Source organism: Furipterus horrens, unplaced genomic scaffold (assembly GCF_987537825.1).
Source record: "Furipterus horrens unplaced genomic scaffold, mFurHor1.1.pri manual_scaffold_3, whole genome shotgun sequence".
Lineage (NCBI taxonomy): Eukaryota > Metazoa > Chordata > Mammalia > Chiroptera > Furipteridae > Furipterus > Furipterus horrens.
In genome coordinates this window covers 84709553-84997910 of record NW_028327173.1, presented here as the reverse complement: position 1 = coordinate 84997910, position 288358 = coordinate 84709553, and the positions used below count along the sequence as shown (strand labels likewise).

General features: G+C 38.0%; 1 protein-coding gene, 1 non-coding gene and 1 pseudogene across 2 annotated transcripts; 1 reads left to right on the top strand and 2 right to left on the bottom strand.

Annotated features, from left to right (window-relative positions):
- Positions 1-96122: 96122 nt before the first annotated feature.
- On the top strand, positions 96123-253510 carry HIVEP1 (HIVEP zinc finger 1). The gene is made up of 8 exons (XM_090269812.1): positions 96123-96255; positions 176048-176101; positions 215582-221529; positions 225581-225714; positions 226426-226601; positions 230965-231066; positions 249713-250224; positions 251784-253510. The coding sequence occupies exons 1-8, from the start codon at positions 96216-96218 to the stop codon at positions 252957-252959; spliced, it is 8142 nt and encodes a 2713-aa protein (XP_090125938.1). The 5' UTR covers positions 96123-96215; the 3' UTR covers positions 252960-253510.
- On the bottom strand, positions 108799-108924 carry LOC150015428 (small nucleolar RNA SNORA28). Its single transcript, XR_016510337.1, has one exon. It is a non-coding gene; the product is annotated as a small nucleolar RNA SNORA28 (small nucleolar RNA).
- A 2150-nt stretch (positions 253511-255660) lies between the features above and the next one.
- Positions 255661-256344, bottom strand: LOC150015426 (rho-related GTP-binding protein RhoN pseudogene; annotated as a pseudogene).
- Between the last annotated feature and the right edge of the window lie 32014 nt (positions 256345-288358).

The following is a 288358-nucleotide window of genomic DNA, read 5'->3' as shown; positions in this document are numbered from 1 at the left end:
GAAGCTGACCAAAAAAAATCTTACAACAATGTGATAAGTGCTATAAGAGAAGAACATAGACTGTAATATTGTAGTAGAGAGGAAAGGCATTTTTAACTATCCGAAAGGATCTGAAAAGGTTGCCTAGAAGGTGATACTTAATCTAATATTTGATATGTCCAATTAATCATTAACTAGAATGGGTTCAAAACCATTAGAGATTATTCTTGAAGGCAAAACAACTTAACACAAAGGCAGGCCATAGGAGAACCCAGCTGGGTGGTAGGGAGTGTGTCTGGAGATTACTCAGAGCCTAGATTGGCATTAGGCCGAGGTGACATGTTAAGGAATTTGGAGATATATTTTCAACCATTGGAAGTGTTTAAAATATTTTGGTTTTGCTTTTATGTTTATATATGTGGTTTTAAAAACAGATAATAAAATTTTTAAAAATTATCTATAATTCCAAATCCAGAAAAATTAACTATATTCTGGAGTATTTTCTTCCATTATTTACACATTTATAATACTTTTTTCTACTTCAATTTTGTAGTCTACATTTTGAACTTAATATTATACTACGATTATCTTTGTGTCATTGAATTTTGACAATGTTATCTCTACTAAATAACTAACAAATGAATTCACTATTTTTTAAATTGGATCTTTTGAAGAATTATTCAGTTGTGTAGATATTTTTTAATGTAATATATGTTCATAGTTTTAAAAAAAAGTAAACAGTACAGAAAGCTGTATTTTGTCTCTACATTCTTTTTTTTTTTTTTTTTTTTCAGATTTAATGTGTTTTATTGATTAAAATATTACATTTGTGCCCCTTTCCCTTCCCTCTGCTCCCCTCCACCCGGTGGCCCCCTCCCTCCAGTTGTCCCCCCCTTTTAGATTATGTCCATTAGTTGTGCTTACAGTTCCTCCCAACCTCTCTCCGTCTATTCCATTCCCTCCTACCATGATCCCCAATTCCTATATCATCTCCCTCCCTCTCCCCACTCCCCCTCCCTGTTGGCCTCCCCCCACTATGTTTCCCTTACCCACAGTTCCTTTTCCACTCTCGTTGCCTGTTTCGTTTGCCTTTGTTTCATCTCCCTAGCTTCTGTTTTTTAAACCAGTCCCTTTAACTTCTCATATAACAGTGGTTTGGATCTAATGAACTCTTTCAGTTTTATTTTGTCCTGGAAACACTTTCTCTGTCCTTCTATTCTGAATGACAATTTCGCTGGATAGAGTATTCGTGGTTGTAGGTTTTGGATTTTCATTACTTTGAATATTTCTTGCCAGTCCCTTCTTGTCTGTAGGGTTTCCCTTGAGAAGTCAGCTGATAGTCTAATTGGGACCCCTTTGTACATAATTCTTTTCTTCTCTCTTGCTGCTTTTAAGATTCTCTCTTTATCTTTAATTTTTGACATTTTGATTATAATGTGTCTTGGAGTGGTTCTCCCTGGGTCCAGTCTCTTGGGAACTCTCCTTGCTTCCTGGATCTGCAAGTCTATTCCCTTCCCCAAGTCTGGGAAGTTCTCCTTTATTATATTTTCACTCAATTTTTCAAGTTCTAGTTCATCTTCCTCATTCTCTGGCAAACCAATGATTCTTATGTTGGGCCTTTTATAGCTGTCCCAGAGGTTTCTGATCCTCTCATTGTTGCTTGCCATTTCCTCTCGCTGCATTGGTTGACTGCTTGTTCCTTCTCCATATTCCAGTTTGTTGAAATGGACTCTGGATTCCTCATCATCTGTCTCGTATGTGGTTTTGTTCCTTTCGTTATGAAAGTTTTTCGCTTCTTTCATATCTTTTTCCTGCTCTTTTGTGAATTCTGTAAGCCACCTGATAACAATGGCCCAGAACTGAGCCTCTGACAGGTTTCTTATCTGTTCATCTGTCAGGTTCTCTATCTGCTGCCTGGTGAGTTGTGTTACCGGGATCTCTATAGTTGCCTGCCTCATTTTGACAGATGCGTTTTGTTTTCCTGGGCCGGCTGTCGGGGGCAGGGGGCAGTGCCTGCGTACGCGTCACAAATCAGCGACCGCCGGCGCCTGCCTGTCCGCGACCTATTTCGCCGCCCTGTGGTGCTTTCTGTGGGGGCGGGGGTCCAAGATGGATTCACACAGTTATTCAGCTAGGAGACCGGGATCCGTCCTCCCGCCCCCCTGGGCCTCACTGTTCAAGGCGATGCTGCGGCTGCTCCCCAGCGCCCGGAGTCGCGCAAGCCAGGGGCTTGATTGGAGTCGCGCACGCCAGGGGCTTGATTGCCTCCAGGATTTTTCGCCGCCCCGCCCGCCGCTCCGCAAACAGCTTTGCCTTCTTTAACTCTTACCTGCCCAAATGGCACCGCTGGTTTATAACTTCATATGTTGGGCTTCCGTGTAGCTTTATTTTCTGGAATTTCTAGTTATCCTTTGTTTTAAAGTAGTTGTATTCCACTATAGTTGTAGAGGGAGACCTAGCGTGTCCGTCTAAGCCTCCATCTTGGCCGGAAGTCTCTGTCTCTACATTCTTATGCTGCCAGTTACCCTGTCCAAAAACATTTTATTTGAGTTTTTTCTTTTTGGTGAATCCATCCAAAGACACTTTCTGCTATTTAGATATTAACATAAGTTCCACCAAATCCCTCTGCAAGTTACATGGTGACCACCTTCCCTTTCGGTCAGATGAATCCAATGCTTCGGGATTAGAAGGGTTCTGTCTGGATGAGTATTTCTTCTTTATATCTTTGTTTGCTGGACTTCCATGCAGTTTGATTTTCTGGAACTTCTGGTTGTTTCTAGTTTTCAGGTAGTTGTATTCCTTCTTAGTTGTGGAGGGAGACACAGTGTGTCTGTCTATGCCTCCATCTTGGCCAGAAGTCCGAATTCACTATTTTTTATTTAACCAATACTTTATTGTTAGTATTGAGTTGCACCACGTGTTTTGCAATTAACATTTATGTACAGAAAACTCTTTTTAAAAAATGTTTTATTGATTATGCTGTTACAGTTGTCCCAATTTCTTTTCTCTTTGTTCCCCTCCACCAGTGACCCCCCACTCCCTCGAGTTGTCCCCCCCACTTAGTCCATGCCCATTGGTTCTGCATATAGTTCTTCTCGACATCTTCCTGTATACTCCACTCCCTCCTACTATGCTTCTTAATTTCTGTACCAACTCCCTCCCTTTCCCCACTCCCCCCTCCCTGCTGACCTCCCCCCAAAACGTTCCCCATACATATAGTTCTTTTCCCACTCTCGTTGCTTACTAGTTTGCCTTTTTTTCAGTTCCCTAGCTTCTGTTTTTGGTTGTTGTGATACAGTTCTCATTTTAATGTTCATACTTTTGATCCTCTTTCCCCTAAACAAGTCCCTTTAACATTTCATATAACAGTGGTTTGGATCTGATGAACTCCTTCAGTTTTACTTTGTCCTGGAAGCACTTTCTCTGCCCTTCTATTCTGAATGACAACTTCGCTGGATAGAGTAATCATGGTTGTAGGTTTTTGTTTTTCATTCCTTTGAATATTTCCTGCCAGTCTCTTCTTGCCTTCAGAGTTTCTTATGAAAAAAATCAGCTGATAATCTTATTGGGACCCCTTTGTATGTAATTCTCTTCTTCTCTCTTGCTGCTTTTAAGATTCTCTCTTTATCCTTAATTTTTGACATTTTGATTATAATGTGTCTTGGTGTGGTTCTCCCTGGGTCCAGGTTTTTTTGAACTCTGTACTTCCTGGTTCCCCCTGGCTGGTTTGGTTCAGTGGACTGAGCATCGGCCTGCGAGCTAAGTGTCGCTGGTTCGATCTTCCAGTCAGGGCACATCAGAGAAGGAAAACTCTGACTCCAAAAAACCTCCGCTGCCTTGCGGCATACCTCTTCAGGGGAAAGGCTAAGGGAGTAAACCCCGACAGAAAATCCGGAGCCGGAGTCCCTAAGGCGGTTTGACGTTGTAGTCAACACCGGCAACTCCTGCGGCGCACCTGAAGACAAGCTGTATTGACTCCGTCTTTCTCTTGGACCCTTCAGCTGCGAAGAGAGGGGGGGTCTGCTGCATGGGCAACAGAAGACCCTCCATATCACCCTGCCCAGGCTCTGTAGCTTCAGCTTCACTGGAGAGGACACTCCAGCGTCATCGCAAGATGTTGATTCAACACGGGAGGAGACAGATACCGTGTCACTCCCGAGTCGGACTGCACAGCCATTCTCGGCAGTGCAGATAGACTTTTAAGAAGCTACACCATCGTCTCTCGAGACGGACGGGCATGGGCAACAGCAGACCCTCCATATCACCCTGCCCAGGCTCTGTAGCTTCAACTTCACTGGAGAGGACACTCCAGCGTCATCACAAGATGTCGATTTAACACGGGAGGAGACAGATACCGTGTCACTCCCGAGTCGGACTGCACAGCCATTCTTGGCGGTGCAGATAGACTCTTAAGAAGCTACACCATCGTCTCTCGAGACGGACGGCTGCCAATACTTCCTGGATCTGTAAGTCTATTTCCTTCCCCAAGTTAGGGCAGTTCTGCTTCATTACTTTTTCACATAATTTTTCAATTTCTAGTTGTTCTTCTTCACCTTCTGGCAACCCTATGATTCGGATGTTGGCCCACTTTTAGCTGTCCCATAAGTTTCTGAGCCTATCCTCATTTTCCTCACTTTTTATTTCCTCTTTCTGCACTGGTTAACTGTTCCTACCCTATGTTCCGATTTGTCGATTTGATTCCTGTTTTTCTTTTCCTCACCACTAGTTTCATATGTTTTTTTTCATTCATTTCAGGAGGACTAGCCTTCATTTTTTCCCTGTCTTGTTTAAGACCTGTTATTAGGTCTTTAAGCATTCTTATAATCAAAGCTCTGAACTGTGCCTCAGAAAGATTTCCTATCTGCTGCTTCATTAGATTAGATATTTGCTGTCTGGTCAGCTGCGTCACCGGAATATCTATCATGATCTGTGCCATCCTGACTGTTTTTTGTTTACCTTTGCTTCCTGGGCGAAGCTGTCACACCTCCTATGCTACAGGGGGCAGAGCCCCATGCACTCGTCCTACCAGGAGACCCTTCTCACCACACTGTGGCATTTTCTATGGTGGTGGGGGTCCAAGATGGATTCTTGTCATTCACTCTCCACTGACAGACTGGGAGACTCCTCCTCCATCCCCAACCCCTTCAGGCCTCACAGTCCAAGGCAATGGGGGTCTGCCTTCCCCCACATTTGGATCACAAGATGACGGGTCTGGTCTGCAGCCGGGGGTGCTCCCCAGGTGATTTACACCTCCTCTTAAATACCGGGGTCTGTGCTTACCACCATCCTGCCGCCATCGCCGCTGTTGCTGCCCCCAGCACAGCTTGACCTCTCCACCCCGGCTTCACCCCTCCTACCTATCTGGACCTGCACCACTTCTTTATAACTTCATGCATTGGACTTCAATTTATTTTATGGAACTTCTGGTTATTTCTGGTTTTGTGGTAGTTGTATTCCTTCTTAGTTGTGGAGGGAGATGGAGCATGTCAGTCTAGGCCTCCATCTTGGCCAGAAGTCTTCTGTGTGTGTTTGCCTCTGTGTCTTAGGTAGAGCTGTCGCTCCTGTTACGTCATGAGGGGAAGGGCCTTAGGGATTCATCAGTACAGGGTGACCTGTTTCACCATGTTGTTGGGCTATATATGAGAGAGGGGTCTGAGAAGGAACAATGCCACTGGCCAAGCACTTTCCCCTTTTCCAGGCACTTCTCTCGCTTCCTCATGGGACTGGTGCCTCTCTAGCTGTTTCCCTAGCTGTTGTTCCCACAGTGAATGGGTCTGCGAATGTTCTAGGACTGTGGTGGCCTTCAAACAGGCAGACTCTGCTGAGAGACCAGTAGTTTCTGCCTCTTCCCCGACCCCCACTGGTTTGCACAGTCAAAAGCAATGAGGCTTGATTTTCCCTGGTGCTGGGACTGTGAGCTGCACAGTCTGATGAGGATCTGGGAATGCTCCCCAGGTGTCCTTCCTGACTTTTTAAAACATGTAACTGCACTTTCCGCCGGCCTGCCACTGCCACTGCTGCTAACACCACACCGGGTCCTCTCCGCCCTGGATCCTCCCTTCCTACCTGTCTGGATGAGTATTTCTTCTTCATGTCTTTATTTGTTGGACTCTATCAGTTTGATTTTCTGGAACTTCTGGTTGTTTCTAGTTGTGAGGTAGTTGTATTCCTTCTTAGTTGTGGAGGGAGAAACAGCATGCCTTTCTACACCTCCATCTTGGCCAGAAGATGTACATAAAATTTTCAGTGCATTTTTTATGCCTTTAAGAAAAAGATCAGTGAATTAAATTGCTAGGTCAAAAAAATTTTTTTGAACAAATTTTTACATATATCCAGATTTAAATCCACAAAAATTTTGCTAATTTACATTCTCTTCCCAAACTTCTATAGAAGTCTAAAATAGTCTCTGTTGCTTTATCAGTTTATCAATGGGACAGATTATTTGCTTTTATAAATAATCTTTGCTGAATTTTTAAACAAAGTAAGTATACACTTTTATAAATTATGTTTGGTAAATGACTTCTGTTTGATTTTTTTTTTTTTAAAAAAGTCCACGAATAATGTTGGGGAATATAGAAAAATGCAAAGAAGAAAGGTTAAATAATTTTAATTCTATTTCTTATAATTAAGAACTGGTTATATCTTGTAATATATGTCCTTCCAGTTCCTAAATTCTCTCTCTCTAAATAAACAGGGTGGGGCAGAAATAAGTTTAAAGTAGTAAAACTGAGAGTTTATTCCTGTCTTATTATTTATTAATTATTGTATTATTTTCCATACTATAAACTGACTTTTGCCCCACTTTGTATTTAACAAAATTAAGAGCTTACTATATCAGGACTTATGTATATTTTATCTTTTTCATATAATACTATAGAGCTAATGGTGTATTAGATCATTAATTAGACTTCAAAACATGGCTTGCAAGAGCTGTACAACATTGCCTTATGTTAATGGACCAGAAATAACGATTCCTGTATTGGAAGTTAGGTTGGTCCTAATCTTTCATCTTCACATGAACATGGTTACACATATACCTCTACGCATATCTCTAATTAATTGTTTAAGGCAAATTGCTAAAAATGGGAATATTAAGTGTAAAGATCTGAACATGTTTTTTATGAATTTGAATTCGTATTGTAAAGTTGCTTTCCAAAGAAAGGTGTGCTCATGAGTAGTGAATGAGAGGTCTTGCTTCATTAAGGACTTAAAAATATTTTATTTTTTTCTATTTGACAGATAACAATGGCTATTTAATTTGTCTTTCTGTGATTATTTATAATATTAAATAGCACTTGATGTTTTTATGGACAATGTTAATTTTGCCTTATTTTTAGGATTTGGTGCAACTCTCGGGTATGTTTTGTCATTGATGGTCTAACATCCTGTAATAGAGACTAAGAACCACCAAAGGTAACTTATTTAATAAAGAATTGTGCTGTGATCTGTGGTTCAATTCAGTTGGGAATAGCAAATGTGTTGTTCTGTTACACAAGTGGATGTTGAAGTTCAGATTAAAATGGGCCAAAAGTGGTGGGAAATAAGATAACATAGACTCTGGTAAAGTTGTCAGGCTACCTGAGTAATTAGGCAATAAAGTATATCAAACGTAAGTAAATATACAAATTCCTTTAAAAAATTCTTACATACTTCAGTGTATATCTAAATTTTTTTCTACTGTTATTTAAATACTTATAGACATTAGAGTAGGTATAAAGTCCTAAGGTTTATATCTTAAATCCATGAATAAAACTAGAAATAAAAGCAATTAAATACAAAATATTCAACATTAATAAAATTAAAATTGAAATACTTTTTCTGGGTTGCAAAAGTATTCATGTTATGTTAAATCATTGCTTGCTTGTATCATGATTGTATGACTAACTGTGATGGCATAGGATTGCTTTGTTTCCAGATTATGGAGATTTGGATGGCTTTGTTTTATAATTATGTATTTACAAATTATTTTATCATAGTAAATGTATTGCATAAATAAAATTATACATAATTAAACATATATCTATGTTATAAACTAAAGTAAAATTTAAGTAGTTTATATTTTGTAATTCCTAAAGAAATCATAAACTACCAAAGGGCATAAAACCAATTAAAATCATCCAAACATCTAATACTCAGAGACCAGCCTGTTTATGTATTTCTTCTCTCTATTTCTGAATGCACAATTGTGGAGGGAGGAGATGGGGAAGTAGGTCAATCTATATACAAACTTTAAAAAATGTTTAAATATATTTCATTGATTATGCTGCTATGGTTGTCCCAATTTTCCCCCTTTGCCCCCCTCTGCCCAGCACTCCCCTTTCCTCTTTAGTTCATGTCCATGGATCATGTGTATAAGTTCCTTGGCTTCTCCATTTCCTATGCTGTTCTTAACATCCCCCTGTCAATTTTGTTCCTACCATCTGTACTTCTTGATCCCTGCACTATTTCCTCCTTTCTCCCCTTACCCACTCACAGCTAATAACCCTTCAAATGATCTCCATACCTATGATCCTGTTTCTGTTCTGGTTGTTTACTTAGCTTGTTTTTGGTTTTGTATTTTAGATTCAGTTGTTGATAGTTTGTTGTAATTTTAATGTTCATAATTTTTATCTTCTTTTTCTTAAATAAGTCCCTTTAACATTTCATGTAATAATGGCTTGGTGATGATTAATTCCTTTAGCTTTACCTTGTCAGGGAAGCATTTTATCTGGCCTTCCATTTTAAAGGATAGCTTTGCTGGATAGAGTAATCTTGGTTGTAGGTCATTACTTTTCATCACTTTGAATACTTCTTGCCAGTCCCTTCTTGTCTGCAACGTTTCTTTTAAGAAATCAGCTGATAGCCTAATGGGAACGCCTTTGTAGACAACTCTCTTCTCTTCTCTTGTTGCTTGTAAGATTCTCTCTTTATCTTTAAACTTTGGCACTTTAATTATGATGTGTTCTGGCGTCGTCATCTTTGCATAACACTGTGTTTTCAATTAGGGTGACCAACTGTCCTACTGTACCTGGGACTGAGGGTTTCCTGGAATGTGGGACTTTCAGCCCTGAAATCAGGATGGTCTCAAACTTTCAGCCTTATGTCTTGTTTCTTGCCTTCTTCACACCTAAATCTCCATGTATTTGAGGTTGTAGCTCTTTTTGCTTTCTATCATCAGCCAACATTTGTCATCCAAATTTTCAAGGTTTGTCAAAATCTCTTAACTTCAATGTCGTTCTTTGTTCTCTTTATTGTTAAAAGTTGAGAACTGAATTTTATCTGAACTCCAATACTGGTATTTAATGAGCTCTCAGGTGTGCTCTGTCCATCATCTTGAACCAGAAAGGGCAAGATTCTTTGAGTTCAATATGCCTATGCAAATATAAATCAGTGATGCCTCAGTCCTAGCCCACCTCTCAAGAAATCTTCCCAAAGGGGACTCAGATCTTACCTGCTCTGAACGCATCACCTGCCGCCTCTGTTCAGTTACTCTTAACAATTGAAACAGAACTCCTTGGCTCTAAGTTGATCCTAAATATAAATAAAAACACTAAGTTAACATAGGATATTTGCTTATAACAGAGTCATCGAAGTGTTGAATAGTCATTATTTAAATATCATTAAAATAAACATACATAAAAATGTAATGCTCATGAAAATATTTCTTGAACCCCCAAGGATATATTTGCAGTTAGGGGTGTCTTCTCATAGGTCGTTTTAACCCTGCATGTTTATTTATATTTTTAGAAAGAACCATTTTTAAATATGGAAATAATTATAATAGTGAGTTAGATTTTATCTGAAATATGTTAGAATGTTGGCATGTTTTTTAAAAAATATAAGTTGTGTAAGCTTTAGTTACTTAGATCTATTGAAGATAAATAATTTTCTAAGAAACATTCTAAACAAGATTATATGATAAAAAAAGTAGAATGTTCAGCTTACTTCTTTTCCTCGAAATTTTATTTTATTTTTATTTTTTTCCAAAAAGAGATATACTACTTTAATATAATTTACTTCAGGTAAGCAACAAACAATTTTTTTTGTATAAGTATGTTCCATGCAGTATTTTTTTTATTTCAATGTATATACATACACAAAGGGAATTAGAAATTATTCATTTTTGAAATAAAGAGGCAATACAAAAGGACTATCAACCAAAGGTCTTTTGCATCAATACAACATCAACAGGAATTCCCTGATTTGGGTGTAGTTAAGAAAGGAATTTTATTCAGTGCAAACAGCTCAATTGTGACTCATCCTCCAAATTTTAATTCTTAGGTCAAAATATTATTCCTTTTAAGATTTGAAATATTACTTATATTTTCTTCCTGAATATTTTAAATTAATGTTATATTTTAGCTCCAGCTCTTTTAAATGTCTACACTCACCATCAACAGGTAGACTGTTTTTACAAATGTTTTTACTATAATTTAATTTTTGTTTCAAATATGAAATACTGTATATCAAAAAAGAGAAGATTAATAATGCAGTAAAATTTATAGGACCCATTTTAGAATGTCATTTAGATGTACTCTGGGGACTACTCTTCTCTTACTATGAGGCCCATTGATGTTTATGCTAGTTGTGGGAACAATTTAAGCAGTCTGAATCCCTGTGTATTTAAAGAGAAACATTCTTATCTTGACAGATATGAAAGGAGAAAAACACATAAAGTGCAATCTATTTGGAGGAAAACTTGCTGTACATTCCATTATTGTTGCAAATATATATGTTTGAATAAATTCCTCACCAACCCCCAACATTCTGCTTGGCTGATTCCTCAAAATAATAGTCTGTTTTTTGTCTCAAGCTTATTTCTTTTGCTATAAACATTTTTACTTTATTGGATTGAAAGGAAGAAAAGAAGCCCTCTGAGAAATATTTTTGCCCTTGATAAACAAGAGGAGTTCAGTAAAATTCCAAACATGAAAAATTAGTATATTTTCTTAAAAAGATTTAATGTTTTTGCAATATAAATATTCTCTTTAAGAAAGCTACTACTTCAGTGGTTTAAATTTTTCATTTCATGATTATTTAAGCAATAAATCCTTTCATGTTTTGTGAGATGGAAATCTTATAGATCTTGTTTTCAATCAAACAATTAAAAAATAGTATCAAATTCCTTAAATCGCACAGGCAAGAAAATGTTTTTCTGCATCTCCAATTTAATGTCCAGAAACATCTTGGAACCAGGATAAAGACTTGTGACTAATTCATATCCCCAGAGTGTGGTCTTGGTTACAATCATCTCCATTTAAATATTCAATTATAAATGACATAAAGTCAAAATATATACCAAGTATAATTGAAAGGAGAAAAATCCCAAAGGGAATTTTCATAACTATGGAAGTCTGAAACTAGGGAGAAGTAGGCATTTTGAAGGTGATGAAGACAATTTGTAAAATTACTGTGAAGACTTTTTAACTTCACTTGGGTTCCCATGCTCTTCTGCACACAGGAGAATCAGGACTTACTCACCAGCTTTGCCAGCTCATCAAAGGCCAAGGCAATGATCCAATTTACCAATTCCTATGACTTGTCCTAGCCAAGGCATGGATGAAACCTGTTGAGGGTCTGAATAAAAATTTAAAAATTAACAAATTCTAATTCTCAGGATTCTTTCTTAATATGGGCTCACGAACTCAAAACAGTGTTATCAACCTATGACCTGTGTTCCAGTTGATTACTTGGAAATATTTTCTCACAGAATTAACATTACATGTGGAATTTAGGTTTTAACCCACAGTATACATACATTGTATTACCAAAGAACCTTAGACCCTGACCATCACATGTGACATTGTTTTACAGAAAAACATGCTTCATGTTTCAATTCCCAGATGCTGCAGTCACATCTTTCCCATTTCCACATCAACAATAGGGACAAATGCCTTCTTTTCTCCAGTCTAGCACTGGGCCACTCAAAGAAAATCAAGATTCTGGGGCCTCATTAAACCAGAGTTCCCAAATTTTCATAGCAGAACAGAGAGAAGACAAAACACTGAAAGAATTTAATGTTTAAGTTGTCAACATTAGCGGTATATAATTGTCAATTTTCATTTTCACAAAATAAGTTGTTTTCTTTTTTTTTTTAATGTTTTTTATTGATTATATTGTTACAACAATTCCAATTTTCTCCCCCTTGCTCCCCTCCACCCAGCACCCCCCTTCCCCAGCAATCCTCCCCAAGTCCATACCCCTGGTTCGTAAAAATTAACTATCCTCCCCCTCTCAAATATTAGGACCCTTTGTAATCTTGTAAAGGACAATGGGCGAAGGTCTCAAGCTCCTCTAGCTGCTTCAAGCTGGACATGGTCGTCGTCCTACCTACCCTTGGGTCCAGAAAACCCTAATAAGAGTGGGGGTGTGGAGGGGAGGGTGGCCTTCCCACATGGGGAAGGATCGTGCAGACTCCAGGTCAGTTGGCTGTCTCCGGTCAACGGCGTGCTTGGTTTAACAGGCTGGTGTCCTTGTTGTGTTCTGGGGGCAACAGATTTGGCGAAAAGGGTTAAAAGACATCATTCAATCCATAATTACTAGATGAAAAAAGGCAGGGATTAATTTTTCAATGTTCCATATTAGGAAAAAAAAAAGGGGGGGGCTTCTTTGTAAGAAGGTGTGCTAGGCACATCTCACCTGTCCAAAACCCTTTTGCCCATTATACTTAGTTTGGGCTGAGGGAAATAGTTTAGGTTTTCCCCCTCTCAGACCTCTGGGCCTTTTCTGTCCAAGCCATTAGGATAGAAAAGAGAAACCCGTTTTAAAGTGAAGCCCACAGACCACCCCATTCTTCCCCAACCCAGCCATTTAGTTCAGCCAAACCATTGAGTCTCAGGAGGCAGCGCTGCAGAGAGGATTAAGTGAGGCTTATGCGTACAGATAATCACTCAGGTAATGCAATCATAGGCTTATGTCCTCTGGTTCAATTTTGCTCATTTGTTTGTGTTGTTCATTAGTTTCCTGTAATAGGTGACAGCATAAGGTATTTTTCTTTTGTTGCCTGGCTTATTTCACTAAGCATAATTTTCTCTAGTTCCATCCATGTTGTTGCAAATGGTAGAAGTTCCTTCTTTCTTTCTGCTACATAGAATTCCATTGTGTAAATGTACCATAGTTTTTTGATCCACTCATCTACAGATGGGCATTTAGGTTGTTTCCAGCACTTGGCTATTGTAAATAGTGCTGCTATGAACATTGGAGTGCATAGGTTCTTTTGAATTGGTGTTTCGGGATTTTTTGGATATAATCCTAGCAATGGAATTGCTGGTTCAAAAGGCAGTTCCATTTTTAGTTTTTTAAGGAAATTCCAAACTGTTTTCCACAGTGGCTGCACCAGTCTGCATTCCCACCAGCAATGCACCAGGGTTCCCGTTTCTCCGCATCCTCTCCAGCACAAGTTGTTTGTTGATTTGTTGATGATTGCCATTCTGACTGGTGTGAGGTGGTATCTCATTGTGGTTTTAATTTGCATCTCTCTGATGGCTAGTGATGTTGAGCATACTTTCATATGTCTATGGGCCCTCTGTATGTCTTCTTTGGAGAAGTGTTTGTTCAGGTCCTTTGCCCATTTTTTAATTGGGTTGTCTGTCTTCTTGGTGTTGAGTCGTATGAGTTCTTTATATATTTTGGAGATCAATCCCTTGTCTGAGATGTCATTGGCGAATATATTTTCCCATATGGTTGGTTTCCTTTGCATCTTGCTGATGTTTTCTTTAGCTGAGCAGAAACTTTTTAGTTTGATGTAGTCCCATTTGTTTATTCTTTCCTTTATTTCCCTTGCCTTAGGAGATATATCAGTGAAAATGTTGCTACGTGGGATATCTGAAATTTTCTTGCCTATTTTTTCCTCTAGGACTTTTATGGTATCACGGCTTACATTTAAAAGTCTTTGATCCATTTTGAGTTTATTCTGGTGTATGGTGTGAGCTGGTGGTCTAGTTTCATTTTTTTGCATGTCCCTGTCCAGTTCTCCCAACACCATTTGTTGAAGAGGCTCTTTTCACTCCATTTGATGTTCTTTCCCCCTTTGTCAAATATTAGTTGACCATATGAACCTGGGCTTATTTCTGGGCTCTCTATTCTGTTCCATTGATCTATATGTCTCTTTTTATGCCAGTACCAGACTGTTTTGATTACCGTTGCCTTGTAGTATAGTTTGATATCAGGTATTGTGATTCCTCCTACTGTGTTCTGCCTCAAAATTGCTGTGGCTATTCGGGCTCTTTTTTGGTTCCATATAAATTTTTGAAGTATTTGTTCTAGGTCTGTGAAATATGTTGCTGGTATTTTAATAGGGATTGCATTGAATCTATAAATTGCTTTGGGTAGTATGGACATTTTAATGATGTTGATTCTTCCCATCCATGAGCATGGTATATGCTTCCATTTATTTGTATCTTCTTTAATTTCTTTCTTCAGTGTTATGTAGTTTTCTGTGTACAGGTCTTTTACCTCTTTGGTTAAGTTCATTCCTAGGTATTTTATTTTTCTTGTTGCTATGGTAAATGGGATTTTTCTTTCAGTTTCTATCTCTGAGTTTTTATTGTTGGTGTATAAAAATGCCTTCAATTTCTTGATATTGACTTTGTATCCTGCTATTTTGCCGAATTCACTTATTAGATTGAGTAGTTTTTTTGTGGAGTCTAAAGGATTTTCTATGTACACTATCATGTCATCTGCAAATAATGACAGTTTTACTTCCTCTTTTCCAATTTGGATGCCTTTTATTTCTCTTTCTTGTCTGATTGCTGTGGCTAGAACTTCCAAGTCTATGTTGAATAGGAGTGGAGAGAGCGGACATCCTTGTCTTGTTTCTGATCTCAGGGGGAATGCTCTCAGTTTTTGCCCATTGAGTATGATGTTGGCTTCAGGTTTCTCATATATGGCCTTTATTATGTTGAGGTATGCTCCCTCTATTCCCATTTTGCTGAGAGTTTTTATCATAAATGGGTGTTGTACTTTATCTAATGCTTTTTCCGCATCTATTGATCCAAGAGACTTACTATTCTGTTCATATCGACTTTAGAATTTCAATCTCTGTGAGTAAAATATAATCACAAAAGGCAAGATGTTGATGATATTTATGAGAGAAAGGAGAATCAAAATTATTCCTTTACATCTACTTCACATAATGAGATCTGTAAATTTGAATGTACTCTGAGGATTTCACTTCACCCATAATTGCACAAGTTAGACATGGTAATGGATGGAAACTTTGTTCTCCCATTTTCTGGAAGCTATCTTGATATAACATGAGTAGTGTGTTTAAATTTTCTGGCCTTTGGCCATATTATATACACAAGCCATACTAACCAAATGTCTTAGTTTTTTAGCCAGAATGGTCTCACTTATATAGCAATACTGGGGGGAAAAGTAAGTTAATGCTTCTTCTTTGTAGTTACCTGACATCACATTTCCTGTCCTTTATAAATCCTCCTCTGAAATAGACACAATATTAAAATTTAAAATCCTGACAGCTATAATAATTTTTCTCTAGTAATTTGCTTCTTCCCTTTGGCAATTTAATCACTACTGGCCTGGATGCTCTCACTTGTAAAGTGAGGGAATTGTACCAAATAATATACAGAAGTTTTTCTACCTGTGAAAGTCCATAGTACTTCTTGTGGTTATACTAGTATTGAAAACATATATATTGTGAATATTGAGAGCTAGGTTTTTCAATTTTAGAGGAGAAAAAGTTATAAATAAAAAAGGGAGGAGAATAGAATAAACCATGTGCTGTTGGATTGAAACTATAGATGTTAGCATGAATTCATGCTTTTTAATACATAATATATAGAGATGGACAAAGAAATAGAGATATGTATATATGCTTGGGTTAATGCACACACATATATTCCCTAGCTCTATTTGCTGAGAGGACCTAGAAACAATGACCACCCAATAGTAATTAGCACACCTAGAGTCCCAGTATTGATTCTAAGTACTATTCTCTAATAAAAGGGACCAAGACTTCTTATAGAAAGTGTGGCTTCCAGGACAGGGAACGCACAAGATAAGCACAGAACATCTTTTGATGACAGAAAGTAAAGGCATATTTGAAAATGATGGGACTACTTCAAGAAAACACAGCAGCCACCCTAGCCAGGTGGCTTGGTTAGTTGAAATGTCTTCCTATACAACGAAAGGGTACATGTTTAATTCCCAGTCAGAGCATGTGCCTAGGTTGCAGGTTTGATCCCCAGCCAGAGTGTGTGTAGAAGGCAACCAGTAGGTGTTTCACCCTCACATCAGTTTCTCTCTCTCTCTCTAAAATCAATAAACATATCCTGGGTTGAGTATATAAAAATAAAAAATAAAAGAACACAGGAGCCAATTTGAAGATATTCCCAATGTCCAAAGCTGGAATAATTTGAGTGACAAAATAAATGATAGTATGAGATTATAACCCATAGAATAAAATAAATATCCACAAATCCATACTTAGAACATACAATCAATAAGTAAGAAGAAACTACTCTTCTTTTTTTTACAATAGAATTACAATTAATATGTATTAAATAAATGAGGGAGGTAGAAAATTGACCATTTTAGGAAAACAATAAGAATCATGGAAGAACGCTAAAATTAGTGGGCAAAACCATGATGAAAAACTGAGCTGAATATTCTCATATTTTTAAAGTATCTCCCAACAAAATAATTGTGAAATTAAAAATGAAAAACATCTTAATTTTACAGTGGAGAATTCAAGAAATGCTACCTTAATCAAGTGTTCAGAGTTAAGATCATCCATAATCAAATATATTTACATCACTCACCTGATGTCACCTGATCTGAGATACTGAGACAGATACGACATCACCTATGAATTCTCATTAAAAATGCATAATCCCAAATAATCTTAAGAAAATATTAGATAAATGTAATTTGAGGGGTATTTTAAAAAATGACTGACCAGTACCCTTCAAGTGTCAAGTTTATAAAAAACAAAGAAAGTAAGAAATTGTCACAGATTGAAAAATATGGAGATATGACAATTACCTCTCATGTAATTAAGGATTGAATTCTGGACCAAAACAGAAACAAGTGGAAAAACTGGTGAAATTTGAATGAGGTTTATGAAGTAGAATGTTCTTTGTATCAATGTTGTTTTTTTCTCCTTTCAATCACTGTACAATTGTTATGTATGAAGTTTGTAGAAACTCCACGAAGGTATAAAAGAACTCTTTGCAACTTTTTTGTAAGTCTGCAATTATTCCAATTTAAAAAGCTAGGCAAATGATATAGTTATAATAATTCACAGATTTTAAATGATGACGTTTATTTTTAAAATATTTACTGAATGACTTCTCTGAGTCAGACACCATGCTCAGAGATATCTAAGGATATACAACAAACCATCCTCTCCCCACACACATTTTTAGTTATTTTACATAACCTTTAATCACTAAATATTAAGATTAAAAAATTGGGTACAGCCATATCTAATTATAATAGTGGTATTACAACAAAAGAATAAACATATTTTATCTTTGTCTTTGAATGTTGCCATTTTAATTATGATGTGTCTTGAAGTGGACCTGTTGGGGTTCCTCTTCATTGGGACCCTCTGTGCTTCCTGGACTTGCATTACTCTTTCTCTCCTCATGTTAGGGAAGTTTTCTGTCATTAGTTTTTCAAAGAGGTTTTCTCTCCCTTGCTCCTCTTCTTCTCCTTCTGGAATTCCTATGATATGGATATTATTATGTTTTACGTTGTCCTGCAGCTGTCTTAGAACCTCTTCATTCTTGTTCAGTCTTTTTTCATTTTGTTGCAGCAAGAGAGAAACAACTAATAACATACAATGGAGCTCCAATAAGGCTATCATCAGATTTATCAGCAGAAACACTACATGCCCGAAGAGAATGGCAAAAAATATTCCAAGCAATGAAAAACAAAGGCCTACAACCAAGAATACTCTACCCAGCAAGGCTCTCATTCAAAATGGAAGGTGAAATAAGGAGTTTTCAAGACAAAAGAAGGCTTAAAAAATGCATCTCCACCAAACCAGCATTGCAAGAGATGCTAAAGGGTCTGCTTTAAGAAGATGAAGAAACAGAGAGAGACAGAGAGGAACACAAGAACAAAGGGAGAAAATGACAATGAATAAGTACCTATTGGTAATAACCTAAAATGTAAATGGATTAAATGCTCCAATCAGAAGACATAAGGTAGCTGAATGGATTAGAAAACATGACCCACATATATGCTGTCTACAAGAGACCCACCTTAGAACAAAAGATCTACACAGACTGAAAGTGAAGGGAGGAAAAAAGTATTTCAAGCAAATGGACATGAAAAAAAAAAAAGCTGCGGTAGCAATATTTATATCAGACAAAACAGATTTCATAGCAAAGGCCATAAAAAGAGACAAAGAAGGGCATTTCATAATACTTAAGGGAAAAATTCATCAGGAAGATATAACCCTTGTAAACATATATGCACCCAACTTAGGAGAACCCAAATATGTAAGGAAAATTTTGAAAGACTCCAGGAAAGATATAGACAGCAACACATTCATAGTAGGGGACTTTAACACCCCATTGTCAACAATGGACAGATTTTCAAAGAAAAGAAACACCAAAGATATTGAGGCATTGAACAACACTCTAGGTCAAATGGACTTAGTCAATATATATAGAACTTTTCACCCCAAAGAAGCAAAATATACATTCTTCTCAAGTGCACATGGAACATTTTCATAGACTGATCACATGGTGGGACACAAAACAAGCCTCAACAAATTCAAGAAAATTGAAATTATATCAAGCATCTTCTCAGATCAAAAATGGCTTGAAAATGGAAATCAACCTCAAGGATAAAACTCAAAAACTTTCAAACTCATGGAGAATGAATAACATGCTATTAAATAATGAATGGGTTAACAATGACATCAAGGAAGAAATCAAAAAGTTTCTGGAAACTAATAATAATGAACACACAACTGCCCAAAACCTATGGGATACAGCAAAAGCAGTCCTGAGAGGAAAGTTCATAGCAATACAGGCCTACCTAAAAAAGCTAGAATAATCTCTAGTAAAAAATTTAACCCTACAGCTACAAGAACTAGAGGAAGAACAACAAGCAAAGCCCAGAGCGAGTAGAAGGAAGGAAATCATCAAGATCAGAGCAGAATTAAATGACATAGAGACTAAACTAACAATTCAAAAGATCAACAAGAGTAGGAGCTGGTTCTTTGAAAAGATAAACAAAATTGACAAGCCTTTAACCAGGCTCATCAAGAAAAAAAGAGCGAGAAACCAAATCAATAAAATCATAAACAAAAGAGGAGAAATCACAACCAATACCACAGAAATACAAAAGATTGTAAGAAATTATTACGAACAACTGTATGGCAAGAAATTTGACAACCTAGAAGAAATGAACAAATTCATGGAAACATATAATCTTCAAAAACTGAATCAAGAAGAAGCAGATAGCCTGAATAGACCAATAACAACTAGTGAAATTGAAGCAGTAATCAAAAAACTCCCGGCACAGAAAAGTCCTGGACCAGATGGCTTCACAGGTGAATTCTACAAAACATTTAGGAAAGAACTAACTCCTATACTCCTCAGACTATTCCAAAAAATCCAAGAACAGAGAAGACTCCGAAACTCGTTCTATGAAGCCAGTATTACCCTAATCCCAAAACCAGGTCAAGACACAACAAAGAAAGAAAACTACAGGCCAATATTGCTGATGAACATAGATGCTAAAATCCTCAACAAAACATTGGCAAATCGAATCCAGCAACACATTAGAAAGATCATACACAACGATCACGTGGGATTCATCCCAGGGATGCAAGGATGGTTTAATATTCACGAATCAATAAACATAATACATCACATAAACAAAATGAAAGACAAAAACCACATGATCATATTAATAGATGCAGAAAAAGCATTTGATAAAGTATGAACCCATTTATGATGAAAACACTCAGAAAAATGGGAATAGAGGGAGCATACCTCAACATAATAAAGGCCATATATGAGAAACCTGAAGCCAACATCATACTCAATGGGCAAAAACTGAGAGCATTCCCACTGAGGTCAGGAATAAGACAAGGATGTCCACTCTCTCCACTCCTATTCAACATAGTCTTGGAAGTTCTAGCCACAGCAATCAGACAAGAAAGAAAAATAAAAGGCATCCAAATTGGAAAAGAGGAAGTAAAACTGTCATTATTTGCAGATGACATGATAGTGTACATAGAAAACCCTATAGACTCCACAAAACAAATTACTCAATCTAATAAGTGAATTCGGCAAAATAGCAGGGTACAAAGTCAATATTCAGAAATCGAAGTCATTTCTGTACACCAACAATAAAATATCGGAGATAGAAACTGAAAGAAAAATCCCACTTACCAGGCAACAAGAAAAATATATTACAGGTAAAAGACCTGTATTCAGAAAACTACATAATACTGAAGAAAGAAATTAAGGAAGAATCTAATAAATGGGAGCATATACCATGTTCATGGATGGGAAGAATCAACATCATCAAAATGACCATACTACTCAAAGCAATTTATAGATTCAATGCAAGCCCTATTAAAATACCAATGACATTTTTCACAGACCAAGAACAAATACTTCAAAAATTTATATGGAACCAAAAAGAGCCTGAATAGCCACAGCAATTTTGAGGAAGGAGAACACAGTAGGAGGAATCACAATACCTGATATCAAACTATACTACAAGGCCACGGTAATCAAAACAGTCTGGTACTGGCATAAGAACAGACATAGAGATCAATGGAACAGAATAGAGAGTCCAGAAATAACCCCGGGTCTATATGGTCAACTAATATTTGACAAAGGGGTAAGGAATATCAAGTGGAGTGAAAAGAGCCTCTTCAACAAATGGTGTTGGGAGAACTGGACAGAGACATGCAAAAAAATGAAACTAGACCACCAACTTACACCATACACCAGAATAAACTCAAGATGGGTCAAAGACTTAAATGTAAGCTGTGGCACGATAAAAGTCCTAGAGGAAAACATAGGCAGGAAAATTTCAGATATCCCACATAGCAACATTTTCACTGATATATCTCCTAAGGCAAGGGAAATAAGGGAAAGAATAAACAAATGGGACTACATCAAACTAAATAGTTTCTGCTCAGCTAAAGAAAACATCAGCAAGATGAAAAGGGAACCAACCATATGGGAAAATATATTTGCCAATGATACCTCAGACAAAGGATTGATCTCCAAAAGATATAAAGAACTTATACAACTCAACACCAAGAAGACAGACAACCCAATTAAAAAATGTGCCAAGGACCTGAACAAACACTTCTCCAAAGAGGACATACAGAGGGTCCATAGACAAATGAAAGAATGCTCAACATTACTAGCCATCAGAGAGATGCAAATAAAAACCACAATGAGATACCACCTCACACCAGTCAGAATGGCCATCATCAACAAATCAACAAACAACTTGTGTTGGTGAGGATGCGGAGAAACGGGAACCCTGGTGCATTGCTGGTGGGAATGCAGACTGTTGTAGCTACTGTGGAAAACAGTTTGGAATTTCCTCAAAAAACTAAAAATGGAACTGCCTTTTGAACCAGCAATTCCATTGCCAGGATTATACCTGAAAAATCCTGAAACACCAATTCAAAAGAACCTTTACATCCCTATGTTAATAGCAGCATTATTTACAATAGCTAAGTGCTTGAAACAACCTAAGTGCCCATCTGTAGATGAGTGGATCAAAAAACTGTGGTACATTTACACATGGAGTACTATGTAGCAGAAAGAAAGAAGAAACTTCTACCATTTGCAACAACATGGATGGAACTAGAGAGAATTATGTTTAGCAAAATAAGCCAGACAACAAAAGAAAAGTACCTTATGCTATCACCTATTACAGGAAACTAATGAACAACACAAACAAATGAGTAAAATTGAACCAGAGGTATGTAAACAAGGAATAAACTAACAATAACAAGGAGGGAGGGGAAGGAAGAGAAGGGGGTAAGAAGGGGAAGAGTCTAGTCAAAGAACAAGTATAAATGACACACGAACATGAACATCTGGGTTGGGACTGACTGTGGGAAAAGGGGGTGGCAGAGTGTGGGCAAGCAAGAGGGGAAAAAAGTGGGACAACTGTAATGGAAAAAGAAAAAAATTTTTAGTGAGGGAAAAAATATATATAAAAAATAGAAATGCAAGTTCAGTGGATATTAGAAGGACAAGGATTTTCCTTCACACTGTATATTTTTCTCCCTAACTGATCCCTCCAGAGTTTGGCATTCTAAAGAAGTAAGTAATGACATAAGATTCTCTGCATAAAACTAATAAGGCCAATTGTTAATAAAAGTTTTTTTTAACCAAGATTTTGACTGGACTGTCATGCCTACAGAAGACATGCTTGAGCTCTGGTTGTTACCAAAAAGCTCTAAGGAACAGGAATTGACTTTTGAAAGTAATAAAAGCCCACGAGATAAAAGGCCTGGGACCTTGGTTGGTTGTGCGGTAAACGGCAATCTTTCCAGGGAAGGAATAAAGGTTGTTTTCCTGAAAGATGGCTAGAAGGGACCTTAAAGCACAATGAAAAACTGGAAGGACTTGGAAAAGACAGGTGTTTACAGGAAAGGCTGAATGCCAGGTATGTGGCTCAGCTTCTGTGTCCTGAAGGGCAGACTGAAGGTCATCCTAAATGTTCCTTGCGTAAGTTCCAGCAAAGGAGAACTAAAGATCATAAGTGATCATTTGCCGCTCTTGTTGTGTTTATGCAAATGAACAGGATAAATTAAAAGTGGACTTAATGCAGTCCCTTTACTGACAAGGAGGATAATCTTAGGGAGATAAATCATGATTCAAGGAAAATCACAATGCTCAGTGGTAGACTATAAAGTAGTGCAGCTAACCATCTTTCAAAAAAAGAAGAATAAACATTTTAAATTAATCTATCATTTTTATGCATTTCCAATAAAATATTTCCAACAGTTTTTTATGGGAATTCATAAGCTCATTCTAAAGGTCATCTAGAAGGTAAAATATGCAAGATTCTTTTAAAATTTTAATAACAGTCTAAAAATATAAAAACAAACTTTAAATCTATAGTAATTAAAGTGGTATAACAAAAGCATAAGAAGAGATGTGTGGAATGTAATAAAGGACTAGAAACAGACTCATTTATCTATGAGAGTGTAATACAGGATACTGACAGTACTTTAATCTAGTGAAGGAAAGGTTTACTAGTGAATAGATGGCTTTTGGAAAATTAAAATCCATTTGGGAAAAAAATTAAGTTTATTTCTTAATTCCACAAATATTTAAATGCCTTCATGTTTTAGAAATGGGAGTTAAGTTTTTACCAACTCCACATTAAAAAGATAAATTTCTGATATACTAAAGAGCTAAATATTTTTAAACTCAAAATGTATTAAGATAAATAAAGAATAGTTTTTATAATCTTGGATTGGAAAAAACCTTTTCACAAAGGATGGGAAATCTATATGCTATTTAAAAAAGAACTGAAATTTTTAATTTCATAAAATGAAAGTTTTTACATGACAGAAGATAACATAAACAAACTAAAAGATTGAGATGAGCTGAAAAACATATACATGTGTATAAAAGATGAATTGGAATATAAAATAAATAAAGAGTTCCTGTAAATAAATAAAAAGACAACTGAATATTAAAATTTGCCAGTTCGTATTCTGGATAATCATCAAAACACAAAATACAACTTCTGGCCAAGATGGAGGCATAGACAGACATGCTAAGTCTCCCTCCACAACTAAGAAGGAATATAATTACCTCAAAACTAGAAACATCCAGAAGTTCCAGAAAATCAAACTGCATGAAAGTCCAGCAAACAAAGATATAAAGAAGAAATACTAATCCAGACAGGTAGGAGGGGCAGAGAGAATGCAGTGTGGTGGTGGCAGCAGCAGTGGCAGCGGCAGGCTGGCAGAAAGTGCAGTCATACATTTTAAAAAGTCAGGAGGGATACCTGGGGAGCATTTCAAGTTCCTCACTAGACCTCGCAGATCACAGTCCCAGCGCTTGAGAAAATCAAGCCTCATTGCTTCTGACTGCAAACCAGTGGGGGTTGGGGCAGAGGCAGAAACTGCCAGTCTCTCAGCAGAGTCTGCTTGTTTAAAGGGCCCCCAAGTTCCTAGAATGCCCGCAGACCCACCCACTCTGGGAACAATGGCCAGGGCAACAGCTAGAAGGGCGCCAGTCTGGTGCAGATGTAGGAGAGGTGCCTGGAAAAGGGGTGAGTGCTGGGCAATTGGCATTGTTCCCTCTCGGACCCCTCCCCCACATATAGCGCCACAACGTGATGAAACAGGTCACCCTGTACTGAAGAATCCCTAAGGTTCCACCCCTTACAACATAACAGGAGCGACAGCTCTACCTGGGACATGGAGGCAAACAAACACAGGAGCCTGTCAGAATGAGGAAACAGAGAAGTATGACCCAAAAGGGGAAACGAATTAAGGTTCCAGTGGGAGAACTAAGCGATGAGGAGATAACCAACCTAACAGATGAGGAAATAGACAGCCTAACAGATGCAGAATTCAAAACACTGGTGATAAAGATGCACACAGGCTTGACAGATATGCTTGAGTATGGCAAATGCATAAGAGAAGAAGTGAAGGCTATGCTAAGTGAAATGAAGGAAAATCCACATAAAACCAATGGTGAAGGGAAGGAAACTGGGTTTCAAATCAATGATTTGGAACATAAGGAAGAATAAAACAGTCAACCAGTACAGAATGAGGATACAAGAATTGAAAACAATGAGGAAAACTTCCCAAATTTTTTTGAAGGAGATGGACATACAAGTCCGGGAAGCATGCATGGTCCCTGGCAAGCTGGACCCAGAGGGGACCACACCAGAACGCGTCATGACTGACATGCCAAAGGTGAAAGATAAAGACAGAGTCCTGGGGGCAGCAAGAGAGAGGGGAAAAGTTGCTTGCAGGGGGGTGCCTATAGGACTATCAGCTGAATTCTTAGAGGACACTTTGCAGGCAAGAAGGGACTGGCAAGCAGTATTCGATGTGATGAAAAGCAACCTACAACCAAGATTACTCTATCCAGCAAAGCTATCATTTGGAATGAAAGGGTAGATAAAGTGCTTCCCAGACAAGGTGAAGCTAAAGGAGTTCATCATCACCAAGCCATTATTATATGAAATGTCAAAGGGACTTACTTAAGAAAAAGAAGATCAAAACTATGAACACTAAAATGACAACAAACTAACAACTATCAACAACTGAATCTAAAATATAAAAACAAAATCCAGCTAAGCAAACAGAATAACAAGAGAATCATAGGTATGGGGATCATTTGGAGGGTTATCAGCTGGGAGAGGCGAGGGAGAGAAATGGGGAAATGGTGCAGGGACTAAGAAGCATAATTAGTTGGTACAAAATAAACAGGGGTATGTTAAGAATAATATAGGAAAGGGTGAAGCCAAAGAACTTATAGGCAAGACCCATGGACATGAACAAAGGGGGATGGGATTGCAGGATGGAAGGGGGGTACTGGGCAGAGGGGAGCAAAGGGGAAAAAACTGGAAGTACTGTAACAACATAATCAATAAAATACTTTAAAAAAAACAAGAAAGAACAATGGCAAATATACACATGCTCAATCTCTAAATAAAGAACATAAATACAAATTAAATCAATAATTATTCCCTTCAACCAAAGTGATGAAAAGTTTTGAAGATTATTGATAAACAGTGTTGATGGTAATATAGATGTAAAGTTAGAACTCACAGAGATGGTTGGTATAATGAGATGCACATATCTTTTTTTTTAAAGATTTTATTTATTTATTTTTAGAGAGAGGCAAAGGAAGAGTGAAAGAGAGGGAGAGAAACATCAATTTATGGTTGCCTCTCACGCTTCTCCAACTGGGGATCCGGCCCACAACCCAGGCATATGCCCTGATGGGAATCAAACCTGTGACCCTTTGGTTCACAGGCCAGTGCTCAATCTACTGAGCCACACCAGCCAGAGTGAGATGCACATATCTTTGACTGAACAATTTGATTTCTATGAATATGTCAGAAAAGACAAATGTGTACAAAGGAAACAGGCATAGGAAAAACCATTTTGATTGTTTGTAATAGCAAAATATCAGATCAATATCAATATCCTTTAAAAAAAGAATAGTTAAAAAATTACAGAATATGCAGACATTGAAATACTTTCCAATTATTAAAAAGAATGAGGTAGTGTTTTAGTATAAATATGGAAATATCTTTAATACATTATGTTATATATATCAAGCAAGTTGAATATCATTTGATAGAGTATTACATATATATTTGCATGCATACATATATGCAGATGAAAGGGAATGAAAGGACACTTACATATTTTACTCTATATTTATTCCATAGATTTCTTAGTTTTAATTTTTACATTGGGAGTATATTCATTTATGACATATGTAACTAAAAATATAAAGTGAAAAAACAAGCTTCCATATGTTTTAGAGCAGCTCTGTGTAAATATAGCTATTTTGTCCAACTTTTAAAGTCACATTTAAAGGGAAAAATGGGCTAAAAGTAGAACATGCAACCAAAAATATGTATTTCTTAGACTAAACTAAGCAACAGTGTCTTTGTTAAAGTTTGGGAATGTGAATGATTTCCTCTTGAACACAACTTATTGACTTATAGGTCCATTAAATTTTTGGAAGTAATATTTTTGCAAATTTACTTTGGAGGATGAGGTAGAAAGGAAGAGCTCTCATTAATAGCCTAGCTATACCAGTTCTGAGAACTGGTATAGTCTGACTCCTAGAGTTCACTAAATTAGAATGGTAACAGCAAAACTAATTTACACATTTGAATGCATTTTGTGAACTTAATGAAAATAGATGTTAGGAAAAAGTTTTTTTTAAGATATAGGGTCTACAAAGCCAGATGTAAGGAAACGAGTAATTTGAAAAATAGGAAGACTATACAACGAATACAAAGTTAAAGGAGATACTTGAGAAGCATGAATGAGTGATAAAACTATGAGTCCCACTATTTTAAAACAAGCATTTGAGTTCTGATAATGTATGTAAACCTGAGAAGAAAATATAGAAACATAATTTTCCAGCCATTCACCAGTTATTCAAACCAGAAACAAGTATCATTTTTGATATTTACCTTCCCTTAACTTTGCATTACTATAAGAAAAGTGATCCCACCAATTCAACTGCCAAAAGTTCTCCCAATCTTTCCACTGCTTTTATCTTCAATGCCACCACCCTTGTGTCACTACCATCACATCTCACTAAGGTGATCACAATAACCCTTCTCCCAGCCTTCAGTCCTGTCCCTCCAACCTATCCACATAGCAACTAGGGTGATTTTTTAAAAAGCATAAGTTGTCCTAGTCCTTTCTGTTTAAGGACTGCCCTGCTGTGAATTTCAAGATAGCAGATACACACCTTGCCCCTCCCACCTCGCCATCTTCATTTTAGGTCACTCTCCTAAGCCAGTCTTTCTTCCTTTCTATACCAGCATCCCTCCTCAGAGCCATCATGTTCTCGTTCCCCCAATCTTTGCCTAATTGATTCCTTCTCATCATTCAGGTCTCAACTTAAATGACATTTACCAATAGATACTTATTTGACCACATAATCTAAAATAGCACTCTTCCTCACCATGTTGGTCTCTGATCTTTTTCCTTCATGGAGCTTATAGAAATGTGTAATTATATATTCATTTGAGTATATGTCTGTTTAAAATATATCTCCCCTACCATATATATTCAAAGAGGGCAGAAGTTTTATCTGTCTTGTTCACCTTATATTCCCAGCCTAACCTACTGTCTGGTATGCAGTCGGTGTTCAGTAAATAAATAGATAAATAAACCAGCATAAGTAGGTCCAGAAATATTTTGAAAAGATGGAAATACCTACTAAAATAAATATTAATTGGAATAACTATTAGTTGTGTGATTTAACAACAGAATTGATGATACAAGGATAGATACAGGGCTCTTTAGGGAGGTCAGATGGCTACCCAGACACATTAGGAACTCAGTGTGGCTGCCATGTGTGCTCCTCACTTATTGGGTCTAGAAATAATTTTATCAATGTACCCATGGCAGTCAACAGCTGACTCATACTGAATAAACTCATGACAGATTCATGTTTACATTACAATTCCAAGTAATTAATTTACAATAAAAGCTATAACTATCAAGTCAATCTGACCCTCAATCCTTGTTGAGCTCAATTACTCCCTATAAGAGAGACACAAATAGCTAAATTATATCCAAATGATAACTTCAATCCAGAAATTATTCCTGGCCACAAATTGCTTATGCTGCAGAGGTACCATCACTTTAAAATAAGACACCATTATCTTATCCCTGGATACTTACAACAGCCCTCATAACTGTTCTCTGCACCTCATCCTCTCAAGTCTATTAAGCATACGGTAGCAAAACTGCTTCTTTCAAAACATAGATTTAATCACCTCTTGAGGCCATTAACTGACTGGATGAGGTCCACCAACTTTATGGAGGATAATCTACTTTATTTAGAGTCAACTCATTGTAAAAGTTAACCACATTTATAAAATACCTTCACAGGACCATCTAAACTAGTGATTGACCAGATAACTGAGCACATAGCCTAGTCAAGTTGACACATAAAATTGACCCTTACACCAAGGTTTCAACTTAAATCCCTCATTTTTTAAAGTAAGATACTGTCATTCTTCTACTTAAAACCGTCTGGGGTTTGCTATACCTCTCAGCTTCAATTCCTAGTTCTCTACCACGAGTGACAAACCCAACCTGATACCCCTCTGCTCTCATCTCCTTCCGCCCTGTTTGTCACTATTCTACACTCCATCTTCCCTTTAATACCCAAGTCATACAAACCCCTCTCCTGCCTCAAAGCCCTTGCTTGTTCCTTTACCTGGAATGTCTTCTCTCTCAACCTCTCTATTGCTAACTCATCCTAGAATTCAGGTCTCAGTATGCATGTTCTCTCCTCAGAAAAGCCTTTTTTGACAATTCTTCATGAAATGACTCCCTTTAACTTTCAGTCACACCATGGGCTTGTCTCCTTCATTACCTTATCACTCTCTGTAATCCCTCTATTAACTTGCTATAACTAAATCAGTGATTGCCCACCAAGGGAAAGTTTGCCCCACAAGGAGATATATGACGATGTCTGGAAATATTTTTAAAAATACACTGTATTTATTCTTTAATGGGCTGTTTTTTATAGTCGTTTTTGGTTCACAGCAAAATTGAGCAGAAAGCTCAGAGATTTCCCACATACTAGGCACTGCCTCACATACACACCCTCTCCCAGAGTCAACATCCCCCACAAGAGCTATATGTTTTTTACAAATGAAGAGCCTACATTAACACATCATTATCACCTAAAGTCCATTGGGGTTCACTTTTACTATTGTACATTCTATGGGTTTGGACAAATGTATAATGACATGTATCCACCATTATCATATCATACAAAATAGCTTCACTGCCCTAAAAAGCCTTCGTGTTCCATATATTCATCACTTCCTCCCTATAACTCTGGCAACCACTGAACATTTTACTGTTTCTAAGATTTTCCCTTTTTTAGAATGTCATATAGTTGTAATCATACAGTATGTAGCCTTTTCTAATTGGCTTCTTTCACTTGGTAATAGGAATTTAAGATCCCCCCTGTCTTTTTAGCATTGAATAATATTAAGTTGTCTGGATGAACCAGTTTATCCATTCACCTACTGAAACACACCTTGGTTACTTTCAAGTTTTGGCAATTCTGAATAAAGCTGCTATAAATATCCATATGCAGGTTTTTGTGTGGATATAAGTTTTAAACCCATTTGGGCAAATACAAAGGAACATGATTGCTTGATCATATGGTAAGAGTATATTTAGTTTTGTAAGAAACTGTCAAACTATCCTTCAAAGTGGCTGTACCATTTTGCATCCCCAGAAGCAATGAATGACAGTTCCTGTTGCTTCACATCCTTGCCAGTATTTGATGCTCTCAGTGTTTTGGACTTCGGTCATTCTGACAGAGCCAAAAATATTTTCCGAACAACCAGATGTGAGGAGTGAAAGAAGAAATGAAATCTATTATCAACTAAGACGGGAAAGACTGAGGGGAAGTGGGTTTTGTGGCAAAGATCAGGAGTTCATTCTTGGACATGTTGATTTAAAAGTCTTTATTAGACATCCAAGTAGTGATGTCAAGTAGGCATTTGTCATAACAAATATCTGGAACTATGCTTGTGGGAGCCATCAGCATGTAGAGAGTGAAGCCATGAGACCAGATGAGATCTACAAGGGTGTGAGTGTGAAGAGAAAACAGCCAAAGGCTGAGCCCCTGGTGCACCCCAACAAGAAGAGGTTGGAAGAAGAGCAGGAATCAACAAAGGAAAAGAGGAGGAAACAATCAGGCAGGTGGAAGTTAGAAACAAGAGCGTGGAGTCTTAGAAAAGAAGCATATGAGGATGCAAAGATCCATGATGTTGAATGCTGCTCAGACATCAAGTTAAATGAAGTCTGAGAACAGACCATTGCATTTAGCAATGTGGAGACCCCTGGTGACTTTGACAGAGGAGTTTCAGTGGGTTTGTGGGTTGGATGGGTTAGGGAAGGAACTGGAGGAGAGGAATAAAACCCAGCAAGTAACAATAACTGAAAGAGTTTTGCTGCAAAGGGGAACAAACAAATGGAGACATGTATATATAGGAGGGGAAGTCAAGAGAAGGCTTTTATTAGGCAAGAGGAATTACAGAACAATAACCCAGTAGGTGGGGAAAATGCTGATGATAGATTTGCCAGAGCAGATCACAGCAGATGAAATTTAGCGCAGAAGAAAGGTTGTCTTTACACAGGAGTTTGGCCAGTTCAGCTCTGGTTAAGGACAGTAACAGCGTGCAGAATGTGCTGTTTGTAACCCTGGACGTGCTCCCCGTGACACTGTGGAAGGACTGGCTGCCTTTGCAAGGCCAGAGTAGACAGAGAAGTAAATGTGGAGCTTGTCCTTTAGTAACTTCAAATGCTTCTTTGTTAATGTGTTCAGTGATCTGTTCTGTAGGTGACCTTTTTCTTCATGAGAAGACAAAGGGCACATATGTTTCCACCTTGACTCCCCAGACGGACACCTCGGTGGCATTTGAAGCAATCACGTAGGAGCCTGTCATGTTTAGCTTCTAAAATTGTTCTATTCTATGTCCATGCCCTCAAGCACCTGCCCTTTATCTTTACCTCAAGTTTTGGTCCTTTTCTGGGCCTTTAAAATTGGCATTTGGATTCTGGTTTCCTGGTTGGATTTCAGTACAAACTTTGGCTAGGATCATTTCTTTAACTCCCGCCTGCCTCATGCTGCATTTCTTCTCTATTTCCAGCTCTCCAGGCCCAGCCCTGACCTTGGTTTGTCTTGGCTAACACCCTGGCCTGGGTTATTCTCCATCTCCCCTCAAAAAGAGTATATACATTGATGGATAGCTGGGATTTTGTGGTAAAACACAAATTCAAAATACCAAAGTGAATTACTACTGATTTTATATATAAAATATATATTATATATAATAATAATAAGTATATATACACACACACATAATCATTTGGTATAATGTAGACCATGCTCATAAATCAATAGCAGCTGAAAGCATCCTACTGATGAAACAGATCACATGGGATGCTGTAGTAGGCAGAATTCTAAAATGACCTCCAAAATTTCTTCCTCCCTCCCCATAGCATAGCAATACACTTGCTACCTCCAGAGTCAGTGAAGTACTGAGGAGGGACAGGTAGAGCTTGAGCAGGAAACACTGTAAGACGCCAGGGCTATTGGACCTCAAAATCTCTTCCAGATCTGGTATTCCATGAGTGGGCAAAAGGGTTCAGGTCTGGATGGACAATAGCATGTCAAATTGGGATCCAATGTTAAGAGCTACTGAGTTGGCTTATTAGGGTCCAAAAACAAATGGATAGAAAAGCTGAAAAATTGGGACGGTTGCCCTGGCCTGCATGGCTCAGCAGTTTGGGCATTGTTCCAAAAACTGAAAGGTCACCAATTCAGTTCCTGGCCAGGGCACATTCCTGGGTTGTAGGCCAGGTCCCTCATTTGGGGGAGTGCAAGAGGTGACTGACCAATGTTTCTCTCCCTTTATTTTTCCCATCCTTTTCCTTTCTAAAAATAAATAAATTTTTGTGACAGTTGAGGAAAACTACAGGAAGTTAGTGTGGGGAACTTATAATTACTGAGTTTCTGCATGCCACAGAGTACCATTACAGGTTCTCTGCATATGCATTGTCTTCTCAACTACCTTATGAGATCAGGTACTATGGTCTTCATTTTACAAATGCAGAAATGGAGACAACTCAGAGTGAATAAAGGACTTACCTTTGATTGCATACCTAGTAAAGTGACTGTATTACGATTAGAATTCAAGTAATTTCAGTTGGCATCACCATGACATACTATTTCCTGATGACTCCTCTCTTTTTTAATAGATACCACTGAATCCATGAAAATTGTAAGAAAATTTCTTGAGTACCTACTACATACTGGATACTACATATAGTGCTGGGAATCTGGCTCTCTTTGCTTTGTCATCCATGCTTTAGTGATAACTCACAGAGTAGGACCAATAGGAAATAAAGATTTTTGTGAGGTCAATGAATATGGTAGCAGCAATAATAGCACAGCAGGCATACTGAATGCCTGTTGTGCTTCAGGCATTATGCTCAGTGCCAGAAATGCCATAGGCAGCAAAATACAGTAATCTCTTGCTATATCGTGGTTCACTTATCGCAGCCTCACTGTATCATGGAATTTTTAAAAATATTATGTTTAATTTTTTATCACGGATTTTTCGCTATATCGTGGGATTTTGCAGTATTGTATACATATGTTGTTAAAGTTACGTAGGCTTAAGAGTGTAGAATAAATGTAAGGTTCCTACTTTGCGGGGGGTTCTGGAATGTAATACCCACGATAAGTGAGGGAATACTGTAGTCTTTATTTCATGACTGTGCCAGTTTCCTTGTTCTTGCTCTAGGGAAGTCTTTGCAAACTTCAGAATGGTTTTAAATGGCCTGAAAATCTTCAAGGGAAGACTACAGACCTGTTCCCGTCTAAAAATGAAAATAGACTAATTGGCCTGGACAGGATCAGCAGAAATAACCCAAGAGATTTCCAGTAAATACATAACTGGAGAGTTTGGGTAAGCTCCAAGCCAAAAACATCTCTGTCTGTCAGAGTCATCTAAAGAAGTCAGGGAAAGAATATGATTTTAACCATGAAAGCTGGAGCTCTATTAATAAACCCTGTCTGGGCGAAAGTGTTAACAGGTAAAGTGGTCTGGATATAATAATATAGATTAAAAATTTGTTAGTATTAATTTAATAGTGCCAACTGGACCAGAGATTCAAGTCACTTAGAGAGACATAAGCCACTGGGAGACAAAGATGATTTTTTTTTCCTTGTTCATATGCAGTCGTCTTAAAATTATCTCTTTATTTCTAATTCCATGTACATAAAAAAATCTTCTGATTAATATTTTGATTTTGCTATCAGAAGTTAAGATCTGTATTCCAGACAAGACCTTAAATTGGAAATCATATTTATACATCTGTCTTAATATAAGTCAATTTCTCAAAAGTGTGGTACCACTTTTGGTACCAGACCCTGGGAAATGACAATGTCTAGCTATTACCATCTTCTAGGATCTTTCCTAAATTGATCATTCAGCTTTTTAAAAATATTTTATATATTTATTTTTAGAAAACAGGGATGGGTGGGAGAAAAAGAAGAGAAACATCTCTGTGCAAGAGAAACATCAATTGGTTGCCTCTTGCACAACCCCAACCTAGGACGTGGCCCACAACCCAGGCCTGTGCTCCGACTGGGACTCTAACTGGGCCTCTTGGTTTGTGGGAGGATGCCCAACCTACTGGGAAAGAGAGACAGTTCCTAGTAGTACCACCCCAGGGACACTTTTGAGAAATTGTTTGGCCCCATTTCTATGACATTTCTGTGACTTTCCTAATTGCAAGAAGTGCTAAAACAAATTCTTTGGAAGTGGATACTAGTAAATGATAGGCCACAACTGAAGTTTACTTCCTTCTTAGCCTCTTCAATGTCATAGAGTATCATAACACTTCCCGCCCTAGAACCTAAGGTAGAGTGCAACTCCTGGAGTTTATGCTAGTCAATTTGTGTGACATCTTCTTAAAAATGGCCTCTCTCCTTAAAGGACTGGCTTTCTACATCTTTGCATTTGCAATCATAACATTGAATCTACTCTTAGAGAGCTAAAGTCAGAGTTATCTGTGTTGATCTGGAAAAGTTCTGGGTTATGTTTTTCTTATGTCCTCCTGACCCTATTTGAAACCTGCTATGTAGAGGCACTACTTATATTAGAAACAATTGCTTTGCTATCTCTGGCAGAAAGTGACGCCCTCTTATGGGTTAGGGTCTTCCCTTGGGAGCCCAAAATGAATTATTTAAAGGTCATATTGGGGGACATTAACTCTAAATAGAAGACTTATCTGAAACATCTTCCACTTTTCAATGTTGAAGTAAATGACTACGACATAAGAGCAAGGTTTACAGCAGGCTTTGGATTCTATTGTATTTCAAAATTGTAATGTCTAAGCAATGATTGATGTAGTGTACCAATAATATGCTTTTTTAAAAATATTTTGTTTTTACTTGTGGTAAAAAAGAACATATAACAAAGTTTGCTATCTTATCCATTTTTAAGTGTACAGTTCAGTAGTGTTAAGTTGATTCACATTTTTGTGCAAGTGGTCTCCAAACTTTTTCATCTTGCAAATCTGAAACTGTTTCCATTGAACAACACCTCATTTCCCCCCTGGCAGCCTCCATTCTACTTCATGCTTCTGTGAAATTGACTACTTTAGATACCTTCAATAAGAGGATCATATAACCTTTGTCTTTTTGTGACTGGCTAACAATATGTTTTTAATAATAATACCAGTTCCTAGCACAAGTTTCTCAACTGTATATTCCTTCAATTCAGAAGCAGCAGAGGACTTTATTTATTTATGTATTTATTTATTTATTTATAACTTAAGGTTTCAATCAAGAAGGTTATTCAGTTTTCATTGTGTGTTCTTTTATACATTTTGACGATTAAAGCATATTCATATAAAATCAGAATAACTAAAAGAAGACAAGAGTCTGTCTTTAAAGATTTTAACCTGGAATGAGAAAGATATGATACATATACACAGTGTCCTGTGTTTGGCTTAATAATCTGCTGTCATTATCTTCATAACCTTTGCAGAAGGGACTTCTCATTTCCATTTTGTTCTGGGCCCATGTATTATATAGATGAAGCTCTATACACATGAAATTGGCATTATAACGTAGAATGTGGTAAAAACAAAGTGAATAGTACTCACAATCCCTGATAGAGTAAAAAGAAAACCAAACAGTTGTCTTTAAAAAAAACAGGTTATAAATAAAAAATTTAAAAAGAAGGTTAAAGTAGGATGAATGCATCTTCTATAAAAGGTTATGCAAAGCATCCTATTATTGCTCCAAATGTTCAGTCTCTAATACGTCTTTACTCATTTCCAAAGAGACAGAGCCCTCTGTTAGAATTCTATGCTTATTATGTTTTTCAAATTTGGTACATTAACGTCTTGAAGTATCTGTTCACTCAGATAGAATTGGTTCCTAAGTGCAAACTAATACCTTTCAGTATTCAAAAGTGTGTAGATGACTTTATTTTATTATCATGATAACAGTTAACATATACTTCAGTGTGCCAGTTAGTGTGCTAAGAGCTTCATGACCAGGATCTCACTTGGTTCTCACACCAGTTCCTAGAAGTAGACACTATGGCTAGCTCTGTGTTACAGATGAGGAAACAGAATTAGAGAGGTCAGGAGACTGTACCAATATCACACATTGTCAAGGGATGCACAGCCTTGACAATGGGGCATTGGGCAAATCGGACTCTAGGTTAATTCACCAGAGCATGCAACTGCTGGAATTCAAAAGGAACTGACCAGCCTTGTGGAATAATGCCTGGTAAACAGAACAGACACTGTGCCATTTTAAAAAACCAAGAGCATTAATTAAATTGGAACTGAAGTTTATGTGTCGCAGTTGATTCTTTACAAAATAAGTGAAATACAAGCTGAGAAAGTGTAAAAACCAAATAATGTCCTCTCTTTCTGAGCAGGCCACTGGTGGGTCTCTGTTCATTGATACTCAGAGCACCGTTAGTGGTTACACAATGGTGTCCAAGTGTACAGCTACTGAGCTAACCCAGGCATGCAAGGGAAAATAAAACAGTAAATACATGTTAAAAATTTGATTAAGAAGACATTTAACTTCATCAAAAGAGAAATAACCACATTGAATTCATTAGAAATGATGAAAACATCATTTTATCATAGTCCTAAGCAGCTGGTTCTAGTCTAAATGATTTATTGGAAGTTAATCAATCATGAATAAACAAACAAATACCCTGTTGAGCATTTACCTTTCATAAGTCGTCACATGCAGTTTACCCTACAGAAACACAGCATCAAAACTTGACATGGGGTGAGAGGGGTGATGCTTTCATGTTTCAGGAATCCTATGTATAAACTATGGTAAACACATGAAGTTTGGCTTAAGAAAGTTCAAGTGAATATTCAACGACTCAAACTAAATATAATAAAGTGATTCCAGAATGAAATTTAGTGCTTTTGTTTTCTCAAAATAAGTTGGTTTCAAGGGGGAAATGGGAACAATGAAACAAAGAAAGAAAATTAAAACAAAGAATGGTTCTGAGTGATAACGAAACTTTTAAAAAAGAGTCAAAAATAGATGAAAAATTATCACACCATTATTTGTACTAAGAAATTACCCTTAATCTTCTCCAGCCATGACAACAATGGAAGAAAGAGAATGATGGAAGACAAATGGGATTAATCAAAGGGTAAATTCAAAATAAACTATTCTCTTTCCTTCCTTGAAAACAAATAAGCAAACAGCAGCAGCAACAACAACAAAATAACCCAAAAGCTTTGAGACTAGTTTCTTAAGGTAGTTTGGAATGTTTCCACTGGAATAAAGTCAGAAGCACTCCCTTTGTCTACATTCTTATCTACCTCTAGGTGTGTCAGTTTTATCTATTTTTAGAATAGAAGATTCTTGAGCCTAAGGATTACTTATATGTAACTTAGTGATATTGGTATATAAATCTAGAAACATTTCTCTTTGCACACAAATCTAAAGAGCTAATGGTGAATTTTTATCCTCTTATATGCAGTGCTGAGTAATTATTGTAATAAATGTGTTTAAGGACATGGACGCATCCCAGCTTGAAGGGGAACCATCAGTAGGCTTGAATGACAGTTGTGAGGTTTTATCTGCGGGTGAATGAGACATCTGGCCTGCTAGTTCAGCCAAGAAAGGCTCCTTAAAGCACCAAAAGGAGTGTGATAGAACTTTACTCTGCACAGTCATTAGGAAACAAACCATTATATACACAGATCAGTTTTGTTGATCTCTGAGTTTTAACATTTTAAATGTTTGGTCTTCATTGAAAACATAATGTGAAGCCCTTCGAGTGGGGCTCAGCTGGTTGGAGTGTCCTCCTGTAAACTGAAAAATCACAGGTTCAATTCTCGGTCAGGGCACATGCCTAGGTTGCAGGTTTGGTCCCCAGACCAGGCAAGGAGGAGAGGCAAAGGACTGATGTTTCTATCCTTCTTTCTCCCTCCCTTCCCTTCTCTCTAAAATCAATAAATATGTCCTCAGGTGAGGAATGAATGAATAGTGAAAATATTTGAGTGCTTAGATTATGTGGTACATAATCTAATCATGAATCTTCTCAGGGCATATAAATATTGCTTCAGGTCACAAAACATTTATTATTTTGTGTTTAGAGTAACATATGAAGCATTGAATAAACAAAAATGGGTATTAGGATTTTTCTCAGTGAGCTTACACTCCAATGGAGTAGACAGATTATCAATTTTTTTACAAAAAGTAGTGAAGATATACATAATTTAAAAATAATCTGGAGGTAAAAGAGAGAGATACCTAGATGAACTCTCCTGGGTTTCTGGTCCATGTTACTGTATAGATCATGAAGACATTTGCTGAGCTGGAAATGAGAATTCCCTACAAGGAACAGGGCTTAAGGGGCTAAGGATAAACTCATTTGCGAATTGCTATTGATGATGAAGGTGATGTAGGATATATGACCCTGACAGTGGCTCTAAAATTGACATATTAAAAGTTACTGATGTTAGAATGCATTTTGGGTAGTTAGCTTATTGTTATAAAATAAAATCTTTCATATACCACACATACTCACATCACACGTTACTGATGCGCAAAGGACATTTTCTCTGTAGGTCAATGCAGGTGGCTGTTTGTCCCTTCTGAGAATGAAGCAGCTGTTCTAACGACTATGTCTTCATCAAAGGTTGTCATCTCCTCTGTGGTCAGAGTGCCACTTATTTACTGTTCCTCCAACCACATTGAAGTTGCTGTCAGGGCTAAAGTAATCATTTCTCTCTTCAGATCTCTACTGAGTTATTTTTCTCTTGACCTATTTCTTGCCAAATCTTGTTTCTTGGCCCCCAAGCTAACACACAAACTAATACAAATCGACCTTTACTCAGTGTCACTGCCAACCACAGTGCTCCAAAGGCACTATGCCAGCAACAGGACTCTCGCCTTTGCTTGGTGAATTGAAGGGCTGTGAGTTGTGAGCACTCAGCCACTAATTTCTTGCTTTCAGGGAGGGTGGACTTCATCCTGGCCATTCCAAATTTCAATCATTTCAGGAATCTGAAGTTTTCAAGTGCTTCCATTTCTGAAAAGTATAGTTTTATTATATCTTATTTCTGAACTTGATGTTTTTACTAAAGGCAAACATGTTTAACATAAAAATTATTTTTACCTTAATTTCTGCCAGAAATATCTTGAAATGATAACTCCCATGCCATTGTAAATCTGTAAAAATAGCACATAGATGCTACACTAATTTCATATTGTGAAGGGACTTGTATGTCACACTCAGGAGGCTGGACTATATTCTGAAAGCATATATTCTAGAAAATCCCTAGAAGATTTTTTTAAGTATATTTTATTGATTATATTGTTACAATAGTTCCAATTTTTTTCCTTTGCTCCCCTACACCCAGCACCCCCTGCCCCCAAAATACCCCCCCAAGTTCATGCCCATGGGTCATACATACAAGCTATCCTGCCTCACCCTTTCATATATTCTTCTTTTCTTTTAAATAAATAATAATTAATTATTTTAACAATAAAAAATAACAATCCCTCCCTCTCAGACTTAAGACCCTTTATAATCTTATAAAAGACAATGGGCCAAGGTCTCGAGCTCTTCTAGCTGCTTCAAGCTGGACATGGTCATCGTCCTACCTACCCTTGGGTCCAGAAATCCTAATAAGAGTGGGAGTGCGGAGGGGAGGGTGGTCTTCCCACATGGGGAAGGATCGTGCAGACTGCAGGTTGGTTGGCTGTCCCTGGACAACGGCATGCTTGATTTAACAGACTGGCATCCCTGTTGTATTCTGGAGGCAACAGATTTGGCAACAGGGTTAAAAGACATCATTCAATCTATAACCACTAGATGAAAAAAGATAGGTATTAATTTTTCAATGTCCCACATTAGGGAAAAGAAGGGCTTCTTTGAAGGAAGGTGTGCCAGGTACATCTCACCTGTCCAAAACCCTTTTGCCCATTATACTTAGTTTGGGCTGAGGGAAATATTTTAGGTTTCCCCCCTCTCAGACCTCTGGGCTCTTTCTGTCCAAGCCACTAGGACAGAAAAGAGAAACCAGTTGTAAAGTGAAGCCCACAGACCACTCCATTCTTCACCAACCCAGCCACTTAGTTCAGCCAAACCATTGAGTCTCACTCAGGAGGAAGCGATGCAGAAAGGATTAAGTGAGGCCTATATGTACAGACAATCACTCAGGTAATGAGATCATAGGCTTATGCCCTTTGAAAACAGAAAACACATGTTAATTTATGTAACATAACCCACATACAAGTCTCTAAATCTGTAGGACTGTCTTATCGGAAAGACATCCAGTTGCAAGGCATTTGACATTCTTCTTGCCTGTAAATTAAACATCTTTGGTGATACTGCAGACATAGTTTAACTTTCAAATGAAAATAAATTTTAAATGAAAAAAAACTTTAAAGATGGTTAGCTGCACTACTTTATAGTCTACCACTGAGCATTTCGATTTTCCTTGAATCATGATTTATCTCCCTAAGATTATCCTCCTTGTCAGTAAAGGGACTGCATTAAGTCCATTTTTAATTTATCCTGTTCATTTGCATAAACACAACAAGAGCAGAAAATTATCACTTGTGATCTTTAGTTCTGCTTTGCTGGAACTTACGCAAGGAACATTTAGGGTGACCTTCAGTCTGCCCTTCAGGGCACAGAAGCAGAACCACATACCTGGCATTCTGCCTTGCCTGTAAACACCTGTCTTTTCCAAGTCCTTCTGGTTTTCCATTGTGCCTTAAGGTCCCTTCTAGCCATCTTTCAGGAAAACAACCTTCATTCCTTCCCTGGAAAGATTGCCATGGACAGCGCATCCAACCAAGGTACCAGGCCTTTTATCTCATGGGTTTTTATTACCTCTCATGGCCCAGCCTGCATGGCACACTCCTCAGTTGGTCAGTACAATCTGTTCCTCTTCCTTTACTTCTCAGTCTCTGGTAGACCTTTTCTGCCTTTTTCTGAATTGTATTTTCTTTCTTTTTTTTTTTTATTTAAACACTGATTTTTTTTAAATTTATTTTTAATTTTGTTTTTTGGTTATTCAATTACAGTTGTCCCATTTTTCCCCCATTGCTCCCCCCTCCCAGCCCATCCTTTCTCCCACAATTATATCCCTCCCTGTTGTCCATGTCCATGAGTCATTCATATACGTTCCTTGATAGACCCTTCCCTTACTTATCCCACTTCTCTCCCTCCCCCCTCCCCCCTACTGACTACTATTCTAGTCTTTGCCTATTTAGTTCATTTGTTTGTGTTGCTCTTCAGTTTCCTGTATTGGGTGATATCATATGGTATTTTGTTTTCTTTGCCTGGCTTATTTCACTGAGCATAATTCTCTCTAGTTCCATCCATGTTGTCGTAAATGGCAGGAGTTCCTTCTTTCTTTCTGCTACATAGTATTCCATTGTGTAGATGTACCACAGTTTTTTGATCCACTCATCTACAGATGGGCACTTAGGCTGTTTCCAGCACTTAGCTATTGTGAACAGGGCTGCTATGAACATAGGGGTGCATAAGTTTTTTGGAATTAGGGTTTTAGGATTTTTCGGGTATAATCCTAGCAGTGGAATCACTGGTTCAAATGGCAGTTCCATGTTTAGTTTTTTGAGGTAATTCCATACTGTTTTCCATAGTGGCTGCACCAGTCTGCATTCCCACCAACAGTGCAGTAGGGTTCCTGTTTCTCCACATCCTCGCCAGCATTTGTTGTTTGTTGATTTGTTGATGATGGCCATTCTGACAGGTGTAAGGTGGTATCTCATTGAGGTTTTTACTTGCATCTCTCTGATGGCCAATGATATTGAGCATTTTTTCATGTGCCTATGGACCTTCTGTATGTCCTCTTCAGAGAAGTGTTTGTTCAGGTCCTTTGCCCATTTTTTAATTGGGTTGTTTGTTTTCTTGATGTTGAGTTGTATAAGCTCTTTATATATTTTGGAGATCAGTCCCTTGTCTGTGATATCATTGGCAAATATGTTTTCCCATATGGTTGGTTTCCTTTTCATCAAATGGAGGCAAATACCATGTTCTTGGATGGGAAGAATCAACATCATCAAAATGGCCATACTACCCAAAGCAATTTCAAGTTAAGACCCAGCAATTCATCAACAGGATGGAAGATGCACTCGGCGAGGGAATGGCGGCAGATGACATTATTGAATTCAATTGGTCACGTCTCCGCGACACCATATACAACTCCGCCATTATTGCTTACGGGAAGAAAGAGCGGAAGAACGCTGACTGGTACGAGGCTCACTGGGAAGAAATGGAACCCGTGATCGAGGCTAAGAGGAAGGCCCTACTGGCTTACAAGGCCACGCCCACTCCCAGTACACTTCAAGCTCTACGGGCTGCCAGGAACAAAGTCCAGAAGACCGCCCGCCACTGTGCCAACACCTATTGGCTAAACCTGTGCAGAAGCATCCAGGAAGCCGCCGATATAGGCAACGCACGAGGAATGTATGAGGGTATCAAGAAGGCAACAGGCCCAATCCCCTCCAAGATCGCCCCCCTTAAGTCCAAGACAGGTGAGGTCATCACTGACCAGGAACAGCAAATGCGGCGGTGGACCGAGCACTACCTCGAGCTGTATGCGACGAGGAACACTGTAACAGACACTGCTCTTAACGCCATCCCAGACCTACCAGTCATGGAGGAGCTAGACACCCCACCTACTGCGGCAGAGCTCGGCAAAGCCATCGACCGCCTTGCTTGCGGGAAAGCACCAGGAAGCGACGGAATCCCTCCAGAAATCCTAAAGAGTGGGAAACCAGTCCTGCTACCGCCGCTCCACCATCTACTCTGTCTCTGCTGGAAGGAGGGTTACATCCCCCAGGATATGAGAGACGCCAACATTATCACCATGTACAAGAACAAAGGAGACCGCAGCGACTGCAACAACTACCGGGGCATCTCTCTCCTCAGCGTCGTCGGCAAAGTATTCGCCCGGGTCGCTCTTGCCCGCCTGCAGACCCTTGTTTCCCGCGTCTACCCAGAGTCCCAGTGTGGCTTCAGAGCTGGCCGATCAACAGTGGACATGATCTTCTCCCTACGCCAGCTGCAGGAGAAGTGTCACGAGCAGCATAAACCACTCTACCTCACCTTTATCGACCTCACGAAGGCGTTTGATCTGGTCAGTTGAAGCGGACTCTTCAGCTTGCTACGGAAGATTGGCTGTCCACCACATCTGCTTGCTGTGGTCATGTCCTTTCACAACAACATGCACAGCATGGTGTCCTACAACGGCGCAACCTCTGAGGCCTTCCCAGTCAGCAGCGGAGTAAAGCAGGGCTGCGTCCTCGCGCCTACGCTGTTCAGAATCTTCTTCTCCATGCTCCTCCAATACGCCTTTAAGGACTGCAGCGAGGGTGTCTTCATTCACACCAGATCCGATGGCAAGCTCTACAACCTGGCCCGTCTATGAGCCAAGACCAAAGTCAAAGAGGTGCTCATCCGTGAGATGCTCTTCGCCGACGACGCAGCCTTGACATCACACTCCGAAGAGGGACTCCAGCAGTTAGTCACTTGCCTTTCCCACGCATGCAAGGAGTTCAGACTAGCCATCAGCCTGACGAAGACAAACGTTATGGCTCAAGGCACGGGGACACCCCATGCATCACCATCGACGGATACACCCTGGAGGTTGTCAACAATTTCACTTACCTCGGGTCCACCATCTCGAGTTCTCTGTCAGTCGACTTGGAGGTCAATCGGAGAATCGCCAGGGCAGCCACAGTTATGGCCAAACTGAACCGGCGAGTGTGGAACAATTCCAGCCTCACTGAGAAGACCAGACTGCGCATCTACCAGGTCTGCGTACTCAGCACTCTCCTCTATGGCAGCGAGACGTGGACCACCTACGCAAGGCACGAAAGGAAACTCAACAGCTTCCACATGAGGTGCCTGCGACGCGTCCTGCATGTCGCCTGGCAGGATAAGGTCCCCAACACCGAGGTGCTGAAGCGAGCCAACATGAGCAGTTTGCATGCAGTTCTTAGTGAGAGACGCCTCAGGTGGCTCGGCCATGTCAAAAGAATGGATGCAGGCCGTATTCCCAAAGACCTCCTCTACGGCGAGCTAGCAGAAGGCCAGAGGATGACAGGGCGCCCAAAACTGCGGTTCAAAGACATCTGCAAAAAGGACATGACACAATGCTCCATCAATCTCAACACATGGGAAGTTCAAGCAGACGACCGCCTAGCCTGGAGGCTCGTGGTCAGGCAAGGTACGTCACGCGCAGAGGCTGCGCGCAACAAGGAGGCGGTCCAGAAAAGATCGAGGCGGAAGCAGCGTCAACAGCAGCAACAACAGCCATCTGCCTTCACCTGTAACAAGTGCGGCAGGGATTGTCACTCCCGAGTCGGACTGCACAGCCATTCTCGGCGGTGCAGATAGACTCTCAAGAAGCTACGCCATCGTCTCTCGAGACGGACGGCTGCTGACGACGACGACGACCCAAAGCAATTTACAAATTCAATGCAATCACTATTAAAATACCAATGTCATATTTCACTGACCTAGAACAAATACTCCATAAATTCATATGGAACCAAAAAAGACCCCGAATAGCAAAAGCAATCTTGAAACAGAAGAACACAGCAGGAGGAATCATGATACCAGACATCAAACAATACTACAAAGCCACTGTGATCAAAACAGTCTCATACTGGCATAAGAACAGACATATAGATCAGTGGAACAGAATTGAAAGCCCAGAAATAAACCCAGGCCTCTATGGTCAACTAATCTTTGATAAAGGAGGAAGGAACATAAAATGGAATGAGAAGAGACTCTTTAACAAATGGTGCTGGGAGAACTGGACAGGGACGTGCAAAAAAATGAAACTAGACCACCAACTTACACCACACATGAGAATAAACTCAAGATGGATCAAAGACTTAAATGTAAGCCATGACACCATAAAAGTCCTAGAGGAAAACATAGGCAGAAAAATCTCAGATATCCCACGTAACAATATTTTCATGGATATATGTCCTAAGACAAGAGAAATAAAGGAAAAAATAAACAAATGGGACTACATCAAACTAAAGAGTTTCTGCTCAGCAAAAGAAAACATCAGCAAGGTGAAAAGGAAACCAACCATATGGCAAAACATATTTGCCAATGATATATTAGACAGGGGACTGATCTCCAAAATATATAAAGAACTTATATGACTCAACATCAAGAAAACAGACAACCCAGTTAAAAAATGGGCAAAGGACCTGAACAAACACTTCTCCAAAGAAGACATACAGAAGGTTCATAGATACATGAAAAAATGCTCAACATCACTAGCTCTCAGAGCGATGCAAATAAAAACCACAATGAGATACCACTTTACACAAGTCAGAATGGCCATCATCAACAAATCAACAAACAACAAGTGCTGGCGAGGATGTGGAGAAATGGAAACCCTACTGCACTGTTGGTGGGAATACAGACAGGTGCAGCCACTATGGAAAACAATTTGGAATTACCTCAAAAAACTAAACATGAAACTCGCTTTTGAACCAGCGATTCCACTGCTAGGATTATACCTGAAAAATCCTAAAACCCTAACTAAAAGAACTTATGCACCGCTATGTTCATAGCAGCACTGTTTACAATAGCTAAGTACTAGAAACAGCCTAAGTGCCCATCTGTAGATGAGTGGATCAAAAAACTGTGATACATTTACACAATGGAATACTATGCAGCAGAGAGAAAGAAGGAACTCCTGCCATTTACGACAACATGGATGGAACTAGAGAGAATTATGCTCAGTGAAATAAGCCAGGCAAAGAAAGAAAAATACCATATGATATCACCTAATACAGGAAACTAAAGAACAACATGAACAAATGAACTAGATAGGACAAGGAGCAGAATAACAGTCAATTGGAGGGAAGGGGGAGGGAGAGGAGGGGGATAAGTAAAGGTAGGATTTAGTCAAGGAAGGTGTATAAATGACTCATGGACATGGACAACAGGGAGGGATATGATTGTGGGAGAAGGGGTGGGCTGGGTGGGGGGAGCAATGGGGAAAAAATGAGACAACTGTAATTGAAAAACCAAAAAATAAAATTCATATATATATATATAGTCATTTTCAAATCAATGTTAAAATTTATTTCAAGGAAAGTCATTTTTAAAAAGACTACAAAATAAATTATGGAATGCATTTTATAAATAAGTTGACTAAAAGTGCTTAGGCTAAAATTGTGCAGATTCAATGTGATAAATTTATTTACTTTATTATTATTATTTTTAGTTTGTATATGATTTATTCAATTTTTCAATATAAATAAATTTGAAAGTAAAAAAAATATCTTATCAACAAGAATGTATTCCAATTTGTCATTCTGAAAGTGTGAAATTTGTAGGACCAATCCAGTCTTCTTTAGGTGTCTGGTCTGATAACATGCCTTCATCAGTTATTCAGTTCCATTTACCTCTTACATTCAGTTGCTCTTTTTCCACCTGCACCTTGCTCTTTTGACATGCCTAAGTTTCTGCATCATTAAAAAAAATAACTTCCCATTGATCTTGCCTTCCCTCCAAAAACTAAAAATGAACTGCTTTTTGAACCAGCGATTCCACTGCAAGGTTCTTTGGGTATAATTCACTTCCATAATTCTGGGAAAAAGTTAAGATGCTCCTGCACCTTCTAACCCACTGTGATCTGAAGTCTTCCACTACTACGCACACCATCCTGTTCTTACAAGGTCATCAAAGACCAAATCCAGCTCCCGTTCTCTTCCAGTTCTCCACCTGCCTCTCTGAGTATCCTTCCTCAATTCCCTTTTCCCCTGTTCCTTCATCTGCCCCTACAATGGTGGTGTTTCCCAAAGAGTTTACTTGGCCCTTTTGTCTTTACAAAATACTCCTATAAGTGACCACACTTACCTCTGCGGTGTTAACAACCATCCAACTATACAGAAATTATCCTCAAATGGGTATGTCCAGCTCACACCCCATGCAGATCACTGAATTCATATGTTGGACTCTATAAAGGACACAGTGTAGATCTTTAAGTTCCAGTTTCCTACCTCAGTAGTCTACCCCTTTACTCACTTAGTTAACAGCATCACCATTCACCTGTTCTTCAAGAGAATAGTCTTAACTCCTCTATCTCTATCACCCAGCCCACCCTCCACCATGTAATTAGCCTCTTAAGTTTTGGTGATTACAGCACTTAAAGAGTTCTCCAATATGGCCTTTCTCTCTGTCCCTGAGGCCCCTGCCCAAGGATTCTCCATAGCTTCCCAAAGGGCCTTTATCCCATCTTTCTCTTTCATTACCAACTGTATTGTAACAACTGCCTGTTATCAGTGTAAAGTGTGGCTTTGAGTATATTGATTCTTTGTTTTACAGAAAACTTTCATCAGCCCCATACTGTCTATAGGATTATTTCAAATTCTTCACAGATCATAAAAGAGCTTGTCCAATTTGGATGTCTTCTGTAGACCCTTGGTCTCCATATGGTCTCCAACACATAGCTGCACTCCAGGAACAACACTCCCCTTTCCTTTTCTTTTTTAAATTTTTAAAATTATTCTTCTATTACAATTGTCCCACTTTTTCCCTCATTGCTACCCCCCACTCAGCCCACCCCTTCTCCCACAGTCCATCCCGACCCCGTTGTCCATGTTCATGGGTTATTTATATTAGTTCCCTTGCTAAACCCTTCCCCTACTTACCCTCTTCCCTCCCCCCTTTCACTCCCCCCTGATAACTGTTACTCTGATCCTTGTTCAATTTTGTTCATTTGTTTGTCTTGTTCATTAGTCTCCTGTATTGGGTGATAGCATATCGTATTCTTCTTTCATTGCCTGGCTTATTTCACTAAGCATAATTCTCTATAATTCCATCCATGTTGTTGCAAATGGCAGGAGTTCCTTCTTTCTCTCTGCTGCATAGTATTCCATTGTGTAAATGTACCACAGTTTTTTGATCCACTCATCTACAGAAGGGCACTTGGGTTGTTTCCAGCACTTGGCTATTGTAAACAGCGCTGCTATGAACATAGGGGTGCATAAGTTCTTTTGAATTGGTGTTTCAGGATTTTTCGGATATAATCCTAGCAATGGAATTGCTGGTTTAAAAGGCAGTTCCATGTTTAGTTTTTTGAGGTAATTCCAAACTGTTTTCCATAGTGGCTGCATCAGTCTGCATTCCCACCAACAGTGTAGTAGGGTTCCCGTTTCTCCACGTTTTCTATAGAACTTGTTGTTTGTTGATTTGTTGATGATGGCCATTCTGACTTGTGTAAAGTTTTATCTCATTGTGGTTTTTATTTGCATCTCTCTGATGGCTAGTGATGTTGTATTTGCTTTATTTTTTAAAGCAGGAATAGATCTATACATGTTTTATCTTAATTTCTAATAATGCAATGGAATGTATAGCTAAGATGATGTCATTATGAAGGGAGGAATCTAACACAAACATGCTATTTATTAAATATTGTGTACATACATGTATTGGACTTTGACACTTGGCTTTTGCAATAATTAACTAAAATCATATGTAAAAAATAAAAATATCTTTATTAATTTTGTTCACTTCATGAGCAAACATTTTGCACATTTTGTGAAAGAAAGTTTTTATATACTACTAAAAATTTAATTATTCCAAAAGCTATCCTAATAATTTAAAATGTTAATGAGGTAAAAAAAAAAGTAAGTAATTTAGAAAATGATATAAATATTTTTAAGGTATGATTCGATAAAACAGGTTTTAATCAACAATTGAAGAATACACACCCAATCTAAAAAAAATCCAGTATAACTTGAAAAATTTGGACCTCAGTTACCTTTAAAGCAAATAGTAGCTCTACTTTGTGCTTATTTTTTAAATATGCTTTCCTTTTCAATCAATGACACACCTTAGGAATGAGTGTTGAGAGTAGCTAAGAAAACTGCTTACATTTAAATAAGTGAAAGAAAAATGTAACAGTCATTTTTAGCATGAATATGTTTTACCAATGTCCCTTTGCTTTGTGTACATTAAACTCTCCTTAAGAAAGCAAGTAAGTAAGAGGGTAGGCCTTCTCAGAAGTAAGAGGGGAGGTCGTAAAGACAAGTGTCATCACTCCTCTTTCCCTGAAAATCAGATTTCAGAACAATCTACCAGAGGCAAAAGACTCTGGGTTCTAATACACTGGTTGTCCCTTTAAGAAGAAATATATATATGAAAGAGGGAAAGACTAGAAGCCCTGTGGGCTTTTATTGATCCGGGAGTAATCATAAGAGGAAGCTGCCCAGAAAACAGTATTTCAAGAAGTCCTTTGGTTTGGTGAACTTCTTTCATTTGGGGACCATATACCCTATGGTAAAATTCAGGAGGGCTGAGGGTAATGAGAGTCTTAATGGTGCTAACTGAAACTGTCAAGGCTCTATTTTTTTTAAGTATATTTTATTGATTATTCTATTACAGTTGTCCCAGTTTTTTTCCCTTTGACCCCCCTCTGCATGGTACCTCCCTTCCCTCTAGCAATCCACCCCCTTCCTTAGTTCATGTCCATGGACCATGCATATAAGTTCTTTGGCTTCTCCATTTATTTTACTATTCTTAACATCTCCCTGTCTAATTTGTACCTACCAGTTATGCTTCTTGATCCCGGCACCTTTCCCCCCATTCTCCCCCTTCCCCCACCCCGCTGATAACCCTCCATATGATCTCCATATCCATAGTTCTGTTCCTGTTCTAGTTGTTTACTTAGTTCATTTTTGTTTTCTTAGATTCATTTGTTGATAGTTGTGAATGTGTCCCATTAACAATATAATAATGGCTTGGTGATGATGAACTCCTTTAGCTTTACCTTGTCTAGGAAGCACTTCATCTGCCCTTCCATTCTAAATGATAGCTTTGCTAGATAGAGTAATCTTGGTTGTAGGTTCTTGCTTTTCATCACATTGAATACTTCTTGCCAGCCCTTCTTGCTTGCAAAGTTTCTTTTGAGAAATAAGCTGACACAGTCTCATGGGAACTCCTTTGTAAGTAACTCTTATTTTCTCTTGCCGCTTTTAAGATTCTCTTTATCTTTAACCTTTGGCATTTTAATTATGATGTTTCTTGGTGTGGCCCTCTTTGGGTCCATCTTGTTTGGGACTTTCTGTGATTCCTGATTTTGTATTTTTCCTTTGCCAAATTAGGGAAGTTTTCTCTCATTTTGTTTTCACATAAGTTTTCAACTTCTTGCTCTTCCTCTTCTCCTTATGGAACCCCTATGATTCGGATGCTGGCATGTTTAAAATTGTCCCAGAGGTTCCTAAGCCTCTCCTGGTGTTTTCGATTCTTGTTTCTTCATTCTGTACTGGTTGACTGTTATTTCTTCCTTATGTTTCAGATCTTTAATTTGAACCTCGGCTTCCTTCCCTTCGCTATTGATTTTGTGTGCTTTTTTCATTTCATTTGGGATAGCCTTCACTTCTTTCTTTATGCGTTTGCCATACACAGTTATCTGTGAGCATCGTTATCACCAGTGTTTTGAATTCTACATCTGTTAGGTTGGCTATCTCCTCATTGCTTAGTTCTCTTTCTGGAGCCTTGATCTGATCCCTCTTTTGGGCTGTACTTCTCTGTCTCCTCAACTTGACAGGCTATTGTGTTTTCCTCTGTGTATTAGGTAAAGTTGTTGCACCTGTTACATTATAAGGGGCAGAGCCTTAGGTATATGTCAGTGCGGGGCAACCTGTTTCACCGCCTTGTGGCACTGGATGTGGGGGAGGGGTCAGAGAGGCAATAATGCCACTTGCTTGGCACTTGCCTTGTTTCCAGTCACTTCGATCACTTCCCGTGTGACTGGCGCCCCTCTAGCTGTTGCCCTGGCAATGGTTCCCAGAGTGGGTGGGTTTGCAGACATTCTAGGACTGGGGGGTCTCTAAAGAGAGACAGACAGTTTCTTCCGCTGCACCAACCCCCACTGGTTTTCACAGCCAGAAGCAATGAGGCTTTATTTTCTCAGCGCTGGAACTGTGAGCTGCACTGTCTGGCCTGGGACTGGAATTGCTCACCGGGTGTCCCTCTGGATTTTATAATGTGTGACTGTTCCTTCCGCTGGCTTGCCACAACCACTGCCTTGCTGCGACTGCACTGCATCCTCTCCACCATGGCTTCCTGTCTCTGCCCCTTCTACCCATATGGATAAATATTACTTCTTTATATTCTTGTTGGTTGGACTTCCATGCAGTTAGATTATTTGGTAGTTTTGGTTGTTTTTTGTATGCGGTAGATGAAATCCCTCTTATGGTTGTGGAAGGAGCAGAAGAGTGTATATTTATGCCTCCATCTTGGTTGCAAGGCTCTCTACTTTCTGTGCTACTGGTACGCTTGTCCAAATCAGCCAATTAATTCTTGCTACTGTGTTGTAAAGGGGAATAATGCATGTTTTTTCCAGGCTGGAGCCTTAAATTCCATTGCAAGATCCAAGTTCTCTAATCCTTCTGTCAATTCTAGCCAGTGACTGTCTGCATGGTAGAGTGAGGACAACATGAGACAAAGACCCCAACCTTCCCTGGTTGAATGGACAGCCTTAATAAGAAATAAACATCTGTGTTTTAAGCCACTGAAATTCTGGGTGGCTTGTTTCCCAGCTTGTCCTGACCAATTCAGCTTTCTTTATAAAGTGGGACAATGCTATTTTGAAAGGGGAAATAAAAAAGAGAGAGGCCACGTTGTTCTAGAGCACCATATATCATCAAACTTATGATTTGCATATTGAGTCCTTTAAACTATCTACATTTTTAAAAGACTCTATTTAGCCCAGCAGGAAAATTTTTTTAAATAATTATTTTAAATAGTTTTCCCAAATATAATGGGAATCTCTGTGGAAAACAAAAGATGTTTGTGATCATTCCTCATCTCATTCCAGAGAATTATATTCAGTTATTTTAAATAATCTAATCTAAGTACCATTTAGCTAAGTTTTTATTAACAAATATATTTCAATACACTGAAAGTGAAGAAACACCAAGGGCAACAATGTCAACATTCACCATCATGAAATTTTCAAATTCCCTTACCTGCCAAGGAGACACAGGCCTGACATACAAACTGAGTAAGGCTCCACTGTAAAGTATTAGCTTCAGTATTAGAAAAGTTTATTTTCATTTTTTTACATTAAAAAAATCCACAAAAGTAGATTTTCCAATATATATTTGCAGGCCACTGAGGATATTTCCTCTGGCTGTATCCATATCGCTTTATAGAAAACTCAGAGAGTATTCACTCTCAAGTTTTAATTAAATCTCTTTTTAATCTGTGGTTAAATATTCTTTATCATTACTAATTTTAGGTATTTTAGCTTTGTTCTTGTTTTTCTTAATTGATCTTGTCAGATATGTACTGATTTTATTGGACTATTTAAGAAATTGTCTCTTGTATTGATCAATTTTCTATTTTTCTGATTTATTTTTACATTTTTATATTTAATAATTATTTCTTTTTCTTTTCTTTTTTTCTGTGTGTGTGTCAGCACCTTGTTCCTTTTTAGTACTGTGAGCTTTTAAGTATATTTTATTGAATATGTTATTACAGTTATCCTAATTTTTCCCCCTTTGCCCTCCTCTATCCAGTAGCCCACATACCCTCCAACAATCCCTACCCCCTTAATTCATGTCCATGAGTCACACATGTAAGTTCTTTGGCTACTCCATTTCCTACACTGTTCTTAACATCCCCCTGTCTATTCTGTACCTATCAATTTATACTTCTTAATCCTTGCACCTTTTCCCCTCTACTCCCCCTCCCCCACCCAACTGGTAACCCTCCAAATGATCTCCATATCCATGACTCTATTTCTGTTTTGCTTGTTTGCTTAGTTGTTCTATAGATTCAATTATTGATAGTTGTGAATCTATTACCCTTTTAATGTTCATAGTTTTGATCTTCTTTCTCTGAGATAAAAGTCCCTTTAACATTTCATACAATAAGGGCTTGGTGATGATGAATTCCTTTGGCTTTACCTTGTCTGGGATGTACTTGATCTGTCCTTCAATTTTAAATGATAACGTTTTTGAATAGAGTAATCGAGATTGTAGGTCCTTACTTTTCCTCATTTTGAATACTTCTTGCCAGTCCATTCTTGCCTGCAAAGTTTCCTTTGAGAAATCAGCTGACAGTATTATGGGAACTCCTTTGTAGGCAACTTTCTTTTTTTCTCTTGCTGCTTTTAAGATTCTCTCTTTATCTTTAACATTTGGCATTTTAATTATGATGTGTCTTGGTGTGGTCCTTTTTGGGTCCCAATTGTTTAGAACTCTCTGTGCTTCCTGGACTTGTATGTCTATTTCCTTCATGAAATTAGGGAAGTTTTCCTTCATTGTTTTTTCAAATAAGTTTCAATTTCTTGCTCTTTCTCCTTCTGGCACTCCATATAATTTGAAGTTGGTACATTTGAAGTTGTCCCAGAAGATCCTTAGCCTATTCTTGTTTTTTTAGATTCTTTTTTCTTCTTGTTGTTCTGATTGAATTCTTTTTTCTTCCTATGCTTTAAATCATTGATTTGATTCTCAGATTCATTCACTCCCCTGTTGATTCCATGTAAAAAAATTTTTATTTCACTTAGTGTAGCCTTTGTTTCTGAGTCTTTTTTATGCTGTTGAAGTACTCAATGAGTTCCTTGAGTATCCTAATAACCAGTGTTTTGAACTGTGCATCTGATAGATTGCTTATCTCTATTTAGTTCTTTTCCTGGTATTTTGTTCTGTTCTTTCATTTGGGCCATATTTCTTTGTCTCCTCAATTTGGTAGCTTCTCTGTGCTTGTTTCTATATATTATGTAGAGCTGCTTTGACTCCCTGTCTTAGTAGCTTAGCCTGTTGTAGAAAAGCACACCAGTAAGCTGGATGTGCTGGAGCCTTAGATAATCGCCAGGGCAGGGCAAACTATGTGAACCAGGTGATGGAGTCTTTGCTATGGTGTTCCAGCTCTGTGGCTCTGTGTGGGCAAGCGCTCAGAAAGGGTACAATGTTGCTGCCAGGCCTCTGGAGTTTTGTTCAGGAGGAAGCTGTTCCCTGGCACTTACCCTGATGCCAGACACTTCAATTTCTCCCCATTTGGGACTGGTGCCCTTCCAGCTCCTGCTCCAGTGCTGAAGCCCAGAGGAAGGGAGTCTGCATAAGTCCTATGTCCATTTGGGGACCTTTAAAAGGAGACTCCTGAGAATCCTGAAGTTTCTTCCACCACCCCAACTCCTCCTGCTTTTTACTGCAAGAAGTTATGGAGATGTATCTTCCTGGCAGTGGAGCCCTGGCCTGGGTGGTCTGTTGTGGGGCTGGAATCCTTTGCTTTTGAGGTATCCCTCCTGATTTTTATCTACCACCCACAGGTGTGGGACCACCTGTTCAGCATCTCCAGGTCTCCATGCCTCTCCATACATCTCTGCCCCTCCTACCTGTCTGGATGAATATGACTTCTTTAATTCCTTGGTTGTCAGATTACCATACAGCTCAATTTACTGATGACTCCGGTGATATTTGTTTTGTAGTCTAGTTGTAATTTTTGCTGTGGTTGTGTAAGGAAGCGATCCGTGCTTACCTACACCTCTGTCTTGACTGGAAGTTCCTCCTGTTTCTTTTCTTAAATGTATTTTGTTGTGATATTAACTTTTGGAGTTAACTACTTATTTTTAGTTCAATTTTTGTTTTTAGTGATAAAAAAGCATTTAAAATTTTAGTTATGAGAAAGTTTGAGGGATCTAATACACAGTATGGTGACTATAGTTAATAATGCTGCTCAAAATTTTCTAACATAGTCCATCTTAAGTGTTCTGAACACATATATACATAAAAATGGTAACTATGTCAGGTGATGAATGTGTTAATTAGCTTGACTGGATAAGCATTTCACACTGTATACATATATCAAATTATCATATTATATCCCTTAAATATACACAATTTTTACCTCAATTATACCTCAATAAAACTAGGAAGTAGCAGTTAAGATAACTGAATTTTTTTCCTCAGAGTATAGTTTTTATTTTATTTATAATAAATATTTTTCTTATTATGGTTAATGTCTTGATTTATTAATAATGTTTAAATCTGTAATTACATACTTAACTTTTTGGACTTAGCTGTTATTTTGAAAGTTGTTTTCATATTTTTATTTAGTTGGATTTAGAGGAAAAAGGAGGGTTTTGGCTTTTTTCCCATTTTAAGTCTTTGGTTGCATTTATAGCACCGTGACCCCAAAACTTATCCATACTACTTCTGCTTTGGGGAGTTTATTAAGAATTTTTCTGTTGATTTGGGGAATAGGTTGTTATGGGTTCTGTGGGAAGGATCTTGGATTTTGGATTTAATCTGGTTCTTTCTCACTAGGTCTAGGTATGGCACAATCTGAACAAAAATAATCTCTCATGACCAATATCAAATTAGCTTCATTATAACATATTGAGACCACCCTCACAAAAGGTTTTTTCCCCAATGAACAAAACTCACTGAAACCCTATCAGCAATGATATGGGTTCCTCTGCTTCTTAGAACAGGATGAGATAGTCTGTAATTTCTTTGGTAATTGTTGTCACACTAGCAATTGGTTGACAGACCAAGAAAAAGAGTAGTATAGAAGTCTTCTCTGTGCGTGCCAGGATGTTCTGTTTTACCTCGGAGCCATAAGGGGTGACTAGGGGTGGAGGAATGTGGTAAAATACTGGTCACCAGTACCACAGGACTGACTGTACTAGCTAGTTTTCTCACTCACTCATGGATGGCACCTCTCATCTGTGACCTGGGTGAGAGCAGCTTGGCTACAGTGCAGCCTACACTGCACACAAAAATATAAACTCTCCCAAACAGCTGCTCAAAAAGTTTGTGAACTTATAAAAGTAACCTTTATTTTATTTTGTAATGGTAGATGAAGGTAGTTGAGAGCCTTCCTTCCTTAACATGTAGCCCAGTGTTTCTCTTTTAACAGATCACTACAGGGACCTAATTCACCATTACTGATGTAAAGGTTCTGCCATTCTGTGGGTACTATAAAAGTAGAGAACTCCCTTCTTTCTAGGGGACAAAGTTTTATTTATATCCATTAATCCATCATTACTAAAGATATTTTTAGATCCTTCATATTCAGAATTACGTTATTGCCTGCTTGATGTCATTGCTTACCTCAACTCAAAGACTGAGTTGAGAATTTTATTTTAATTACAACACTATAAAAGTTAAGTAAGTAGTAAGAGAACACTTAAACACCTTTGCCCCAGTCTCCTTCATTCTCTCCTATTGAAGTATTAACTCAATGTTAGGAATTTGGGGGTATGTTCTACCACGTCCTTCTCTGGCAACAAATACATACAAACAAATACTTAGGGTTTTTTTAATGGAATAATATTATGGAAAGTAATTCCACAATTTTCTTTGAAGGCAAATTTTTCTAATGATAAAAGTTTGTGATTTTAAAAAAGTTTTATCATATCAATATAAAGTAATTATCTGAATCCAATTTTATGCTTATCACCTTAGATTAATATTTATTAAAAGTTTTATTGAGAAATAAATACATATCATAAAATTAATGTTTTAAGAGTATAAAAATTACCTTTAGTACATTTAAAGAGTGGTGTAATCATCACCAAAATTTGATCTTAAAGTATTTTCATCATCCTAAAAAGAAACCTAATGCCATCATCCCTCCTCCCCATCACCAGGCTTAAGCAACAACGAATGCAGTTTTTGTTTCTAATTACTTGACCCTTTTTTTGACATTTTATATAAATGGGATCATATAATATGTATGGCTTCCTTCCCTGAATGAACCTATTTGAAGTTTATCCATATTATAGCATTTATAGGTACTTCATGCCCTTTTTTAATTGCCAAATAGTATTCCTTAAATTGATTTTTGTCTGGCATATATTTACTTATTTCCTTATTTTTACCCTTAATGAATCATTATATTTTAGTATCTTGCAATGAGTAAAAGATTAGATTTTCTCTTTTATCTAATTTGAGAATGTTTGGGTTTTTTTTTTAAGACTGTAGTTTAATCCATTTACATTTTTATTTAAATACTAATAAATTTTCCCTTGTTTCTGTTATCTTGTTTCCTGCTTTCTGCTTTATATATATTTATTTTTCCAGAATTTTCCTATTGAAAACCTTTCTTTTTGTTGTTTTTTCCTGCTACATATTTGTAAAGCATGTAACCCACTTTAATTCAATCAGTAGTTTCTTTAAAGATGAATTTATATTTCTTTACGCTCATGAGTAATATTGGCCTGTAAATTAGCTGTATATTTTCCCCTCCTTTCCTCCCATCCTTCCTTCCTTTCTCCTTTCCTTTCTTCCTTCCTTCCTTCCTTTTTGAATCAAGGTTGTTTTGGCCTCCTAAAATGAGGAATAGTCATTCCTTCTTTTCAAATTTTAAGTTTGGTAAAAATTTGTGTAATTTTTTTCTTAAAAGATTGGGAATTTTCTTTGTGGGAAGGTTTGTAATTATGGATTCAATTTCTTTAATAGAAAAGGGTCTTCACAGATGTTCTTTTTCTTCTTGTGTCTATTTCAAATTTTCTGTAGAATAATATATTTTTTTAATATTCTCACGATTATTGTCATTTTTCAGGATTAGATTACTATTTTCTTCTTTTTATTTTTGACATTGTTTATTTCTACCTTCTCTCTTTTATTCCTTTTTTTACTTTTTATTGTATCTTTTCCATTACCATTTATCCTCCTTATACACCCCTCCCCTCTGCAATCACCACACTGTTGGCCATGTCCATGAGTCCTTTTTCCTTTTTCTTCTGATCCTTCTACTCCCTAACCCCATCACCCACCCATCGCTGTCAACCTGCTCTTTACCTATGAGTCTGTTAGTCTATTTTGCTTGTTACTTCATTTTGTTCATTAGATTCCACATATGAGTGAAATCTTATGGTATTTGTCTTTCTCTGATTTATTTCACTCAGCATAATGTTCTCCAGGTCCATCCATACTGTCACAAAGGGTAAAGCTGTCTTCTTTTTTTATGACTGAGTAGTATTGCCTCTATTATTCTTGATCAAAAAACATTTAGTTTTGCTGGTTATCTTTATAGTGTGTTTGTTTTCTATAATTTATATCTACTCTTTCATTTATTTTGCTCCCTCTAATTTTTTTAGCAAAAGATTCAATTCAATATAAAAAAGCATCTGAAAATAACTGACATTAGAGAATAAACAATACACTTTTTAAAAAAATCAATTATTCTGGAAACTCTAGGGAAAGGGTTGGGGATGGGGTGAAAGAGTCCCACTGAGAAGATAAGGACAGGGAGTGACAGAAACACTGCCAAGGAAACTCCGTGGGGCCTATGTAGCTCTGGGATCATGGGGTGAGCTGCTTGCTGTGCACGCCCTGCTTCCACCTCCTGGCTCTCTCTATATCAGGCCAGTTTGGTGTGAGTTCATCTCTTGCAGTACATCCTCATTTAGAGAGGCTCAGAGGAAGGTGGTCTATATCCAGCAATTTGAAACTTTGGGTTTATACAGTAACCTGTGGGATTTAGGACATCAGTGAATAGTTACAAAATCCTAAAGGTGAGAAATGATGACTGGTTCAGTATCACAATGGACATACTGGGATCCAAAGACTTTTATTTACCTTTGGGACAAGCCTCAACTCAAATCTGTTTTTGAAAGAAAGATTCATGTTCCCTCATTATTCAGTTGTGGTTAGATATTCTGGTACAGCTTGGCAGACTGGGGGATATGATAAGAGTTTGGGGTAGCCTAGCCACATGGATCTACATCAACAAGAGCAGATTCTTGTCTTTCTACCAAAGGTTAAACAACAAATAGCTTGCTTAAGGAAACGTTCTTTAAATGACAGAACTTCCAATCCTAGAGTCAGTCAACAGGGTGTTTTCTTCACTGGAGAAAGAATAGGTTAGAAATCTGGCCTGTCATTGTGTTTGTAGTTACCAAAAAATCTTCTTCATGACCACTATGACTTTATGATTGCCCTACTCCATCCCCCTTTCTTATTGTTTCAGTTTAACTTACTGTTCTTTTTTCTAACATCTTAAGGTGGAAATTTAACTCACTGATTTCAGGGTTTCTTCATTTCTAATTAATATACTTAAAGCTATTAAAAATCTTTCTAAATATAGCATTAACTGCCTCCCACAAGTTAACACATTGTAGTTTTTGCTTATAATAATTTTTATTTTTCAGTTACAGTTGACATATAATATTATATTAGTTTCAGAAATACAACCCAGTGATAAGACATTTTATAACCTATGAAGTGATCACCCTGATAAATCTAGTACCCATCTGACACCATACGTAGTCATTAGAATATTGTTGACTATTCCCTATGCTGTACTTTCCATCCCCATGACAATTCTGTAGCAATCAATTTGTACCTCTTAATCCTTTCACCTTTTTCACTCATCCCCCAAACCCCCTCCCATCTGGCAATTGTTCAAATGTTCTCTGTATCTGCTTGTTTGTTTATTTAGATTTTCAGATTCCCCATATAAGTGAAATCATATGGTATTGACTTTCTTGTCTGACTTATTTCACTCAGCACAATACTCTCTAGGTCCATCCACGTTTTGCAGATGGCAAGATTTCATTCCTTTTTAATGGCTGAGTAATATTCCATTGTGTATGCATATATGCACCACTTCTTTCACATTCATTCATTGATGGACACTTAGGTTGCTTCCATATCTTGGCTATTGTAATACTGCTGCAATGAACATATGGATGCATATGTCTTTTCAATGTAGTGCTTTAGTTTTTTTTAAAATAAATACGCAGAAATGGAATTGCTGGGTCCTTTGTTGTCTCTTGTTATATTCTTTGTTTTGAAGACCATATTGTCTGTTTTAAGTATTGCTACCCCAGCGTTATTTTTGTTTCCAGTTTCATGGAGTATCTTTTTCATCCCTTTACTTTCAGTCTCTGTGTGTCTTTTGATCTGAAGTTAGTCTCATGTAGACAACATATGTAAGGGTCTTGTTTTGTTATCCATTCAGTCACTACCTGTCTTTTGATTGAAGTATTTAATCCATTTGCATTTAAAGTAATTGCTGATAGATATTTATTGCTATTTTATTACTCATATTTTTGATGTTTTCTTTTTCCTTCTTCTTCTTCAAGCAGACCCTTTAATATTCTTTGTGATACTGGTTTGATGAAAATAAACTTTTTTAGCTTTTTCTTGCCTGAGAAGCGCTTTACATGTCCTTCAATTCTAAATGATAGCTTTGTTGGGTAAATTAATTTTGGTTGTAGGTCCTTGCTTTTCATCACTTTGACTATTTTGTGCCAACTCCTTCTGGTCTGCAAAATTTCTGTTGAGAAATAAACTCACAGTCTTATGGGAGCTACCTTGTAGGTAAATAACTGCTTTTCTCCTGATGCTTTTAAATTTTTCTCGTCGTCTTTAATCTTTGATATTTTAATTATGATGTCTTGGAGTGGGCCTCTTTGGATTTATCTTGATGGGGACTCTGTACTTGCTGGACTTGCATGTCTACTTCCTTCACCAGGTTAGGGAAGTTTTCTGTCATTATTTTTTCAAGTAGGTTTTTAATTCCTTGCTCTTTCTTTTCTACCTCCAGCATCAACATGATGCAAATGTTGGTATGTTTGAAGTTGTCCCAGAGGCTCCTTATATTCTCATTTTTTTTTTTTTGCTTTTTTTTTTTTTTTTGAGCTTTTCTGATGGGTTGTTTTCTTCTTTCTTATCTTCCAAATCGCTGATTTGACTTTGTGTTCCATTTACTCTACTCTTGATTTTCTGTATTTTTTTATTTTAGTTATTGTATTCTTCATTTCTGACTGGTCCTTTTTTATGTTTTCTGTCTCTACTTTTATGTTTTCTATCTCTTTGTTGAAGTTCTAAGTTCATCTACTCATCCCCTAAGTTCATTGAGCATCCTTATAACCAGTGTGTTGGACTCTGCATCTATTAGATTGCTTGTCTTCATTTTATTTAGTTCTTTTTCTGGAGCTTTGTTCTGTTCCTTCATTTGTAATATATTTATTTGTCTTCTCATTTTGGCTGCCTCCCTGTGTTTGTTTCTGTGTTTTAGAGAGAGCTGCTATGTCTCTCAGTCTTGGTAGAGTGGCCTTATGCAGTAAGTGCCCTATAGGACCCAGTAAGGCAGCCTTCCCAGTCACCTGAGCTGGGTGCTCCAAGTGCCCTCCCACACTTGTGTGCACCCTCCTGTTGTAGTTGATTTTCAATTTCTCCTGGTACACCAATGGGAGGGACTTACCCCAGGCTGATGGGCTGTGAGGACTGGCCACCACTACAGCAGAGGAGCTGCTATACAGAGGCCAACTCCACAAAGCAGCTTTCACTTCAGAGTGAGTGCTGATAAATCTACTCCTTGAGTGTGTTGCTCATGGAGGTGGTTGGGTGGTGCTCTGAAGCTGCCCACTGGGTACATTGGCTCTGTAGCCTCCAAGGAGGTGTAGGCCAAGATCATCTACCACCTGTGCCCTTTCTGATGCCAATTGTTAGGAGCTACAGAGCGACTTGCAGTTGGCTGCTACTTGTGCTGGGCTTGAAGGTACCAGAAGAGGCCACACTGTAAGTTAAAAATGGCTACCTAGTACCAAGTCTGGGGCCACTTAGCAAGAGCTACAGAATATGAAGAGTTCAGATACTGCTTGTATGGAGTTTGTGAACCTTTTAGAGATTTTGAGACAGTCCAGAGCATGAACCAAAACAGGCTGTTTACATGGAAAAGCCACTAGAAACAGCTTGGGTAAGTGTGCAAGTTAGGAGGGGTAGGGCCTCTGAAAATAACCAGGACTGGGTGAACAATTGAGGTAGGTTTATGGAGACTCAAACCTGGTTCCCACTTGCCTGCTCTCTGGGATGAGGGCTCAGCAAAGGAACAATGGCTTCTGGCAACACTTCTGTCTGGGAGAAAGCTGTCCCTCCAACTTTCAACCCAAACCAGACTATTTAGTTCTTTCTATATGTCCCTGGCATCATTTTCTAGATGCTGTTCCAGCTCTAGAGCTCAGAGGATGTGAGTCTGAATGCCTGTGCAGGCCCTTTAATAGAAATGCCTCAGGCTCCAGAAGCCCTCACTCAGTCATAATCCCCACTGTTTTTTGTTTTTTAAGTATATCTTATTGATTATGTTGTTACAGTAGTTTCATTTTTCCCCTTTGCTCCCTTCTGCTCAGTATCCCTCTTCCCTCCAGCCCCTTAATTCATGTATATGGGTCATGCATATACATTCTTTGGCTTCACCCTTTCCTATATTCTTTTATTTTTTTTAAAGTATATTTTATTGATTATATTGTTACAATAGTTCCAATTTTTTCCCCTTTTCTCCCCTCCGCCCAGCACCCCCCTTCCACAACAATCCCCTCCCCAAGTCCATGCCCATGGGTCATACATACAAGTTCTCTTGCTTCACCCTTTCATATATTCTTCTTCTTTTTTTAAAAATAATTAATTAATTAGTTAAATATTTTAACAATAAAAAAATAACAATCCCTCCCTCTCAGACTTAAGACCCTTTACAATCTTATAAAGGACAATGGGCGAAGGTCTCGAGCTCCTCTAGCTGCTTCAAGCTGGACATGGTCGTCGTCCTACCTACCCTTGGGTCAAGAAATCCCTAATAAGAGTGGGGGTGTGGAGGGGAGGGTGGCCTTCCCACAAGGCGAAGGATCGTGCAGACTCCAGGTTGGTTGGCTGTCTCTGGACAACGGCATGCTTGGTTTAACAGGCTGGCATCCTTGTTGTATTCTGGGGGCAACAGGGTTTAAGGACATCATTCAATCCGTAACCACTAGATGACAAAAGACAGGTATTAATTTTTCAATGTCCCACATTAGGGAAAAGAAGGGCTTCTTTGGAGGAAGGTATGCCAGGTACATCTCACCGGTCCAAAACCCTTTTGCCCATTATACTTAGTTTGGGCTGAGGGAAATATTTTAGGTTTCCCCCCTCTCAGGCCTCTGGGCTCTTTCTGTCCAAGCCATTAGGATAGAAAAGAGAAACCAGTTTTAAAGTGAAGCCCACAGACCACCCCGTTCTTCACCAACCCAGCCACTTAGTTCAGCCAAACCATTGAGTCTCAGGAGGCAGCAATGCAGACAGGATTAAGTGAGGCCTATACATACAATCACTCAGGTAATGAGATCGTAGGCTTATGCCCTTTGAAAGCAGAAAACACATGTTAATTCATGTAGCATAACCCACATACAAGTCTCTAAATCTGTAGGACTGTCTTATCGGAAAGACATCCAGTTGCAAGGCATTTGACATTCTTCTTGCCTGTAAATTAAACATCTTTGATAATGCCGCAGACATAGTTTAACTTTCAAATGAAAACATATTTTAATTGAAAAGAAACTTTAAAGACGGTTAGCTGCACTACTTTATATTCTACCACTGGGCATTGTGATCTTCCTTGAATCGTGATTTTTCTCCCTAAGATTACCCTCCTTGTCATTAAAGGGACTGCATTAAGTTCATTTTTAATTTATCCTGTTCATTTGCATAAACACAACAAGAGCAGCAAATGTTCACTTATGATCTTTAGTTCTGCTTTGCTGGAACTTACACAAGGAACATTTAGAGTGACCTTCAGTCTGCCCTTCAGGGCACAGAAGCTGAGCCACATACCTGGCATTCAGCCTTGCCTGTAAACACCTGTCTTTTCCAGGTCCTCCTGGTTTTCCATTGTGCCTTAAGGTCCCTTCTAGCCATCTTTCAGGAAAACAACCTTCATTGCTTCCCTGGAAAGACTGCTATGGACCGCTCATCCATCCAAGGTACCAGGCCTTTTATCTCATGGACTTTTATTACCTTTGAAAGTCAGTCCCAGTTGCTCAGGGCTTTTTGGTAACAACCAAAGCCCAAGCATGTCTCCTTTAGGCATGACATTCCAGTCAAAGTCTTAGTCAACAAAATCGTTATTAACAACTGGTCTTATTAGTTTTATGCAAAGAAACTTAGGTCATTACTTACTTCTTTAGAATGCCAAATTCTGGGGGGATCAGATAGGGAGAAAATATATACAGTGTGAAGGAAAATCCTTGTCCTTCTAATATTCACTGAACTTGCATTTCTATTCTTTATATTTTTATTTTTCCCCCCACTAAAAATTTTTCTGTTTCTTTGTTTTTCCATTACAGTTGTCTCACTTTTTCCCCCCTCTTGCTTCCCTGCACCCTGTCCCCCCCTTCTTCCACATTCAGTCTCCACCCAGTTGTCCATGTCCATGGGTCATTTATACATGTTCTTTGACTAGACCCTTCCCCTTCTTATCACTTCTCTCTCTCCCATCTCCTCCTTTGTTACTGTTAGTTTATTCTTTGTTTACATACCTCTGGTTCAATTTTGCTCATTTGTTTGTGTTGTTCATTAGTTTCCTGTAACAGGTGATAGCATAAGGTAATTTTCTTTTGTTGCCTGGCTTATTTTGCTAAGCATAATTCTCTCTAGTTCCAATCATGTTGTTGAAAATGGTAGAAGTTCTTTCTTTCAGTACTTATTCATTGTCATTTTCCCCCTTTGTACTCGTGTTCCTCTCTGTCTCTCTCTGTTTCTTCATCTTCTTAAAGCAGACCGTTTAGCATCTCTTGCAATGCTGGTTTGGTGGAGAGGTATTCTTTTAGCCTTCTTTTGTCTTGGAAACTCCTTATTTCACCTTCCATTTTGAATGAGAGCCTTGCTGGGTAGAGTATTCTTAGTTGTAGGCCTTTGTTTTTCATTACTTGGAATATATTTTGCCATTCCCTTCTGGCTTGTAGTGTTTCTGCTGAGAAATCTGATGATAGCCTTATTGGAGCTCCCTTGTATGTTATTAGTTGTTTCTTTCTTGCTGCTTTTAGGATTCTCTCTTTGTCTTTGAATGTTGCCATTTTAATTATGATGTGTCTTGAAGTGGGCCTGTTGGGGTTCATCTTCATTGGGACCCTCTGTGCTTCCTAGACTTGCATGATTCTTTCTCTCTTCATGTTAGGGAAGTTTTCTGTCATTAGTTTTTCAAAGAGGTTTTCTATTCTTTGCTCTTCTTCTTCTCATTCTGGAATTCCTATGTTACGGATATTATTATGTTTCATGTTGTCCTGCAGCTGTCTTAGAGCCTCTTCAGTCTTGTTCAGTCTTTTTTCGTTTTCTTGCACTGTCTGTGAGTTTTTGTCTACATTGTCCTCCAGCTCACTGATCCGATCTTCTGCTTCCTCTAGCCTGTTTTTAATTCCTTCTACTGCGTTCTTCAATTCAGAGATCGTATTCTTCATTTCCTCCTGGCTCTTATTGATAGCTTCCATGTCCTTTTTGATGCTGGTATAATTCTCAGTAAGTTCCTTATAGTTCTTCTGGAGTTCACTGTAGTTTTTCTGGAGTTCTTTGTAGTTTCCGCTGAGCTCATTGAGCTTCTCCATAATCCATGCTTTCAATTCCATATCTGAGAGTTGGCTCCCCTCTATTTCATTTAGCACTCTTTCTGGGGACTCTACCTTTCCTTTCAATGGTGGGGTTGTTTCTCTGTCTCCCCATTTTTGTGACTCCTATTGTTTGTTGGTGCTTCTTAGAATGACCTGCACTTCCTGGATCTGCCCCTGGTAGCATCATATCCTGTACCAGTCTGGGCCTAGGCAGCCTGTTGGAGACTTCCAGGGATCTACTGCCTTTGTCTGGCTTCTTTAGTTGTTAATCTATTCAATCTGTGATTAGCTGTCAGGCTTAAGGACCGTGAGTATGGCAACTTAATTCCCGTAGGCAGGGCTTTTGCTTCCCCTCAGGCTGATGCCACTTGGGGGGGGCAGGAGGGGGAATGGTCTGCCTGCAGCACTGGGGATGAGTCAGCACTGGGACCCGGCCGGCTGCTTCCCCAGCTCTCTCCTCAAAGCCACCACACCAAACTCTCCCCAAGCATTTCCTGTCCTCTCTGTCTTCCCTCTGCTTGTGCCCAGGGTAAGAGGGGGCAGAATATTTTCATATGTGATCCGCTTAAGAGCTCTTTTTCTCCAGCTGTTTCTCTCCGGCTAGCAAGAAACCCTGTGGCTTTTCGCTTTTCTCAGCTGGATACTATTTTACTTTCCACTGTGTTGCTGTAGGCTGGGAAGCTCAGCTGGGGGTTTAGACCCTGCCCTTCTCAGGGGGAATCCCCGGCTGCTGAACTGTTTCTCAGTCCCTTCAGCTGCTACACATATGACACCAGCCAGCCCCTTCCGCGTCTCCGCACTCCCTACCGGTCACATTGTGATGTAGCGGCCTTTTCTGTCTCTCCGTGGTTATAAGACTTCTCTCCAGCTGGTGTTCGGTTGGTTATCCCAGATGATTTCTCCAAAATTACGTTGTAAATCCAGACTAGTTCTGGGAGGAAGTTAGTGTAGCTTACACTTACTCCTCCGCCATCTTGTTTCTCCTCCTATATTATTCTTAACTTCCCCCGTCTATTTTGTATTTACCAATTATGCTTCTTAATCCCTGAACCATTTCGCCATTTCTCCCCCTTCCTTCTCCCAGCTGATAACCCTCTGAATTATCTCCATACCTATGATTCTGTTCCTATTCTGGTTTGCTTAGTTGGATTTTGTTTTTCCTTTTTAGATTCAGTTGTTGATAGTTGTGAGTTTGTTGTCATTTTAATGTTCATAATTTTGACCTTCTTTTTCTTAAGTAACTCCCTTTGACATTTCATATAATAATAGTTTGGTGATGATGAACTCCTTTAGCTTTACCTTGTCTGAGAAGCACTTTATCTGCCCTTCCATGCCAAATGATAGCTTTTCTGGATAGAGTAATTTTGGTTGTAAATCTTTGTTTTTCACCACATTGAATACTTCTTGACAGCCAAGTTTCTTTTGAGAAATCAGCTGTTAGTTTTATAAGCACCCTTTGTAGGTAACTCTCTGCTTTTCTCTAGTTGCTTTTAAGATTCTCTCTTTATCTTGAATGTTTGGCATTTTAATTATGATGTGTCTTGGTGTTGTCCTTACTGGGTGTAGGTTGTTTGGGACTCTCTGTGCTTCCTGGACTTGTATGTCTATTTCCTTCACCAAATATGGGGAGTTTTCCTTCATTATTTTCTCACATAAGCTTTCGATTTCTTGCTCTTCCTCTTCACTTTCTGGCACCCCTAAGGTTTGGATTTTGGCATGTTTAAAATTGTCCCAGAGGTTCCTAAGCCTCTCCTTTTTTTCAATTCTTGTTTCCTCATTCTGTACTGGTTGACTGTTGTTTTCCTCCTTATGTTTGAAATCATTGATTTGAACCCCAGTTTCCTTCCCTTTGCCATTGGGTTTGTGTGGATTTTCCTTTGTTTCATTTAGCATAGCCTTCACTTCTTCCCTTATGCATTTGCCATACTTAAGCATATCTGTCAAGCCTATGAGCATTTTTATCACCAGTGCTTTGAACTCTGCATCTGTTAGGTTGGCTATCTCCTCATTTGTTAGGTTGGCTATCTCCTCATCGCTTAGTTCTTCCACTGGAACCTTGATCGGTTTCCCCTTTTGGGCAATAGTTCTCTGTCTCCTTATCTTGACAGGATCCTGTGTTTGCTTGCCTCTGTGTCTTAGGTAGGGCTGTCACTCCTGTTACATTGTAAGGGGCAGAACCTTGGGTTTTCTTGTCAGTAGAGGGCAACCTTTTTCACCACGTTGTGCTGTATGTGTAGGAGGGGTCTGAGAGGGAACAATGTCACTTGCTCAGCACTCGCCCCTTTTCCAGGCACTTCTCCCACTTTGTATGGGATTGGCACCTCTCTAGTTGTTGCCCTGGTCATTGTTTCCAGAGTGGGTGGGTCTGCAGATGTTCTAGGACCATGGGGACCCTTTAAACAAGTGGACTCTGCTGAGAGACTGACAGTTTCTTCCTCCGCCCCAATCCCCACTGGTTTGCACAGTCAGAAGCAATGAGGCTTAATTTTCTCTGATGCTGGGACTGTGAGCTGCCCAGTCTGGTCAGGAGCTGGGAACGCTTCCCAAGCGTCCCTCCCCACTTTTTAAAACGTGTGACTGCACTTTCTGCCAGCTTGCCACTGCTGTGGCTTGTGCTGCCACCACACCGTGTCCTCTCCACCTTGGTTCAGCCCCTCCTACTTGTCTGGATGAGTATTTCTTCTTTATATCTTTGTCTGTTGGACTTCCACGCAGTTTGACTGGAACTTCTGGTTGTCTCTAGTTTTGAGGTAGTTGTATTCCTTCTTAGTTGTGGAGGGAGACTCAGTGTGTCTGTCTAGGCCTCCATCTTGGTGGGAAGTCCCCACTTGTTTTCACAGCCAGAAATTATGGGGACTTTTTCTCCTGACACTGGAACCCTTGGCTAGGGGCCTGGTGGGGGCTTGGTCACTTTGCTCCTCAGGGAGACCTCTGCAACTGAGATATTCTCCATATTTTTATCTGAGACATGTGGATGTGAAACCAGCCCATTTGGTGTCTCTACCCCTCCTACCAGTCTCAATGTGGCTTCTTTTTTATATCCTTAGTTTTAGGACCTCTATTCAGCCACATTTCAGGTGGTTCTGAATGATGCTTGTTTTATAGTTTAGTTGTAATTTTGATGTAGTTGTGGGAGGATGCAAGTGCTCAGTTTACCTATATCTCTATCTTGACCCTCCATTATTACATAACATATTCTATTAACGTTCTAATTTTCATTGTGATATTTTCTTTGATCCATGTGTTATGAAGATTTGTATTTATTAATTTCTTAGTTTTCAAACACAAGTTTTTTTTTCTATTTATCTTGTTGAATTGTGTTACCAGTTAAATGCACTAAGTCAGGAAAAAAATCACTATATGATTTTATTATGATTTCAAAATTACTATATTTTCAAGTTTTGCTAATGTTCTACATGCATTTAAAATTAATGTGCATTCTGCAGTTATCTCATTCAGTGTTTCATATGTGTTCATCATTAAAAATTTAATTATATAGTACAACTTTTATATATCCATACTTGTTCCATCACTTATTGAGAAACATGCTAAAATTTCAGAGTATGATGGAAGATTAAGATTTGCCTTTTTTTCTAATAGCTTTGCCAATTTTGCTTTACACATTTTGGGGCAATATTGAGTATATATAAGTAAATTTTTTATATCTTCCTTGTGAATTAAATTTTTATCATTCTAATGTACCACTTTATCTCTGGTAAAGAGATTAAACTTCATCTTAAAGTCTTATTTGACTGATATAAATTTAGGCACACTAGCTTTTGGGTTTGACAGTTTATGTGGCATATCTTTTTCTATTATCTTATTTTCAACCATTATATACCCTTAAGTTTTAGAAGTATTTTATCTAAGCTGCTGAGCATTGTTTTTATTCAAACATCTTACTCTTTTAATTGGATCAATTAGTCCATATCCATTTGATGTAATTACTAACATATTCTTTTAAATCTACTATCTTATTGAATGCTTATTACTTATCCCATCTACTTGATGTTTTTACCCTCTATTGTTTTTTACATCTTTTGTATTGATTATATTTATTCTTTGATTTATTCTCTATTAGTTTGGAAGCAATATACTCATTGATTAGTCTTTTAGTGATTAGCCTAGAAATTAGAACAGGCATTCCTGACATTTCCAAGTCTAGTGCTAATTATCACTTTTATTCTCTTTCAGGAAAATGCAAAAACATTAAAACACTTTAATTCTATTTTTTCTAGTCTCAGACTCTTCCCTTTTTATTACAACCTGTTCTTATTTTAATAGATGAGATGAACTCTCATACCATATTGAAAATAAAAATCAAATAGACTTTTGTTTCTTGCAGTAACTAAAGAAGTTAGTAAAGAAGAGAGATTTAATTTATTGTCTCAAGTTCATCCCCTTTTCTGAACTATCAAGTTCTTTCATATGTTGGATGATTTGGTGGTATTTCTTGTTAGCTAATCCCTATGGAAGAATATCTTTACCTGTCCAATATTGGTAGTCTAGATGGGTTTTGCTTGAAGCTTTGTGGGGTGCTTTGGGAGACTGTATTAAAAAACTGGGAGCAATTATTGCTCTCACTGAATTAATATACACCTTCTTGCTGTATGACTTCACAACTTCTCTTATCGAGACTTGGAGTTTATTTACCAATCTGGATTGGCCTTGTAAATTGCTTTGACAAGCAAAATATTTTGGTCATATTCGCTTTCCAGGTCAAGGCCTCAAGTGGTCTTGTGCGTTTTGCTTCTTTTTCTTGAATTCAGCAGAGACACCGAATCAATATCAGGCTAGTGCTCTAGAGGATGAGAGACCATTTGAAGAAATGAGGTATTACAGATAAGGTCATCCTAGATGAACTTCCCCCAGCCACCGCAACAGCTGACCACACATGAAAGTGAATTCAGCCAAGACCAGAAGAAGCAACCACGTGAGCTCACCCAAACTACCAACCTGCATAATTGTGGGCTAAATAAATGTTATGTTGAGCTACTAAATTTTGGGGTGTTTTTTAATGCAATGAAAGTTGACACAAGTTCCTATTCAAAATTTTTAAACTCAGAGGCAAACATAAAGGAAAATTCAAATGTTCTCCATGTTTTGCTTTGGTAGCTTAGAAGTCTAGCAATCTGTGACATAGAGAAGCAGTCATATGAATGGGGATTTTCACCAATTTGCTAAGGCTACACAGTGCTAACTGATCAATAACTCTCTGTGGGCTTTATTTTCATCTAGTAATAACAGAGTGGTAATTCAGAGAAAGTCAATGGGCTAGATAATGGTTTTTATAGCATATGGCCTCTGCTCTAGGATTTGAAAAACTCCATGCCCATCCATATAAACATTCATAGCACAAAACTCATTGGAAGGTATGGAGATAAAACTGAATCCAGGGTAGCCCATTCCACCAAGGCTATACTTCTGCTGTGATTCATACGATCTAATGAGAGAGAGAATTTTAAGGAGTTCGCTCAAGCCAGCAGCAGGAGAGATGGCTAGTGCTGAATCCTGTTTCAACAGTAGGTGACCTTAGGGCACCGAATAGAAGAGCGGAATAACTTAACTATTGATAAAGACATTACATACCATTTTGTGTAATAATTGCCATTACAAGTTTTCTAATAGGAAATAATATATCTGTTCGATTTAACCTGTCATGCTAGCAAGATTAAGGGAATGTAAATACATGAGAGCACCAAACAAAAGGACAATAAAAGAATAGGAGAATCTTCCAGATGGTTATCCTTTGTACTGTAAGCACCTTAACCCTGAGTTATTTCTACGATGCAGTCCAGCAGAAAAGTTTATAAATGGTTTGAAACCACTTATTCAACAAGTTTTACTGAATGCCTAATATTTGTGAGTAGTTTTAAGAGATATAAAAATAATCATAATAAATTGGATATATTCTTTCTTCAAGGAAAATGCAGACTAGTAGGGAATGAGGCAAGTACTTTGGTGATGGTAATACATCCTTAAAAGTGATGGATACCACCCAAAAGTGTGAATTCCCAAGGAATTCAGTGGAAAGTAGGATCAGTCAATGTCTCCTCAATTTTGTTTAAGAAGAGACTCTGATGAAGGATGGAAGAAGATGGAAGCTATTTCAGCATTAGAACATCAGCCCAGACACCGAAAAAAAGAGAACTTTAAGTAAAGGCCAATAGATATTGTATTTAGGAGTCAACATGAAGATTGATAGAACACCAAGCAAGAAGTGGATAACTAGCGTGAGACCCAAGAAAGTCACTAAGTCTTGGTCTCCATTTCCTCACCTTTGAAAATCTAGCTGTTACAGCTGATGATCTTTAAGTTTCCTGCCAGTTCTAAAGTTCTGCAGTGCTTGGAACAAAACACTAGTATTTTAAATCATTAAAGTGAGTTGTAATTATAATTTCATTTTTACAGCTTATCATTGGTCATATCCTTGATTTATTTTAACATCAAGTCTTTCTGTAAAAATGCAATAGCTGATTATAATACTAAAACTATGAGAAAATATGATTTGCTTTACCAAAATGTATTTTGACAGGAGCTCTACGAAGGCTTTGTGGTAAACAAACTGAAATGTTGTGCATTAGTAATGTGTACAGTAGAAATTTGGAAAATATGCAAGGGGAACTGAATTGTTTTGTATATATGGAAGCTATGCTTTTAAATAGAAGAATTAAGGACTTTTTAAAAAACCAAAATACCTTGAATATAAAAATAAGAGAGATTACAGAAAGAAGAATAAGAGAAAAAAAGGAAGCTTCGGAACTTGTTAATCATCTTTAGTCTTGCCTGAACAAGAATAAAATCAGAAAGTGAAAATTTAAAGTTATACTGAGTAAGAACTGAGGCCCATTTGCATACATAATGATTTAATAGTCTGTCCTGACTGCAGTGATCTATAATATCAAAAAATATATTTAGTCATTATTTTTAGTACACATAATATTTAAAAAGTATTTTAATGTAAATAACACTGCTATGAATGAAGGGGTGCACATATTCTTTCCGATTAGTGTTTTGGGATTCTCAGGATATATTCCCAGGGGTGGGATCCCTGGGCCAAAAGGTAGTTTCTTTTTAAATTTTTTGAGGAAATTCCATAATGTTTTCCACAGTGGCTACACCAGTCTGCATTCCCACCAACAGTGCACTAGGGTCCCCTTTTCTCCACATCCTCACCACCAAATTGTTGATTTATTGATGGTAGCCATTCTGACAGGTGTGGGAAGATATCTCATTGTGGTTTTAACTTGCATTTCTCTGATGATTAGTGACATAGCAGTGTTATTTACAATAGCTCAGTTCTGGAAACAGCCCAGGTGCCCATCAGTAGATGAGTGGACAAAAATGCTATAGTACATTTATACTGTGGAATACTATGTAGCCATAAAAAAAAAGGAACTTTTACCTTTTGCAACAGCATGGATAGACCTGGAGATTGTTATGCTAAGTGAAATAAACCAGTCAGAGAAAGACAATTACCATATGATTTCACTTATATGTGGAATCTATAATAATTAACAAAATAAACTGACAAACAAAATAGAAACAGAGACATGAGACATGGAACAGTCTTAGAGCAGTCTGAGAACTGGCAGATGGGAGGGTGTACTGAATAAAAGAAAGGGAAGGGATTAGTATAACCCATGGACACAGTTAATAGTGTGGTCATGAGCAGAGGAAAGGGGGTGGAGGCTGGGAGGAGGGAAAATGGGGACATATATAATAGTGTCAATAATAAAAATAAAGAAGTAAAAAAATAAAAAGTATTTTGATAGTAGTTTTGATGCCTCTAAAGGTAAAATTTAAATTTACATTTAAATTTAAGTGCAACACTTTTGTGGTTTATCTAAAGTAGTGGTCATCACCAAGATTGTCTCTAGAGACCGTCTCTAGGTATATAAAATATTACTAAGTTCACATGTATATTAAAATAAAGTGTAATAAATTTTACATGTTCTCTAACTTCTTCCTGAACCCTGACTTTCTTTCAATAGTTATTAAAGAATCTCAAGTTAAAGTGTTGTTCATGTTACATTAAAATGTATATATGTGTGTGTATATATATATATATATATATTTTTTTTTCCTTTTTACTTACCCTTAACCTGTAAGAGCAAAAAATCTCTTAACATCAGACAGAGTGTAAGGATAATAGAGAAATCTCTGATGTTTGAAAATTCTGTGCTGAAAAAAAATGAGTTGGTCAACATGTATTAGGTTAGGGAATAAATTCCTAGGCTGGATAACCTACCATTTTATTCAGACACAAGTGAAATATTACACAAAGGAGCTGGACTCGTTTTTTAAAAAATTAGACATGCAGTTTTCCTATCCTAAAGCATATTTGTGTCTGCTGGCAGACAAGTACAGGTAATTGCCTCCAGGTGTTTGCCTGCAGGAAGTCATCAAAATTCAGTGCTAGTAATGGTAGTTTCCTCAGCAGCAAAAACTAACCTGCAGGAACCTCGGAGGCATAGGTATATATTTTAGAATAGCAATGCCAGCCAGCTGAAAGGCTATAGACCCAGAAGGCCCAGCTTAACAAGGAACACATTAAGTAAAACAAAAATCAAAACATATTTTAAACTATTAACAAACATTTAAGATTTAAAAAGTTTGTTTATGATTTTTTAAAAAAGTTTTAGAAGTTGTTTCCTTTTCTTGAATTTTTGCTTGTTTATGCTAGCTACCTAGCAGATTTCTCCCCCTTTCTCTCAGAGAAAATATGAATTGCAAGAATAACTACACATTTCTTGAAGTTCTGTTTTTATGGAAGCTTTTATTAAAAAGTATTTATTATTAAAAAATAATCTGTATTTTTTTCTCTACTGTGAATAGAGGCCCTAGGATATTTTATTAAAGATGTCAGATTAAGAATTAGCACTTAGCTCATTTCCTTCATTCAAATGATAATTTTTTTTTAAATTGAAAGATACAAACCTATGAAGACAGAATAAACAAGAATGGAGACAACAGCAACAAATATATGGAAGCTAACTCACAGCTATCAACAACTGGATCTAAAATACAAAAACAAAATCCACCAAGCAAACCAGAATAGGAACAGAATTATAGGTATGGGATCATTTGGAGGGTTATCAGCTGGGAGGGGGAAGGGGGAGAAATGGGGAAATGGTGCAGGGACTAAGAAACATAATTGATTGGTACAAAATAGACAGGGGGATGTTAAGAATAATATAGGAAAGGGTGAAGCCAAAGAACTTATATGCACAACCCAGGGACATGAACTAAGAGGGATGGTATGGCTGGAGGGAAGGCAGTACTGGACAGAGGTGAGCAAAGGGGAAACAAAAAGGAACTACTGTAACAACATAATCAATAAAATACACTTTAAGAAAACCCACTTTTTCTAATGTAAAAAAAAAAGTATGGAAGCTGAGGACAGATCTGAGAAAGCTAAATTTTAAGCCAGCTGTGGGAAAAGCTGAGAAATAGCTTAATATTTTAGGAAATTTTTCAAATAAAGATCCATGAATGGGCATCATCAGGTACCTCTGGAACTTCTGTTGCAAATACAGTTGTTTAGAAGGAGCTGGGCCTCCAGATTTCCTCTCCTATTTCATGTCCCAGATCAACTACCCACCATCGCAAATGACTGGAGAGAATCATTTTTTAGAGACATACACACCAAGAAAACAATACTAAAAACGGAGATTGAGCTTACATACCGAGTGCTAGGATTTCCAGTATCCTTGCTCTTTTGTGGTCTGGAAAACTAGTGGGCACACACACACACACACACACACACACACACACACACACATCCAGGCAGGTGATCAGATGTCTTCTCTATGGGATTTGACTAGCCTAAGAAGAAAGATTTGAAAAAAACTGACACTGAGGGCCCCACAAAGAAAAGAAAAGCTAGGTCTCCGTCCAGTGATGTCCCTGGCTAATAAAAACTAGCCACACACTCAACTAATCTGTTTTTAGTGTGCATTCCTAGTGAGAGTAGCCAGACCAGGATCACCAGGATCTGATTCTAATATAAGAGATACTGAAACAAATAATCAAGGAAAAGGCAATGAGAGTCAATAAAGACTGTAAAGGGGAATAAACTTAAAAAATATTATTAATATATTTATAGTATGCAATTCCATATATAAGACAAGAAAGGAATTTTTTTAAAGAATGTTTTATGGTAAAAAGAGTCCTTAGAAATTGAAACTAGAATTATGGAAATGAAAAATTTGATAGAAGAATTGGCAGATAAATTAGAAGGAATCTTCCAAGAGTGGAGTATAAATGGAAAATAGAGTATAAAAGATAAGAAAAATAGTGGACCTGTCCAGGTAGTCCAATATCTGTATGGTAGGAGTTCCACAAAGAGAGGACTGAGAAAATAGAAAGGAGAAAATTACTGATGAAATAACTCAATACTTCCCCCATAAAATAACATGAGTTTTTAGATTAAAAACAAAAACAAAAAACAAACAAACAAACAAAAAAACAGCACCAGAGATAATAATACACCTACACTAAGGTACATCATTATGAAATGTTAGAACTCTGGAGATAAAGAGCATAAAAAGATGAGATTTCTAAAAAGAATCAAGATTCAGAATGGCATGAAATTTCTCAGTAGTAATGCTGGAAGCCAGAAGAAAATTAATTCATACCTTCAAAATTATGAGGAAATGTTATTTTCATCCTAGAAATTTTATCCAGACAAACTATAAATTAGTATGAAGACAGAATAAAGATATTTTTGGATGTTCCAAGTTTCAAAAATTTTTGTTTTCCCTGAACCCTTTCTTACCCCTGGAGAATGGGCACCACTCAAATAAGGGAGTAAACTAAGGACAGCGGGGATCCAGGAAAGTGTCCCTGGTGTTCCACTTGAGGGACAAGAGAGGCAATTCCAGGGGTGATGGTAAAAGCGATCCATGAAAACAGTGATATGTCCGGCCTAGACGGGCACTCTTTAAAATATAAGTCAAAAAGCTCTAGGAGAGAGCTATTCAATAAGAAGAAATTAATATTATACTGAGTCTGAATGGATTAAGATGGTGTTTACCCATGTTAGATTTAATTAGTAAGTAAATAGAAAGCCAAGCAAATACAAGTTAGGCAATTATTTTCACCAGGGAGATGGAGATAAAGAAAAAGAAAAAGCATTGTAATATATTATATGGTTTAGCTGTGAATAGTGTTTATAATAATACAGGTGATCATGCACATGGAACACCCAAGGGGATGGGCACTCTGTCTGCGCTGCACAAGAGAAGGAGTGATGAAAGACACATAAAGTCTCAGATTTCAGAGTGAAAAGTCAATAGACAATATCTAAATTGAAAAGTCAAAATTTATCAACATGATTATGTTATTTATAGTTACAACTGTAAATACTAAAGAATTGGCTAAAAGAATTAAAAATATTTGTTCCTAAGGAGTGGGAAAAGGTAGGAAGCAGCTTTTTTTTTCATAATCTGCATAATAAGTCTCTAACTCTTTAAACTTCAATGAAAAATTGTATATTAATTTTAGAAAGATATAGAATTATGAGAGGGAACACTGATGGGATTAGACTTGGAAAGATCAAAGGGAGCACAGTCAGTGGGGAAGCAAATTGGCCTGAAGTGGAGAATAGATCCTACACCCTCTGGAGGAGGAGGAAAGGAGAGCAGAGAAAGGTGGAGTAACAACAAAATTGTGGCGTGTCCAGGGTTAATGGACTTCTCATTCTCCACAAACTAGTGAGGGGGTTCTGCTAAAAGCAGGGTAAGAGAGTGGGTGAGGGAGGAGTTAGGAGTCTCAGAGGAGCAGGCAAGTTTTCAATCATGAGAGGGCAGAGATATGGACCCAACTTTGAGAAGGACCAACCACTGTAAAAATAACCAAGCTTGTTGAGACCAAAGAAACATATCATATATTGTGGTTACAATTTATATAACATGTTATGCTTTTTGGCAGTTGGTTTAAAAAAACATATTATCTCACTAGTCTTCATATGCTATCATAATATTACAAAATAAGAATAATGAAGCTGAGACAGAATTAATCTGCCGAAGATGACAGGGTAAGTAAATTCTTATCTCACATTATAAAAATTTTAATCATGGTTGGTCATTAGTTGGAAGAAATCATTCTATTTATGTTATGAAATAGGTATTTTTTCTTGGATAGTTCCTTGATCAGCAAGGAAAGTTGAAAGTTTCACAAGACTGAGATAAAGTCAAGACTTCCCAAAATTTTATTTTGGTTAGTATTGTACAAAGTGTTTGCAGTGAGTGAACAGAATTGTCTAACACTTGAGTAGAAAAACATTTTTTGAAGCAGACCATACTAATCCCAATCAGGTTAGAATTTCATGTCTCCAAAGAAATCTTACTGTCATATTTTCTACTTTGCCATGTTTTCATGGTTAATCATATCTTGAGGACAGAAGATATTGAAAGTAGGGGTGTTTAATGTTAACTTACTCATAATTAAAACATCATATTTTAAACTGTAGTAAAAGGAAATTGTTTATAGTAAAATACTTAAGCTTAGAAAGATTTGCAAATAGAATAAGGAATTTTCTTTTGGAGAACAAGAGGCCTTTCAGGATCTCAGCTGAGAGTAAAAAGTGACAAACTAGATAAAGTAACAAGATAAAGAAAGGCAGTGAGCTCCACCTTTAAATACATTATAGGATAAACTGCACTGAGGAAGAAACAATTTTACAAAGGGTATATAGACAAATTAATTATAACCTGTAGCTTCTTTAAAAATCAAGATTTTATTTTTTAAAGCAGTTTTAGGTTTACCAAACACAGTGGTCTTCTCCTCCCACCCTCATTTCCTTTTATTATTCCGTCGTCGGCAGCCGTCCGTCTCGAGAGACGATGATGTAGCTTCTTAAGAGTCTATCTGCACCGCCGAGAATGGCTGTGCAGTCCAACTCGGGAGTGACACGGTATCTGTCTCCTCCCGTGTTGAATCGACATCTTGTGATGACGCTGGAGTGTCCTCTCCAGTGAAGCTGAAGCTACAGAGCCTGGGCAGGGTGATATGGAGGGTCTGCTGTTGCCCATGCAGCAGACCCCCCCTCTCTTCGCAGCTGAAGGGTCCAAGGGAAAGACGGAGTCAATACAGCTTGGCTTCAGGTGCGCCGCAGGAGTTGCCGGTGTTGACTACAACGTCGAACCGCCTTAGGGACTCCGGCTCCGGATTTTCTGTCGGGGTTTACTCCCTTAGCCTTTCCCCTGAAGAGGTATGCCGCAAGGCAGCGGAGGGTTTTTGGAGTCAGAGTTTTCCTTCTCTGATGTGCCCTGACTGGAAGATCGAACCAGCGACACTTAGCTCGCAGGCCGACGCTCAATCCACTGAGCCAAACCAGCCAGTCAACCACAGTAAGTGAATGTAAAACTACAAGATTAAATACCTTTCAGGGATTATTTTTAATCCCTTCAAGTCTCCCTTCTTGCTTCATTCCATCTCAGGGAGCTCATCCATTCTGACCGCTTCAACCAGCAGCTCCATAATAATAAATGCCCAGTTTATTCTCTGTAGTCCTCCTGTCTTTCACCACTACCACAAGCTCAACAAGTTCTTAACGAATCCCAAATCGCCTCCCTTCCTATTACATTCAACCCTGCCTTTCCAGGCAGTTGTGAAAAGCTGATCATTTTTGCTTCAGAATGCCTCTTGCCTTCACCTGAACTGCCTTTTATTATTAGCATCTTGCATTAGTGTGGTACACTTGATGAGACACTATTGATAAATTATTATTAATTAAAGAATATAGGTTACATTTGAGTTCACCCTTTGTGTTGTACAGTTCTATGAAACCCATAGTTGTTTTTTTTTTTAATCCTCACCCAAGGGTATGTTTTTATTGATTTGAAAGAGGAGGGAGAGGGAGTCAGAGAGAGAGAGAGAGAGAGAGAGAGAGAGAGAGAGAGAGAAACATCAACTGATTGCCCCTCATATGCGCCCTGACTGGGGGTTAAACTTGCAGTCTGGGTATGTGCCCTGATGGGAATCAAATCCCCAACCGTCTGGTGTATGGGACAACACTCCAATCAACTGAGCCACCCAACCAGGATTGGAACCTATAGCTTTTTAACCTATAATTTTTAACTGTACCACCTAGAAAATAGTTTTGATTTATAATATTTAAGTTGAGAAAAACTCTCAAAGAATTAAATGAATATTTAGGTTTTGAATTTGACTATTGTTTTTAGATAGGTGATTTTTAGCCAAGATTTCGAAGTGATCATAGAAAGATTTATTTTTATTTTTATTTTTATACTGTCTTTTGAAAAATTTAGTAGTCTCTAACCACATCTCAATATTACCTAAGAAAAGTAACATAAGATATTTTTTAATTTAAATTTTTATCAAAATTCAGTAATTTAAACCTAAATGCAATAAAGTTTGGGAAAATTATATAATTTTTGTAGGTGTAAGAAAATTATACAGTACAGAAGAAAGGGGCAAAAAGCATAGATTAATTTTGTTTTCAAATCAGTATTTTACAGTAAATGCAATTATATCTAGTATATTATCTTAGATTGAAGAGAGCCTAAAATATATAATCTAATACTGTAACTGAAAATTGTTAAAAGCTTGTCTATATCAAAATAATACATGATTTTTACAATGCCATCTCAAGTGGATTGTAATGAACAAGGAAAGAATAAAGGAGTTCATAGTAAGAGAATGGATAAAAATAAGTCTAAAAAGCTGAGGTCCGTAATTAAAGTTTATATTGTCACAAAGTCCCTAATTAGAAAATTCACCATCTTTGAAGTAGAACCAAGAAAATTATAGAGTCCTTATCCCAGAATGGACTTTAGTGAGCTAGTTCAACACAGTCACATTATAGGTAAAAATTAAAACTCAATGAAGTGTCAATGTTAGTGATAAAAGACACCACCTATCTGTGTTTCTCACACATACACGAACAGTACTGGATACAACTATAGGCTGTGGATCTCATTTCCCTGAAAGGATGGTTCATGGCTAACATCCAGAGTTGGTTATTAACTACTTAATAAGAAAGATTATGGGAGAGCTAAGTAGAATAATAAGATAGAAACCTAGAAAAAGTAAAACAACAATAGCACTTAAAAATTTGCTGGCATGATTAATCACCTAATTGAGAGTATGACAATTTTATATGAGCCTGTTGAACAATTTCATGAGTGCTCACAGAAAAGGGACAATTCAGCGAGATCTTAGAGAATAGGTAGTGTTTGGATAAGCAGAGGGGAGAAAGGCAGGCATCCCATACAATGACAGCAATTGGAAATGTGGAGGAAAGGAAGCACCAAACTTACTGCAGAAGCATTTAGTGGAACCATTTAGTTGAAATGAAACTTTATTCAGGGAAGCAGCTGACAACAATCCTGGCAATGTGCACTTGGATCACATTGTGGTTGGAAAGCAGCTAGGGAATATGGACTTCATCTTATATTTAGAGGGAAGCTGCTTGGTTTCTGCAGTAAAGGAGTTACATGATCAAAGCATTATTTTTAGGAGATAATTAGGGTGGTGTGCCTGATTAAGAGAAGCTAGGAATGCTTGGACTCTAGCCCTAGTTTTTCCAAGTTGATGCCTTGGTGGACTGCTTTCTTTCTCCTGACACCCTCTAATGTTAATATTGGCAACACTTGAGTACCACTGGATTAAACTACTGAGCAGCTTTTTATTAAATGTGATATAGAGCATATTTGCTTTTCATCTGTAGCAATCTGTGAAGAAGAATGAAGAAAAAATTTTTAAGTGTATCACATCGGACCTCTACATCTTAGGGTAATAATGGTGAAATCCCAGAGCTTCTAAATGTAGGGAAGAAATCAGGGAGCCAGTGCTGAGGAAACAAGCACGAAAGTGTTGGTTAAGAGAAAATTGAGGAATTAGAGAGATGTGGTTGCAAATGATGTCAAAATTGTGGGGTATGGGTGGTTGTAAAGAGCTAATTCTAATTTTAATTAGAGGATCTATATTCAAGAAGCCAGGTGTCAGGGCAGTATACACTAGAAGAAAAAGAGATTGTGTAGTATTTTCCATCCAAAGAATTCAATGCACTTGTAAATATTAATAGAAGAAGGAATTGTAATTGAATTTAAGAGGACAGATGTCCAATTCACAGACTTCATGGAACCTAAAAGTAATATAGTCCTGGGTTTAAGAATAAGCCATTCACTTCAAATTTAGAAGCAAAGAAGAGAAAGAAAATAGAGCAAAGAATGGCAAGTAGTTACAAGTGGGGAAAGAAATGCTTCCTTGGAAAGGAATCCAATTACTATGTAAGTGAAGAAAAGAGGAGATATTGAAGAGACATGGAAGAATAAAATAAAGAAGACATTCTACATAGTGGAAGGATAAAGATAATGAGCTCTTTAGATATTTTGATAGATGCAGATACACTCAAATTTCTTAAGAAGCACTCATTGCTCTTCTGTAAAGCATCCGAGGAAGCAGATTATGATTATCACCCCATTTTACAGACCAGGATACTGTAAAGTACCCCTTAGTACATTAATTTCAGATTGCAAATCAGCAATGCCTCTGTAATTTGGTCATAATAAGAAACATTACTATTTCTTTTTTTCTAGGATCTTTAGTTTAACCTAGGAGAATGATTCCCTTGACTTATCTGCTACACAACTGGCTGATATTCCATGATGCCATCTCAATACTGCCATATATTTTAGATTACCAGAAACATCAAGCAAGCTTCAAGGAAGAGTTAGTAGCAAGAAATCCATACTATTAAATCAGCTGCTGATAGTTCTGCAGCACCCCAGAATTACTTATGTAAGTACTTGCCACTTTTTTTTTTTTTCTGGCTTTCTTTGAATTTGTGAGAATAGACACAAATAAAATATTTTCTTATGACATTGCAGAATGACAGCCTGGCCTTCTAAAACTATGAATCACAGACCACTGTCATAAAATAACTTATGTTTGAAAACTTTAAAAAATAATAACTGATTTGGGATGAGACTTTTTTTTTTCTAAATAAGAAAATAAAAGATTTCTTAGTAAGAAACCTCACTAGAAATTTGAGTGAAAAAATTTGTGTGAATTTGTCTTAATGGCATCAAAATAGATACAAGATCATTGTTGCTCAAAATACTTAATAGGAATCTTTATTGAAATGCTAAAAAAATATTTTCATAGAAACTCCAGAAGCTAACCACTTACTTTCCCCAAATTAGACTCTAGAATAATAGAAAATTATGCTTGTAGAATAAGGCAAATAGGAGAGCTACTATTAGAGGAATGTCTGATTTACCTTTCTGGAAATCTTTTTATTTTGTTCCAGAAGGGTGAATTATGGAACTTTCTGAGAGAACATGGTTATGAAACTGTTTTGTGATCAGAGCACAGGAGGGAGGGACTGTTTTGACTCTCCTGTTACTATGTGAGGGAAGGAATTTTGCAACCAGAAGGTTCCACAACAGTTGGGAATGACAGTTGTATGAGTAGCAAGCAGAAGACAAATGTGTGTGTCTTGTTACTCCTGCTCTGAGCACTACATACCATGACTGTGCCAAGATTTCCTGTGTGCATCAATATTTTTTGTAATTACTAAACCTCTTATGCATTATCCATTAATAGCAAAAAATTTATTACAATAACATCTATACTGTCTTTAGGTTAGACAGCCATCTGGCTAGCTGATATTCACTACAGACACACACACACACAGCCCTATTGAGATGCCTTATTATATGTAACACTTGCTCCATTTCCAATCATTTACTATAAATAAAGCACCCCCTCTTCTTGCAGAAATTAAAATAGCTAAAACTTAAAAAGTTTACCATGAGCTACTATTGTTTTATTTTTAGTGGTTTACTCTTGTCTTTTATTCCTTTGCTTATCTCTTGTATATTAATATCATTTTCATTTTCCTTAGCCTCTATAAAGTCCATTCTATCTATTGCTCTTTCTCCAACTTGTCCCATTTGGACTTTGATTTCCTGTTCTTAGGCTCCTTTATATTGATACTCATAGACATTTTGGCCTAATAAGAACTACCATGAAAAGAAGATAACAATAAACTCAAAATTATAAATTACACTATGAGCTTTTAGAAAAAGAGAATTAAACGAAATAGGATAGAATACTACTGCATTGAGTTTAGGGAAGAAAAAAAATGACAGGTTTAAGAACTGTTTCCCAGAAGCAATTCAGCTACATTTCATTCAATAAGCAGGCATCTAGAGAAAACTTTTTAGAGCTCAACTACATATTTAAAAAGCCAGGAGCTGGTGAGATTGGGATTTGGTAAGGTTGTGGGTAACAGAGACATTAGTGTAGGAGGTAGACATTGGGAGTCAAGATGTGTTTGTAGAAAGAGGACACTTGTAAAGTTAGTGGGGGTGGAGCTGTGGGATCAGCAATTTATTTACAGGAAGGAAAAGTTGATTATAACCAATGATTTAGAAGAGAAACTTGAAATGCTTTATGTTTTGTTGACTCCCGCCTGTCCTGACCCACACACCTAGTATATACCTGTGGTGATGCTAAAATTTCATAATTACAGACATACCCCCTTAAAATGAAAACATGCCAGGGATTATATATATATGATATATAAAATATATAATACCTTAAACCTGATATCAGGTTCTGCTGGATAGGTCATCAGGTGGAAATTAAATCTCGGAATCTCAAAGAGAAGAAGGAAACTTGAACAAAACCACTATCTGCTTTATAACTGTGTTTAAGCCCCAACTGGTAGCCCAGATCCTAGACTGCTGCCTATGAGAGGATGAAGGAAAGCTCAGACGGGAGGCAGGGTGGTCTAGAGGTCCAGGACATGGTCTCCTCTGCAGACGGTGAGGGGCCTCCTGAGGCCTTGTAGGGTGGCACCTTGCACATGTTACTTAACCTCTCTGACTTCTATTATGAGTAATGTAGATAAGAACAGTACTATAGCAGCAGGTTATTGTTTCTTTTTGTTTTTTCCAAAAAAAAAAAAAAACCTTTATTTTCAAATACTTTATATTTACAGAAAATTTGCAGAGATTGTACAGAGTGCTCCCATATACCTTAACCCAGTTCTTCCCATTGTTAACATCTTATATTACCATGACAAATTTGTCCAAAATAAGAAACTGCTATTGGTACAGTATTATTTACTAAACTCCAGACTTTATTCGGACGTCACCAAGCATTTCCATTAATGTCCTCTGTCTATTCCAGGATCCCATCCAGGGCACCATGTTATATTTAGTTAGCAGGTTTCCTTAGTCTCCAGAGACTTACGCATATTTCAGAATTTAAAAGGTAATAAATGTTACAGCATACTTTGTAGAGTGTGGAAATGCAATAAGGGATTGGTAAACACATGCACACATACATATTTATAACTATGTGAGAGGCACTGTTCTAAGTGCTTTAGAATTACCAATACATCTAATTGCCATAATAATTCTATGAAGATTGCAATTACATCCATTTTACAGATGAGTAAACTAAGGCACAGGAGGGTCAAATAAATTGCCTAGTGTTATGCTTTTGGAAGAGCTGGGATTCAATCCAGGTTTGCTGGCTTCTAAATCCGTATTGTTCTTTCCGCCCTTTATTTTCTTAATTCCTGCCCCCCCCCAACATAAAATGCTTAAGCCACAAAACCTTAATCAAAAGTAACAAAGGAGAAACTTTTTTTTTTTTTTTTTTAAATTTAGGAATGCAGATTAAGAGCAAGCAAAAGGTAATGGAGTTGCTGTTGGTTGGGAATCAAGGAAGGATATAAAAGGAAAAGGATTTGGGAGCAGAAAGAAGATGAAGAGTTGTTCTCCAGTCAAGCTCTGCCAATAGCCAGCTTGGTGACATTGTGTATACACGACTACTTCATATTTTAGTTTCCTAGTCTATAAAATAAGCAGCGCCCTTTTAGCCATATTATATAATATCAAATCTAGAAATTGAACATTCCAAGTCGTTTAAATGAAAATGTAAAAGTAAGAAAACACTAAAGTTGGCATGAAAGCCTTAATAACTAAGCTGAAGGATGAGCAGGACTCAGACTACAACAAAGCTATTAGTTTGGGGCCATTCTGAGAGCAGATCCTGGGCCTGAAAAAGCAGAGTCTGAAAGTAACTAGCAGGACCACACTCAGTTTTAAAGAAATTATCGTCCTCTGGTACTGGGGGTTCACGAGGGAACAAATCAAGCCCCCTTTACTCACGACCCTCATATTTTACTCAAGGACTGAGAGAGAATAGACAAGTAAACCAGAAAAATAATTCCAGAATGTTAGATGTTAAAAAGGAAAGTAATGGAATAATGAGACAGAGAGTTTGGGGTAGGGGAAGTGATATGCACATTTTTGATAGGAAAGACAGAGAACTTTTAATTTACACGTTCAGATTGTGAATACACTGTGGAGAATAAGACCCTTAAACCCACTGACAATCAATAACGTCTTTGTTTATAATGAGGTAAAGGTGCAGAAACCAAAACAGCTTTCCACAGGAGGTTTGAGAATTATTTTACTAGAAATGTTAAAAGGTAGAGTACACAATAATGTTTTAAGAGTTACTTAGGAGTAATTCTCCCTGGAAATAAGAGCGACTAGAATGAAGTTCTTTTGGACCTCTGAAGCTATGATAAAATCAAATTAAGCATGCCCCAGCAGTGTTTCACTTGGATAAGGAGATTGCAGTCTAATGTAGAGCTTTTCAATTTTTTTTATGTGGCAGCATTATTAAAATAGTAATGATTGTTACAATAGTAGCTAACGTTCATTGAGCACTCAGTCAATTTCAGGCATTTTCATCTAGTATTTTACTCACTTCTCTCTTCACCCCTACAGGGAATGTACTGAGGCATGAAGATATGGGAGCAATCTTTCCCACAGTCACCAGTGTTCTCTCTAATTGAAATCCAAGTATGTCTGAGCTCAAAGCCCACGTTAACTTATTTCACCTTCAAGAGCTTAACAAGCCTCTTTCCTAGGCTGGTATTAGTTTGCTCTGCATTTCCTTGTAAAAATATTCTTGTCTGCTATTGACTGAATTGTGTCCCTTCTCTGCCCCCCAAATTCATATGTTGAAGCTCTACCTTCAATGTGACTGTATTTGAAAATGGGGTCTTTAGGAGGTAATTAAGTGAAACCATAAGGGTGCGTCCCTGATTCCATAGGATTAGTGTCTAAGAAGAGACACCAGAGAGCTCACCTGCTGTCTGTGTGGGCACACTTGGAGGAAAGACCATGTGATGACATAGTGAGGAGGTGGCTGGCCAGCTGCAAGCCAGAAAGTGTTCTCACCAGAAACCAAATCTTGGTCTTGGATTTCTAGCTTCCAGATCTGTGAGGAAATAAATTTCTATTGTTAGTCACCTACTCTATGGTACTTTGTCATGGCGACTCGAGCTGACTAATGCACTGTATTAGGTTGTTGGACTAATACTGTGTCTTTGATTGTTGGACCAATACACAGTCTTAGATTGTTGCACTTGTTTGTTTATTTACATTGTTAGATCATGGATAAGGTTGGATTGTTTTAGTTGAACACTGTTGCCTCTTTCTAAGTGCTCCTCAGTATGCTGCTCGTTGGCAGTGCTTATGTAGAATTCTTTTAGGAGCTGTAAGTATTGTTTCTATCAATCTTTCAGCTCTTTAACAGGTAGGACACGAACTAATATTCATTAAACTGTATTATCAGTTGGCATTGAAATAAAGTGAAAAACCAGTTTCCTCAGATTGTGATGCTGTAAGGTTAGTAATGTCAACATTGGCATAAATGTGAATTATATCATTTTTCTTAAATCTCAAGCACCACACCATCCAAACTTTCTTATTTTCATCACACACTTTACCAAGTTCTCAAACTTGAAATGATGGGCTTTTAAAAATTCCTTCTTCTTTGCTCCACAGATGTAGAATATTAGAGAATTATTTCAATATTTTTCATAAAATACCATCTTTAAGCTTTGAGCATCTCCATATTTTTTTGGTTCCAGTCATGGATTTACTATTTCCTAGCTCTGTAGCTACAGGCAGATTATTTAGCATTTCTAAGCCTCTCTTTCATCTGTAGTATGGGTTTATAATGGGGATTAATTGAGTTTACATAGGAAAGCTTGGCAAGTCATAAACTCTCAATAATCATCAATTACTACCACTACTGTTTTATTACTACTTTTGGAGAAACTAGCGCTACTGTGAGGATGAGTCCTAGATCCATCAGTGACAATAATTTTCCTTTAAAAAGTCATTCTCAGTCCACATGTCTCCAAATGATTACCAGCTACAGGTATACCTCAGAGACATTGCAGGTGTGGTTCCAGACTACCTCAATAAAGTGAAGCTCACAATAAAGCAAGTCACATGAATTTTTAGGTTTCCAGTGCATATAAAAGTTATATTTATACTATACTGTAGTATACTAAGTGTGCAATAGTATTATGTCTAAAACAATGTACATACTTTATTTAAAAAGTCCTTTATTGCTAAAAAATGCTAACAATCATCTCAGCATTCACTGGCTCATAATCTTTTTGCTGGTGGAGAGTCTTGCCTCCATGCTGATGAAAATACAAAATCTGCAAAGTGTAATAAAGGAAAGTGTGCCTGTATTTGCAGTATCACATTTTAATTCCTTCCTTAATTCCATTTTAATTTCTTCCTTTTCCCTGGTTGCCTGTTGCCTGCCTATTTTGTCTTCCTGGCTCATTATTAGAGAATCCACCCTTCCTGTTTGCCTAGGACAGTCCAGGTGTATGTCTCTCATCTGAGTATACTTATTAATAGTTTCCCTTTCCCTCTCAAAAGTGTCTAGTTTGGATGCTACACTTATATGGTCACCCTACTATTTTCACATTTGTTTTGACTTTCCACTCTAGCCAGAAAAACCATCACACATAGTTTACTTGCTCTGACAGTCAAGCTATTTTCCTTGCCTGGAATGCTGTTCTCATACTATTGCCAAATCATGAACTTTCCTTCAAAATCCTACTCAGAACTCAGCTTCAGGATGGAACTGTCTCTCTTAATCCTGCTCTCCACCCAATCCAAAGAGCTCTCAGCAATCATGTAAATAACTCTGTATAACTTTAATTGGCTCTGTTTATAAGCTTCTTCTTGTGTCTTTTTTCCCCTCTAGGTACTTTTCCATGTGTTTATCCTGTCTCCATTAACCTGTAAACTCCCAGAGGGCAAGGCCCGAACACAGGCTGGTGTTGGTCTGAAGTGGATGAACAGTTAGGGCTGAATGGTAGACAATGCAATTGTCTTGATGACTAATCTGTTAAAAAAAAAAAAAAAAGAAAGAAAGACAAAGAAAGAAGCATCCTTTGTTAGTGCTTTGTTTATGATGGTCTTGAGACTGCTAATCTAATGTAAAAATATATCCAGTTTCTGCTAGTGTCCAGTTAGCTAAGATAAAATCTACGGTTACAAGCTTTCCATAAAGTGAGGCGGGGTGGGGGAATCCTGGATGTTCTGACCTATAGGAATGCTAAATGAAAGGCATGCTATTATGGAGTTTATCTCCTTCAGAGGTATATTCTTGTCTCTTCAAGGCTGCAGGTCTAAGGAGGGAAATAACATTTAGTTTCAAAACTGAGATCTAAAAACCAAAGCAAGCCTCAGAAAACGTACAATACATACTACCTGTTCTAAATTTGTGCTGACAGTGGAGGGAAATGAATCTCAAGGATTACTGCTGGAGAGGTGGGTTGTTCATTTCAGTTCAGGTAACACAGGGAAAGCAAAGGCAAATGCTCCTTTCTCAGTGCGGGGCTAAAAAGTGGGGATTCTTTACTGTGACCACCTGCTTCCTTCTCTTCAAACCAGCATATAAAGTGCCAAATATCTGTATATCATTCTCGGCGCAGAGCCCACGGTATAAACCCAAGTAGGCGGTGCACTAGATAACATCAAAGCCCGAGGCAGGGGCCAGAAAAGGAGGGGGGAGGGGGCCAAAGGCAGCCGAGGGAACCAAGCGCCTCCCCCTAGCATTTCCTCTCACGCCCACTTCCAACCTAGGAGGCTTTTGGTTTCTGCTTTTGTTGTTTTTAAAATTAAAAGTTAAACCCAGGAAGCTTTGGATCAGACTTTTGCGTTGCAGTTCGGGTAAGTTTTATCTTGGTTCTTTTGTTTGGCGTCTGGTTTGGGAAGAGCCTGGGAGTCCGGCAGAGTTGGCAGGGTGTGAGTGGAAGGTTTTGTCGCCGGGTCGCCCTGAGGAGGAGGGGATTCAGCGGGTGGACTGGGAAGCCCAACTCACGCTGAGGGCGGAGGGCGGAGGGCGGAGAGCAGAGGGGAGGGACGGGCGGCGGCGTGACTCGGCGGCCGCCGGGAGGAACCTCCGGGATCTCCGCGTGGCGGTGGCGCTGCGGGCCGTGCGTAGGGCGGAGGGCCGAGGCCACGGGGCCGCGCCAGGGGGGAGCCTGATCGGGCAGGGCCGGCGGTCGCGTGGGAACCTGTGCTGGCGGCGCGCGGGTAACGCTGGTGGCGCAGAGTCCCGCGGCAAAACCTGGGGGTGCACAGCAGTACTCTCAAAATTGCTCAGCAAGGAAAATGTGGTAGAACCTCTCGGTGACACTGCCCTCACTTGAACCCCAATCTCAGAGGGGGCTCCAGAAGAGTTCACTTAGCCAGTAGGGATGCAGCCTGAGAGAAATGGGCCCCTAGGCGCCCCTCCTTTTCTTTTGCAGAGTACGATCACCTACTCCATTTGTTACAGAATTTTTGACAGTTCTGTTGTTTACCACTCACACTTATTTTCTTCAAAAAATTTTCTGCACATTTTGTTTTAAAAGGTACAGTTTGAGAAACTAAATTTTCCACAAAACAAGCCGAAACTATTTTATAATGTAGCTGGCTATCCTTATTCTGAAAACTAGGAAGTTAGAATTAAAGGTAGAATTAGGAAAAGGAATTGCATTTAGAAAATCAGTTCAAAAATAGAAAATAGGAAGCTCTTCGGTATTGTATATATTTCAAAAATTTAATAGTTATTGCTCAATAAAGTTAAATTGTGACTAGTCTATTTAAGAAAAATTCTTTAACAAATTGAAATGATAAAATCTCATGTTTGTTAGAAAGTTCACAGCAATGCCAAATCCCTTATAAACAGTGTTCACAATATGTATTTGTTACATTCTATAATTATTGGGTTAAAATTATATTCATTCAGTTAACATTTTTGACTTAACAAGTGACACAAAGTAGAATTAATAATTAGGGAGCTACCTTAATCTTTTATCCTCTGACAGATTAGGTATACTTTCACATGTAAATGAATGTTTATTTTCTTATTTAAATATCCAGTTAGTTAAATTTACACGCTGTTTGTGACTGCAGTCTATTAGATGCCATTTCATTTTATGAGATTATTATATCACATGGAAAATAAATTTATTTCATTGCAAGGTTGCAAGCATATTATGTTAACCATCACTTAAATTAAGGCAGTTGTTGGATGATCTTTGTTCTTATGACCAAAGTTAGTTCTTAATAGGCGTATTCCCTCCTTTACAAGACATCATTTTGTGGTAGAAGCTCGCCATTATTGAGTATTCCGTTTTTAATTATTCCTATTCTTGTGTTAAACTTTTCATAGCTCAAATAAGCTAGAGGTAGGATTTCCTCAGAGACTTTTACTTTATTTATTTCAGCCTAAGAAAAGTCTTATAAAAGTTTATCTGAGCCAGAATGACAATTGTGGCGAAGCAAAATCTCAACAGATTGAGAAAATGCTCTTTAGGTTGGAAGTTTTGCAGCTAATTCTATATATTACAATCAAAGGAGGAGACAGGGACGGTCACATGAAATTCATGGGTGGTGGACTAGGGAAGAGGGAGAAAGCAAAGGGGGAAAATCTCTAGAATTGGATAAAAAGCAAAATTGAGAGACACCTTTCCTTTAAATTGATGGGTATGGGATAGTTAATAATTAACACTTAAAATTTATAGAGATATTCCTCGGGAATTTTAGGGTGAACCTCGGCTGGAAAAACCTAGACGTCTTTATGAAGTCCCAGGGAACAAAACGATTCGAGTTTGCACAGATGGCCAGCGTAGAGGGTGTACGGTCTTTAGCATTTTTATTCCTTAAAAGGGGAAACGTTTGGTTTAATCTGAGAAATCTTTCTGCTTCAAAATTTTTGTTTTACTTTATTCCTCCCAAGTTCAGGATGGCTCCTAAAACCAATCCCTTTTGCCTGCTTCCTTAGGTGCACTTGTGGAATATCTGGGCCCCAAACTTAAAATGTTCTTTAGGTCTATCTTCAAAAACCTTCTTCGTTCGTTACCCTGGTCCAGACCCTCCTGATTTCTTTTCCAAAGATTTCCACTCCTTGCTTCCTCTGTTGCTTTCTAGCAGCCGAGGTCAAACTCTGGTTTATGGTAATTATTCCGTCTTCCCCCTTTCTCTTCTCTCTGTTGTCCCTGGAGCAGGTCGGCTGCCCAGCCCCGCACCCCGCTTTCTTGACCTCAAACACCCATCTTCCTGCTGCAGGCTGTCAGGCGGACAGGCAAGGGTTAACGTGCTCATTGCTCAAGCTCTGGGAACCACCAGACGGCTTTGGAGCGGCCTCTGGAATAACCTGGGCTTTTCTCTATCTTTTAATAGAACATCCGCCACCAAAAAGTGGTTTCAGTTCAGGGTTAATGATATGTCCCCTTCCACCCTCTAAACCAACCACCCGTCCCCCCCCCCCCGCACCTCCCGTTTTTTTAAAGTTGTTTTTCAAAGTTAATGAGTTTCAAGTTTCACAATGACTTTCCCCTTCCCTCTACGCGTTGCTGAGGAAACCCCCTTGGGGTGCCCCCCCTTTCCCCACCCCCATTCGGCCCGGGCGGGGGGCGGGGCTGGGGGACCCCATGACGTCACGGGCCGGCCCACATCCTGCTTTAGAAAGTGAAGAGAAGGTAAAGGGAAACTACTGCCCCGCCAGTCCCCGCCCCTCCTCTGGAACCGGCTGGCCCCAACTGCGTGACCAGGCTAGGCCTTGCGGGGACCGCGTGACTGGCCAGGCCGCCTCTCTGCCCCCACTGGGCGCCAGTCCTGGAGCCGGCGGGACCCCGGAGTCCCGCCCCTTGAGTCCCTAACACAGCCCCACCCACCTCGGGCCGCGATGCCTCCTTCCGCCCCTCTTCTAGTCCCAGTGGTGGCCCAGTGGGGCGGAGCCGCAGGCGGGCGACTCGGTGAGACACGTTCTTGGGCCCGCCCCGCCGGGGAGACCCGGGGTTCCGGGCTCCAGGCGAGCCCGGACCGGGGCACACACCCTACCCCTATTCTGTGGCTGGGCCAGCAGCCTCGCCTGTCCCGCTGGGCCTCCGCGCCGGGGTGACCTCTGCCCTTCCCCCACAGAGCTACAGCCTCAATCCCCACCAGGGGACGCCCCCTTCGCCTTCCGCTGGTCGCAGCCGTAGGCCTCCAGGCTCCCGCCCCCGGGGATCCCCTGCCGCCCCGCCCACCCGCGGGAAAGCCTCGGACCTTCGCCCTTCCTCCCCTGCGCCGCCCGGCCCGCGCTCTTCCCGTCGCCCCTTAAGAGGCTAAACGTGCCCACTCTGTCCCGGGGAGAGGTAAAGCCCACACCCGCCTCGCCCCGGGCCCCACCACGGTATGCGGTCAGGGCCTCGCTGCCCGCGCCCCCCCGCCCCAACGCTTCTCCCCTGCTGTGGTCTTGTTGCGGCCGGGGGCGTCGGCGGGCTCGGCCGTCTACCCCGCCAGGCGTTTGCAGCCTCCGCCCGCGCTCTCCGAGCTTCCCCGTCGGCCCCTGGCCGGCTATCCTGTTTAATATTTCAGTGCTGGATGGTGTGAGTGCCAGTCCCCGGCCTTTAGTGTAGCTGCTGCTAGAGCAGCGGCGGGGAGGGGAGTCGGAGCCGGGGGCCGGGAGCAGCCGCAGGAGGAGGTTATGTTTGTGTTTGGGGTTGTCAAGTGAAGGAGGGCTCCCTGGCGCCGCCGCCGCCGCCGCCGTCGTCGCCGCCGCCGCGCGGGGGTCGTGGAGATTCCGAGCTGCGGCGCCGCCATCAGCAGCGTAGCTCTTGGGCCGGCTGCAGCGACAGCCGCTCCTCCAGGCGTGCTGGCAGCAGGTTCGGCGCGGGCTCCGTGGCGGAGGCGCTGCAGCGGGGAGGGCGGCGGGGTGCGGTGGGGTAGGCAGGACCACATCCCCCTCCGCGGGCGGGGGGCGTGCGGGCGCGCGTGTGTGTATGCGTGTGTGCAACCGCCGACCTTGCAGAGGGGATGGCTGCGTGCGGGAGACGCTTGCCACTTCTGGGCGCCCTCACTGGGCGCGAGCGGCCCGAGCTGCGGTCCTGCGAGCTGAGCAGGTACGGTGGGACCCAGCCGTTCCAGCCGCAGACGCATTTTGCAAGAGGGTGGGGGGTAAGGGAGACCAGGCCTCGGCTTCCCAACCTCCCGGCTTTGTGGCTTTCTCTTCCTTACGTTCTTTGCTCTAAGTGCCTGTTTACTCCCAACCACCTGGGTAGTTTCTTTCCGGGTTGGGAGTACTCGCTTGCAGCAGATGGGAAGAGGGCGGTCGGTTTAGGGGCCGGTCGGATTAGGCTCCCTTTGGGGTCACGCTGGGGAAGGAGTTGCTGCTGGAGAGGAGGGGGAGCTGGCGGAGCGGGCAGCGAGGAGGAGTCTCTGGGCGGCCGCGCTGGTCTCCTCTTGCCATCCTCCCGCTCTTCTTCTCATCCACTCCGGGCGCCTTCCAGAGCTGCCACTTCCATCCCCCTACCCCTCCTCCTGGCATTCGAAGTGCTTTGTTCAGTACGGCGTTGCAGAGGGGTTTTCCCAGGCTCCGCCCTCCACATTTCATTCATGGTTTTTCTCCTTGCAACTGTCTTTACGCTTTTTGATCGTGTCATGTCTTTGCTCCATGTGGTATTTCTTTCTTTCCTGTGAAGGAATGATTTATCACTCGTCTTGGTCGTCACAGAGCTGCTGTAGTCTTTGAAAATGCCCACTCTCTCCTCTCACAAGGATTTAAACATGGGATGGACAGCTAAGGACAGTGGGTAGGCAGTCAATGAGGTAGCAAAAAGCTGTTACTGATTGGGAATTTGCATATTTTACAGTTTATACTCTTGATCTTCTGGGGATCACGTGACTATTACAATCAGAGTTCACGCTTTAAAAACTTCCAAATACCGTGACCATTTAAGAGCTTTAAGTTGAACAAAGAACGTATTTAAACGTACACTTTATTTGGCCCTAATGTCTAAATTTTCTGTTGAATCAGAAGCTTCATGAATCGGATGGTGGATGTCATTACTGCAGGGAGTTGAGGAACCATATCTTTTGTAGGTCATTTAGCACAGTGCTAGATGAAATACATGCATCGTATTGGATCATCCTATTTTATATTCTTTGCTATGCATAAAAAAACTGCAAATATTTTTGTCAGTACCCACATTTAGCCATATCAGGGATAAAATACTGAAGTCAGTTGTAGTCTTCTGTTACAATGAAATCATAAATTTCTAAAACCATATCCTGGGATATTAGATACAGCCTTTCCCATATAGGCTTTCTTCAGAATAAGTATTTGAATATTTTTGTGTGTTTAGGCAGTGGCACATTGTTTAGTCCTTACAGCCTATGAGGTGGATAGTATTACCTAGTTTTACAGTTAGAAAATCTGATCTTTAGAGAGGTTAAGTACCTTGAACAAGACTACACAGTAAGAGGTAAAACCTGACTTTGAACCTGGACTGGTTTGACACCACAATATATAGTCATGAGTTGTGCTACACAGCTTCTTTAATAAAACTCCGACAGTAGGTACTATCTTCATTGAGGAAATAGGCTCCGAGAGTAACCAAGTTACATCGTGCCACTTTCCTTAGTTGTTGACCATGGACACATTAGTTCACCTTTCACTGACTTAATTTTCTTATCTATAAAATGGATAAGCAATAGCTACCTTGCCAGTTATTAGGATTAAATTAAGTAATGTGTAGAAAGTAATGTAAGTACACAGTAGGTGCTCAATAAGTATTCTCTTGTTTCTTCTGCAGTACAGGATACAACAACAGTTTTAAATAGGACATCCCTATTCTAGTTTTTGTGTCTTGGCTCAGTGTTTAAAAATTTGGCGTTTAACATCATAACAATGGACTTTGCTTATCAGCCACATTGCAGGAAGTTAAAACTAAAATTTTGAGGACCATGTGGAAGTGGAGGCCAAGGTAGCTGATTTGGGGAGAGAAGATGATTAGGATTCAGATTATTACCGTCTTGGTATATTGTCATGTTTCGTTACATGTGGTATTTATTTCTTTACTATAAAGGAAAGATCATGGTTTTTAAAATGACTTAAGTCAGGACAGACTAGGTTATGCTGTAATAACAAATAACCCCAAACTTCAGTGACTTAAAACAACAAAGGTCTCTTTATTTATGCCAAGTGATTATGTTGGGTTAGGGGGAGTTCAGCTCTGTGATGTCAGGTGCACTGTCTAGAAGAGGTGGCTGTCCCATGGCAGAGGTAAAGGAGCTCTGAAGGACCCTGTGTCTACAACTAAATATTCCAAACATGTGTCACTTCCACTCACAAGTCAGTAGCCATAACTGGTCACACATTTTAGCTAAACACAGGGAGGCAGAAAGCGCAGTCCTACCATTACCCTAGAAGGGGGAACTGGAATAATGGGGAACATCCACAATAGCAACTACATATGTTAAGTGAATTAACTCAGTGAAACAAGATGAATGAGACATGATCCCTGCCCCCAAAGAATTTATGAATGGGCAGACATATTCTATATAAAGCATATCCCATTTTATAGCCCGATTCTATACTTTAATTATACCTGGTTATGTTACTATAAAACAATTTAGTGAATTTTTTCATGTTTTTGATAAAGTTACAGTGAGTTTTTTCTGTTTTCTTAATGAGAAAGCCCAGATATTGGCAAAATAATGTGTCCTGTGTTTAGTTAAAATTTAGTAAATAATTTTTTGCAGCAGTCGCCAGCTTGGTTACCTTTTGTTGAGTTTAGATTAGTGTTGTGTTAAGCCATTCATTACCTTTGAAGTGTCTTTTCCCTTTGATGATAGTAAAATGTGATTTTTATTTATTTTTCTTTTTAAGCACATGGATTAATTGATGGACATTAAGTTTATGGAGCTACCTTTTTGTGACCTGCTCTTCCTACAGTTCCTAAGAAGAAAAAGGGGCCCCTGAATCAGAGAAGATGCCTCGAACTAAACAGATTCACCCCAGAAATCTAAGAGGTAAGACTTTGTATCAAAGAGAAGTCAGGTTGATGGTAAATCTTACAAAAGCTACCTGTTTGGTGACAGGAATGGCACCTTATTAGATGCTGACCTTGCTCCAAGGTGAGCTCCAGGAGTGCTATTTCCATTTTCCTTGTTCACTTCCACTTGCCTTGCACAATTCTTATCTCTTAGGAGATGCTTAATAAATATTTGTTGAGCGAATTAATTGAATTTAACAAAATTATAATGCCTTTTCAACCATTAGATGTTGGTATTAAAGTCTCAGATTTATCATCTCTTAATAGAAACTTTTTTTGGATCGAGGAATTTGAAATGAATGGTTGGATATTCTGCCAACTGGATCATCATGGACTTTTTACCCCTCCCCCATACTTCTTTTGAGATTTATTTTTGTACTACTCTATACATTAAAGAGTAACAAGAAGTGACGACAGTTGTAGTTGACACTAACTCGGATCATTATTTTCTGAACTCAGAATGAAGCTGACCTATTTTTCACAAGGAAGCAATTGGTCAAAAATATGTATATACAGTAATATACATTTTATACACAGATGCAAAAGTGAGTGTTTCCCCTTAACTGTGAAGAGATATTTTAATATTAGAAAAGTAAGCATATTTTGCCTTATTTTTTAAGAAGACTTGTATTCAAATGTGTTCTATCAGCTGGGAATAACAGTTATCTTTTATATTTAACTTTAATAGATAAGAGTGTAGCAGCATTAAGCCGTGAGCTCTTAAAGTAAATAATTCCAAATTGAGTAAAATAGCTTATGAAATATTTACTATTACAGAAAAAAATTCTCAAATACATGCAAGGTAAAAAATGATTTAAAATCCAACAGATGAATTGAAAATGTTTCTTGGTGAAATAAATTAGGCCAGTCACCATAAAGTGATAATTGAAAATGTGGTCGGTTTTGTGGTCTGCTTGAATCTGGAGGTAGAACTGTGTCCTGCCTAAGAGTACTAGAACCCTCTGGGCTTCCTCAGCCTAAGTTCAAATTGATGGATTATAGTACCAGTGTTTAATGGGGTGAGGATGTATACAGAGAACATTAAGTGTTGTTGTGTTGAAGTCTGACTTTCCAGAGTCAAAAAAAAAATTGAGTGTGTTTTTGCCTATCTCCTTAACTAGAATCTGAGCTTCAGAAAGTAGGGACTTTTTCTCATTCATGACTGTAGGCAGATCTTCCACACCCACAGGTGCCAGCTGAAGTGTTCATTCCAGTTCCCCCTTCTAGGCTCATCTGGGGCCAGGTTTTATAATTCACCCGCCCAGAGAGGGCACCTTGTTCCAATATACACAAAGTCACCCTAGGGGCCGGTGGGTGCTCTGGCTTAGCACAGTTCCTGGCAGCTAATAGGAGCCCAGATATTTGTTGAAGGAATGAATATATGATTGATCTGGAAGTATTATTCATTAGGTCATAAGTATTAAATGTTTTTTATATTTAAAGTACATATAGTTCACCCTTGAACAATTTGTATTTGAACAGTGCAGATTCATTATTTGCAGAGGATTTTTTTTCAATAAATACAGTAAATTATTTTCTCATGATTTTCTTAACATTTCTTTTCTGTCACTTACTTTATTATAAGAATATAATATGTAGTACATACAACATACAAAATGTGTTAATTGACTTTATGTGATCACTAAGGCTTCTGTCAACAGTAGGCTATTAGTGGTTAAGTTTTTGGGAAGTCAGAAGTTATTTGTGGAGTTTTGACCTTGGTGGGGTAGTGCCCCTAACCTCTGTTTTGTTCGGTGGTCAACTGCACTTTATAATTTAGAGTACATGACTGTCCTGAGAAATGTATATTTTTAGACTATATACTCTTTTCCTTTCTATATCAAACAAGTGTACAACTCAACAGATACTTGTGGAACATTTTCATGTGCCACGGTTTTAGGTGGTTAGGATAAAATGGTGATCAGACATAGATGCTGAAAGGCACACGGAATTGAGGAGGGGAAATAGGTAACCATATAACTGGGCTACTTCAGTAAGTGAAGAACAGAGGTATGGCACAGAGATAGGAGGTCATATTTTGTCTTGGTTGTGGGTGGCCATTTTGGAATTGGGCAGGATGGTGATTTAAGGAAGGAAAAGTATCATCTGAACTGGGTACTTAAGGCTCAGAAATTATCCAAGAAGCTGATAAGGCAAGGTGAGTGCATTTCATCCTGAGGTAGAAGCCATGACATAATTTGGGAAATCAAAGATACTCTTAAGTTATTCTCCATTACTAGTGCGTAAGATGTTTTACTCAGGGGAGAATGGAAAGAGGGAGAGAGGTAGGATATTGGAGTGGAAGAATTAGGAGAAATCACATTGTGAAGGTCCATCAAATCTGAGTCTAAATTTAGTATGTGCAGTTAAAAGTTGTAATAGCAAACTTGCTTGTTTTCTGAAATGGTGTTTTTAAAGTTTTCTAAGAGAAACTGAAATAAATTGGATTCCAGTCCATTAGTGAGAGTTTAGAAGGTTGCTTCACTAAGGCAGTTATGAACTCTCAGCCCACTGACTATTGGGGGGAGGGATGAAAAGGAGAGAAGAGAATAGCAAAAGGGGAAAAAACTCAAAGAAGTGAAATCTTTGGCAGAGACAACTCCCACACAGAGTAAGAAAATAGAGTGGAAATGGAAAGGGGGAAGGAGAGACTTTCTAGAATGCAGATCTTCACAAAGAGATCAAAGTAGATTAGCACAAGAATCTACTAAAGCCCTGTTGGTGAGCCCTGCAGCCTCTCCAGGCCCAGGGGCGCGGTCACCTTGACTGGGGGGTCGGAGGACTTCATGGAAGAGGTGGTATCTGAGCCAGATAGTTAACTTGTTCAACAAAGAAGAATGATGGAAAGCTGTTTCAGTTTGAAAAATGGAGTAACAAAGGCAAGAAAGTGCTAAGGTGTGACACTTTAAAAATTTCCGCTTCCTTCTAAAAATGTATTGAGGACTCTCACTAGACACAGTTTGGTGCTTAAAGCCAGGGAAACATTAGCTACTAAAATTTAAATCTTAGCATTTATTTTATATCTCACTGTGACAGTTGGAATACCATGTTTGTTTTGCTTTACTTGTGACGCGCTGCTTCGGCTTGTAGAAGACCCAGCTCATAAAGTTAGCTGTGGAACTGGGAGAGAAGAAACCAGAAGACCAGAAAGGGAGTCAGACACAGCCCAGCTTGCTGTGATGAGTGCATTGCTCATACTGCTATGCTCTCGCTAGGGGTTTTCACCTAACGCGGAGCCTCTTTTTTAGGCTTCCTTGGAAAACAGTCTGTGAAGTATTTGTCTTGTGTTTGTTAATTAGGTCAATAATAGAAGATTTATACTTAAAAAAAAAATCTCAGGTTACGTATTTTTAGGCTTTGACGGTAGCTTTAATTCTTAAAATGTAGTTTTTCTTTGATTTAATCTTTGTTCTTTAGCTGGATTTGGTAAAGTCCTATAAATGTGCAAAAGCACGAATAAACATAATGTAACTTCCTGCGCTATGAATTTTACTTCAGGAAGAGTACATATACATGTGTGTATTCACATATTGAAGTATTATACCAGTAAAAAGTGCAATATAGGGATCTGTCATGAAAGAGTATAGAGAATTTTCATGGATTTAAAATTCTGCATGCCCAGACTATGCTCCTATAAGGAGTGGAGTTTATACTTTGGATGTTAGAGGTTCTTTAGTGGAAAAGTATGAGAAGAACTGGTATGTTAAGGGCGGACATGAATTTGGGGCATAAACAAAACAGTTAGACTTGATGGGCAGTATGTTTAGTTTGTAGGAGTGCAGTTTGTTGAATTCTAGTCTCTGCACCCTCAGCCATATATAAAACCAGATAGAGCCTTTGTCTTTGGTGATGCAGGTATGTAGAATTTAACACAGACACATCCTTTGTGAGGTTGAATAAGAATATTAGAAGAGCATGAGACGAACACTTGGTGTTCAGAACAAAGACTTTGTATATTGTCCTAGGTCTCAAGGACACTATGTGGGAAACTCCAGGGTGGGGGAGCACCAGTGTGTGGTTGTAATGAGTGGAGCAGCAGGGCAGTGCCGCCCGCCCCAGCAGTCATTCCTTACTGATCATGTCTCCGCTGCCTTCCAGGTCTTTGCGTGTACTCTTGAGTAACAGACTGGAGGAGCTAGGAACTTGCAGGGGTTCCATGTCAGGCCCCTTAAGATAAAGGGCTGTTTTTGTGCTACACCAGTCGTCATTGTGGATGTGTTTCAAAGCTTTGGGGAAAGAAAAAAAGAAAATAGGTGTTACCTATATTAGTTGAATTTGGGACGAGGGTTTCAAAGACTCATTGACTTTAAGATTGGAACACAGTTGTGGAAAATACTAAATAGTAACCGTTTGAAAAACATATTTTGAGAATTTGATGTAGTTGGTTTTCATTGGTTGAATGCATTTAGCTCTTAACACAGTGCAAAAAAAAAAAAAAAGTTATTTTCTCCCACCGAGAGACAGTTTTATTATAATGAGAGAAGTAGCACTTAGAAGGGTGATCAGAACATGGCTGAGGTCCACACATGGGGTCTGTAGGAGCCTATCACCTTATAAGATGAAGTCCGAAGTCCTGAATTTAGCTAAGACATACTTGCCACAGTTTGGCCTTTTGTTTTCCAGTCTGTCTAATGAAAAATCATTGCCATTTCAGGAGCTCAGCATGCAAATCCAGCATTTCTGTGCTTGCTCTTCTTTCTGGAAAGTCTCTCTTCACCTTTTCCATTTCCACTCTCTTTTCTTACTCTGTAGAAGTTGTTTCTGCCAAAGAAGGTTTCACTTCTTCCCTGAGCTTTTACCCCCATTTGCTATTTTCTTCCCTTTTCATTCCCTCCCCCAATACAGAGTGGGCCTCCTTTGTTTGTGTCTTTGGGTGCCTTACTTGTCTTTTGATATTGATTGCATTGTAATTATTCTCCCACAGGTCTGTCATCTTTATCTGGATATAAATTATATGTCTAAAGAGCCTATTTTAGTTGTCTATCTGTGCTCAACAAAAAAATATTTGTTAGCTCTTCAGCAAACTAGAGGGTTAAAAATGATTTCTCTTCATGAAATTTGTTTACATTTGGAACCTTGAATAGCAAATGCTTCTTCCAATAATTGGTAGCCTCTGATTCGTAAACCTGTTATAATGCAGAATTTTAATTGCCTAAACAGATAAACTGAGTACAGAAAGTCCTCACTCAACATCCTCAGTAGGTTTTGCAACTTTAAATAAAACTGCGTATAATGAAACTGATTTTACCACAGGCTAAGAGTTAGGTTCCTGCAATATCTCATCAAAGTTTGATGAAACAACTTTGAACAAAACGAGGTTATTCAAGGATATGCCGTAGTTCTTATTAACTTTGTTCTACATGAGACTTATCCTTTGGATTCCTAGAGTTTACCTCTTCGGTACTTTAATTAATGTAGTCGTGGTAAAGTGTTTGGCTCTGGCTATTAGGGACTGTGAGGCCTTATACAAGCTGGATTGTTGGTTTCCTTATCTGTTAACTAGAGATAATGCATGAATATTAGAAAACAGGGCAAGTGTAAGCATTTGGCACAAAGCCTGCCTCAAAGTAAACTCTGTTATTGACAGAGTTGTCACTTTCTATAAAAAATGGCTTATATTAAACTCCTGGGTTGCATATGCTCTGCATATGCTCATGCGTAATACCTATATATTGATAAAATGTTTACCTGCATTTTGATGCTACATTAAGTACTCAACATTGATTACTAATATGTGTCTTTCTTGCCCTAACTACTCAAGGATTGCGATTTGGAAGAGAGGTCAGTGCAGAAAATAATTTGGGAAGAAAAATTCTTACCTACTCTTCTGCCTTCTTGATTTGTCTGCCTGAACTCATTCAGACCTTTCCTGATTTTTCGACAGCATTAAATGAAGTTAAATATAATATTCTGTCTGCATCTCCTTCTCTGGAAGTGATTGAGAGGTTGTCTTTGTTACCATTGAGCTGTTTTTAAAAATGTCAACGTCCTAATCACGTGGGGTTGAAATGAAGCACTCCAGTCATCATTGTTCTTTAGGTTCTGATATGGTACCTTCTCTCCATCCCCTGCTCTCTTCCTCTGTGGAGACCAGAGAAACCCAACTGGGTGTTCAGAATTAATCTAATGATTAGTAAGAATATCTTTGCATGCTATCAATGTGGGGCCCATTCCAGTGATTATTTTATAAAAGCAACGAATGAAATGTTTCCTTGTTGAGTGGGATTTTCTTACTGAATTTATGACTAATGAGCTTTAATTTCAGTGATTTTCAGATAGAATTCCAGCTGTTTATGCATTATTTTTCACATTTGAATGTTAGATTTGCAGTTCTGTGTTCACAGCCTTGAGATTTGAGAAATCAGAGAAGAACCGTATGGCTTATTTTAAAAATTGTCTACAACTGTAGCTAGAAAGGAAATAAGCAATAACTTAAAAAATAGTTTTGATGATGTAGGTAAAAAGCAGTTTGAAGTTATTAGGTGCTATCATGTAAGTAGCTGATAATCATTTTGACTAGGATAAAAATAGGAGTAAAAATTTAATATAGCAAGCTTTTTTTTCCAAATAATTATTTTCAGCTTATTTTGAGAGCTTATTTGATACGTTTTGAATGCTTATTAACCAAATGCTTTTTTCTTTTTAAAAGCAAACATAAAAGGTAATAATATGATTAATTAGAGCAATGATTTTATTTTAAAACATCTTTGCACAAAATATGTTCTGATGAGGTATGATTTTATCTCACCATAGAGTAGACAAAAGCATAATGTGCGTAAAATCCCGTCATATACATACAATTTTAAGATTTCCATTTAGAATGTAATGTAATTTGAACAGTCTGGTTTAATGTTGATTCTTGTGTTATCTGAAAAAACATTTTATGAATAAATTAAGTGTCTTATTTTTTCATTCACGTATTTAATCTTTTAAAACATTTTAACAGTATTCTTTTGCATATCAATAATCTGCCAATTACAGATGATGCTCAGATATTCTTATAAAGCACTTGATATGTGTAATACTGTTAGTCATTATTCATATTCACTATAGCACAGAAACTTATCAGATAGGCTTCTTTCTTTTTAATATTCAAGTCAGTCTTTCAGAAGGCAGATCTTGACCATTAGGTTTAAGGCTTATGCGTGCTGCAGCAATACATTAATTTTGACTTTTTTTCAACTTTAAAAAGAAAAGTTTTCAGAAGGTTCTTAGAAATTTTCTGGGATGAATTTTATTCTAGAAAATATTCCAAGGCTATGCAGCCATGCAAATATATTTTAAAAAATGTATAGTGATGACAAAGTAGTTGACTACAATGTAATTAGAATATCAGTTGCTAAGTATGAAATTGCTTTTTTGATGCAAAGCTTGACTTTTATGGTACTTTAGTGGCTATATACATATAATATTTCTGGGTGCCTATATGATTAGAATATGAATTTATTCAAATATACTTATTTTTCATTTTGAGGTGTGCTTATATGTGCTTATCTTCCAGCTCTTTTAGATTGACCAGTGAAGAAAAAGATGAGATCATCATAAAACCGCTTAATAGTTCCAAATAGACATAAATTGAACGTAAAGTTGGGGCAGTGTTTGATAATTTATATAAAAATGAACTGAGCTGATACACAGGTAGTTAAATGATGCCAGTGTAACAGAGAGTTTTCTCTTATGATACTAGTTTCTTATATGCCTCTCCAAGAGAATTACCCAGATTTTACATCTGGGAAGGACAGACCTTGGAGGTCATTTAGTTCATTTTACAGATGAGAAAGTTAGGCAGAGATGTTTAGGTGAATTGACTTTGAGCAGCTTATTTGTATCTTGTTTGAGATGGGATTTATGGAGTGGTCTTTAGAATTTTATTTTTAATCATACTGCTTTCTGTAGTATGGTTTGTTGTGGGCTGGTGGCAAGAGGAAGGTTGTGTTATATTATTTTTATGGTGATGAAAAGAGCTAAGCTATTCATAGGTGTGTGTACTGGGCAGTATTCAAAGGTGTGTGTGTGTGTGTGTGTGTGTGTGTGTGTGTGTCTGTGTTTGCATACTTGCTCATTTAATCCTAAAAACCACGTGAGATACGAACTATTATTGACCCAGTTTTATAGACATGGCAATGAGGCATGAGGAGGTTCCTAACTGTCCTCAGTCCCACAGCAGCTCCAGTGCCTTTGCTTTTAATTGTCAAGTTTATGCTTGTTAATGTTGCTAGTAGAAAGAACTCTGGTTTGTAAGTGCCTGGAGATGCTCTCCATCCCTGTTATAAATTAGAACTTGCCAAGCATAGCACATATGAGCTGAGTTTACTCAGGAGGCCAGCATTTGAAGGACTTTTTTCCCCCCACTATGTTCTTAATTGTTGGAAATCCATTTCAGAGATGTGTATGTGTGCATGACCCAAGGGTGGATTTATTGCAGGCCATCGAGGGAAAAGAGAAAAATTAGTTGTTTCACCATGTTTGCTTACATGTAGAGATGTTTTGTTTAAAATGGAGACTGGCAGTATTTAAATGTGAGTCTTAGCATAACAGTTGAAACTTTGGACATAAAGACTTTGAAACTATTTCTGGGAAAACTAATATTAAAATATTAAAATTCTAAAAAAAAGATGGAAGCATTTTATAATTTTCCTCGTACAGTAAGTACAGCAGAATATAGAAAAAGTGTACTATTTTAGATATATGTAGGCTCTTCCAGATTTCAGATTAGATACAGGGTTAATGAAGAGCTACTTTTAAGGGATTAAAGTTAGGAGATTTTATGTCTTCCATTTTAATTTATGAATAATGAACATGATAATATACTATGCTTAGAAATAAAACCTTATCCCTGCCTCCTAAGAGTTTTTAATATGTCTCCAAACACATGAAAAAGATATAAGAGCAATATAAAGCAATAGATATGTAATTTTATGTTAATATGGTACATGCAGTGTTGTATTCTCAAAGGGAAAACTGAGCAAAAAAAAAAAAACCTGAGTGGGATAAAAGCAGTCAGAAAATACATGCAAGTATTAATGTTTTCTCAATGAAAACCTGCATGAGGGAGAGTTTTGAGATGGGTTTTTAAAGAATGAAACGATAGATTGGCAGAGAAAATAAATTGTTCTGAGACTTGGGCAGAAGAAAGAATTGGGGGGATCATATGGAAGTGGTTGGGGGTCTGGTTTGCTTGATTAGAGTGGATTTCTGAATGACCTTGAAACTAAGGAAGAGGAAAGGAAACCTAGTGTTTGACATGTAGACATCTTATTTATGACAATTATAAAATTATCAAGTTGAATTCTTTTATACTAAGGTGAATATTTACCGAAGATATGTTAGAGGCTAGAGACTATCTTATAATAATTTGAAATAAAAAAACAACCTTCCCAAGGAGGATTTTTAGAGCAGTGAAACTACTCTGTATGACGCTCTAGTGGGGGATAGATGCCATTATACATTTGTCCAGACCCATAGAATGTACAACACCCCTAGTGAACCTTACTGTGAACTATGGACATTGGATGATAATGACATTTCGATGTATGTTCATCAGTTTTAACAAATGTACCACTCTGGTGGGAGGTGTTGATAGTGGGGGAGGCCATGCATGTGTTAGGGGAGGAGATACGTAAGAAGTCTCTTGTACATTCCTCTCTCTTGTGCTGTGAACCTAAAACTGCCCCCCCAATAACGTGTATTTAAAAAAAAAATCAGTAACACCTTCATGTTAAATCATGCTTTGTTGATATCCAGGAAATAGGATGGTAGGTTGAAAGAATGAGGCAGTTTCTCCTTCGCTTTTCTCTTTTTTAAATTTCAGAAAATCATCTTCATGTGTATGAACAAGGCAGCAAAAGAGTACTATATGACCTTGAGCAAATAACTTGAACTTAGTTTCTTGTTGAGAACAAGGCCTAGGTGTGAGTAGGGGTTCGGGGGTAGGGTTATGTTGTTCTGTAATTTCCTTTTTAACTTTAATAGCTATTATTCTAGGGCAAGGTCAGCAAACTACAATCTACTGGTTGAATCCAATCTGCCCCCTGTTTTTGTAAAACCATTTTATTGAAATGCAGCGATGCCCATCATTTGCATGTTGTCTACTACTGCTTTCGAGCTGTGTGCTGTAGAGGTGGAGTTGAGTAGTTGCAATTGGCTCGCAAAGCCTAGAATATTAACTTCTAGCTCTTCACTGAAAGTTTACTGACCTCTGTCTAGGAATAGAGGAGAGTTGGAGTATTTATTTAGAAATGCCTTTATGTTTGCGAATAAGGAAGAATGTTTCATCTTTCCCATAGAAGATACTGTAGGAATGAGTTATAAGGGAACCTAGAGCTACTGGGTTAGTATTTGGGATCTGCAGCCTGCCAAGCATGACAAGGGGATTCGTATTTGTTTGGGAAGCAGGCCCTATCTTGTGGGTCTAAGGGGAAGAGAGAGCCTTAGAGCTTGAGTTGGTCTCGCCAGAAAAATTCACTTGTTCTTGATGTTCCAATGCCAGGATTGTGGGTCTCCACCCAAAGGCCTACATATGTTGTCAGGGAGCTTGGTGTTGGAGATAGAATGCTGTCCTTTTTCTAATTATATTGTCTCCATTAGTCACCTCTATACTTAACTCACAGTGACAGAAAAATGTTGTAAGTAATGATTTACAATGCTGTACACCAAACATCTTGTGAAGGATTGCTCTTCGGAAAACTGGAGCCATCTTTTGAGAGGAGCACCTTCTGAAAAATGCTCCCTAAGCGGCATCCTGCCACTGTGCATCTTTGTGTGTGTGTAGGTGTGATTTCTGTAAAGGTTTATCAAGGGCACTGTGGTTGTCTCACCTCCCAGAACTCCCTGCTAAAACTTGGCTAGTAACTTGGTTTCTTGCTTGCCCCTAACAAGACTTCAGCCCAGGTTGGCAGAACCTCCGGCCTTTGTGTGTTTTTGCTGATGGAATTGCTACTTGATGGGACAAGCAGAAATGCCATAGGCTTGTGCTGTGCTGATCTTACCTGAAGTTCAGTCCTTTTCATGAAGAAGCACGTCTTGGTTTGTGTATGGCTTTGGTTGATTACCAGAGTGCTGAACTGGTTGTTTTTGAGTTTTGTCTAGTTTAAGTTGTATTTTAGAGAGAAGATTTGTCATTCTCTTTGTTTTGCCATTGCTACATTTTCTCTGAAGTTGTTCTAAGCATCCCCAAGGTGGCAGGCACTGTCTTGAGCCCTGAGAACATCAAATTGCACAATGTATTTTGGCAGTCTTCTTACTTAGGACTGCTCATAGAAACCCATCACTTTGGCTGAAAATCTAGTGATTACTGTTTAAAAGAAACAAAGTGAGATGTTTGTGCTTTTAGGGTACGTTGCAGCCATTATTGTTATTTTAAATCCATACTACTCATACAAATATTAGCCCACTGATAACTCTTTTTTTTTTTAACTGCATTTTGGTCATTTTTTAAAAAGGACTTTATATTTTAGAGAGAAGAGAAGAGAGGGAAAGAAACATTGATGTGTATGTGAGACATACATAAATAAGTTGCCTCTTGCACACCCCCAACTGGGGACCTGGCCCACAACCTAGGCGTGTGCCCTGACTGGGAATCGAGCTGATGATCTTTTGGTTCACAGGCTGGCATTCAACCCACTGAGCCACACCAGCCAGGGCAGCCCACTGATAACTTTTAAATCTAAGCTACTGTCACTGAAAATGTGGTTTAGTTGGGGGACAAAAAGCAAGGGGTTTGGAGTTGTGGAATTGGGATTGAATCTTGATACTGTGACCAACTAGATCTGTCATTTATGGAAAGTTATTTGATCCTGCGAGTCTGTTAACTCACCTTAAATTGAGAATGATATCTACCTGGTGACTGTGAAGAGTAAATACAACATAGATACAATATCTGGCATGTAGTAGGCATTCAGTAGATGGTAGTGTACGCACCCAACACATTGTGGTTGGGAATATAATTTGCCAACGTTTTCTTTATCAGATTCTCTACTTCTTACTTATATTTACTTTTAAGTTTTCGTTTCATTCTATACAATAATGTTGGTACTTTATACAGTAATTGAAGCATATACTGTATTTTTGTCATAGTACATTTTGGTTCAGTGCTCTTTTCCAGATACCCACATGTTTCCAATATCTTCTACTGATTTTCTTTTTAAAATCTAAATTTTATGTGCTTGTAGGTGATGAACTTTTTATGGCCACTTTATGGTGTATGAGCTCATATTTACAGTAGATCCTAGAATAAAGTCATTTTGTTAGAACATTGATGAGATGCTATAGGGACTTAATTCTTGTTTATATCAATTAGCCTATGGTAACATTGGTTTTGTTATTGATTCGTTATTTCACTTCAAGTTTCAGAACCTGTTGATAACTTTAAGTGAGGATTTACTGTGTATAAGATTGTCTTATGGGAAGCCCTATAAAATGAAAGAAGATAGTTCATTATCTTCATAATTCAGGACATGATTGGAAGGGTCAAAACAAGGTCTGTAGTAGAGATAATTACTTTTATTTTTTTAAAAAAAACACTGTTTGAGTCTTTATAATGGCTTGTCTCATCGAGAAGAGAGCACTGGAGTAGGTTAGATTTTGTTGCTCTAGCGAGCTCACATTGTGTCAGACAGTTTTGATCATCTGCCACAGAGTGTCACTTGAAATAGAGAGAAAGACTTTTGTAGGAAATTTTTTTGGATCTTGCTGGACTAGAGCTCACTCTGTTCAACCTCAGAGGCTGTCTCATATTTATTTATTTATTTATTAGCCTTCCGAGGACATGTTTCCATCGATTTTTTTTTTTTTTTTTAGAGAGAGAGAGAAGGCGGGGAGAGAAAGAGGAGAGAGAGCAGAGCTACAGAGAGAAAGAGAGAGAGAGAGGAGAGAAAGGACAGAGAAAATGTGATGTGAGGAAGAAACATTGCTTGGTTTCTTCCTGTATTGTGCCACAAACAGGGATTAAACCCACAACCTAGGTGTGTGCCCAGATTAGGAATTGAACCAGCAACCCTTTGGTGCATAGACAATGCTCCAATTGAGCCATGTGGCCAGGGCTGTCCCCTGATATTTAAGTTAATATAGAGGAACTGTTACATTTGGTTGCTTCAGGTTTTAATGTCATATTTGGTTTTAGAGAGGATATGATTGGACTATGACACGTTAAGATCCTCTTAATAACCATACTTTAATATGATTTTTAGAACTGAGAAGTTAACATTTTCTCTTAACATTTACTTAACTTTAGCCAAGTACCTTATGCCAGAATATTTTATAATGCTTTTTATTAAATTTAAAAAATTAAATTTCTAGACACTGCCTCTTCTTTTTGGAAGCCTTTAATTTCTTCTGAACAATGTTTGTTGTGGACACTGTGTTTATTAAGAGTAATTCTTGAAAATAAATACTTGATAGCTATAAATTTCACAATATTGACATTGCAGAATCTAGACACACAGGAAACCAGGATTCAGAGTTCCTTTGCTGTGAAGTGGAATCAGAAAGTTTCTGGTCACGTGGGTGATGAAATTATGCAGACATATTATATGCAGTCACCTGGCACTTGGAGTTTCAGCCCTGTGCTGCCTGCAATAATGTCCAATTTAACAACTCATGCATTCCTTTAACAAGCACAACCAAAGTTCTATAGTAAAATAATGGATTTTGTAAACATTAAATGGCCTTTGAGCACATTCATTTGTTGCAATAATGAAGTGTGGGGTTATAATATGAATGTCATTTTTATGAAAATACTGATATAAGTGTGTTTCTTGAGATGGGTCTATAGCAGGTTTATAAAAATGATTACTTTCCCCCCTTAGGCTTTAAAAAACCATATTTTTGGCAACAGTACCTATGATAAATTTTTTAGGAGAGTTTTATTAAATGAAATAAGATTTTAGACTTTTTATTTTGTGTAGATCAGATGTTTTTTCTAGTGTGCTCAGGAAAACCATGCAAGGCGCCATGCCCTTTGAGTTCCATGCAGGATGCCAAAGTGACTCTGGCAGAAATGCCAGCCTCCAAGGCCTTGCTGTTCAATAGGCGTGGTAAGACAAGTGCGAAGTGGTAAGTGCCATTTTATTGCATAAAACCTACACAAACACACACATACACACATAATATTTCTTATTTCCTTTTATGATGGGAGCCTTAAAGAGAGGAAGGAGGAATTCAATGGTGAGAGACTTGGCTAAGAAGAGTAGCTTGGATATTTGGTGTAGTTTCTCCACTTGAGGGTTGGGCCAGGATCCATGTGGCATCTGACCTGACCAGTCACTGGAAAAGCCCTGTAAGTGCAGGATCTCAACAAAAATATCCTGGAAAAACACACTAGTAAGCTCAGGGGCTGGACATGTTAGATTTGGGAAAAATACCATTTGTGTGAATCAAGACCTTGCTACCAAATGTATGAAGAACTACTGACACCTCATGGATGTTGGTATTATTATTTTTAGTTATATAAAGTATGTAAGCCTATATAGCAGGGTCTATCTGTATATAAATACATACACTTCTGTGGTCTTGGTTGAGATTGACCTGCGAGATTACCCTGTCAGTAAGAGCTGTTCATCATGTTTTCATGTTGTTTGAAAAATAAAGCTGGAGTATGTCCAGTTGAACAGCTAAATTTTTCCAAAAGTATCTATATTTATTCTATAGAATTCTGCCAATAGGACTTATACATACATAAACATATCCATGAACAGCGAAGGATCATTTAAAAACAGTGTTGGGCCCTGGCTGATGTAGCTCAGTTACTTGGGCGTTGTCCCGTGAACCAGAAGATCAAGACTTCTGTTCCTAGTCAGGGCACATGCCTAGGTTATGGGTTTGGTTCTTACTCAGGGCATGTACAAAAGGCAACCAATCAGTGTTCCTTTTCCACGTCCATGTTTCACTCAGTCTTTTTCGCCTTCCCCTCCCCTCCCTCAAAAAAAAAAAAAAAAAAAAAAGGAAAAGAGAAGAAAAGAAACAAAAAAATTGAAAACAATGTTGGGATTAATTGAGTAGGTGTTTGGGGGGTGAAGGACTGAAATTTCACCCCACAAATCAAACTAAATGTTAAGAAGTAGATATATAGGAAATCAAAATATAGAGAAAAAGGTAGAAAATGTACAAGAACATTCAGATCCCTGGAGAGATTACACTCTCAGGCTTAGAGAATTAGAATGCAGATATAAAAATGTATCTCACAGCTGATAGACAAAGTTAATATTAAAACAATAGCTTATTCTAATATGTAAGAAGTGATAATAAGTAAATAGACAAAGAAAATTATAAATGATCAAATAATATGTGGAAAAATTACTGTCGGTAATAAAATGTGAAAATGGGAACAGTGTGGAGATAATTTTTATTTACCAGTGCATTTGATACTTATTTTAATAACCCAGTTCTGCTGAGGTTGTGGAACAGATGTAGTCATTTCTTGTTGATGGCATGGTGGAGCTTTATACCTGAGTATTAATATTACACTCATTTAAATAAACCTCTTTATCCAGATGCTTATTTCTTGAAATTTATCCCAAAGAAATTACTAGAGGCAAAATGATATTTGCCCAGAGAGATTTATTTTAGTGTTTTCTTTAATAGTAAAATAGTGTGACTTGAATGCTCTTTAAGTTAGGATAGAAAATTGATCCTCTGTACCAACAGACTTTTAAAATGATAGTTTTTGAGATCCTCTGGAAGCAGGGAAAATGATCGCTGAATGTAAAATATAGTGTAGTATAGAATATACTCATATGGTCTTTGTAGAAATGCTTTTGTTAGCGTGATGGCATATGAGAATTTTAAATTATTTCAGGCATTGATTGAGCATTGTTAAGTGACTCTCTAGTTTAGTTCATCAGGCTGTGTTGGGCACAGCCCAGGGATGTGAAGCTTCTTAGGTGGTTCTGTATGATGGTGCAGATGGACACTTAAACAGCTAACACCATTTTAAGAGTGGCTCTCCAGAGAAGAGGATGTGTGAGCTTGGAGAATGATTGGGAGTTGGGCAGGTCATCCGGGAGGATCTTCTGAGCAGGGTCAACAGTGCAAATAAAGGCATTATGTGTGAGTCGTGGGGGGAGGGGTGTGTGTGTGTAGTTTACAAGCACAAGTTCCCAGGGTGAACTTAGTGAGGAGTCCTTTAGGGGCACTGAGTGGGGGTGGGAGGTAGTGGGCACGTTGTGTATGTCATTGGAAGGATGGAAGAAGACTGCCTCATTTTCATCTCATGCGGCTTTTCTTCTTTCAGAGTACAGTATACATTATTTGTCTGGTTAGTTTTGCTTCATTCTCATAATTATTGAACATTTTTGGTTGTCTGGCTATTCATCAAATACAAATGAAGTGCACAGAATCAAAACATACTTGTCTGTGTAAATTTCTTTCTGTATTTGCTATTGTGGTCATTCATATATTGATTAGTGATGATATTCTTGAGACTGTGTGTGAAGCACTGGCAAAAATTAAATTTTCTAACTCCTGATTCCTGAAACTATAGTTCCTTCTGCATTTTATTGTTGAGCTGTAGGTTGTGGCCGAATATAAACATACAGGGTAGGGTAAAAGTAGGTTTACAGAAGTGAGTATGTGGAACACAGAGTTTATTCTTATATTATTTATTATTGTATTATTTTCCATATGAACAACTATAAAACTACTTTTATGTGGTTGGAAAACAAGTTTTATTGGGTATTAAAGGAAGATATTCTGTGTATGTAATAGGTTGTAGTAGTGAGTGTTTTAATTCTTCAACATTATAAAATCTAAATGATAAATTCTACCATTTTTTTTAAAGCATCCTGTGTAGAAACAATTAAGGAACATGGTATATCTCTTAGAACACTAATGTATGCAAAGTCACTGTTTTAATATTTGATCTGTCGATGATAGAAGGCAAATAACAGTAGTTGGTAGGTGCTATATTAGATATCATGTAATGCTTTCATAAGGAATCATATCACAGTTTCTCAAATGTATTTTTTAATTTTTGAGAACTGTGTTTTGGTGTAATTGGTTTTCTTTTTTTATCGTATGTGTTTTAGGCATTTAAAAGCACTCTTTGAAGAGGTCCATAGATTATAGAGACATTATATAGCATACACAAAAAGTTAAGAACATTGCACCCCCACCCACCCCATCCCCCAAACCACAAAGCTGGGAGAGGAACAGACAAGGAATGAACAAATACAGTTTTGAATTTTACTCTGTTTCTTATGAACTCTAGGGATAAGGCATTTCACTTCTGAGCTTCATTGTCTATGCTGTAAAATGACTTTGATAGATCCATCGCTGGTTTGTGATGAGGATTAAAACAAATGCTCTATTTAATATACTTAGCAGGGTAACTGGCATATAGAATAAGTGTTGTTACCTCTGGGTCCTAACTCTTATTAGAAACTAGTTGTTTGTCCTTGGGCAAATTATTTCTCATTTCTTGCTCTTTGTCATGTATTTATCTGAACTAAAAAGATCTAGACTTGTTTATTTCTATTTCAGTTATAAAAATTCTGAGATTATTTTGAAAATTAGGCTTGTGCCCTGGCCAGATGGCTCAGTTGGTTGAAATGTGGTCCAGTGCATCAAAAGATTGCGGATTTGATTCCCAGTTAGGGCACATACCTCAGTTGTGGGTTTAATCCCTGGTTGGGGTGCATACAGAAGGAAGGAGGTTGGTTGATGTTTCTTTCTTACACAGATGTTTCTCTTTTTCTCTCTCTCTCCTTTCTTTCTCTCTCTCTCCCTCCTTCTCCCTCTTCAAATCAATGAAAATATCCTCAGATAAGAACTAAGGAAAAGAAAAAACAAAATTAATGTTTTCTTTTTCAAATTGTAATGCTCAGTCAGGTGTGCCAAGGGAGCATTGATGTATTTGTCCTCAAGTGGCCACTCCTAAAGGGAAGGACACACGCACGGACCTCTATATTGTTGATTAAAGACATGCATGTATCCACAGGCATTGTCCTTTGTTTCTATGACATCTAGCTTTTCTTTACCAGTTTTCTTTCATTAAATGTCTGCCAGTCACTTTTGGTTGGAACTATACCTATTATCTCAAATAACAACTAGAGCCATATGGAAGCTACCCTGGTAAACAGGCTTCTTTGGGCTGGCTTGTAGGAATCCTGCTTCAATTCTAATAACAATATTCTTGAATTTGTCTGCCTCTTACCTTCACTTCCAGTATCTCTTTAAATCTCATTTGGTCCATTGGCTCCAGTTTGGTAAGAAGGCTGCAGAATTGGTTTATTAAGGCTGGGAGGCTTAGAATAAGTGGAAACTTGTGATTACAAAGAATAGAACTTAGAGAAGCAATTCATTAGAAGATATTGGATAGCTCACACAATGGCCAACACGGATATACATCTGTTTTTGAGGCAGGTAGGAAGCTGTGTGTGCAGCCAGAACATGTGAGGTCATGGCAAGGAACACTCCTGGATCTTGGGCAGCATATGGTGGGAGCACCAACCCTTCAAGTGCCCTGCTGCGATACAGTGTGCATGAGCATTCAGTGGTTGCCTGACCACACCCTCTGGCCAGATGTCAGGGAGGGTGAGCATCTGGCCTTGTGGCTCTGGGGAAAGGAAGGAGGGCCTGGTTGCCCACCAGGACTCAGCCAGTGATGGATTTTCCACTGTGGAGTAAGGATTCAGATGCTGGGCAGCTAAGAGGAAATAAAAACAAAAAGAAAGATAACTGTTTTCTATCGCTGGATCCAGGAGTTGCTGAAAGTACTTAATTATTTGTTTGTTGAGTGTGCACCTGCTGTGAGTATGCAGGCACTTGCCTGCTTCTGGAGAGGGGGGGGCCCAGGCCTTTTATCAGCATCCTCAAGGGATTTTTGATCCAAGAAGACCTAAGAAATGCTCTGTAATAAAGAGATTTAACTGTGTTTGAGTCTTTGCTTTTCCACCAGGTGGTGCAAATCTTTTATGATGTTCACAGAAGATAATCCTTTTAAAAGATAAACATTTAAAATAAAATCACTTTTTCTCTTTAAGAATTTAGTTCTACCACACAGCAAAGGATCATTGATCTGATTCTTGCCTTATTTGTCTTTCATACAGAAATATTTGGATTTATATAACTTCTAGAATGTTGACTGTTGATTTAAATTATCCGTAGATTTTTGAGATTATAACACGGTATTTTGTTTGCTCTTTCTAGAGGGAAGCTGTGACAACTGGGAAAACGTAGTATTAATATGGTTAATATACTGATTGTTTCATGTTTTTTATGAAGCAAGAAGCATTCAATTTTTCTAACTTTTTGCTCAATACAGCAGACTTGTATGAATTAAATTTTTGAAGATAAAAGGGCATCATAGCAGATGTGTCTGACATTTTAACTGCCCTGTAATGTCGCCCAAGTGACAAGTGGGATTGTAATCAGAGAAGACTGCCAACGGAACAGACCCCTTGACTAGTTTTTTCATGGGTGTGAGGTAATAAAACATAGATTTGGGGCCTTGTAAGCAAAGTATAAATATTTCATGGTCAGGATAAAGACAAAGAAGAGTGAATTTTGAGTTTGAATATGTTTAGAATTGTCTTAAAACCTTGGGAGTTTTTCAATTTGGATATGTTTTGAATGTTTTGGGGAAAGTATTTGAATATACTTGCTAAATTTAAATATTATATGCAATGTACTATTAGCAGATTTGCTCAAAAGAGACATTGTTAGATTAGTTTTTAACAATCCAGAGTAACATTTGAATTTGATTATTTAATAGTTTGAATATTTATACCAGTGGTTAGCTAGTAAGAGTTTTAATTAATACTAACAACTATTCCAAGCCAAATAGATAGATAGCTGTGTGTTTAGAGTTTAGTTGAGAACTTGTTAAATAAGATCTTTTTTATGCTACTTGCAACTCTTTAGGTATGATCCAAGATTAGTATATTGAAAACTTTTTTCATTATCATCCCATTCAGGAGAAAAATTAAATTAACCATTAATTAATTTAAGATTAAATTTCTGTCGAATGAGAAGAATGAAATACTAAAGGGCAAGATTTTGTTGAGTAGGGCTAAGATTTCCAAGGCTACAAACCATAGTAATAGATAGGATGTTTTTTGTTCTCTCGAGAACCAGTTTTCTCCTCCTTTGAGGCAGTTTTACTCGGTAGAAAAAACAGAATCTAGGTTATTTTGTACTTAACACGATTTCTTTATTTGTGGCATGTCCATAATTAAAGTCAGTGTGTGCTTTGCTTCCAGAGGCAGCATTGCAAGTGAGTCGCCTATGTGGAGCATTTGTATTAAGGACTAGAAATTAAATGTGCTTTTCAGTTGCACCTTACTGATTGACCTTGAACCCAGAGGACAATATTGAGGGTACTAAATTTCCTGCCTCACAACTAATGCTGCCCCTAAACAGTTTAATTTTTGGAGAAATTTTCTCAGGTTAGGTAGAAATTAATGAATTCCTTTATTTTCATACATTTCTCTTGTACTTTCTTTGAACTTGTGTTTAGAAAGAGAAGGAAAGCAGAATTGTGTTTTTATCTTTTCTGATAAAGTTTGTGTTTTAGTGAAGAATAATCATGTAAACTATTGAAAGGTTATAGTACTTGCAGTTGTACAAAAAAGAGAAGAATACTGAAAATGAATTACGTAGTTCAGTTTTCTTATTTTGGTATAAGAAACACAACTCTTGCCAAAGACTTAGAAAACATACAACTGCTGGATAAAAGCGGAGTGCTATCTCAGATCTAGATATTTGGGCCTGGAAAAGGGTAGTAGAGTAGGATAACCTTTAGAGGCAGAAGAGGAATTCTAATTTTATTCATTCAGAGAAAAGGTTTGATTGATTGGGCAGTGGATCTGTAGATCGATCTGACTGTCTAGTTTCCCCCCTTTGAGCTGTTATCAGCTTACTCTATCTCCTACATCTTTCTGTTTTTAGGAATAAATACACAGAGAGGTTTGCTAATTTTTTGTCCTTGTTATGTACATTTTATTTACTGATTTTCTTTGTGCTTTTATTTCTATAGGATAAGATTCCCCAAATTGTAATTACTAAGCCAAAGCAGATCCACAGTTTTAGATTTTAGTAGAAACTGCTAGATTTCCGGATGAAAAGTTTGTAGCAGCACCTCTTTTACTCTTTTCTCTTTATCCTTACTATCTCTGGATTTCATTTATAGCTAACCATAAAGGGTAAAAATGGTGACTTGTTAATATGTTTATTAGTTATTTCTCTTTCATCCTCTGTATTACCTCTTCATATCCGTTAACCAGTTACTCTTAAATTGGTCCTTTTTAAACTGGTAGTGTATTTTTCTTTCAGTGGCATATAAAATAATGGTTTGTGTTATGATTGATGCTGTGAATTCAGTATAATGTGATATTTCTTGTATTTAGATGTTCAATCTATTTATACCTCTTTTTGTACATATTGTGACATAAATAATTTATTTTTTCCTAGAAATAAAGTCAATCTGCCAGGATTGTTTATTAAATGAAGAATCATTTTCTCACAGAATTTTTCATACAGTAACTTCCCATATATATTTTGGATCCCTTGCCTGGTCTACTAATTTGTTTATTCCTGTGCTAATACCATACTATTTTTGTGATAGTAGCTTTTCTGTGAGTTTTAAATTCCAAAAGGGTAAATTAGACTTTACTTTTTGTAAACAAATAACACTTGTTAATATTCGCTTTAAATATCCTGAATTTTGATTCTAAAGTCTTATTTTACCTATTCTCTTTCCTTAAGAAATGGTTAATTAGCTAGGCCTTTCCTGTTGTATATGCATGCCTGTGAGTGCTCAGATGACAACATTTCCCATTTTACTGGATTCGATTGTCACTTGGGAGACGTTTGCATCAGTATCAAGTGCAGAAGAGATTCCTGTTGAATCAGACACCAGTTGTTTTCTTGCTGGATTATTATGGCACTTCTAGAATTTTTAGTTAGAGACTGTTTTAGGCTTTGTGGGATTTCTAACAAATCTGATGTCTGTCCTCTAAATGTCAGTGGCATTTAAATCAATATGACAAAAATTCCCACAGTTTTGCTTCAGGGTAATCTTAGGGGTGGATCTCAGGAATGGTAGAAGAAGAATATGGGTAATTGCTGAAGACGGGTGAGGATGAGAATACACACACCCTTTCTCTATTTTCTCTTTTTATATATTTGGGATTTTGCATGATAAAAAGAGTGTGTGTGTGTGTGTGTGTGTGTGTGTGTGTGTTTAATGCCCCACACATGTAAATAATGTATTCTGTGGGGTAGGACCTTAAACGGTAGCCAGGGAAAATGGGTTTCTAGCTTTCTGAATAAGAATTCTAAATTAATTTTTCCTTCCCAGAGACCATTGTTATAATGGATAATTGGAATCTGTATTAATAATTTTTAGTTGGGAGGGTAAATTTATGGACTTTTTAAATGAGCTGGTCAACACAACAACCAACATGTATATTTTCTTTTAACAGAAGATATATTCTCATTTCTAAACAAAAAATAAATTTCAGTTGAACTTTAAAACTGCAGTTTTTTAATTAGGGACTAAGGGCAGGCACCAGAGTATAACTCTGGAAGCTTTAGAGCCCATTTCACCCAACCCTGCCCTGTCTCATCACCTCAGTAGCTCCCCCCTAACCACATGTCTCTGATCACGTCTCTGACTACAGCCCTGTGCTTGCCAAGCAGGTACAGTTTGTAGTTACATGTCTCAGCAGCCTCCTCCTTCCTTCCCAAGCAGATCGGCCCTGCGTCTTTCCTTGACAGTCATTCTGGAGCCTCCACTGTGATGCTTACCTGTAATCATCTGTACAACCAGGTCAAATTTGCTTTGTGAGAGAGTTAGTGTTTTACTTTCTGGTTATATGGCTTCTGTGACTCTTTAGCTGAGTTGTTGAGAACACTAGACTAATGAAATCACCAGGATTATGAAACATTGTGTGAATCTTGGCTGTTTTTTAGTACATTCATCTCTGTTCCTAACCCTGTCATTTACTGGGCATTTTTATACATACAGTTGCTCGGAAGTCAGATTGGGTGAACATGTATGTGGATGTCAGGCAGACAGCTCAGCGCCTGGTCCATGGAGGGTCCCAGTAATTACTTGGTAGATGGAGGAGCAGGACAGCTTTGCCCCACGTTAGAACTGGCTCCTGACATGTCCGATTAATCTGAAAGAAAGGTAGGCCTGTTTGGCATGTTAAGGGAGATTTATTTGGTTTGTATACTTCCTTTAACATGTCATGAGGTAGGCACATTTTTCAGGGTGCTGTCACAGTGGAAAGGTGGCCCAGGGCCTCTGTGCTGCCAGCGCCAGAAAAGCGTGTGAATGGGTCCTTTGGGATTGCACAATGGGTACAGCCTTGAGCTAGCCGGTATTTCTGTCAGTAAATTCATGGTGAGTTAATGCTTGCTAATGAAGCCTGTCCATGTACTTGAAGAGCCCGGGTTAGTTGTGATTAACCTACATCGGAGGATGTGTTAGCAGTGATATTCATAGCATATAAACACCTTTTTGTAACAGATTTCAAACCTCATTAACAATTAAAAATGCATTATAATTTTAACAATGCATGCCTGTTAAACGTTTTCCCAGACATCTGTGGTGATGCAAACATGCCTAATGAAAACTTGATTATAACATGTACAAATAACAGAAAGCCATGCTTTACATTGGTTTTTCTAAATTCTTCCAATTTGAAACCCAGCAGTTAATTTTTATTTTTAATACTTGAAGTTTCTTTTTATAAGTGAATGTGATTTTCAAAAGAATACTAAGTATCTTTTGTGAAACATTAACTGAAGAGATGAAATACATCTAATTTAAATTTCCCAGAATTCACCAGGAGGATTTTTAGTGATTTAAGTCACAGAAACTAGAAAAATTTACCTTGTTTGTCCTGAATCTCTGAACTACCTTTGTAGATTTTATGGACTTTCAGATTGTGTTTAACAATTTTAAAAATATATTTGCAAACACTTTGATATGCTAAACTTGAGTCGTCGGCGGCGGCGGCAGCCGTCAGTCTCGAGAGACGATGGCGTAGCTTCTTAAGAGTATCTGCACCGCCGAGAATGGTTGTGCAGTCTGACTCGGGAGTGACACGGTATCTGTCTCCTCCCGTGTTGAATCGACATCTTGCGATGACGCTGGAGTGTCCTCTCCAGTGAAGCTGAAGCTACAGAGCCTCGAGAGACGATGGTGTAGCTTCTTAAAAGTCTATCTGCACCGCCGAGAATGGCTGTGCAGTCCGACTCGGGAGTGACACGGTATCTGTCTCCTCCCGTGTTGAATCGACATCTTGCGATGACGCTGGAGTGTCCTCTCCAGTGAAGCTGAAGCTACAGAGCCTGGGCAGGGTGATATGGAGGGTCTGCTGTTGCCCATGCAGCAGACCCCCCCTCTCTTCGCAGCTGAAGGGTCCAAGGGAAAGACGGAGTCAATACAGCTTGGCTTCAGGTGCGCCGCAGGAGTTGCCGGTGTTGACTACAACGTCAAACCGCCTTAGGGACTCCGGCTCCGGATTTTCTGTCGGGGTTTACTCCCTTAGCCCTTCCCCTGAAGAGGTATGCCGCAAGGCAGCGGAGGTTTTTTGGAGTCAGAGTTTTCCTTCTCTGATGTGCCCTGACTGGAAGATCGAACCAGCGACACTTAGCTCGCAGGCCGACGCTCAATCCACTGAGCCAAACCAGCCAGGGAAAAACTTGAGTAATAGTTTCAAATTAACCATATGGTAATGATATTTTGTATATGTTATTAAGGATAATGGCCAGCATTTATTGAGTTCTTACTATATATTTGTGGACCTGTCCTAGTCTCATTACTGCATTTAATCCTCAAAAAACAAACAAACAAAAAGAACTTGTACCATGTTGCGGCTTGTGTTGTTCCGATGTCAGAAAAAGGGAAACCGAGGCACATGTGAGCAAGCAGCCATAAGCCCCACAGGAATTGAATGGCAGAGCAGAGACTGGATGTAGAATTCTGGTGTGTCTTACTCAAAGCCTTATATCTCATCTTCCTGTTGCCACACTTTTTTAAGTTCATAAAATGCTATTCACTTTTTACAGTAGTTTATAAGTGACATAATTTATAAATAACATAATTCTGAATGCCTATAAGATGTATGTAAGAGTTGAAAATTTTTAGTTTGGGGACATACTCTTATAAAGTACAACTCATGAATAGTGATATATCAGGACACGGAAACTGTAGTTTTAAATGACTGGAGGCACTTTGCCAACATCATTGTCAAAGGAATCAGAAAGTTGAACAGTGACCAGCTGGTGAAACAGTGTTTTTAGAGGGCATCCTTGGGAAAATGAAGGGGGAGGATTGTATTGAGTGCTCACTTTATATAGGCACCGTGTTAGACACTGTCTCATGTGTCGCTACATCTTAATGCTCACAGTACAGGGAGACAGGCTCATCTCAGCCCCCTGCAGCTTAGGTAACTTGTCCCAGATCACCCACCCACTGGGGCAGAATTGTTACAGATACAGGTCATCTTCCCACAGACACGTCTTTTTTTTTTTGCTATCTCGTAGTAAATCACTATTGCATCATTTGGCCTTTCCCTCGCTCTGCTTCTAGGGTGGCATTGTCTGAAGATGGTGTTTCCTTTTGTTTTCATCCTTAAGTTTATGAAGCTTTAGGTCATTCCAAGCTGGCCACCTTATTCCAATTGCTACACCAGGTAGGAAGCATTTTAACTTACTGCTCTCTCCATTGTAAGAAGTGTGATCTTCAGTCATGGAAAGCCCTTGGATTTTCTCAGTAAGCCATCCAGGAAAGACTTTCAGACCCCTGTTTTGCGTGCATTGCACTTTTTTATTCAGAACAATGCTTGCTTGCTTTTAAAAATCTGAGTACTTGAGCAGTTGGCATAGTTTTGGGATGTGGGTAGAGAGCCTCTGAGTTTATAGCTGAACTTGATGCTTGACTCTTCCTGTACCACTTTAGGGAATATGATACATATGGAACCTCCTTTTCTTACCAGCTGTTTTGCCCATGAATTTTAAAAGCTTTTTCAGGGCTTTTAACTTTAAGTCATTTGTTCCCATTAAAAAGTCATGAGTTCTAGGTACATTAGGGTCCACTGGTGAGAGCAGGTGGGCCATCCATGCTGAGTGTGTGCCTAGCTATGAAAAGGCACCTCCATACTGCCTGAAAACCTCAAGAGTAAATTTTTCTACTCTTTTGAATAAGGGAAAGAAATTTTGCTTCAATAAGTATGATAACAATTTTCTGAACTCTGTCACCAAGACATGAAATTACTATTTAATATTTAGAAGGTACCGCTTGTATCTATAATATTCCCAGCTCTTTACAAACATCCTTGGCCTTGCATCCAAAAATACTCACTATCCTTACCAAAATTCTTAACCATTTTATTTTATTTTATTGTTGAATTTATTGGGGTGTCTTTGGTTAATAAAACCATACAAGTTTCGAGTGTACAGTAAAACATTAGCACACTGCATTGTGCACCCATTGCACCAAGCAAAGTCTCTTTCTGTCCCCATTTATAACCCCTTTGTCTCCCTCCACTCCGTCTTTCCCTCTGGCTTTCACTCTTGTCTGAGTGTATGTGTCTATCATATATATATTTTTTGCTTAATCCTTTTACCTTTTTTCACCCAACGCCCCAAATCCCCTCTTCTCTGACAGCTGTTGGTCTGTTCCATGTATCTATGCTTCTGTTTCTATTCTGTTAAATTATTTTGTTCATTAGATCCCATGTAAATTAGATCATTTGGTATTTGTCTTACTCTGACTGGCGTATATACATTAAATTAACCTACAGGCCCATACATGCTGTTGTAAAAGGTAAGATTTCCTTCTTGTTTATTGCCAGGTAGTATTCCATTGTGTAAATGTATCACAGCTTTTTTATCCACTCAGATACTGACAGGCACTTGGGCTGTTTTCAGATCTTGGCTATTAAATAATGCTGCAGTGAACATAAGGGTGCATATATTCTTTCTAAGTAGTGTTCTAGGTTTCTTTTGATATATTCCCAGGAGTGGGATTGCTGGTTCAAAAGACAGTTTCACTTTTAATATTTTTAAATTATATTTTATTGATTATGTTGTTACAGTAGTCCCAATTTTTTTTCCTTTGACTCCCCTCCACCGAGTACCCCTCTTCCCTCCAGCAATCCCACCCCCCCTTAGTTCATGTCCATGGGTCGTGCATATACGTTCTTTGGCTTCACCCTTTCCTAGATTATTCTTAACTTCCCCCTGTCTATTTTGTACCAACCAATTATGCTTCTTAATTCTTGCACCATTTCCCCATTTCTCCCCCTTCCCCCTCCCAGCTGATAACCCTCTAAATGATCCCCAGACCTATGTTTCTATTCCTATTCTGGTTTGCTTAGTTGGATTTTGTTTTTATTCTTTAGATTCAGTTGTTGATAGTTGTGAGTTTGTTGTCATTTTAATATTCATAGTTTTGATTTTTTTTTTAGGTAAGTCCCTTTGACATTTCATATTAGAATGACTTGGTAATGATGAACTCCTTTAGCTTTACCTTGTGTGGGAAGCACTTCATCTGCCCTCCCATTCTAAATGATAGCTTTGCTGGATAGAGTCATCTTGGTTGTGGGTCCTTGCTTTTCATCACATTGAATACTTCTTGCCAGTCCATTCTTGCCAGCCAAGTTTCTTTTGAGAAATCAGATGAGAGCCTTATAGGCACCCCTTTGTAGGTAACTCTGCTTTTCTCTTGTTGCTTTTAAGATTCTCTCTTTATCATGAACCTTTGGCATTTTAATAATGATGTGTCTTGGTGTAGTCTTCCTTGGATCTAGCTTCTTTGGGACTCTCTGTGCTTCCTGGACTTGTATGCCTATTTCCTTCACCAAATTTGGGAAGTTTTCCTTTATTAGTTTTTCACATAAGCTTTCAATTTCTTGCTCTTCCCCTTCTCCTCCTGCCATCCATATGATTCAGATATTGGTATGTTTAAAGTTGTCCCAGAGGTTCCTAAGCCTCTCTCATTTTTTTCAATTCTTGTTTGCTCATTCTGTACTGGTTGACTGTTTTTTTCTTCCTTATGTTCCAAATCATTGATTTGAACCCTGGTTTCCTTCCCTTCACCATTGGTTTTGTGTGGATTTTCTTTCATTTCATTTAGCATAACCTTCACTTCTTCCCTTATGCAGTACTTAAGCATATCTGTCAAGCCTATGAGCATCTTTATGACCAGTGTGTTGAACTCTGCGTCTCTTAGGTTGGTTATCTCCTCATCGCCCAGTTCTCCTACTGGAACTTTGATCTGTTCCCTCTTTTGGGCCATACTTCTCTGTCTTCTCCGTCTTGACAGGCTCCTGTGTTTATTTGCCTCTGTGTCTTAGGTAGAGCTATCACACCTATTACGTTGTAAAGGATGGAACCTTAGGTATTCGTCAGTACAGGGCAACCCATTTTACAACATTGTGGTGTTTTATATGGTGGAGGGGTCTGAGAAGGAACAATGGCACCTGCTCAACACTTTCCCCTTTTTGCAGGCACTTCTCCCACTTCCTGTTTGGGACTAGCACCTCTCTTGCTGTTGCCCTGGCCATCGTTCCGAGAGTGGGTGGCTCTGCGGACGTTCTAGGACCGTGGGGGCTCTTTAAACAGGCAGACTCTGCTGAGAGACCAGCAGTTTCTTCCTCCGCCCCAACCCCCACTGGTTTGCACAGTCAGAAGCAATGAGGCTTAATTTTCCCCAGCAATGGAACTGTGAGCTATGTGCTCTGCTCTGGTGCTGGGCGCGCTCCCCAGTTGTCCCTCCTACTTTTTAAAATGTGTGACTTCACTTTCCGCTGGCCTGCTGCTGCCACCACCACACCACATCCTCTCTGCTCCAGCTCCTCCCCTCCTACCTGTCTGGATAAGTATTTCGTCTTTATATCTTTGTTTGTTGGACTTCTCTGCAGCTTGATTTTCTGGAACTTCTGGTTGTTTCCAGTTTTGAGGTAGTTGTATTCCTTCATAGTTGTGGAGGGAGATGCAACATTTCTGTCTAGGTCTCCATCTTGGCCAAAAGTCTAATTTTTCTTTCTGATGGTAGCATTTCCACTGAATATTAATTTTGTATCCTGATACTTTGGCAAATTCACTTATCAGTCTTAGTAGTTTTTTGGTGGAGTCTTCAGGGTTTTCTGTGTACATTATCATCTCATTTGTGAATAATGACGGTTTTACTTATTACACTTTTCCAATTTGAATGCCTTTTATGTCTCCTTCTTGCCTGATGGATGTGGCTAGAACTTCCCTTATTATGTTGAATAAGAGTGTTTAAAGCTGGAATCCCTGTATTGTCCCTGATCTTTTGCCCGTTGAGTATGATGTTGTCTGTGGTTTGGTCATCTATGGCCTTGAGGTATGATTCCTGTATTTCCACTTTGTTGAGAGTTTTTATCATAAATGGGTGTTGGATTTTTTTGAATACTTTCTTTTCATCTATTGATATAATCATGTATTTTAGCTTTCATTTTGTTTATGTTATATATTACATTTATTGATTTGCAAATATTATACCAACCTTGCATCCCTGGAATAATCCTACTTTATCACACTATATGATATTTTTAATGTATTGCTAGATTCAGTTTGCTAATATTTTGTTGAGGCTTATTAAATCTATGTTCGTGAGGAATAGTGGCCTGTAATTTTTTTTTTCTTTGTTAGTGTCTTTATCTGATGTTGGAATTAGAATAATGCCAGCCTTGTAAAATGAGTTTAGAAGTCTTCCCTCCCCTTGCATTTTTGGAATACTTTGAGAAGGATAGTTGTTAGTTCTTCATGGAATGTTTGGTATAATTTACTTGTGAAGCTGGTCCAGGACTTCTGTTTGCTGACAGTTTTTTGATAACTGTTTCTGTTTTGTTAGTTGTAATTGGTCTATTCAGATTTTCTGATCCTTCTTGATTCAGTTTTGGAAGAGTATATGTTTCTAGGAATTCGTTCATTTCATCAGGTTTTCTAATTTGTTGGCATATAGTTAGTTGTTCATAGTATTTTCTTATGGTGTCAGTTGTTACTTCTCTTTCATTTCCGAATTTGTTTATATGGGTCCTCTTTTTTTTCTTGAAAAGTTTGGTTAAAGGTTTGTCAGTCTTGTTTTCTTTTAAAAGATAAGCTCTTTGTTTCGTTGATCTTTTGTATTTTCAGTCTCTCTGTCATTTATTTTCTCTTTAATCTTTGTTATATCCTTCTACTTACTCTGGGCTTTGTTCTTATTCTAGTTCTTTAGGGGTAGGGTTAGATTGTTTAATTGAGTTTTTTTTTTGTTTTTGTTTTTGTTTTTTGCTTCTTGAGGTAGGCCTGTAATGCTATGAATTTCCCTCTCGAGACTGTTTTTGCTGCGTCCCATAGATTTAGGGTTGTTGTGGGTTCATTTTCATTACTCTCCAGATAGCTTTTGATTTCTTCCTTGAGCTTGTTTTTAACCTATTCATTGTTTAGTAACATGTTATTTAGCCTCCATGTGTTTGAGTGTTTTTCAGTTTTTTTTCTTGTGATTGATTTCTAGTTTTATCCATTATGGTCAGGGAAGATGCTTGATACGATTTCAATCTTCTTAAATTTATTGAGACTTTTGTGTCCTAACATGTGGTCTATCCTAGATAAGGTTCCATGTGCTCTTAAAAGAATGTATACTCTGTTGCTTTGGGGTGAAATGTTCTGAACGTATCAATTAAATCCATCTGTTCTAGTGTGTCATTTAAAGCTGCTGTTTCCTTGTGAATTTTCTCTGTGGAAGATATATCCTTTGATGTCAGTGTGATGTTTAAAATCTCTTACTATGATTATATTACTCTCAGTCTCTCCCTTTATGTCCATTAGGATTTGCTTTATATATTTAGGTGCTCCTATATTGTTTAACATCATTAAATAAATGCTTATAAGGATTATATTCTCTTGTTGGATTGCGCCCTTTATCATTATATACTGTCCTTTTTCTGTAGCCTTTGTTTTAAAGTATATTTTGTCTGATATAAGTATTGCTACCCCAGCTTTTGTGTGTGTGTTTGTTTCCATTTGCATGGAATATTTTTTCCATCCTTTCACTTTGTCCGTGTGCAGCTTTTGTGTGAGGTGGGTCTCTTGTAGACAGCATATATATGGGTAATTTTTTTTTTCCATTCAGCTACCCTATGTCTTTTGATTGGAGCATTTAGTCCATTTACATTTAAGTTTATTATAGGTAGGTACTTATTTATTGCCATTTTTTTCTTTATACCTGTGTTCTTCTATTTCTTTTTTTTTTTTTCCTCGTTCTTAAAGCAGGCCCTTTAACATCTCTTGGCAATACTGGTTTGTGGTAATGAACTCCTTTCTTTTTTCTTTCTTTCTTTTTTTTTTGGTCTGGGAAGCTCTTGTTCTTTATTCCAGTTTCAATTTTAAATGATAGCCTTGCTGGTTAGAGTAGTCTTGGTTGTACTCTTTGCTTTTTATCACTTTGAATATTTCATGACAGTCTCTTCTGGCCTGAAGTGTTTCTGTTCAGAAATCAGCTGATAGCCTAATGAGAGCTCCCTTGTAGGTAACTAACTTCTCTTTCTATTGGTGTTTTTAAGATTCTCTCTTTGTCTTTAACCTTTGTCATTTTAATTATAACATGGTTTGATGTGGGCCTCTTCAGGTTCATCTTGGTTGGGACTCACTGAGTTTCCTGAACTTGTGTGACTTTTTCCTTCATCAGGTTAGAGAAGTTTTCAGCTGTTATTTCTTCAAACAGGTTATTGATCTCTTGCTTCTTTCATTTTTTTTCTGGTACCCCTGTGATGCAGGTGTTGTTACATACAGGTCCTTTAGACTCTCTCTTTTTTAAATTCTCTTTTCTTTTTGGGTGCTTGCAGTTATCTTGTTCTATAAATTGCTTATTTGATTCTCTGCTTGATCTAACCTTCTCTTGATCCCTTCTAGTGCATTCTTCATTTCATATAGTCTATTCTTTATTTCTGACTGCTTCTGTTTTATGGTTTCTGTGTTTTTTTGTTTTTAACATTTATTATCTCATTGTTTAAGTTCTCACTGATGTTACCCATTCTCCCACTAAGGCCCTTGAGCATCCTTATAACCATTGTTTTAAATTTGCATCTGGTATCTTGGTTGCTTCCGTTTCATTTAATTCTTTTTCTGCAGATTTGTTCTTCCATTTGGGGCATATTTCTTTGTCTCCCCTTTTTTTTCCTGCCTTTTCCTGTTTGTCTTTGTGTATTAGGTAGATCTGCTATGACTCACAAGCTTGTTATCAGGCCTTTCTGATGTAGGTGCACTTTGTGGGTCTCAGTGGTGCAGTCTTCTAGATCACCTGAGCTAGGTGCTCCAGAATTGAGTCTTGTGTGGGTTATTTGCTCCTTCTTATTGTAGTTCAGTCTTGAATGCTATTGGCCTATTTGTGGGTAGAGTTAACCCTCAGAGTGTCTGACTATAAAAATAAACCTCATTCACCATTTATGGGTCACTGTGCAGGGCTGCTGTCTGATTCGGAGTTGTTTCCTTCAGTGTCTGGTGCCCACCGGAGTGCCCCTTTGGCTGTGTCATTTGTGTGGCTAGTTGGGTGAAGCTCTGGTGTGGTGTGAAGCCCCCTACTGGTTTTGCTGTCTGTGGGCCCACTTGGCTGGAGTTCTGGTGCAGGTTGATGTCAGATATTGTGTGTAACCAGCCTTGGGCTACTTTTCTGGAGCTACCACGCTATTCGCTGGCTGGCTGCATCTCCTGGGCCTCGGTGTGTTGGGTAGGGACCAGGCTGTTGTTCGGAATCAGCTTCTGGCAGCTCTGAGCTAGGGGAGACAAATAAAAGGTCCAGGTCTTCCTGAGGTCGATGTCCGTCTGTTGGCTACTCTGCCACCCTCTGAGTTTGCCTGGACTTCCTCCAGAGTCTTATGACGAAAAGCTGTAGAGTGGGCCCAGGCTGGTCATGGCCCACAGACCCGTCTATGTAGCTCAAGCTCGATAGGGCAGGGCGACCAGATTGGGAGGATGGGGCTAGTGAGTTTCCTACTTGGGATTAGGGGGACCAGGCACTAATTGGGAATAATGTGGCCTCTACTCCAGAGCCATACTACTCAGTCTCTGCTAGAGTCTCCAACTCCAGGTACCCCAAGGAGGTTCAGCTTGGGTGCAGCCAGCTGTCCCCACTGCAGGAGCAAGGTCAACATTGTAGGGCTACCTGCACTTGGACAAACAGATTGAGAAAGCCTTCCGTTGGGGGTGGCACCAGCTAGGCCATGGGAGGGGCGATAGCTGCATTCCTCCCTTTAGCTCTGTAGCCCTGCCTGCTCCAGCCCTGGACTGGAGCCTCTGAGGGAGATTGACTCCACATGTCCCTACTCTGAGCAGGATCCCCTTCCCCCTGTGGAAATGAACTCAGTAGGATGGGGCCAGCCAAACATGGAAAACAAATCCAAGCAGTCTTCCTTTGGGGGTGGTGCTGGCTCACAGAAGGGAGCAAACTGCATGCCTCCCCTTAGCTCCTCAGCTGCGTTGTCAGAGTAGTGCTTTGAAGGTCCCACCTTTGAGAGGCAACCCCACCCCACCCCACCCCCATGGAACTGAGCTCAGCAGGATGGGGCCACCAGAACTTAGGAAAAGAGAGCCTTCCATAAGGAGTGGTGCCTGCTGAATCCAGGGAGGAAGGAAAGATTGGCCCCCCTTTCCAAAGCCACACAGTTCAGTGGCTGCCTGAGTGTCTGCCTAAAGGTTTTCCAGAAAAAGAGCACACCACTAGTCCCTGTTGGGTGCAGCCAACAGTCCTTTCTGTTGGACTCATGCTGGGCAGGGTGATGTTGCCAGTATTTGGAGGACTGGGTTAGTATACTCCCCCAGCTGGTGCTGTAAGACTAGGAGTGCCCAGTCCTGGGAGTTGGCATCTGAGGGTGGTGTGAGAGAGACCCAGGACCATGACCTTAGTAGCTGACCCTCCAGATCTCTCTGGAGCCACATGACCCAGATCTCTTTATGATTCCCTTATACCTTGAGTTGCCTTCCCTCTACCAGAGTCCCGGGTAAGGGCCTGAGAGCAAGCCCATGTGCATTAGGTCTTTAAGAGAGCACCTGGGGTCCTAGCAGTCTCTCGCCTCTTCTCAGTGGACAGAATCCTCACTGATTTTCATTGCCAGATGCTATGTAGGCTCCTCTTCCTGGACCTGGTGCTCTGTGTTGGGCATCCCGTTGTGGAGTTGAGACCCCATGATCCTTGGGGGATTTGCACCCGAGATATTCCTCCAGCTTCTCAGCCTCCGCACCTGGGTGGAGGGGCCAGCCCTTTCCACGTCTTTGCCCTTCTTACCAGACTCTGAGTAGTGTCTTCTACAGATCCTTGGGCATAGTACTCCTGTTCAGCTGTCCTTCATTTAATCATTCAGGTTGATTGCTTTATAATTTGGCTGTAAATTGGTTTGGCTCCAGGAAGGAGATTATGTGTAGCTTCCACCTACTCTGCATCAATCTTGGATTCCCCAAAATTTACGTTTTTGAAAAAGTAACCAAGATGTTACTTAGGATTCGCAGGATGTTTTAAAACATGCATGGTGAATATTGTTAATAGTACCAGGTTATACTCTGTATTTGAAAATTCAACATAAAGGTCCAAAATACAATGTTTAGTTTTCAAAATACCTGTCTAGTTGTCTAGTTGAGTTGAAGAACTCTAGAAGTTAAAAACATATTTTTCTCTTTAAATATTATTTAAGTGGAAATGCTCTCAGTCTTTGTGAAAATAGCACACAACCTTGTTTCCCAGGTCCTGGCCTTCGAGCAAAGTAGTGAAGTCGTTCTTCCTGCTTGGGAACATTTTTGTATTATTTTTTCATCACTAGTCTGCTTGGTTCAAACCAAAATCAATTCTTGATGTTGTTTATGTAATATCTACTGAGTACACTGGCTGTTTACTGCATTTTAATAAAAATGTCAGTAAGAGAAAATATTGAAATAGCTATTCCCTGAGTATCATGAAATTTTATATTCCAACAGATAGCCATTTCCTGGTTATCCAAAGGAGAAAAGCAGAAGTGAGAATATTAAAAAAAAGGTGTGTTGTGGGGGAGGCAGGGTGATTCTCACAGACCATTTATGACAACATTTATATCACCGGGTTTAGATTATCAAGTAATAGGAGTGCCTTTGAAACAGGAGCTAACATGTAGGAATATTGGTATATGGAAGTTTGGGATTAATGGTATTTATTATGGCGTTATTCATCTGTATTTAAGGTGCAAGGTGATTTTGGCACATTCCCATCACGAGTATTCCATCTGAGGGGTTCTCTTAGTGCCTACCCTCCTTTCTCTATTTCTTGTTCTGTTAAGAGTCACCTGATGTGTGGGGCATCACCCTGAGGAAGAGGAGCCCAGTGGTGTTGGCCTTGGCAGACAGCCTGTGGAGTCATGGTGCTCGGTTCCTGTGTGCAGTGGAGTGTGTGAGGCTTTGCACAGACCTTGGTGCTAATTGCTCTGCCTGAATCTGTTGCTTCTCTTTAAATGACTATATATTAAAAATCTAACAAGTGTTTTTTGACATACAGGGTGGGCAAAGGTACAGTTGTTTGTATGAGAATATATTTTGTTTCATGTACTCAGAACTGTAAACCTACTTTTGCCCTACTGTATATACACTTTATTCAGTTCTCTGTTCACAAATTAACACAAGTGGTGAAAGAAGATATATTTTTTTCTGTTCCCTCAGATAATAAATACTACTTATGTGTGATTTACAGATGATTCGAGATTTTTTTTTAAATTACATTTGTGAATGTCCAACTAATAGTGTATATTTTCCTGGTAAGTTTGAGTAGTTTTACTGAATGAGCTTCATTTTTCTTAGCATGCCCTATTTGGGAGTTCAACAACTTTTATTATGTAATGAACATTTCTTTTGTGAAATTCTGCTTTATTTTTATTAAAGATTTTATTTATTTATTTTTTAGAGAGAGAGGAAGGGAGATAGAAAGAGAAGGAGAGAAACACTGATGTGTGAGAGATATATTGATTGGTTGCCTCCCAGCCCTCAACCCAGGCATGTTCCCTGACTGGGAATCGACTGGTGACCTTTTGGATCGCAGGCCAACGCTCATTCCACTGAGCCACACCAGCCAGGGCTGCCTTTTTTTTAAAAAGAATATGTAACTGTCATAATGAGAAGGACAACTAGAATTTGACAAATTAGTTCGTAACTTTAAAATGAGGATGAACAATCGGGATTCCCTGGGAGAATGCTTTTGGTGGGTGTCATGGACTCTCATGCAGGGTCTAGGTCAGTACATGTTCAGTGTCTCTGTTCATGTTGCTCCTGAGAGAATTGAAGCTTTCTGTCTATCTGATCAGCTTGGGCTGGGTTTCTTGCTTGTAACTTATCCTTACACAGACACTGTTATCTGCCCAGCCTGGGGGAGGGGTTAGGGTGGGGGCAAAACAGCCCTATCTTTAGGGAACCGATTTCAGGTTTATAATCTTGTTTTTCCCACTTACTCTGTGGCTGGGTGGAACCAAGCACTTCCTTTGACCAGACCTTGTTTCTTCGTTTTTCAAGTGTTTGCTTGTGCTTTTCCACAGCAGCTGTGCTCTTGCTCTTGGTTGCCACCAGTTGAAAAGCTCTTTTGATGGAGCCCAGATATACTGGGAGATGAAGTCTCTGGGGACCACAGTCTAGGTGGGTTGCTGCTGGGCTGGCCATTGTTTCTAGGCCTGTCAGTAAAGTCTGTGTGTGTGTACTTAACTTACATACACAAACGCACATATATTTTAGGACAAAAATCAGAACTACAGGGTTTTTACTGAGCCTCTTTGATCTTCTGCCTCCTTTCTCTCACAACGAAAAACCTTATTCTCAATGACTCCTGGTATGATAGAATCACTTATTTGCTTTATCCCATGATACACAACAGTTTCAGAATAGTAACACCACCACTACCACCATCATTATTTGTGTGTGTTTACTTTTGTCCTTAGGGTATTTACCATTAGGGATATGTAGTTAAAGTATTGCGTTTAATGTCACTGTTCCTTTGTATGGTTATGCTACCACTGAATACATATTGAAATTCATTTGTCACATTTTATTTTTTTATTTTTAGGGATGGTTTTAGTTAAATTTTAATTTTGTAATTACATAAAATATTTACATGGTTTCCAAATATAATCTAGAGAACAAGGTATTGTCAAAAAAGTCCAGTTTGTGTCTCCTTCAGTAAGTAACCTTTTAAAAATACTGTGGATCATTCTTCCAGTTTTGTTGTTCCTGTGGGTGTTCGTGTGCATATGTGTAAACAATATGTTACATAATTTATAGGTAAAATATTAAAATGTAGGTATATATAGATGTACACTGACCTATGCCGTATATTTCCAAAGGAAAGGCAACTAGCTTAAATTACACTTTACACATTGACATACAGACTATAATTTTCTTTTTTCTTCTCCCTGCTGTGGAGGAGGCAGGTTTTGGGGAGGACTGTGCATGAGCAGGTATTCCAAATTTGCCTGTTAGAGGGATTGAAGTTTTTATTTGTTGTTATTTTTCATCCTTCATGACTCTTACTCAATGTGCTCCTTCTTTGCTTTTGATTAGCTTTTCTGTACATAATTACATTTGCTCATAATTATGCTTAAGCAGTCTTGGGAGAGAACCTCTGTGGCTTTCTGAAAAATTGTTCTTTTATATGAACTTAGCCAGATGAGTTATTAGAGGAACTGTCCTCTCTGGTTTCAAAATGAGTTCGAATACTGTGTAGGGGGACTTTCCAAACAAGTAAAGCATGCCGTGGTGTGTGGTTAGCCAAGACTGAAACAGCTGTTGCTAACGCGTGAAATCTGCCTGTGGGTTAAAAGCAGTACAGTGTTTGGAAACTCTTAACTTTCAGTTGTACCCAGCTTTAAATGAATACAGCAATGTCTTCTGATGATAAGAAAACCATGGTATATCCATTCAGATTATGAATGTATTTATTCTTTTCTTCTAGAGTATGTTTTAGCTAACAAGGAAACTTGTATAAATAAGGAAATGTAGCTTACCAGAAACACCCAAAGTAGGCAAATACTTATTTAAAGGGCTACCTATCGACAATATGGTTGTTTCCATGATTTAAAAATGGATGCCAAAATGGTTAGGAAGAGTTACCTTTTGAGGACTTGTAACAGGTATTGACACAATGATATCTTGGATTTGAGGAGTGGGGATTCTCTTCACCACAGTTTTTAAATAATTTGATTTTCATTATTGGAAAAGCTGTTTAGTTCCTGGAATTGGACTATGTACTTATTACACTTTGCAGCCATAATTTCCCCCCACATCAGAAGCCTTCCTGTGCAAGTGCAATTGCTTTAATACACATACTCATTTTAGAGAAAATTTAAAAGGATATGTGTCCAGACAATGTGGTGTTGCAGAATACAGCTTTGCAGGAAATATGATATAACATTATTATAAATATTTCCTACGTGCTAGTTCTTTTGTGTATTGGGATGCTCTTTGGTGTGTCTTAGCCAAATTTTACTTTCTTGTCTTAAGATATTGAGATGTCCTGTTGTAAATTTATGGCTTGTTTAATGGAAGAGTGGAGTTTTCTCCTGGTCAAGTTAGAAGATAATGTTTACTAAGAGTTCAAAATAAGACAAACAGCACAGAAATGTGTTATAAGCTCTGAAAAAAAGCTTATCACAGGAAAACATTCTTAATGATAAATTAACCCAAATATTTGGATATAACAGAAAACATAAGTAGGTAACCTGCAAGTCTTAGGAGCAAGACCAATAGCGATTATCTAAGGCCCTAGAGAGAGTTCTCAGATGATGTAGCCCAGTTAACTCCATGTCTTGACTGAAACCAAAGTGTTGTTGATAGTCCCAGGATGTTGTGTGTGGGTTTATGTACTGCTTCAGTCAGGATATGTTTGGAGAGAAAAGAAAATGCCAGTTTTTCTTTCCCAGCCTTATCAAATGCAAAACGAAACAGGGATGACATAAAAACACATGAGGTTACCACACAAAGCTCTGTTGTGTGGTGGCTTCCAGTTTGTTTCTAGAGGAAATACTAACTTGGTACACAGTGCTTGTTCCATATTTAAGGTATTGTTTTTTATTTTTTTTTTCAAAAAGAATCACAAGTAGGATTAACAGAAAGAGAATGTATATTTTCACCATTCTCCATGAGAAATAGGAGCTACAAGTTGTTAGTATCAGAACATATGGGTAATCTTTCCTTTATGCATTTCAAGTAGAGTCTACTGTACTTGAAAGCAGGCGGCTTTCAAGCTCTCATAGGTCATGGATCTCAGCAACTACAAAAAATGTCTGTTCTATATTGTTACTTTAATCTGTCAGTTGTGATGCCAGTGTGCAGTATTTTGGAGTATTATACTTGGTCCACTCATTTTAACTGATAACTGAGTAAATAATTGGATTTATATCAACATTTATGCTATGAAAATAATATGTACAGAACAGAATATAGCCATCTTCTCTCCCTCCAGAGGTCGTTGTCGTTGGCAGCTGTCCGTCTCGAGAGATGATGGTGTAGCTTCTTAAGAGTCTATCTGCACCGCCGAGAATGGCTGTGCAGTCCGACTCGGGAGTGACACGGTATCTGTCTCCTCCCGTGTTGAATCGACATCTTGTGATGACGCTGGAGTGTCCTCTCCAGTGAAGCTGAAGCTACAGAGCCTGGGCAGGGTGATATGGAGGGTCTGCTGTTGCCCATGCAGCAGACCCCCCCTCTCTTCGCAGCTGAAGGATCCAAGGGAAAGACGGAGTCAATACAGCTTGGCTTCAGGTGCGCCGCAGGAGTTGCCGGTGTTGACTACAGCGTCAAACCACCTTAGGGACTCCGGCTCCGGATTTTCTGTCGGGGTTTACTCCCTTAGCCTTTCCCCTGAAGAGGTATGCCGCAAGGCAGTGGAGGTTTTTTGGAGTCAGAGTTTTCCTTCTCTGATGTGCCCTGACTGGAAGATCGAACCAGCGACACTTAGCTCGCAGGCCGACGCTCAATGCACTGAGCCAAACCAGCCAGGGGACCCTCCAGAGGTAAATTGACAAAAATAATATCATTTGTTAATGTATTTTTTTGCAGAAGATTGGAAAGATTCACATACTTGCCAAAAGTGTAGTCACTGGTAATTGTATATCCAGTAATAACTACTAACAATTTGAAATGTTTCATGTGTATATATATACATGTATCTAGACTATACATGCACATAAATTTTAAAATGCAGTTGGAATCATATGGTATGTGTTTTGGGGTGCTTCCCTTTAATGGTGCCTCTCAGTAGTATTTCTCAATGTCATTAAAATTGCTTATAGATATCAGTTTCAAATGAGTACTTGATATTGCATCATATTATTTTGCCATGATTAACACTCTTGCTGTAGTATGATTTGTTTGTTTTCGTTTTACCTAATGATTATCTTGGAACCTCTGTCTTTTTTTTTAATTTGCTAATTAACATGCATGATTTGATGGCATAGCATAGTATTTGATTAGAAATGTCTTCCTTCTTGTTCATCGATGGTCTGAAGTCTCCTTCCTTTCAAAAGTGATTTTCGTTTAGGGAAAAGCCAGAAGTTTCATGGTGCGAAATCTGGGCTGTAGTGGGGCTGAGTCACCTGGGTGATTTGATGTTTCACAAAAAAAAACTGCAGGAGACATGATGTATGAGCAGGCACTTGTCCGATGAAGCTGCCAATCACCAGCTGCCCGTGGCTATAGCTGTTTCCATTGTGTTGCATCTCTCAAGCTACGAGAACTTTGAGGCAGCACTTCTTTTTTTTTTTTTCAGATTTAATGTGTTTTATTGATTAAATTATTACATTTGTGCCAATTTCCCTTCCCTCGGCTCCCCTCCACCCGGTGGTCCCCCTCCCTCCAGTTGTCCCCCCCTTTTAGATTATGTCCATTAGTTGTGCATACAGTTCCTCCCAACCTCTCTCCGTCTATTCCATTCCCTCCTACCTTGATCCCCAATTCCTATATCATCTCCCTCCCTTTCCCCATTCCCCCTCCCTGTTGACCTCCCCCCAATATGCTTCCCGTACCCACAGTTCCTCTTCCACTCTCGTTGCCTATTTAGTTTGCCTTTGTTTCATCTCCCTAGCTTCTGTTTTTTTTTTAAACCAGTCCCTTTAACATCTCATATAACAGTGGTTTGGATCTAATGAACTCTTTCAGTTTTATTTTGTCCTGGAAACACTTTCTCTGTCCTTCTATTCTGAATGACAATTTCGCTGGATAGAGTATTCGTGGTTGTAGGTTTTGGATTTTCATTACTTTGAATATTTCTTGCCAGTCTCTTCTTGCCTGTAGGGTTTCCCTTGAGAAGTCAGCTGATAGTCTAATTGGGACCCCTTTGTACATGATTCTTTTCTTCTCTCTTGCTGCTTTTAAGATTCTCTCTTTATCTTTAATTTTTGACATTTTGATTATAATGTGTCTTGGAGTGGTTCTCCCTGGGTCCAGTCTCTTGGGAACTCTCCTTGCTTCCTGGACCTGCAGGTCTATTCCCTTCCCCAAGTCTGGGAAGTTCTCCTTTATTATATTTTCACTCAATTTTTCAAGTTCTAGTTCATCTTCCTCATTCTCTGGCAAACCAATGATTCTTATGTTGGGCCTTTTATAGCTGTCCCAGAGGTTTCTGATCCTTTCCTTGTTGCTTCCCATTTCCTCTCGCTGCATTGGTTGACTGCTTGTTCCTTCTCCATATTCCAGTTTGTTGAAATGAACTCTGGATTTTATTTCCTTTCCTTCTGTCTCGTATGCGGTTTTGTTCCTTTCGTTATGAAAGTTTTTCGCTTCTTTCATATCTTTTTCCTGCTCTTTTGTGAATTCTGTAAGCCACCTGATAACAATGGCCCAGAACTGAGCCTCTGACAGGTTTCTTATCTGTTCATCTGTCAGGTTCTCTATCTGCTGCCTGGTGAGTTGTGTCACCGGGATTTCTATAGTTGTCTGCCTCATTTTGACAGATGCGTTTTGTTTTCTTGGGCCGGCTGTCCGGGGCAGTGCCTGTGTACGCGTCACAAATTAGCGACCGGCGCCTGCCTGTCCGCGACCTATTTCGCAGCCCTGTGGTGCTTTCTTTGGGGGCGGGGGTCCAAGATGGATTCACACAGTTATTCAGCTAGGAGACCGGGATCCGTCCTCCCGCCCCCCTGGGCCTCACTGTTCAAGGCGATGCGGCGGCCGCTCTCCCCAGCGCCAGAGTCGCGCACCGCCAGGGGCTTGGCCGCCGGGATTCCTCGCCGGGTCGCGCACCGCCAGGGGCTTGCGCAGCCGGGATTCCTCGTCGCTGCTCCGGGTGCGACCGCAAACAGCACTGCCCTCTTTAACTCTTACCTGCCCAAATGGCACCGCTGGTTTATAACTTCATATGTTGGACTTCCGTGTAGTTTTATTTTCTGGAATTTCTAGTTATCCTTTGTTTTGAAGTAGTTGTATTCCTCTATAGTTGTGGAGGGAGACCTAGCGTGTCCGTCTAAGCCTCCATCTTGGCCGGAAGTCCCGCAAAGAATTTGAGGCAGCACTTCTTATTAATTGTTTGGACTGGAGGGACGTACTCATGATGAACAACATCTTTCCAATCAAAAACACAGATTAACATGGTCTGGATCTTGCTGCAACTTCGCTGCACTTTCTTTGGGCGTGGAGAGCCAGGTGACTTCCATTGGGATAACTGGGGCTCCCTTCGAGATTACAGCCATAGACCCATGATTCATCTCTGGTTATGACCTTCTTGAGGAAATCTGATTCGTTGGTAGTGATTTGAATCAAGTCATTAGCAACTGCAGCACGATGTTCCTTCTGTTCTGGTAGCAGAAGCTGTGGAATGAATTTTGCTATGACATGTTTCATGTCAAGATCCTGCGTCAAAATCTTGAACACAGTAGGTTTTGGATTCCCCAGATCAGCTTCTAGTTCTCACACTGCCAGCTGCTAATCTTTGTTGATTGCAGCCACTACATGTTTAACATTCTCAGGTGTCCTGCTTATTGCAGGCCTTCCAGAACGTGGATCACTTTCAACAAATTCTCTGCCATCTTTGAAGCATTTGTGCCTCACTTGTATTTGTGCTGCACTCATCGCATCATCCCCCCAAACCTTCTGAATTACCCCAGTAGTTTCCGCAGAGGATTGTTCACACTTCACACAAAATTTGATGCAAATTTGTTGCTGTACTTGCTCAGTCATTTTGAATGTGATGGCCACACAGAACACATGCTTAATCAATGGTTCCTACTGCCCCCACTGACTGGTACAGTGAAGTTGTCATTGTTCACGCATGCACATTTCAGTCCATTCTCCTTGGCTGCCAGGTTACATCGATGTCGCACAAACTGTTCTTGTTTTTATTAACAATAGCTGGACTTTTTCCAGGCAGACCTTGTATACTTGAGGACTTGGAACTGAGGAGAAAAGAGAATTCTTTTTTAAAAAAATATATTTTATTGATTATGTTGTTACTGTTGTCTCAATATTTTCCCCCTTTGCTCCCCTCTGTCTAGTACCCCCCCTTCCCCCAGCAATCCCACCTTCCTTGGTTCATGTTCATGGGTCATGCATATAAGTTATTTGGCTTCGCCCTTTCCTGTATTATTCTTAACTTCCCCCTGTCTGTTTTGTACCAACTAATTATCCTTCTTAATCCCTGCACCATTTCCCCAATTCTCCCCCTTCCCCCTCCCAGCTGATAACCCTCCAATTGATCCCCATACCTATGATTCTCTTCCTATTCTGGTTTGCTTAGTTGGATTTTGGTTTTATTTTAGATTCAGTTGTTGATAGTTGTGAGTTTGTTGTCATTTTAATGTTCATAGTTTTGATCTTCTTTTTCTTAAATGAGTCCATTTAATATTTCATATAATAATGGCTTGGTAATGATGAACTCCTTTAGCTTTACCTTGTGTGGGAAGCACTTTATCTGCCCTTCCATACTAAATGATAACTTTGCTTAGGTAGAGTAATCTTGGTTGTAGGTCCTTGCTTTTCATCACTTCGAATAGTTATTACCTGTAAAATTTCTTTTGAGAAATCAGCTAATAGTCTTATAGACATTCCTTTGTAGGTAACTCTCTGCTTTTCTCTTGTTGCTTTTCAGATTCTCTCTTTATCTTTAACCTTTGGCATTTTAATAATGATGTGTCTTGGTATGGTCCTCTTTGGGTCTAGCTTGTTTGGGACTCTCTGTGCTTCCTGGACTTGTATGTCTTATTCCCTTCACCAAATTTGGGAAGTTTTCCTTCATTATTTTTTCACATAAGCTTTCAATTTCTTGCTCTTCCTCTTCTCCTTGTGGCACTCCTATGATTCGGATGTTGGCATGTTGAAAGTTGTCCCAGAGGTTCCTAAGCCTCTCCTCATTTTTTTCAATTCTTCTTTCCTAATTCTGTACTGGTTGACTGTTTATTTCTTCCTTTTGTTGCAAATCATTGATTTAAACCCTGTTTTTTTTCCCTTCACCACTGGTTTTCTGTGGATTTTCCTTCATTTCATTTAGCATAGCCTTCACTTCTTCCCTTATGCAGTACTTAAGCATATCTGTCAAACCTGTGATTATCTTTCCTACCAGTGTTTTGAACTCTATATCTGTTAGGTTGGCTATCTCTTCGCTGAGTTCTCCCACTGGAAGCTTGGCCCATTCCCTTTTGGAAGTTACTGCTCTGTCTCCTCATCTTGACAGTCTCCTCTGTTTCTTTGCCTCTTAGATAGAACTGTTGCACCTGTTACATTATAGGGGACAGAGCCTTAGGTATTCATCAGTACAGGGCAACTTCTTTCACCACATCGTGGTGCTGTAGGTAGGGAAGGGGTCTGAGAGGGAACAATGCCGCTTGCTCAGCACTCGCCTCTTTTCTAGGCACGTCTCCCACTTCCCCATATGGCCCTGGCCATTGTTCCCAGAGTGGGTGGGTTTGCGGACATTCTAGGACCGGCAAGGCCCTTTAACCCTTTGAGTGCCATGTGTAATTCGAAATTTGGATCAACATGAGAAAAATTTATATCAATATATAACCTGAGGTACAAAAAAAGAACAAAACATAAAATATGAATTATTCCATTGTTATTTACATTTATAGCTATCGAAAAAAGGGTCACTGGGAGCGATGCTGGCAATTTTGGTAAAATTTGTCAGTGTCGCTTACAGTAACGTTGGCACTCAAAGAGTTAAATAAGTGGACTCTGCTGAGAGACCTGCAGTTTCTTCCTCTGCCCCAGTCCCCACTGGTTTGTACAGTCAGAAGCAATGAGGCTTTATTTTTCCTGGTCCTGGAACTGTGAGCTCTGCAGTCTGGTCTGAGGCTGGAAACACTCCCCAGGTGTCCCCTCTCGACTTTTTAAAATGTTTGACTGCGCTTTTCGCTAGCCTGCCGCTGCCACCACTGCTGCTACTACCACACCACGTCCTCTCTGTCCTGGCTCCGCCCCTCCTACCTGTCTGGATGAGTATTTCTTCTTTATATCTTTGTCTGTTGGACTCCCATGCAGCTTGATTTTCTGGAACTTCTGGTTGTCTCTAGTTTTGAGGTAGTTGAATTTCTTCTTAGTTGTGTAGGAAGACATACCGTGTCTGTCTAGGTCTCCGTCTTGTCCTGAAGTGTCAGAGTCAAGAATTCTTCAATTAAAATCATCCTCATTAACTTCGTTATCTTTAGTGGCTTCTCTTTAAAATAGAAAATCTATGTTCTAGATCTGAGGGGCTGCCACAGACCAGAGGATACAATACAGACACTTTATTTTTGTTTTCCTCTCACCAAGGATCCAGTCTAGACAAAAAGAAATTAATCCTTTTGATTGAGTATTTGACTTCTGATCTGGAATTTTTTCTGAGCCAGCAAGTTTCAGGGTATAACTTGAATTCTCTCAGCCAGCAGTGTGGATTTGAAGCATGAGATTTCATAATCATGACTAAAAAGCATTGACCTGTTTACAAAGCAAGTTAAGCACAAAATAAGCAAAATGATTTATATAAAAATGTGCCCCAAACAAGGGCCTAATTAAATTAAGTCAATGCTGTTTATGAAGTTAGTACAGTAAGACATGGAGGGACACTACTTCATTTAGGGGAATTATACTTTATAGAATATTCATGGAAAAGATCAGTTGATTGTTAATATATATTGGATTAGAAGAGCTCTAGGCAGTTCTAGGGATCCAGGTTAGATTTAACCTTCATTTAGTGCAAAAGTTGGAAGAAAAGTTGATACATAAAGGATTAATTAAAGAAGAATTGGACGTAAAGGAAACAGAGAAGTAAATGTGTTTAAATGCCCTGGGATTTATTTGGAGGTAAAATGGGATAAATAAACTGCTAGTAGGGAACTGGGCAATATGAAAGGATTTGATGAAAGGAATGCTTGAATTTACTTACCAGGTTGTGTGGAGCCTTAGAATGAGGGAGTGTGCTATTCTTAAAAGTAATAAAATTAATATAATATATACCTATGTTTCCTTCACTTAAATTCCCAGCTGTTAACATCTTGTTTCATTTGCTTTTCTTTGTATAAGTACTGTTTTTGATTTTGTTTGTAATACATTTGAAAGTGCATTAAAACTCTTGATTTTTGTAAGCTGATTTTGTACGTGGTCACTATATGAATCCTTATTCATTCTTACCAATTCAGTTGATTTTCTTGGATTTTTCTAATTAGATTATCATAGAGCTGCAAATAAATGATTTTGTTTATTCCTTTAAAATTTTCATACCTCTTAAAATTTCTTATTTTATTGAATTGTCCAGGACCACTGGTGAAGTATTAAATAATATCACTGATAAAATTCTGACTTTAATAGTAATACTTTTGATAATGCAGAGTTAAATTCAGTGATTGCAGTTTGCTTCTCAGGGATAATATTTACATAGTTTCAGAAGTTATTTTCTAATCATAACTTTCTGGGTATTTTGCTAGGAATAGGTATGGGATTTATAGCACTGTGTTTTGGCTTCCATAGTGATACATAGTTTTAATATTATCTATGTAGTGAATTGCAGCAACAGATTTTTCTGACATCAAGCTATCCCTACATTCCTGAGATAAATCTGACTTGGTGATGATCATTTAATCATTTAATATATTTTGGTGCTACTATATTTTAAATAGATCAATGAAAGTAGAGCCATTGTGACTAATGAAATACAGATTTATTTAAAAGTATTACTTATATAACTTTTATCATTTGTATGCTTCCTGGTTCAACATAGGATAAAAGTATAAGTCTAATCACTGGGAGGAGTGCCTAATTTTTTTAAAAAACGGTCTTAACACTTGAAATGGTTGGGAATCAGTAATTTAGATACTTAAAAGTAAATCTCATGCTCATCCTTGCCCTCATTTTTGTAGTTTTGCATATGAGACTGTTATCTAGAGATGGTCTTGATGTTAATCAGTGAGTGCATCCTACTATCTGAGACTTAAAAATTTTTTTTAAAGTTTGTCTCAGTTATCCTTTCTAAATAGATTAGAATGGTGAATATAAAACGTAATTAATCTTTAGAGGATGGGAGAGGAATTGGCATTTCTTCAGAATCCTTCCTAATAATCAATAATGATTATACAGTAATTATAAAACGTGAAGAAATTAGGTTTAGAGTTAATAAATCTTTGAAGCCAGCATGTTGAACTGACGTGTCTCTTTAATGTAGGAAGGAAGGAATCTAGATAACCAGATTTATTCTGATAGTTATTGTATCCATTTTTAAAAATGCCCCAGTATTTTTGGAAGGTCTGGATGTATTCCTTTAACCTTTTTACATTATCCGTAAGCTGTATGTGTGGATTCTGGAAAGATCATTTTAAAATGAAAATGCTGCAGTAATGTAAGGGACTTTGATCTGGGAGCATTTGCCAGTTGTCAGTATTATCAGTGACTTGGAAAATGTATAAGATTTATATTTGCTGCATTTATAAACTGCTTAATAGTAATTCTGAAAATTTGTTTTTTTTAAAAGTAGCATTTTTCAGTCATATCCTTAGAGAACTGGAAAGAGTTAAAAGAAGGTTAAAGAAAGCAGTTGATGACTTACATTACATTTTAAGCTCACACTCAAGTTGGTTAGCTCTTTGAAGTCAACCTTTAAATAAAATTCTAGAATCATTGCTTTTAATAACTGAGAGTAACCTGGAGAGTATTTGTTTATAATATTTTTGGTAATTTCTGATGGAGGAAATATTGTGTTAGATGTTAGGGTTATAAAAGGAATAAAATAAGGTCCTTGCCCATTAATTTTTAGCTTGGAAGGGAAATAACCTGAACAGAGAACTTACTTTGGCATAGTAAGTTCTGAAATGGAATGTTTAGGCAGGAGGTAGATTTTGTAGATGTGACTCCTACAGTTGGGCAAGGCAGCCCAGGTACATAAGCTCCCTACTGGTGGTGGTGAGACTAGGTTCTTGTACTGTTGGCACAAGTCTGATGATCTGGTTCACAACAGGTTGACATGCTAAGCTTTGAAAAAGAAAATTTAATCCAGCACCTTTTAAAAAAGTAGCTTGCTCTGTGCATTTAATAGCTGTTTTATGTGAGATACATAGATTTTCCTACTTTCTTATCACACATTTTTTTGTGGGAGAGGGGGAAATCCCACTAAACATTTAGAACCCAAACAATGAATAATTTGAGTAATTTTTAATCTGAATATCGCATTGTGTGACCTAAAACCCTGTATCTAACCATTGACCTCAGGACTTTAGATGCTTTCATGGTGCTGAGTTCTTCATGATCTTGCCTCTCACTCCCTGTTTTACGAGGGGGGACCCCAATAAAACCCAGACTTTATTAAAAAATTTATTTAAAAGTTGTGTATTTATTCTTACACGTTTAAACTTCAGTCGCCTTCGAAGTACTCTCCATTTGATGCAATACACCTATCAAGATTTTTTTTTCACTGTTCAAAACAGTTTTTGAATATGTTGATTTTGAGCCTTTTAAATGCTTCTGCCATTTTTTTTCCCCCCACTTCTTCTGTAAAACATTTCCCTTGGAGGACTTTTTTTTTCACCAAGGCAACAAAAATAAAAGTCACTAGAACGGGATTGGGTGAATAGGGAGGGTGGGGCACAGGGTTCATGCCATTTTTGGTCAAAAACTGCTGAACACTCAGTGCAGTGTGTGGGCAGGTGTGCTTGTAAATTACCTATTATGAAATGGGCAAACGCATTGAAAGAGTCTTAAAAAAAATATATATTGAAGCCAAACGCAGCCTCTCACAACAACGCCAGCTGGTACACTGATAAAGGTGGGTTCTTAGAATACTCACCTAGCCTGTACTACAAGGGGCCTGCCCTCTAGAAGATAATTTCTTTTTTAGGGGAGGCGGTCCCCCATCATACACTCGAACTTCATAAAGGCTGGATAGCTGCCTGTGGCTGGCTTCATTTGCTATTTCCAGCCTTTATGCTTTAACTGAAATCTCTTGACTCTACTATGGACCTATACCTCATCCTGAGCTTTACCTCTGGGAATCTTCCCTACCCTGGCTGGACTGGTTTAGGGACAGCTCCCACCACCCCTGAGAGGTCCTCCATGAAAATGCCTGTCTGTCACTAAATCTTAGGATTCCTAGCACATTGATAGTTTTATCTGGTAAATGTTTGCTGAATAATTAAAGTTTAAGCTGCACTTTTCATGGGACTAAAAATTCCCCCAAGTATATCCACACACCTGGTATATTTAAAACTTTTTACTGATCATTCTGTTGTATTGTTTTTTATGTTAGCATAATGTTTGGATTTTAATTGATATTTCCATGAATATATCTTTTGAAGGATATTAAAGCAAATATGTTTATATTGGACGTCAATCATTAATGGGAGCTTGCTCCATACTGTTTCAATTGGGATTCTAAGTATTGATAACAATTTATAGAATTTGATTTTTTAGTGTATCCCATGGATTAAAACATACATTTTTAAATATGACATTTAAAAATTTGTCACTTGTTTTTAGCTAAGATCCTATGGACAGAGATTAATTCTACTCTCTAATCTCTGTAGTCATAGGAAGCATAAACTAGCCATTGTATTTATTTAAAAAAATAAATTTAGGGAAGGAAACTTCAAATAATTATAATAAAAGCTAAGTCTGATAACAGTTGAAGAATAATCTGTTCAGACTTTTCCTCCTGTAGGACTATTAATAGATTTAATAGATACTTAACTATTTGGTTTAAAAATTAAGAACAAAAAAACAAAAACACCCTTACTTTTTCTAAATAAATATGAACTTGCTAAAAAACCATGCATATTGAGTACTGAGTGTTTTGGTAATCATAATGGATGGCCTCTCTTTGTCTCTAAAAAAGCTGAATTACAGAATAGTTAAAGGGTTCTTAGCTCAAATACAAGGATGCTCAAATGCAAAGGGTACTCCTGAGATACTGGCTCGGTAAATGCAACTTAGCAAATCATAATCATCTTTGAATGCTCAGTCACATTATGTAAGATGGGTATTTAATTTTCCTAAGTTGCTTTCCAATCCATCAAATGGTGGAAGACGTTCTAAAATGCAAAATGAGAAGAATACACTACTGTTACTTTAAGAAGGAAATTGAGTAGGGAGGGAAGAGGGGGATGTTGTGACTGCTGACATTTGTGGCCTCGTTTCATTTGCGTAAGAGGTGGACTGGCTTTTCTGTAGCTGCGGTTGCCATGGAGAAGTAGTGGGGGAGGACTCCTAGGACCGGAGCCAGTGAGAGCGATTCTGTCTTAGAGCTGCTCCAGAACATGACGGGAAGGGGCAGGGAGCTCAGGTGTGCCATGGCAGCACAGATTATGGGGGCTGACTGACCTGTCATGGCTGGTAACGTGACTGTGCAGATACCCCTGGGTGTGACAGACATGTTTGTGGAAGTGCCTGTGGATTCTCTATGTGAAGTGAAAGGATTGTAATGTTGTATGTATTTCCACCCTTCATGTGATTTCTTACACTGGAGATTTAATTAAAAGTCTAAACATATTAAACCAAATGTACACCCTTGTTATCATAAGAAACTAACTTCAGTCGGCATGTTTGTGTATTGATAAATGACATAAATAGCAAGTCAAATAAATTATGATGGGAATAACACACTCAGAAAAAGCTAATATGATAGGTTTAACTAGAACCAAACATGAATGTGTTACTAACCGGGCATCATTAATATATGCATGTTATAGAGCGGTGTAGCTAGAAAATGCAAGAAAAATGAAATAATGAAAATGGTAAGAATTTTTCTACATAATAGGTAGAAGGAAATTAGTTACGTGTTTTGTTGATAAATACGCTTTTATCTTAAGAGCTGAATTTTAGGAATTTTGTCATTGCTGTTAATATTTTTGTAAGGAATAGTTTTATATCAAATATAAAATTGTTAGTGACTTTGTAGTATGATCATTTCATGGCTTTTTTGTTTTCCTAATTAACATAAGTGGTAAATTGAATTTGATTATACTAGTCACGTTTTCTTGTGGATATCATTGTGAACAATGCCTTTTTAAAAAACAAATGTGATTAGTAATTTTAACCTAAACTCTGACCTACTCTTTAAAAAACTATTTCTAAGTAAAGATATGTTTCTCTTGGGGAAATCATATAATGTATTCAGTTTACCAAATATAAAGAAACTTATTTAACCTGTCAGTATTCTGATAATATCTGAATGAGAGCTTTTTTGTTTATATTATTGTTTATAATATTGTTTCATAGTATTGAGCCAGAAATGGTTTAGGTAGGGAATGCATTGTAAGGTTGTTACAGTCATTGATTACTTAATGCATATTACAGGCTAATTTAATCCATGAAAAAAATGCCAAACCAAGTATTTTTTTTTAAGTAAATCTAGACATAGTGTCATTCATAGTGGTACATAGTATTACTTAAAAGCTTTGTAAAATGTACAAAGTTATTACAGAATTTACTTGAAAGGCATTAGTTCAAATTAAGGTATTTCAGAAATTGTTCAATAAATATTTATTAGAGGTTATATGTAAAACAGTTCTTTAGATGATAACCTTAGTTGATTTACTAAAAACTTTCATTTCTTTTCTGTTTGGAATATTGTATATTACAATGAAATTACTTTTAAATATATTTAAAGGCATAAAAGTTTATAAATTGTTAGGTATAGATATTGACGAAATTGAGATTTTCATGATTTTTTCTCAGTTTTTTGTTAATTCTAAGGTACACCTGTTTAACAGGGAAACCAAAATTAGTTTTCTGCACTATTCATACATGTCAAAGGGCTATGAGGTGTAAATTATTTGTGTATTTGTTAGATAATAATAGGTAATTTTTAATGAGTGTTAATTACAAGCTAACTACTTTTCTAAACATCTGTTTGTTGCCATTTCTGAATCTTACATAACTTTGTGAGGTGAGTGTTGTTTTTTTACCCATGTTACAGATGAAGAAACTGAGTTTTAAAAGGTAAAGTAACTTGTCCAATTTCATATGAGATAAGAAGGCTTGGACCAGAACTTGAAGCCGTAAAAGTTTAAACCATTACATTTCACTTTTTCTTGCATGCAAAAACTATAATCTGGCATAGCGGGATGTTTTATTGCTCTGTTTGGAAATGATTAATTGAATAAAAAAATAAAGGGTATTATTAAAGTATTAGTGAACTCTTTTTAGATATACACTCAAATATCTATTAATATACAGCAGAGTTTCTCAGTCTTGGTACTAATGACATTTTGGGCTGGATAATTTCTTGTGGGGGCTGTCCTGTATGCCGTACAGCATCCCTGGCCTCTACCCACTAGATGCCAGCTGCAACCTCTGCCCCTTGATCATGACAATGAAATGTGTCTTCAGCCATTGCCAGATGCCCTTCAAAGGGCAAAATCACTCCTGACTAAAAACCACTATTAAAGATATATGTAGACAGAAACATTAATAAAGTAAGTAAATGTAATGTAATTATAGAGTGTGTTGAGGATGCTGTTGGAAAAGCCCAAGATGCTCTAAGTGAGAATAATGCAGAGGAGTAGGCTGGTTTTTGTGGCTGGTGTGGCTGCAAGTGGAATGTGGGGTAGACAGCAGGGAATGTCATGAAAAGACATGGAGGCCAGTGCAGAGGCTGTAGCAGGTGTCTTGGTGAGACATGAGGGCTCGAACCAGGTGGTGGAAGTGGACAGTTTGAAGAGGTTTTTTGGAGGGAGAAACAGAGGAGTAAGAGTTTACTAGAGTGTTACACTCCTGACAACAAAGAATAAAGAACAATGAAGGCTTGGGAAGTGGACACTGGGCAGTCTGTAGGGCTGACTCACTGAGTGAATGCTCTCTGTGCCAGCTGGGCCATGCACAGGATTCACATGTGTTATTCAGCAAAGTTAGACATTACCAAATGTCCTAGACCTTTGTGAATATTGGAAACCACAAGTCTTAAGTCTGAGACTGCTTAGTGACTGCATACTTATTGTAAAACTTGAATGATTTGCCTTGCTTTATAGACTAGGTGTGACCTTGAGAGATCTCACATTTTGGACAAACCACTGCTTCTTCCTGGCTCCTGCCCTTACTCGTCCCCATCCAGGTTTCTGTCCTTGCCCCCAGAGCTTTCTCCCTCATTGTCTTTGTTGGAAAAGTGAATAATTCTTTGGACATCAAATAATTAGCATGATTTTGAGTTAGAATTTTTAAGTTCACAGATTTCTTAAAGCAGTGTCTCCCTGTAGTGGGTACAGTATAGTACATATGGTAAAGACTGAGCATTCCAGGCTCTCGCTGGGGCATGGCATTCTGGGGAACTGGATGGAGTCTCGTTCTGCAGCAAATAACTTCAACGTTCAGTTTTCTGGGACTGCTTTAGTAATTTATCACAGGTATTACTTAATGATCTTTTGTTAATAATGGTGGGTGAAATCAGTGAGAGCTGTAATTGAGACTTAAATGCTGGTATTATAAGATTGCAATGCCAATTACCTCAGCAGTGATGATAAAAACATTTTTTGCCTCAAAATTATGTTGAAATTGTGTGTATCATAGTGTGTCTCTCAGTGATATCTACCATAGTAAAATGGAAATTCATTTCTGAGCTGAACCTGAGGCCTGTGGATGCTTAGGTCCAGCATATGGGATGACAAAAAAAAAAAGTAATAATAATAATAATAAGGGAGAGGGGGAGAGAGAAGCCACCTTTCCTGACAGCTTCATGGTGTTTTCCTTCTGTGTCATTCTACATCCTACTTGAATTCCATCGATCAGTTATTGGTTGCTTTACTTTCCTCTGGGAAGAAGGACCTTTTCAACTTGATTTTCCATTGTGAACCATCTTCCCTGTAGGCCTTCCTTATTGAAGAGATATGGAGATGTTTATTGTCTCTTTATTCACTCTGTTACATATGAATTCAACCACATTTGAACACACTGCTTTTAGGTTTGTACATGTGCTCTGGGGATTGGTTTTCTATCTTCAGGTAGCTTAAAAATATCAGAGATGGAAGTGATTTACAAAAGGAATAAGTGAAACCAGAAATTATAATGGGCAAATGGGATACAGTGAAATACCATTAAATAGGTACTTAATTACATATATTAGTAGGAATAGATAAAGTTCTGTGGGATGCATAGGAAGGTAAGAAAAACTACTACTTTTCTGGATTTGTTAGAAGTTTCTGAGAGTTGGGATTTAAACTTGGCCATGAAAAATGGTGAGATACAGATAAATACTGGGCACCCGGGTAATCAAGTGACTATAATAGATCTTGATCATGGAGGTTATGATTATAGCAGGTGATACAAACATGAAATAAGCAACCTGACACATGTATGTGCACACGCGCTTAATGCAAGAGGAGCTTGGGTACTCTTGATGCACACAGTTGTAGTCCTATTTGGGGATATGGAAAGGGCTTCAAGAGCATGTGATATTCAAGCTCAAACATGAAAGATGAGGAATTGCTGGTTCACACAGGACCTTCTTTTGGTATATATAAATAATACAGAGAAGTAATGTAGCATAGTATTACAAAGTTCACATTTTGGAGGAGATCTGCCTGGGTTCAAACCTGGCAGTTCTTATTAGCCACAATTTTCTCATTTGTAAATTGGAGTTCATGGGGTAGGAGGAGCGCTTCCTACTAGGTAGATGTTTTTTGTTTGTTTGTTTATTTGTTTTGTGAGGATCAAATGACTTAGTATACTTAAAGTCCTTAGAACAGTGCCAGGACATAGTAAAGCATTTACATTTTAGCTACTGTTGATAGATTTTTTTTTTTTTTTTTTTTATCCCAAAAGGATCTGAAGTAAGATGAGGGCTTCCTAGGCAGGTGTGAGAGGAGTGCTGGGAGACAATTCAGAAGGAACATTGAGTTTGAAGCAGCGGTGGGAGAATGGCAAGCTGTGTGTTGCTGCATCCCTAGAAAGTAGTGTTGCTCATTCCAGAGGAAGGTTTTCAGGAGTAGGAATTCTAGTGGTGGGGTCAGAACAGATAACTGTGGTATCTCCATCAGTTTTAAGAAATGTATATGTCTGTTAATTCTGTTTCGCTGGTTTATTTAAAACATATATTTTAGGGAGCTTAAGAAACAGTTAACCCTACTAGCTATTCAAAAATAATTGCATCATGGTTATCTCATGTACTACAATATTATAACTGAAAAAAGCTTTAAGTTTTCTTAAGTTCAGTTATTTTTAGTGTGCTATCCACCAGGATTTATTTGCCTAATTTGGTCTGTTTAGAGACAGTTAGCCTCTAAAGCAGGTGACAGTAGCAGAGTAATGACCAGAGAGTAATAGTATTTTTGACTTGAGTAGGTCAGATCCATACATATGAAGCTACATGCCTAATTACTGTTATTTTTGGCCAGAGTCCTTGGAAGTGTGGGAGTTAGCTAAGTACTTCCTTTGTGAAGGAAGAAAAAAAAGAAATTTGTTTTTCATTGTTATGATTGCTTAAAGCATGTGATTTTTAAGTGATTGGATTATAAAGGTTTGGATTGGAGATTTTATGCTTTGTAATACTATCATAAATAAATATTTGTTCAGAACCATTACAGTTTATGAAGGGCCCAATACTGTCATTATCTACTATTGCTGTTATTACTAGAAAACACTGAAGACAAATAAATGGAGGACACATGCGAGTATACATAAAATGGTGTGGTGGGTATATTTCAAACATGGTAATATATACATACTATGTATTATATGCACACACATCTATTACACACATGCACCTAGATACATATACAAAGTTGTATGAACTGTTATTTGATTAATTAGGCTAATGGCCTCAAACAATATTATGAGTGGTTCCCAAATAATTTATTTTCCTATAATATTATATAATATAATTTAATCAGCAGATTTAATGGTGTGTTTTGTAAGTATATTTGGGGAATTTCTCTCTGAGTGTGTTGACCAGTATAAATAGTAACTTTTAAGTTCATGATTGACCATTAATATTATGGATCACACAGTTGACTGCCTATGTGTGTCTGCATTTCTTTAGCATTTGTATTTGTAATGAACTAAATCACTCCATAATTAACATTTTTTTCATTTAAAATGATAGCATAGAACATTAATACTAACTGGAAATAGTAGCTATGTGCTGTGTATTTACATCTATTTCTATTTATCTTTGTGAAATTATAAAAAGTTTGGGAATTTTTCTCATACAAGTTCTTAAATGGAAAGTCACTTTAGGCCATTTGTTCACTTACAGCACAGAATATATAAATATGAATTGTTTAAAAGGTATAGCTAATTAAACCTGAATTTTGGATTTTAACGTATATTTCTTGTAGTTATTAATTTTAATTTTCCCTGATTTTGAATAGCCTTAATCAGTATAGAATAGTTCAGGTTTTTGGCATTTATCTAACGCCAGTGTGAGGATTATTGAACAGCTTACCTGCTGTGTGTCCAGCTTTGTGCTTGGGACTCAGTGGTGATTAGCACCCACCTGGACTCTGCCCTCCTGAGCAGATGCTGCTTTGGTAGGGGCAGTGTGAGGTAGTAAGTTTGCAGGAGTACATGTCAAGGGCCCTTAACTTAGTATTGGTGATAAAATGTTAGGGGACTTGGTTTATTTTGAGTGTAATTCTCCCCGTAAAGATTGTATCAGTAGTTGATGACTAAAACTGTTAGACTTGATCTGTTTTCACCTTATTTCTCTCCCAACCAACACCTACTTAGAATTTTTATATCCTTTTGCCTTTTGTTTCTTGCTGGTGGGGGAGTTACCTTTTGGAAAGGAGGCACATTGGACTATTTTGTGGTGAAAAAACAGACTTCTTAACTGACCTATGAATAGTTTGACTAACACATTGAATTGGATAATTTAAAGGAAAGGAAGTGTATAGAATGGTGTATTGAATACTTACAATGGAATTATTGCCAATTAGTAATTGTTAAAGTACTCCCAATTTGGAAGAAGGAAATGGGTATCAAATAATTTGAAAGCATGGAACACTGTAGTTTTAAGTGAGAATACTGAAAATAAGAATCTGAGAGTTTACATATATGTTAATATGTAGACATACACCTGTACAGATATATGTATGTGAATGTATACATGCATATATATGTAGTTTTAAGCATATAAGTAAGCACTTAAACTTTTGGGGATTTGAGGCAGTCAAGTTTTCTGATTTGGCTACCCGTATTTATATATACATACATACATATATTTTAATATGTACATATATACTTAAATGAGTAAGACATCATCTTCAATATCAGTAGTTTGTACACTTAATTTTTTTTAAAACAGCTAGTACAGAAGTAAGTCTAATAAAAAGAAATAGCATTTCACCTTTCCTGCCCTCCTTTTTATTGTTATATGTAACCTCCCACATTAATTTCTTGTCTGTTTTTTTAGAAATGTTTACGACGACATGACAAGATTTTAAAAAATGTACATGCATCTACAAAATATTGAATTACACAGTAGACACTGATCTGAACTCCATTTTTTAAATTAAATTTAGGATTCTCATACTCCAAAAAATCATCGCCCAAAACCCTTGCAGTTGTAAGCTTTAAGATTGAAAGCAAAAGCCACACAGTAGGAAACATCTACTAGTGAGCTGAGCACTGATAAAATTTGGCTCCATTCAAATCTCCTGCATGATTTCAGGTTATCATTTATTCCTACCTGTCCGACAGTGTTTATTTCAGTTTATTGCTGATTTATTATTTTCTTACTCATATAATAGTATTATTTATAGAAGACACATTTGAAATGGTAAGAGAGCAACGTACTTTCACTTTCCTTTTTAATTTTTTTTTGTATGTTTTATTATGTTGTGTCAGTAGTCCCAATTTCTTTTCCCTTTACTCCTCTCCACTCAGCATCCCCATTTCCTCCAGCAAACCAACTCCGCTTAGTTCATGTCCATGGGTCATGCATGTAAGTTCTTCGACTCTACTCTTTCCTGTACTATTCTTAACATCCCCCTGTCTATTCTGTACCCTCCTACTATGCTTCTTAATTCCTGCACCATTTCCCTCCTTCTCCCCACTTACCCTCCCAGCTGACACCCCTCCACGTGCTCCCCATACCTATGATTCTGTTCCCAGTCTGGTTGTCTACTTAGTTTTGCTTTTTTTAGATTCTGTTGTTGATAGTTGTGATTTTGTTGTCATTTTAATGTCCATAGTTTTGTTTTTTTCTTAAATAAGTCCCTTTAACACTTCATATAATAATGGCATGGTGATGATGTACTTCTTTAGCTTCACCTTGTCTGGGAAGCACTTCATCTGCCCTTCCATTCTCAATGATAGCCTTGCCGGATAGAATAATCTTGGTTGTCGGTCCCTGCCTTTCATCACTTTGAATACTTCTTACCAATCTCTTCTTGCCTGTAAAGTTTCTTTTGAGAAATCAGCTAAGCTTTATAAGTACCCCTTTGTAGGTAACTCTTTTCTTTTCTCTTGCTGCTTTTAAGAATCTCTCTTTAGTATTTTAATTATGATGTATCTTGGTGTGGTCCTCTTTGGGTCTAGCTTGTTTGGGACTCTCTGTGCTTCCTGGATTTGTATGTCTATTTCCTTTCCCAAATTAGGGAAGTTTTCCTTCATTATTATTTCACATAAGCTTTCAATTTCTTACTCTTCTTCTTCTCCTTCTGGCACCCCTATTATTCAAATTTTGGCACATTTAAAGTTATCCCAGAGGTTTCTAAGCCTCTTCTCATGTTTTTCAATTCTTGTTTCTTCCTGTACAGGTTGACTGTTTATTTCTTCTTTATGTTCCAAATCATTGATTTGAACTCTGTTTTTTTTTCCTTCGCCACTAGTTTCATGTGGATTTTCTTTCTTTCACTTAGTATAGCCTTCATTTCTTCCCTGTCCTGCTGAATCTTTTCTGTCAAGTCTGTGAGCATCACCAGTACTTTGAACTATGTGTCTGTTAAGTTGGCTATCTCCTTGTTGCTCAGCTCTCCCACTGGAACGTTGATCTGCCCCCCTTTCTGGGCTGTACTTCTCTGCCTTGACAGCCTTCTGTGTTTGCCTCTGTGTCTTACGTAGAACTGTCACACCTGTTATATTGTAAGGGGTGGAGCCTTAGATATTTGTCAGTGCTGTTGACCCATTTCACCAGTTGTGGCGCTGTATGTGTGGGAGGGGTCTGAGAGGGAACAGTGCCACTTGCTACCCACTCACCCCAGGCACTTCTTCCCCTCCTGTACTGAACAAACTGCCTCCATTGAGAGACTGGCAGTTTCTTCCTTTGCCCCAATTCCCCACTGATTTTCATAGTCAGAAGCAATGTGGCTCTATTTTCCCTGGTGCTGGAACCATGAGCTGTGAGGTCTGGTCTGGGTCTGGGATTGCTTCCCAGGTTTAAAATGTATGACTGCGCTTTTTGTTGTTGCTACATTCCCTGTGCCACACTAGCTACCTGCTGCTGCGACCTGCGCCGCCCCCACAGCACCGCACCCCATTCTCTCTGTCCCTGCTCTGCCCCTGCTACCGGTCTGGCTGAATATTTCTTCTTTATTTATTTGTTGGACTTATATGTAGTTTGATTTTTCTGGATCTTCTCAGTCTTTTTAGTTTTGAAGAGGTTATAAATTCCTTCTTAGTTGTGAGGGAGATGCAGCATGTCTACCTATGCCTCCATCTTGGCTGGAAGTCACGTTCAGTTTTCTTGAATGTCCAAACATGATAAAACACAAACCTGAGTCTATTAAAATAAATAAGTTGAGAATCTTAATTCTAAATCTGTATGTTCAGCCTTGACCGGTCGGTCAATAGTTCTGTTTCAGCTTCTGTGTAAGTATCTGTCCTGGAATAAGCCCTCATCCCTTCAAATTCATTATCATGTCTATAAATGGAGTTCCCATTCCTGTTAGATCATTTTGGTTCCTTATTAAGTTTTTCATTTAGTAATTTGTCAGTTGATTTCTAAATGTTAATAGCATGCTTACTCTTGTCACCTGTGCAAATTGTACAGGTGCGGATAGACAGACAGTGGTGAAAGCAGGTCATGCATAGACTGATGCCACCATTCATCCAGCCATCAAAACTTGAAGCTTCTGTGTCATTTTAGACTCTGACTACTTTCTTGATACACCATTCTCCTCTCACCTGCATATTTGATTCTGCCATGCAACACCTCTTTGTGCCCCGTATACTTTATGTTTATTCCTATTTTTATCTTCATACTCTCTTTTTCACAGAAGCTTTTTCACTTCCATTGGAATTTATGTAAGCTTTCGTACTTTGCCTTTATTTAATAGGATGAACTATTAGTAATTTATTTAAAAAGAACTTTAAAAAATCTGTTATTTAAAAAGAACTTTAAAAAGAGAAGTGTTTTCAGTTTTTCAGAAGATTTTCATAGCTGATAATGTGCTTGTTTTTTGTAATGTGTACTAGAAAATAGATTGGGAACGAACTAATTTAGTTGAGTCTTTTTAAAAAAACATTATTTCAGTATATTATTTTGGAACTTATTTGAAATAATGTGAAATAACTTAAACATACTAGGATTCACAGTTGTATGAGTTTATCATTAAGGGATCACCTTGAGCTTGGGATATTTTTAGATGAATAAATCTTTTGCCATATATTTTATTCATACATATATTATAGACTACACTACACTGTTGTTATTTTTGCTTTAAGTGGTGAATTGTTGCCCTGGCTGGTGTGGCTCAGTGGACTGAGTGCTGGCCTGTGAACCAAAGGGTCACTGGTTTGATTCCCAGTCAGGGTACCTGCCTGGGTTGTGGGCTGAGTCCCTGATTGGGGGTGTGTGAGAGGCAACCACACATTGATGTTTCTCTACCTCTCTTTCTCCCTCCCTTCCCTTCTCTCTAAAAATAAATAAAACCTTTAAAAAAATGGTGAATTGTTTTAAAGAAATGAAGGAAAATATAGTCTTTTTTATTTGCCCTCTCTCCCTTCCTTCCTCCTTCTGTCACTTTCTTCTTTTTTTGCAATTTTTTTTTGAAAAGCGTCTGATTGTAAATATTTAAGCCTTTTGTGGCCTCAAAGAATTTTCATCGCATATTATTCTTGTTTTCTTTCCCTTTTTAAACATTTAAAATAATGCACAGGCTTTGCAAAAACTAATTTGGGGCTGGATGTGGCTTGTGGGTCATAATTTGCTGCCCCTACTATAGACATATACTTTTATCTGCTATCATTTCCCATTAGTCTTAACTCAGAACTTTTAGCATTACTCATATTATTGGTAACACGTTTTTTCAACTTTTGTTTATGTGACTATATCTTTATTTGCTTTCATTTTTGAAGGATAATTTTGCAAGATAGAGAAATCTAGTTCTGCAATTCTTTTTCTCTTCAGCATTTTAAAAATCTGTTGTCACCCACTCCCACCCCAGTATTCTGCAATTGCACTGTGGCATACCTGTGTGTTGTTATATTTATATTCATCCAACATGGGGTTTGCTGAGCTTCTTGGATCTGTAGGTCGCTCTTTTTAGTTAAATTTGGTTAAAAATCAGTCATTATTTCTTGAGCTATTCTTTCTTGGCAGTTTTCTCTTTATCCTCTCGTGCTGGTACTTTAATTACATATATGTTAGATTACTTGACAGTGTCCTACAGGTAATTGAAACAGTTCTTTTTTACTCTTTTCTGTCTATGTTTCAGTTTGTATAATTTGTAATAACTTGTCTTCAAGTTCACTAAGCTTTTCTTCCCCAGTGTTTCATTTGTTGTTAATACCATCCAGAGAATTTTTACTACATGTACAGTAGTCCCTCTTTATACCGCGGTTCACTTATCATGGCCTCATTGTATCATGGGATTTTAAAAAATATTATATTTAATTATTTATCGTGGATTTTTCACTATATCGCGGGATTTTGCGTTACTGTATATGTATGTTGTTAAAGTTACGTAGGTTTAAGAGTGTAGAATATGTTTAAGAACATAAGTAGTGTTTATAAAAGCGGAAAAGGTTAATAAGGGAGTGGGAAATGTTAAGGGACTGGTAATGATTTATAAGTGTGTGGGAAGTGTTTATAAAGCCTTAAAATATATATAAATACTAAAACAAATGTAAGGTTCCTTCTTTGCGGGTTTTCATCTGTCACGGGGGGCTCTAGAACGTAATACCCGTGATAAGTGAGGGAATACTGTATTGTATTTTTTGTTGTATTAATAGATTCAAACAGAAAAGATAGTGAAAAGTACAATGAAATATGCATCTTTCTTATCAGGCCCCCTTTCCCTAGGCATGACTGTAAACACCACCAGCAGTGACTTTTATATTCTTTTATACCCATACAATCATTTTTATATTTGGATACAAACGGAAGTAAACTATATACATTGTTCTTCTCTTGGGATTCTGATTTTTTTAAAAAAAATCTTGTAAAGTTTTCCAGTCTCCTGCTCACTGAAAGGAATAAAGAACACTGGCTATCAAAAAATAAAAAATAAAAAAAAATAAAAATTCACTGGCTATCATATTTCCAAAAATAATATTTTTTTCCTTTTCTTAATCTTTTCAGCTTTGGTATGTACAAACCTGACTCCTAGTGGTAGTTCAGAAATTATTTAATTTCCTCTTGGCTATGATATTGATGGGCAGTAGCGATAGTTATTTTTATTTTTTATGTATTTATTGTTTTTCTATTACAGTTGTCCCATTTTTTCCACCATCTCTCCCACTGACCCAGGCCACCCCTTCTCCCAGTCAATCCCCATACTAGTTCCTTTGTTAAACCCTTTCCCTATTACTCCCCTCCTCTCCCTTCCCCCTTCTCCCCTGGTAACTGTCACTTTTTTTCTTGTTTACATGCCTCTGGTTCAATTTTGCACGTTTGTGTTGTTCATTAGTTTCCTGTATTAGGTGATATATGGTATTTGTCTTTCGTTGCCTTGCTTTTTTCACTAAGCGTAATTCTCTCTAGTTCCATCCTTGTTATTGCAAATGGCAGGAGTTCCTTTTTTCTTTCTGCTGCATAGTATTCCATTGTGTAAATGTACCACAGTGTTTTGATCCACTCATCTGCAGATGGGCACTTAGGCTGTTTCCAGCACTTGGCTATTGTAAACAGTGCTGCTATGAACAGAGGGGTGCATAAGTTCTTTTGAATTGGGGTTTCAGGTACAATTCTAGCAGTGGAATCGTTGGTTCAAAAGTCAGTTCCATTTTTAGTTTTTTTAGGAAATTCCATACTGTTTTCCATAGTGGCTGCACCAGTCTGCATTCCCACCAGCAATGCACTAGGGTTTCCTTTTCTCTGCATCCTCGCCAGCACTTGTTGTTTGTTGATTTGTTGATGATGGCCATTCTGACTGGTGTGAAGTGGTATCTCATTGTGGTTTTTATTTGCATCGCTCTGATGGCTAGTGATGTTGAGCATCCTTTCATAGGCCTATGGACCCTCTGTATGTCCTCCTCAGAGAAGTGTTTGTTCAGGTCCTTTGAAGGTTTTTTAATTGGGTTGTCTGTCTTCTTGGCGTTGAGATGTATAAGTTCTTTTTATATTTTGGAGGTCAATCCCTTGTCTGAGGTATCATTGGGAAATATGTTTTCCCATATGGTTGGTTCCTTTAGTAGTGACCTTTATTGACTACTGTATGCTTGGCCATTAGATACTTGGCTTCATTTACCAAAACATGGTTATATATCATTTCTTGCTTAATAACACTAAAAATACATTCATAATTCTTTGGTAAACTTACTTTTTTTAAAGAAAAATTGGGCTCCTTTTTATTTTAACTTTTTTTGCGGAAGTTTCAAAATGTTTACAAAATAGAATGGTATAATAAACCTCTACTTGCCTATCATTCAGCTTACTAATTACCAGCTAACTCCTGTGTTGTTGTTTTTTTATCATTTATCACCCTGGGCACTTCCCCTACCATAATATTTTAAAGGAGACTTCAGATATATTAATTTCATTAATAGGTTTTTTTAATAAGTTCTGAAAGATAAGGAACATTTTTTCACATGATCACAATACTTTTATGAAACAATAAGGTAGTTTCTTAATATGATCCACTATCAGTGTTTAAATTTTCAGTTCTCTACAGTGTCATAATGTTTAAATCTTTTGTTAAAATCAGGACAAAAAAAGGGTCATGTCCTTTACATTCTTCTGATCTGTAGGTAACCTTTCCAAGTCTTGCTCTTTTTCTTTGCAAATCATTTGTCACAGAAACTATTTTTCTTTGTTCTGTAGCATTTTCTACTATAGGTCAGTTTTTAAATAGTCAAACCTATAAATCAGATTTGTCTAAAGATTGTTTTAACTCATTGCCTTCAATTTTCCAGAAATTCTCTAGATATCATCAGATTATCTTGGAACATCTATTTTTTGTCTTAACATAGTTCTATTTATGGCTTTGTTTTATATGAGTGATCAATTAAACATGTGTATAGACTTTAAATACAGCATGCTCTTTGAAATAAAAAGGACAAAGTCAGATAAAATTAAAGACAATAGATATACACCCATCCCTCTGCAATAGATAATGAGTTTATTATGTTTGCTACATTTGTGATAGTGGCTCAAGAAAGGAAAAAACCTTGTTTCTATTTTAGAATGTAGTTAACGGTTTAATGCCATACAGAGGAGCTTATTTAGAGTCCTTGAGATGTGGCATAGGTGTCTTGAAGTTTAAGTCTTTCCATAGAGGTGAATCTTGCTGAAGTGATGCTGTGTATCTAATAGGAGACTAGGGCTTGAACCAAGGTAATCACAACATCCAAATTTATGAGAGCAAGGAGGGTAAAACATGGGTATCCTTGGCAGAATGGGCCAACACAGCGGTGATATATTTAAGGGAAAGTCGCTGGGAACATCACAAGTCATAGCTGTTTGCTGCGTCTGTAGTAGAAAACTGGAATATCAAACATTATCTAACTCAACTGATATTTCATCCACTTAAATCCAGAAAAAATGTAGTTGCATTCTTTCCTTTTAGCCCCTCTGTGCTTCTAAATGATCTTCTTCTTACCCAAAAGGGGTTTGGACAATTATTTCCAACATTTCCCTCCTTGTTCTCACACACTTCTAATCTTCATCCTCTCTCTCTTCTTTTACTTCTTGAAGGATGTAGATTTGTATCTGCAGTAGTTTGAGATCACAGAACAGAACCAGTGAAATCCATAGGTACAGTTGTCACAGTTCCTAGCACACTGTGAGCTGTTTGCTGCTGATCAATGAATGGCGAGTGGGCTCCCAGGAAATGAGGTTGTGCCAAAAAGAGCCCCTAGGCATGTGGAAAGTGGCAGCATGCAGTTGGTCAGCTAGCCAGAGTTCACTGCTTCATTTCTATATTTTTGCCCTGGGTAAAATAGCAACATCTTGTATTTAAGCCTGTGTGTGGTACGCATGCATGTGTGCATGCATGTATGTGTGTGTGTGCACAAGAGGGCACACGCATGCATATGTGTGCATGTGTGAATCTGTTACTGGGTTAGTAACCTAAGTAAATCTGGTGTTTAGCCTCTCAGGATAAGAACACTCTGTCTTTATATTCTGTTCTCTCCCCCCACCATAGTTACCATGACTACCTCCTTCCGTGCACTACATAAGAAACCATCAAATGGGAAGAGGAAATTAGTGTTGTCATACTCTAACAATAATATCTAAACCACAATGGGCAATGTGATTATTGGAAAACTTTATTAATCTATGTCAGTTTTCAATATCTTTACACAATAGTTCATTATGTTTAAATAGTTTTTTAATTTTCAAACATTGCATTTGCAAGTGGAAATTTATTTTATAGTTCAGGGCTTACATTAAAAATAAATAATGGATCTATTTTTGGTATTATAAGAATACATGCTTTGCCTTTGTCTTCTAGAAATATAATTTAATTGGACATCCTTAGCCACAAAGCGCACATAGAGCTCTCTTTCCTTGTCCTCCTTGGTATCCACTAACTTGGCAGCTCCTTTGATAAGGCAGACAGATAACGTCCCTGATGCTGCCCCTGTTACTTGATTAAAAGTTGCTTCCAACAGATGACTGATAGAACTTTTTCTACTATTTGCATTTTATATAATTTTGAATCTTGATCTGATTATGTAATTTAGAGAACATTGATTTTTTAAGTATATTTTATTGATTATGTTGTTACAGTTGTCCCAATTTCTTTTCCCTTTGCTCCCCTCTTCCCTGTACCCCCTTCCCTCCAGCAGTCCCACCCCCGCTTAGTTCATGTTCATGGGTCATGCATATAAGTTCTTTGGCTTCATCCTTTCCTACATTATTCTTAACTTCCCCCTGTGTATTTTTAAAAACTTATTTATTTTTTTGGGGGGTGACACCCATTCTGTAACAGTTCCTCCTCTCAGACTTAAGACCCTTTATAATTTTATAAAGGACAATGGGCGACGGTCTCATGCTCCTCTAGCTGCTTCAAGCTGGACGTGGTCATCATCCTACCTATATTTGGGTCCAGAAACCCCTAATAGTGGGGATGTGGAGGGGAGGGTGGCCTTCTCACATGGGGAAGGATCTTGCAGACTCTAGGTCAGTTGGCTGTCCCCGGACAACAGCATGCTTGGTTTAACAGGCTGGCATCCTTGTTGTATTCTGGGGGCAACAGACTTGGCAACAGGGTTAAAAGGCATCATTAAAACCAGAATCACTAGATGACAAAAGGCAGCGATTAATTTTTCAGTGTCCCACATTAGGGGAAAAAAGGCTTCTTTGGAGGAAGGTGTGCAAGGCATGTGTCACCTGTTCAAAACCCTTTTGCCTGCTATATTTAGTTTGGGCTGAGGGGGATATGTTAGGTTTCCCCCCTCTCAGACCTCTGGGCCCTTTCTGTCCAAGCCATTGGGATAGAAAAGAGAAACCAGTTTTAAAGTGAAGCCCACAAACCACCCCATTCTTCACCAACCCAGCCACTTAGTTCAGCCAAACCGTTGAGTCTCAGGAGGCAGCGCTGCAGACACGAGAACATTGATTTTCAAGTTTGGCTGTATGTTGGAATCACCTGGGAAACTTTTTAAAATGCCGATTTAATTGGTATGGGGTTTAGCCTCCGTATCAAGATATTTAATGGCTTTAATATTATGTGTCTCTTAATATGCAGCAGAGCTGGGTTTTTTTTTTTTTTTTCTTCCTTTTTTACTGTTTAGGTGATATATACAGGGTCTTCAGACCAGGAGCTGGAAGAGTGGCATTAAGGGACTTGAAATTGGGCTAAGTTGCTTTGGTAGCTTTCTAAAGAAGGAGCTTTTCAACTTCAAGCTTAACCCATTGGCTGGATTTCTTATGGGCTCCCAAATGGTGTGAGAAGTTTACTTTGCTTTTTACTTTTTAGGAAATGTGTGCTCAACCATAAAAGTCTGTGGTCTTCTTAGCACCCTCTAGGGATGAAAAGGTATAATTACCCCACTTTTAACACATTGTATTTGGGTGTTTAGTGCTGACGCATTATGGTGGGAGTAGGCGATTTTTTGAAATGTGTGCACAAATTTTGTCGTTACGTAAAATAACTACAAATTGAAAACTACTTTGAATTTTTTTATGAAACTTTGATTTTCTTACCTTAGAATGTATCCTTTATCGTTATTATGAAAGATAAAGGCACTCTATTTACCGTTTGTGAAAAAGGTAATTTTACATGTCCTGACAACAGTGTTAAAAGCACAGAGTTTGAGCAGTGCCTGACAACACAGTTCTCAGCTCTGCCGATCAAGGCTGAGTGACTGTCTGTAACCTGACACCAGATGGTGTTAAAGGGGCAAAAAATAATTTAAAAGCCTTAAATGATTCAGTGTAACACATTCATTGTATTTTTATGTATACTGTATACTGTTATTTTCATCATCAGTTTTGATATCAAGATGATTTTCTTATGGAATAAACGTATTTAGTTGATTCATAATTTTAAAAGCATGTTAGAACTTATGTCTACTCTTTGCACTATCTTCTCAGAAACATGCTTTCTGAAATATATAAATGAACAATTTTAGAAGATCAGGCATTTTATATTTTAAATTTTATTATGCCTTATTCTGTTCCTAATCTTCTTTCCTGTTTTTCACATATTATCATACTAGCTTAGATTTTTCATGTTTTTTATCTCTACCTTACTTTTCCCATTAGGCAGTCTTGATCTTTTTACAGTCCTGAAAACCTTTTATCAAAAATTTATTACATCCTCTAGCCAGATATTTTTGGGCCCTCAGACACTCAGCTCAGCCTCCTCTGTCCTTGGTACCTCTTCTTTCTCAGTTCCTTCCTAACTACTACCCATCTTGTGTATTTGATTTATCACACAGTCAATCACTCTAGCATATCATCTCACTGAATTTTTTGTCCTTCCTTCTGGAAATACCCAAATATGGCATCCTTCTCCATTTCTTCATCCTGGGTTGCCAAATTTTGTTAGAATAAATAATGCTGCTCTGCACACTGGAGCCACACAAATTCATGAATTTGCATATTCACAGATCCCTAGTTGCTGTTCATTGATGCTTTTATTTGTCCTGCAAATTGGTCAGCTCTTCCATTCCCACCCATTACTTTATGTAATTTCCACCAGTCTCTAAGACCCTTTACACAAATCCTAGACTCCTTATTCTTTGTAGACAACCATGCCTCTTATCTCAATAATATTTAAATAATTGGATAGAACTCCCTCAAACTCATCTCTTCTATCAGCGGACTTTGCAAATGACCTGCCTTCCTCCTTTTCTCTCCTCAGACGCCAGAGAATCACCCTGGGATTGCCCTATTTAAAACCAACCCATCACCTAGACTCTTGATGTTGCCTTCTACTATCCAGAACCTTGCCCCTTTATATCTTCCACTGTTTCTTGTATCTCTTCTCTCTTTTTATTGGTTCCTCTCTTTGGGTCTTTGAACATCTTTGAAAAATACACCAAACCAAACCACCTTCCCTTGGCTGTGCTTCTCTCTGATACCCTGATTCACTCTTACAGCTAATTTCTTTGTTAGGGGATGCTCATTAGAATAACACTTGATTAATATGATGAAGTATATCTTTATATTCATTGTTGAAGGTTTTTGTTTTGTTTTTTTGCACTAGAGATGTGATTTAACCGAATATATTTTGTACATTATTTAGATTACCTTCTCCCTCCCTTGTCCTACTTGCTGTTACACCTTATAATAACATGCTTCCTGATATTAAAGTACCTTTGCATACTTATTTTATACCCTACTTGGACATGGCTTTCTTATCTTTAAGTATAGTTTTTAATGAAGATTGTTGCATCCTATTCACACGTGAGACTTGTCTGTAGTGTTGATTGTTCTGCCTCTTTGTTCACATTTTGATACTGGATTTTATCAGCTTTATAAAATGATTCAGAACTCCTTTTGTGTTATTTTGTGCTCTGTTACAGTGTAGGAAATGCTTTAGTTATCAAATTGTGAAGAAAATTTATAATAAAATTGTCTGGGCCTGGGACCTTTACAAAAGGTAATTATGTGTTACTTTCTGGGAACTTTCTCAATTTCATCCATAGTGATTATTTTAGTTGAGTTTTTTTCTTCCTGGACAAGTTGAATAATTTTATGTTTTTCTAGAATTTTTAGTAATCACAGTTTGTTTGTTTTTTTTGGTTTTTAAATTTATTTTTATAATTTATTTATTTGTTTATTTATTTATTTTTAGAGAGAGGGGAAAGAAGAAAGGGAGAGAAGCATCACTGTGTGGTTGCCTCTCACTGACACCCCCAACTGGGGACCTGACATGCAACCTAGTCATGTGCCCTGACTGGGAATCGAACCAGCGACACTTTGCTCATAGGCCGATGCTCAATCCACTGAGCCACAGCAGCCAAGACTAGTTAATCACAGTTTTTAAATTCATTAGCACAGAGTTATTTCTGATTTTTTTCGCTTATTTCAAGCACTGTTTTTCAATTTGAAATATTACTGGTTAGACTATCAGTTTTGACATTATTGTAGAGTATCCTCTTAGAGATATAGATCTAGAGGGAGTGTAAATGTGTAACCTTTAGGTTAAAATGTGTTATAATGTTAGATTTACTTAGCTGATTTAGTAGTGAACACTAGGATAATCTTCATTTAGAAGAGCATCTATAAAGGGTTATGGGTATTGGATGCATTTTTAACATTACATCATTGTAGTATATTTAGTCTTATTGAAATAGCTCTGGTACTTAACACTAAGAATAAGGAGCTTGTACTGATGTGTAATGAGAGGACGTAGGAGTTCGGCTTATTCAGTAGTAAAAATAGTACAGTCACATATGGTGATTTTTTTCAATCAGATGGTCTCTCTTTCAGTAAATAGAGGTGCCTTTTACAGTTCATTAGGATCTACTTCATGGAATTTTATGATTAGCAATTCCACTTTGCGCTTTCAGGCCTAAGTGATGAGGGAGAGTATTAGAGCAAAGGTGTTGGTGTCTATCAGAACAGCAAGAAGGAAGGATAAAGCTGATAGATTTAAGGTGGAAATTATTATTTTTTTTTTCTTTACAAAAATTTTTTCCAGTTATAGTTGAAATGCAGTATATTTGTTTCAGGTGTACAACGTAGTGATTAGACATTTATATACTTTATGAAGTGATCACCCCATTATGTCTAGTACCCTCCTGATATCACATAGTAATTACAGTATTATTGGTTATATTCCTTGTGCTGTAATTCACATCCTTTGGACTCTTTTGATAATGGCAATTTGTACTTAATCACTTTTAAGATAGAAATAATTTAAGTTTATAGATTGAATGGAGTAATGTCTATTCAAATGCTTTCAGTGTATTTATACAGTTTCCCAAATGTAGTAATCACTTATAATGTTAAAGAGGGTACAGTGCTAGATTCTTAAGTGAAACCCCCCAATGACAATTTTCAATATGATGTACAGGTATTCCTTTTTCTCTTTTTCAGAATATATCAGTGTTGCTCTCTTATTTCGTAGGTTATTGTCAGCATTTATTTGATCAGTAAATTACTCAGGTCTATCTTATGTCATTATTGATGATCATGAGATACTTGGGGTTCTACATGCAATATTTGGTGGTGACAGAGAAGAGAAGGATAGGCTCTGAATGAGGGTGTTAGAGAAGGTGTCCTACAGGAGGTGACATTCTGAAAGGATGTCACATAGAGAAGGGAGGCTATGGGAGGGACCTTCTTGGAAAAGTCTTAGGGATCTGACACACCCTGCATTAGGTGTGACTAAAGTGGAAAAGAAGATGGCACGCGGAGGCAGAGAGGTGGTGCTATCACAAAGAACATAGATGCCACTCAGGGGAATTTAGGCTTTATATTTATCATGAAATTGATATTAAAATGATTGTTTGAGGGATATTATAATTTGTAAGTCCCTCTAGGAGAGCCATTCTGTTTTTTTTTTTTTTCTTTTCTAGTTCTTTCTGTTGTACCTGACACAGGGTAGATATTCAGTATAACAAAAACACACAGGCTTTTGTGTTTTTATCCCAACAGTTTAGTGGGCTGGTCCCCAAAGCTGTGATATCCTGGATCCCAAGTCTCTCAAGGAGTGGTGTTTAGGCATCTGAGATGGTGAGGGAGGCCCCACATTTCACCACAGGGTGAAAATGCTCAGAGAACATGTGCCTACTTACCATTTAAAGACTGCTTTATTTTTACTGCTTTGTTAAACAATTTTATAAAAATTAACTGGTTGTCTTCTCAGAAATCCCAAAGACAAGTTGTTTCTTAAGGGCTGTAGCACTTTTTTTTTGCTCAGTGGTCAGATTATGTTTCACAAGTTTATCTTTTTTCTTTATAATTATTTATGGATGGTGAAAAAATATTTTGGCACTGTTTTGTACATACAAAAGTTTTAAAATATGTAAGGCATTATACAAGATTGTTCATAGTCTTTACCTTAACAAATAGTTTCTGTGCTTTATTGGAGGAAAAAAGAACTGTATGCATTCCTAATAGTTGCAGAATCAAAATATAACCTATAATATTAGTACCCTCTGCTAGTCTGTCACTCTTTCAGCCATGGGTCCCTCTGTATCTTAGGGAAAATTATGGATCCAATTCATGTGTTTCTGGGGTCTTTTCCAGGTGACAGTGCCAACTACATTTAGTAAAAATTGATTAATTAGAATATTAACTTCTTAATTTAAATAAGTAAAAGCTCATTACAGTAAGAATGCTTTTAATTTAGATTTACTAACATGATAGGAGTGTCCATTTTGCATATATATTTATTTTTATTGTTAGGCAACAGCAGCAGAGGAACTCTTTATTTGTAAGTGTGTAGTTCTGTGAAATTGTTACCTGAGAAAACAGTGACATTGAGGAGGACATGAAGGAGATGTTTTAGAATCTGAGATCCCATCTAAACAACATGCCACCCCTCACCCAACCTGCTGTCAACACTTGTGATGAGATATATTGTTGTGTTACCCTTGGTTTGGTAATGGAATAGGGAAAAACAAAATGTAAAAATTAGATTTGTTGAGAACTGTTTCTTATATTAGTGAGTTTCAGTCTGCAGGTTTACAATTCAGCAGTGGATTGCAAAATCGATGTAGTTAGGCAAGGCAGCATTTTTCATTTTTAATAGGAAAGGACAGAAAGTCAAGTGTGGGTAGGTTTGCTTTTGAATTGTGTATGCACATATGTAAGCACATGTAATTGGTTAGAATGTAAAATATTTCTTGCTCTGGGTCATAGTGAAAAAATGGTAAATATTGCTTTTAAATATTAGTAAATTGCCTGTGTAAACCAGTTAGAAGCATATAATAAATAACTATTTAAACTGCAGTTTTGAAAACCTTATATTTTACCAGGAGAATAATAAAGCAAAGGTTAAATATAAAAAGGACTTTTATTAAAATTGAAGCAAAGCTTATAATAATAGCTGTTTCCAAGCTCTCTAGTGGAAGACTGTGTTGCCTATTGAACTGGAACTCCAGGTGAAAACATTGAAGTGGATTGATGGAGAGAGACATCAACCAGTTGCCTCTTGCAAGCCCCCAACCTGGGACCTAGCCTGCAACCCAGGCATGTGCCCTCTTAGGAAATCTAACCAGGGACCTTATGGTTGTAGGTGGGTGCTCAATCCACTGAGCCACACCAGCTAGGATGAGAAAAAGACACATTAGTTGAAAAATTTAAAAATAAAGACTAGATTTTTTGGTTATTTTTGTAAAAATTTGTTATATTAAAGTACAAACAGAAGGTGACCAAACCTCAGTATACTAAATAAATAGCGGCTATTCTTTAAATGTGTTTTTGTGATTTTTTTGTTGCTTTGAGCCACATTGATTCTGTTAGTAAAAACTTTTATTATGTAATTCAAAAGTATGTATACATAAACCCTTAAACACAGTTATTACGTACTACTGTGACGATATATAATATATATGCATATATTACAGTTCTTAAGTTCGGACAAACTATTGACATAGAAATAATAGTGATTTTCTCTTCTATGTTTCTTAAGGACTATGTATTTAAGTTATGTGATGTATTTATGTACTGAATGTCTCCAGTGTACTTAGTGTATTGTATTTTTAAAAAGTGGGCCTTGTCCTTTTGTTACTTATATTAATATAAATTTCATCCATGCATTTGCTATTTTTTTCTTTGGAGTAACAGTATTACTGAATACAGGATCTACTTTATGCATTTAATAAGTTTTTTTTTTTAAGTATATTTTATTGATTATACTGTTACAGTTGTCCCAATTTCTTTTCCCTTTGCTCTCCTCTGCCCACTACCCCCCTTCCCTCCAGCCATCCCACCCCCTTTAGTTCATGTTCATGGGTTGTGCCTATAAGTTCTTTGGCTTCACCCTTTCCTATATTATTCTTTTTTTTTTTTAATGTGTTTTATTGATTATAATATTACATTTGTCCCAATTTCCCTTCACTCTGCTCCCCTCCACTTTGTGGTCCCCCTCCCTCCAATTGTCCCCCCCTTTTAGACCATGTCCATTAGTTGTGCATATAGTTCTTCTCAACCTCTCTCTGTCTATTCCATTCCCTCCTACCATGATCCTTAATTCCTATATCATCTCCCTCCCTCTCCCCGTTCCCCCTCCCTGTTGACCTCCCCCCAATATGTTCCCCGTACCTATAGTTCTTTTTCCACTCTCGTTGCCTGTTTAGTTCGCCTTTGTTTCAATTCCCTAGTTTCTGTTGTTTCTTGTGATGCAGTTTTCATTTTAGATTTCATAGTTTTGATCCTCCTTTTTCTAAACCAGTCCCTTTAACATCTCATATAACAGTGGTTTGGATCTAATGAACTCTTTCAGTTTTATTTTGTCCTGGAAACACTTTCTCTGCCCTTCTATTCTGAATGACAATTTCGCTGGATAGAGTATTCGTGGTTGTAGGTTTTGGATTTTCATTACTTTGAATATTTCTTGCCAGTTCCTTCTTGCCTGCAGGGTCTCCCTTGAGAAGTCAGCTGATAGTCTAATTGGGACCCCTTTGTACATGATTCTTTTCTTCTCTCTTGCTGCTTTTAAGATTCTCTCTTTATCTTTAATTTTTGACATTTTGATTATAATGTGTCTTGGAGTGGTTCTCCCTGGGTCCAGTTTTTTTGGAATTCTCTGTGCTTCCTGGACCTGTAAGTCTATTTCCTTCCCCAAGTTTGGGAAGTTCTCCTTTATTATATTTTCACTCAATTTTTCAAGTTCTAGTTCGTCTTCTTCGTTCTCTGGCAAACCAACGATTCTTATATTGGGCCTTTTATAGCTGTCCCAGAGGTTTCTGATCCTCTCATCGTTGCTTCCCGTTCCTTCTCTATATTCTGGTTTGTTGAGATGAACTCTGGATTTTTTTTCCTCACAATCTGTCTCGTATGTGGTTTTGTTCCTTTCGTTATGAGTGTTTTTCGCTTCTTTCTCATCTTTTTCCAGATCTTTTGTGAATTCTGTAAGCCACCTGATAACAATGGCCCTGAACTGAGCCTCTGACAGGTTTCTTATTTGTTCATCTGTCAGATTCCTCATCTGTTGCCTGGTGAGCTGTGCCACTGGGACTTCTATAGTTGTCTGCCTCATTTTGACAGATGTGTTTTGTTTTCTTGGGCCGGCTATAGGGGGCAGTGCCTGTGTACTCGTCACGACCCAGCGACCGGCGCCGTTCGGCAGCCTTTCTTGCTGTGCCGTGGTGCTTTGTCGTCAGAAGCCAGCGATCGGCGCCTGTCCGCGACCTATTTCGCAGCACTGTGGCGCTTTCTTTGGGGGCGGGGGTCCAAGATGGATTCACACAGTTATTCAGCTAGGAGACCGGGATCCATCCTCCCGCCCCCCTGGGCCTCACTGTTCAAGGCGATGTGGTGGCTGCTTCTCCCAGTGTTGGGGTCGCGAGCCGCCGGGGTTGACTGCAGCCGGGATTGTCCTCCCTGCCGCTGTCCCTGGTGCGACCGCAAACAGCACCGCCCCCTTTCGCTCGTCCTACCTGCCCAAAGGGCGCCGCTGGTTTATAACTTCATACGTTGGGCTTCTGTGTAGCTTTATTTTCTGGAATTTCTAGTTATCTTTTGTTTTGAAGTAGTTGTATTCCTCTCTAGTTGTAGAGGGAGACCGAGCGTGTCCGTCTAAGCCTCCATCTTGGCCGGAAGTCTTTAATAAGTTTTTTAAGTACTGTTTTCAATTTCACTCATTTCATGAGAAATAAAGTATGTAAACAAGAAAGATTTTATTATTCCCAAAGATGTCTCTATTCATAAATCTTTTTAAAAAATTCCTTACCTGAGGATGTGTTTATTGATCTTTTTAGAAGAGAGAGAAATGGGGGGAGAGGTAGATAGAGAGAGAGAGAGACAGAGACAGACAGAGACATTGATTGGCTGCCTCTTGTATGCTCCTGAAATGGCAATCAAACCACAAACTAGATATGTGCCCTGACTGGGAATAAATCCTCAGCCATTTGGTTTACAGGATGATGCTCCAACTGAGCTATCCAGCCAGGGCTCTATTCATAAATCTTTCATTTAAATTATATTTTATTGTTTATGCTATTACAGTTGTCCCAACTTTTCCCTGTTGTCCCCCTTTACCCATCCTCCCCATTCCCTCAGGCAATCCCCTCACCATTTTCCATGTCCCTGGGTTGTGCATACATGTTCTTTGGCTTCTCTATTCCTTATGCTGTACTTTACATTCCCATGACTATTCTGTAACTACCCATTTGTACTTCTTCATCCCTTCACTTTTTCACCCATCCTCCTGACCCCCCTCCCATCTGACAACCATCAAAATATTCTCTGTACCTATGATTCTGTTTCTGTTGTGCTTGTTTATTTTGATTTTTAGATTCAATTGTTGATAAAATATGTATTTATTGCCATTTTATTGTTCATATTTTTTATCTTTTTAAAGAAGACCTTTAGTATTTCATATAATGCTGGTTTGGTGGTGATTAACTCCTTTAACTTTTCTTTGTCTGGGAAGCTCTTTATTTGTGCTTTGTGTCTAAATGATAGCTTTGCTGGGTAGAGCAGTCTTGGCTGTAGGTCCCTGCTTTTCATGACTTTAAGTATTTCTTCTCGATCCCTTCGAGCCTGCAAAGTTTCTTTTGAGAAATCAGCTGACATTCTTATGGGAACTCTGCTGTAGGTAACTCATCTTTTCTTTTGCTGCTTTTAAGATTTTCTATCTTTAACCTTTGGTGTTTTAATTATGATGTGTCCTGGTGTAGTCCTCTTTTGGTCCATCTTTGGTGGGTCCATCTTGTTTGGAATTCTTTGTGCTTCCTGGACTTGTATTTGTATTTCTTTCACCAAGTTAGGGAAGTTTTCTTTCATCATTTTTTCAAATCGATTTTCAATTTCTTACTCTTTTTCTTCTCCTTCTGGCACCCCTATGATGCAAATGTTGGTATGCTTGAAGTTATCCCAGAGGCTGCTTACACTATTCTCATTGTTTTGGATTCTTTTTTCTTCTTGCTGTTCTGATTGGTTGTTTTTTGTTTCCTTATGTTTCAAATCTCTGATATGATTCTCAGCTCCATCCACTCTACTGTTGATTTTCTTTAAATTACTGTTTATTTTAATTAGTGTATCCTTCATTTCTGACTGGATCTGTTTTATGCTGTTGAGGTCCTCGCTAAGCTCCTTGAGCATCCTTATAACCAGTGTTTTGAATTCTGCATCTGATAGATTGCTTTTCTCCATTTTGTTTAGTTCTTTTTCTGGAGTTTTGATCTGTTCTTTCATTTAGGCCATCTTTCTTTGTTTCCTTGTTTTGGCAGCCTCCCTGTGTTTGTTTCTATGTATTAGGTAGAGATACTATTTCTTCCAGACTTGCTAGAGTGGCTTAATGTAGTAGGTGCCCTGTAAGGTCCAGTGACACAGCCTCCCCTATTACCTAAGCTGAGTACTTGAGGTGCACCCTCTCTATGGGCTGTCTATACCCTCCTGTTACAGTTGAGCCTTGATTGCTGTTGGCACGTCTGACGTCAGCCGCCATCTGCAGGTGTCTGCTACTTGTGCTGGGCTTGGAGGTGCCCAGGCAACGTCAAGCTGTGAACCAAGGCTGGCTGCTGTTAGTGCCAGGCCTAGGGTCATTTAGCAAGAGATACTGGGCTCACTGATGCCAGATGCTACTTGTTTGAGATAATTTAGGAAAACCTGAAGCAGAAGCCAACACAAGCTCATTCGTATGGAAAAGCTGCTGGGAACAGCTTGGGTGGGCTTGAAAGTTGGGTGGGACAGGACCTCTGGGAATCACCAGAATGGGACAAATGGTGTGACCCAGGTTGATGGAGTCTCAGATATGGTGCCTGCTTGCTGGCTCTGTGGCTCTATAGGGGGAGGACTCAGAAAAGGAGCAGTGGCTTCTGCCAGCACTTCTATCTGAGAGAAAGCTGCCTACCAGCTCTCAACTGTGTGCTGGACACTTCAGTTCCTTTCCATATGTCTCTGATGCCTTTCAATTTGCTGCCCTTGTGCTGGAGCTCAAAGGGAGTAAGTCTGAGTAAGTCTGTGGGTCCTTTTAGAGGAACTGCCTGGGACTCTAAAAGTTTGTATTCCACAGATTCAATTCCCACTGGTTTTTACAGCCAGAAGTTATGGAGTTTTATTTTCCTGGCACTGGAACCCTGGGCTGAGACCCCTTGCTCCTGAGATCTCTCTCTCTATTTTTAACCATGGGACCAGCTCATTCCGACCCCACCCCTCCTACCAGTGTCAGTGTGGTTTCTTCTTTAATTCTGTAGTTGTAGTACTTCCATTCAGCTCAATTTCTGATAATTCTGAATGATGAATGTTCTTTAGTTTAGTTGTAATTTTGATGTGGTTGTGCCAGGAGGCAAGCCATGTTTACCTCTGCTGCCATCTTGACTGGAAGTCTCTTTATAAATCTTATTCTGGATCTGATACTTAGCAGGAGGCAAATAAGACACTGCTGTGGGGAATGCATTTGTCAGGATGAAATTCTAGTTAATTTTGACCTTGCTGATGTGTAGTGTCTTAATATTTCAAACTTGCTTATTCATCCTGCTGCTGCCCCTCCGACTTTATTTGGCACACTGGGTGCATCAATATACAATTGAAAGAATTTTTATCAGTAAATTAAAGGTCCTCTGAATTCCTGGCTTTTCGACAAAAATAAATGGGGAAGAGGCAGGTAGACCAGAGTTTAAAGAGCCTTTGTGGGATCTGTGCTTTTTATCTATTTGGTGAAAGATGTGATTTTGGAGGTTACATCTTCCATGGCTAGTAGTGGTATAAAGGTTTTTCATCAGAGATCATTTTGGCAGCTGATTGTGTATGCCAGAAGGCATACCTGGCTGAAGTACCAATATTATGAAAGCACTTAAATGATACTTCCATGGACTATCTAAAATATTATATAATGATTTGTACTAAGTACAAAATAGTACCGTGGGAATTTTATAACTTTTACCATTATAATTAGCACATAGACCACTGTATTTAAACTTGGATTTGGTTACTGTCATAATCATCAAATATGTGTATCCCTATAAAATTTAAATTAATTGTTACCAAAGTAGAATGTGCTAATTTATAAAATGCCCAAAGCCTCACATAAAAAGACTACAGGCTTGGCCCACAATTGCCTCCCTTTCCTTACGCAGCCCTCCAAAGTCTTTGTTAGTTATTGCTTCTGGGTTACACATAATCTTTCAAAACTTCGTGTATATATGACAGTTCTGTAGCCCTTAGTTTTCTTTTTAAATACCAATAAACCTTTCTCCTCTCAGTTTCTATAGAACAGGACTTCTGGAGTGGCGTAGATGGGAGGTTTTGGCTTGGAGTTTCTCATGAATGTAGTCATCAGTTTTATATGGTATCCCTTTAATGCAGTATAATTTTAAAAGGGAATATATTATTACTTTAACAGTTTATATATATTTGCTTGATAAATAATTCAACAAATATTTATTACTATGTGTCAGGAATTGTTTATAGGAAGTATGTTTGTTTTACTGTATTCTTACTTGTAATATATGATGAGCTAATTTATACATTTTCTTGTTTTTCTTAGACAAAATTGAAGAAGCACAAAAAGAACTTAATGGGGCAGAAGGGTCAAAAAAAGGTAAATTAAAATTAACCCTAATATAAACTTTATTCTTGCAGAGATTCCTATAAAGATATAATTATAGCCTTTACTAAAACTATCAGCATAAGCAAATGACAATTAAAAGTCACTTTAATTGATATCTAAAAATATATGGACTTTGCTTTATGAAATGTTTTAGTTACATAGCATATTTTATAATTGTTTCCCACATATTAATATATTGCTGATGGGAGTGTGATTGTTGTAGGAGTGAAAGTGCCCAGGAATGAAGATGTTGCAGCTCTTTTGAAAAACTGTTTATGAAACTGTCTGATAGCAATAATAGAACCAGTATAATGGATGCTGTGGCTGTGTGTATGTATGTTTATGTGATGCAGTATATTTTTGAAATCAGAGAAGGAAAACTCTGATTCCAAAAAACCTCCGCTGCCTTGCGGCATACCTCTTCAGGGGAAAGGCTAAGGGAGTAAACCCCGACAGAAAATCCGGAGCCGGAGTCCCTAAGGCGGTTTGACGTTGTAGTCAACACCGGCAACTCCTGCGGCGCACCTGAAGCCAAGCTGTATTGACTCCATCTTTCCCTTGGATCCTTCAGCTGCGAAGAGAGGCGGGGTCTGCTGCATGGGCAACAGCAGACCCTCCATATCACCCTGCCCAGGCTCTGTAGCTTCAGCTTCACTGGAGAGGACACTCCAGCGTCCTCGCAAGATGTTGATTTAACACGGGAGGAGACAGATACCGTGTCACTCCCGAGTCGGACTGCACAACCATTCTCGGTGGTGCAGATAGACTCTTAAGAAGCTACACCATCGTTTCTCGAGACGGACGGCTGCCGACGACGACGATATTTTTGAAATGGCAAAAACCTAAGATAATGAAGATAACCTAAATGCTAGTCAGTGGAGGAGTAGTTGAATAAATTATAGTAAATTTATATGTTGGGATATTATATATTTTTAAATGTTAATTATTTCAGTTGACTGATAATTTGCTAAATGAGAAGAATGAAATTGTAATATACCATGTAAAATATGATGTAGTCTTTTTTGTTCAATCAAAAGCATACATACACACATGCAGACACAGCCATATATAGAATTTGATAAAGTTGGAAAGGGTTATATACAGATATCTGTATAATGTTGTGAGAAAGGGCAGAGAAAGATAATAAACTTTTATTTAAATGTCTTTGTGTCCTTTTGCTAGTTACAATTGGTATAATTTCATATAAAATATAAGAAGTTTAAAGGCAAATTAGGTTTCCATGATGGAAAACATACTGATTATTTGTGCTGGTGGTCCGTGGGGAGGGGAAGACAGCGGGATCAATAGTGTTCCAGCATTATCTTGTTAATAAGTAAAATTGGTTAAAACAATATAGTTTTCTTTATAGCATTTATATTTCTTGATTTATAATTCCTTTGTTTCTGTTATATCTTCTAATTACAGTGAAATATTTTAACAGTAAATTAGCCACATAGGATTTCAGTTGAAAAATTTTTTTCTTTTTCTTAAATATCTTTTAAATCTAGTTAGGTTCCTAACTGTTGTTTTTAGGGAGTATAAGTTGTGCCTGTTCAGGTTCTCCAGCCTGTGGACCACGCTGCATAACTTCCATACCAAGATTCGAGTTGGTATGAATAGTTATGCTGTGATGGGCAGCAACCTTAAAGAAGTGCCCTCCTCCTCCTTTGTCCTCTCCCCTGATACTCCTCTTCGATGAACTCCATGGAAGGTCCATTTCAAGCATGACCCTTTAATGACGTTCTTGCAGAAAAGCAGGTCTAGAAAGAGCAGAGGAGTCACCAAAGCCATGCTGTCTCTTTGAGAGATTGACCGAAGATCCCTTCTCCACGTTGCTGTAGGTTGCATTTAAGATACTCAGGCTATGACAGATTTTAAAATCTGTTTTTTATAGCTTTTTTCTCATCTAGTAATGGTTTAGAGCTGCTTCAAGTAGCGAAATAAATATATGCTTGCCTTTTCCTTCTTTTTCACCCCTGTGGCAGAGTTTTTAAGAACAGTGAACTAAATGCCTGATAGGAAGGAGGAAATGAAACCAAGTTTCCAGAAAAAGAAAATGGTTAATTAGGTTTAGAATAATCTAGTGTGCTACATTTGGCAGGCTACACTTATTTAAGACCTAGGATGAATACCGAATGAGCATTGTTCTATGCAGTTCACTGTTTAGAATTACTGTTTGGCCTTCATTTTTACATACACGTTCTGGGCAAGTTAAAAATAAAAGTTCTTCTCTTCAGTATAATTAAGACACAACATGAGATGAAATCTTGTAGTAATAAAGGTGTTGTGATTTCTCAGCTGTTTGCTTGCTGAGCCATCCACTTTATTAAAGGAAGTTTATTTCTTCCTTTGAAGAATATACTTAAAAAATTTATTGTTGTTTTTATTGATTAAAATAATTCATCTAGGGTGGACCACTTTCTCACTGTTTTTACCACATGCTTTTCTTTCTACAAGTTTGACTTTTTTCTACATCTGACTTTTTTTTTCTACAGTGCTCACAGACAGTTCTAAGGTTTTGTCTCCATTGTACACACTGTGGTCCTGAACTTATTTAAGGTTTTGTCTCCTCTCCTTTTTTGTAACCATTAGGGCAAGTAACTAATTTATCTTCAGAAACACTTAACATAGTGGTAAGCTCATGTGGAAAAAAAACAAAACAAAAAAACCTTGCTCATTGATAGATTAAAATAGATACCTTGCCTGTTTTTTAATATTTTAAGGAAAGATTAATCTGTTTGTAATATGATGTCATAGAAACTTCTTTTGTCTGTTACACGCCAACAGTATAAGGAAACGTACTAAATTGTGTTAATGTACTTTATTCTTTTATGCTTATGAATGAAAATCAGATGACTTTAATTTGATTTATTTTGATTTTAATCAATTTGGGGGAAAGTGTAGCATGCAACCATTCACACAGTTCTTGATACTGTCATTATATTCTTCCTTATAGTGCTGTTTACTTGTTCTTAATATCCATTGTGCTTGACACTATTTCTGAAATTATTGTGCAGACTTTAAAATAGTGAATGCTATAGATGCAGTAATGGAAGAATATTTGTAAGACAAACTTGGAAGAAAGAAATAGATTAGAACTTTTTATCTCTTGAATAAGCTTTAATTTTAATACTTTGTCTTCAATTTTATATAATATTTTAAATATAAATTAATATAGGTAAGGTATGGAATTATAAAGCAAAGAATAACATGGCAATAATCTTTGATTCTAGCAATTGGCATGTTGCTAATACTGTTGTATAAACCTGCTGCTCATCATGATTGTAACCCACTATCTGCTCTGTAGAGGTATTCACTGTCCTCAACTTAGTGTTCATAATTTTAGTGCTTCTTAAAATTAATTATGTGTTCTTAAACAATATACTTTTTAATTTTGGCTGAGTTTGAGCTTGAATAAAATTATATAATTGTGACAGCTTTTTCACTCAACATTGTTTCTAAGATTCATGCATGTTGTTAGATGTATTAAATAGCTGTTTCCTTTCACTGCTGAATAATACTTCTGTGAGTGAAATGATTTGTTCCTTCATGTTCTTGTTGATAGATTTGAGTTAGTTCTACATCTTTGCTGTCACAAACAATGCAGCTATGAATATTCTTGTATCCTAGTGATGTAGATATTCAATTCAGCTTCATAAGATGGTGCTAAATTGGTTTCCAAAAAGTTTTTTTGGAAAGTTTACATTTTCATCATCAGTGTCTTAGAATTTATTGTGTGCTATTCAGTACTTGGTATTGTCTGTCTTTTGATTTTTTGTTCTAGTTGAATGGGTATAAAAATATTATTTTGTTCTGCTCTTGATTTATTTTTTCCTGAATACTAATAATGACAAACATGTCTTCATTTACACTTCTTGAAATGCTTACTGGTATCTTTTTAAAATCTTAATATATTTTTGATAATAACCTTTTATACACTTAATGTGTTTTAGTTTTGGGCTTAATTTTTTTCTCTCTTTAAAGTGCCTGTTAGTAAACAGAAATTCTTGATTTTAATATTGTCAACCTATTAATGTTTTCCTTTTATGATTAGTATTTTTTTCTTGGAAACTTTTGTCTTAAGAAACTCTTTCTTACCACAAGGTCTTAACATAATTTTTTCTGTTTCCTTCTAAAACTCTTTCACACTCACATTAAAAATTCATCTGGAGTTGATTTTTAAAAATATGTGAGTTAGGGTTATAATATCTTTTTTAAAAAATATCAAAAGAATAACCCTTTGTCCCTGATACATTTATTGAATAGCTTCTCCCTTATCTCTGTTTCATATTAATTTTCTCTGAATGTATGGGTTTCGTGCTCTCCTGTTTTGTTTGTGCATGGGTTAATATCACAATGTGTTAATTACTATCACTTTATTGTCTAATATACAGTAAAGCAAAATCATTTTTTTACCCCTTCTTGTCTGTACAGTTTCTTTTGAGAAGTCAGCTGATAGTCTTGTGGGAACTCCTTTGTAGGTAACTCTCTTCCTTTCTCTTGCTGTGTTTAAGATTGTCTCCTTATCTTTAATTATGATGGGTCTTGGTGTGGTCCTCTGGGTCTAGCTTGCTTGGGACTCTCAGTGCTTCCTGGTCTTCTATGTCTATTTCCTTCGACAAATTAAGGAAGTTTTCTTTCATTGTTTTTTCAAATAAGTTTCTTGCTCTTCCTCTTCTCCTTTTGGCACTCCTATTATTCGGATGTGTTGGCACGTTTAAAGTTGTCCCAGAAGTTCCTAAGCCTCTCCTCAATTTTTTAGTTCTTGTTTCATTCTGTACTGGTTGCCTTTTTTTCTTTCTTATGTTCCAAATCATTGACTTGAACCCCGGTTTCCTTCCCTTCACCATTGGTTTTATATGGATTTTCCTTCATTTCACTTAGCATAGCCTTCATTTCTTCCCTTCTGCGTTTGCCATACTCAAGCATATCTATCAAGCTTGTGAGCATCTTTATCACCGCTGTTTTGAATTCTGCATCTGTTAGGTTGGCTATTTCCTCGTCGCTTAGTTCTCCCACTGGAACCTTGATTCGTTCCCCCTTTTGGGCCATACTTCTGTCTCCTCATCTTCGCAGGTTCCTGTGTTTGTTTACCTCTGTGTCTTAGGTAGAGCTGTCGCTCCTGTTATATTGTAAGGGGCAGAGCCTTAGGTATTCATCAATACAGGGTGACCCATTTCACCATGCTGTGGTGCTGCATATGGGGGAGGAGTCAGAGGGAACAATGCCGCTTGCTCAGCACTTGCCCCTTTTCCAGGTACTTCTCCCACTTTCGTACGGGACTGTCGTCCCTCTAGCTGTTGCCCTGGCCATTGTTCACAGAGCGGGTGGGTCTGTGGATGTTCTAGGACCTTGGAGGCCCTTTTAACAAGTGGATTCTGCTTAGAGACCATCAGTTTCTTCCTCTGCCCCAACCCCTACTGGGTTGCACAGTCAGAATCAGTGAGGCTTGGAATTCCCTGGCACTGGGACCATGAGCTGCGCACTCTCGTCAGGAGCTGGGATCGTTCCCCAGGAGTCCCTCCACTCTTTAAAATGTGTGACTGCACTTTCTGCCAGTCTCTTGCTGCCGCCATTGCCGCCGCTGCTGCCACCACCATACCATGTCCCCTCCGTCCTGGCTTTGCCCCTCCTAGCTGTCCGGATAACTATTTCTTCTTTATATCTTTGTTTGTTAGACTTCCATGCAACTCGATTTTCTGGAACTTCTGGTTGTCTCTAGTTTTGAGGTAGTTGTATTCCTTCTTAGTTGTGGAGAGACACCCAGCTTGTCTACGCCTCCATCTTGGCCGGAAATCCATTTTAGTGTAATTTTGATGTGGTTGTGCAAAGCGGCAATCCGTATTTGCCTATGCTGCCATCTTGGCTGGATTTCTTAAAGGAAATTCTTACAGTTATTCTATTTCAGGAGTATTTTGCCTATTTCTAGTTTTTTGCTTATCCATTTAAATTTTAGAATCCACTTTAAAAAAAAAACTTGTGGGAACTTTGTTTGGGATTGCATTGAATTTGAAGTAAACTGATTCTAGTCCCAACTGTCAGGTTTTCTATCCATAAAGATAGTATATTTTTGATACTTGTATCTTCTTTAATGTCTTATAGTTTTTTCCTATTTTCTTATTTTATTGGACTTAATTCTTGGGACCTTATTTATTTGCTGATTTTATTGATTTTGTGTGTGTGTGTGTGTGTGTGAGAGAGAGAGAGAGAGAAAGAGAGTGTGTGTTTTCTAACTCTTGTTGGTGAATAAAAACACAATATATTTTTGTGTATTCATCCTGTCTTCAGTTATCTGACTAAACTCATCAATTCTGAAAATTTGTCTGCAGATGCTTTAGAGTTTCTTGTAAATAGTTGTACCAGCTAGGAGTAGTGAAAGCTTTGTTTCTTCCTTTTAAAGTTATTGTTTCTTTTATTTTCCTTGTTTTACCCAGTTGGTTCCAATAGAATGCCAGCAAAATGGTAATGTTGCATCCTTGACTGGTTCTTGATTTTAAAGGGAATTCTTCTAATATTTCACCACTAAAATATTTGATGTCTTTTTATGGGAGGGTGGGTTCAGGTTTTTTGTTTGTTTTAATAGTTTAAAGAGGTTATTTCTATTTTAGATGAGAATTTAAAAAATCTTACAGGGCTTTTTAAAAAATCGAACACTTTTTCTTCATATGTAAAGATGATCTTATGGTCTTTCTCTTCTTCTAATGTTTAAACCTCACTTGCATTTTTAAAAAAATAAAACCAATTTGGTCTTGATGTTTAATAGTTTTAAACATGCTGTTGATTTGATTTGTTGTTATGTGTTGAATTCCGCATTCATGTTCAAGAGATACTGGCCTATAATTTAAATATCTTGTAATTTTACTTTGTCTGATTTGTGTTAAGGTTATCTGAGAACTGTCTCCTCCTGCTTCCCATGGAAGTGTTTGTTTAATATTGAAATGATAGATTTATAGGCGTGTTATTTTGACTTTTGAAAGGAGTTGAGGGAAACTTTTAAGTACAAAGTCAGTGTATTTAATGATATTTAACTATTTAAGCTTCCTTTTCTCTCTTCAGTCAAATAGTAAAATATATTTTTCTTAGAACATCCATTTTATTAACTATTTGTATTTATTAATGAAAAGTCATTCATGGTATTCTCTTCTTTTCATTTGTTGCTGGATCTATAGTCATATCTTCATCTTTCATCATGAGTATTGTTCATTTGTGCTTTTTCTCTCTTGCTTAATTTTGCGAGAAGTTTGTCCATTTTCACTCCCTTATTATTATACCAGCATCTGACATTTTTGATATTCTCTTGTATCATCCTTTTCAGTTTTATTAAATTTTGTTCTTTTTTGTCTTTTTCTTTGGTTTTATTTTGTTATCAAATTTCTTAAGTTGGAAACTGGGCTTATTCATTTTTAAGCCTTTATTCTTTTCCATTGAAATCACTTAAAACTATTAATTTCTCTCTAACTTATTATTTTAGTTCTGTTATACATCATTTCATACTAGCTACTCATTAATTTCTACGCTGGTTTCTTCTTTGACCATCTTGGTAAAATATTTTTCCTACATGGTTGGGGATTTTATTTTTGCTTTTGTTAGTGATTTTTTAAAAACTTTATTGCATTGTTACATTGTTTTTTAAAACCATTTTGTATTTCTAAATTAATTTTCTTTATGAATATTGTGTAAAAAATGTCTCAGAATGTTCTATTAAAATGCTCCTACTTTTTATGTTAGGAATATAGATTACAGCATTTTTCAACTAAATTCACTATTTTACAAAGATTAAAAAGCTGAAGTTCAAAGATGTTACATAATGTTTCCCCAGAGAGTACAATCAGAAAGTGACACAAAGAGATATCCAGTCCAGGTCTTGGACTGCTCTACTACAATATTATTCTGCTTCATAAGTGGATGAGAGCTGTGTTCTAGTGATAGTTGAATCTGTAGTGCGTTTAGTCCTGTTCTGAATTACCATTTGAGTGACAAGCTTATAACAGTCACCTTCTTTCAAAATGTGATGATTTAGGGAAAAGTAGGATTCAAACAGTGGGTTTAGAAAAAGGTGGATATTTTAGGTCATGTTGCATGGGGATTTTTCCTGTTATTCTGCCTCAAACAGCAAAACCCTGAAATCTCTCCCATAATACCAGTAGTTCCCTTTCAGCAGCTGTGGTATTACTCTGACATCATATACTCCAGCCACCAGGCAGTTTTTATTGAGAAAATAATTTCTGTTAATAATTCATTTCACCATGTATTTGAGAGTAGTAGGTCCTAACTATAAGTAGACTATATAAATTAAGAAATAACAGTAAGGAATCTTTACTGCTGAAAAAAGTCAGTGATATTCAGACTTGCTCCGAAGAGTGAGATGACAAGTAGGATTTTGTGAACATAAGCATAATATATGCCCTGGAATTACCCTCCTGTTAACTGGGGAAGCTTGAGGGAAGTTAGGTTCTTGTGTAAAACTAGGCTGAGTAATCCAGCAGTGAGAGTGACAGACTAATGGGTAGCAGAAGACTAGATCGTGAACTCCAGTAAGTTAGTGTAAATAATCAATCTAGAATTTACTTACCTACCTGCCTAAAATAAGTTTTTAAGCTCCTTATAATATGAGTAAGTTTGTGAGGAGTGAAGCGTACTCCCATTTTCTTTTATATCTCACATAGGGTATTAAAAACAAATGAAGCTGATCTGGAATAATATTTTATGTTAATAAAGTTATGCTTTAATGCCAATGACATTCTCTTCCTTAAGAATTCCACTAAGTGTACTTAAGAAAATACAAGAGCATGCTCTTAAAATTTGATGTAATGAAGTCCTTCCTAAGTGAGACTAAAATTTAGGTGGCATGATGGAAAAGTTGGAGTGCTATTTTATTAAATTAAAATAAATGATGTTGCTATAAGATACAATGTTTTAAAACAGTCTGGGAGAAAGTATGTGCAAAACAAAACCTGGCTGGCTTATTTAAAATGTGATAAACTTGGGAGGACATTAACAATTAAAAAAAATGAAAGCTCACATTGATACACCCAGCCAAAAGGCTAGTGTAATATTTTACTGATGTGTCTGAACTATTTATACACTATTTTTATAGCAATGCTGTTTTATTATTTAGTATTATTGTAATGCTAACTAGGTAAGTATATGTTTTTGACAAGTCATTGTTCCTGGGTTTATAAATTAATTACTGAGAAACAATGTATTAAAATGAGCATGTTTAATGGGTATTTGTTTAGAATAAAAATGTTTATAAATTCTTAATATTAAGTGTTCTAGAAAATTCATCATGCTTTCCTTGTAAAGTTGTCACTTCATTCTTTTAGTCACTGCCTCAGCCATTCTCTTTAGCCCTGGCAAATATAAGCCTTAACTCAGTTTTTGCCCAAATTATCATAAAATCTGAACTGGTAAAATCAAAATTCATGAAGTTTTTTTGTAGACTGCAGCAGTTGTAACAGATTTCCCTTGGGAACAGAGCAGCAGTTTCTATTGTTTACAAAAGAAATTCATCTCCTTTTAATATTACTTGGAATTTCAATTTTAAATATTCACTCTTGTGAAGTGTTCCATTAGTGTGATAGACAGTGGTAGTTGCTTGGATTACAGGGAAGTTGGTCTTGTTTTAATTATTATGCCATGTATATGAGTTAAAAGTATCATATGTCAATCCTGTCAATATTTTGAGGTTTAAAAATACCGAATCCCAAGAGATCATTGCCTTTCAGATAGCCTGTGCCAGCTTTATAGATGATGATTTGCATAATTATAAATAAAGCATTTTTAGTACATTGATGTCTTTAAATATTGTGTCCTCATGGTGTTTAAATGCAAAAAATAAAAACATTGCTTCCTACAAAATATGAGAGGTTAAAATTCTCAGTATTTTCTGACAGTGTTACTGATTACTATCCATTAAGTAATCATTAACTCACAGGCTTAAGTAGCTCCCAGGATTTTATTTTTATAGGATTTATAGAAAGGCTCGCATCCTTTGTACTTTCATAGCATATTCCATTGACTTCAAAATGCTACTGGTTGGAAGATGTGCGATGATTTCATGCACAATTTAGAAAGGGAGAATGTCACTGCCAGTTAAGTCATGACACAGTGCTCTTGTAATTGATTAGGAGATGCGTCAGGATTTTAGGAAGATTAAAATGTTCAAAACACATTTTTTTAGATTATGTGAAGTAGATATTTATGTCCAGGGCTTTTGTTTGTTTTTGTTTTTGTTTTGACAAGAGAAATAAAGTAGTTTCCAGGTAATGTGTGGCTTTAAGCGGCTTTGAAGACAATGTCTCTGAGAACTATGAAAAACAAAAGAATGGATCTTATTCTGTTGTTCACTTGGGGGCTCATGGAAGAATGATCAGGATAAAAAAAAAGGTTATCTTCAACTTATTCTCTTTACTTTTGAGATAACTGACCTCATGGATTTGCCTTGGTATTTTCTATGTAAATAAGTGACTTAAAAGGATAAAGTGTGTTGCTGTTGATTTATTTAGGCTTTTCTCCAGCTTTGCTGCTATAATCTACATGTAGAATAAAAGGAAAAAAGGGAAAAGGAAAAAGAAGGAGAGACAAGCTCAGATATGTATTGTCTACATAGAGACTTGTTCTGTTTTCATGTTTGGTCAGATCAGAGATGGCAGTAGACATGTTGCATGAAACTGAAATATAATTCTAGGGAAGAAAGAATAGAAAATAAAAACTAGGGGAGGCATAATAAATTGAAGACAGGTAAACCATTGGCAGAAGTTCTAGAAAATAAATTTTAAAAATATAGAAGCCAACAGTTATAGAAATAACAAAGTACCATTTCACCAAAATATAGTATTCTTTTGTTAACTTTTACTATTCAGAGTGTGCTTTGTTGGACTAAGCTTTATATATAAGAAGAACATTAAATTTTGAAAGACAACATAGAATTTTGCCCTGACCACAGCCATAGGATATAATATTAACTGTTTCATTCAAGAGAAGATTTGGAAGCAGCAAATGCAGAAAGGCAGAAAGAGGACTGAAGAACATTTAAATGAGGACAAATGTATGTGGTAATGTTCATACTTAGTATGGTGTTTACTTAGTGGGAAAATAGATTTGACCAGACTGTGTAACAGATTGTATTGAAAGTACAGCATGTTGCATAGAATTGTGACCAGGTATATTGCAACTGGTGTGTTTATTTCTGGAGACCTACCACCTAGCATGCACTTAGCCACATAGAAACTGTTAAACAAAACCCTTTAATGGCTTCCTGTGGATTTTAACATGAAGACAAAGCTCTATAACGGGGCCTATGAGACCTCATTTCACTAAGCTCCTCCCCTTACCCTCATACCACTGCCACACGGGTGTCATGATTCCTCCAGTTCAGTTTGTCCACTGCCCTATCCTGGACCCTCTTAGAGTTTCAAGTGCATACAATAGGCCCTTCCTTAGAAAATATTTATTGAATAAATAAAGATGGCTGAGTGGGTGATTGAGGGGAAGGGCAGCTTTTATATAGCAGGCAGGACTTTTCAATAATATGTACTATTTTATTTTTGAAGTGTGTTTAAATAGATGCTTTTTATTCCTTCTGTTACCTAGATTGCATATCTGAAGTAAGTTTTTTCATTATATTAAATTCTCTATAATTGTTTTAATTGTATGTGTTTGTGGTAATATGTGCAAACATTTATGTAAGTAACAAAAATAAAAGCTTCATTCTTTAACCTTTAATAGAGACTATGGATAGCTACTAAAAATGAATTTTTTATTTTGATTTTATCTGTACACTAAGATTAAGATGACTCTTGGTGTAATTTAATATAATAACATCTTAGTTAAACTGTTGGAAAATCGATGTTCTGAAGACCTGAGAAACTTTCTTAGAAAAATCACCAAGGTTTTTGAAATCTTTCTTATGAAAGTGAAGCAAAAGGATATAAATTTGAATGATAGTCAGGGCAGAGAAATGTGATTGTTATTCTGTAAACTTAGTGTTTGAATTGAAGTCTGAATGAGCCTTCTACCATGTGATCTTCTTAAACCTGCAAAAATATATTAGAATATTTAGTTTTATTATAAATGTCAGCTTTCTTGTTAGCAATATTCAGATTCGTATCATTTGTTTCTCCAACTGACTATTTTTGTACAAAACTTAAGACATTAGAACAAGTTATAAAAATTAAAAATATACTTATTTCATGATACCTCATCTCAGCTGTTTTCACTTGTTTGTTTTTACTTTCTTCGCTAACCCAGGCAGAACTTAGCCAAAGAGGGTCTGTCTTGAAGTACAAGGTTGTTCTTGACACACTCCGGGAGATGCTTTTTAGAACTTAGGCAAAAGTACTTATCGGAGGGTAAATAAGAAGGTTCACATAACAAATGCATTAACTATTTACTTGCTCCTCTTCTCTTAGTGGCCTGTATAAAAGAAATAAGTTATGTATAGCAATAATTATAACACTATATTGTTGGAGTGTGGCATTTGTAAATGTATGTATAATGCCACAAAAAGAGAGAGAGAGAGAATGGAGCTTTATAGGTGTAACGTTTTCATGTCTCGCTGGCATTAAGTTACTATAAATTTGATGTAGGTAAGTTGAAATGTAAGGTAAGTACTACAGAGGAAATAACTCAAATATTAGTGAAAAAAATCATTAAAGAAATTAAAATGTTATATTAGAAAATATTGACTTCATGTAAAATAAAGCAGTAAAGGAGAAGTGTAGGAACAGAAAAACGAACTATATTGAAAATAAAAGTTAAATGGCATAAATTCAGCTTTGTCAATAATAATAGTACATATGAATAGATTAAATAATTCAGTCAAAAGGCAGAAATTGTCAGAATTAAAAAACAAGATCCAGCTATGTGCTGGCTACACTGAATTACACTTTAGATTCCAGAACACTATTAGATTGAAGGTAAAAAGATGAAAAATGATATGTCATGCAAACGACAAGCATAAGAAAGCAGTAGTAGCTATGCTAATATCAGACAAAAGATACTTTATTTATTTATTTACTTATTGCACCAGTTCAAAACCTTTATTAGGGAAGTCCAAGCAGGTGGGCTGAGTCTGGAATGACTGCAGCCCCAAGCAGAAACAGAACAGGTTTTTTTTTTAAGGGGTGGAGGAGTTGGCGGGACTTTCAAAAGTCCAGATGGAGCTAGTGATGGGGAAGTAGGCTCTGAGAACAAGGAAGTTGCTAAAATCTTGTCATTAGAAAAAAATATCTTTGTTAAACAGGATAACTGCAGAGCAGAGGCAGTTATTGGCATCAGCAGTTACTAGGGGCAGCAGATTTATTGGGGGCTTGCTGAAATTAGACCTGAATTCCTGGAATCCAGGTCTTATGCATAAGATTCCTGCCTTTGTTTTATTGGTTCTGGGGAGTTGGGTCAAAGCTCTGTTTTCTGAAACTTCTTTGAGCTGAGATTAGGACATAAAGCTGTCTCTATATTTCTTCTTCAGGTACAGGTTCATGTGGAGAGACCCAGAGCAGGAGCATGTCACTGACAGCTTGATTTGTGGCAGCCTGCACTGTCCTGCGGACAAAACTTATTAGAAGGCATAGGAAATAGTGACCTATGATTTGTCCCATGTTTTTCATACTTATCTTCACATCATGGTCTTCCCATTTTTCTTCTAAAATACATGCATTTCTAGGTTTTCTGAGTCTCTCTGAGTCCTTCCTACAACTCCCACAACCAGTATAGATTACAGCTTGACAGCCAAAAGATACTTTAAAAAATGTTACCAAAGATAAATAGGACATTTTCTAATGAAACAAGAGTCAATGTATCGAAAGGTGTAACAATTATAAACATATATCCACCTAACAACTGAGATTCAAAATACATGAAACAAAATTAATAGAAATGAAGGTAGAAAAAGACAATTCAGCAGTATAGTTGAAGACTTCAGTATTGTATTTCAATAATGGATGGAACAACTGGGCAGAAGATCAACAAATACATAAGATGTAACAAATAAGTCAACTAAACCTAAGAGTTATCTATGGAACAGTTCACTCAACAAGAGCAGAATACACATTCTACTCCAGTGCACATGGAATAGTCTCCATAATAAGCCATAACCTAGTCCATGGAACAATTTCTCAGTAAATTTAAGAGCACTGAAAAAATACAAAATTTATTCTCTGACCACAGTGTAATGAAATTAGAAATCAATAACAAAAAATTGTACTTATCTGAGAAAGTTCTTCTGGTGTTGTGTAATCCCCCAGAGGAGGAGAAAACTTATGTATAAAACTTTCACAGACAAATGATTCAGACTTGCAAAACAAGTAGACTATGAACACTGCTATGAAATTGATCAAAGGAATTCTACCTTAGATTATCTATACATGAGGAAACAGAGAAGGCCCAATGGAAAGGCTTTCTTTAAAACAAAAATACAGCTTGCTAAAAAAAATTTTAAAGGACTACAGTTCCTACAGAAGAACAAAAAGTTCTTAAAAAACATTTCCATAAGTAATCAAGAGAGAAGGGGATTATTTGAAGACAGAGAAATATATTTGGAACTGTCTTGTTTCCTTTCTTTTTTAAAAAAACTTTATTGAACTTATTGGGCTGACATTGGTTAATAAAATTGTATGTTTCCAGTGTACAACCCAATAACATCATCTGTATATTGCATTGTGTGTTCCCCACCCAAAGGCAAATCTCCTTCCATCATTATTGGTCTCCCCTTTACCCTCTTCTAATGCCCTCGCTCTTTTTCCCTGTGGTAATCACCATACTGTTGTCTGCAGTTATGAGATTATTATTATTTTTTTCCTCTTCATCTTGCTCACACTTTCTTTTAAATAAGGTAGAGTCAGAGATTTTATTTATTTTTAAAATTATATTTAATAGATTATGCTATTACAGTTATCCCATTTTTTCCCCCTCCACCCAGCAACCCCCACTCCCTCAGGCACTCCCCACACCATGGTTCATGCCCATAGGTCATGTGTAGGTTCTCTGGCTACTCCATTTCCTGTCTTGTACTTTATATCCCCATGGCTCTTCTGTAACTATCTATTTCTACTTCTTGATCCCCTCACCTCTTCACCCACTTCCCTATACCTTCCTCCCATCTGGCAACCATCAGAATGCTCTCCATATCCATGTTTCTGTGTCTGTTCTTGTTTGCTTAGTTTGTTTTTCAGATTCAGTTGTTGATAGATATACATTTATTGCCGTTTTATTGTTCAGAGTTTTGATCTTTTTTTAAAATAAGTCCCTTTAACATTTCATATAATAATGGTTTGATGATGATAAACTCCTTTAGCTTTTTCTTGTCTGGGAAGCTCTTTATCTGCCCTTCGATTCTAAATGATAGCTTTGCTTTGTAGGTCCCTACTTTTCATGACTTCAGATATTTCCTGCCAATCCCTTCTAGCCTGCAAAGTTTCTTTTGAGAAATCAGTCTTATGGAAACTCCCCTGTAGGTAACTTACTGCTTTTCTCTTGCTGCTTTTAAGAATCTCTCTTTATGTTTAACCTTAAACATTTTAATTATAGTGTGTCTTGGAGTGGACCTCTTTGCATCCATCTTGTTTGGGACTCGCTGTGCTTCCTGGACTTGCATGTCTATTTCCTTCACCAAACTAGGGAAGTTTTCTTTCATTATTTTTCAAATAGATTTCCAATTTCTTGCTCTTTCTCTTCTCCTTCTGGCACCCCATGACATAAACGTTGGAACACTTCGAAGTTGCTTTTTTTGGATTCTTTTTTCTTCTTGTTGTTCCAGTTGGTTGTTTTCGCTTCTTTATGTTCCAAATCATTGATTTGATTCTCAGCTTCATCCACTCTACTGCTGTTTCCCTGTAAATTGTTCTTTATTTTAATTAGTGTATCCTTTGTTTCTGACTGGATCTTAATTTATGCTGTTGATGTCCTCACTTAAGTTCCTTGAGTATCCTTATAACCAGTGTCTTGAACTCTGCATTTGATAGATTGCTTATCTCCATTTTGTTTAGTTCTTTTTCTAGAATCCTCTCAAAGAAGCTATAGCTAGCCTCAGTTTGTCCCCAGCCCCTGTACCTCTTGCTAAGTGGCATCAGGTCTGCCACTAGCATCAAGCAGCCTAGCTTCACAGCCTGGCTTCCCCTGGGAATCTTCAAGCCCAGCAAAGTAGCAGCTATCTCAGACTGCTTTATAGTTCAGGAAGGGTGGCTCTGGGCAAAACACAGCTGGGGACTGACCTTGGCCTACACACCCAGTGAACAGATACAGATCATATTGGAGTCTGGCCACCCTGCCTGCACCCAGTTCCTTCACGAAGGTTGGTAGTCAGTGGTCATAGGTAGTCCTTGCAGCTGATTGGCCTGGGTAAATCCCTCCATTGATCTGCCAACAGCAATCAACTCAACTACAAGAAGAGGGTGTACTTAACCCACATGAAGGGCGCACCTCAAGTATCCAGCTTGGGTGATAGGGGATGTTGTTCCACTGGACCCTGTGACGGAGGTGCCTCACACACCCTAGGCTCGGTTGGAAGTTGCTCTGTCAAGCAGAGGCTTCGTGACCACAGCAGAACAAACTTTTACCCAGGACACTTTGTTATGTCTAGGGGAAGGAAGGTGACTGCTCTCCAGTGGAGAACAGCAGCTAAACCTTCGTCCCTCATGTCTTTTATTGAGGAGGATACATACGAGAGATACAAGGTCAAAATTCATAAATCATCAATAGCATTCAGGCGTTTGACAGTAACAGATTACGTGTACCAATACAGGGATCACAGTGACCAGTCTGTGTTAGGGTCTATAAAACATCTTGACCAGATGCAAGGTTTCATACACTCCTTGCTAGAGATTGTTTATCTTACATTAATGATAAAGAAAGCAAAGCAAGTTCTAAAGCATAATGAGCATAATGAGCATTCTTTAATCCAATCCCCACGGAAACCCTCTGAGTGGTTATCGGTTATGTTCCACACACAGCCTTATGTTGAGACTTAAAGACAAGCACAGCCAGAATGCCAGTGGCAGTCATGCTCAGGCCGGGGCTATAATTCCCTAAACCATGAGGAGCGGTTGCCCACAGGACCCTACATGACACCTACTACGTTAGGCCACCCTACCTAGACAGGGAGCCATAACAGCTCTACCTAATACATAAAAACAAACACAGAGAGGCTGCCAAAATGAGACAATAAAGAAACGTGGCCCAAATGAGTCAGAGCATTTTAGCAGCTCAAACTTTTGGCAGTAAAATTCACTTGTGACTCAATGTCATTACTTTGTCATTTCTTAAGGATGTACTTCTAAAAGAGATTAAGTATTATTTTTAATGGTATTTTAATCGTGTTCAGTTTATTGTAAATAGTAGTTCTTTGTATTCTAATGCATAAACATATGAATAATTTTAGCTCTTATAAACTTATTATAAAACATCAAATAAAATGTTTATGACTTTTTATTAGTAGAGTATTAAAACTTCAGTTTCACTGAAGCTTAAATACAAGTTATTCAGTTTTTAGTCTTATAGAAATCAAATGCTGAAATGCTGGTTTAGCTACTTTTTTCTAGTATTGTTGCAATGCTTTTTAATTAAAAATTTCAAAGATAAGTGTTACTTTAAAACTTTTTAATTTGATTTATTTTTATTTTATATTTCAATTTTGTTTTTCTTTATCCTACATTCTAATTATTTCTTTGAAATCATATATTGACTACCTAGCAAATTTTTTATATGTAAAATGTTCTAGAGTATTTGTTTGTCTTCGAAAGACTTACTATGTAAATATTTTAGTACCTATTTTGTTTATATCTGCTAGATTTTGGTTTGTTATTTTCAGTTATTAAATAAGCAATTATTAGTTGGTTTCTTAATTTGCTAATGGATCTTGATTTCCTTTTGTGTGAAGGACTTCATTATGTGTTTATTCATATGAGAATAATACTTGTGCATGATGAACTTAGATAAGATGTAATAGAGGTTTCTGGTGCCATCTCTATACTCTAATCCCATAGTGTTTAAAAAAAATTGGAAACCTGTATGCAGTAAAGATTTTGTTAAGGTGTGAAATTAGTAAGGTATAGTATGTTTTTATTCTACTACATTTCTTTTTTCTATTTGCTGACTTTACCTCCATGATAGCTTGTTAGTCGTGAATTCTAATTCCCTTCCCAACCCCATACTTATTTTTTGTTTCTTTTGGAGAGTATTTTTAAATGTACTCTGTTACCTATTACGTCATGAAAATTTAATGTTGTATCTTGCCTTTTTAAAACTAAGTGATTTTTGGTCTTTCTTTGGATGAGAATTGACTTCAAATTCCACTTCTATTCTACTTTTCTTTTCAGGCTGAGGTTCTTTGCTGCTGAGTTCAGATGGTTTTCAGTGTATTCTTCCGTTAGGAATATTAAGAAAAGTGTTGAACCTAATTTGATGATCATACTTAGTCATTCTTATATTTCACTTAATATCCCAAGAACTGTCCTGATTTTCTGCTTGATACATCTTTAATGAGGCATGGCGATCTCAGAGTTTACTGTTACACTTGTGTGCTGGCTCCAGGATCTCAGGGCTGTTCACCATAGCATTTGTTCTTCCCTCTTTTATGGGCTTATCCATTTACCCTGCTTTTGACTTCCATGCTCTTATTATCATGTATTTGAATTCTGTACACTTTATTTTTCATACAGTTGCTACTCATTTTGATTGATCCACATATTAAGCATTTTTTGCTCATCATTTTGTCTTACATCTCTGATTTCCCAATCTGAGATAATTTTATTTTACTTGAAGAATAGTCTTTAGTTTTCCATTAGAGCAGGTCTGTTGTAACATAATTTCAAGTGTCATTTATTAAAAGGGATATTTCTTTTGCTGAGTATAGAGCCTTAGAATTCTAGTTTGGCAGTTTATTTTCTTGAGCACATTGTTGCTGTTGAGATATCATTTTAAGTTTAATTGCTTGTTTGAACGTAATAGTTTTCTGATACTTCCACGATTTTTGGTCTTGTTTCTGACATTGGCAGTTTCACAGTGGTGTGTGATTTCTCTGTGTTTTGTTTATGGTTGATAGTGCTCTTGATCTGTAGATTCATGTGTTGTATTACTTTGGAAATTTTTAGACCTTATGCCCTTTTTTTTTTACCTTCTGCGCTTCTAATTCCAACCCATTGCCATTTACCTTCTTTTTTATGAACATTGCTTCTGGAGCTTGCATCCTCTTGTCTCCTAGTAATTTACTTATGTCTTTCTTTGTTTGTTTCTTCTTTTCTCTTTCTTCTTTTCTCTCTCTCTCTCTCTCTCTCTCCTTTCTTTCTTTCGTTCTTCTTACCTCTCAGTTCACTATTGTTTTCAACTATTCTAATCTGAACTTAAATCCATGCAGTGAGTTCTCAATATTTTCAGTTTTGTAATTTATTTTTGTCTTTTCAGATATGTTACCTCTCCAGTTCTCTGGGCTTTTCAGTATGCTTGTCTTAGAGCAAAATAAGCACATTTATTTTAAAGTCTCCATGTATTAATTCTAGTATATTGAACTCGTCAGTTGTTTGTAATGTTGGTTCTTTCATATTGAATTTTTACCCCAGGTGCCTGGTTATCTTTGAATATGAGGTAGGTGTTCTATTTGAAAAATTATAAAAATGGTTTGAAGCTTAAATTGATGGTCTATGAGGTAGGTGTTCTATTTGAAAAATTATAAAAATGGTTTGAAGCTTAAATTGATGGTCTCTTCCTCCAGAGAAGATTTTAATTTGTTCTGCAAGCTGTCAGGAGGACTAGCAAGCCAATATCAACTTCTCCAGTTTGGGAGTTTGTGATTTTTGAGCCACTGCATGTGAGTTGCAGTTCATGCAGTTCAAGTTGGTCTACATCCAGTTCTTTCTTACTCTTAAATGCAGCCCTTCAGGCTCTCAACTGAAAACATGAAAGTTTTTATAGGGACCCTTTGTGTGGATTGCTCTGATTTTGATCATTTATACCCACAGTTCCTTTAAATTGTCAGAAGCACTGCTCAGCCTTTTAGCTACTCCTAGATAGGCAGAACTCTTTCTGAGCCAAGGAGCCCCACAGGCCAATTTCACAGTTCTGGACTTTCATCCTCTCTTGTATTTTGGCCCAGTATCTTTCACTGTCCTCTTAATGTTTCAGTGCCTTCAAGATGGTAATATTTATATTTTGTTTATTGTTATCCTCAGAGGAGGATTGTTTGATTTACTTGATTCTCCACTACAGTATTCCCTCACTTATCGCGGGTATTACATTCTAGACACACACCCCACCCCACCCGTGATAGGTGAAAATCCACAAAGTAGGAACCTTACATTTATTTTAGTATTTATATAATTTTAAGGCTTTATAAACCCTTCCCACACACTTATAAACTGTTCCCAGTCCCTTATTAACCTTTCCCACTCCCTTATTAACCTTTTCTACACTTTTATAAACACTACTTCTGTTCTTAAACATATTCTACACTCTTAAACCTACGTAACTTTAACAACATACGTATACAGTACCACAAAATCCCGTGATATAGCGAAAAACCCGCGATAAATAATTAAATATAATATTTTTAAAAATCCCCTGGTACACTGAGGACGCGATAAGTGAACCGCAATATAGAGAGGAACTACTGTACTTGAAGAAGTCCTTTATAGAAGTTCTTTAGCTTTTAAGAATATCAACCCATTGCCTGCCTTATATGTTGTAATAGTTTTCTCAGTTTGTCGTTGCTTTCTTAAAGGGTGTTCTATATATATTCCCAGAAAATTTAATTTTTATACATTCAAATGGTTTTTTTTTTTTTTTTTTTTTTGCTTAGGAAATATGTTTCCACTCTCAAGATTACCTAAATACTTATATTTTCTTAGTTCTTTCTGTGGTTTTATTACTTACGTTGAATCATCAAACTTGTTTTTGTACCCATGGTATTTGCTGACAGTCTATTGGGTTGGCCAAAAAGTTTGTTTACAGTTTTTTCTGTAAGATGGCTCTAGTAGCACTTAGTTTGTCCTTGCTTCATTCAAAACAATTTTGTTAGATTGTATTCTGAAAGCTGTCATTATCAGTGTGCATTTAAAAAATACTTATCAAAATAGGCAGATTTTTGTGTTAGCCATTTTAATATTGAAGATGGAAGAAAATGCGCAATATTTTCAGCATATTTACTTCAAGATAGGTAAAAACACAGCTGAAACGAAACAGACAAAAGATTGTGCAGTGTATGGAGAAGGTGCCATGACTGATCAAACGTGTCAAAAGTGGTTTGCCAAGTTTTGTGCGGGCGATTTCAGGCTATACTATGCTCCACAGTCAGGTAGACCAGTTGAAGTCGATCGAGTTGAGACATTAATTGAGAACAATCAATGTTATTCCATGTGGTGAGAGATAGCCAACATAGTCAGAATATCCAAATCAATAAAGTTATTGGTAAAAATGAAAAATATGTCTTTATTTTACTGAGAAAAAACCACATGGACTTTTTGGCCAACCCAAAACTTTAATCTTTTGTCCCACGCATGAAACCAGCACTTCATATTAAAAACTATATCATCCTTTTAGAAGATATGGAAATATGCCCCCTTTCATATACTAAGTACATATGTTTATCATGGGATCTTTTTGTTGATTTTCAGTTTAACCATTAATCTGGTCTTGAGAAATACTGTTTAGTCATTTAATGTCTCTCCATGTAGTTGTCTTTAGAAATTTATTGTCTAATTTAGAATGTTTATTATCCCAGATGAAGATTGGAGTTATCCTATTTAAAAAAGAACAAATTTTTTATTGTATAAAATTATATCAAATTTAGAAATTTGAAAATGAATTGATATCTTCAAAATACTTATTCTTAGGAGCATGGTGTGTTTCTTCATTTTGTAAGCCTTTTTAGCATATCTGAAAACTTTAATTTTCTCTTTTGTATATTTGGTGTTAAAATTTTTTTAGACATTTTTCTATTGTACTTTTTTGCTGTTATAAATAGAATGTTTTTCCATTGTGTTTCTAACTAATTATTTTGGGTATTAGTTAGATAAAGTAGATTTTCAATTATTTCTCTTGGATCCTCAATATTACCAACAAATAAATGCTATTGCCATATTTTCTTTTTTTAAAAATTTAATATTTATTGTATTTTTATCCATTACCATTTAGTCCTCATATACTCCCCTACCCCCAGCAATCACCACACTCTTGTTCATTACCATTAGTTGTATTTCATTTTAAAATTGCATTAGCTAGATCATCTAGAAAATTGATTTAAAAAGATAGTGATTATTGCAAGAATCACTTTTCCAGTCTTCAAAGGAGATTTTTCTCGTGTTTGATTTTGATTGTTGCACATCATTGTGTGACAAATATTTTTATCATAGTTTTCTGGTTTGTTTTGATTTTTCTAATTTTCCTATGTATTCCTCTTTGACCCCTATACTATTTAGAAATATATTGTTTAATTTCCAAACATTTGGGATTTTCCAGACATTTTCCTACTGTTTATTTCTTGTTTAATTCTGTTGTCATTAGAAATTTTGTATGTTCTTTTAACAATTTTGAGCAGAAAACTTTGTTTTTAAATTTAAATAGTCAAATGTGCCCAGTGGCTACTTGTATTGGTTTTCTATTGCTGTGTAATAATTACTGTAAACTTAAGTTTAACAAATGCTTGTTGTTTAATGGTTTTGTAGGTCAGAAGCCTGGCATGGTCTCACTGGGCTATCAAGGTGTTAGCAAGTCATGTTCTTTCTGGAGGCACTAGGAGAAAATCTGTTTCCTTGCTCATTCAGGTTGTAGGCAGAATTAAATTCCTGTAGCTGCAGGCCTGAGTTCCTGGCTTGCTGTCAGTTGAAGGCAATTCCCAACTTTTAGAGTCCACCTGCACTCCTTGGACTATGGCTCCCTTTCTGTACCTTCAAAGCCAGCAATGGCAGGTAAAGTCTCATACTTCAAAACTCTATTGCCTCTTTTTTTTGTTGTTGTTGATTGATTAAATTTAAAGTGGTCTTTTGATAATCTAGGATAGTCTCCCCATTTTAATGTCCATAACCCTATCTCATCTACAAAGTCTTGTTTGTTGCATCAAGTGATATTTTCAGGCTCTGGAGAGTAGTGTGGACATTTTCAGGGCCATTATTTTGTCTCCCCTACTATCATATGGAACCATATAGCCTTATAATGCATTATACTTCAAAGTGATGGAATATTTTTAAAATTGTTTTTAATTCTTTTTTTTATTATTACCATTTTCATATCTCTTCATTTATATGTGTTGATCCAAATTAAAATTTTAACACTACAGGTCTGCTGGAATGAATTCTCTCAGCTTTGTTTTTCTGAAAAGGCCTTAGATTTGCCTTCATTTTTGAAAGCTATTATTTCTTGATATAAAATTCTGGGTTAGCAGGTTTTTTGTTTGGTTTTGTTTTCCATTGTAGTGTAAAAATGTTGCTGCATGGTTTCTGTTGAGAAATCTGCTTTAATTTTATCTTTGGTTCTCTCTGTATGTAACATTTTTCGACTCTATGGATGCCTTCAAGGTCCTCTATTTTTGGTTTTCAGCAGTTTGAATACGATGTGCCTAGGTGTTTTCTTTTTCTCCCTTTTATTTACCCTAACACCCAATGATCCTTGTTTTTCTTTCTTTATTCTTATTCTTTTTTATTTTATTCATTTGGGGTTGTCTGAGCATTTTGGATCTATGGTTTATGTGTTTGTTTTTGGAAATTTCTTGGCCATTATTTCTTTACGTTTTCCTATTATGCTGTTCTTCTTCTCAATTCCAATTATACATTAAACCATCTCATATTATCCTGTGGCTTGTGGATGCACTGTTCTTTTTGCTATTTTTCTTTGTGTTTTTGTTTGGTTAATAATTATTGCCTTATTTGTAAGCACTGATTCCTTAGTTTTGTGGATCTACTAATATGCCTCTCAATGGCTTTCCTATCTGTTACTTCATCTTTTATTTCTATTGTTTTCATCTGTCCCTCTCTCTGCTTAAATTCCCTTTTCTGAATGTATGTCAACCCTTCCCTCTGGATTTTTTAACATATTAGTTAACAGTTATTTTAAATTCTCTGAGATATTCAACTTCTGGAACACTTGGAATCTAGTTCTTTTAATTGCTTTGTCTCTTGATGGCGGGTTGCTTTTCGATGCATGCACATGTGTGTCTTATTTTTATTGAATTTTGGGTATTGTGTGTTGTACAGCAGTAGATGCTGATTGAGTTCAGTATTTTTTTTTAAATGCTTTTTATTGATTATATTGTTACAACAGTTCCAATTTTCTCCCCCTTGTTCCCCTCCACCCAGCACCCCCCTCCCCCAGCAATCCCCCCCAAGTCCATACCCCTGGTTCGTAAAAATTAACTATCCCCCCCCTCTCAAATATTAGGACCCTTTGTAATCTTGTAAAGGACAATGGGCGAGTTCAGTATTTTTAATGGCTGCAAATGGGCACTGTTCTTCTGTCAGGTCATCAGGCAGGGAGCTGAGGCAGTCTGTTGAGGGGTTGGGCTAGGTTTGGATTTTGTTACTGCTGTTTTTATCTTCAGTGTGTGACACTGGCCTCTAATTCTTAGAGCAATGGCCTGCTATTTCCTTGTGCTTATAATGGGGCTGGGGACTTGGAGGATTTTCTTGGTGTTAGTGCTACATGCCCAGCTCTCAGCTGCCGGTGTCACTGGTGAGGGTGGGAATCTCCACCTCCTGGTCCTCTCCTAACAACTAACTTGCTTCTTTCTCAGTGCTCTGCTGGTAGTGGGAAAGGTGAGGATTGCTTTGTTGTCCTGGTCTGGCGTCAGTCTCAGGCAGTTCCAGTGTTCCTGCACCTCACCCATGGTAGCACACGTCTCATTTTATTGGTAGGGATTGTGGTCCTAGCACAGTTTTCCTACCCAAGCCATAGTGGGTTTTACCCATGCCCCGGGGGCGGCATGGCTGCAACTTTTTTTCCCCCCCAGCAGCTGAAAGCTTAAGGCTTTTTGCTCCATATAAGAGAAAAGTTCAGGCAGGCCCTGTGACTTTGTGCCTTTTCCACAGTGGCAGCTGATCCCTCCTGCATGCCTGCGCATGGAGAACTGCTTTTTTGGTCTCCTGCCCTACCACCTGCTAGAGGCCCACAGAAAAAAGCCCCGGAGTGAGTGTGAACTTTCTCATGCCTGAGGCCAGGCTAATCTACCCTCCAACAGTTCATTACAATTTTGGGTGATATTTTCTCATTCATTTGCAAGGCGGCCATGTCTTCCTCCACATCCTTAGCCCTGCTTGGTCCCAGTTGAGCCAGTCCACATGTTCCTGCATGGAGTTCAGGCTCTGTGGTTGCCCTGTGGCCTTGGCTTTCTCATAGACTCAAGAGAAATATGATTTCTGTGATGTTTCTGACTTTTCTTATTATTAGGATGGGAGCAACACTATTTTTAAGGCTTTATATCCTTAAGCAGACTGAGCTATTTTTTATTTTTAAAAAATAAGGAATGGATGTTAGAATTGTATTAAATATTATTCACCTTCATTATGGGTGGTGGGTACACAATGCCATAGACAGATCAGGTACCATAGTAATGTCCACTTGAAACCTGTACGACCATATTAACCAATGTCACCCCCAATAAATTTAATAAATAAATAAAATGTTCATATGAACTTCTAATTAATTTTTCCTGATGCAATGAATTATATCATTAAGTTGCCTAATATTAAATTCATCCTTATTTTCTTTTACTTGGATTCTTTCATTAGCAAATATTTCTTCAACACTTTTTTAAGGACTGGATATATAGGGATAAATAATAAAGGTAAGGTCTTATAGATCTTACATCATTATATCAGAAGGTAGACAAAAGCTTATAAGTAGATAAATAGGTCATTTTTAGATTGTTGTCAAAATTAAGAATGAAGTGAACAGGGTGGGCGGGCAATAGGGAGGCAGCTATTTTAGGTAGGTAGCATAGACAGGAACGGCCAGCAGTACCATTGGTGTGTTAGATTTAAAGGTTGAAAATGATCCAGTCATTTAAAGAGCTGACAGTAGGGAGGGCTTTTTAAGACATGCCAAGTACTAATTCCCAGGGGCAGGAAGGAGATAGGCCTGTTGGAGGATCAGAAAGTACCCATGTGGCTGAAACTCAGTTAGTAAGGGGGCAGTGGTATGGGGGCAGTTTGAAAAGGTAGTCACAGCCAGATGACCACGCTTTTTTGGCCAAGTTACATATTTGAATAACCATTCCATGAGGAATGGGAAGAACTTGGAGATGAATTGTTTGTTGCCTGTTGCTTGCTAAGTGAAATCAGTTGTTCCCACATCTATGTAGTAGTTTCTTGATTATGCCTCTGGTATAACTTTATTGCACATTAATTTGTCTTTTCATTGCTAATCTCTTTTTCCCTGTTGGCTTTTACTTCCTGTTTATAAGCACACTCAAACCCTCCCCCACTTATCCTAAAGAAACCTTCCTTTAACCACTTCCCCTAATACTAACATCCTGCATTTCTCTTTTCATAGCCAGATTCTTAGAAAGTGGTATGTATTTGCTGGTTCTTATGTGTCACCATCCCGTCATCACTGTATGCTTTTGTGATATGGCTTTTATCCCCAGGACCCCACTTGGCAACTGCTCTCTGAGATGACCTTCCAGTCCCAGTGACCATCAAACCCAGCACCTTCTTGTTTAGTCTTGTTTATCTGAGTGTAATATTTAACATGATTGGCCACATCTTTCTTCTTGTAAGTCCATAAACCCTGACTTACCAGGCACCTCACTATCACATATTTTGTCTTTATCTTTCTTATTACCCCTGTTTCTTTCCATTTCCAGCTCACCTTAAATATAGGGATTACCCAAGCTTCTGATGACAGACTTCTTTCTCTACTATATGTTCTCTCTGGCTTGTCATTTATGTACTTTTACAAGTACTCTCGGATCTGTGTCTCTAGCCCAGACTTCTTTTTAGGGAAAGAAAAGATTATGCAAGTGTATTTAATATGCCATAATTTTTATATTGCTATGTGACCTTTCATTTTTTAAAGGCTATATAATGTTATAAGTGGCTATGCCATAATTAGCCTAACCATTTCTCTGTTGAAAATTTCTAGTCCTGGATGGCAGCTACAATTTATAATTCTACAAATGTACACTGAGCTGAGGTGGTGGAATGGAAAGTAAATTTTTCCCCTCCACAACTAGCTCAGCTCTCCCGATAGAGAGTAGAAGATCTTTGTTAAACCTTTACAGGCTTTCTTGCTTTGAATCATCCAAGAGACCTACTGTCACTACCTAAGTTCAAGGTAGTATTTTAACTCTTGCCCGAGCTGCTGAAAGGCCTTCTAAATAGTCTCCCTGACTGATCTCTTGACTCTTTGACCTAACATGCTCTCAATTGTTAGAAAACAGGTAGTCCTTATGTCCCCAAGACCCAAAAGAGATCCATAGTCTTTCACATGATGTGCCTCTGAGTAAAGCTGAAAAGGGGATTCACCTTCAATCAAGGCAAGATTTTAAACACACTTAGTAGGTTATAGTTTACCATGCCTACTACCAACCTTGACAATATTCTTTGTCACACTTAACTGGCAGCTCGGAGTCTCTCATGAGCCAGGAAAGTTGTTAGTTTTTTCATCTGTTATTCTCTACAAGTAATTCTGGAAACCAGCTGAGGGTGCTGTTCTAAAACTCCTTTGTGCTCTTCTCTAAAAAATATTGGAGCCCTAATAATGATTAAGCTTCTGCTCGAGTATATGAAGTGCCAGTGCCTTAGAGAACCTAGGAACTTCAGCTCATATTTCCCTAACCATTCACCTCCAGTCGTGGGGCCTCTTTGATCTTTCCAAGTTGTTGTCAGCTGCCAGTGAGTCTAAAGATTCTCACAGTGGCAACACTACCAGTTTTGGTTCCTCTCCTGAGTGTGACTTGTGTGTGTTAAATGAATTCCTATTTGGATTTCTGACATGTTGATGTCTCAGTTTCTGCCTGATTGTCAGTCATTTCCAGTAGCACACTGACCAGAATATAATTTTCAGCAGTTGGTTGATTCCTTTTTTGAGCTGTTCCCACCTGCTTTCCAATCTGACTATATGTTTTTGTTGCATAAGGAAAGAGAATTGTGTTTCTTCTTTTACACTGAGGGTTATGTGTGCCAAGCATGTCCAACCCCTTTTCTTTTTTGAGAAGCTGTGAAATCATAAGGTGGTAAATATAAAGCAGTATCCATTCTATATAAGCCAGAGGATGGGCCTATACACTGATTGTTGGGTACATACTAAAGGCACCCTTCTTAGGTTATCTTCTACCACTTGTTGCATGATTTTTCTTCCTCTCTGCTTCCTCTTAAATTATTTTTGTTTTAGTCTACCATAACAACAAAGTGCCTTGAAAATTATTGAAAAGCAAAAGTGCTCATGGTAAATAGCTACTTCCTGCAACCCTCCTCCACCCCAAATGTATTTCTGCTTTGATGCGTTCTGGCCTATGCATTCTCTAAACTCTATGGCCTTTGGTAACTCTATGCTAGATGTTGTAGATACAACCACAATGTTTGATGATTGTGCTATTTTCTTTAGATAAGGAAGGGGGCAGGAGAAAATAAATCCAGTAACTCTCTAATAGATTTGAAACTAATTAAAATTAAGGTGAGTTTAAAACAGTAATCCAGGTGAATCATTCACTGAAGACCTAAGGGTCTGCCACCTCATATCTAGGGCATTGGTTCCCAAGAGGATGATTCTATCTGTAATTCTTAGCCAGATAGTTTAGCTACCCACTCCGTGCACTTCAGTCCCAAATCTTGAGAACCAAGGAAGAAGATTCACAGTCAGTAGTGAGATATGCAACTTGCTTCAAGTCAACCTCTAGAATGATAGTGCTGTATTCACCTATGTGCCTGGTACCCTCCCTGTTCCTTTCTCTGTCTCTCTGTCTCTGTCTCTCTCTCATCCCCTCCACTATCCTTTTAAGTACTAAGAACAACAGCAGCGTGTCCTTATATTTATAAGGTTGGCACAAAAATAATGTCTGATTTCAAGGTCTATTTTAAAAATGAAAAAGCCCATGATTATGAAAATATTTACTCGTTGACATAACCTCCTTTGTTTTCTAGAACCTCATTCCATCTGTCAGCTAGCTTATAAATACTACACTTGTAAAATTCTTTAGATTTTGAAGCAAAATATGAATGCAACTCATTTTCAACCTCTTCTCTTGATGTCAACTTAAGACCATGAAAACGGTTCTATAGTCCCCGAAACAAGTGATAATCAGAAGGAGCAAGGTCAGGAGAATATGGAGGATGAAGCAATATTTCCCAGCCAAGCTCTGTTAAGAAATTTTTGGTGAATCGAGCTGTGTGAGGACAACAAGCATTATCGTGATGAAAGATGACACCCTTTCTGTTGACTAAGAAGGGTCGCTTTTGGGTCAAAGCTGCTTTCAAACGGCAAAGTTGTTCACAGTAAAGATTAGAAGTAATTGTTTGATTGTTGTCTAACAGTTCATAATGGACAATTCCTTCCATATCCCACCATGCACTCAACATGATCTTCTTTGGATGAAGTCCTCCTCTTGGTTGTTGAACTCTTCTTCCTCCTTGACTGATCCACGATTGGCGGCATTTAACATTATGGTAAAGGAACTGTAACAAGCCTACCTAAAAAATGGTGCCTGAAGGTGTCGCAAAACTAGTAATTCACAGTAAGCAACACATTGTTGCAGATTCTCTGGAAATAGTTCGTGTGTGACCCATTTTACAAATACTGAAACCTTTCCGATCCTTTTCAGTTGACGCAGCACGGTTGTATGGATACATTAAATTGTTCTGAAAGTTCCCTAGAGGTAATGGTGGGGTTTTCTGTGACAACAGCTTCCAACACTGTGGAATCAAGTTTTTTTGGATGACTCTCTTTTGGCTTGTTTTTCAAACTGAAATCCCCACTTTGGAAATGGGAAAACCATCTCCTGCAACTTCTTTCAGTCACTGCATCATCCCCATAAGCGCTCTGAATAGACTTTGCTGTCGTACTTGCATTGGCACCTTTATGAAACTCATAGAGTAAAACATTTCTAATGTGGTCTTTAGATGGGACGAACATGGGTGCAAATATTGCGGACGATTATGAACAACAATACTTTGATAATCTGAAAAAATAAGGTATAAATTAGTGACTGTAACATCAAAAAATATGAGGCAAAAATTTAATAAATACTATCTAAAACTTTCATTTAAAAAAGTCGGACATTACTTTTGCATCAAACAAATTGATTCAACATCCCAGGTCATCCCTACCCAGCCACCACCCATGATGGAATGAGCTTTAACCTGTCAACAGGAAAGTGAACCTTGTTAAAAGAGATTCTACAAAATGTTAGAAGAATGAATAAATAAAAGTCAGAAAAAGATCGTTAAGAACATATTTTCAAATACTACCCTCTTGCCATTCCCCATGACTCAGGCAACTGAAAGCAGAGAGAAAATGAAAAGACAAACCAAAAACTCATCCATAAAGAAAATATTACCATAGGAACAAGGGTTTTTTTTTTTTTTTAAAGCATAGATCTTAATAAGATCATAAATTTATTAAAACAAAAGTTCAAACATAATATGAAAGAATGAAATGAACTGAAATGGGAAATATGGAATTAAAGGGAACAAAACAAGAACAAAACAACATCAGTCCAAAACAAACAATTTGAAACAATAAGGAGCTTAATAGTCTGGAAAGTGAATTATCAACATAGGGAAAAGCTTTAACTCTATAGGAAGCAAAAGCAAAAATTAAAATGATGAAAGCAATATAGAAACTTCCGGCCAAGATAGAGGTGTAGGCAGACATGCTGCGTCTCCCTCCACAACTAAGAAGGAATACAACTACCTCAAAATTAGAAACAACCAGAAGTTCCAGAAAATCAAACTGCATGAAAGTCCCACAAACAACTATATAAAGAAGAAATACTCATCCAGGCAGGTAGGAGGGGCAGAGTCGGGCAGAAAGGACACTGTGTGGTGGTGGCAGCAGCGGCAGCAGTAGCAGGCTGGCCGAAAGCGCAGTTACACATTTTAAAAAGTCAGGAGGGACACCTTGGGATCGTTCCCAGCTCCTGACTAAACAGTGCAGCTCATGGTCCCAGCACCGGGGAAAATCAAGCCTCATTGTTTTTTGTTGTTTTTTTGAGATTTAAAAATGTATATATGTTTTATTGATTATACTGTTTACAGTTGTCCCAATTTCCCTTCCCTCTGCTCCTCTCCACCCGGTGGCCCCCCTCCCTCCAGTTGTCCACCCCTTTTAGTCCATGCCCATTAGTTATGCATATAGTTCTTCTCAATCTCTTCCTGTCTACTCCACTCCCTCCTACTATACTCCTTAATTTCTGCATCATCTCCCTCCCTATCTCCCCTTCCTCCTCTCCACTGACCTCCCCCCAATATGTTCCCCATACCTATAATTCTTTTCCCACTCTCATTGCCTACTTAGTTTGCCTTTGTTTCAATTCCCTAGCTTCTGTTGTTGGTTGTTGTGATACAGTTTTCATTCTAATGTTCATAGTTTTGATCCTCCTTCTTCTAAAGAAGTCCCTTTAACATCTCTTACAACAGTGGTTTGGATCTGACGAACGCCTTCAGTTGTACTTTGTCCTGGAAGCACTTTCTCTGCCCTTCTATTCTGAATGACAGCTTTGCTGGATAGAGTAATCGTGGTTGTAGGTTTTTGATTTTCATTACTTTGAATATTTCTTGCCAGTTCCTTCTTGCCTGCAGTCTCCTTTGAGAAATCAGCTGAAAGACTAATTGGGACCCCTTTGTACATAATTCTTTTATTTTCTCTTGCTGCTTTTAAGATTCTCTCTTTATCCTTAATTTTTGACATTTTGATTATAATATGTCTTGGAGTGGTTCTCCCTGGGTTCAGTTTTTCTGGAACTCTCTGTGCTTCCTGGACCTGTAAGTCTATTTCCTTCCCCAAGTTAGGGAAGTTCTGCTTCATTATTTTTTCACATAATTCTTCAATTTCTAGTTGTTGTTCTTCACCTTCTGGCAACCCTATAATTCGGATGTTTGTTTGCTTATAGCTGTTCCAGAGGTTTCTGAGCCTCTCCTCATATTCCTCACTTTTTGTTTCCTCTTTCTGGGCTGGTTGACTGTTTGTTCCTTCCCTACGTTCCGATTTGTTGATTTGATCTCTGGTTTTCATTTCCTCACCACTTGTCTCCTATGTATTTTCGTTCATTTCAGCAGGGCTAGCCTTCATTCCTTCCCCGTCTTGTTCAATATCTTTTGTTAATTCTGTAAGCTGCCTTATGACTATAGCTCTGAACTGAGTCTCAGAAAGATTTTCTATTTGTTCATTGGTTAATTCCCATATTTGTTTTTTGGTTTGCTGCATGATTGGTATTTCAATCATTATTCCTGCCATCCTGACTGTTTTCGTTTATCTTTCCTTCTAGGGCAGGGCTGTCACACCTCCTACGCTATCGGGGGCAGAGCCCTGAGCACTCGTCACAACCCGGTGACCCTTCTCACCACACTGTGGCACTTCACATGGGGCCAGGAGTCCAAGATGGATTCCTGCCGTTACTCTCCACTGAGAGACCAGGAGCCTCCTCCTCCATCCGCACTCCCTCTGGGCCTCACAATCTGAGGCAATGGTGGTCTGCCTTCCCCAGTGTTAGAATCACAAGCTGTCAGGTCTGGTCTGCAGTCAGGACTGCTCCCCTGGTGTTTCTCGCAGTCCCATTGCTGTCGCCGCTGCTGCAGCCGGCAGCACAGCTTGACCTTTCCACCCTGGTTTTGCCCCTCCTACTCATCCAGACAAGCACCACTTGTTTATAACTTCATACGCTGGACTTCCACGTAGCTTTATTCTCTGGAACTTCTGGTTATTTCTGGTTTTGCAGTAGTTGTAGTCCTTCTTAGTTGTGGAGGAAGACGGAGTGTGTCAGTCTAAGCCTCCATCTTGTTTGGAAGTCCAAGCCTCATAGCTTTTTGACTATTGGGGCGGAGCAGAAACTGCTGGTCTCTGCCGAGTCCACTTGTTTAAAGGGCCCCCACAGTCCTAGAACATCTGCTGACCCATCCGGGGGCAACAGCCAGAAAGGCACCAGTGCCATACGGAAGTGGGATAAGTGCCTGGAAAAGGGGCAAGTGCTGGGCAAGAGGCATTGTTCCTTCTCAGACCCCTCCCCCACATACAGCACCACAACGTGGTGAAACAGGTTGCCCTGTGCTGATGAATCCCTAAGGCTCCGCCCCTTACAATGTAACAAGAGTCACAGCTCTACCTAAGACACAGAGGCAGGCAAACACAGGAGACTTCCGGCCAAGATAGAGGCCTAGACTGACACGCTCTGTCTCCCTCTATAACTAATAAGGAATACAACTACTGCAAAATCAGAAATAACCAGAAGTATCAGAAAATAAATGGAAGTCCAACATATGAAGTTATAAAGAAGTGGTGTGGTGCTCATTCAGATTGGTAGGAGGGGCGAAACCTGGGCGGAGAGGTTAAGCTGTGCTGGTGGTGGCAGCAGTGATGGCAGTAGGATAGTGGTAAGCACAGACACCCGTATTTAAGGGGAGGTGAGAAGTGCCTGGGGAGCAACCCTGGCTGCAGACCAGACCTGTCAGCTTGGGATTCTAACGTCGGGGAAGGCAGACCCCCATTGTCTTGGACTGTGAGGGCAGGAGGGGGTAGGGACTGAAGTGGAGGCTCCTGGTCTCTCAGCGGAGAGTGAACGGCAAGAATCTATCTTGGACCCCCACCCCCACAGAAAACATCACAGCATGGTGAGAAGGGTTGCCTGGTTGTGACAAGTGCACGGGGCTCCACCCCTTATAGTGTAGGAAGTGTGACAGCCCCACCCAGGAAGCAAAGGCAAGCACAAAACTGTCAGGATGGCACAGATCATGATAGAGATCCTGGTGACACAGCTGACCAGACAGCAAATATCTAATCTAACGACTCAGCAGATAGGAAATCTTTCTGAGGCACAGTTCAGAGCTTTCATTATAAAAATGCTTACAGACCTAACAGCATATCTTAAACAAGACAGGTAAGGAAAGAAGGCTAGTCCTGCTGAAATGAACAAAAACACATACGAAACTAGTGGTGACGGAAAGAAAACCAGGGATCAAATCAGCAAATCGGAACATAGGGAAGGAACAAACAGTCAACCAGTGCAGAAAGAGGGAACAAAAAGTGAGGAAAATGAGGAGAGGCTCAGGAACCTATGGGACAGCTATAAGTGGGCCAACATCCGAATTATAGGGTTGCCAGAAGGTGAAGAAGAGCAACTAGAAATTGAAATATTATGTGAAAAAATATTGAAGCAGAACTTCCCAAACTTGGGGAAGGAAATAGACTTATAGGTCCAGGAAGCAGAGAGTTCCAAAAACCTGGATCCAGGGAGAACCACACCAAAACACATAATCAAAATGTCAAAAATTAAGGATAAAGAGAGAATCTTAAAAGCAGCAAGAGAGAAGAAGAGAATTACATACAAAGGGTCCCGATACAATAAGAGTATCAGTTGATTTCTCGAAAGAAACTCTGCAGACAAGAAGGGACTGGTAAGAAATATTCAAAGGAATGAGAAGCAAAAACCTACAACCACGATTACTCTATCCAGTGAAACTGTCATTCAGAATAGAAGGGCAGAGAAAGTGCTTCCAGGACAAAGTAAAACTGAAGGAGTTCATCAGATCCAAACCACTGTTATATGAAATGTTAAAGGGACTTGTTTAGGAGAAAGAGGGTCAAAATTATGAACATTAAAATGAAAACTGTATCACAACAACCAACAACAGAAGCTAGGGAATTGAAACAAAGGCAAACTAAGTAGGCAACGAGAGTAGGAAAAGAATTATAGGTATGGGGAACATATTGGGGGAGGTCAGCATATTTAGTAATTCCTTTATTTTCATTTCAGCTTTATTTACATTTAAGTACAAACAAAGATACATTTTATTCCATTTGTTTAAACTGTGTAATAGACAATTACTTTAAAACAATGTATTTTTCGGTGTTCTGACTGTGGGTTGAATATTTTTGTTTTTGTGTTTTTATTATGAGGTTATGTATTTTTTTATAGATAAATTTATCTAAAAATAAAAGTTTATTCCAAAATGTATGTAAAACATAATAAATAAACATATTTATCCCAACCAGGGCTCTGGATGGAGCCTGGCATGTGCAGTTGTGTTTTTTTTTTTTTTTTTAATCTCTGGTGTTTTCACCAGCCCCTGGCTGGTTTGGCTCAGTGGATTGAGCGTCGGCCTGCGAGCTAAGTGTCGCTGGTTCGATCTTCCAGTCAGGGCACATCAGAGAAGGAAAACTCTGACTCCAAAAACCCTCCGCTGCCTTGCGGCATACCTCTTCAGGGGAAAGGCTAAGGGAGTAAACCCCGACAGAAAATCCGGAGCCGGAGTCCCTAAGGCGGTTTGACGTTGTAGTCAACACCGGCAACTCCTGCGGCGCACCTGAAGCCAAGCTGTATTGACTCCGTCTTTCCCTTGGACCCTTCAGCTGCAAAGAGAGGGGGGGTCTGCTGCATGGGCAACAGCAGACCCTCCATATCACCCTGCCCAGGCTCTGTAGCTTCAGCGTCATCACAAGATGTCGATTCAACATGGGAGGAGACAGATACCATGTCACTCCCGAGTCGGACTGCACAGCCATTCTCGGCGGTGCAGATAGACTCTTAAGAAGCTACACCATCGTCTCTCGAGACGGACGGCTGCCGACGGTGTTTTCACTTAGACAGTTGCCCAAGCTGGGAACTGCTGCTCCTGACCAAGTAGTTTCCCCTCTCTGTTTTTGTACTTATTTTAACAGCCTAGTGGCTTTCATTTTATTACAACCCACCTCTAAGCTTTTTGGAAGTGATGGAAGAACAACTTACCCTGGATGATTTATCATTTTGCCTATTTCTCTGATCTGATTAATGAAAGTAATAAAGTACATAATGATTATATTACATTTATCTGGAAGAGGGAAAAAACATTGGGAAAACAGCATTTCATAAATGAGTGGATTGAAAAATAAAAGATTTGCTCAACATTTTGTAGAGATAGAAATAACACTGATACTTTTTCCTTATTCTTTAGCTCAAACATTTAAGTTATGGGACCCTACCCCTGTCACCTTTTTTCCCCTTACCTTCAGATTATGATGGGTAAATGTATCTTCATCAGATTAGTATGTATATTTTCATTAACCAAATATATGACAGCACATAAACTTTCACAAGATGACTAGAATATTTTTTACTTTGTGTAAATTTTGCCTTCAGTATATGCAAAGTGGTTATTGTGTAGACATTTTGGTCTAATATGGACTTCAAATATGTACATTGTAACTGTTGTTTACAAATATGAGTAGAGTATTTGGTTCTTATACAAATAAGTAATATAAACATGAATAATTTTTGTGTCCCCAAGGAGCCAACAAATGAAAACAAACTAAATTATGGCAAGTAATTATTGCTCAAAATTATAATAGTTGATAGAGATCGTGGGTTGTTATACAATTTAAATGATTATTTATTTCCAACACAACCAGAAATGGAGGTGGTTTCATCTCTTCTGCAATAAGTTCACTTTATCTACCTACCTACTTTCTACCTACCTACCTATCATTAATAGCAAAGAAACATAGCAATTGAACATTTTGTTCAGTTAAATGGGCAGTTTTTTTAAAACTGAGGAATACTACAACATTATGACTTTAAAAAATTTTTTTAAGTATATTTTATTAATAATGTTGTTATAGGAGTCCTAATTTTTTTCCTTTTGCTCCCCTCCACCCAGTACCCCCCTTCCCTCCAGCAATCCCACCCCTCTTAGTTCTTCATGTCCATGGGTTGTGTATATAAATTCTTCAGCTTCACCCTTTCCTAGATTATTCTTAACTTCCCCCTGTCTATTTTGTACCTACCAATTATGCTTCTTAATCCCTGCACCATTTCCCCATTTCTCCCCCTTCCACCTCCTAGTTGATAAACCTTCAGATGATCCCTGTACCTATGATTCTGTTTCTATACTGGTTTGCTTAGTTGGGTTTTGTTTTTATTTTTTAGATTCAGTTGTTAGTTGTGAATTTGTTGTAATTTTAATGTTCATAATTTTGACCTTCTGTTTCTTAAGTCCCTTTAACATTTCATATAATAATGGCCTGGTGATATAAACTCCTTTAGCTTTACCTTGTCTGGGAAGCACTTCATCTGCCCTTTCATTCCAAATGATAGCTTTACTGGGTAGAATAATCTTGGTTGTAGGTCCTTGCTTTTCATCATATTGAATACTTGTTGCCAGTCCTTTCTTCCAAGTTTCTTTTGCAAAATCAGCTGTTAGTCTTATAGACACCCCTTTGTAGGTAACTCTGCTTTTCTCTTGCTGCTTTTAAGATCCTCTCTTTCTTTCACCTTCGGCATTTTAATTATGATGTATCTTGGTGTGGTCCTTCTTGGGTCTAGCTTGTTTGGGACTCTGTGCTTCTTGGACTCATATGTATATTTCCTTCGCCAAATTTGGGAAGTTTTCCTTCATTATTTTCTCACACAAGTTTTCAATTTTTTGCTCTTCCTCTTCTCTTTCTGCCACCCCTATGGTTCAAACGTTGGCATGTTTAAAATTGTCCCAAAGGTCTAAGCCTCTTTTCATTTTTTTCAATTCTTGTTTCTTCTTCTGTACAGGTTGACTGTTTATTTCTTCCTTATGTTGCATATCATTGATTTGAATCCCAGTTTCCTTCTCTTCACCATTGATTTTGTGTGGATTTTCCTTCGTTTCATTTAGCATAGCCTTCACTTCTTCCCTGATGTGTTTGCCATATTCAAGCATATCTGTCAAGCCTGTGAGCACCTTTATCACCAGTGTTTTAAACTCTACATCTGTTAGGTTGGCTATCTCCTTGTAGCTTAGTTCTCCCACTGGAACCTTGATTTGTTCCCTCTTTTGGACCTTACCTCTCTGTCTCCTCATCTTGGCAGGCTCCTGTGTGTGTTTGCCTCTGTGTCTTGGGAACAGCTGTTGCACTTGTTACGTTGTAAGGGGAAGAGTCCTAGGTGTTCGTCAGTATGGGTGACTGGTTTCACCATGTTGTGGCGTTGTATGTCGGGGAGGGGTCTGACAGGGAATAATGCCGCTTGCTGAGCACTTACCTCTTTTCCAGGCACTTCTCCCACTTCCGTATAGGACTGGTGCCTCTTTAACTGTTGCCCTGGCCGTGTTTCCCATAGTGGGTGGGTCTGCGGACGTTGTAGGACCGTGGGGGCCTTTTAAACAAGCAGACTCTCCTGAGAGACTGGCAGTTTCTTCCTCCACCCCAATCCGCACTGGGTTGCACAGTCAGAAGCATCGAGGCTTTATTTACCCTGGCACTGGGGGACCGTGAGCTGTGGGGTCTGGTCTGGTGCCGGGAACGCTTCCCAAGTGTCCCTCCCTACTCTTTAAAATGTGTGATTGTGCTTTCCACTGGCCTGCTGCTGCTGCCACCAAACCACGTCCTCTCCACCTGGCTCTGTCCCTCCTACCAGTCTGGATGAGTATTTCTTCTTTATTTTTGTTTATTGGAATTCCTTGCAGCTCAGTTTTCTGTAACTACTGACTGTCTTCAGTTTTGAGGTAGTTGTATCCCTTCTTAGTTGTGGAGGGAGATGCAGTGTGTCCAGATAAGCCTCTGTCTTGGCTGGAAGTCTGACTTTTTCAATTTTATTGGTAAAGAGCCACAAATAAGTGGTTTATTTTACTCTGATATTTTTCTGTTCACTGACATAATTGCTAATAGAGCAATACTTAATGGTTCTCTCAACTAATGTCTTATTAATTCGAGATATAATGAGGTATGTTTGTTCTAAGAAGTATTATGTAGTAGCCTATTTTCTTATAAGAATATCAGTATTGCATAGTTTTAATAATAAAGTTATTTAGAAATTTGCTGAAAATTTTGCTTGAATAGATACTAAAAGTGATAAGACTGTCAAATATCCTGCATTAAAAAGTTGACTTTTCTTATTTGTGGGACAGTTCTCTGACTGTTATAGACAGAGTCCTCAGCTGTGAGGGTGAAAGGGGAGGATAATTTAGTTTTGACACATCTGTTCCCAAGGTCTTGGTAGAGGGAATAACACAGCATTACATAACTGTACACTAAGGTATTTGTGTGATTGTTTTAATAGGTTTTGATTGGCAACATTTTATTTTTTAAGTATATTTTATTGATTATGCTGTTATAGTTGTCCCAATTTCTTTTCCCTTTGCACCCCTTTGCCCAAGTATCCTACTTCCCTCCAGCAATCCCACCCACCTTAGTTCATGTCCATGGGTTGTGCATGTAAGTTCTTTGGCAACACTCCTAAGAATGTTAGAATGCAGTTTTATCCAAAATAAGCTTTCCTTAAAGTATCTTGTTCAATTGTCATAATACCCTCATGATAGTAATCTTAATTAAAAAAAATAAAAGTTGTAGTTGGTATATGTATTATTTTACCAATTGCTATTTATTTTTCTTTTTTAACAGAAATATTGGAGGCTGGTATTAAAGGAACTTCGGAATCACTTAAAGGTGTGAAACGAAAAAAGATTGTAGCTGAGAATCACCTGAAAAAAATACCAAAATCCCCACTGAGAAATCCTCTTCAGGCAAAACATAAACAAAATACAGAAGAATCATCTTTCACTGTTCTTCAGAATACTTCAGAATCTCACAAGAAACAGAATCATAGCCCGGTGAAAAATGGGACGCCATTTACCAAACAAAATGGAGAAACACCTAGAATAATTGCCGAGGCCTCTAAGTTGGAAGAACCTATTTCCCCAAAGAAGCCCGCGTTTCTGCAACATCCGTCTGAACTGCGTAGATGGAGATCAGAAGGCTCTGACCCCACCAAGTTAAATTTCGTAGATGGACAATGTGAATCTAGTTCTTTGTCAAGTAAAACCAGGACTGACCATAGTGAATGTATCTCCTCGAATTGTAGTTCTTCTTCCTCCTCATATACAAACACCGCATTTGATGTCTTACTGAAAGCAATGGAGCCAGAACTGAGCACCTTGTCACAAAAGGGCTCATCTTGTGCAGTTAAGGTAGAAAAACTAAAACCAAACAGAACTGTACGATCCCCCTCTCAATTAAAAAACAGCTCAATAGATGCCCCAAATCAGACTTCACAAGAATTTGTTTCTGAATCACAGTCTTCTTGTACCTCATACACAGTGCATGTGTCTGCTGCTCAGAAGAATGAGCAGGCATCAGTTCAGTCAATTTCTCATTCATACAATCAACATGAACACTTTGTTTCTAAATCTAACCAACAAAATCAACAGCTTCCAGTGTGTTCAGGTTTCACAAGATCACTGACCAGCCTGCACAATCAGGAGAACCCCAAACTTGAACAAGTGTATCATATAGCAGTGACATCATCTGTAGGTCTAATTTCACCTTCTAGTAGAACTCAGGTTACTCCTCAAAACCAGCAAATGGATTCTGCTTCACCCATGTCAATAAGTCCAGCCCAGTCTACACAGTCACCTCCCACACCAATTTATAATTCAACTCCTGTCACCTCTGTTGTGAATCACAGCGTAGAGCAAATGTGCAATCTTCTTCTGAAAGATCAGAAGCCAAAAAAACAAGGAAAGTATATTTGTGAGTATTGCAATAGAGCTTGTGCAAAGCCGAGTGTGCTTCTAAAGCATATTCGCTCCCACACTGGAGAGCGACCCTATCCCTGTGTGACCTGTGGATTTTCATTTAAGACTAAAAGTAATCTATATAAGCACAAAAAGTCCCATGCACATACTATCAAACTGGGGCTTGTCTTGCAGCCAGATGCTGGTGGTTTGTTCTTGTCACACGAGTCCCCCAAAGCACTTAGTATCCATTCAGACGTAGAAGACAGTGGGGAGAGCGATGACGAGAGTGCTGCTGATGACAGACAGAATGACCCAGGCTCCATGGACCTGCAGCCTGTGCAGATAATGAAAATGATCCCAAGTTCTGAAGCTTTACCAAAATCAAGTTCCATTCCAAACAATCCAGGTCATGTAGTAGGTGATGTTTCACTACAGGACAAATCTACAGAGTCACAAGCTGTGACAGAGTTACCAAAAGTTGTGGTCCACCCTGTCAGTGTGTTGTCCCCATTAAGAGTTGACAGCCCGAAGTTTATGGATTCTAAGCCTGAACTTCCTAGTGCACAGAAACAGAAGGACCTTCACATTGCCAGTGTACTGTCACATTCAGCCTGGACATCCTCCCTGGAGACTGATGAGAAGTCCCATCAGAAAGGGGACATGAGTCAGCCAGAGACAAAACAAGAATCTCCTGTAGGAACAGCACATGCCCAACTACAAAGGCAGCAGGCTACCGATTACTCCCAGGAGCAGCAAGGAAAACTTCTGAGTCCTCGAAGTTTAGGAAGTACAGATTCTGGTTACTTTTCACGTTCTGAAAGTGCCGATCAAGCAGGGAGTCCACCAACTCCCTTTGCCAGAACATTGCCCACTATAGAACAAGACTCAAATAAGAATAATGGGCCCTCTGCACCTCGTATCAGTACACCAGCACCTTCTACGTTGCCAACAGGTGAAAAATCATTGCTTTTAAGTCAGATGCGCCCACCTTTGGCAACAAAAACACTTGAAGAACGGATATCAAAGCTGATCTCAGACAATGAAGCCTTGGTAGATGATAAGCAACTGGATAGTGTAAAACCACGGAGAACTTCTCTTTCACGGCGAGGAAGTATTGATTCCCCAAAATCATACATATTTAAGGATTCTTTCCAGTTTGATTTAAAACCAATGGGACGGAGAACAAGTTCAAGCTCTGATATACCAAAGTCGCCTTTCACTCCTACTGAGAAATCAAAGCAAGTGTTTCTTCTGTCTGTACCTTCCCTTGACTGTTTACCTATTACAAGAAGTAATTCTGTGCCTACTACAGGTTATTCAGCAGTACCTGCAAACATAATACCTCCCCCTCACCCACTGAGAGGAAGTCAGTCATTTGATGACAAAATTGGCGCTTTGTACGATGATGTCTTTGTATCAGGACCTAACACTTCTGTGCTGCAAAGTGGACATCCCCGTACCCTTGTTAGACAAACAGCAGTAGAAGACTCTTCAACAAATGAAACTCATGTTCTCGGTGCTGGACAGTCCTTGGATGAGAGCTATCAAGGATGCAATGCCACAAGTGAAACTGGAGTATCAAGGACCAAGTCATTGGCACCAGGCTCACATTTAGAAAAAAAGAAGTCTCATCAAGGGCGAGGGACAATGTTTGAGTGTGAAACTTGTAGAAATAGGTATAGAAAACTGGAAAATTTCGAAAACCATAAGAAATTTTACTGTTCAGAGTTACATGGACCAAAAACAAAGGTAGCTGTGAGAGAACCTGAACACAGCCCTGTGCCTGGCAGTACACAACCTCAGATTCTGCACTACAGAGTCGCTGGGCCCACGGGGGTCTGGGAACAGACTCCCCAGATAAGAAAAAGGAGGAAAATAAAAAGTGTTGGAGATGATGATGAAGTTCAGCAAAATGAAAGTGGAGCTTCTTCGAAAAGCTCTGAAGGCCTTCTGTTTCAGAATACTCTGGGCTCATCCAGTTTGTCTAAACATAACGTTGTCATACCAAGTGACCAGCAGCATCAAAATATACAGTTGCAAAACTCCCAAATTCAGCTTGTTGCCAGAGGCCCCGATCAGATCATGGATCCAAAGCTGTCTACCATCATGGAACAACAGATAAGTTCAGCTGCCCAGGACAAGATGGAGTTGAAGAGACATGGAACTGGAATCTCAGTCATCCAGCATACAAACTCACTGAGCAGACCCAATTCATTTGACAAGCTTGAGTCTTTTGAAAGAGGCTCTCCAGTTTCTCTCCAGGAATTGAAGCTTGGGTCCCTGAAAGTGATAGGAATTTCCCAAGAGGAAGTTAACCCTTCTCAGAACACATCTCATCCTCAACAGCCTGCACTATCAGGTGCTCTTAGAGCAGGACTTCAGGAAGGGTCAAGAAAGATTTCAAGTGAACGGCATATGTTAGGACAGCCCTCAAGACTTGTTCGGCAGCACAATATACAAGTTCCAGAAATTCTGGTCACAGAAGAACCAGATCGGGACCTTGGAACCCAAGTACCTGATCAGGAAAAATCAGAGAAGTTCAGTTGGCCGCAGCGTAGTGAAACGTTGTCAAATTTGCCAACAGAGAAACTGCCACCCAAAAAGAAGAGGCTCCGTCTTGCCGAGATAGAGCATTCCTCAACTGAGTCAAGTTTTGATTCCACTCTCTCCAGGAGTCTAAGTAAGGAGAGTAGTTTATCTCACACCTCAAGTTTCTCAACTTCGTTAGATTTAGAGGATATTTCTAAAGCTGAGGCTTCCCCTACAATAGCTTTTCTCAATAAAACAGAGTTTCTCATGATCCCAGCTGGCTCTAATACACTTAATGTGCCTGGAACTCACCGGGAAATGAGGCGTGCTGCCTCAGAGCAGATTAACTGCATGCAGACATCCATGGAGGTCTCTGATTTCAGAAGTAAATCATTCGACTGTGGAAGCATAACTCCACCTCAGACAATACCACTTGTGGACTTGCAGCCTCCAACTTCCCCTTCTGGCACGGGAGTGACTGGACATGTGCCTCTTTTAGAAAGAAGGAGAGGCCCACTGATAAGGCAGATTTCTTTAAACATAACTCCAGATAGTCATCTGCCTCCTGGGAACCCATCATCTTTCCAAGCTATTGCTCTTCCTGGTGTGAATGCAGTGCCATTTCAGGGGCCTCAGCTCACTACTACATTCTTAGCTGAGTTTCCTGCAAATGCTATACACTCTCAGACTCAAGTTCAGGATCTGCAAACAGAAACTTCAAATTCCAAATCAGCTAACATCTTTCCTGTTCAACAGCTCCTTGGTATTAACTTGTTAAATCAAATCCATGTACCTCTTAGCCACCAAAACACACAGATGTCTCTGCAGGTGTCTACACAGAGTGTCAAACCAGATGCAAATCCCAGTGTATGTGTGTCTTCTAAAAGTGAGGATTGCTTTGCTCCTAAGTACCAACTTCAGTGTCAGGTTTTCACTTCAAGCCAGTCTTGCACTTCTAATCCTGTACATTCTTTGCCAAAGCAAGTTCTTTCAGATCCAGTTGGGACTGACCATTGTATGTCTTCATTAGCATTACCAACCAAATTAGTAGATGCCATTTCTAATTCAAGTGCTCCGCCACCGCTGAAGCTCGGGCCACTCAGTGGCCAGGTGCAGCAGGTGCCGACACCGTTTACACTGCCTGTGCATCTGCAGAGTAGTGTTGCAGGGCATTGCTTTGCCACAGTCACACCTCTGCCACAAATCCTTGTGACCCAAGATCTGTCCAGCCAGCCAATTTGCCAGGCTAGTTGTAGTGTGCCAATCAGCGAAGAAGAAAATTCCCTGCCAAAATTGCAAAAAGTTCACCAGAATACTTTGCCAAACTCAGCGGAAGAGCTTCTTCGTGAAAATGTTTTTTCAGAGGTGGGCCAAAATTCTTCTCTGTCAGAATCCTTACCCGGAACTCAGAAAATGTCTATTATTAGCCTTTCCCCCCAACAAGAATCTTCAGCTTCAAGTAAAAGGATGCTTTCCCCAGCAAATAGTTTAGATATTGCCATGGAAAAGCACCAAAAGCGAGCTAAAGATGAAAATGGAGATGTTTGTGCGGCAGATATTAGACCATTCGAATCATTGAGTACAAGAACTAATGAATTTAATAAGCAGAAGAAACCTGTTTTGGTGAGGCAGGTTTGTACTACAGAGCCCCTTGAAGGTGTGACATTGGAACAGGATGTTTTTTCTCCACCTGAAATTAATAGCAAGGCTGTTAATTTGACAGGTGTTTCACCAGCTGATAATTCGTCATCAGCACAGTCTACGTCTGTAGTTATTGAACCCATAAAAGAGTTGCAAGAATTTGAAAACATCAGGTCATCTGCATCGCTAACTCTTACAATTAGAAATCCACCTCTTCCTTCAGAGACTACCCATATTTCTCCTTTGGAATGTGTAGACAATAACCAAGAAAGGAAGTCTCCAGAGGTTAAAAATCAAGGTGACGAAGTGAACATCCAAGAACAAGGTCAACCTACAACCACTGCTCTTTCAGTGTTTGATGCCGGAGACATGCAGCATCTGTCCTTCCCCAGCCTGAAGACCACAACCAGCTTTACGTGGTGTTATCTGTTCAGACAGAAAACACTGCATTTGCCTCAGAATGACCAGAAAATTTCAGCCTATACTGACTGGGCAGTAGACACTAGTAATCCAAATCCACTTGGTTTGCCTACAAAAGTTGCTCTTTCTCTCCTTAATTCAAAACAGAAGACTGGAAAATCACTGTATTGTCAAGCAATAACCACTCGTTCCAAGTCAGATTTGTTGGTCTATTCAAGCAAATGGAAAAGCAACTTAAGCAAGGTAATTGAAATATTGTTTATCTTCAAAAGTAGTTGCTGTAAATTGAGTTTTTACATGTCTTGATGCCTTTAAATAGTTTAATTAGAAGTTGTGAATGACAAAATTATGCTTTATGAGTGTAGAGTTACTTGAAAGAAAGGATGATAAATACACACTGAGAGTTACACTGATAAGGCTTCACTAGAATCTTTGTATCTTGAAAAGTTTTAAAAATGATAACTTGCCCCAAGTATGTTGTTTTTTTTTTTTTTTTGTCAACAGACTATTTAAGTCTTTACTTAATGGTACAATAATCATGGTCTACTTTCATCATTCTCTTATATGTTTTGTTTTTATTGTTAAGTGAGAGGAGAATATGCTTTGTTCTTACTAATGCAGTAGAACAGAGGTGAATAATCAAAGATTGTTGTATATCATTTTGAAATATAAGCAGAGAGTCATTCTGTAGTTCTGAAAATCGATTAGTGGTAGAGAGGATTCCCAAAATAACTAACTCATACACTTGGTGATTATGTTGATTTGGTCAAGATGTATAGAGTAAGGTGGAATTAGCCTTATTAGAGTTGTCAGATTTATAAAATGGGAAAAAATTGTTTAAGTGATTAAGGAAAGAATAGAAGGAGGGAGGAAAGGAGGAAGGAAGAAAGGAGGAACGAAGGATAGATAGATAGATAAGGGTATTGTGTTGGACTTTGAACATTCAGAGTCCTTGCCCTCTGCACGTTCACTAACACATAATACAGATTCATAAACATACATGTGTCAGCAATAGGAAAATATCACAGTTCAGTATTATAATAGAAGTATATACAGTTTTAAAAGAAGGCAGTCTAACACAGCCAGTAAGTTGAGGAGGTATGGATACAGGGAAGGTATTCCAAAAGTGCTGACTTGAGCTGAGTCCTTTTTTTTTTTTTAACCCTCACCCAAGGACATGATTATGATTTTGGAGATAGAAGAAGGGAGGGAGTGAGAGGGAGAGAAGTGCTGATGAGAGAGGGAAACATTGATTGGTTGCTTTTCATACATGCCAGGACCAGGGATCAAACCCACAACCTATGTATGTGCCTTGACCAGGAATCAATCTGTGACTCTTTAGTTTACAGGACAATGCTCCAACCAACTGACCAACCCTGCCAGAGGTTTAACTAAGTCTTAAAAAAAAAAAAAAAAAAAAAAAGTAGGTTTTTCTAGACAAGCAAGAATGAGACATTATAATAGTCTGATGAATGACATGGAAGTGAGAAAAAACTTGGTTCTTTTTAAGAAGCCTAAGGCATCTGTCATGGATAGAAGGTGGTGTAAGTTCGGAGTTGGAAGTATAGGTAAAAACTGAAGAATATGCATGATGGTAGAGAACTATTGATACTTTCTCAGTGAAGGAGGGTGCAACCAAACCATTTAGAATTTAATGTTTAAATGCTTAGACTCTCTAGATCTACTAAATCAGAATCTTAGAAGATGAGACCGAATCATGAGAATTGAAACAGAGCTTCATGCATATTCCTGAAGTGCCTGTGAAAAGTAGGTTTTCTTCAGTACCAAGTGACTTGGTAGAAATTCCCCTGGAAAGGCACCTATCTAAATTTGTGACTAGGGGAGAGCTCCATGTGGAAGGTGTGGAGATTTTTCAGTGCATAGGTGTAATTAATGAGTTTGCTCAGGGAAAGTATAAAGAAGAGACAAAGGCCTAGAATGGTCCTGGGAATCACAACTGTGTAAAGGCTTGAATGGATGAAGAAAGTCCACGTAAGAAACTGAAAGAGATTGTTACCAGAGGAAGGAGGAGAGCTATGAGAAAGTGGTATCACACAGATCAAGGGAAGGGTATTTCAAGGAAAGTTGTTCAAGCAAAGAGGTCAAATGAAGATAAAGACTAACATGGTATTTGGACTGAGCAATTCTAATACACTGGAGACTTGAGTCATATGGCAAGTGGCTAAGGAAGATTGGGTCTTAGGTTGAATGCTCATTCACAACCCAAATGTTAATGTACAAGTGTTTATAATTCACAATGGAAAAGAACAGATTAATGCTAACGTAGAAGGATTTCTAAGAGAAACAAGGCATCAAAACATAATGCCATCGAGTCGTCGGCAGCCGTCCGTCTCGAGAGACGATGGTGTAGCTTCTTAAGAGTCTATCTGCACCGCCGAGAATGGCTGTGCAGTCCGACTCGGGAGTGACACGGTATCTGTCTCCTCCCGTGTTGAATTGACATCTTGCGATGACGCTGGAGTGTCCTCTCCAGTGAAGCTGAAGCTACAGAGCCTGGGCAGGGTGATATGGAGGGTCTGCTGTTGCCCATGCAGCAGACCCCCCCTCTCTTTGCAGCTGAAGGGTCCAAGGGAAAGACGGAGTCAATACAGCTTGGCTTCAGGTGCGCCGCAGGAGTTGCCGGTGTTGACTACAACGTCAAACCGCCTTAGGGACTCCGGCTCCGGATTTTCTGTTGTGGTTTACTCCCTTAGCCTTTCTCCTGAAGAGGTATGCCGCAAGGCAGCGGAGGTTTTTTGGAGTCAGAGTTTTCCTTCTCTGATGTGCCCTGACTGGAAGATCGAACCAGCGACACTTAGCTCGCAGGCCGACGCTCAATTCACTGAGCCAAACCAGCCAGGGCTTGCCATCGAGTAGTCAATCATATAAAGACAAAGGAAGTGATAAGGATTTTAGCATTTAGCTCATTTGTAACTGATAAGTAGAAACCAGATTTGATAGTAAGAAAGCGAGTAAAAGATAAGTGACAATTTGGTATTGAACAGAAGGATAGGTGCATGTGTATATTGCAAGTGGTGGGGAAACCTCATGTGTTTGCCAGGAAAAGAAAAGGCGTCAGTTGCATTTTTACCTGCCAGGGTCAATGTCATTACCTCCTCCAACTACCTTTTTGAGAAACTTGGGCCAGCAGCTTTTCTTTACTTCTGGCTTTGCAAGGATGGGGTTTCCAGGGTCCTCTTTCTGCAGCCACAGAGGTCCTCCGTCCATGATGCACATACCCTCTTATCATTTACTATTATTAAGTCATCTTTAAGTCATCTTGGTACGATAGCTGTCTACATGGTGATGTAATTTTTAAAGGAGGTTTGTAACCAAAAAGCCCTTAATTAGAAAAGTTGTGCCTTGTGTTGGAGTTGGCCAGGGGAGTGGAGTTGAAGCCTTTGCTGTTAACACTTGACCTTGGACAAGTGACTTAACACTGAGAGTGTCTTTCCCCATTGGGAGGTAATCCACGTGTGCGGCCTGCCTCACAAAGTTATGTGAGAGAGGAATGGGCTGAGGAGTGAGAAAACTTGTGAATGGTGCAGTTGTATGAAAGCCGTAAGGTAGTGTTACCATAACGTTTCTATAGAAGAGCGTACAGTGTTATTGTGGGTTCATTGCCTTTTTCTGGAGATTTAATTATTATCAAGCCCAGACCTAACTTTTGGCCTAACCTGTATCTGTATCTCATAGTTTTCAGTATTCAGGAACTTTTTCAAAAGAAACAGACAAGAAACATAATTATGGTTTAAAGTGATAGGGGAGACTAAAATATTGACAAATACGGCTTATGCTTTAATGTAACAGTTCATTGAACTTGAAGGGGATTTAGTCATGTTTCTCGGAGAATGACATATTATTATACCAAAAGGGGTAACTAGCCCTTTGCCATCTCCAAAGAATAAAACTCTTTAAGAAATACACTTAAATTTTAGTGTGAATGGTTGGTTAAATATAAGAAATATTTAGTCTACTAAAAAAACGTTTCTATTAAACTCACGGAGTACCAGGATGGAAGGTTGTAAAGCCTTCATGTGGGGGTATCAGTGGACTGTGGTGGGATTTTAAAATAATGTTAAGATTTATCAGTTTGCTGTGGTTTAGATAGATGTATTAAAGATAAAGGAGGAGATAAAGCAAATGACCTTTTAACCTGTTACTTTCTTGAAATGTATTTCATGAAGTTAACTATATGCACTGTACCCTGCCATGTTTTATTTTCCAAGTGAAACATAAGCATGTTTGTGTTTCCAGTTATATTAAATTAGTTTCTCTTTTTTTTTCCTTTCAGAGAGCATTAGGTAATCAAAAGTCCACAGTAGTTGAATTCAGCAATAAAGATGCCTCTGAAATTAACAGTGAGCAAGATAAAGAGAATTCCTTAATCAAAAGTGAACCAAGAAGAATTAAAATATTTGATGGAGGGCAAGTACAAATTTTTACTTCCTAAATGTACATTTAAACTTTCTTTTTAAATGTACATTTGCTTTCATGTGAATGAAGACTTATGAGTGCCAATTTTACGTAAATATTGCAAGGTATCTCAGCTTATTAACAGAATCTTCATGCAAAATATATATTTGGTGTTATGTTAAATAATTCCATTTTGTTCAAGAAAATGATAACTATTTAGGAAACATTGTAGGTCTTAGGAGGTAGTTAAGAACAAAGCTTTCAGAGTGAACCTTGGGGTTCACACTGATTTACAATAAGGAATGACTTGGAAAACCAGCTCTAAGAGAGATTAACTCATTACCTATTTGATGTCTGTGTATTTGGTTATAAGAAAATCAAAATTTAAAAGCCAATTGTAGTTATCATGAAACTCAGAAATAACAGTTGTTGTGATTGAATTTAACAATAAAGAAAACTTAAACCCAGTGACTTAAAAGAGGAAATATTTTAAAATTAAACCTGGTATTGAATAAGTTAGTTTGGTTAGAATTAGCTATTTGAATATCAAGTATTTATGTGAAAAGCTAGAATATTCTGTTACCTGTACATACATAAAATTTGTATTGATTGAGTCTAAAAATTGTACCTTGCTTTATTTTTTTAGGTTGAATTTAAATCACCAATATTTTATCAAACACATAGTATCCAATTTCCCTATTCATTTTTCTTTCTTTAAATCAGATATAAATCCAATGAAGAGTATGTATATGTCCGAGGCAGGGGAAGAGGAAAGTACATTTGTGAAGAATGTGGAATACGTTGTAAGAAACCTAGTATGTTAAAGAAACACATACGAACCCACACAGATGTGCGCCCCTACCACTGCACTTACTGTAACTTCTCCTTTAAGACAAAAGGTATGAGATGACATTGCTTTGTGGTCCTTTTTATATGCATTGAGTTAGTAGCACTAAAACCCAATTATACACATTCTTTGACCAACTATGAAGTAGCTAAAATAACTAATACAAATTATATTTTGTCAACATTGTAGACTTCTTTCCTTATGTTCTGGACCTCTTGGAAAAAAAGTTTTAAATTACATTCTTTTAGAATATATATATGTAATAAATATAACATTTTAAAAGGAGCAACTGCCTTTTTAAATTTTATTCCCCAATTATAGTCGCATAACATGATGACTTAAGACATTTTCAAAAATGCTTAATTTGGGGCTGAAGAAGAAAAATAAATTTTCATGATTACTTAGGTGTTAAAGGGTTGAAAATTTAAAATAATAACTGCACTAAACTTATGATTACATTCATATTTCATTATCTAATTTCAGGTATGCAGCCATTCTTTTTTCTTTTTCATGAATTTTTTTTACCAATTCCGTTGAATTTCAGCTTCAAAAATTTTGTAACTTTTGTACTATTTAATGTTTATAGAACTCAGAACTAGTCATTAACATTATATTTTGTACTCTTTCTATATTTATACACTGTGAGGCAAAAGTAGGTTTGCAGTTATGAGTACGTGAAACACTGAATTTATTCTTGTGTTACTATTTATTAATTATTATATTATTTTCCATACAAACAACTTTAAACCTACTTTTGCCACACCCTGTGTGTTACTTAAGTTGTAAGCCTTTATTATAGTTAAGGTAACTTTACCCTCTACAAATTTTCTGTTGCATATAATGAATGCACTATTACAAAATGTTTACTCTCTCATAAGTTCCTTTATTCATGAATCATTATATGAAAATTTGTTACTTGAAATTTTAATTTCATATCACACTCTTTAAAAAGTAAGAATACTTCTAAAACAATGCAATGTAATTATAAAATTATCTGTCTGAAATAATTTTATCTGTAAAAAAATAATTGATAATTTTTTCCAGAACTATTTTACTTTTTTGAGTAAACATTTGCTTTGCTTTTTTATTTGTTTTATTTTTTTTATTTGCTGTCTTGAAAAGCTTTGTCTTAAAGATTCATCAACCCTGAGCGAAATGTATTACTTTTTTTGACTAATATTTATTGGCATTTAAAGAGAATTATAATATGTAGCATCTGAATGGCTTCAAGTAGTTCTCCTTAAATGCCAATAGTATCTGAAATAAGAATGATTTTTTTTTTTAACTGTTCTTCAGATGGCCTAGAATTTTTTTTTTTTTTTTTAAATTTCAAGAACTCATCAGGAGTTGGGAGAAACAGTAATTCTGTACTTCTTTGATTTTAATGTAGAACCTCCTTCTGGAAATGGAGGGTTGTTTCAGGATTATTTTCCTGGTCTTGTATGAAGGCTTTGATAGGATAAGTGCTTTGATCTTTTAACCCAATGGAGTGCTTTTTATTCTCCCCTGGTTTTGATTCTCTGATTAAGAAACATCTATTAATTTCTACTTTGAGACCAGAACACCAGTAAAAAGTCAATATAACTATTAAAAGATTACCAAGTCCAGAATGATATTAACCAAATAAAGAGCATCAAGGTATAACATGAAATGGGTATTTCTCAATAGAAAGAGGGAAAGGAATCAGGATATTTAAAAAAATATGTTCATAAAATAAGGGATAGAAAGGAAGAAAACTTAGATGTGGAAAACCGAATGAGACTATAGAGTTTTCTAGGCAAAGAAAAATACTGTGAATCCCCAAATATTAATCTTAGTGAAATAAAACATCATGTAAAATTTTAGATAAGTGTTTGTTAAATGTTGTACAGATCATAATGACCCCTGCAAAGTGATCATTGTATGGTAGCAGTTTTCCTGTCTTTATTTCTCTAATATGCCTCATATCTGAATTTACATTAAACTTTTTGTTTTGTCAGATAATTCATAGGAATTATGTCATAATTACTTGAAGAAAGTTACCATAGCTAAGGTGACTGGTAAAGAAAATACTAGAATTTCAAGATTTTCCTATTTTTGGCATGACAGCTCTCTTTTTTAATGGCCTTCTTCCCTTGTAGCAGTTTACCTTTTGTAAATATATGTAAAAGAGATTGGATAGTACCTTTGAAAGATAGCTAATTAATATAGACTTGTTTTATATTAGGCTGTAGATTTTAAGCCCTACTCTCATTTACTTTGTTTTCCTAGCCAATTCACTCTACTTACTGAAAGTGTCTGGCTATATTAAGCGAAAGTAAGAGTGGTATAATGGCATGATATATACATATATACACACACATACACATATACACAAAGATAGCAAAATACTAAAAAGAATGATGAGTAGTATTAGAAATTGATGCTTCTGATGATAATACTTATAAATGTACTTCATCCTTTGTGCTTCCAGTTTATTTTATGAGTACATTTTCAAAATAATTGATTTGTTTTCACTATTTTGCTTTAAACGTCAGTCAACAGGAAATAGACAATGAGCTTGCATCTCTGTAGGATTTAGTCCCATTTATTTCATAGAAAGCTAGACTCTTATTTGTAGCTGTAGGAACCCAGAAACAAAATCTCTCATGCTTTCCAGAGTATTTAGATTGTTTATTAATCTGTTGAAAATTTAATCTGGTAAATTAATGCACAAAGTTTATTGCAGTGCCAAGGGATATTTGCATTGTAATATGCATACTTAAATGCAAATTGCTTTGTATATTTTAAATTATTTAAGAGGTTGGTTAATAGTAATGGCTCAAGTTATGAGAAAATTTGCTTATTAAAAACCTATATTCCCAAATATGCCTAGTTATAATTGTACAGCAACTTTTTTGAAAATAAATAATCTTCTATGCCTATCTGTTTAGGGAACAAAAGCATTTTGAAAGAAAATATAAGTCAAAATTATTAATGGACCTTGAATATGGGTAATATTTTTATTAGACTACAAAATGTTTTGACTTATAAATAGAAATTTTAACCAATTAACATGGCCAAACCATTTGTTATAACTTTTAAATGTGAAATTCTAAAGCACACAGAAAAATAGAGATTTGTGTAATAAACACTGGTATACTCATCATTTTAAAATAATTATTATCTTGCCATATTTGCTTTATATTTTATTATTTTTTAAGTGTATTTTAAGTAAATGTCATGGCCAAGCTATTTAAGTCAAGTGTTATCTCTAGAGTCATTGAAGTCAGGTTTGAAGAATCCTAGGCATTGTCTGGCCCGGATACCCTCTTACACTTGAACCCCTGAAGCACTAAGCTATGGGATGCTGGGCATACTATCTAGTGCAAGAACTGGCTTGAACAAATGTGACCAGTTCGTGGGCTTAGTGCATTTTTAGTGGAATCGAGGCTCTATAAGTATAGCAACTTCCCAGGCCCTTCAACTACTGCAGGCCCATAAGCTAGACCAATAATTCAGGTATTTTTAGCTCATCTAAACACTTATTTTCAAATACTAATTTGCCCTGCTTACCAAACTTTGTTTTAGATTTTATTTCTTTTCTCAAAGGAGACAGTTTTCTCTTGTTGGCAATTTTGTGTGTGTGTGGAATCCTGCTTGGTATCCCCAGAAGAATCCAAGTTCTCACCTTTCATTCATGGTCACTTGGGGCAAATGTGCCCAGTGGTTCCCACTTAACCTGGTAGTACATATAGGGATCCATACACCAGCTGCCAGAGGAAACACACCTTTGGAAATACTACTGTGCGACTTCTAGTCAGTGTGGTGAAGTAAAATTTACACGGGGAGTTCTTTCTTATGTTCCAAACACACAGAATTACTGTTTATAATGTAAGAACATTCAAATATAGTTTTTAATAGTCAAGCTTGAAATTTAAAAGGCTAATTCCCAGGAACCAAAAATAAAAAAGAAACTCCAAATAGGGACATCAAAGCCAAATATATGCAAAAATACTTGAGGTGTTAATGTTAACACTTAAGTGGAATCAAGGCCTCTAAAATAAGCCTGGCTGTCCTGTCCAGTGACTCTGAGGGGAAAGCTACCTGCTACAAATCAAAACCCTATACCTATGCCATGTAAAAAAACAAAACCTGGTCCAGAACCAGTGGTGTAAACCACTAATGTCCTAGGCGGAAGCAATTGGAAAACTGACACAGAGTAGACATTATAAAAATAGAGGAGTCAGATTTGAAAAAGAGAAACTATTACTAATAAATAACAAGGTTCTACAACATACAGATACCAATATTTTCTTTTGTCCAAATTTTAGTCATTGGGATTGTATAACCACAACCTGTACTTTCATTTGAATAGGATTGGAATTTGCCAGTGTTGACAAATGCAATAGCAAAATAATACTATGTAAGCTTAGTAAACATTCTCTTCCCTTAAGGAAATCTGACAAAACACATGAAGTCCAAGACACATAGCAAGAAATGTGTGGATTTAGGCGTCTCAATAGGTTTAATAGATGACCAAGATACAGAAGAATCAGGTAAGGCTTTATTCCATATTTTTCATAAATGCTGTTTACAATGTACTATTTTTTGCATCCATATTCTTTTCATTCCCTCTGATACTGCTTAGTTTCTATTTTCATTACCTCTTATTTATACTATGCTGTAGACTCCTCAGCTTGCTCATCTCTAATTTATCTTCCTTCCTAGCCATCTATCCCACTGATATCAAATTGATCTTCCTGAAACACATATCTGATTATACTGCTCCTCTGCTCCAAGTCTTCGTTGGTTTCTGTTTGCCTACCACTTAAAAGTATGAGCCACTTGACCTTATATCGTTTTTCTTTTACCAATCCTAATGCTTGAATTTCTTGCTCACATGACATTGATCCAGCTTTCTACTTATGCAGCTCTCCCTGAAAACCGCCGCCCTCAATCCCCATGTACTCCTGGCTCCCCTCTGCATTGGTCCAACTCTTACTTTCCTTCAAGATCTGTTCATATCCACTGCTATCATGAAGCCTTCTCTGATTTTCCCTTCCCACACTACTTATAGGAAGTAAATTTTTCCTCCTCTGAACTCCTATAGTATTTTCAGTTTTCTGTCTGGAAGTATTGAATCCTTTTCTGCCTAATTTTGTGATGATTTTACATGCTTACCTTACCTCTGCACTGAAATTCTTGAGCTTGTCAAAAGAAGAATCGATGACTGAATGATGCTTGCTTCACCCACGGCTATTAGCAGTGCGCCTTGCACCTAGCACCTGATCTGGAAATATTTGTGGAATGAAACATTTGCTTGCTCCCCAAAATGTTTGTTACAATTTTGAAAAAATTAACCAGTTGTCTTCTTAACAATATTAACTCAATAAATAAAAGTGTTTATCTCCAATCAGTTTTGAGGAAAAGTAAACCTATCAAGAGAACAGAATTATCCTTTTTTAAGACTTTTTTTAAAACCCAAAACTTCATCAACAAAAGAGTTAAGTTGAAGGAAAAAATCCTACCACTTTTAAAAAAAAATACCATAAATTAAACATTTACCTCCTTGTTTTATTTAATATGCATTAGTTTGATGTAGAGAAAGTTTCCAACAACAACAAAAAATAAAAGGTGAGGACATCATTGAAAATAGAGGTAGGAAACCAAAATGCATCGAATTCTTCCTGACAACCAGTAACACACTAAGTTAATCAGCCTGACTTTATTTCTAAATATGCTAGGAAAGTTACTCACATCTTAAGTGGTACAGTTGATATGATTTGTTATTGTAAGCACAGAAAAGGACAGCCTTTAACCCTTTTGGGGAACTGATGTATTCTTAATATAAGGGAAAGATAATCACAACAAATTTAAGACAATAAGGAGCTTTTTAATGGTTTCTATACATTTTGATGCTTTGATGCATATTGAGGATGACAAAATTAGGATTTAAAAATACATAGCCCATTAACATGTGTAGCTTTTTGTCGTAGGAACATATTTATTAAAAGCTGATTTGTTTCAGTTTTATTTAAATGACTGACACATATCGGTATATAAGATTAAGGTGTACAGAACAGTGGTATAAATTATATGTATATTGTGAAATAATCACCACAGTAAGTTTAGTTAGCATTCGTTTATCTCATATAGATACAATAAAAAGAGAAGCAAAAAGTGAAAAACATAATTCCCTTGTGATGAGAACACTTAGGACTTACTCTCCTAACAACTTTCATATACGAGGGGGACCCCCCAAAACCCCTGAATTTATTTATAAAAAATTGTATATTTATTCTTATATGCTTAAACTTCAGCCACCTTCAAAAATACTCTCCATTTGTTGCAACATACCTATCAAGACATTTTTCCCACTGCTCAGTTTTTGAACTTGTCAATTTTGATGCCTTGTGGCACTTATGCCATTTTTTATTTAGTCTCTTCACATCAGCAAAATGTTTTCCTTTGAGGACTTTTCTATCTGGGGAAACAAACAAAAAATAATGCTCGGGGCAAGATCTGGAGAATAGGGAGGGTCGGACATGGGGGGGTCATGCTGTTTTTGGTCAAAACTGCTTAACACTCAGTGTGGTGTGGACAGGTGTGCTCCTAAATCACCCATCATGAAACGGGCAAACACATTGAAAGAGTCTTCAAAAAAAAATTAACTGAAGCCCAATGCAGCCTCTCACAACAATGCCAGCTGGTACAATGGTACAGATGAGTTCCTAGAGCACTAACCTAGTGGGGGGAAGCCTGTACTACAAGGGGTCTTCCCTCCAGAAGATAATTCCAGTTTATTTGGGTTCCCCCTCATATACCATATAGCACTATTAACTATTGTCGCCATGCTATATATTACACCCTTGGTACTTATGTTGTAATTGGAACTTTGTACCTTTTGACCACCTTACTTCGATCCCTCCTCCCCTCACCCCCCGCCTCTGGCAACCACTAAACGGATCTCTTTTTCTGTGGGTTTGTTTTTTTATTTGGGGGCAGGGTTTTGGGGTTTGGGGGGTTTTCTTTAGATTTCACATATAAAAACTAATTTTTTAATTGTTAGGAATTTAATTCTGTGTCTGTGTCTTTTGTCAGTGTCTTTATTATGTTGAACAATTCAGAAGTAAAAAGCTAGGAAAAATGAGTAACAGTTTTAGCAAGTATATTTATTACCCATACACTAAAAAGGCATAAAGTAGAGGTTGCAATATGAAATACTGATGTCTGAAAAATATGTAAATGTAAAAGGTATTATTACAATAATACATACTCATATGTTTTACTTCTTCAAGAAGAGGAATCCTGTAAAAAATTATGTGTAGAGTCCTCTTGTTAAGGAAGGCAGTACTTATATCCTAAATTTGCATAGGAGAATTAAGTATGGTTCCTATCAATTATCATTTATTGTTTAGATTGGCTGGCTGACTAATGCACTTACATACCTATTCATTCATTTTTGTATTTCTCATCTCATTCCAAAAGCACTTGATGCAAGTCCTTTGATTATAACTCAAATTTATAGCCTAATTTTCTCTCCAGATTATATTTTCTGATACAACTAGGTAGTTTTACATGTTTTTCTCTATAATTTTTTTAAATTACTGTATTTATGGGTACTGTACTAAGTTATTTCACAGTTTTTATTAAATAGTAAATTAAAGCATGTGGGTGGATTTTCCCAAATGCTGTGTAATACTAAGGGCCTAGTAATGTATTAATATGCCAACAAAATATATTCTTTTACATAGTTATAAATCTAGTAAATATTTGTTGTTTTAAACAAATTGTCTTGTTTCCTTTTTATTTTCTTTTATGCTTTTAAAAAATATTTTGAGTCTTTTTAAACACAAAAGATTACACAGTTTTATTACATGAACTTGTGTCTTCACACCAGAGTTGATTATACAGGGTGGGAAAAATAGGCTTATAGTTGTGAGTACGTGAAACAGAGTTTATTCTTGTATTATTATTTATTAATTATTGTATTCTTTTCCATATGAACAACTATAAACCTCCTTTTGCCCTACCCTGTAAATATGTTCTCACATTTATTTCAAATATTTTTCATAAAAAAGGCTAAGTAATTACTCATTACATGTAGTTTTCCTTCCCCATCATTCCAGTCACTTCCCACTTCCCACCATCCAGGGGCAAACACTAACTTCATTTAAGCATTTTCCTTCCAATCCCTTTCATGTGTGGTATATGCATATATGTATGAATAGTATATGGTTTTGTTTATATTTGTTTTTAAATTTGTATAAACGGTATCACCTTATATATAGACACCTAGAAAATTAACTTTGCTTTATAATTTTAAATTGTTCTCCAGAAGAAACGTCCCATTTCTGCACATCCTAAACTATATCTAGTATTGCAAGAATTTAAACTTTTAGCCAATTTGGTCGATTGATAGTCTTCAATTGCGTTTTCTTGATTACTATCCTCGTGTTGGGTCTTATGCTTTGAGAAGTGTCATTCCAGTAAATTGATGATAGTTAGAGACGGGTTTTTGCTTAGCAATTTTTCAAATGTCCATGTGTGTAGGGAGGAAAGCCCATAAGACTGGAATATGTATGATACTGTGTGTCTGGAAGGGGCACTATTTTCTGATTTAACACTACCCCAGCGTATGCCAGCTATTCTTTTTCAGACTCCTTTGTTGATTTCTCTTCATCTCCCAGCCTCTAAATGGCTGTGGTCTCCAGTCTCCTTTCTGTCTCTTCTCTGGGTAATCTCACCCAGTCTCCTGACTTTCTCCACTTAGCTGTCTAATAGGCATTTCAAGTTTGACGTGGCCCAGACTTCTGATTTACCTCTTACCTCTAAGAAGCACACTTCCCTTACAGTCCTCTCTCATCCTTCCAGATGCTGGACCAAAAATCTTGAAGTCATCCTTGATGCCCTCATTTTGCCTCTACTCCACCAGATTACCTTTTTGCTCTTCCTTCAAAATTTATTCAGAGTTCAACCACTTTTAACTGCCTTTGCCACTCAACCCTGGTCAAAGCTACCATACCATCATCTCTACAAAATTGCTTGTAGTGGTTCAACCCCAACCCCTTTACAGACTGTTTTCAACACAACAGCCACAGTGATTTTTTTAAATGATGTCATTACTTTGTTTAAAACCCTCCAGCGGTTCCCAGTGTCCTTCAGAGCAGTGATCTATACCTTCTGAGCTCCAGCCCACTCACTCTTCCTCATCACCATCTCTCTGAAACTCGTCTCCTACTCTTGCCTGCCTTGCTCACCCAGCTACAACCACACTGATCTTGCTTGCTCTTTACTGAACACACCCAGCAGGTCCCCCCATCTCTCCTTTGCACTCATTTCCCGTTTTTGGAATGCCCTCTACCAGGTATGGTGAGACTTACCCCATCATCCTCTTCAGATGTCTTCACAGTGAGGACTTCCTGAACCTATCCAAAAAAAAAAGCACCTCAGTCTCGTACCGCTGGTGCCAGCATTACTTAGGCTCCCTATTTTGCTTTATATTTTCTTATAGCCCTGAGTGCTACCAGAGGTGAGGACAGGGTTTCATTGTGTTTACTGCTCTATCTCCAGCTCCTTTGGATTGTGCCTAGCAGGTAGTAGATATTAGTAAATAATTGTTTATTAAATGGATGACTGGGAACAAGTGACCTGTAAGCTGTCAAGAAATAATTAAAGATTATTTTTAAAAATTGATGTATTAGTTATCCATTAAGTTCCTTTACTAAAATCAACTGGTAGCTACAATATAATATTTAATGCCTTTAACTATAAATAGCATTTACATGATATGGTCAAGGCCAATATAGTTAAAGTGGTGAAGGCATTTGTTTAGTATAAATTTCTCATTTTTTGATCAGTGGTTCAGAAGACTAGAAGATGATTTGTTATCTGACTCTTCTATTTTTGCATCCTCAGTAATTATCTCTCCAGATTGATAAAAATCTGTTCTTTTTAAAAATTTGTAAGTAGTTCCAGAGAAGAAAAGTTTATTCCCTTTTAGATTCCTTCATTCATCTACTCAGGACTCAACACTGTTAAATAGGTGCACAGTCACTGGCCCTGGGAGCTCCTTGCCCCAGCTGTGAGGTTGGGGTGTGCTCAGACTTGCAGGGTTCACCACCAGCGGTGGGGATCAGGGAGGAGCAGTGATGGCCTAACTGGTTGCAGAAGGATCACTGAGTGTATCCCAGAAGAAAGGAAAGGAAGCTGTTTTATTCATACATTGCTTTATTTCAAAAGGTATCAATGAAAGGATAGGGTAAGGGAAGGCAGGCGTTTTGGACTGAGGGAGTTGTGTGAGCAAAAGTCTGGGGATTTGGCAAGAGAAACGGTGTTAAAGTGTGAAGGGTACAGGATGAGCACCCGGAACAGAGCGCGCCCTGGGGAGGTGTTTGGTGAGCAGGTCATCCTATCTGAGGGAGTTTTTGCATGGGAAGCATCATTCCACGTTTCACCTGTACTCATCCTCAGATAAAGTGGCTCTGCTGTGGCACTTTATACTTTTCTCGATGTTTGGACACTTGAGAACCATTTTCTCTTAGATATGATTTTTCTAGTATTTGTAATCTTGTAAACATTCAGTAATATACAGTGTTCCTTTTACTAAGAAAGTCTAAGTTTTTGGTATTACTTAAAGCCATTGCATTTTTTAGGCCCATATGTTTCTGATATTTAATCCAGATTATTTTCTCTAATGTTCTTGAAATGAGGAAACAAATGATAATTTGTGACCCTAGAATTTTTATTGCTGCAGTTTTTGCATTTTTCCCCTGCTTCTGTTTTATTTTGTAGTGGAAATCTAGACAGTAATGACTAGAAGAAGCATGATTTCATTAAGTTCCATCAGCAATAACAATAATAAATAACATCATAGAGAAAAAAATCTTATGGAAGGGTGTTTTTATAAACAAAGTACATCCCTCTTTCTCCACCAGATGGAGTTTACAAATCGGGTGGAAAGTCTGGTATGATTTTTCCCTTGTGTCATCCAGCTTGTGCATGTATGTATCATGGTGACTAATTTAGAAATCTCACTCTTCATTTATTAAATTAGGGGCATTATTTACTTTGGAATTAATTTCTACACTGGCCCAGCATCACCCTGGTATAGAGTTTTCTTCATAGAATAGACAGTCATAAAAGATAGACTTGATTTCTTTCTGTGTTAATATTTCTGTATATTTTAAAACATTGTCTTTATCAACTACATAAAGATGTTATGAAGATTAGCAGCATGTTATGAAGTGTTTGATTTTACTATCAATTTCATTTTCCAAGGGGAAAAAAATACAAATTATTTAGATATAAGTAATAGGTGAAGTAGCTTGACTTTAAAAATCTTAGAAGGGAAAGTAAATATTTTCAGGTATTACAGCTTTAAGTTTTGAAGTGTATACTAGTAGAACAAAGTTCTGAGGTTCACAGGCTGGTCCATTTCAAGTGATTTATATGCTGGGTTCTTGTCCCTGCTCCTCTTTGCCCAGTGGAGTTTCCTTCCTTTCTGGTCACATGGGGAAAGCTCACCATCTTAACATTCAGGTTCCTCTGAGACCTTAGCTGCCACATGGCATCCACAGTCCATATAGAAGTTCCTGCCTGACAGTGTATTCTCCATTTTCTTGGCCCAATAAATGAAAATAAGTGATAAAATTGCATTCTTCAATGTGCCTTTTGAAACATAACTTGCTGTTACACTTATCAAATGCTCTTGTGGCATCATGGGGTCATGATGTCATTTCTCATATTCTTAACCTAACACAAATCTGAAATTAAGCCCTCTTCACAGTATGCTTCCAGAAACCACAGTAGGATTCCATTTGTTGCATTACTACCATAAAAATTCAGGAAAATGCTAAGGTGCCACAACAGTTATCACAGTTTGCTTTCCAACTTGCATTCCGAAAGGTAGTGATTACAGTGGCTTTTCAAATGCCTTTCATTATGCCTCCACAACTGCACTTCTTAAGGGACAGGTGGTCTGGCTATGTGAGAAGGAAAAGTCTGAAATAACTAAGAAAAAAGCTATCAACAGACTCTCTTTTATCACCAAGGTTTTTTGTAAACAGTTGAAATTTATCCTTTAATTATGCTGGTAGATTACAGATGCCAACTAAATAATACAGTGATTAAAGAAAAATAGGCAGCCAAATTTAGGAGCCACTCATCTTTTAGAAAACCAGTATTGTAAAACATCAAGTCTTAAACAATAGGAAAATTTGTGACATTGTCTTCACTAGATACTGAGTAAAATTCCTACGTGGTTTTGGTAGACACACTTCACATTTCATATTTAAAAATGTAGAAGTAATTTTAATAGTGGAATTCTATAGTATCTTAATAAGAACTGTTAGATTTGCCACACTTTTATGAGTCACACATGCTTAGCCAACTAACTGGATATACAAGAACCTGCTACATATATTTGAATCTTGCTTATCTCAGACATCTGGGAAATGGGATAAACCTTTTCAAAGAAAAAAACAAACAAAATCACCAAGGTGTTATTTGGGAGACAGGATTCTTAATCTAGTCCCTACCTGACTTTACAGAACAGTACCCAGAAACCTAAGGACAGTGTTTTTAGGCTTATAGGACAAATTTTGGGCCTTGGTCATTTAATTGATCTTTTCTGTAGCACACATAATCATCACCAAGAAATTTCATCTCTGAGCTTTCATCTGTTCAACAAAATTTATTAATTGCTCGCTACAGTCCAAAGAGTATTGCTACAAAGTATTCCATCATAATATTTATTTTATGAACACCATTACCATTTGGTAATGTCTTGGTCAGCGTATGTCTTTGTGGGCAAAGGCTCAGTTTTTATGCTGTATTTGTTTTTAGTTATAACTCTATGTCTGCCTTATTTTTTTTCCACCAAAGGTTTACCCCAGATTTATTTCTTTTAAATTTTGCCTGGCATTATCTTCAATCTTTTGTTTTTCTAAGGATCGTAAACTCATTCTCTACTGTGCCAACCACAGGATACCCAGAATGCCATTCGTCAGCATAATGTTCAAGTTTCCTGGCTGATGAAGAGCGCTTATTAAAGGCCAATGCACAAATGGTGTGACAAAGGACCAAAGACTCAAAAGACCCTTTGTCTTTTTAATTCTTTACTACCCTTAGCAACAGAGGGTTCTGTGGCTACTTATTTTTTTCCTCTAGCAGATGAGTTTTTGTTCTAATTTTCAAATGGTTTAAATTTAGAGATGTTGGGAAATGTTTATTTTGAATTAAGTGGAAGGAATTATACATTTTTCTAAGCCATCCATTAAAGTTTGTACATTTGGCATTTAAAAGAACTTTCCATTTAGTTTAAAACTAGCAACTCAAGCTGTAATTATAGTATGTGCTTATGAAATGCTTCCAGCCCAGCTGCACATGCTCTGTATTCTTGCCATGCAAAATTACATAGTCTCAGGAATTTTTTCCTGTTTCTTGGGGAATTAGCAAATACTTGTACTTTTTCACTTTTTGTTTCAAAAATCATGTTTCTGGCTGTATGCTTTTCATGCCTTGATCCAAAGAATGTTTTTGTCAACAGAATGCTGGACTTCAATACTAGGAATATTAATATGTGCCCTCAATTGCCGAACTGAGAGAACTCCTTTCAAGAAAAATGTCCATTCACAGTATGAAACAATAATAGGCCTTAGGAGTTATAGTTAAAGTATTAATATCGTTAACAAATGACACATATATGATAGCCTGTGGTTTACTTTCTAAGGCAAGCAAACATTAAACTCTGATCCATTATTCTTAATGATGTCTTCATCTTTAAAAAATAAAGCGTTACTGCAGCAGTTGCATGCTTTTAAAAAATTATTTTCCTCAGGTTGATTTTGTTTTGTCTGGATTTCAAAGTAATATTTCTAGACATGGGAAAAACAAAAACAGACCAACTACAACAAAAGAATGTTGGGGGTGGGGGTGGGGTCAGAGTTTGGTGACCTCTTCTCAGTGGAGCCTGTCTTGAAGGGATTCCTGGTGCTGTCGCTGTGTATCCGACTTTTCCAGCAGGTGTCACTGTTTGGCAGCGATGGGAGGGCAGGGTGAGGTGCTGCAGTTCATGCTATTGATCTTAGATAGATATTTTGAAATACTTTTTGGAAATTGTTCTACATAAGTTTATCAAAACATTTACTTTTGTAAAACAATATCGCTGCATCACATACTTCTTTTTTCACCTCACGAATTTAAATCCACAAACAATAAAGGAATTCTGCACTTCTGTAACATTTTATTGAGTATTGGAAGAATTTATTTTTAATGAGTGGGGATTGTGTCTAGGAGGTCATAAATTAAATATAACTTTAAAGGGCCATTTATTTATGAATTTTTTAAACAAGTATATGGCTCCCTTATGTCTGCTCTAGAGTCCCTGGGGGTTACACAGGATAAGCCCCAGCTTTGTCTTCTTGGAGTGTTAAAGTCTATATTGTATGAGCCAAGGAAAGAACAATCGTAATATAATAGTGAAAAGTCAGTATATCTTATTGGATTAATGACAGGACTTCTTAAATGTATAAAAACCTGGTTCTAAATTCTAGCTTTGATTCCTTCAGTCCTATGTAAGTTTCTTAACTTCTTTAAGTTTGATTTCAACTCTGTCAGAGGGTGGTTGTTAGGTTTAAACGTGAAGTCGAGTATAGATGTTGGCAAACTTTTTCTGTAAAGGACCTGTTTATAAATATTTTAGGTCTTTGGGCCATACGTTCTCTGTTGTAACCACTAAACTTTGGTTGTGGTGTGAAAGCTGCCATAGACAACATGTAAACTAACGAGCCTGGGCATGTTCCAATAAAACTGTCTACAAGAGCGGCCAGTGAGCCACACATGTCCAGATATTGCATTTCATATGTTGTTCTATTCATAATCAACTAATTATATGAAGCTTTTAATGTCTACCTATAAACATTCAACTCATGAATATTTATAAGCTTGCTTATTGACTAACTCATTATTGACTTATTTTTAAATCATTCTACAGTTTAAAATATATTTGATTGTGGAATAGTTCGCACAGATTGAGGAGAGAGGCAAAGCTGGTTTTGAGTCTTATCTCTGACACTTGAGCTGTGGTCTTTACACTTCAAAACAATATACTGTGTTTTTAATTTTTGTTAATTATTGAGAAGAAGTCAAGTTCTTAATTATGTTTTAGTTATGATCAAATAGTATGGGTCTGTATGTACTACTAAGCCAGGTCCTCTTAGAGTAAAGATGGCTTGAGGTGGAATAGAGCCATGTGATCATCATATGTGCCATTGAATAAAAAATGCAAACATAGATACAAGATAACAGTTTTAGGTGGTAAAAATGTTAAACATGTAGATCTGTTAGGGTACATTTTGGAGAAATTTTCTATGCTTTTAAATTTACCAATGGAAATGTTGGGATTGGTTTCAAGAATTAATAGTTTCCTATTAAACAACAGGAAAGAAAAATTGCTTATCAGAAGGAGACTACATCAGTTTAAGAACAGCAGGGAAGTAGATACTGTGCAAGCTTATCTGAATGAGATAGCCTATTGGTGTCAGTAGAGTAAAACATAGGCGCTGGCGCACTGGCAAATAGGTTTTTTATGGTATTGTTCAAAAGGTTATTTCAGTCTTACAGAAAAGTTGCAAAACTAGCACAGAGAATCCCTGTTACACTCTTTGCCTAGTTTTCCATTATATTAGCATTCTTACATAACCATTGAATATTTGTCAACACTAAGAAGTTAACCTCAACTCAGCTTCCTAACTGAAGTACAGAACTTACTTGGATTTCCCCAGTTTTTCCACAGATATCTTTTTTCTGTCCCAGGATCTCATTCCAGGATCCTGTGTTGCACTTAGTTGTCATGGTTCTTTACTTAGGCTCCTCCGCTGTGTTCCTTCATCTTTCTTGCCCTTCATGACCTTAACACTTTCAGAGAGAGTACTCTCAGTTATTTTGCGAAATGTTTCTCAGTTTGGGTTTTTTGATATATGCTCATGATTGCATTGAGATTGTGCATCATTAGGAAAGTGTGATAGGGTGCTGTGCTTTCTTAGCACATATCAGGGGATATGTTAGGTCAATACATATTACTGGTCATGTGACTAAGGTGATGTCTGCCAGGACTCTGTTGTAAATTTACTTTTGTTGCTTTTATAAATATTAAATATTTTTAGGAGAAACTTTGAGACTATGCAGATATCCTGCTTATACATTGATGGATCTTGCCTGTGGTAACTTTTACTGTGGTGGTCTAAATTATTAACTGGAATTTTCTGTAAGGAAAAGTATCATCTCTCCATTTGTGCATTCATCCATTTATCCTTTTATATCAATATAGACTCAAGCCTGTGTATTTTATCCTTTGGGTTATACTTCAGTACTGTAATTACTTATTGCATAGCTCATGTTCTCATTGGCCATTGGGAGTTCTTTGAGATCTGTTCCTGTTCTATTTAAACATGGCCCCATTTTTTTAAACTGCTCTATATAAATGAGGACATAAGTCCATACTGACTGTTGCAGTTCTGCTCAGCAACACAGTGTTTATTCTAGCCGCCTCTGTGTCCTTCTTTTTCTTTCACCTACGATGAGAAACCTGATTCTCATCTACAATGGTTCACATACTTTTTCAACTCTATTATGTCAATAAACTAGTTTCAGAAATCCTAACCCACCTGTGAAAACATTTATAATTATAGTACAGTGTTTGTGTGTAGTTGTTTTTGTCTTTCGTCTTCACAGTATCTAGTCAGAACCCTTTTGCTAAGGACACCTAGGTCAGGGTCTTCTTTTACATCCCTTCAGTGTGATTATATGGGTCATCTGTACTTCTGTTAGAGTCATCTTTCTCAGCTTGCTTTTCATCTTAGTTTCCCTCCACAGCCTCATTGATTATGTTTTTATTATTTACATACAGTAACATTCTCTTTGTGGTGTATAGTTTTGTAGTTTTTGACATTTCCATGCAGAACAGTTCCTTTGCCCCCCAAAATTTCGCTGCCACTCCTTTATAGGAAACTGCTCCCCCACCTAACAACCCCTAGCAACCACTGATCTCCTTATAGTTTTGCCTTTCCCAGACTGTCATATAAAAGGAGTCATACAACAAGTAGCTTTGGGTGTCTGGCTTCTTAGCAAAATGCATGTAAGATTCATTCATGTTGTTGTGCAAGTCAGTAATTCATTCCTTTCTGTTGCTGAGAAGCATGCCATTGTATAGATGTGCCATCATCTGCTACCCACTGACCAGTTTAAAGACATCGGGTGGTTTCCAATCTTCGGCAGTGTAAGTTTCTGTTTCTCTAGGTCTTGATACTATGAGTGGAATCTCTGGGTTATATGGTTGCTGCACATTTAGTTTTGTAAGAAACTGTGAAACTGTTTTCCAAAGTGGCTATACCATCTACATTCCCATCAGCAATGTATGAGAGTCTAATTGTTCTTCAGCCTTACCAGTACATTAAAAAAAAACATTTTGATAGATATGTAGTGGTAATTCGTTGTGGTTTTAATTTCATTTCCCTCTTGACTGATGATGCTGAGCATCTATTATGCTGTTTTCCTTTCATGAGGCTGCTTTGGTGAAGTCTCTATTCAGAAATTTTGCCCATCTTTGAAAGAAGGTTATTTTCTTACTGTTGAATTTTGATAATTTTTTTCATATATTATGGATATAATCCCTTTGTCAGAATTGTGATTTGCACATGTTTGTCCCCGGTCTTTTGCTTGTCTTATTGTCTTTTGCAGTGTTTTCCTGAGAGCAAATTTTTTTAATATTAATAAAGCCCAGTTTATCAATTTTTTCTTGAATTGATTGTGCTTTTGGTGTCATATGTAAGAATAATTTGTTTAATCCAAGGTCACACAGATTTCTACCGTTTTTAACAAGTTGTATAGTTTTATATATTAGGTTGGCCAAAAATTTCATTTGTTTTTCTCTGTAACATGGCTCTAGTATTGTTGTCTTTAACTTCATTCAAAACAATTTTGTTGGATTGTATTGTGACAGTTATATCAGCATGCATTTTTTTTAAGAAGCTTATCAGAATTGGTGAATTTTTGTGTAGCCATTTTAATATTGAAAATAGAAGATAATGTGCACCATTTTTGGCATATTATGCTTTATTATTTCAAGAAAGGTAAAAACACAACTGAAACACAAAATAAGATTTGTACAGTGTATCGAGAAGGTGCTGTGACTGATAGAATGTATCAAAAGGGATTTGTGAAATTTTGTGCTATAGATGTCTTGCTAGACAGTGCTACACAGTTGGGTAGACCATTTAATGTTGATAGCCATCAAATCAAGACATTAATTGAAAGCAATCAGTGTTGTACCACATGGAAGATAGCTGACATACTCAAAATATCCAAATCAATAAAGTTATTGGTGAAAATGAGAAACGTGTCTTTTATTTTACAGAAAAAACTAAATGGACTTTTTGGCCAACCCAATATTACATTTAGGCCTATAATCTATTTGAGTTATTGCATTAGATGTAAGGTATGTATCAGTGTTCATTTTTTGGTATTTGGGTGTCCATTGGTTTTATCACTCACTATTTGCTGGAAGGATTATTATCTCTTCATGGAATTTGCTTTGTCAAAATTTAGCTCCCATATCTGTGTGGTTTTTAATCTCTGAACTCTTGTCTTCTGATCTATTGCACCTATATGACTATCTTCCAATACTGTACTGTCTTCAGTGTGAGTCCTTCAACTTTTCTCCTTCTTCAGAATTGTTTCAGCTATTTTAGTTTCTTTTCCATAGAAATTTTAGAATTAGGTTGTGAATATGTGCAAAATGCTCGTGAGATTTTTTGATGGGATTTTATCTGTAGATCAAAGTGAGGAGAAATGCTCTCTTACATCAATTACTTAGAGTGCATTGTTGAAGTCTTCAGCTGTGATTGTGTATTTATTACTTTTTTTTCAGTTTTAACCTCATTTATTTTGAGCTCTGGTTAGTTGCTACACATTTGGAATTATTACATTTTCATACAGTTAATCGCTTTATCATTAATAATATAATATCCCTATTCATGATAATATCCCTTGTTCTGAAGTCTACTTTGTCTGATATTAATATCGGTTTTCTTTTGCGCAGCTATATTTTAGTTAATGATTTAAGGTGTATCTTTCTCCGAACTTTACTTTCAACCTATTTATATTTTTTTATTTGAAGTGGATTTCTTGTACACATTTTATATATGGGACTTGCTTTTTTTATCTGTTCTCACAGTCTCTCTCTTTTAATTCATGTGTTAGACCAGCTATTTTCAACCTTTTTTATCTCATGGCACACTAAAAATCTGTGGCACGACAAAAAAATGTATTTTTGCCAATCTGACAAAAAGTAGGCATAATTTTGACCCATTCACACTGGATGGCTATTGTTTTATTGGCTATTGTTTTTTCTTAAATTTATTTTTATTTTAATTTGACAGTCTAAATGAAAAGAGGTCAGTGTCCCTGACTAAAGAATCAGGTATTGCATGTTTTAAAAATTGTTGCAGCACACTGGTTGAAAATCACTGTTAGACCATTCCTTTTAATGTTCATGTAGTTGGATTAGAACCTACCATTTTATCTGTCAGCTATTTTTTATTGTTTTCTTTTTATGCCTTAATTGAGCATTTTTTATTCTATTTTATCTTCTATATTGACTTGTTATTTATTCCTTTTAAAAGTTTTAGTGGCCTGCTTTCAAGTAATACTACATTGTTTTACATGTAGTGTAAAGACTTTATAAGGGTATGTTCACAATTTATTTTTATCAACTGTGCTGTTTTATTATCTTTTAAATTTGCATATATGCTATAAACACAGTATATTGTTACTATTTTGCTATGGAAATTCATTTAGCTTTTAGAGCAAGCATTTTAAATTTTTAAAAAACAATTTTACCTTGATTTATTCTATTTCTGATGCTCTTCATTTGTGTGTGTGTGTAGACCCAAGTTTCCATTTGCTACCATATTTTCTCTGCCTAAAGAGCTTTCTTGAACATTTATTGTCATGTAGGTCTGTTGGCAGTGAATCAATTCCCTGAGTATGTTTTTCTAGAAGAATGTCTGTATTTCCTTTCATCTTGGAAAATAATTTTCAATGGGATAGAATTCTGGGTTTGACAGTTTTCTGGTTACTGTGTTTTCCATTTGTAACATTTCATTTTATTCTTTTTTGTAATTTCCATCTCATCTGAAGTTCCCATTTGATATTGTATATTGTCCGCCTTTCCCATTAATGCTTTTAATATACTAATCATAATTATTTTAAATTCTCTGACAGTTGTAACATCTTTGTCATATTGACTGATTCTGACTGCTTTTTCTCTTCTGTGTTTTTTTTTTTTTTTTTCTCGCTGTATTATCCATTGTAAATCTTTTTGAAAGCTTGACATCTTCACAAGGTAGTACAGACTAATGTAAATAGTTTTTATGCCTGGTAATGGGCCTTTATAGTGTGGGAGTTTTTTTCTAGTTAGGAGTTGGACTGGGCTTGAGAGATTTCCTGTTGCTATGGTTACCCTTAGTGCACCAGAGGCTTCCAATTCCTGAAGAGATACCTTGTGTTTGCAGTGGAGGGTGAATTACAAGACCAATGCCTGTTCAGTTCCAGTTTTAGTTCTTCCCTCTGTATAGTGCCTCACAGAAGGTCCTCTACACATTCTTGTTCTGTTGCCTCTCTCCTAGCAGTATTTTGTTACCAGTCACTTAAAGCTCTTTAGCTTGGCAGTGGGGGGGTGGGGAGATTGTATGCCGTTGCTGTTCTGATCCAGCCTCAGTCTTACATGTACCACGTTCTTCAGTTTCTGGGCTGTGGCTCTCATTCTCCTCTCCGCCAGCTGTTGTGGTGGACTCAGTTGGTAATCTGTTCTTCCTCAAGGAGTAGGGTTGTATTTTTTCTTCAGTTCGTTTTCCTTTCCACCCTATAGTGAGTTTCCACCTATGTCCTAAGAACAACCATGTGCATTAGTTTTCCTCATGCAGGATAAGGTTTTTCTTATGTAGTGCAGAGAGAGGTTACGAATCCAGGTGGAATTCCTTGACCCTCCTGTGTGGCTGCTACTCCTCTTCTCCCAGCTCTGGACCACAGTGGACACTTAGTGCTCCCTTCTGTGGGCGCTTGGGTGGGTTTCATAGCATAGAGCCTGCAAGAGAGTGTAGCCCCAGAGGATATACGTACAGTCCTGCCAGCCCGCACTTTGCTGTAACCAGTCTTTCAGCTAATTAGCAGGCTCCTGTCACCCAGTTTCCTGTTGTGCCTACCCCGATGACATAAGCTGTGCCTTCCCTCTTCCTACAGGCACTGTCTCTGCTTAGAGTTTGGGTTAATGGATTATTGTTACAATGGATTTGGCAGGCTTTTAGCGGGCTGGTCTTTAATGAAGTCAGCCCCTTCTTGATTTCCCTGTTCTACCAGTTATCCAGTTTGATTTTATCTCCTACTTTCCCCTTTAAAATAAAAAGTCACTAAAAATATATCTGATTTGGCACTAATGCGGCAAATTCAAAACAAATTGGGATTGAATTTTCTAATTTTAGAATTTCAAACATAAAACAGAGTATAGGAAAGCTATTATTGAGGCAGGAGTCAGAACTTTTACCCAGAAATCACCCATTTCCAGCATACGCACCTGGTAGGACTCAATTAATCGGTACTATTTATTTATTATTTTACAACAAAACAGTAGAACCCTTAAAACAAAAAGCTTATGAAATCACATATTAAAGGAACCTAAATGTATGTATTTTATCTTTGAATATTTTAATTATAACACATGCTTGAGGTAGGCAACATGAAAAATAATCAACATAAAATTCTAGAATGTTCCATTCTAGAAATAAATACCTGCAATGTTGGTGTCGGTCCTCTGAAACTCTTCTAGAAGAACTTATCTTTGTAATATAGAAAAAGTGGTAAGATAAATTAATACGCAGACCATTGAGAAAGCCAGGAAATAAACCGACTGCCTATTTCTCTTACTTACATTTTCTTCTCATCAAAAACATACATGTAAACGCAGGAGGTATCAGAGCTAAGCTGAACATGGTCTGACATCTTCTTCACTACATCTTAGTGAGAAAGAAATGTGGTAGATGTTTTGCATTCTTTCCCAGTTTAACTTTTTAAAGTTTATTTTCTAAGGGAAAGAGCCTCTAATTTTGCAAGATGTTGAGTAGGTAAAGTTTATGAGCTTATGAGAAGTTTGAGACTTCCCTGGACCATCTTGAATATTTCTTGATAGACACAGTCTCACATGAGATTTGAAGCTGATATAAATGAGTTAGTTAATGTTCCCTGTCCTTTGAGGGAGTGGGTTAAATCATCACAGCAAATAAGAAGAAGAAGAAGATGGGAAAATTTAGCACCTGAGTGAAAAGAAACAAAGTAGAAGAAGACTTAAATATAAGAGACTGCTGCTACTCAGAGGACAGTGCAGACATGTCTAAAATACTGTTCAAATGTTAAGGAAAATTATTTTGCTTATAAATATGAAATGTCACTAGGTTTTAAAAAAAATTTGTTCAATGAAAGGGAAATACAAAGAAGTAGATACAGAAAAAGAACTCATGAAAATAATTACATTGAAATCTGTTAAACTTTTTAATATAGTTCTATCTTCTTGGACAGATTTTACGAGTATAACATTTGAGGCTTTTATTTCTTATTTTTTTATGTCCACCCTCTGCCTGTCTATTCTTTCGTGGCTCATTCCATATTCTGCATCCACAACAAAGTCTCCCCTGGCCCTCTCTCCCTCTGTCAGTGCCTCACTTCTGTGATTCCTGCTGGACTGATTGACTCGTTCTTCCCCATGTCATTCTCTTCCACTAAATTGTAGGCTTTCTGTGGGTGGAGTCCTTATCTTTTATATTCCTCACAATATCGCTAAGCTTTAAAAAAAAACACAAAAGATTGCATTTGTCGCCCTGGGTGCTGTGGCTCAGTGGATTGAGCGTTGGCCTGAGAGCCAAGTGTTGCTGGTTCGATTCTCAGTCGGGGCACATGACTAGGTTGCATGTCAGGTCCCCAGTTTGGGGCGCGAGTGAGAGGCAACCACACAGTGATGTTTCTCTCCCTCTCTTTCTCCTTTCCCCTCTCTCTAAAAATAAAAAATAAATAAATAAATTATTTTTTTTAAAAGATTGCATTTGTTCAGTGGCAAAACATTGTATAACATACCCTCTTGGTTGTTTTTATTAGATGATAGACAAAGATTCAGTTTTGAGCGGCCGGGGTACGATCCTGAAGAATCTGATGGCCCAGAGGAGGACGATAATGAAAACGAAGATGATGATGAAGACAGCCAGGCTGAATCAGTTCTGTCGGCAGCTCCCTCCGTTACAGCCAGCCCTCAACACCTTCCTTCTAGAAGTAGCCTTCAGGACTCTGCAAGTGCTGACGAGGACATCAGAATTACTGATTGCTTTTCCGGGGTACACACAGACCCAATGGACATTCTGCCTAGAGCGTTGCCCACCAAGATGACCGTACTTAGCACAGTGCAGTCAGACTGCAGTCAGAAGGCAGAGTCCCCGGTGAGGACCCGGCAGCATGCTGCAAAAGACGAAGCTGAGACAACTGTTCCTGTAGATTCTACTAGGTCACCTGAAACTGTATGCAGGTCTCCTTGTCATCAAATGTCTGTAGACTACCCTGAATCAGAAGAAATTCTGAGAACTTCTGTGGCAGGAAAGGCTATTGCTTTAACACAGGTAAATGGTTTGTTGTTGTCCTTTTGTTTAACCTATTAAATATGGGGAGCCTAATGGCTTAAGAAAATAATGCACTTTATTTATTTATTTATGGCTAAATCAGTTTGTTTAAGGTTTTTTGCTTTGTTTTTTTTAAGGGCAAAGGATATTTATTTCCTTCAGATTCTTGTTAGGTATTGTATTATAAATCTGAAAGAACCAAATGTATCTTTTAACATATACTCGTTTATTATTTGCTTTTTTTATTTTTCATCATGAAATGAAAAATATGTATATGACTATTGAGAACATGAATCTTGGACTCATTTATCCCATGCCTACTCCAAGTTGTTTTTCCACTGGCATTGATTAATATGATGGATTTGCACTAGATTATCCAAATAGTTTGCACTTTGTCTCTGTTGGCAAACCAGCTACTGGTTTCTTGTGATCCAAAAAACGTATCAAGAAGTTCACTTTGCCTGAATGATCAAATTGCTCTGACAGGTTGGGAAAACTTCCAGCCCAAGCACTAGCTTAAGGCCAGACATAGACCTCAGAAAGTCACCCTTAGGGCATTGTGAAGGATTCCGTGCTTTTATGCCTGGTGACTGGTGAGGAATATTTAATTCTGTGAGGAATACATTGTTCTGTCATTGACAGTTCTCTGTCCTCTAGTATGTATTGACAATTACACTAGGATTTAATTCTTAATGTGGCAGATTTCAGCTTACTAGGTAACACTGGAGAAAAATAAAAAGACAATGAAAGCTTGGATTTCTTCAGACTACCCTAAATTAATATAATTAAATCATACTAACATTTAAATTAAACTATATTAATATTTAGATTGAAGTATTTTGTAAATTAGCATAGCTCTATAATACAGATATCAAGAAAAAGCTAATATTTAAATGATAATCTTGGGTAGACAAAAGGATAGTCAGGACTTATTACTAATAACATTTCATTACTTTCATATTGGCTGCCTATACTTTAAGCTTCTCTGTCCCAAAATCTCTCACACACCTGCCAGTGCCTAGAAATCTGGTTTTCAGTAGACATTTCATAAACTTATAAATGGATGAAAAACTGAACATATGAACAATTTCAGACCTTTTATTAATGACAACTCTTTATTTCATAAATGAATGATTTTCCAGTTTATTTTTTTCTGAGTTGATACTTATTGCCAACTAATATCTCAATTTCTCAATGATTCCTGATCTTTAAAATAGTGTGGTGCCAGCAATAAAAACAACAACAAAAGCTGAATATAATTATGGCCACATCCCAGAGTTAATTTCAGTATAAATGAGATAATATCCAGGAAATTTGAGAAATGCAAAGTACTACACAAAAATGTGCTGCTGTTATTTGTACTAGGAAATAAAAGAGTAAAAGTACAATACAGTTTTTCTATTGGAAATTTATTTTTTTAATCAAAATAGAATTTTTAGCCAACTCATACTTTCACAAAATAAAATATGCCTTCTTTTACCCCACAAGGAAGAATAGCATGTTAGCTCAATGACTAAGAAAGCTCTGACCCGAAAGGATTCTTCTCTCTTGTCTTTTAGGACACATCTTTCATGAGACTTCCTCCTGCAGCTGAGCGCAGTCCTCACACAACAACAACGATTTCCTCAGTGGCCTCACCACAGCCTGACACACAGGCGCAGAAGCAACAGATCACTCTCCCGCCGATTCCAGGCCTGCCTTCTCCCCAGACTCATTTGTTTAGTCACCTTCCTCTGCATTCCCAACAACAATCAAGGACACCTTATAATATGGTTCCAGTTGGGGGAATCCATGTGGTACCTGCTGGCCTCACATATTCTACATTTGTACCCATTCAGGCTGGGCCAATGCAACTTACGATTCCTGCTGTAAATGTAATTCACAGAACTGTGGGCACTCCTGGAGATACGATCACAGAAGTCTCTGGCACTACAAATCCTGCGGGAGTGGCTGAATTAAGCAGTGTTGTGCCATGTATTCCCATTGGCCAAATCCATGTGCCGGGCCTTCAGAACCTCAGCGCACCAGGCTTGCAGTCACTTCCGTCCCTGAGCATGGAAACCGTCAATATCTTAGGCCTCGCCAACACAAACGTTGCCCCACAGGTACATCCACCAGGGCTGGCTCTCAATGCTGTCGGACTGCAGGTGTTGACTGCAAACCCTCCATCACAGGGCAGTAGCACCCCTCAGGCACACATCCCCGGCCTCCAGATCTTGAACATCGCATTGCCTACTTTAATTCCCTCAGTTAGTCAAGTAACCATGGATGCACCGGGAGCTCCCGAAACACCAGCTTCCCAAAACGGAGCACGTGAGGCGCACCCCAAGCCAACTTCTGTAGCCAGTGGGAATCAGGACAGCAGGACCACGTCTCCTCAGGGGTCACCTCAAGTCCAGCGGGAAAATGCAAAAAACGTGATAGATCCACCTGCCTCTACAAGAGACCATGCACGGCTTGATGGCTCTAGTAAAATGGACACAGGGAAGGCTGCCTCAGTCAATCATGTGAAGCCCAAGCATGAACTCCCTTCAGTTCAGAGCAAACCAGCATCCAGGTCAGAGTCTCTGCTGAAGGCACATTCTAAAGATTTCCCAGAGCTGTCAGGTCAGCCGGCTTTCTCTCCAGACAGACAGGTGCCCAGGCCCAAGGTCCTGCCCCGCAGGCAGGCCGCTGCACAATTCAGTGACGTGAGCAGTGACGATGACGAAGACAGGCTTGTGATAGCAACCTAGTGGCTTTTTCTGTTGGGGCTTTGTTTTTGTTTTTTTGATTTGTTTTTTATATAACACTTAAAGGTTTCTTTGAAAACTTTCCTTCCCTTAAAGCACATTTTTCTGACATAAACTCATGACTAATCTTTGTGCAATCATGAATTTTTGACCAATAATTGTTGTTTTGTGTCAGCTCCAGCCATTTTTGTACATGTTGTATAGACAATTGTGCCTTTTAGGAGTTTTATGTTTAGAAACTGTACAGATTGTTTAATATCTATATATATAAAATATATATTATATATATGAAAACCAGGTAGTTATTTGTGTTTAGTAAGAAAAACTTGTCAAATAAATCAACTGATTAAATTATATGTTGCACTGTTAAGTATAAATTTTTATGGCTGTGGGGCAGAGTGTCTGTGTATAAATTAGTACGTAAACTCCATATTTATTGTATTCATATTAGTCTTTGAAAGTGGGTCTGTCCTTCTGTGTAAGACAGTAACTTTACACTTCAGACAGGTTTTCTGTTATGAAATGTTTCAGTAAAATATTGTTTACTGACTTTACATTGCTGTGGTTGTGGCTTCTTTATTATCATCTAGGCATCAGTCATCTGCATCCAGAAAATAGTCCTAGGCTACATTCTTTCCACACTCACCTCCACCCTTGTTTTTGAGAAATGGGGAGAGAGAGGGCATTCATAGTGTTACCACCATGTGAAACTCACCAAAATCCAGACAGCTGAGAGACCTATTTTTCTTATTTGTGATGAGTAATTCAGTAACTATTAACTTATTAGAAGATTTGGTATTTTAATACTTAAGTATTTATAGCATATAGCCTGAAATGGACAAAGTTCCTAATTATTGGTATGATGATTTCTGATAAATGTACAATAAGTTACAAAACTTCTAAATTACTTAAATGACTAGTAATGATCCTTCCTGTCTCAAGAGGCTTAAATATCCTTACTCATTCAGAAAAATTGGGCAGGGAACCCACAATTACCACTGCAGGGATTTTGCATTATTACCTAAGCATTATAGTGCTAGGTTTGTGGGAAAATATTTTAATGTTGGAATTTGAATATTTAGCACATCATTAAATCAATGTACTCATATTTTTAAAAGCATGCTTCATGGAAATTTCAGGAATAGGAAGTTGGTGAAACAAGAGCATGGGACCCAGCAATTCCACTTCTGGGAATATAGTCAAAAAGAAACCCAAAACACTAATCCATAAGAATATATGCATCCCTATGTTCATTGCAGCATTATTTGCTATAGCCAAGATATGGAAGCAACCTAAGTGTCCATTAATAGATGAGTGGATAAAAGTATTATAGTACATATATATAATGGAATATTACTCGAGCATTAAAAATGAAATCTTAACCATTTTTGAGAGTGTGGATTTATCTAGAGCAACGATTTTCAGCCAGTAATTAGTTTTCATTGCATAGCACACAAACTAATTACTAAAATTCTGCAGTACACCAAAAATTATATTTTTTGCCAGTCTGACAAAAACTTGGTGTAATTTTGATTCATTCACACTGAATGAGTATTATTGTGTTGTCTGTTGTCATTTTTTAATTTGACAATCTAAGGGAAAAGAGGCCATTCCCCCTACTAAATAGTCAGGTGTTACATGTTTAAAAAATAACTTTTGTTCCCATAGACATGGGCTTTATTGCAGACAGGTGGGGAAAAAGGGAGGAGCAAGAACTGGTGGGTATATGAGGAGAGGGGTTCTCAACTTTTTAATTTAGTGCATGTTGCCTGGAGGTCAAGATGAGTGAGAACATCTGTATAAGTGAGAGGAGAGGAAAAGGGAAGGTCATGGAATGGATACTTTCCTTAGGGAAGGAAGCCAGGGCCAGGATATGGGGACTGGGAGCTGAGAGGGAAGGTACCTTCCACTCACTCTGACTCAGCCAAGGTCACACGGCTTGATGCCAGCTTCCCCAACTACCCTGCCCCATCCCAGCTTCTGGCCCAGATGCCTGCCCTACTAGCTCCCTCAAAGTCTTGTGGAAACATTAGGTAGGAACTTGGGATGAGCTGCCAGAGGGTAAATAAAGTAGGGCCCCCACCATTACAGCCTAACAAAGGAAACAGGAGGCTAGAAACAAAAGGGAGACGTGTCACCAATTAACTCCGCAGTCCTGAACCCAGTTCGACAAGATTGCCAGGTGTTTCCAACGTCACAAGCAGAGATAGCACAGGGGGAGGGGAGTCCTTGAGATTGTTAGGAAAGGGAGCCTCTGTAACAACTTCACTAACTAGACAGAAAGCCTTTACTAAGTAATACTATTATGTCCAAGGTCTAGAAGGGGGAGGTGGAGGGGTACCTAGAAGCTAAGGTATATAACCCCTGAACCGCTCAGATTAGCGGAGGGCCCACTTGTAGCTTTTTGCTCGTGTTTCATAAATGAACATCTCATTTGTATTAAAAGTGTTTGTCTCTTGCTAGCAAGACAAAAATCAAGGCAGGCGGGAGCCCGCTGACTGGGGTCTCCGCCGGTAACAGAGGCAGGCGCTGAGGATGTGAGGTATGGTGGCACCCGCTGCCTCTGGGTCCTTTGCCTAGGAAAATTGCTCACTCAGCCTGCCCTGAAGTGTTAGCTAGAGTCAGAAGGTCAGGAAGCCAGAGTGCAGGCAGGGGAACAATTTCAACCTTCACCACCCTTCTGACACTGCCCTTCTCAATTTCCTCACATGAGGTTGCAACTCTTGGCTGACAACTTGTGTCTCTCACCTTCTTTCCTGTTCCCCCAATCTGACTGTCCTGCTAGCTCAGCGGATCGTTGCAGTTCCTGGTGTGAGTCAGAACAGCACAGCTGCTGATGGCGATGGCCAAGGGAGGCCACTGTGCCACGTGGAAGGCATCCCTGACGCTGCTGCGCTCAGAGGACAGGGAGGAGCACTCACATATGACATGCCCCCACCTGCTTGGCCAGCACAGTGCACTGCTCCTGTGTATCAGGGATAAGCTGCTGCTTGGACAGCTCCCTCAATGTGGCCAGGTCATTCACATGTCCAGTTTACAGCCAACCAGCACAACCTTGGCATTGGGACAAAACTTCTGGGTCCTCCTTTGCAACTTCTTGAGGATACTGTCCAGTGTTTCTTGTTGGCCAGTGTGGAAGTAGATGAACACAGTGTCTGAATCAGGACAGGACAGGGGCCGCACTTTATCATAGTAAGAGGAACCTGAAGTGTCCCACATGTTGAGGTCAAGACTCTGCTTGTCTATTTCAAAGTTCATGGTGAAGTTCTCGAAACATGGTGGGCACATAACTCGCAGGGTAGGCATTCTTGGCAAACGGCTGCAGCGCCTTGCTGCAGGGCACGTCCCCGACCACCAAGATCTTGCAGCAGCCGCTGTGCCCCTCCATGGTCCTGGCTAAGTGCTTCCTTCCTGCTCACCTTCTGGGCACCACTGCCTCCTCTCCTGCCGCTCACAGCAGCATCTCACATCAGGACTGGATGCTCCCTTTGCCCCGCTCCCCTCTCCCCCCACAAACCTTTAGAAATTCTTAGGACACACTGGTTGAAAATCACTGAACTAAGGGGTAATATGCAAACTGAAATAAGTCAGACAGAAAGACAAACACCATATGATTTCACTTATATGTGGAATTTAAAGAGCAAAATAAACAAAACTAAGATACAGAGAGCAGACTGATATTGTCAGAAGAGAGCAGGATTGAGGACTGGGTGAAAAAGGTGAAGGGATTAAGAAGTGCAAATTGGTCATTACAAAATAGTCATGAGGATATAAAGTAAAGCATGGAGAATACTGTCAATATTATAATCACTATGGTGCCAGGTGGATACTGAAAATATCAGGGGAAACCCTTGGAAAAGTATACGACTTTCTAATCACTATGCTGTACACATGAAACTAATTTAAAATAATATCAAATGTAAACTAACAAAAATAAAATTAATTTTAAAATAATAAATACTATTTTTTAAAAAGATGAAAAAAAGACAGAAGGAGAGTGCATGGGGAAGTATTCTGAGGAGTTTGGAAACCAGCTATTAGCCAGTCCCTCATTCATGTCTATGATTTCGGGAAAGACACCACCTTGCCATCCCAGCCCATGTATCACAGTCTAAATTATGATCTCTAGGATGTGCCTCAGCACCAGCAGGCTATGATGGATCTGATCGTTCCCATACATGCTTTAACTTACATTTACACTTTCCCACAGATTAAGTAACAAGATTCTCAAAAAATAAAAATATTCCAAGATAGATTTTGAAGAGAATTCTGAAAACTTCTATTGTAGACATTGCATTGCTTTATCAGTACAGTTGTTGAAACTGAGGTCTATTATCTGTCAGATTTCTCAAAATTAATGTTTCTACTTTGTGTCATGCCTTTATATTATACATTTATGGCCTAGAATTTGAAAGCAGTATAATAAGCATATTCTTATTCCATAGTCGTCTTTTAAATATATATGACTTCTAATTTAAAAGTAATGCTCAGAATTTCAGCACTGAGATTTTTCTAGTTTCTACAGATAAAATTTTCTTAACTTGCAGAATTCCTACATTTAAGTGAATACTAAATATTGTGATATACTTGGATGCCTCCTTGAAATTTTCATAATGCTGTGATGTGCCGTATGATTTTCTTGTACTCTTGAATTTTAAAGATTCATTTCATTATACATACACTTTTCATATTATTGACTTTAGTGCTTTATGTTGTTTTCAAATATTTTGCTAACATTTGAAATACACAGCTAAATAAGAAACATTACCAAAGTCTGTGACATTTTATTTTGAAATAGTTACATGACCAAAATATAAGAAAATAATTTTGAATTGTTTTTCCAAAGTTGTCTTTTCCCAAGGAGCACTATTCTCCACCATAAACCACATAAATAATGTAACTTGTAGAGCTGGGGAGACTACATTTGACTTTTATTCTGCTGTCCTGTCATGAATGGGAGGTAGAGTGCAATGCTATAGCAAATCTCTTTGATAAGTTTTTAGCAAAACAGGTAAAAAGCATATGTGAAACAATTTCAGTATCTTCTTGTATGAATTCACTGCAAAGTCACCATCAGAAATGTTGGAAGTAGTTCAAGAACCAAAGTCATTTTTCTAGTGTTCAAATATTAGTGTCTGTTTTATGAACATTTGTTGTAAATTAGCATGAATGGCACTCAAGCAAGTAACTTATTTTCAATCCCTAAACTTCAGGCTGCAGTGATAATTATTTCTCTCAGAATGATAATTAACTGATCAGCATAGGTATCTTATTTCTCTTTATTTCATAATACAAATATGATTTTTCTTTTACATGAGCAGTATAACACTTTTTTAAATAGTTTGTCTCTAATACAAATTTTCAATGATGGGGCTTAACAAGAATTATGGAATATAATCATTTATTTTGTTAGAAAACTGTTAAGGTAGTTAATACTTCCTTCTTGATGCATGTTCCAGTCAAAATATAACATCAATGCTCTTCTTAACTTTTCCTTTTTTAACATTACATTTTAAAGTATATTTTATTAATTATGCTATTACAGTTGTCTTAATTGTTTTTCCTTTGCCCTCTTCTGCCTGGTACCCCACCCTTCCCTCCAGCGATCCCTCCCTCCTTAGTTCAGGTCCATGGGTCTTGCATATAAGTTCTTCGGCTTCACCTTTTTCTATACTATTCTTAATATACCCCTATTTTGTTGCTACCAGTTACAGATATGCTTTTTGATCCCTGTACCATTTCCCCATTTCTTCCCCTTCATCCTCCCAGCTGATAACCCTCTATGTGATCTCTGTATCTACAGTTCTGTTCCTGTTCTAGTTGTTTGCTTAATTTGTTTTTGTTTTTTTAGATTCATTCATTGATCATTGTGAGTTTGTTGTCATTTCACTGTTCATAGTTTTGATCTTCTTTTTTTTAATATGTCCCTTTAACATTTCATATAATAATGGCTTGATGATGGTGAACTCCTTTAGCTTTACCTGGTCTGGGAAAAAATTTATCTGCCCTTCCATTCTAAAGGATAGCTTTGCTGGATAGAGTAATCTTGGTTGTAGGCCCCTGCTTTTCATCACTTTGAATACTTCTTGCTAGTCCCTTCTTGCCTGCAAAGTTTATTTTGAGAAGTCAGCTGACAGTGTTTTGGGAACTGCTTTGTGGGTAACTCTGCTTTTCTCTTGTTGCTTTTCAGATTCTCTCTTTAGTTGAACCTTTGACATTTTAATTATAATGTGTCTTGGTGTGGTCCTCTTTGGGTCTAGCTTGTTTGGGACTCTCTGTGCTTCCTGGGCTTGTGTGTCTCTTTCCTTCACCAAATTTGGGAAGTTTTCCTTCATTTTTTAATTTAAGCTTTCAATTTCTTGCTCTTTCTTTTCTCCTTCTGGCATCCCTATGGTTCATATGTTGGCAAGTTTAAAGTTGTCCCAGAGGTTTCTAAGCCTCTTCTGATTTATTTTTCAATTATTGTTTCCTCCTTCTGTACTGGTTGACTGTTTATTTCTTCCTTTTGTTCCAAATTATTGATTTGAACCCTGCTTCCTTCCATTCACAATTCGTTTTGTGTGTATTTTTTTTCATTTCACCTAGCATAGCCTTCACTTCTTCCCTTATGCATTTTCTGTACTCAATCATGTCTGTCAAGTTTGTGAGCATTGTTATCACCAGTGTTTTGAATTCTACATCTGTTAGGTTGGCTATTGTCGCTTAGTTCTCCCACTGGAGACTTGATCTGCTCTCTCCTTTGGGCCATACTTCTCTGTCTCCTCAACTTGACAGCCTCCTATGTTTGCTTCTGTGTCTTAGGTAGAGCTGTCATTCCTGTTATGTTGTAAGGGGAAGAGCCTTAGGTATTCATCAGTGCAGGGTGACCTGTTTCACCACTTTGTGGTACTGTATGTGGGGGAGGGGTCTGAGAGAGAACAATGCCGCTTGCTCAGCACTCCTCACTCTTTTTCCAGTCACTTCACCTGCTTCATTTATGTGAGTGGAGCCCCTCTAGCTATTGTCCTGGTGATGGTTCCCAAAGTGGCTGGGTTTGTGGACATTCTAGGATCATGGGGGTCCTCTAAATGGACTCTCCTGAGAGACAGGCAGTTTCTTCTGCCACTTCAACCTCCACTGGTTTTCTCAGCCAGAAGCAATGAGGTTTTATTTTGCCAGTGCTGGAACCATGAGCTGCTCAGTCTAGCCTGGGACTGGGACTGCTTCCCAGGTGTCCCTCCTCCTTTTATAATGTGTGACTGCTCTTTCTGATGGCCAGCCGCAGCCACTGCCTTGTTGCCACCGCCACCACTGCACAGCGCCCTCTCCACCCCAGTTCTCTGTCTCCACCCCTCCTACCTGTCTGGATGAGTATTGCTTCTTTATATCTTTGTTTGTTAGACTTCTATGTGGTTCAATTTTACTAGTAGTTCTGGTTGTTTTTTGTTTTAAGGTAGATTTAATCCTTATGGTTGTGGAAGGAGGTGAAGCATGTCTAGCTATGCAACCATCTTGTCTGGAAGTCCTTAATATTACATTTTGAGACCAAATTTAAGCAAAACCAAAAAAGGGACTTTCATTAGAATAATGTTGTTTTAAAAAGCAATCCATAAATTCTAAACTCAGGATATTAATTGCACCTATAATGAGAATCTTCTCCCAAGCTGACTTTCCATGACTTTGGAGAATTATCTATTTAATATTCAGGGAATGTAATTTAAGGAGACTAACTCCCTGCTGTCATTACCAGAAAAAAAAAAAAATTGGAGAGAACAAATTTAAAACAAGAATAGCGGAGAAACAAGATGGCGGAGGAGTAAGTGGAAGCTACACTAACTTCCTCCTAGAACTAGTCTGGATTTACAATGTAATTTTGGAGAAATCATCTGGAATAACGAACCGAACACCAGCTGGAGAGAAGTCTTATAACCACGGAGAGACAGAAAAGGCCGCTACATCACAACGTGACCGGTAGGGAGTGCGGAGACGTGGAAGGGCTGGCTGGGCTCCCACGGGTGGCAGCTGAAGGGGCTGAGAAACAGCTCAGCAGCCGGGGATTCCCCCTGAGAAGGGCAGGGTCTAAACCCCCAGCTGGGCTTCCCAGCCTACAGCGACAGAGTGGAAAGTAAAATAGTATCAGCTGTGAAAAGCGAAAAGCCACAGGCTTTCTTGCTAGCCGGAGAGAAACAGCAGGAGAAAAAGAGCTCTTAAGTGGATCACATACGAAAATATTTTGGCCACCACTTACCCTGGGCTCAAGCAGAGGGAAGGCAGAGAGGGCTGGAGACACTTGGGGAGAATTTGGCACGGTGGCTTTGAGGGGAGAACTGGAGGAGCAGCTGACTGGGTCCCAGTGCTGACTCATCCCCAGTACTGCGGGTAGACCATTCCCCTCCAAGTGGCGTCAGCCTGAGGGGAAGCAAAAGCCCTGCCTACAGGAATTAAGCTGCCACACCCACAGTCCTTAAGCCTGACAGCTAATCACAGATTGAATAGATTAACAATCAAAGAAGACAGACAACAGCAGTAGATCCCTGGAAGTCTCCAACAGGCTGCCTAGGGCCAGACTGGTACATGATCTGACGCCACCAGAGGCAGATCCAGGAAGTGCAGATCATTCCAAGAAGCACCAACAAACAATAGGAGTCAAAAAAATGGGGAGACAGAGAAACAACCTCCCATCAAAAGGAAAGGTAGAATCCCCAGAAAGAGTGCTAAATGAAATAGAGGGGAGCGAACTATCAGATATGGAATTCAAAACATGGATTATGGAGAAGCTGAATGAGCTCAGCGGAAACTTCAAAGAACTCCAGAAAAACTACAAGGAACTCACAGAAAATTACGTGAGCATGAAAAAGGACATAGAAGCTATCAATAAGAGCCAGGAGGAAATGAAAAATACGATCTCTGAATTGAAGAACACAGTAGAAGGAATTAAAAGCAGGCTAGAGGAAGCAGAAGATCGGATCAGCGAGCTGGAGGACAACCTACACAAAAACTCCCAGACAATGCAACAAAATGAAAAAAGACTGAACAAGACTGAAGAGGTTCTAAGACAGCTGCAGGACAACATGAAACGTAATAATATCCGTATCATAGGAATTCCAGAAGGAGAAGAAGAAGAGCAAGGGATAGAAAACCTCTTTGAAAAACTAATGACAGAAAACTTTCCTAACATGACGAGAGAAAGAGTCACGCAAGTCCAGGAAGCACAGAGGGTCCCAATGAAGATGAACCCCAACAGGCCCACTTCAAGACACATCATAATTAAAATGGCAACATTCAAAGACAAAGAGAGAATCCTAAAAGCAGCAAGAGAGAAACAGCTGATGACATACAAGGGAGCTCCAATAAGGCTATCATCAGATTTCTCAGCAGAAACACTACAAGCCAGAAGGGAATGGCAAAAAATATTCCAAGCAATGAAAAACAAAGGCCTACAACCAAGAATACTCTACCCAGCAAGGCTTTCATTCAAAATGGAAGGTGAAATAAGGAGTTTCCAAGACAAAAGAAGGCTAAAAGAATACATCTCCACCAAACCAGCATTGCAAGAGATGCTAAAGGGTCTGCTTTAAGAAGATGAAGAAACAGAGAGACAGAGAGGAACACGAGTACAAAGGGGGAAAATGACAATGAATAAGTACTGAAAGAAAGAAGGAACTTCTACCATTTGCAACAACATGATTGGAACTAGAGAGAATTATGCTTAGCGAAATAAGCCAGGCAACAAAAGAAAATTACCTTATGCTGTCACCTGTTACAGGAAACTAATGAACAACACAAACAAATGAGCAAAATTGAACCAGAGGTATGTAAACAAGGAATAAACTAACAGTAACAAAGGGGGAGATGGGAGGGAGAGAAGGGGTAAGAAGGGGAAGGGTCTAGTCAAAGAACATGTATGAATGACCCATGGACATGGACAACTGGGTGGGGACTGACTGTGGGGGGGGACAGGGTGCAGGGAAGCAAGAGGGGGAAAAAAAGTGAGACAACTGTAGTGGAAAAACAAACAAACAGAAAATTTTTTAGTGGGGGGGGAATAAAAATATAAAGAATAGAAATGCAAGTTCAGTGAATATTAGAAGGACAAGGATTTTCCTTCCGATAAGACAGTCCTACAGATTTAGAGACTTGTATGTGGGTTATGTTACATAAATTAACATGTGTTTTCTGTTTTCAAAGGGCATAAGCCTACAATCTCATTACCTGAGTGATTATCTGTATGCATAGGCCTCACTTAATCCTGTCTGCATTGCTGCCTCCTGAGACTCAATGGTTTGGCTGAACTAAGTGGCTGGGTTGGTGAAGAACGGGGTGGTCTGTGGGCTTCACTTTAAAACTGGTTTCTCTTTTCTATCCTAATGGCTTGGACAGAAAAAGCCCAGAGGCCTGAGAGGGGTAAACCTAAAATATTTCCCTCAGTCCAAAATAAGTATAATGGGCAAAAGGGTTTTGGACAGGTGAGATGTACCTGGCACACCTTCCTCCAAAGAAGCCCTTCTTTTCCCTAATGTGGGACATTGAAAAATTAATACCTGTCTTTTGTCATCTAGTGGTTACGGATTAAATGATGTCCTTTAACCCTGTTGCCCCCAGAATACAACAAGGATGCCAGCCTGTCAAACCAAGCATGCCGTTGTCCAGAGACAGCCAACCAACCTGGAGTCTGCACGATCCTTCCCCCTGTGGGAAGGCCACCCTCCCCTCCACATCCCCACTCTTATTAGGGATTTCTTGACCCACGGGTAGGTAGGACGACGACCATGTCCAGCTTGAAGCAGCTAGAGGAGCTCGAGACCTTCATCCATTGTCCTTTATAAGATTGTAAAGGGTCTTAAGTCTGAGAGGGAGGAATTGTTATTTTTTATTGTTAAAATATTTAACTAATTAATTAATTAATTTTAAAAAAGAAGAAGAAGAATATATGAAAGGGTGAGGCGGGAGAGCTTGTATGTACGACCCATGGGCATGGACTTGGAGAGGGGATTGTTGGGGAAGGGGGTTGCTGGGCGGAGGGGAGCAAAGGGGAAAAAAAAATTGGAACTATTGTAACAATATAATCAATAAAATATACTTAAAAAAAAAAAAAAAAAGAATAGCAAAATATTTTTTTCTACAGATTGTAAAATATGAAAACCATGAAGCCTTTAATTACATATATTGGGATCATCCAGAATGCTACACATACAAGGTTCTGTGCAAGGCACTGTAGGCATAAGAGTTAAAGCAGAGATATAACCTTCCCTTACATGCTCCCTATTCTCTGAATCAGGGGTGGAGCTGAAGAAGACATTGAGCCATCCAAAATCCAGTAATAATTTAAGTACCAGCCAGCTCCAATACACTATGCAAGATATGAAGGAAATTAGAAGGCACACATTCTACCCTGAAGGAATATGTCTGCTTAAGACTTCTGCCAGAAAAACAAGAGAATGATACTAGACTATAAATGTTGCAAGAGTTAAGTTATTGCCTTACGTAATTAAAGGACAACTTGTGTATGTTGGGAATTGCTGTATTTTTTAAATTTTTCATTCTGAAATGTAAAGCTTTTTATATAATTCAAGTGTAGTTAGAATATATTATGTTAGTTTCAGATGTGCAACATGATTATTTGACATTTATATACCTTATAAAGTGATCACCACGAAAATTCTAGTAATCATCTGCCACCATAGTAAGTTATTGCAATATTGATTGTATTTCCTATGTTGTACTTTACATCCCTCAGACTTATTTATGTTATAACTTGTACCTCTTAATTCCCTTCACCTTTTTGCCCATGTCCCCACCATCCAACCCTCTGGTAACTGACAATTTGTTTCCTGTATCTATAAGTCTGTTTGTTTTTGTTTGTTCATTTGTTTAGTTTTTTAGATTTTGCTGTATTTTGAAGGAGGCATGAAATCTTGGATTTATAATAGTGATGAGGCTAAGCAATACAACAAAAATAGAGTAATGAAGGCTGACATGAATGTTATTTAAAATTATTGCAGGGAACTAATTTAGATGTAAATTTAATGCAAATTAAATGGTGTCTACCCTCTTGGAACTTATGTCCTAGAAGAGTAAGTACAACAAGATATAAAGTATGTTAAGAGGCATGAAAGTAGCACAACCAAGAGCATTAATAGTGCAAATAAGAGAGCTCTACTGGTTGAGTTGATCAGGGAGCACTTTATGGGGTATTTATGCGGCACTTAAGCTTGACCTTGAAGGGGACTAAGAAAAGGACATTACAAACAGAAGGGATGACTCAAGGGATGTGGAAGGGAACCAATATGTATCCCCATGATGTGTCATTTATAATCTCATGTAATCTTCTAGGCAACTACTATTCTCCCAGTTTATAGTCAAGGAGGCTGCGTCTCAACATTTTGAATCCTCATCATGCTGGTGCAGCTGCTGGTATCTGAACCCAGGACTGTATTGTGCAACAGCATTAAACATAAGTAAGGTAAAGGAAGAACAAAGACATATTGTGACTAAGGGAATAAACAACATTTTGGGGATTTAGCAAGCATCTGACAGAGCCATGATAACATTATGGAGAACAAGAGACAGACTGAAAGATGATTTGAACTGTGTAGGCTCTTCATGTGAAAAGGGCATGCAGTGGGGTCAGTCAGGCAGGAAAAGGAAGGTCATTTCTTTTTTTAAAAAATAATCTCCTGAGGATATGTTTATTGATTCTAGAGCAAGAAAGGGAGAGAGGGAGAGAGAGAGAGAGCTCGATGAGAGAGAAACATTGATTGGTTGCGTCCCCTATGCATCCTGACAGAGGATCTAACCTGCAACCTAGGTATGTGTCCTGACCAAGGATCCAACCTGACAACTTTTGGTTGGTTTATGGAGCCACATTCCAACTAAGCCAGCAAATTGGCCTGGGTGGAGTATCGTTTCTTTTATGTGCTAATAACTTGGGGGAGGGAGGTGGTGTTGGCAATAACAGGACAGCGAAAGTGAGGAGGAAAGGAAAATAATGCAGGGAGCATAAAAGGCAAGTACAAATTATCCACTACCAGACTAGCTACAGTACAATTTCTTTTTAATTGGTGGACTCTAAAATTACAGTAGACATTTGTTGATGATCCAAATAGATGAGAATCAGCATCCAAGAAGATTCAACCAACCAGAGAGATAGGCTGGATATAAGACAAAATTTAATGGAAACACATGCTTTGGCATCTGTATTGAAAAATTAACTATAGTTATTTACACACAGTTTAGTATATGTCATCCTCATCAACCCACCCACCCCAAAGCATCATCTCATCATCTTGGGAATATTAGAAAAACATTATTTAGATTCAAGTAAAATATAGCTGCACTCTATTCCCTCATGAACGAAGCATCATGGGAGTATCCTTCATAAGTGGACATTAAGCTTGAACAAAATAGAGACAAATGAAGACATTTCAAGGCCATCAGACCCTGGAGGCCAAGCCTGGAGAATGGCCCCTGTAAGAGAACTGAGTGGGAAGCAGGCTGGGATGATTCATCATGACAGCCAAAAAGCACTTCAGGAGCGTCACCATAGCAGAGGTAGTAAAGAATAATCTTAATAAAGAATGATAATTAAGTTATCTTTCCAGCAGCAGAGAGAGAGTTGGGGGATTATGAAAAGAGAAAGGCAGGCATTGTGAAATATTTTATGTCTCCTCCATTAATTTTTGTATAAAACCAGGATTAACATCACAGCAAGCAGCTAGTGGGAATTTAAGGCTCACAAACTAAAACTCATATTTGCATAATAGTGAGACACAAATATGGAGAAACATTTATCTTCAAGGGAGACAGCATGATTAGAATTATAGTATTATTCACACCAATCCCTTAAGATATATGAGGATCAACCAGAGGAGGAAATGCCGAATTGTTCCCCTTTCCTCTGTATTCTGCAGTGAGCTCTGAAGAGCAGAACTTCCAGCTGCCTGGGTGCTGGGTCCAGCTGTGCTCTGGGAGAGAGAGAGGCAGGTGCACAGCCTCAGACTCCATCAGTAATCCACCCTTGTTCTAATATCAGGGAGAAGGACCAGGCAGATGCTTCTTTCGAGGGCATGAATCAAGTTTTGCTTATTTTGCTGTTAGGGCTTTTTATAAATTAAAAAGTGCCTATTACAAATAACAAGTTTTCTTATTATGTTGCTTTTGTTCTCTGAGAACTTATGGCTATCTCATTCCATAATGCCTGAGGGTTATATTACAAATTAAGGTTTTATTCAAGCATACTGAAGAATTATTCTTCTGAAGCACTAGATTTTGGTAGAGGTGGGAACTACATATTGGGGTAATGATGGGAGAATAAAAGTTAAGGATCTAAGTAAGTTTTCAATTTTATTTCTCCACAACCCAGGCAATGTATCTAATTCTGAAAAGATGTGACTGATTTAGTAATTATAATAAACCCTCAACATAGGTGTGAAATTTTCCTGGCTTAAAAGGATAGGCTATAATATTTTCCAAAATTAGGTGAATTTTCTTACTTAAACTAACAAGGTATTTATACAGATTTAAATTTTGAGATTTTAGACAGGTCATGACCCATTGACACAATAATAGAATACTTCATGAACAAGGCACATTATATATAATGTAGTGTATGTAATTTTAACAATTGAACAAATATATTCTCATAACATGGCGGCAGCTGGACTGTCCACCCAGACTTTTGATGTATGCAAATGAACCATATACAAATTAATCTGCCAAACGTGTTGATGGGTAAACTCACCCTAACTGAAATGTATGTTTGTAAAGGTGTGGAGACGGCGCCTGTAGGTGCACAGGCAGGCAATTCCTACGGCCTCTGTGGGTGACCAGGAGTCTCCACTCCCCTTCCTTTCCTCCTCCCCCTCCCCCTTTCCCCTTGTTTCAATGTGTCCTCCAGATGGACCAGGAGTCTCCTTCCCCTTCCCTTGCTCCTATGGGCCCTCGAGTTGGCCCGGGGGTTTCCTCTTACCTCTAACCCCTTTCCTTCCCTTCCTTCAATAAACCTGGTGTAAAATCCTAGACTGTTCTCTGGGTGATTTCTCAGAGCAAGGCTACCTGACAACTACATGATGTTATCCCGTTTTATGGTTGAGAAAGTGTTTCAGGGTTATCACAAAGCTAGTTGAGTAGTGAGGCTGGGACTTAAAACTAGATTTGTTTTTTCAAATGTACCAAGCTGCTTTTCAATAATGATTTATGGTAATTGGATTATATTGTATCATTTCTAGGTGAAAGTCTACTTAACATTCATAAAATATCCCATTTAAATTCCTACTGAGTTGAGGATGGCCAGTGCCATGCATATTTGTATAGATAATAGATTTTATAATTTTTTTCTATTTGCCTCATAATTGATATAATAGGAGCCATGAAAAGATTTAGTGAGAAAATATTTAATTTAAATAGCAGAAGATGAAATAGCAATCTAAAGTGACAATTCTAATCAGCATAAAATGTAAGTTTCCAAAATATATTCGTCGTCCGTCGTCGTCGGCGGCGGCAGCCGTCCGTCTCGAGAGACGATGGTGTAGCTTCTTAAGAGTCTATCTGCACCGCCGAGAATGGTTGTGCAGTCCAACTCGGGAGTGACACGGTATCTGTCTCCTCCCGTGTTGAATCGACATCTTGCGATGACGCTGGAGTGTCCTCTCCAGTGAAGCTGAAGCTACAGAGCCTGGGCAGGGTGATATGGAGGGTCTGCTGTTGCCCATGCAGCAGACCCCCCCTCTCTTCGCAGCTGAAGGATCCAAGGGAAAGACGGAGTCAATACAGCTTGGCTTCAGGTGCGCCGCAGGAGTTGCCGGTGTTGACTACAACGTCAAACCGCCTTAGGGACTCCGGCTCCGGATTTTCTGTCGGGGTTTACTCCCTTAGCCTTTCCCCTGAAGAGGTATGCCGCAAGGCAGCGGAGGTTTTTTGGAGTCAGAGTTTTCCTTCTCTGATGTGCCCTGACTGGAAGATCGAACCAGCGACACTTAGCTCGCAAAAATATATTAAGTTTCACTTATTAATCATTATTCAGAAAAATGTCTCTATTACACATCCTGTGATGGTGAAAGTTAGATGGAAAGAACATGGATTCACATTGATTTGGATATAGACATGGTTGGAGCACAGTATACCATAATACTATAAAGTCTCTGGATTTGATCCTTTCAGAAATATTTTCAAAAACAAACAGAGCAATTTTTCATTACTTTTGGTAGAAAAGAAAATTATTTAAACATATTTCTCCTACAAGATGGGTATCAAATTATACTTTTCTTTTTTTACTCTGTGCATTTAAATACAATGTAAAGAAAGCAAAAATAGGAATTAGAAGGAAACGAATACATTTATAAATTATTTTTAAAAAGCAGTAAGAGAGAAAAAACTTTGACCTATTTAGCAAATGATCCAATATCTCAGAATAAATCTAAAGAGGTGATTGTATAGAATTTAACTTTTTTTCCTCCTAATTCTTACTTTTGGTTTCTGGAATAAAGAAGCAAATAATTAGGTATCTTTTATGATGTCCATATATTTGTGCATTTTAAAAAGTTAAGATTAATAGACATTTGTTATGTTGTTGGTTTTGCTTGAGAGAAGACATCTTTCATTTATTCATTTTCAATGACTTGAAAAACAGTATATTTAGTTCTTTACCTATGAATGTTGCCAAATGGGATCTAAAGAAGTCGTGTTAGGTAAAAGACAACAGGACTTTACATTCCTGGAGGTCAGTCATGGAAAGAAAAGCCTTTGAGTTCAGTCAATTAGCCAGGCATGCTTAGTTTTCTTTGCTAATAGCAAGGCTTATTTTTGTCCAGAAGGGTCAAATGTTAAGACTGATTTTGATTCAGCAGTTGTATGCTTTGATATTTTTAACTGTATTATTTTGTGGCATCTCTGTACATTCTGTATCAAGATATTTTCTGTTAATTCGACATTCAGTTCATTAAGTCAGTCCCTAGAAGTAGTTTACAATTTTATTCAAAGGGTCTGTTTATATATAAATAAATATGTACAGTCATAATAATTATTGATCAAAAGATCCAGTTTTATTAAAAGTATATTAATTATTCTGATAGTTTAACTTGCATCATTTTGTAGTCTACAAAGAGCACCAACCTTTTGACTTTATAATGTTGATTATAAGAAACTACATTTCAAAAACTAATCTATGAGAATAAAAGTAATTTTAAAAACTTGTTTTAAATTAATTTCAGAACTAAATTATTAATAACTTCTTTTCGTCAATTGCCATCAAGTTAAATTCTTAATAAAAGATCTTTTTCTTTGTCCCAGCTTCTGTTGGAAATAGTTGCAAAATATTTAGTGCATAGTATGTCAATCCTCTTTGATGCATAAGCAACCCTGAATGCCTTCAGGTCAATGTGCTGAAGGTCCTTTAAGTGGAGATAAAGATCAGAACTGACACAGGGACCCCAGGGGCCTGTCCTGGAAAATGTTTTGTTTGTTTTGTTTTTTGTAACTAACAAATTCCTGTGAACTCTTTGTTGTCATTTTTCTAAATCCTTCAAAAAAGCAGGATTTGGAAGACAAAACAGATTCATGAGTCAAAACATTTAAAGTTTTTGCTCTAGGTAGAGTTATATATTCTTTAGAATTTCAACTGAAACAGATAAAACAGACATTCATTATTGTCTCTTAGAGATATAGCTTGTTATTGTTGTTTTTATTGCTGCTATTAAAATGTCTTTGCAGCATGTAGAATACATGCTACATTTATTTGTAAATAACTTTCAATGTAATGAAAATGATTTCTAAATAAATGACTTGTAAAACCTGCACATTTCATTAATACAGTCCAGATTTAAGGACCATTAAGTCTGTTGGCTGGAGTGTGAAGAGTTCAATCTCTGTTCAAGGTTTATTTCTACTGTTGTCAATTGTCTCACAGGTTTATGACTTGAAGGAGTATAGATAAGAGAAAATGGATTTGTAAAAGATACATACGTCAAGATTCATAACCTACACATTGCAACAATATTATTAGTATAGATAGTGCTGGTGTTTCATAGTTTAAATGGCCATCAAGTCAAAATATAACCTTAATTTTTGGTTATTATTTTTAAGTATTACATAGGGAAACAACATATTGAATATGGAAACAGGTATCTTAAGAACAGATTGTCTAAATTCAAATTCTAGGTCAATAATTTATCAGCTGATTCTCAAATTATTTATTTTTTATGCCTCAATTTTCTCATTCATCATTTAGGGCAAAGGTAAGTACCAACTCAGAGGGTTTGGGGGAAGATTAAAGCAGAGAGTACATAAAGCTAAAATTTTCTAGTGCATAGTAATATCTAAATAAATATTAACACTGATTATTAGAGTTTTTCAATAATTTTTAAATGTTTCGCAATAGGAAAAATAGTAAGTCATCCAGCAAATAATTTTGATGCAAGTTCATGGTCAGATCTTTGTTGTGACTATGTTGAAAATAATTTACACCCTTTTAAAAATTCTGGGCTGTGTTTAAAAATGTTTTCTATCATTCTGCTTCACAGGAGAACAAGACAAAGTAGAAGTAAAATGAATAAACCAAGCAGGTCACCTCTAACAGCTTACATGAACTCTTCTGTCTAAAAGTTTGAAAAAGTAAAGATATTTCTGTCCTGTCAATTGACAAAATAAAAAATAAAAAAGTGTGTGTATGGTGAGCAGCACCAATAAAATGACATTGATCCAATCACGATAACATAAAGTATATTAAACAAAGTGGGATCATTTGTGCCAACCAAGATGGCAGCCAGTCAGCCATGACACTTTAGTCCAAGAAAGAAACTACCTAAGTCACTTCAGGCATATCTGGCAAGGGGACACACGTAAGATATCTGCACATTGTGACCAGAACAGCCATGTCTGCAGAGTGGGACGAACCATAGATAGGCTTCTGGGGAAATTCCACACTTGGCATCAGGAGTGTCAAGACACTTATCAAGAGACCCAGAAGGGCAGAGTACACCATTTTCCAGGTATAACTGAGGCAGGTTTGAGACCACTGTGGAGACAGCTGAGCTCCACACACCAGGGTGCTGCTCCATGCCACACTGATCTCCCTTGGCGTTGGCCTCTGGAGGCTCTGCTCGGTTGCCCGCCTCGCTCCAGAGATCCTTGCTTGCAAGATGCTGACAACTCCTTTGCCCACCATGCTGTTTCCTGGACCTGCAGACTGAGATTCTAGACTTGAGTTCGTTATCCCCCATTGATTGTTGTGTGTATGTGTGTGTGTGTGTTACAATTATCTTAAATTGTTAGAATGTGAGTAGGATATTGATGTCTGTTGATGTTCTACTTTGAGTGAACCTGTATTCAATAAAAGCTGAGTGAATAGCATAGTTACTGTGTGTGATTCTTGTCTATTCCTTGGTGCTGGGCTGCTCAGCAGGCAGCTAGCTGAGCAGATGCCTGGCTGATTTACAGGAAAGACTATATCACAAAGAGATGCTTGTGACAGAATAGCATAGTTACCTTGTGTGACTCTTGTCTATTCCTTGGTTCCAGGTTGCTCAATAGGTAGCTAGATGAGCAGTTTCCCAGTTGACTTATAGGAAAGACTATATTGCAAACATATGCTCAGGGCAGTGTGGTATTTGCAGATCATGATGCACACTCCAAAGAGGATGTACGCATTTCCCAGGCTGTCCTGTGGTTGCCTTTACTGTTGATGGAGTGTAGGAGGAACGGGTACAGAGAGTTTTCATCACAGCTGGGCCATTTGTAGGCCCAGAGATCACCACAAGATAATGATTAAACCCTCTGGAGCTGTGAGAAACCCAAGTCAGCAGAATTTCTCTGGTGCCTGTCAGCATTTCTAGCTATGCTAGAATTGGAACTGCTTTTCATTGCCTGGCAATTTTAAAGTTACTCTCAGCTGGGACAGATTGTTAAGCAGGGATTGGAAATATTTAATTAGGGAGTTAGGTGATTCAATTCTAGGTAATTTTATTTTTAAAGTCTTATATGTGTTTTTAAGAATCATAGAATTTTAGCCCTGGCTGCTGTGGCTCAGTGGATTGAGCGTCGGCCTGAAGCCAAGTGTCGCTGGTTCGATTCCCAGTAAGGGCACATGGCCAGGTTGCACGTCAGGTCCCCAGTTGGGGGCGCGAGTGAGAGGCAACCACACAGTGATGTTTCTCTTCCTCTCTTTCTCCTTTACCCTCTCTCTAAAAATAAATAAATAAACAAATAAACAAACAAATTAATTAATTTTTAAAAAAGAATCAGAATTTTGATGTCAAAAGCAACTGCAGATAATGCATCCCATGTCTCTACTTAATAAATGAGGAAAGTAATGTCTAAAGAAGGGAAATACATCCTTCAAGAAAGATACAATGTGGTCACATTCATGCTGGTTACAGCACAGGCTCTGAAGACAGTACCTAAGATTATATCCTTTCTCTTCCTATAGCTTTCTAAACTTCAGAAAGTCATTGAACTTTCCTGTACCTCAATTTCTTGAGCTATAAAATGAGTATAATAATAACACCAATCTCAGAAGTCAGTGTGAGGAATCAATGTGGTGTGTTTGGTAAAGGGTTTGCCTTGCCTGTAATAAGCAGTCAGAGTTACCTCTTCTTTTTCTTCTTCTTCTTCTTCTTCTTCTTCTTCTTCTTCTTCTTCTTCTTCTTATTATTATTATTATTATTATTATTATTATTACTATTATTATCATTATTATAGTTATTGGTATTATTCTTGGGAAATCAAAGTTAGAAAGAAACCAGAAGACAATGGCCAACAACCAAGTATCCCTTCATGCTCTGAAACTTTTGTTCTAAACCTCTAATGAGCCAGCGAAATGATAAGAACTTTTATACTCAGGATTGTTTTTGTTTTTAATTTGTATGCCTCCCAGGTCAGTATTTGAAGTACCTGAAAGAATTAAATATATAAAAGTTATGTTTGTAACATTAAACATTTAAAAAGAATTTAATTGTTTATAAACAATGTTTCAAGGGATATGTAGGGTTTATGTTTTTGTGACTTAAATATGAAACGCTTAAGATAACATTTCAAAGTATAACTAAAAAAAAAGAAAGTTATAAATTGACTAAGAAAAATATACTATCTTTATGACACTGAGGTAAGAAGGGCTTTTAGGCAAGAAACAAAAAATAAAAATTATGAAGACTTATACATTCAAGCTCATCAAAATGCAAACTTTGGTTCTACACAAAAACATTAAAATATTTAAAAAGACAATTTAGATGGGAAAAAGGGATGTGTCTTATATAACAGAAGATTCTCATCCAACAACATATTTAAAATATTGTACAAGTCGGTAATAAAATGTCAAAAGACAAAGTAGGAAAATGTTCAAAAGGTAAAAATAAAACATTCATAGTAAAAAAAATTCAGGTCGTCCAAAATATATTAAAAATGAACACCTTCAGGCCATGGCTGGTGTGGCTCAGTGGATTGAGCTCTGGCCTGCCAACCAAAAGGTCTCTAGTTTGATTCTGGGTCAGGGCACATGCTTGGGTTCCAGGCCAGGTACTCGGATGGGGGCGTGCAAGAGGTACAATCAGTGTTTCTCTCACACATTGATGTTTCTCTCCCTCTCTTCCTCCCTCCCTTTCCCTCTCTCTTAAATAAATAAATACATAAACAAACAAGCAAACAAATAAATAAATAAATAGAAAATCTTTAAAATATATATACACCTTTATTTTAAAGTATATTTTATTGATTATATTGTTACAATACTTCCAAATTTTTCCCCTTTGCTCCCCTCCGCCCAGCACCCCCCTTCCACAACAATCCCCTCCCCAAGTCCATGCCCATGGGTCATACATACAAGCTCTCCTGCCTCACCCTTTCATATATTCTTCTTCTTTTTTTAATAATTAATTAATTAGTTAAATATTTTAACAATAAAAAATAACAATCCTTCCCTCTCAGACTTAAGACCCTTTACAATCTTATAAAGGACAATGGACGAAGGTCTCGAGCTCCTCTAGCTGCTTCAAGCTGGACATGGTCGTCGTCCTACCTACCCTTGGGTCAAGAAATCCCTAATAAGAGTGGGGGTGTGGCGGGGAGGGTGGCCTTCCCACAAGGCGAAGGATCGTGCAGACTCCAGGTTGGTTGGCTGTCTCTGGACAACGGCATGCTTGGTTTAACAGGCTGGCATCCTTGTTGTATTCTGGGGGCAACAGGGTTAAAAGACATCATTCAATCCATAACCACTAGATGACAAAAGACAGGTATTAATTTTTCAATGTCCCACATTAGGGAAAAGAAGGGCTTCTTTGGAGGAAGGTATGCCAGGTACATCTCACCTGTCAAAAACCCTTTTGCCCATTATACTTAGTTTGGACTGAGGGAAATATTTTAGGTTTACCCCCTCTCAGACCTCTGAGCTCTTTCTGTCCAAGCCATTAGGATAGAAAAGAGAAACCAGTTTTAAAGTGAAGCCCACAGACCACCCCGTTCTTCACCAACCCAGCCACTTAGTTCAGCCAAACCATTGAGTCTCAGGAGGCAGCAATGCAGACAGGACTAAGTGAGGCCTATACGTACAGACAATCGCTCAGGTAATGAGATCGTAGGCTTATGCCCTTTGAAAACAGAAAACACATGTTAATTTATGTAACATAACCCACATACAAGTCTCTAAATCTGAAGACTGTCTTATTGGAATGACATGCAGTTGCAAGGCATTTGACATTCTTCTTGCCTGTAAATTAAACATCTTTGATAATGCCACAGACATAGTTTAACTTTCAAATGAAAACATATTTTAAATGAAAAGAAACTTTAAAGACGGTTAGCTGCACTACTTTATAGTCTACCACTGGGCATTGTGATTTTCCTTGAATCGTGATTTTTCTCCCTAAGATTGCCCTCCTTGTCATTAAAGGGACTGCATTAAGTCCGTTTTTAATTTATCCTGTTCATTTGCATAAACACAACAAGAGCAGCAAACGATCACTTATGATCTTTAGTTCTGCTTTGCTGGAACTTATGCAAGAAACATTTAGGGTGACCTTCAGTCTGCCCTTCAGGGCACAGAAGCTGAGCCACATACCTGGCATTCAGCCTTGCCTGTAAACACCTGTCTTTTCCAGGTCCTCCTGGTTTTCCATTGTGCCTTAAGGTCCCTTCTAGCCATCTTTCAGGAAAACAACCTTCATTCCTTCCCTGGAAAGATTGCTATGGACCGCTCATCCATCCAAGGTACCAGGCCTTTTATCTCACGGACTTTTATTACCTTTGAAAGTCAGTCCCAGTTGCTCAGGGCTTTTTGGTAACAACCAAAGCCGAAGCATGTCTCCTTTAGGCATGACATTCCATTCAAAGTCTTAGTTAAAAAACAAACAAACAAACAAAAAAAAAACCTCTATTAACAACTGGTCTTATTAGTTTTATGCAAAGAAACTTAGGTCATTACTTACTTCTTTAGAATGCCAAATTCTGGAGGGATCAGATAGGGAGAAAATATATACAGTGTGAAGGAAAATCCATGTCCTTCTAATATTCACTGAACTTGAATTTCTATTCTTTATATTTTTATTTTTCCCCCAATAAAAATTTTTCTGTTTCTTTGTTTTTCCATTACAGTTGTCTCACTTTTTTCCCCTTCTTGCTTCCCTGCACCCTGCCCCCCCTTCTTCCACTTTCAGTCTCCACCCAGTTGTCCATGTCCATGGGTCATTTATACATGTTCTTTGACTAGACCCTTCCCCTTCTTACCACTTCTCTCCCTCCCATCTCCCCCTTTGTTACTGTTAGTTTATTCCTTGTTTACATACCTCTGGTTCAATTTTGCTCATTTGTTTGTGTTGTTCATTAGTTTCCTGTAACAGGTAATAGCATAAGGTAATTTTCTTTTGTTGCCTGGCTTATTTTGCTAAGCATAATTCTCTCTAGTTCCAATCATGTTGTTGCAAATGGTAGAAGTTCTTTCTTTCAGTACTTATTCATTGTCATTTTCCCCCTTTGTACTCGTGTTCCTCTCTGTCTCTCTCTGTTTCTTCATCTTCTTAAAGCAGACCGTTTAGCATCTCTTGCAATGCTGGTTTGGTGGAGAGGTATTCTTTTAGCCTTCTTTTGTCTTGGAAACTCCTTATTTCACCTTCCATTTTGAATGAGAGCCTTGCTGGGTAGAGTATTCTTGGTTGTAGGCCTTTGTTTTTCATTACTTGGAATATATTTTGCCATTCCCTCTGGCTTGTAGTGTTTCTGCTGGGAAATCTGATGATAGCCTTATTGGAGCTCCCTTGTATGTCATCAGCTGTTTCTCTCTTGCTGCTTTTAGGATTCTCTCTTTGTCTTTGAATGTTGGCATTTTAATTATGATGTGTCTTGAAGTGGGCCTATTCGGGTTCATCTTCATTGGGACCCTCTGTGCTTCCTGGACTTGCATGATTCTTTCTCTCTTCATGTTAGGGAAGTTTTCTGTCATTAGTTTTTCAAAGAGGTTTTCTATTCCTTGCTCTTCTTCTTCTCCTTCTGGAATTCCTATGATACGGATATTATTACGTTTCATGTTGTCCTGCAGCTGTCTTAGAGCCTCTTCAGTCTTGTTCAGTCTTTTTTCGTTTTCTTGCACTGTCTGTGAGCTTTTGTCTACATTGTCCTCCAGCTCACTGATCCGATCTTCTGCTTCCTCTAGCCTGTTTTTAATTCCTTCTACTGTGTTCTTCAATTCAGAGATCGTATTCTTCATTTCCTCCTGGCTCTTATTGATAGCTTCTATGTCCTTTTTGATGCTGGTATAATTCTCAGTAAGTTCCTTATAGTTCTTCTGGAGTTCACTGTAGTTTTTCTGGAGTTCTTTGTAGTTTCCGCTGAGCTCCTTGAGCTTCTCCATAATCCATGCTTTCAATTCCATATCTGATAGTTGGCTCCCCTCTATTTCATTTAGCACTCTTTCTGGGGATTCTACCTTTCCTTTCAATGGGGGGTTGTTTCTCTGTCTCCCCATTTTTGTGACTCCTATTGTTTGTTGGTGCTTCTTAGAATGATCTGCACTTCCTGGATCTGCCCCTGGTGGCGTCAGATCCTGTACCAGTCTGGGCCTAGGCAGCCTGTTGGAGACTTCCAGGGATCTACTGCCTTTGTCTGTCTCCTTTAGTTGTTAATCTATTCAATCTGTGATTAGCCGTCAGGCTTAGGGACTGTTGGTGTGGCAGCTTAATTTCTGTAGGCAGGGTTTTTGCTTCCCCTCAGACTGACGCCACTTGGAGTGGGGGGAATTGTCTGCCTGCAGCACTGGGGATGAGTCAGCACTTGGACGCGGCCAGCCGCTTCCCCAGCTCTCCCCTCAAAGCCACCATACCAAACTCTCCCCAAGCATTTCCAGTCCTCTCCGTCTTCCCTCTGCTTGTGCCCAGGGTAAGTGGGGGCAGAATATTTTCATATGTGATCCGCCTAAGAGCTCTTTTTCTCCAGCTGTTTCTCTCCGGCTAGCAAGAAACCCCGTGGCTTTTCGCTTTTCTCAGCTGGATACTATTTTACTTTCCACTGTGTTGCTGTAGGCTGGGAAGCTCAGCTGGGGGTTTAGACCCTGCCCTTCTCAGGGGGAATCCCTGGCTGCTGAGCTATTTCTCAGTCCCTTCAGCTGCCACCCGTGTGAGCCCAGCCAGCCATTCCGCGTCTCCGCACTCCCTACCGGTCACGTTGTGATGTAGCGGCCTTTTTTGTCTCTCCGTGGTTATAAGACTTCTCTCCAGCTGGCGTTCGGTTGGTTATTCCAGATGATTTCTCCAAAATTACGTTGTAAAAATATATATACACCTTTAATAGAAATTTTTTTCATTTTTTTAAAGTATTTTATTGATTATGTACAGTAGTCCCATTCTTTTTCCTTTTGTTCCCCTCTGCACAGTACTCCTCTTCCCTCCAGCAATCCCACCTCCCTTCGTTCATGTCCATGGGTCATGCATATAAATTCTTTGGCTTCATCTTTTCCTATATTATTCTTAACTTCCCCATCTATTTTGTACCAACCAATTATGCTTCTTAATCCCTGCACTATTTCTCCATTTCTCCCCCTTCCCCCTCCCAGCTGATAACCCTCCAAATGATTCCTATACCTATGATTCTGTTCCTATTCTGGTTTGCTTAGTTGGATTTTGTTTTTGTTTTTTAGATTCAGTTGTTGATAGTTGTGACTGTTTTGTCATTCTAATCTTCATAATTTTGATCTTCTTTTTCTTAAGCAAGTCTCTTTGACATTTCATATAATAATGGCTTAGTGGTGATGAACTTCTTTAGCTTTACCTTGTGTGGGAAGCACTTCATCTGCCCTTCCATTCTAAATGACAGCTTTGCTGGATAGAGTAATCTTGGTTGTAAGCCCTTGCTTTTCATCACTTTGAATACTTCTTGCCAGCCCCTTCTTGCCTGCAAAGTTACTTTTGAGAAATAAGCTGACAATCTAATAGGCACCCTTTTGTAGGCAACTCTCTGCTTTTCTCTTGCTGCTTTTGAGACTCTCTCTTTATCTTGAACATTTGGCATTTTAATTATGATGTGTCTTGATGTGGTCCTCTTTGGGTCTTGCTTGTTTGGGACTTTCTGTGCTTCCTGGACTTGTATGTCTATTTCTTTCACCAAATTTGGGGAGTTTTTATCTATTATTTTTTTGCATAAGTTTTCTATTTTTTGCTCTTCCTCTTCTCCTTCTGTCACCCTATGGTTCAGATGTTGGCATGTTTAAAGTTGTCCCAGAGGTTCCTAAGACTCTCCTCATTTTATTCAATTCTTGTTTCCTCATTCTGTACTGGTTGACTGTGTTTTCCTTCCTTATGTTCCAAATCATCTATTCGAATCCCAGTTTCTTTCCATTCACCATGGTTTCATGTGGATTCTCCTTCATTTCATTTAGCATAGCTTTCACTTCTTCCCTTATGTGTTTGCCACACTTAAGCATATCTGTCAAGTCCGTGAGCATCTTTATCACCAGTGTTTTGACCTCTATGTCTGTTAGGTTGACTATCTCCTCATCACTTAGTTCTCTCACTGGAACCTTGATTCATTTTCTCTTTTGGGCCATATCTCTCTGTCTCCTCATCTTGACAGGCTCCTGTGTTTGTTTGCCTCTGTGTCTTAGGTAGACCTGTTGTACCTATTATGTTGTAAGGGGCAGAACTAGAGGTATTTGTCAGTACAGGGAGATCTGTTTCACCATGTTGTATTGCTATATGTAGGGGAGGGATCTGAGAGGGAACAATGCCACTTGCTCAGTACTCGCCCCTTTTTCCAGGCACTTCTCCCACTTCTGTGTGGGACTGGTGCCTCTCTAGCTGTTGCCCTGGTTGTGGTTCCCAGAGTGGGTGAGTCTGCAGACCTTCTAGGACCATGGGGGCTCTTTAAACAAGTGGACTCTGCTGAGATACCAGCAGTTCTTTCTCTACCCCAACCCAACTGGTTTGCAAAGTCAGAAGCAGTGAGGCTTTATTTTCCCCAGTGCTGGGACCATGAACTGCGCCATATGGTCTGGTACTGGAAGCGCTCCCCAGGTGTCCCTCCTGACTTTTCAAAATATGTGACTGTGCTTTCTGCTAGCCTGCTGCTTCCGCTGCCACCACACCACATCCTTTCCAGCCTGGCTCTGCCACTTGTACCTGTCTGGATGAGTTTTTCTTCTTTATATCTTTGTTGGACTTCCAAGCAGCTCTATTTTCTGGAACTTCTGGTTGTCTCCAATTTTGAGGTAGTTATATTTCTTCTCAGTTGTGGAGGGAGATGTACCATGTCTGTCTAGGTCTCCATCTTGGCCAGAAGTTCAGTAGAAACTTAAAAATGCAAATTAAAATGAGATAAGAAGTGGGAGGTAGGAGAGGATATAGGGGAGATATATGGTGATAGAAGGAGATTTGACTTGGGGTGGTAAACACAATACATTTACAGATTATGTATTGAAGAGTTGTACTATATATCATTTTATTAACCAATGTCACCTTAATAAATTTAATTTTAAAATTATATATATATATATATATATATATATATATATATATTAAAATTACGTCTGGTGTGAGTAGAGCTTGGAAGAAGCAGAATTTTCAGACCCGGCTGACAGAGTCTGAGTTGATGGAGATAATAGAAAGGACAATTTAATAATATTCTTCAGAACTAAAAATGTGTGGCCTATGCCCCACTTCTCCATATCAACCATAGAAGAACATGTGCCAAATTGACATAAAAAATTAATTATGTGATGTTTTTCTATACTGAACAGCCTGGAAGTCCTTCAGAAGAGTAACGCATATCCCTTCTCTGGAATTTTAAGCGTGAATAGAAAGGAAAGCATTAGATAAATGGATAGAGCCCCAAGACATAGCTTTAAATAAACATAGAAAAATTGATATTGAATACAATAGATATACTTCAGAACAATTCTAAAATTTTTATGGAACCACAAAAGACACCAAATAGCTAAAACAATCTTGATAAAGAAGAACAAAGCTGGAGCCATCAAACTCACTGATTTCAAACTCTCTTACAAATATGTAGAAATCAAAACAATATGATGTTAGTATAAAAACAACAGAGGTCAATGAAACAGAGATCCCAGAATTAAACACAGGTACATATGATCAATTAATTTACAACAAAGAAGCCAAGAACATACAAGAGGGAAAGGATAGTCTTTTCAATAAATGGTGTTGAAAAATCTGGCCAGCCACATACAAGAGAATAAAACCAAACCACTATCTTATACCATACACAAAAAATAACTCAAAATCAATTAAATTCTTGAATATAAGGCCTGAAATAATAAAACTCCTAGAAGAAAGCAGGCACTAAGCTTCTTGACATAGGTCTTGGCTATGATTTTAAAAAATTGATACTCAAAGCAACAAAAGCAAAAACGAACAAGTGGGACTACATCAAGCCTATAAGCTTCTGCATTGCAAAATAAAGGAACAAAAATACAAAGGCAACCTACTGAATGGGAGAAAATGAAAATCATATATCTCATAAGGGGTTAATATTCAAAATATATTAAGAATCCATACAACTCAGTAGCAGAAACACAATCTGATTAAAGATGGGCAGAAGATCTGAATAGACATTTTTCCGCAGAAGACATACAGATGGCTAACAGGTGCATGAAAAGTTGCTGCACATCATTGATCATCTGGGAAATGCAAATTAGAACCACAAGCTAGCACAATACCCTTTTTAGAACAGCTGTTATCAGAAATAGAACAAATAAATCATGGCAAGAATGTGGGAAAAGGGAACCCTTTGCATTTTGGTGGAAATGCAAATTCGTGCAGCCACTATGGGAAACATTATAGAGGTTCCTCAAAAAATTAAAAATAGAACTAACATATGATCCAGCAATTTCACTTCTGGTCATTTATCTGAAACAAAAAAATATACAATACTAATTTGAAAAGATATATATATATATATATATATATATATATATATATATATATATATACCCCCATGTTCATTACCACACTATTTACAATAGTCAGAATATGGAAATAACCCTAACTGCCCACTGGTGGATGAATGGAGATATTTATATATATAAAATTCATCCATAAAAAGAAATAAAATTTTCCTATTTGCATGAGTGGACCTTGAGGGCATTATGCTAAGTAAAATAAGTCAGATAGAGAAAAAAAAATCAAATACCATATGATCTCTCTTATATGTAAAACTGTAAACAAAACAGAGCAAAAAAAAAAAGGCTCATATATATAGAGAACAGGTTTGTGGCTGCCAGAGGTAGGGGTTTGTTGGTGGGAAAAATGGGTGAAGGGGGATCAAAAGTTTAAAAATAAACAAGTAAATAAATAAATAAAGTTTTAAAATATTTCACAAATCTAAAAACTCAAATGATTTAAAAAAGGTACAATTTATATTAAAATATAGATGTAAATAGAGTATAAAATTTTGGAGTCATCTGTCTTTATGTCAAAGCATAGGAAAAGACATGGGATGATACATACAATGCAAAGCACTGGACATCACTGAAGAGGAGCTGAGGATTGTGGGAAAGGTGTTCAGGGTGGTTGGGTTTTAAGGGGCCAAGTTGAGAACAAATTAATATGTGGATGGGGACAAAACTGTTAGGTGGCTTAGGTTCATAACCAAATGGGCTTGCTAAGGTCTTGTTCCCCACCTTCCATTACTTTTTCCTCCCATGCAGGTCCGACTCCAGGCTAAGTCTCAGGACAGTCCACAAGCAGGGGCATTTAGTCCTGTATCAGGGAGGAGAGTGAAGGGACTGAGGTCTCAACTTCAATAGATTGGCTCCACCTTACTTAAAAATATGGACCAATGGCTGTCACCCAGCAATTAGGTAACATAGTTCTCACTTGCATCCTCCAGAGGGGTGAGGATGGAAGGGGTGCAGCAGGAGGTGCCCAGGCCAAGATCGCTCTTGTTATTGCTGCTTTTATTGTTACCATTATAAGGTTCTACGAAGATGATGTGTTTCCCCTAATGGTATTCCAGTCAGGGCACATCAGAGAAGGAAAACTCTGACTCCAAAAAACCTCTGCTGCCTTGCGGCATACCTCTTCAGGGGAAAGGCTAAGGGAGTAAACCCCGACAGAAAATCCGGAGCCGGAGTCCCTAAGGCGGTTTGACGTTGTAGTCAACACCGGCAACTCCTGCGGCGCACCTGAAGCCAAGCTGTATCGACTCCGTCTTTCCCTTGGACCCTTCAGCTGCGAAGAGAGGGGGGGGTCTGCTGCATGGGCAACAGCAGACCCTCCATATCACCCTGCCCAGGCTCTGTAGCTTCAGCTTCACTGGAGAAGACACTCCAGCGTCATCGCAAGATGTCGATTCAACACGGGAGGAGACAGATACCGTGTCACTCCCGAGTCGGACTGCACAGCCATTCTTGGCGGTGCAGATAGACTCTTAAGAAGCTACACCATCGTCTCTCGAGACGGACAGCTGCCGACGACTATTATTAACAGGCAATATTTTAATGCTTCAAAAAAGGAAATGATCCTTAAAACTCAAATGAACAAAACCAGCCGCTAAATAGAAATCTACCCTGGATGCCAAGCTTTTCTCCAAACAACAGGTACTTATAAGTAATATTTTAATGCTTCCAAAATGGAAAACATATTCATGTAATAAAATAAAATTTAAGATAGAAAACAAAATGGGAAGCTAAACAGCTACACAAAGAATTTTATTTAAAAAGACTATAAATTATTTCTATATAATTTAACAGAATTTAAATAAGCTTTACATCAACATCAATATACATCAAAGGTATTGAATAGCATTTGTGAAATATAAAATGTATAAACATTTGTGTGCCAGGTACTCTGTTATATACTTTACATGTTTTGTTTTGTTTTGTTTTGTTTTTCCATTTAATTCTTTTATTAGCACTATGGGGTCAGCACTCCTTTACAGTTAAGACAACTAAGGCTTAGAATAGATAAATATTTCCTCAAGGTCCCAAAAAATTTGAGCCCATTTCAACTACATATTTATCTTCCTTGTTCTGCATGCATATTCTTTTCTGGCATCCAGGCTATCAATGAATAAGCTGAATATATGCATTTTAAATGAAAATAAATTCAGTTGTTTTCTTGGCCTATACATTTGCAGTGATTCACAAACTTAAATATCTACTGAGAAAAAAAGAGTCCTTTATTCTTATAAAGTATAATTATAGTGTTCAATATTTATAGAGGAAAAATGTATCTGTTTATGGTAGCTATTTAATAATCACCTACAGATTTGCTCTAATTGTCAGCTTCTCCAAAATTACTATTGTTTTCTAAATTTCTTAACAAGTAATTATAAATAGATGTTTTGGTATGGAAAATGAGAAAGATATTCAGTGTTTCCTGTTTTTCATAAACACCATATAATTTCCAGTCATCACAGTTTTCCCTTGTTGATAGGAAATAGTGTTAGGCCATACTGGGCTTAAGTTTGTACTGGAAGCACCCACACATTCTTTTGCTTCTGGATTACCTCAGATCTTACACTGTAATGTTGGAAATTTACACAAAAGATTAACATTCAAATACATGAACATACCTTTGTTTTTATTTGCAGCAAAGGATTGTTTTATTGTAAATGTTGTTTAGCACTGAATAAGCTTGAGAGGACATATCAAGTACCGGTATAAACAGAATGTGATTTCATTAGGGTATACATCATTAGATCGCAATGATGGCAGCTTGGCCAGATTCATAGGCCAAGGAAGACATGTCAAGGTAAGAGCTGGTTCTCAGAATGTGCAGACTATTTTATACTTCTGATTGTACATGTGTTTAGCTTGGCTTGTGAAATTTACATAATCTGTTTAAAAAAAAAAAGACTGAGGTAATCTGAAAGAAAAGTATTTGGGGACTTCCAGTAGATTATCAAGCCAACAAAAATCCACACAAATGCTGAAGCATTGACTCCCTTGTTAATGTCAGTTTGTGAAAATGTGAATATTATCCTGGATGTCATTGTGCTAATGTGTGTGCAAAGGTGAAAGCTTATATTTGTCAAAGTGCCCATTAGTTCTTCTTATATCATAAAATATGGAAGGGACCATCTCAATGACTTGCCTTAAATTTCTTTTTTTTCTTTTAATGAAATGATAATATATTTTGAGGCACACACAAGAGAAGCTACTTTTTTTATTTGCCAGAAAGACTGAGGTTATGATGAGAGACAGATATAGAAATTATGAAATACTTCATGTCTTTTCTCTCAAAACTTGATTCCTCAGATATCCAGATCCAATCATTCTGTAGTTTATTTATAGCTACGAAAATTTGGGGATTAGCTTGTCCCACCTGGGGCCCAAAGCTCAAGTACTTCCTATGTTAACAATTGGGAACAAAGTTGCCACGAAAAATAAAGACGATTTAAGTAGCTGATTAAAGCAGATATTTAGAAATCTATTTTAGGAACTTGTCATGTAGCAAAGTCAGAGCGAAAACAATTCACACATATCAGTACCATCCCCCTCCCCATTTTGTTCTTTAAAATTTCCATTTTATTTAAAGAAAAAAAAATTAAAACACACACAAAAAAACAGGTATATGAAAAATCACACTCAGAATTGCTTCCTTATGCCATAAGAGTGTGAGGCAAAAACGTTAAGAGCTATCAGTGCAGCACCGCCCACAAAGCTAGCTGATTACTGACAACTCCAAGAGATCTGTTGTTCTTCCAACTAGTAGCAAAAATACTGATCATGTGTCAGCTAATATGAAAACAGGTACTTTCACAGATTTGTCAAATAAATGTCTCACTTTAATTCAGGGCTGAAGAAAATGCATTTCTTCAGAGGGAAAAAATGGGGTAGTGGATTGAATCCTGGGCCAGGGTCACAGAGCATGTGGGTTTTCCCTCCAATTCTACCACCTAACTTCTTTGTGAATCACCATCTTTATCTTCCATTTTTTAATGCCTGCCATGCCTGCCTCAAAAGAGCCTTGTGAGAAAGATCCAATGAAGAGATATATTAAAAATTACCTAATAAAATAAACAGTACTGTACAAGTAAGTTTCATTATTGACATTGGAATTCCCTTGTGATTACTAATGAGCATGAAATCTGAACACAGAAGGAGACCTAATTTTTCAAAGTGAAGATGCAAAAACAATGCCAGAGACCAAATTGCAATGTATTATTGGAGGGTGGGAGGCATCCAATTTGGAAAAGAGAAAGTAAAACTGTCATTATTTGCAGATGACATGATAGTGTACATAGAAAACCCTATAGACCACAAAAAAACTACTCAACCTGATAAGTGAATTCAGCAAAATAGCAGGGTACAAAGTCAATATTCAGAAATCGAATGCATTTCTGTACACCAACAATAAAATATCAGAGATAGAAACTAGAAAAAAAAATTCCATTTACTATAGAAACAAGAAAAATAAAGTACCTAGGAATAAACTTAATCAGGGAGGTAAAAGACCTGTACTCTGAAAATTACATAACACTGAAGAAAGAAATTAAGGAAGATACAAATAAATGGAAGCAAATACCATGTTCTTGGATGGGAAGAATCAACATCATCAAAATGGCTATATTACCCAAAGCAATTACAGATTCAATGCAATCCCTATTAAAATACCAATGACATTTTTCACAGACCTAGAACAAATACTTCAAAAATTAATATGGAACCAAAAAAGAGCCCGAATAGCCACAGCAATTGTTTTTTCTTTTATTTTTTGGTTTTTCAATTACAGTTGTCCCATTTTCCCCCATTGCTCCCCTCCACCCAGCCCATCCCTTCTCCCGCAATCATATCTCTCCCCGTTGTCCATGTCCATGAGTCATTTATACACGTTCTTTGACTAAAGCCTTCCCTTAATTATCCCCCCTCTCTCTCTCCCCTCTCCCCCCTATCGACTGCTATTCTTCTCTTTGTTCTATTTAGTTCTTTTGTTTGTGTTGCTCTTTAGTTTCCTGTATTGGGTGATATCATATGGTATTTTGCTTTCTTTGCCTGGCTTATTTCACTAAGCATAATTCTCTCTAGTTCCATCCATGTTGTCGCAAATGGCAAGAGTTCCTTCTTTCTTTCTGCTGCATAGTATTCCATTGTGCAAATGTACCACAGTTTTTTGATCCACTCATCTACAGATGGGCACTTAGGCTGCTTCCAGTACTTAGCTATTGTAAACAGGCCTGCTATGAATATAGGGGTGCATAAGTTCTTTTGAATTAGGGTTTTAGGATTTTTCAGGTATAATCCTAGCAGTGGAATCGCTGGTTCAAAAGGCAGTTCCATTTTTAGTTTTTTGAGGTAATTCCATACTGTTTTCCATAGTGGCTGCACCAGTCTGCATTCCCACCAACAGTGCAGTAGGGTTCCCATTTCTGCACATCCTCACCAGCACTTGTTGTTTGTTGATGATGGCCATTCTGACAGGTGTAAAGTGGTATCTCATTGTGGTTTTTATTTGTATCTCTCTGATGGCCAATGATGTTGAGCATTTATTCATGTGTCTATGGACGTTCTGTATGTCCTCTTCAGAAAAGTGTTTGTTCAGGTCCTTTGCCCATTTTTTAATTGGGTTGTTTGTTTTCTTGATGTTGAGTCATATAAGCTCTTTATATATTTTGGAGATCAGTCCCCTGTCTGTGATATCATTGGCAAATACATTTTCCCATATGGTTGGTTTCCTTTTCATCTTGCTGATGTTTTCTTTAGCTGAGCAGAAACTCTTTAGTTTGATGTAGTCCCATTTGTTTATTCTTTCCTTTATTTCTCTTGCCTTAGGAGATGTATCCGTGACGATATTGTTACGTGGGATATCTGAAATTTTCCTGCCTATGTTTTCCTCTAGGACTTTTATGGTGTCATGGCTTACATTTAAGTCTTTAATCCATCTTGAGTTTATTCTTGTGTGTGGTGTAAGTTGGTGGTCTAGTTTCATTTTTTTGCACATCCCTGTCCAGTTCTCCCAGCACCATTTGTTAAAGAGGCTCTTCTCACTCCATTT

What these genes read in the sequence shown, in the direction of transcription:
- HIVEP1 (XM_090269812.1), top strand. Translation starts at nt 96,216, where the DNA reads ATGCCTCGAACTAAACAGATTCACCCCAGAAATCTAAGAG. An exon ending in GGCAGAAGGGTCAAAAAAAG is followed by an intron (nt 176,102 to 215,581) that starts GTAAATTAAAAT and finishes CTTTTTTAACAG; the next exon opens with AAATATTGGAGGCTGGTATT. An exon ending in GGAAAAGCAACTTAAGCAAG is followed by an intron (nt 221,530 to 225,580) that starts GTAATTGAAATA and finishes TTTTCCTTTCAG; the next exon opens with AGAGCATTAGGTAATCAAAA.